Here is a 288,358-nt window from a genome sequence, read left to right on the forward strand (position 1 = left end):
AAGATGACAACACAGGTGCTTTTTCAAAAATTCCAAAAGGTGTTGTTTATGCAGAAGACCCTAGAATGTATATTCATTGCAACATAGAGGAATTAGGTGATGAAGAAATTAAAAACATGTATAAGTCTGCCATATGTGACAATTCCGGAAATGTGAAACTTGAGCATAAAATTGTTGAAACCCTAGGATTCACTGAAATCCTCTACATTCCTGAATTTCCCAAGGAAGTGGTTAGGATAGTTCTGAGCAGGGTACATGGTTCATTCTTTTGGCTTGACTCAGTGCATAAAATTACAAAGGAAGCTGTGAAAGCAGTAACAGGGTTACCTTCCATCGGTAACAGACCTGACAAAACCAAGAAAGTCTCCAATGACTTAGTAACAAACATAACTGGTGCAACATCCGATAAGAGATCATTGAGGGTTAATGATGTGACCGATACAAATGTTAGATTTGTTAGCATGATTTTAGGTTACAAAGCAACTCATGCTAATAGGCTTAACTTAGTTTCCAGTTTATGCATAAAGAGTGCTTATGACATGGTTAAGGACAATGTGAAAATTGATATATGTGAATGGTTAAAGGATGAGTTAATTGACAATTTAGCAAAAATCAAGAAGGATAAGAAAGGAACCTTTAGATTTGGAAATTTACTTGTATGCTTAATGCTACATATAACCAAATAGGTTCCCGGTATAGGCAACAAGGATTTTGGATTTCACATACCGATAGGAAAACAATTGTCTGACTTATTCAACAACATGGGTGAAAACAGAGAAAAGAATATCAATGAGTATTTTCAAGCACTAAAGGTCAGAATGAATAAGAGAATTAGACTATCACAGGAAATTGTCAACAAATACAAGGATGATATATGTTTTGTAATAAAAAAGGATGAGATCTGGATGGAAGTAGTCATCCCAAGGACAATCTGGGTAATAGAGATGGGGTATGAAACAGATGACCACATAGTGGAAACTTATGCCAACGCACTTCTGGAAGCCCCCAATGAACCAAAGGAAGAAGTATTTGGTAGTGCTGAGACCATTGAAAGTCAAATTCAATCTAAGAAGAGAGTGAAAAAGGTTGAGGCATTTGTGAGAAAAGGAACCAGACAAGCAAAAGCCATAAAGGAAGATGTATTAAAGAAAACCGGCATAACTGAAGATGAGTTGGCAGCCTAACAACCCTAAACTCATCTATCACCGGTATGTACTTCCTCAGAAGGAGATATGCCAGCAACTTTCAAAAGAGTTGTCAGGAAAAGAGACCCCTCACCGGTAACCACTCCTTCACCTAGAAGGACAAGACAAAAGCAACAAGCAGTCATATCTCCGGTCAGGAAAGTCACACCTAAGAATAAGCTGACCCCCAAAAAGAAGAAGAAGACAAACACTAACTTGGCCCCTCTTGACATATTACTGAATGAGATCACAAAGGAAGGTAAATTGAAAAACATCGGGAAAATCTATGACACCCTATCAGATGATGAGAAAGGACAAGTTGAGGAGAGTGTTATATTACACATGGACATGTATAAAAAGTTTTTGTTGCAAGTCTTAAATGAAATTCCTGATGAACTATATAAAAGACTTGAGGCCAGAAGGCAAGGAATAATTGAATTGGATAAGAAAATTAAAATAGAAAAACTACTTGCAGTATACCCGGTTAACTCACCTAAGGAAATTGATGATCTGGTAGCTCAGGCCAACCGGACAGTTTTTTCCATTGCACACCGGCAAATTTCACTAATGGCGGGTAGAGTTACAGAAGTTTCAAAGGAAACAGAAAATGGTTGGGATACATTCTTGGTTGAAAAAGAAAAACAAGAAGAATATAGGAATCCCATGCCCATTCTTGTATATCAGAAGGACAAAGGGAAAAGTAAAGTTGGTGGACCACCAAGTATCAAAATTAGAGACAACTTACCCCCACCTCCTTTAAATACTCCACCGGTAAAAACAACAACTACTGAAGATCAACCAACAACTGAGAGTATGGATACAGAGGATAATAATCCTAATCCTAAAGTCCTATATACTGTGAATGTTGATACTCAGAAGATCAACATAGTGGTAGATAAGGATACACCAGATAAATCAGGAAAGACAGAGCAACCGGCAGGAGATACAGAGAAAAAGATGGAATCTGGAACACAAATAGAGAAACCATTAGAGCTAAAGGCTCCAGAACAGATGCCACCGGTAAGAAATGAAGCAAGAAAACCAGTGCTTAAAGAGATGGAGACACAAACAGACCTACCAGAGGTCAATACTAGCATGGTCACTTCCACCAACACTCAGTTTGTTGGGACACCATCAAATGTGACTGAGGTATTACTTGAATCTATCAAGAAAATAACTAATTATAGCTCACAAGCTTATAAAGCAATAGATGATTCAATTCCATTTTTGAAATCAATAGCTCCAAATTGTAATAGAGACAATAAAGATTCTTTAGGCTAGTTGGATACACTTTGTAAATATATTTCTGGAAATTTTGAGCAAACAAAGGTAGAATCTGTAAAGGAAATTGTAGAAAAAGAGAAACAGAAATTCTTTGAGGAAGGAATAAAGAAGTGTAACAGGGAATTTGACACACTTCTATCGGAACTGTGCAATTTATTGAAAGAGTACAAAACTCTGTACAAAGACACCTATAAGATAAACTTTTTGACCATAGATGTAGACAAAAAGATGAGCAAGGTACAGGAAGAGATCAATAAACTTGCAGATAATTTTGTTAACTCACCCGATACATTATCAGTTTTTGAGGAAAAGATAACAAATTTTGAGGAAGAATTGCTCAAATTAGAAAGAGAGAAAGAGAAAATAATAAACAAGGCAAAATTCTTGAGATCTAAACTAAGTCCAAGATTGGACTATTTAGCATCTCTGCGGAAGGAAATCTCAGAGGCACTAACTCAAGGAAGCAAAACACCGGCAGAGCACTTGCAGCATCTCACCGGTACAATATACAGAACTGAGACAACAATAAAAGACACTAAGAAGTTTATGGATGGTATAAACTTAATTTTGGGAGATATTCTTCAAATAATAACTACCCAATTACAAGGTTGAGGTTATGGATTGGTACAACTACAAAATCTACTAACCTTTGTCATTGATGCCAAAGGGGGAGTAGTAGGATGAGAAAATTCAAAGCACAGGGATCACATGCTTAGGGGGAGCTCTCACATTTTTGGTAAACTTTTTGGTCTACACTTTTTGGATATCTTTTGAAATTTCTCATGAGTGTTGCCATCAATGCCAAAGGGGGAGATTGTTGGCATATGGACACTCGAATGAGACATTGTGTGTGATTGAAGGTTTTGTCATTGATGGAAACCTTGCAATCCTATGGCACCGGCAAGACATTATACCGGTAAAACATTACAAAGGCAACCTTGCAATCCTATGGCACCGACAAGACATTATACTGGCAAAACATTATTCAAGCAAGACAGTGCACCGACATCAGCAAGATCACTCTACACCGGCACCGGCACAGAAGAGAACATGTATACCGGCATAGAGGCTGACAAAATTTTTGATATGTAATATTTTGTTTATTATTGTAAGCCAACTTGGCAAATTGTAAAATGACTCTTGTATATAAAAGAGATCATTGTAGGAATTTGTAATGTATGGATAGGAAGTAAAAAGATAATTATAAGGCAGACCTAATGTGTGAATTGTAGGTCAAGGGTATATGTAAAGAACAGAGCAAGAACCGGTACTGAATCTGGCATTGAAGATGCTATTATAAAGCAGTACAGAATATTGGATCTGTGTAAATCCTCATTGTAAGTCAGTGTGACTTCTTATTGAGCAGTACGCTCTAGGCAGTTGGCCTTCCTGCATGTGCAGGCCCCTATTGTAAGTAATATTCTCTTATTGGCCAGTAAGTGAATATTGTGGGTCACAAATCCCACCGAGGTTTTTCCCACACCGGGTTTCCTCGTTAAACATCTTGTGTTATGGTGTTCTTTTCATGTGGATGTTTTTGATTCTGTTATTTACATTAATTCTTGCATACCGATATACTGTTACTTTATGTTCTGCATGTTCTATTTCAAGAAAATCTCATTACCGATCAGATACTGATTCACCCCCCCCCTCTCAGTATCTGTGGGAACCCTAACAGGAACATAGTTTTTCTTCAATAACATCAATCTTTTCTTTATGCTTCACTACACCAGTTGGCCATGAAAGACAATACCTATAAACTTTGCTAGCACTGTCGATACAATCTCTCATTTCATTGATGCATATGGATAGAGCCCTATGTGCATCATTGCATTTTTCTAGCATACTCTACATATCACCATCATCTAAATCTTTGATATTAACAAATTGCTCAAATGATTTCTCTTTAACTACCTCAGACAAGGATGTCAAAAGCACATCACTAATAACTTCAAGCTTGATATTATTCTAGAGCAAACGATCTATGAAGATATTCTCAATTCTATCCACCTCAACAAAAGTTAGCCACATCTTTCCAATCTTCCTTATTCCATTTATACATCCAATAATCTCTAGAAAATTAGACTCGTCATCAGATTTAGATGATTTTTCTCTTTGCTCTGCAACAAGCATCTCTCCCTTAGCCATAAGAGATTCCGGATCCTCAATTATAAAAATGCCTTTCTCCTACTAATCCTTTTTCTTCTTAGATTTTGGGGCAATGGAAGGCACTGATTCTTTCCTTTTCCTCTTACTAAAGGGAGAACCTACTTTAGCAAAATTGGTAGGATGGGATACTGGGCCAATAATCCACATGTCCAGAAACAATTTGAAATAAACATTACATGCATCTTTATTCTTATTCAATCCTTTCAAATATCTAAAGATTTGTGTACCAATCGAGACTTCAAATTCCCATATCACATTCTCCTTGGTCAGAAGGGATCCTAAACAATACATAGCTAAACATACAAGCAGTGATCCAAACCAGAATGGGTAACCTTTCTCTCTTGACATCTTGATGTTCTCTAGAAATAAGTTGCTTAGCAATTCACACAATTCGAATGCTTTTTCTTCCATAACAAACATATGTTCCATGTATACAACAATAGCCGAAGTAGAACTTTCCCTATTTCTAAAATAAATATTATAAGGAATGCCATACGCAACATACCTCATGATGAGATTGATAATTTTGTCAATAATCAAAACTCGTTGATCACCTGTTACACCAGTTAGGGTTTCAACTTCCTTATTCTTTATAGACTTCTTAGTTGTATGGATCCACTATCGCATAAACTAGTAATAACCAAAATAACATCCTTTGTGATTGGATAGGGCTTATCCAATATGATGCAATCATTCTGCACATGACTTAGAATTACTCTGATCACCTCGTCATCATCAAACTAGGGAAACTTGATCCATAAATTCAATCCTTTATGCTTTAATTCCTTAACCTTTTGCAAATCTGCATTACTCAAGCTCTTTTCCATCTTTCTGATCTTTTTAGGGTCAAATTCATCTAGACACGCCTTCTCCACAATTTGAAAGTCTCTACTGCTTGATTTTCCAATGATCATCTTAGCTTCCATAATTATTTACTCTGCTTCTCTGATTTTTGCTCTTCAACTGCACACAACCTCTTCAAGCACTACTATGCATAATAAAAATTATCTCAAACGTCGATACTTATCTTGCCAAAAATCTCCTATAGGGTTTTCTTGCCAAAAAGTGTCTTGTCGATGATGTCAACAAAACATGAATTACTAGATAGCCTTTCCAACACAGTCACGCCAGACTGATGACATGAGCCCACTCAGAAGAGGGGACCAAAATATTTCCTTGAAAACTTTCCTTGAGCCAAAGTAATAAACTCAATTACTGGAGGAAGAGGTGTCTGCACCATATTCTGGTACACAAGGCTCGCTTCCATTGTTCACCTCCTTTCTCCAAACCAAAACTTCCTTTTTCTTTGATTCACTAACCTTTATTGCATTCTTCTCTGTATACTTCTCAACTTCATTCTTTCACTGATTAGCATAATGTCTGAACTGCTTGCACTTGTAACAATTGATATTCCTTTGCACTTAATTTGTTGAATGTGTTCTAGATCTGCATTGATTAGCTTTGTGACCATAACCATTGCATGCATAACAATATCCATGAAATCTATTATTTATCTTATTTCCTTCAACTAGATTGTGATTCTGACTCACAACATGATTTCTACAGTAATTTGCTTTATGACCAAATCTCTTGCAATTGTAACATTGAATGCTTTTACAGTTTGTAGCCTTATGACCAAATTTATTGCATTGAAAATAATAGCCATTAAATGATGGGTACCTTTGTGCATTCAGTTGACGAACCAATGGTCTCTGTGCATTAGTATTTTGATTTTGGGCCTTGCTTGCATCTCTTGACTTCTTCTCTGCTTCTTCCTTAACTTCTTTGCTTTTGTCTTTGTCATTTTGATTTGAACGTTCACCGGGCTGAAATGCAAGTCTAGTCTTTTCTAAATGAGATTTTTGCGTGTTAATCAAGTCTTCCAAAAGTTTGTTCCTATCAAGAACCTTACTCTCTGCCTTCAAATTCTTCACTTCTTATTCAAACTTCTCACATTCTTCAGTCTTCAACTTAATTCATTCCTTCAAGGTTTCCTCGATCTTGTTCTTCTCCTCAATTTTCTGCATCAGATCTTTAACTGTCTCATTTGCCTGCTTCAACTGATTGTTAACTTCCTTATGTCTCAATTTGAACTTCTAGATTTGTTCTCTCAACTTCTGCACACATACATTCACTACTTTCACATTCTCTTTCAATTCCTTATTCTCAAATTCAACACTTTCCAGATCTTCGAGAGATTTCAACAATTCCTCATCTAACTAATATTCTTCGGTCATACTTATTGGTGTCATGATTCAACCAACAAGGATCTTCCTTAAGTGGTTAAGCTTTCAAGCAAGGGACCAAAGCTCTGATGCTAATTGTTGAATTGGTTGAAAGGACTAGAATACTGAAAGGGGGGGTGAATCAGTGTTCCAACAATATCTAAAACTTCCCACAACTTCTTAACCTTCTACTAATACATCAATTTCATCAATTAAGCTCATCAACATGAAATAGCAAATGCATAATAAAGGAATAACACAACCACAAAAAGAACACCAGATTTTATACATGGAAAACCCAAATGGGAAAAACCGTGGAGAGTGTTAGCTCTCAAGATAATATAACTAGTTATATGGTGATTACAAAGGGGTGGCTCATTGCTGGGTGATTCAATGCCAAATACAAAAGTAGTTCATTGCCTAGATACTCACTGCAATAGAAAATAGATGAACTGGGAAAGCTACATCTCCAAATGCAATAATTCAGTTCCAAGTTAAGCTCAGATAACAACTCACAAAAGGCTTACAGTTGATCCAGTAAGGGATCACTGTATCTTGCTTGCAGAGAATCCGGTAAAGGATTATTCCACCATTGACCACAACACTGCACGCTCCTTACTCTACCACTCAACACATACTTCATTGATTTACACACACTTCTCTTCTACTGCACTTCTACGCTTTCACACTTTTTCACACCTCACTTAAATATATCTTCTATATATATATATATATCGGTAAGCACAAGAACCAAGGTACAATGTCGACCAAGCCTTAATGATTTAAACAATAATGTAATGCTCAAATCAGCACGTTATCCATTAAAGCCTTGGACAAGAATATGATAACAAAGTCGACCTCCACAAGATCTCCTACACTCTTCCTTTACATATTTTCATATTCCTTAATTACCGAAACAAAATAGAGGTCAACCAGACCCATAGATATGGAACCATAAGTGCAAAAATATAAGCACAACAACTCCTAATTCCAAGATACAGATGCCATTGATACCACAAATACCATAACACAAATCATGGTAGACACAACAAATATAACTGATACCACTGATACACAACTGAACCGGACTAAGATACAAACCACAACTTAGGATTTTGGAGATGAAAATATTCTGGAAATAACTCTAGTAGATTATCTATGCCTCATATCACGTACATGCGTATCTTCCATTGATGCTTGACCAACAACACCAACACTACAATACGAAAACTGCTTCCAACAGCATACACCATCCGGTTCAAACCAGATAACTATATTTGACATCAATGACAACATTCACACAAGTATAACAGTCCTACGCCTTTATTTTTTATTTATGTTCTTAGATCTGAATGTTTGTGCAATTTAAAATTCAAATTTACATTTACAAGTTTAGTTTCCAATTGAATTTAAAAAATTTAGAGGTTAATTTCACAAAAACCCTAATTTTTTATTTTGAAATTGAACTTGTGGATTACCTAATTTGGATTAGTTGTTTCAGATCTAATTTATAAACATTTAAAAATTCAAATTGAAACTCATATATCTCATTTTAATCAAGCTACATAAATTTAGAGGTTTATTCATAAAAACCCTAATTTGTTTGGTTATTTGGATTTGCGAGTTGCATAATTCATCACTTCAATTTTCAGATATGATTTAAAAAAATTAATAATGGCACTTAATAGATCTAATTTATTTTCTATTTCACATATGATTACTTTGTTTTACACTTACATTTATCATAATCATGTGTTGGATAATGGCTTCTTTCATTTCACAATGCTTCTTTTCATCCAGAGCACTTCAACATATTACAAATTTAGAATCTCCAAATTCCTTCCTTTCAATCAATTTGTTCTCAGAAATTTCATTTATAGTGCATGTTGTTTTATGATCATGTTTTTGGGAAAATATATTTCATATGTAGATAACCTCAAAGCTTTTGTAGATCCCAATTCTAGAGATGTTAATGAAAAACACAATACTTGTACCTCTCCTAGGGTATCTAATGTGAATGAAGAACAAGCTAATACTCATATCAATGATCTCTCTAATGGAGAGAAAATAATTGAAGAGCAACATGGCACCATCTTCTTCTCATATACTTACCTTAGTGCAAGGGGGGCAAGATCAAAATATTGGTGTTTCCATCTCTCTAGATCCTCCTTATTCTCCTAAAGTATATCTTAGTCATCAAAATATTTGTAGAAAAGATGATGTTATGCATTTCATTCATGATCTATCTCCTCACATAATAATAAGAAAAGATGCAACTTTGGGGGATGACCCTGCAGTGCAACAACATTGCAAACTCCGTGTTAATACGAAGGTCTTGAGTTCAATTCTTCGGATTCGTTTGATGTTGTGAGGTGGTTTTCATTACAGTTGTTCATGTAGGTATCCGTTGACTTGGCGATCTAGCACTTTGACTACCGCGGGGGTGTTGATATCCCCTTCCTTGCCCGTGTACCTGTGTTTGCGGTTTCGGCTGCTAGTTTATTCCCTTTCGCGACAGAGTTTGGCCTACCCTCACGGTTGTGCTGTTCATGCCATGCTGGATGATCTTGGTTGCTTCTACCTACATTGACTCTACTTTGCCCTCGATACCTCTTCCTCATGTTACAGTCCCTCTCATGCCAAAAATGTCAATGATTTATGATGCCCCCTACCAATTTAAGGAGTGACAAATCCCGTGTTGGAGAGATAAGGAGAGTAATAATGGAGTGATAAGGATAAGTGTGGAGAGATAAGGCGTATCGAGTGATAAGGAGAGATGGGTATAAAAAATATATGTAAGAGTGGTATACAAATCATCAAGGAGGTGTTAATACCTCATCATGTAATCCCTCAGGGAGGGGGTCCCCCATTGGTTCGTAGCTCTAGGCAAAAGCGATTTCTTAATAAAATCATAATATTATCGATCAAAAAAAAAAAAAGATGCAACTTTAGATGATAAGGATATTCCTTCCCAATCTACTGAAGAGGATATGAATGATGAAAGAAATGAAAATCCTCCTCTATAAGATATTCCTTCTTCATCTACATGTCCCTTTGTTCCTTTTAAAGACACTTACATTACACATTTAAAATAAATTTATTATAATGTTCCTCTGCCCTTTCAATCAAAGTATTCTTATAGGAGTGGATTTAACATAATATCAAAACGAGGTTTTAGAGGACGAGGACATTGAAAATTTGAGCAAGGAATTTGATTCCCTATAAACCCTCCTACGCAAACTAGCACATAAGGCTTAGGACATGATCATGGATATCCTATGGATGACCTCCTTAGGATTCAAGACAGTTTCAAATATCATCTTACAGACAACACACCCATTGTTCAGCTAAAAATGCTTCTTCTTCAAAACCTCCTTTTTGTTCATATCACTAAACTAATGATTGCACTACCAATGATTGTCCTAATTTTTCAAAATGAAACAAAAGGAATCATTGATAGAGGCGTAGTTAAAATCATAGATGACAATCCTTCTTCTTATAACAATCCTAAGTCTACATCATAAGAGATAAAGCGTATTTCTATTGATGATCATGAAAGGTTAGCAGCTAAAATCTTTTGGAAATTAAAGTGTGACAAGAACATTGTTTTTCCTTTTGTAAAATTCAGCAAGAAGCATAAGGAAGGTGATGAGAATTGTCTTTTTCATCGTATCTAATGTCATTCTCTTGGAAAGTGTAAAGCATTTAAGGAATTGTTCAAGAACAATTCAATGAGGCTCAAATAAATCTTTTCACTGATATTTCTCTCTTTTTGGGTGAGAATGTAGTGTCTTAGCACTCTTCTCGCCCCCATGTTGTTCTTCATCCTATGAAAAAATTAGTTAACTTAATTGGGGGCTCTTCATCATAAGAGGTGATGCTTTTTCAATTACAAACATCTTGGGGCAGCAACATGGTCCATTCTTGCCTCTATACTTGGGGGGCGAGAACCTTATCCTCCTCTCTCTCACTATCTAAAGTATCACTATTCCCTTTAGGGGTTACATTTTTCATATTTTTAATCTCCTTTCTTGCATGAAATGGTATGTCTGTTACAACTAATCCCTCCTTAGGGGAACTTGTGATCTTTCCTTCTTTTTTCTCTCTTTCACTTTGAAGAATACCTCTTATTTAGAGTTGCATTTTACATATCTTAATGTCTTTTCTTGAATTTAATATATATTCATGTGAGTACATTGTGCATTTACTTATGTTTAATCTCTCCTTGGAGGTTGTGTAAATCTTATCATTATCCTTACAGTTGGGGGGCAATGATATCTTCCTTCTTCTTTCTAAGGATATACTTTTCCTTTGTTGAGCAGTGTTTGCTTATTATTTGATGTCATTTATTGTGTGAAGTTTTTATTTGCTCAAGGATTCTCTCTTATGCAAGAGGCATAAGTCCTTAGATACAACGTCTTTTTCACTTGACAATATATATCTTATTATAAACTTACCCCTCACATTGGATCAAAAGTGTGTCATCCTTCATTAAGGATCTCTTTGACCTAGAAATAGGGGGAAGGTATGCATTCTTGTTCAAGCCTTCTCTTCTTTTGGTAGAATATGTTATATTTGTTCAAGAAAATCCTCTTGGAGGTAGATGTATTTTGAGAAAAGATCTCTTCTCCTCCAAGGATCCTTTTTACACTTGTTGCAAGATATCTGTTTTTCAACTATCTTATCCTTGCTTGAAGAGTATTCCCTCTTTAGCTTGGATTTATGACATCGTTTCCTAAAGGATATCTCCTTGGTGTTGAAGGTTGCTATCCTTTTTCTTAGCTTCCTTAAGACATCAACATAGGGCTATGTTGACATCTTAAAGGGGGCACCCATATTGACCTCTTTGTACCATATTTTTGCATTTCATTTTTGCATGTCTTAAATGGGGTGTTCATTCTTGAAACCAGAGGAAACAAACTCTTATATGAGATGTGTCATGCCTAAAACCAGAAATGACATTTGATATATGTCTTAGATGGGGTGTACATTCCCGAAAATAGAGAAAATAAACTATTACATGGGATGCCCTTGAAACTAGGCATGTATTTGTCTTAAATGGGGTTACACATTCTCAAAACTAGATAAATCAAACTCTCACACGAGATGTTCCTGAAACCAGAAATTCATCCCTTGGCATTTGCATTTTAATTATATGTCTTAAATAGGTTGATACATGCTCAAAACCAGAGGAAACAAACTCTTATACTGGATGATATATACTTGAAACTAGACATCATTTGCACACACACAAGGATGAGTGGAACTAGCAAAACACAACTAGACTATTCCTACTCTCCTCCCCAACATGGATCACCTAGAAAAACATATCTAGGGGCAAGTATCCATGTCCTTTCTCATCATTCTTCTCATGGATAACCTAAAAAAACACATCTAGTGTGTATTTGTGCTCTCTCTTTCCTTCTTCTCGTTAACTCATAGCTTTGCTATTGATGGTTCATGGATGATGCATGCTTTGCTCTTTTATATGATCACTTGCGTTCTTGGGATGACATTTTTCAAGAATGATATTAGTGTTTGAGACATTTTTGATATCGAGGTGTCTTCTGCTAATTAACTTGAGGTCTTGTTTTTGGTCCTTGGATTTTGTGTTTTGTATCTTTTGCCTTTGTTTGTCTTTTTATCTTGACTGTCTTTTTGTTTTTGTCTTGTTTTTGTGTGTCCTTGTATATGTTTGTGCGAGTTAAGATCCTAAGATTCAGGGCTTGATCCGTCAAAATTAGTGATGTCTTATACTCCTTGTGATTATGCTCCTCATTGCTCCTCTTTTTCATCTCTCTTTCGTCTACTTTACCATGAGTATTTGCATAGGCTCATACTCCCGCTAAAGTCGGGGCTAAATGTAGCATCCTAAATTGTATTCCCTTACAATTTGGTCCACATTCAGGCCCTCGTATAGCGTTCATGTCCCAAAGCTGGACTAAGACTTAATTCTGCTCATACCATTCAAATTTAGCCTCCTTTTCTCTTTGCGCATCAGATGGCCTCTTGGTTCTGGCCCTTAAATGGGGTAGGACCAGGGCGTGGCATCCTAGTCCTCTTAATTGGGACCTTAATTTGGCCCCACTCAATGGTCACAATGACTTAGTGGGAATGTGATCTCCATGTCGTCTTATGTCAAAAAATAAGATTTTTTCGATGGGCAAGTATAAAAGGAGGTACATCCCTCTCATTTCATCATCACAAGAGAATCATATGGCATGCATGCAATCCATATTCAAGCATTTTTATAGATCTTTAAGGCTGCATATTCTTCATTTATCCATTTTGGAGCAACATTACATCATCCACATGCAAGCATGTGTGTGTGATTAGGGTCTTGTCATGTTCATGTCATTTCATACAACATGTGTGGTTACATTTAAGAAGAAAAGCATCATTATCGATCTTGTAGATCTAAGGTATATCTTTCCATTCTTTATTTTAGTATTTGTAATATTTCATTCAAGGTTAATTCCTAAACCAGGGTTTGACTTAGGCAAACCCCTATTTCCAACCTATTTCCCCTTCTTTCTCTGTGTAGGAAGTAGGTACGGAGCTGCAATCTTCAAAAAAAGCGTTATTTACAGCGATGAATCAATCCCCCTTTGGAGAGTGAAAAGTTCAGAGGAATAGGATGAACACCACCATGGTCCCGACATTTTAGGAGCTCCTTTAGGGAGTAGGTCCAATTTCTCTTACATTTCTCAGATTCAGGTTTGTGGTTCAATCTGACGACTGTAGCTTACTGTTTCCACATTTTTGTCTTCATTTTAGCATATTTATCCTAATTTTAACAATTCAATTTATAAAAAAAGTTTTTGATTAATTCACATCATGAAAAATCCAATCCAGTGAGAATTCTCAGTCCTAATCATTGTTGATTTGTGACTAGATCTATTGGATTGCAACCCTCTTTTGAATGTGATGGTTTCCTTAAGTAAAAATTAGTAGTTTACTATATCTAATGGTGTAAACCCTAAACCGCTAATTTTTCACCGACACATGCTTCACTCCTTTGGCATGTTGACATATTTGACAACCTTACATCATTCTCTTTTCATTTACACTCATTCTTTGTCTATTGATGAATTGCAATGCATAATGGCCAATGTACAAAATGAACTCCTTCATTATCAAGTAATGTTTCCATGTGTTGATTACTTGCACTATTGCGTAGAATTCTTGATCATGCACATTGTACTTCCTCTTTGCCTCGTTTAACTTCTCATTGAAATGTGCTATTGGTTTTCCATCTTGACTTAGTACTCCCCTATCATTGTCTTGCTTGCATCACAATCAAACTGGAACACTTTTTCAAAGTTGAGAACTGCTAATATAAGTTGCTCCATCACCTTTGCCTTCAAAATATTAAAACTCTTCTTTGATGCATCTGTCCAAACAAATTCTTTTATATTACCTGATGAGCCTAAATAATGGCTCTGTTTTAATAGATTTTTGTCATAGTATTCCTACCTAGGTCTTGTGTTTAGATGATATTTGGATCAGTATACTCTCCTAGATAATGCCTTTTAAGTGTTTCTGGAACTGATTTGTCTGATAATTAAGGTTGTCATATAATGGTTTCTAAATGGTTTATCTATGCAAAATATCTAAATAAATATTAAGTATGGTTTATGTCATGTTAACATTGCTATATACACATGCTTGTTGTGCATATTAACATCATGATGCAGGGTCGGCTAAGAAGAAGGAAAGACTAAGCTGGTGGTTTGAAGGAACACCAATCATACCGCCACGATACAAACCCAGTCAAAGAAAAGCAGCATTGAAGAAGATCGAAGCCACTTGACCGATTCTTCAGCAGAAAGGTTTATGAGACATTTATAACTGTTCTTAGTGAAGCTTAGATCTAGGAAGCAAGCCATGCTATATCTTCTCAATTGTAGGAAAAATGTTGTTATGTTTTCCTACGCTGACTTCTTCTTTAGTATAATAAAACCTATTCACCTATTCCGTTGGAATGTGGTTTGATCAGTTAGGAATCTTTTATAAGTTTTCATATAAATAAGGGGTCTCTATCTCCTCTCAAGGACATGAAGAACGACCATAGTATTTGTAATACTCAGTTTTTAGACTTATGTATTTTTGCAGTCAATTTGGAAGAAAGAGATCAATGTGATTTTGAGCTTAATAGTTGTAATCTGAAAGTTCTGGATATACTCACTCAAGGGGGGCCACTTGGTGAGTAGTCCTTTGTGTTTTTGAGTTAATTTCTATCTTGCAATAGTTGTTGTTTTGACATTTGTCTGTTACTGCAGCCACAACGACAAAGTAGTTTCTATCTGCTTGCCAGAACATTATCATTTGGTAGTAGTTGCTTAAGTTATTTTCAGTTGTGAATTTTGATTAAGTATTAGTTCATTATTTTTTGCACATTTATTTCAGAGAATTTCCTTTCTTGCAGTAGGATAGAATGGTTGCGATATGAACTTAGTGCACATACAGTGCTGGCCCATTTCAAGTCTACATCCCTGGTCGATAAGTAAATGAGCCTTTTATATAGGAAAGCTAGTTGTTCAGTAAGGATGTGCAATCCTTGAATTGTGTTTTATTACCTAGTTGCCATTCTAGTTGTGAGGACCAACATTTTTGGCATCATTACCAGGGATGGTGCCAAACTAAGAACCTGTTGTAACCATTAGTTTTAAGTTTTCTTAGTTAACTCTTTGAATTTCTTCATTAAATTTGCATGCATAGAAGGGGAAGAGATGCATTAGGAATATTTCTTCCCTCGCATTCCACTCAAGACATAAGATCAGATCAAGCACCAGAAGTAAACCCTTTTGCAAAAACTTTTGTGCAAAATAGAGGTGTTTTTTATTTGTCAGAAGGAGACCTAGACTTCTTAAATGAACCCCCTGAGCAAACCATTTTACCTTTGGTTATTTATCAGGGACCAATGGCAACCAATCCTCCACATCCGCCAACAAACCCAACATTTGAGTTTCTTATTCCTGACCTGCATGATAATGAAAACTTGAAGAATATACTAGCCTCTTCTCTTCCAAAATTTCATGGTTTGGTGACAGAAGATCCAGATACCTTTCTGTTTGAATTTGACATCCTTTGTAGAAGTTATGATTATACCACTAATGCCCATAAACTCAAGTTATTCCCTACTACTTTGAAAGAAGCTGCTCTAAGATGATTTATGAGTCTAGGTAGAGATGCAATCACTACCTAAGATGAGATGACGACAAACTTCTTGGATAAGTACAAAGATTATTGCAGAGGAATCCACATCCACCAGCAAACCCAACATTTGAGTTTCTTATTCCTGACCTGCATGATAATGAAAACTTGAAGAATATACCAGCCTCTTCTCTTCCAAAATTTCATGGTCTGGTGACAGAAGATCCAGATACCTTTCTGTTTGAATTTGACATCCTTTGTAGAAGTTATGATTATACCACTAATGCCCATAAACTCAAGTTATTCCCTACTACTTCGAAAGAAGCTTCTCTAAGATGGTTTATGAGTCTAGGTAGAGATGCAATCACTACCTAAGATGAGATGACAACAAACTTCTTGGATAAGTACAAAGATTATTGCAGAGGAATCCACATCCGCCAGCAAACCCAACATTTGAGTTTCTTATTCCTAACCTGCATGATAATGAAAACTTGAAGAATATACCAGCCTCTTCTCTTCCAAAATTTCATGGTTTGGTGACAGAAGATCCAGATACCTTTCTGTTTGAATTTGACATCCTTTGTAGAAGTTATGATTATACCACTAATGCCCATAAACTCAAGTTATTCCCTACTACTTTGAAAGAAGCTGCTCTAAGATGGTTTATGAGTCTAGGTAGAGATGCAATCACTACCTAAGATGAGATGACGACAAACTTCTTGGATAAGTACAAAGATTATTGCAGAGGAATGGATCGACATGGTGATGATATCTTCTGGATGACACAAAAAGAAGATGAGAGTCTGGAAGATTATCTAGAAAGGTTTCTATTAGTGTCAGAAAATCCAAGCATAGCACCTTGAGTGAAGAATCCATAAAGTTGATCTTTCGAAGGGGAAATAATGAACTGTGTTGACTCATTAGACCTCATGGGAGGAGAATACATTACTCAAGTTCAATGGGATTACATTAGGCAAATCTATTAAAAATATTCCAGAGCCTCAGCCAAGAAGGGAAGACACTATAGGCCCGGTTCTTCAATTGCAAAGGCATCTACAACAGTTTCAAGGATGGAGATAACTCATTTGTTAAAGGAATTTAAAGAGGATATTATTAACAATATGGCTACTCAGTTGGATACACTTCAAGGAAGAAAGAAGCATGAGGAAGCAGAGGCCATGCTTGCTGAGTTTTGTTCTCACTGTTGCCAAAAGAAGAGGAATTGCAAATGTAAACTCCTAGCTAAAATTGACAACCAGCAGGCTTTCCTAGATTTCAAGCCAGTCTATGGAGATGATGAACAACTCTTTTATGTTGCACAACGAAGGCCTTGGCCTCCAAGACAAGCTATGCCACAAGATCCATTGTCTTTTTCTAATCCTTATATGAACTTCAATGCACAAAATAATTAGTAGCAACCTCCATACTCCCAAAATTTTGGAAATTATACTCCTCAGTCTTGGAATAACTCTCAAAACCCTTGGCCCAATTATCAGAGTCCTTCCTCTCAGTGGCAGCAACCATAAGGGAATTGGTCACCACCTCAAGGTAATTGGTAATAGTCACCGCAATGGAGGGGAGGTAAGTAATGGGCAAATCAATCATTAGGTTTCCTGCAGCCACAACAACAATCCCAACAACCGGCTTTAATGCAACCAACTCCTAATGCTACTCCACCCAAGCCAACCTAACTGCCAACACAGTCTGTGCCAAATCTAAATAACAAACCCCAACAACAATAGCAAGTTTTTTCAACTGATCCTAATCAATATACTGCATATTCTCTCAATATAAGGGATGTTCACTTACAGTCAGGAACAACTCTGCCTACCCCATCTCCTCCAGTTATAACAGAATTACCATCTGAGGAAATTGCTTAGGATACTACACCTGATCAACTTGGAAACCCTGAATAGGGATGTCAATCTGAGACTTTAGGCACACCTGTTAGAACTCCCCCATTTCCCCAAAGTTTACAGGTAGAAGTGCCTAGGCAGTAGGATGACATAGCTTTTGATCTTATTTATCAATTAAAACATATATGTGTAAATATTCCACTGTTTCAAGCTATTAAGGATATTCCCATATATGGAAAAGCTATTAAAGAGGCATGTCTAAAAAAACCTGGAGGCAAGAAAAAGGACCCAAAAATAGTACATGTAGTAGAGCAATTGGTTGATATTATATTAGGAAAAATTGTTGTCCCTAAATATTCTGACCCAAGTAGTCCTATTGTGAAGGTAGTTATTAATGGAACTCAAATTAAAAATGCTTTGATAGACTTAGGAGCAACCATAAATGTGATGACCAAGGATGTCATGCAGCAACTTAGTATTACTAATATTAGATCTACCCCAACGGTCCTGCAGCTTGCTGATAGCTCTACTATCCGGCCTGAAGGGATGGTTGAAGATATTGTTGTCACACTAGATTCTTGGGAATATTCGGCTGATTTTATAATACTCTCTCCTAAGGCAACATTGGGTGGATATCCAATCATTTTGGGAAGACCTTGGCTTGCTACAGCTGATGCATACATAGGTTGCAGATCAGGAGACATGACCATTTCATATGGCGTCACTACTAAAACTCTTGCACTTTATTCTCCAGCACAACCACAACTTGATCAAGAGCAAGTAGTATGGCTAGATATAGGAGAAGAAGCAGAGGAAATTAATTTTGTTCAACAACTAATGATGTTAGCTAGGGAACCATTCATAGAACTCCAAGAAGATGATACAATACTCTCTAACATCATAGGAAATCATTATGGATAAGCTCAACAGTCCTTTAGTATACCAGTAAGTCCTTTGCATATTCTTCTTTTGTCTGCAAGCTCTTTAGATTCTCCTGTAGCCACAGACATATTTCATACCTTATTACCGCAGGAAATCTGGAAACCTCTTGTTTATCTGAAATATCTAATGTTGAGTCAGTTACTCAAGTAGAGGTTACTCCATGAAAGAATCTGAGTGTCAATAGTCAACTTACAATAGACCAAAGGTTGTCATTAATAGAATTACTCAAAGCCCAAAAACAAGCCTTTGCATGGGATTATCATGACATGAAGGGATTAAATCCTACATTGTGTACCCACAAAATTTATATCAGAGAAGATTGTAAACCAATTAGACAACCTCAACGAAGGATTAATCATGCACTAAGGGAAATAGTTAAGGAGGAACTACAAAAGTTGCTTAATGCAAGATTCATTTACCCTATTTCAGACAGTCAATGGGTTTCTCCCCTGGTTATAGTCCCAAAGAAAGGAGGAAAATGGAGAGTTTGTGTGGACTATAGGGAGCTCAACACTGCTACCAAAAAGGACCACTTTCCACTTCCATTCATAGATCAAGTATTAGATTCTCTAGCAGGTAAGCAATACTTTTCATTCTTGGATGGGTTTAGTCATTATAATCAAATCCAAATAGCTCCCGAAGACCAGGAAAAGACCACCTTCACTTGCCCTTGGGGAACATATGCCTATTCAGTTCTCCCTTTTGGTCTATGCAATGCTCCTGCAACCTTTCAAAGGGCAGTCCTCAGTATATTCTCAGATATATCCCATGATTGTATGGAAATTTACATGGATGATTTTACTGCTTATGGAGACACCTTTAAGGAAGCATTGCAAAATATTGCCAAAGTGTTGCAGTGGTGTGAGGATCATAATTTGTCCCTAAACAGTGAAAAATGCTTCATGATCATGCAAGAAGGAATAGTGTTGGGGCATCGTATTTCTCAATCAAGTATTCAAGTTGATCCAGCCAAAATTGAGGTGATACTTGATCTTCCTGCCCTTGCAAAACAAAAGGATGTGAGAAGTTTTTTAGGCCATGCAGGATACTATAGGAGATTTATCAAAGACTTTAGTAAGATGGTAGGACCTTTGTATTCTCTCTTAACAAAATATGTTGAGTTTGAATGGACACCAACATGTGAAGAGGCATTTTCTAAACTTAAAGGAGACTTAACCCAGGCCCCCGTGCTTAAAGGACCTGATTGGTCTCTTCCTTTTCACATTCATACAGATGCATCAGATTTTGCAATAGGAGCAGTTTTGGGGTAGAAGCAAGGAGTTTTGGAGAATGGAATTTACTATATTAGCAAAAATTTGCAAGGACCAGAGCTAAATTATACTATCATTGAAAAGGAAATGTTAGTTGTTATCTATGCCCTTAATAAATTCAGACAATATATTACTGGTTATCAAATCTTTGAGCATACTAATCATGCAACCATTAGGTACCTTATGAATAAAAGTTCCATTACAGGTAGGTTGGCAAGATGGTTATTATTAATGAAGGAATTTGACATCACTATCATAGACAAGCCAGGTAAAAAAAATGTAGTGGCAGATTTTCTGTCTATAATTCAAACACCAGACAGTCCTGAAGCCATTGATGATTCTTTTCTAGATGAGCATTTGTTTTCAATTAATGTGAACATTCCATGGTATGCTGACATAGCTAACTACTTAGCAGCTAACAAGATTCCTCCTCATTTCTTACCAAAGGAAAAAAGATTGCTAGTAGAAAAGAGTTTCAACTTTTCATGGATAGCAGATTGCTTATTCAATACTGGGCTAGATCAAGTTAGGAGGCAATGTGTTAGAGAAGATGAAACTTATAATATCCTTCATGCCTGTCATGATGAGCCTTGTGGAGGTCACTTTGTTGCCAAGAGAACAACTCTCAACATACTAACTACAGGGTATTATTGGCCAACTTTGCACAAGGATGCAATCAAATATACCAGGAAATGTGACAGATGTCAGTGAATGGGAAGACCAACTTGGTCTGATGAAATGCCTTTGCATCCACAAGTGGTTGTTACACCATTTGACAAATGGGGCTTAGACTTTGTTGGGCCAATTGATCCATCATCAAATGGTCGATCATACATTCTTGTATGTACCGACTATGTCACAAAGTGGGTTGAGGTCAAAGCATTCAAGCATGCTAGGGATATTAAGGTAGACAAAATTTTATATGAAGAGATCTTTACTCGGTATGGAGTTCCCAGAAAGATTGTGACAGATCAAAGGGCACAATTCACTTCCACCTTGATCACCACCCTGGTTAATGAATATAATATAAGGCATATAAAGTCCACTCCCTACCATCCTCAGGTGAATGGACAAGCAGAGATCACTAATAGGGAACTTGAATCTATATTGACCAAGACAGTAGCTCTTAACCGTAAGGATTGGTCTAGCAGGTTATTTGAAGCAGTGCGGGCTTATCAAACCACTTGGAAAACCACAACAAGGTTTACACCCTTTGAAATGATGTATGGGACAAAAGCTTTGATACCTGTGGAATTTGAGCATAAAACCTTGAGAACAACCATTGCCTTATATATGACTCTTTATGCAGCACAACAGGAAAGACTCCTGCAGCTTAATGCCTTAGATGAAATAAGAAAGTCAGCCCTGCAGCACACAGAAATAATTCAGAATCAACGTATGAAGTGGCATGAATGCTATATAAAAGACAAAACATTCAAGCCAGGTGAGTGGGACATTCTCTATGATTCAAGGTATAAAGACAACTTGGGAAAATTGCAAACACGCTGGTTAGGACCTTATGAGGTAATTGAAACATTCTCTAATGGTGTCGTACAATTATCCACATTTGATCATGTCAAATTCAAATTGTTAGTAATGGTCATCATTTGTGCCTCTACCACAAGCCTCTTAACAAGGAAGAATTCCTACAATAGTTCTCCACACCAGAAAATCCCGAGATTCCTACAGCAACAGGCGACGACTTTTTCGTTACCTCTTCATCCTAAATCTTTGTTGCATGCTCATAATAAAGACTTCCATATCCATTGGAAGTACATTTTTGTGCAATAAAAATTCCATTTTCGCATTCACTCATTTCCTTCCACTCTCTTCATTCATTTCCACCTTGCTTTCCGTGCATGGCGGCTCAATGTCCTATATAATAAATTTCTTCAGTTGCAGTCATTATCACACGATGTCAAGTACGCTCGTGTGTATTTATTTTTGTTACATGTATATAATTAAACCATTTTAATTATCATTATGATATTTTGCATAGTGTCCTTTTCAGTCCTCCTCCACATGTGTGGGCACCTGTTAAACCTTAGGTTGGGGGGGGGGAGTGCGATGAGAATTACTCTAGCAGATAATTCTTATGTCATCATAGACTGAGTTTAAATTTTTTAAATTTTTGGTTTGAGGTGATATTTTGTACTCTGTCTTTTTGTCTGCCTAGAGTTATTTTAGAATTGCAGCTGGGTTCCGACCAAATAAGAGCATATTGAGTATATTTCAGTTGCAAAATTGGGCAAATGTATGTCATTGGTGAGTAGAGAGTATTATTGCTGCAATGGATGGTCCACATGTTCGTCATGAACCGACAATTCATGAAATCCTTCTTCAAGACCAAGATTGTGAGCTAGTATTTTGCAATAGTGGGTGGCTGGATTATTTTTTGAAGCTGACAGAGTTTAATGAGAAAATTGCAAGAGAATTTACCCACACACTTTTAGATGGAGAAGCCTAGGTAAAAGGTTTGAGAGTTATGGTGATAGAGGAACAGATTGCAAAAGTAACTGGGTTGCCAATAGATGGAGAAAAGTACCCTGAATCTAAGGATGCACGTAGTGCAAGAGCCGAGTTTATACAACAGGGAGACCCACCTTTGGTAATAGACAAATAGGGAGCTAGATGAGAATCTCTTCCGCTTGAATGGAGAGCAGTAGAATTGTATGTCTTGAAGTATTTAACTTGTGAAGGAAGATTCTTATGTCTACATTCCCATCATTTCAAGCTTCTGAGTCATCTATGCCACGAGAGAAGGATGAATGTTCTGAACATATTGTACAATCTTCTTTCCATAAGTGCAGCAGAAGCCCGGAAAGGTAGGCCTCACTTTGTTTATCATCAATGTCTAATTAAGCTATTGGTTGAAAGATCTTTAAGAGATGTCTCTCTACTGTCTTGGAATGAATTTGTTGAAATTAGAAGGTGTAGGGTAGATAATATGGGTCCAGTGGAACCGCTTCCATCTCAAGAGTGGGAAAATTTTGAAAATCTTGAAAAACCTGGTTACCCTATTGAACCCTCATCCTCCAAGATGTCACCAGAGCAAAATGTTCCTAAAGTAGAGGAACCCTTACAAGAAAAAGATACATAAAGGGTTCCTTCTCAAAGCCTAATGAAAGCTAGGGCTGCTACACAAAAGGAAAAAGGCAAAGGGAAACAAATTGATATAGAAAAGAAGGAGGAGAAAAGTAAAAGTGGGGATTTACCCTCTCCTGTTGCCAAGAAAAGGAAAGTCACAAAAATGGTTTCTCCTGCAACCACTAAAGTAGCTGAGGAATTAGCTACAAGAAGCAATCCTACAACCACTAAAGGAAAATCTTGGAGAAGCAGCACTAGGCTCCGGAAAAAGCTTAAAGATCAAGAACAATCAGTAGAGTCTAATGTCACCATTCTGGTTGATTCTCCTAAACAAGAGCCACACAGTCCACCCCAAAATGATGTTCCTTCTTCTCCACCTAAGGAAATCCAAAAGGAAGAAGAAAAGGATAAAGAAGATGAGTTGCAGAACATTTATGAGCAGTTGTAGGAAGAAGTGGGTTTTGATAGGCTTGATAGTTTAGCATCTGTCGCAGAATAGGTTATTGAATCAGGAAGCAGAGTTGAAAATATGAAGCCTAGGGCACCTATTCATAGGCCACCAACTTCTCTTTCCAGTCATGCAGTGGCACTTGCCCTTTACCAGGAATGGGAATTGGAGAAAGCAGAAATGCAGAGGATAATTAACCAACAAAAGAAGATTATTGAACAAAAAGATGAGGAGATTGCTTAGCTTCAAACTAAGGTGGAAATGGTAGCCACTATGGTACCGCAGCTAATGCAATGCTGAGCATCTCCTCATGTTTACTCCTTCTATTTAAAGGAACAACATATTTGTTTCCAGATGATGGGAATTGTCAGGGATCTAAGTCCCTCATTGCAGACACCTAAGGAATTGTATCATGTTTATCAAACATCTCCTACAACCATTAAGAATCTGCTCTGTGAATTTTATTTACATAATTACATTGTTCTTGATGATGTTGATTGGAACCCTCTCCTCTACATTAGAGATATCCAGTTGAGAGCTCTCATGTCATGGATGCAAAACGAAATTGCAAGAGGAGAGTAGTTCCAGATACATAGAAAGGAAGAACTTGACCTTTCACTGCCATTAAGGGTTGAATCAAGAGAGCCAAGAAGACTTTATTTCGGCTAGCAAAAGATTGTATACAAACCAAATTTCGCAAAAGACATTATGCCCTTAAGAGAAGAGGTGTATAAAGAATATGAGAAAATGGCTACAAGGGAAGGACATGTAGCAATAGGACATTTGGTCCAGCATTGGAATATCCTACTAGATGAGTTGAAGCAATCTGAACCACACCCCTTACAAAACTATCATGCAATGCTGAAGAGAGCACTCAACTATATGCACTTGGGAAGAACGAAAGGAAGACACTGGTTGCCTCTCAGTTTTCAACCTTCGATCCTCCTATGGCCACTAATGGGATGCAGAGATAGTGATCCACCATATAGTGAAGCAGTAGAACGCACCAGGTGGATGAGATTGGAAAAGATGAAAGGATTCTATTGGAGTTTTTCTGCAGGAGGTTCTGGGCAGGTTACCCCTAGCAATTTCAGAATCAATGCTAGAATTTGGAATTTTCCTGTTGCTGGAGGATCAACAAGAAGTTAGGTTAGGGGGAGATGATGAGCCTAAATAATGGTTATGTTTTAATAGTTTTTTGTCATAGTATTCTTGCCTAGGTCTTGTGTTTAGATGATACTTGGATCAATATACTCTCCTAGATAATGCCTTTTAAGTGTTTCTGGAACTAATTTGTCTAATACTTAAGGTTGTCATATAATGGTTTCTAAATGGTTTATCTATGCAAAAGATCTAAATCAATCTTAAGTATGGTTTAATTTATGTCATGTTAACATTGGTATATACACATGCTTGTTGTGCATGTTAACATCATGATGCAGGGTCGGCTAAGAAGAAGGAAAGACTAAGTTGGCGGTTTGAAGGAACACCAAGCATACCACCTCAATGTAGACCCAGTCAAAGAAAAGCAGCATTGAAGAAGATCAAAGCCACTTGATTCATTCTTCAACAAAATGCTTTATGAAACATTTATAACTATTTTTAGAGGAGCTTAGATCTAGGAAGCAAGTCATGCTATATCTTCTCAGCTGCAGAAAAAATGTTGTTATGTTTTCCTGTGCTGACTTCTTCTTTAGTATAATAATACCTGTTTGCCTATTCCGTTGGAATGTGGTTTGATCAATTAGGAATCTATTATAATTTTCCATATTAATAAAGGGTCTTTATCTCCTCTTGACGACACACATAACGACCATAGTATTTGTAATACTTAGTTTTAGACTTATGTATTTTTGCAATCAATTTGGAATAAAGAGATCAATGTGATTTTGAGCTTAACAGTTGTATCTGAAAGTTCTGGATATACTCACTCAAGGGGCCCCACTTGGTGAGTAGTCCTTTGTGTTTTTCAATTAATTTCTATCTTGCAATAATCGTTGTTTTGACATTTGTCTATTCCTGCAACCATTGGAAATAGTTCCCGTGTCTGTTCCTATAGCCACAGTGGCAGAGTAGTATCTATCCGCTTGCCAGAACATTATCATTTGGTAGTAGTTGCTTAAGTTATTTTCAGTTGTGAATTCTGATTTAATATTAGTTCATTATGTTTTTGCACATTTATTTCAGAGAATTTCCTTTCTTGCAGTAGGATAGAATGTTTGCGATATGAACTTAGTGCACATACAGTGCTGGCCCGTTTCAAGTCTACGTCCCTGATCGATAAGTAAATGAGCCTTTTCTATAGGAAATCTAGTTGCTCAGTAAGGATGTCCAATCCCTGAATTGTGTTTTATTACCTAGTTGCCATTCTAATTGTGAGGACCAACATTACCCTTCATTGTTAATGTGATTCATGCACAAATCCCACTGAAATTTATGATAAATTTCTTATAGAAGCTTGCTAATCCATGGAAACTTTGTGCTTCAAACATATTCTTTGGTGATGGTCAATCAACAATTGTTCTCACTTTCTCCAAGTCCATTTTTGGACCATTACTTGAAACAACAAAACCCAATTAAACTAACTCTTCCTTCATGAAGCTACACTTCTTCAAATTAACCATTAATTTTTCTTCTTTCAACTTTTGCAAGATTGCTCTAACATGATGTAAATGTTCATTTTTTGTTCTACTAAATATTAAAACATCATCCAAATTCACGGTCACAAACTTACCAACATATGGTTTTAAAACCTCATTCATTAACGTCATGAAAGTGTTGGGTGCATTTGTCGATCCAAATGACATCACCGACGATTTGTAAAATCTATCTTTAGTCTTCCATTCATCCCTTTGTTTTAACTATATTTGATGATAACCACTCTTTAAATCAATCTTAGTAAAGTATTTAGCTCCACTCAAACAATCCATTAAATCGTCCATTGTTGGTAGTGAGAACTAGGACTTGATGGTTATCTTATTGTCCTTGAATCTATACATAATCAACAACCTCCATCTTTCTTTGGTATCAATATTGTTGGAACAATACACGTATTTAAAATTTCTCTAATCAACCCCTCATATGGCAACTCTTGTACTTGCTTATTTATTTCTTTGTTCTCCTTTGGTGACATCCTATATGGTGCTTTATTTGTAAAGGTTGCACCAGGTATCAAATTCATACAATGGCTAATGCTCCTCATGGGTGGAAATCCATCCAACAAATGCTTCATCCGAATTTTGGCATACTCCTCCAATATCTCTTGAATTTCCTTGGGTATTTCCTCTTCTTTAGTTGTTGTCCCAACTACTGCAAATTTCTGAATGATGGAAAAACATGCTTTCTCCTTTATAAATTCTCTAAAAATTTGCTTTTTGAAAAACAAACATACCTTTTCTTTATCTTCACTCTCCTTTTCTCTACTCTTCAATGGGTTCAAGATGTACTCTTCTCCATATTTTTTATTATATATGTATTTTCTTCACCATCATGAACAACCTTTCTATCAAATGGCCAGGATCAACCCAAGAGAATATGACACACATCTATTGGCATGATGTCACTCATAACCTCGTCTTTTTATCCTCCAATTTGAAAACTAATTAAACTTTGTTCATTCACCAATACATGATGATCTTTTTGCAACTATGAAACCCTATATGGGGTGGGATGCTTAATTCATTTCAATTTTAGCTTATTCACCATTTCCTTAGATACAATATTATTAATGATTCCACTGTCCACAATGACCTTACAACACTTTCCATTCACCTTGCATCTTGTTCAAAACATATTTCATCTTTGGATAGAATCTAACTTCTCCTTTTATGGATTCAACATCACTCTGTGTATCATAAATGATTCTCCATCCTCAAGGTCTTCTCCTTTTTTGTGGTGACTTCCTTAACATCTTCATCTTGTGCCACATGTACTCTAGCCTCTTTTCTTTTACCTCCATCCTATTGGATATGTTGACATTCAAATGCCCAATGTCCTATTTCTCCACATTGAAAACATGTATCGCTGAAGCTTCTTCCTCTACCTCCCAAAAGATCCCCTTCCACGAGAGTAGTCACCTCTTGTTCTTGATGAATCCCATCTATCTTTACTTTCTTGTGTGCTTACAATTTATGTAGTTGCTTCTTCTTGTTTGCTTTGAGAGCCTCTACCATTGCTTGACTTCCCTCTTCCATGAGGAAATCTACCTCTATCTTGAAAATTATTTGGCTACTTCTTGTTAAGTTTCTCTTCGACTTTCAAGGCATATTCATATGCCTCCTCCACACTATGTATAATAGCCAAACTAATTTCATCTTGAATAGATATTCACAGTCCATTTATATATCTTGAAACTTGCTCAGTTTCATCCTCAACATGACAAGTTCTTATGCTCAACCAGTAAAACTCTTTAGTATAATTTTCAACTATGCTCTCCTTCTGCATCAAATTTTAAATTTTCCTAAACAGATTAATTTGGTAATTGGTTGGCAACAACTTAAATTTTATTTTGGTCAACATTTGATCCCATGACTTGATTTTGTCTTTTCTTGTTTGTTGCTTATCTATTTGTAGGAAACCCCACCACAAGGACGCGTGCCTCTTCAAATTTGTGTGTGCATACTTGACTTTCTGATCTTCCTCTATGTTCTCATTTTCAAAATACTTATCCATTTCAACTATCTAGCCGAACAATTCTTCTACATTTAAACCCCCTTTGAAGTTTGGAGGTTCAAATCTTGATTTCACATTAATTCGAGTATTGATTTTGATAAATCTCTCCTCTCTTGGACCAAGTCTAGGTTGATTTGCTTGCTCTCTTTCTTCTACAATCTACTCTTTCTCATCTTCATTGAAATCCTCTATATGGGATCCTCTTCTATAAGTTGTCTTCATTGCATCCATTGGTGCTATCAGATCTCTAATTGCCTCGACATAGTCAAGCTCTGCGCCTCTAGGTCCTCTTCCTCATCGACCCCATCCTTTGTATGCCATTTTGGCTTCTTGTAGGTGTGTTATTCAACATAAATAAACACTAAACACCAAGCTTTGACACCAAAAATAATGCAGGGCAGTATCTCTAGGCCTTACCAGACTAGAGAGAAATGCAACAAAATACACAAATTACGCATAGAACAAAGTATATGGTCACAAATTGAGAGTTCTAAAACTTAACGAAATAACTAGGCTTCCATTATAGTTCCCCATCAACAACCTGAATTGTAGCTTCAACTTTAAAAAACAACCATTTGCTTCCTAATAAGTTCACAATGCTTTTAGCAACAAAAGATTTCAAATCTATACTTCCCTCTGAGAAGTTAGTTGTCCAAAATAACTGGACCTATTTCTTGTCTCCACTCAGTGTATACTCTATCTTTGCACCTTCAAACTAATTTTCCAATTCCCTTACGTTGCCCTATTTCCTCAATTCATACCTCTCTTTTTTCTGCGTTGCCTCTCTTTTCAATTAGTGTGTAGTTATTAGCTAACTCACATTGCACTTTCCAAAACCTGCCTTCAATTCAAATTATTTCTCTTATTTCTCATGCCTTCCCCTTGCTCAAAACCCTTTCAATGTGGCCCTACTCACACATTTTTATTTCTTTTTCAAGTTTCTTTTCTCATCTCATGCACCCCTAAAGACTTAACTCCCATTTCTCTGGTGTACAACTGTCACACAATAAAAAATGTAGCTATCATTTGTTTATATGTCTTCTTTTATTCTTGCACATGGACATGTTTATTTCAGCTATCATAACTGCCTCTTAGATCTTGCCAGCTATGTGTCTTTTCTTCTAACTATATCTAGTGATTGTCTCTTCCTAACACAACCTTCTTTAGTCTCAATATCCTTCTATCTAACCCCCTTCTTACTGTTTCATCTTCCCTTATGCAGGTGGTGATTATTTTCTTTTATCTACCCTTAGGTCTCTATTCCTCATCATCTTATGTTGTTTTGATTTGTCTAAGTCTACGTGGCACTTATTATCAAGACATTAAAGTATGATTATAACCTCTTTATGAGGACAAAATAGATAATGGAGATATGCTTGAATAAAAACATTAATGATCCAGAGTAAAATCCAAATGAAAGCACCTTTATTGTAGAACAAAAGAAAACACAAACCAAAATTCAAATTGGAAATCAATCACACTCTTTTGGGGTGATGCAGATAGAAAATCCACATAGATGCTCTGGCATCACATGGTAAAATTGAAAAGTCTTTTAGGTGATGTAGCTCTTAAGACAATAAGCTTAATTTAAATGTAAAAGCATTGATACACACCTTTAAGTTCTTTGGTAATAGAAAATACATTATAAGTTTTAGGTTCAAATACAATTTAGCTTATTAAATGAACCATATATCATGTGATAAAACATGACATCTAAAGATGTTGTATTGTTAGAATATATAGATGGGTCATAATATGTTACAAATCAAACCGTGAAACTAATTTTAGCTTCTTTCAAGCCCACACTAGAAGCCAATTGTGGAAGCCCAAGAGTCACAACTTAGAATTCTACATTAAATGACCCTTTGGGATTTGAACTTGGGTTTCCACAATGAGAAATCAATATTTTAACCAACTAAGCTCAACTACTTGAACAATTTATTTTCATTAGGAAAATATTATCTTGTATATATGCTAAAAATGTGAAGAAAACAAACCTAACATATAAATGTAGATTGTTATTTCCACTAAATGCATCTAGCATTGGTTCTTGAATAATACCTACAAATGAAATAAAATGAATTAGAATATCATGAAATAATGAAATATTAACAATATCTAGCTTGTCAACAAATTCTAGTTGCTTAAGAATGTTGGATATTAAGTTTAACAACATAATGTGAAGGGAATAATAATAATAAATATCACCCTAGGTAACATATTGGACTTATTATGAGATGCAAGAGGTATATCATCGTTGTATAAATCATTATCCCTATTGTATACACCTAAAATTGGCTATGAGCAATTAAATAAATATTTAAGATTTATCTAATATTTATTCTTCTTTTCAATAGTTAATTTGAAAAGATTAATGTATTTAATTCATTTTCATGTCTTTCTATTAATTAAGTCATCTATCCTATTCCTCTAATTAATTAAATATCTAATATTTAATTATCCTTCTAACCAAGTTAATTAAATATCTAATATTTAATTATCTCCTCCAATCAATTAAATATCTAATATTTAATGGTTATTCTCCTATCCTATAGTCTCAAATATTAAATAATTCTCAAAATTATTTAATCCCTTTTCCAACTCACCCTCCATCTCCACTTCATCTCCCATTTGCCAACTCATCAAATATGTGGCTAAGGAAATTAATATTTCTTCATATTAATTCATCATTTATCTCCAACCTCCAAACTTAATGAAAATTGTGTACGTACACATATTTCATAACCATTTCCTATATTCTCTCCAACACTCCCTACATCTTAGGAAAGTCTTGAGTCCACTTGTCCTCTCATGCCTAAATTTCCTCCAACTATCCCTAGATTCTCTCAGTCAGCAACTCAGTCAAGGTGAGATGAGTGACACTTGTCTTCTCCTTCCCCCTTTCTCTCAACCTTCACCTTTGCTCATAGCCATTCAAATCTGCAGATCTGATCAAGACAGTTGATTTGAGCCACATCATCTTATCCTCTCAAAGTCTATAAAATCAAGAGCTTCAGTTGAGAGAGTTAATCTTCAAGAATCTTCAAGTTAGACTTCAAGAGACTGCAAGTGCATTTTGCAAGCAAATCTTATGCATCAGTGAGTTTTTGAAGCAAATAGCAATATAACAATTATCATATAGCATCATAGTATAATCATTTTAGCATAATCATGTAGTATTTGCATATCGTAGTGTCAGTTAAACTACAAGTTATCAGTCCATTCTTCATATGCCATTTTGGAAGCCAAGAGTGCATTGTCTGAGAGCACACCATCTGCAACCAGGAATAGTGGAGTTAGGACACAATAAGACATAAGCCATGAAGGTAAAATAATGTTTTATTTTAGTATGTTTTTCATGTAGTTTCATTGGTGGATTTTGGATTTCCTGTATGCATTTCCATTGTATTTTGTGAAACTAACTTTATTACAGGTAACATTCTGAGGATGAAATTCAAGCTCACACATTTTGGCGCCCATCGTGGGGCTGGACCTCGCATATACCTTTAAAAAACTCGTAAAAAATTAAATTAATGCATTTGTAATGTAGATTCACGCATGTGTGAATTCTGACAGCACTTTTGTTCGACAGGTTAGCGCATTTGCATCATAGGTTAGCGCTTTTGTCTGAAAAACTGCGCATTTGCATTATAGGTGAGTGCATATGTCATATAGGTTAGCACTTTTGTCTTAAATTTTGTGCATGCACATCACAGGTTCGTGCATTTGCATCATAGGTTAGCGCATATGTCAAAGAAATCGTGCTTTTGTATCCACAGAGCAGCGCTTTTGTAGTCTAAGTTAGCGCTTTTGATCTGCAGTTTAGCGCTTTTGAATAGAAAGATAGCGCATATGTTAGGTTAGCACTTCTGTTTATAAAACTGACAAAATTTTCTTGTAGGTCCGAATGTCCAAGAAATCAGATTTTTCAGATTACTAACATGCGTGTGCAGGATGGCATTTAAGGCAAATTTTATGCATTTTATCATCTAGCTAATTAAAAGTCTTCATTTGGAAAGTAATATATCATATTTGTTCATCTAGTTTAACTAAGAGGATGAATTGACAGCATGCAAGTTGCATTTTTGGTATTTTCTCTAAAATAGTTGCACATAGAGTTTTAAAAGGGCTAAAATGAACACCATGCTTGTTGGAGCAACATCTCCAAATAAGACTTAGCCAATAATTGCTTTGAAAAGGTTAAAAAGAACACTTGTATTCTGTGTCTCGAAAGTGGTAGATATATGCTCTCCCCTTAATTGGGTGACCAAAAAGCCAAACCCACTCTTTTACGCTTTCTTTACTTTCAAGCAATTAAAATCCTTTTAGAGGGCCTGCCTTCCCGAGCTGCCTTGAGGGGGCCAATGAGAGGGGAATGACCTAAAATGGAAACAGGCTAATACCGAGTCCTTCCAATCCACTATAAATAAATTATGTTTGTGATGAAAGTCCCAAACAACATGTGTTGATAAGTTCATACCGACACTATGTTTCCTCATAAACCATATGGAGCGTAACCTCTATAGGCTGGGAACCTTCTGTATTTACAGAGTTGAAAGTGCCGCATGTATGGCCACATGATCGAAAGCCTTTACTAAAAACCACGTGTACTAGTTGCCAAAATCCTTCTAGTTGTTAGCGCAGGAGGTCAGACCTCTGAAGCGGCTCACATACATACGGTTCCTAGTAGAGATATAAAGTTTGCCATGGGGAGATTTCATGGAAACTGGTGCTTGGTTGCCTCGAAGAAGTGAGTGCCGAGGGTGGAGCCACTGGGGTCAAGCATCTAAATATCTGCTTTGAATAGCGTAGCCTTGAGGGAAACTCCACATGAGATTCAACAACTATTGTCTCAACCTGCCATAGGGATTGTACTTGCTTGTGCATTTTGTTTATTAAACGATGTGTCTTCTATATCTGTAACATGTTCCAAATGGTCAAAAATTTAATTAAATTATCATCTACAAGGGAGCAAAAATCCAACAAATTTCTAAAAAAGTTTGATCAAAAGGGTAATACAAAAGCTTTCCAACACTTGAAACACCAGACCAAAATCAAAGTATCAAAACATCAACAACAAAATAATTCTTGAAGTAGGTTTTGTCTCTAAACCATCACATACTTTTCAAACTAGCTCAAACAACTAGGTTACTAATCCAACAAGTTATACTCGAAAGGTTCTATAAACATCAACATTTAACAAGCTATCGATTCAACTATCTTAAGTGCAAAAATCAACATCTTTGTCAAGTTTCTCATCAAAATAATCAAATCCTCTATCACGAAACTTTATCAAATCTATACTAGGTTCTTAATCTTGGATATATCTTTCCTATTTTGAACCTAGGTTATATCAAAACCAAAATCGCACCAACTTTGGAATCAATCAAACTTGTGAATTGTCAAATGCTTATATGACTTTTAAGTATCACCTTAAGAAAAGAAAACCCAGTTATAAAGCTACTTAGAAAAGGATAAGATTCTTGTATATCAATCACAAGATCTTATTGAAACATAGGACATTCTTACACTATTTTTGTCACTACTTACGTGGCTGCGGTACAAAATTTGACGGTGAAACTCTACAAAGACGTGCCTTTCAACAAAGAGACACTTTATCCCAATGAACAAACAATAGTGGTAAGATCAACAAAGCATATCTTCCTAAACCAATAATCACCTATTGACTTTGTCCTTTGGGAATTTTAACAACATTAAAATAATCACATGCCAGTTTGGACTAGATCCCAACACGAGCAACTTAGAAAACAACAACAAATGGAGGAAGAAGATACTCCTATATTCCACACTTTTGGATTTATCATTGTTGATGAAGAAGTAGTCAATAGCACCATTAGAGACCTTGAGCAAGATTTCAAATTTGATAGGCTAATGGAAAAATTGTTGGCAAAACAAAAAGAAAAATATCTCTTGATGTTGGCAAAATCTAGAGCTAAACTACCACAAGACTTTAACATGGAAAGCTTGAAACAAGATGCAGATACAAGTAACACCCAAAACACAGACGAGCAAAATAATGAAGATGTGAACAAAGAAAGTAACGGAGAAACAAGGAAAGAAAGGGATGATAAAAGAAAAGAGCGTAGTGACAAAAAGACTCGCGAAGAAACAAAAAGAAACTATGTAGATAATCCCTTATCAAACCTTACTCAACAAGTACAAACTCTTCAACAACAAATACAAGACATGCAAAATGGGACAAGCTCTAAGAAATATTCATTAGAAGATATATGACCATATCCTTTTGATAAAAATCTGAATATGATACCATTTCCGCAACATTGCGAGATTCCTAAATATGACAAATACGATGGAAAATCTGATCCTCAAGATAACACTAGGGAGTTTTATACTATAAGCATGGAATTTGCTCAAAATGAAACTTACCTTATACATCTTTTTCCTAGGAGATTAAATGGACAATCAATGAAATGGTTTTCAAGATTACCATCCAGAATCAAATCCTTTGAAGAACTTGTGAATAGGATTATTTCACAATATTCCTACAATATAAGGAATGAAATAACGATGCTAGATCTTTGCAATGTTAAACAAAAGAATGGTGAATCCTTTATGATTTTCTTACAATGATGGAAACACATGTTTAATAGGTATCCCCGAGATGTACCTGATCAAGAAAAAATGGACATATTCATTGATAATCTTATCAGTCAAATGAGTTATCGACTAAGGATGCAATGTCCTCCCTCTTTTGCCAAAATGATCGAGAATGGACTAAAAATAGAGAATGCAATGGTAAAGAAAGGAGAACTAAAACTTTACAATAATTCATACAACAACAACAACAATGACAAACCCAAGTTCTGGTCAAAGAATATGAATGTCAGCAATGAAGGGAATGACGATAATAGTAATACAAACAACAACAACCAATTTTCAATCTATCAAGTCAAAACCCAAGCAATAACAATCCAGAAAATAACAAAGCTAAGTCCTTTTTCTCCAATCCTCGAAGAAAATTCACAAACATTGGAGAATCTTTAGAATCAACTCTAAAACTTTACTTGCTAATAAATTGATTGTTTTGCCAGAAACAAGAAATTATGAACCACCAGTCAAGCCCAATTGGTGGAATGACAATCATTTTTGCAACTATCATCAGAATAAAGGACACCTAACAAATGATTGTCAGAGATTGAAACACCTTATCCAAGATCTATTGATAGTGGAACCATTACAGTGGATAGCCATAAAACGAATGAATCACACTTGGCTTTCAAAACTCCACTCCCAAATTATGACAAAGGTGAATCGTCCCAATTAAAAGATGACAAAGGAAAAACCAAGGTGAATTACACTTATACATACGATGATGTAGTGAATGTGATTATTGTTAATGAAAATTCATCTTCAGAACCAATCAATGTTATCACGAGAAGCAAAGCAAAGGTTACCTTTCTAGGTGTAGCAAAAGATCCAACACCCAATCCACAATAATACAATTTAGTAGAGCAATTACAACGAATACCCGCTCAAATATCAATTATGGAACTTCTCAAGATTTCACCTATGCATAAGGACATTTTGGAGAAAGCTTTAGTGGAAACAACAGTTTCAAAAGATCTGGATATAGATCAGTTCCAAAATATGGTAGGACACCTCATAGCTCCTCACTGCTTATCATTTTCTGAAAATGATGACGCATCATTGCAACATCCTCACAATGCTCCCTTACATGTTGAAGTCTCCGTAAATAAAACTCGTGTCAAACGTGTGCTCATAGATGGAGGAGTTGGGTTAAACATTTGTGCATTAAGTTTGATAAAAGCTTTGGGATATTCAAAGAATGCAGTAGACCTGAAAAAGAAAATAACCATCAAGGCTTATGATGAAGCAGAGCATTCTTCTAAAGGGACTGTTGTGCTACCAATAAAGATAGGACCTGTGGAAAAGGATACATTGTGTTAAGTTTTAGATTTGAACCACTCCTACAATATTCTTCTGGGAAGACCATGGATTCACAAGATGCAAGCAGTTCCTTCTACATATCATCAATGTGTAAAATTTCCTCATGAAGGAAAAGAAATCACTATAATTGCAGATTCTAGTCAATATTGCAATAATTTGAAGCCAACACAAGATACAAGAGTTCCACATAACAGAGAATCAATATATCCTACCAAAGAAATTCAAGCAAAGTTATGGGAAACTTTTGAAGAAAAGCTCAAGTTAAATGATGAAGGAATGAGAAAGTATTCTTTGCAAAAATTTCCACTTTGCCCTAAATTATATGGGAAGCCTACAAATATTCAATCAAAGACATCAGGAAAATCAAAACATATGTTTAAAGGAACCTTTGTTAGTGCTGGAACTCTTGAAGAGGAAAATGAAGACAAAGACATTCTTGGTTGGTTATACAAAGATGAAGATAAAACTATAGCAACAACAACAGAAGTCAATATTCCCATAAAACAATATGGCAAAGGATATGAAATCATGCAAAAGATGGGATATGAAGGAAAAGGACCAATTAGTAAGCAACATCAAGGTATTTCAGAACCTATTTGTCCACACTCACAATCCACAGAAGATAAATCTGGGCTAGGATATCTGAAGTCTAATCAAAAGCAACATAGTCATCAACAACAAAAATGGAGAAAGAAATCAGTTTCTAAAGAAGAAAATTGGCAAGAAAAGCTACATCAAGAGGCCGAAACAGTAACCAATAAACAAAAGAAGCAAGAAGAACATGAAAAGAAAGAGGAGATCATCATCCAAGGTGAAGAAAAATCTTGTCAACAAATTCTGAAAATACAAACAAAGGCAAAATCTTCACAAGATATTCCAGAAGCAGTAAAAATAGAGATGGCAGAAATCAGAGAACTATTTGCACCATACGACATTCTAGTATGGTATAGTGGAGTAATCTTGGATCAGGATTCAAAAACAGACTCCAATGAATATCAATGGAGTCCGAATGTCTTATCCACTACATCAAGTAAAGAACATAATGACGATCAAGTAGCTATCACGAAAGAAGACTTGTCTATAGCAGAACAAAAGATGAAGTTAGAAAGAAGGCAAGAAAAACTCAGAATCCAGAGAAAAGAGGTGTATGCAAAAAGGAAAGGAAACGACAAAGATAGAGAAGCAATGCCACAAGAAGCACAAACACGGATCAGATATGGAAGAACCATGGAAGAGCTAAGGGATAGTCAAGTTGGACTAACTATTAGTCCAGAAGAAGTTGAGTTTGAAAGGAGACAAAATCTATTAAAAGAATCTACTTCATCATGTGCACAAATATGTCAACTCCAAAATGCAAATGAGCTCAATCAAGAAGGAATTTGTAGTATCAAAGATGTGTGCGTGGATATAATCCATTCGTTTAAGGGACAAACGTCAGTTGAAGGACCACTTGAGTGTGAACTACAAAATGCTAATATTAATCTTGTTAAGACTAATTCGGAAACGCTTGAGAAAGACAATTCTCAAAAACATTTAATCTATGACGATACCTATTCTACGCCAAGCTATGATCATTATGTCATGAACATTGAAACACCTAATGATGACAGTGATTATAATTTACCCCTTCTACATCCTGAACTAATTGATTGGGATAATTTAGACAACCCCAAACTAAATGTCTTTTCCAATGATCATGACTTAGCTGTGTACCTTAACATTGTTGAACCGATCCATCCTAAGATATCTTCCATTGCAGAATCAAGTGATGTTTCTCATAGCCAGGAGAATGCCAAACTTTCCAGTCACAAAAGTGAAATAAAACAAGGAAAGAGACCTATTGTTGAAAACTATTTCATGGCAACATTAGATCAATCAAAAGAGAAAACAAAGGGCGTATTTGATGGTGAAAACCTCCTAGAGGCACCAAAAGATGGAAAGTTTGGCATTTTTCCTGCATATTTTCAAGAGAGATCTGATATCCTGATAGAACTAATAGAAGCAATAAACATTGATACATCAAAAGATCCTAAAATTCTTCATTTAGCTGCCTCATTGTCAGAAAGAGAGAGGAAAGAGTACATGGAATTCTTTAAGCAAAGACAAATAAATTTTGCTTGGTCTTATGTAGATATGCCAAGACTTAACCCAAATCTTATCATACATCATCTTAATGTGAATTTAAAAGCAAAACCTGTTAAGCAGAAACTAGGAAAGATGCATCCGCATATTGCTCTCCTTGTCAAAACCGAGCTCAAGAAACTATTAGAAGTGGGTTTCATAAGACTAGTTGCTTATCCAGAATGGGTCTCAAGTATCGTACCAGTATCAAAGCCAGACAAAAGTATAAGAGTCTGTACAGATTTCAGAGATCTGAATAAAGCATGTCCAAAAGATGATTTCCCGTTACCAAACATTGATATCATAGTGGACTTATCAGCAGGCCATGAGATGTTTTCATTAATGGATGGCTTCTCAGGATATAATCAAATAAGAATCACACCTAAAGATCAAGAGAGACAACTTTCACCTGTGCATGGGGAACGTACTGCTGGAATGTTATGCCATTTGGGCTTAAGAATGTAGGAGCGACTTATCAAAGGGCTATGACGACAATTTTTCATGACATGATGCATACATTCATGGAAGATTATGTCGATGACATACTTGCAAAATCTCACACAAGAAAAGAACATTTGAACATTTTAAGCAAGATTTTTGACAGTCTGGAAAGATATCAATTGAGATTAAATCCAAAGAAATGTGCATTTGGAGTAACCTCTAGAAAGCTCCTTGGATACATTATATCAGCTCGTGGTATCGAAGTAGATCCTGGAAAAGTTAAAGCTATCATGGAGATGGAGTCACCCAAGAACATAAGTCAATTGTGATCTTTACAAGGAAGGTTGCAATCAATCAGGAGATTTGTTTCTCAATTGGCCGATAGATGTCTTCCATTTACCCATCTTCGACATAAAAATGTTCCATTCAAATGGGATACAAAATGTGAAGAAGCTTTCTTGCAAATAAAAGAATATCTTATGAGTCCTCCAGTACTGATATCACCAACCAAGGGCAAACCATTGTTACTCTATGTCTCGGCAACAAGTGTATCATTAGGCTCTCTCCTAGCTCAACATGATGATGAAGGAAAAGAAAGAGCAATTTATTATATCAGCAGAACGCTTGTTGGCTACGAGTTAAATTATTCCTCAATTGAAAAGATATGTCTAGCAGTTGTATTTGCAACCCAGAAGCTATGACATTATATGTTGATTCATTATGTAAAACTAATAGCAAAGATAGATCCTCTCAAATATCTATTGAGCAAGTCAACATTGACGGGGAGACTAGCCAAATGGGTTATGATACTGAGTGAATTTGACATAGAATATGTTGACCGGAAAGCTATCAAGGGACAAGTCATCGCTGATCAATTGGTGGATGCACCTCTACACAATAACATGCCTTTGCACATCGAATTTCCTGATGCAGATATCTTGACAATAAGTAAAAACTTTTGGGAATTATACTTTGATGGTTCTTATACCCAATATGGATTAGGTGCAGGAATCTTTTTCATCACACCTCAAGGACACACAATTCCGAAATCGTATAGACTGTGATTTCCATGCACCAATAATACTGTAGAGTATGAAGCATTGGCTATAGGGCTTAAAATGGCCATTGAATGGAATGTCAAATAACTACATGTCTATGGTGATTCACAAATTGTCATAAATCAAATAAATGATGAATATCAAACAAAGGATGATAAGCTTATGCCATACAAACAGCTGATAGAGGAATTTAAAAGACACTTTAAAGAAATCACATTCACCCAGATTCCCATAAATGAGAATAAAGCAGCAAATGCGATGGCTACAATAGAATCTCTCTTGCAAAATAAAGAGAATCAACAACGTTACGAATTTCTCATGGAAGATATCTTAACCCCTACCATCCAATCCCAGTATACCTATCAAATTTGCCATATATCAGGAACCAGTGAATCCTTATACGGTCAAACCTACCAATATTTGAAAGATCATATCCTTCCTCTGGAATTATCTCGTAATCAACAAAGAAACTTTATCCGTCAGTCCTCTCACTATACCATTATTGTTGATATCCTATATAGGCGTGGTCTAGATGGTACATTATTGAGATGTCTTGAAAAAGATGAATCTGAGAGAGTTCTTAATGACGTTCATGTGGGTATTTGCGGTACACACTCAAGTGGTTTAACATTGGCTAAGAAACTTATCCGTATGGGTTACTTTTGGCCTACTATGGAAAGAGATTCATTCACCTATGCTAGAAAATGTAAACAGTGTCAGATCCATGGAAATCTAATCCATGCACCAGCACAAGAGTTATATCCTATGACGAGATCATGGCCATTTTCACAGTGGGGCCTTGATTTGGTAGGAAAGATCAAACCCTCATCTTCTACTGGACATAAGTTCATTCTGATAGCTACTGAATATTTTACTAAGTGGATTGAAGCAGTGCCTTTAACAACAGTGACATGAAAAGAAATATCATCATTCATCTTGAATTACATAATCTGTCGCTATGGCGTTCCTATGACCATTATCACTGATAATGGAAGGCCATTCAAAAATCAAGATGTGAAAGAACTATGTGAACAGTTTCATATCCAACATAGGTTCTCTACTCCATATTATCCATAGGAAAATGGTCAAGCTAAGGCATCAAACAAAACTATCTTGAAAATCTTGAAGAAAACAGTAAATGAAGTTGGAAAAGACTAGCACATTTAGCTAAATCCTGCTCTTTGGGCATACCGAACTAGCATCCACACTCCAACAGGGGCAACTCCATATTGTTTGGTCTATGGATCATAAGCTATATTAACTATAGAAGTAGAGATACCTTCTCTACGTGTATCCTTGCACAGTCTTATACCAGAAGAAGAACAACGAGTCTCTCGACTCAAAGAACTAGAACTGATTCAGGAATGTCGCCAAAATGCAACAAAACATTTGAAAGTATACCAACAAAGAATGGCAAGAAGCTATAACCACAGAGTCAAGCCGCGCATTTTCCAGATTGGAGATATAGTTCCAAGGGAGAATCCAATAAATCAACAAGACCAAGAAAAGAAGGGAAAATTTGAACCAAATTGGCTAGGACCTTTTGTCATAGTAGCAACATATGGATTAGGAGCATATAAGTTATCTACTCCTGAAGGTGATTGGTTTGTTGAACCTATCAATTCTATCCATCTCAAGAAATTCTATGCTTGAGATATAAAGTCCTGAAAAAAATCAATAAAAAGCATATAAAATCCAAAAAATGCAATAAATTTAGATGGTGAAAACCTGGTAAACAGGCGCTATCTAAAAACGTGAGTTCCTCCATCTATGAGATCACTTTGCACACCTATCCACTCCATCCTATCACATCTATCGTTGCTATCTATCGCTAGCTTATCCATTCTGTCTTTCGCATCCATTGCTCTGAACCATTTAGCAAGAAATATGCAGCTTACCAACAGTTAACCAATCTTTGACATACTTGTCATAGTCACTGTCTTAGACCTTATCAAAATCAATCATATTTGCATTTGTATCCCGTCGTGGTTTGGATCTTGATCAATTCATACATCCATAATAAATTTTTGTTTCCATTGGGGGCAAACTTCTAATTCCTTTTGCTAAGGTGATCTTTTGAATCTTTAAAATCCAAAAACATTCGAAAAACTTAGAAAATCCAAAAACATCTAGGGTTTTGAAATAGATAAAAAGCAACAAAGCAATGAAAATCAAGGCATTTCATAACAACTAAATCGTCAAACTTAGAAAATGAAGAATCAACTAGCAAGCTATAAAGGATTATCAAAGATCATTCATTAAGATGATTATATCAATTAATGACCATTAGAACATGTGAATGACATACAAGGTTAAGTGTTTATATCTTGATTTTATTGCTAATCATGTACTCTATGCAACTCAAGGATGTCCATGACTAGAGAAGCTATGATGGGGCATGATTATTTTCTTTGATTGCTGTCTGTGGTTTATCTCTTACTACGATATGAACTTGTCTCAGGATATGATCAACAAAAGATCAAGGAGGATGTTCCAAGTCATGCATGAAAGTAGATACTCCTTGTCTGTTCTGCAAGCAATAATCAGGTCAACTTGATCCATTATATCAAGCTGCTTGTATTAACTTGCTATATCAAAATCCATGTAAGGAATACTCAGGTCATCTTGAATCATTATGTCAAGTTGCTTGTATTTGCTTACAACATTTTAAAAGCTCAATGATGAAATCAAGCACTGTTACAAGATCGCATATGAAGACTGGCAGTATCATTTTTAGTTAGATCATTTCATTAGCTCATTATTCCTCTGCATTATAAGCATTCATTTGTCAGTTGCATTATAAGCATATCATTTCATTAAACAGATCAACGGTCATAAATAAAGATTGAGTATACTTGGACAAACAAAAACAAATTGCATTTAATCATTATAGGTGCATTCATTTCTTAGAATCATTTTAATCATCATTCATTTCATTTAGTTGCATTTTATCATTGCATTAGTTTGCATTTAATAGCGTACATTTCATTTATCATGTAGTGTATCATCATTATTATTTGCATTATCATTTTATAATGATCATTTAGTTGCATCTTTGCACTTAGATTCATAATCATCATAAACATTACATAAAAACTCAAAAATATTTCATATAGATCATTTGCATTTACATAATCATAAATCAAAAGCAAATCAATCATTCCTTGCATTCCATATAGATCATTACATTTGCATCATTTAAGATAGTAATCCTTTTCATTTGCATCCAAGATCATGAAAATAAAAAATAAAAACAATAACATATAATCATTACATCCATATGCTCATCACATAGAATAACATACATATAGATCATCAAAGCATAAAGCATCATCATCACATAGAGTAACATGCATATAAATCATCATCATCATATAGAGTCCATATCTGCATATAGATCATCATAAAACAATAAAAGTCCAAGTATACAATGATATTAGATAAACAATACAAATGCCTCATCCAACGCAAATCAAGTCAAGGTTGTCCTGTACCACTACCACCTGACTCTGTCCATCTCTGTGGCTGTGGGCGAGAAGATCCTCCAGATGCCTGTCTCCCATGCTCCCCACTCCTCTGAGGAGGTCCCATGACCCCACCACTACTAGTATCCATCAGCACGGTGGTATGATAACTACCTGCTCTCTAGCTCTCTGCAACTGCCTCCTCATATCGTCGTCGTCAGTGGGAAGTCTCCTTCCCGGCCCAAACTAGTACTCTAATAGTATCCACCAAGAGAGTACCTGATCCAACCTGCTGAATATGAACAAGAAGACCCTGAGTATCCTGCTGTCTCCTAACAGCTCTATCCCGCTCAGTAATAAGAGTATGTACCTATGCTCGAAGCTGATCAATCTGTGCTCTCAGACTGTCAATAGTATCCTGCCCTAGCACATCATACTCTAGTATAACCACATCTGGCATATCATGCACTGGTGCAACCTACTCTGATACATCCTGCTGTGGTGCATGAATCCTAATCCCCTCATCACCAACCTGTCCAACTGCTGGAATCTCAGTCCGAGTAACTCTCTGCACCCGTCGTCTAATCAGGGGAACATGATCCTTAGGATCCTCATCATCTCCACCATGCGCTGCAATAACTCGAGGATATGGCTGAATCTATCCAAAATCAATGCCTCTCCCGCAACCCCCATCTAGTCCAGTCACCCTACCTCCTGTCAATGGAAACCCTCTTGGTGATCGCATACCAGTCCTGCCATGCTCTCTCCCAATCCATCCAACATCTCTCCCACCCATAAGACATGGTCTCTCGATCCTGCCAGCTGGTCCAAATGGTCCTCCGCAGACTCTCGATCGACCTCCCCTTCGTCCAGGTCTCCTACCACCACCTCCATCCCCACCATCATCTCCACCTCCCCCAGCCTCATGAGCAACTCTAAGCTCTCATCTCCGTCTATGTCTCCTAGAAACTGGATCATCTGAGTCATCCTCATCATCTCTTGAGCTGGGAGGAGGATCTGCTGGATCAGTAATGCGAGGAAATGGATGAGCTAGTATATACGAAGCATACTCTGCAGTAACCCCACGATCAAGAATGTGTAATCTCATATCATAAGCCACTCTCAGAATAGCAACAAACTCTACACGAGCAATCTCAAATGACAACACGGTCACCAATCTCGCCTATCTCTATACCGCCGAGCATATATCATCACACCAGTAGGCATAGGCTGGATGATACCAAACTGTCTCAAAATCCGACCAATCAACTGTCACTCAACAATAAAAGGTGTCTGACCAATGAGATATCTACTCTGCATGATGAATGGTAATGTCTATGCATCATCCATCCATGGCTCACAATCAAGATATGGTCTCCAAGTGATGTTGTCCAATGAATCAAGCACCCAACGCTAATACTCCATCTTACCCAGCTTATGCTGAGTAAGGATACCTGCATAAAAATATACATATGGCTGCCTCTCTCCATGAACTCTGCGATGGATAGGCCGAGTAACAACAATATGCTCCCAGCACCAGATCTGCAATAAAGTGCATCTAGTAGATAAACTCGCACTCTCATCATACACTACCTGATGAAGATCATGATATAAGTGTGCCAACATGCAAACACCCCACGCATATCGAGTATGATGTTGAATCATACTAAGGAGAATCTCACCCCATCCAATGGAAAAACCTCGTGATCTCCTATCAGAACATATAAATCCTCCAATCAAACCAGCAAGAATAACAGGAAGAGCCTCGTAATACATCACCATATCAACCCATCGGATCTCTCCTCTACCAATGCTCTCATCAACAAACACAACTCTGCAAGCCTCTGTCCCAACCCGATCTTGATAATCATACTGCACTAGCTTGCCAGTCACTGGGATATGCAGAATCCTGTAGACATCCTCCAGAGTCACACTAATCTCACTCGTCGACAGGTGGAAAGTGTTATGCTCGTTGTGCCATCTCTCGGCCAATGCTGTCAACAAACCTCTGTTATGCATAATCTCAGACATATATAATAAATGACGTAAACCACAGGCATCTATGTGTCTAATCTCAGCCTGGGTAAGCTGTGGAGCTAAATGATGCACCGCTGGTAATTTATCCCGACACTAGAGAAGATCAAGTTTCTCCTATTTTGTCAAGAGAAATCAAACTGAATCATCAAATCTATCTATCAAATCAAAACTGAATCATCAAATCTATCTATCAAATCAAATTGAATCATCAAATCTATCTATCAAAACAAATCAATCATCAAATCTATCTATCTATCAAATCAAACTGAAGCAACTTACGCTATCAAAACATTTTAAAACCTATCAATCATGGTTTTTTATCAATCATTGAGTTTACTCAAAAACTCTGCTAAGCTCTTACATTAGAAACTAAATCAGTTTCTTAGAGCTACTCTATCTATCTGATGAATACTAAGAGGGGGGGGGTGAATTAGTATGCCAAAAACTACTGCACAAAAACACTTACACAGTCTAAAGATAAACTGGTAAAGCAGTCTGACAGTCAAACCGGTTACCACACATGCAAACCAAAATGCGAATAAAGCATTCACCCACAAAAGCAATACAACCATAACACAGGATATTTGACGTGGAAACCCAACTGGGAAAAACCATGGTGAGATGGAACTCACAAGTCACTATCTGCAGAATAGAAACCAGACCAGTTAAGGTCTTACAATGTTCTTCACCAGAACAGATCCTGTTAGGAATCTCAATCTCTGTTAGGAGATAAGTCTGATTAAAGACTACCTTGTTAGAGGATTTTAGATTCACATGTGTGAACCACCTTGATAGAGGGTTTTACAAAGGCTTTGAGGCCTGCCCAGTTAAGGGCTACAAACTTGTCAAAGATGTGAGTAATCAACAAGTGTTTGATCTATCTAATAGCACAAACTGCTTGGTTAGATCCAATATTGCTCACAGCTAATGCATTCCAACATCTCTCTCTCTCTCTCTCTCTCTCTCTCTCTCTCTCTCTCTCTCTCTCTCTCTCTCTCTCTCTCTCTCTCTCTCTCTCTCTCTCTCTCTCTCTCTCTCTCTCTCTCTCTCTCTCTCTCTCTCTCTCTCTCTCTCTCTCTCTCTCTCTCTCTCTCTCTCTCTCTCTCTCTCTCTCTCTCTCTCTCTCTCTCTCTCTCAGTTACAACTCAATCTTCTCAAATAAGATCGTTCTCACAACAACTCAACTTCCACCTCAAACCCTAGCTCAACATTAACCCTTTCAGCAAGAACTTAAAACCCTAGACATGATGTTTTTTTAAAGGAATTTGATTTCATGTCGGTCCAATAGGATTACATTACAATTTCCTAGGTTCAATGAATCTAGACATACTTAGTAACACGACACAAGAATCACCGTCAATGTGTCGGCACCGTTAAACAATCGGTGGATTGGTAACTCATCACAAAATGTTGGTTGGTAACTCATCACAAAGTATTACCGATTCATACAAAATACAGGTTGCCGTTTGACAAAAATGAAGATTGGTAAGAATGTGTTGTGCTGCTTTGCTCCCTCGTACCGCTTGTGATCTGCGAACCGCTTGGGGTCGACATGCCGCTTCAGACCGGGAAACACATTCTGCAAAATCGCCACTAATCTAGAAACTAGTATACAACATACCGGTTGGAACAAATATCGGTTAAGCTTAAGCTCATGCATATAAAGGGGATCTCAATACAAGTGTGTGTCCATCAATGACAATCACAGCATAAACAACAAAAATGACAACAATCTCCCCCTTTGGCATTGATGGCAACACTTAGGAAAAATTTTGACATCTAAGTGTTTTACAACAAAAAAACTTGCCATTAACAAAATTGCTCCCCCTAAGCATATACACTATCCCTTAATCAACAGAGTGTATAGCAATTTTTCATTCAGAGAATACAGCGTATATCACAACATATATCAAAATTTCAAAACAGGTACTTCTCCCTCTGATATACTTCTCCCCTGATATATCAAAGTTTCAAAATTTAAAACCAAAAACCAGATATACTTCTCCCCCTTTGCCAATAATGACAAAGTACCACTGAAAAACCTGTTTCCATATATATATATATAAGAGTTTATGACAATAATGAATAATACTTGTAAAAAACCACTTTATAGTCTTGCAAAAATTGTTTCATGGAAAGGGACCAGGACTCAAGTAGGGAGGTTGCCACTTCCTTCTCTGTCTGCATCTGTGATACCTGTTCCTCCATGGCATCTATTGTGCTCAGTTCTTGTGTGACTGTCAGGGCATCCAGGTTTAGATAACATTTCTGGAGAATTTGCAGTCGTGGAAGTAATACCAGTTGAAGCTCCTGCAAATCCCTAGACCTTGTGCTGATCTCTTGCTCCATCTTTGCTGACTGGATCTGGAACCGGTGAACGGTTTGCCCATATGCTGCAAAGGAGTCGTAAGGAGTCTTGAATGTGCTCAAGTAGGACTGTAAGTCCATTTGAAGCTGTTGCTTCTTGACTAGCACATCATCACAGAACAGATGAGGTTGACAGATTTTGCTGAGTAGCAAGTTTCCCTCATCCAAGGCACTCCTTATGTCCTTTTGATCCTTTAGTAGTTCAGTCCTAAGCTCATTCAATTTCTTCACTAGAGCAACATTAAGAGCCTTTTGGTGCTCTTTCTTTACATTGGCCTCTGCTGCTTCTTCTAGACTTTGCACCCGATCATCCACTACAGTACATAGAAGTTTGAGTTGTGCTAGTGATGAATCAGTGTCAGGAAGATTAGTACCGGGGATTAAACCAGTAAGTGTGTCTACAACCACCTGAATAATATCTTGTTCTCTTTTCCTTCGAATGCCTTCAAGGCGCTCTTGGGCAACCTTGATGCTCTGCATAAGCTCAGACTCACTTGCAGATTGGAGATCAATGGGGCTCGAGATAGCAGCCAGTTTGGCTTGGCTACCGGTTGCCTTAGGAGTTTCCATCTGCATGGTCTTCATTGCTTCAATGGTCTTGTCTTCTTCTTCCTTCTTTTTCTTCTCCTTCTCTTCCTTTTCTTTCTCCTCTATCTGTTTCTTCTCTTCCTCTTCCATTTTCTTCTTATCTTCTTCTTCTTTCTGCTTCTGCTCTACTTCTACCTTCTTCTTTTGTTCCTCCTCTTCCTTCTTCTTCTTCTCTTCCTCTTCCTTCTTCTTCTGTTCTTCCTCTTCCTTCTTCTTCTTCTCCTCTGCTTCCTTCTTCTTCTGTTCTTCCTCTTCCTTCTTCTTCTTCTCCTCTGCTTCCTTCTTCTTCTTCTCTTCCGCTTCCTTATCTTCTTCTTCTTTGTTTTTCCTGTCATCTTCTTGCTTCTTCTTTTCTTCATCTTTTCATTTCTCCTCTTCCTCTTTTCTTTGTTTCTCATCTTCATCCTTCTTTCTTTTCTTTTCTTGTTCTTTTGCCGCTTGTTGTGTGTCCATAGCTTGTTCACCACCCTAATCGGCCTGTTGCCCCTATTCAGTTCCCTTAGAAGGTATGTCCTGAGTGACATCTTCTACATCCAGGGCATCGACATCTATGGTGTCGATTGGTTCTTCCACCAAGTTTCCTTCCTCATCAAAAACCTCATCTGGTTTGGAAATAACCGGTTCCTTTTCCGCTTGGAGGTTGGCCATCCAAGCTTTCTGAGAGCTGATAGCATGGGCCATGTGTTGATGTGTATCTTTCTCTACATCATCAACTCTCCCCTCCAACAACCAGAGTCTTCTTCTCCTTGTGAAGAAGAGACCTTTATTTTGATCCAGGGCATCAAACAATTCTAAATTTGAGAGTTCGGGGAAGTATTGTGCAAAAAATTTCTCCCTAATCTCCTGTTCTTTTTCAATGGCAATGCACCATTTATTATCCATTGCTTTAAATAATGAATCCGGTGTCTGAGATTTAATCTCTGATGGTGACCGGTAATTTTTACATAAATAAAGAATGATTTCCTGCAGTACTTCATCTTTTTCCTCACTATTGAATTCATCATAATAATCTATTAAATCATGAAGTAACTTTCTCCTAATATTCTTTACTATTCTTTGACAATGTGTCAAAGATTTGTAAGAGGAGATATCTATATTTACCGGTGCGGATGCTGCCGGTTCATTCTTCTTCATCTTCTTGGTTTGTCTAGCCTTCTTTGGCTGTTCATCAGACTCGGTTTCTTCAGAGTTTGGTTCATTTGCCTTAGTCTTCCTCTTTCTTTCGAAGACTTTTGTTGGTGTTACCTCCGATTTCTTCTTTGCCGGTGACCACTTGGTCACTCTTGGAGTTGCAGTGGTAGCTGGTGCCGATGTTGCAGGCACTGCCTTAGCTTTCTTAGCTGTCAGTTCTTTTTCCTTCTTCACCGATGGTTCTTCAATCGGTGCAATCCTCTCCAAGTAGGTTCCGGTCCTCTTAGCCTTTGGATCAAGAGGCAAGGCAATAAGGGTTGAAGCATACCCTTCCAGCATGTCAAACATGACCTCATAGTCCATAGGCTCCACTTCCTCCATTCTAGGCTCAACAACCTCCATTAGACATTTGTCCACCTGAATAGTGAAACAAATGTCATCTTCATATTTCTTCACTATGTCACCTGAGATTCTTACCCTCTGACTCATCTTTCTTTTGAACTCATCAAAGTATTTGTTCAGTACCTCAGGGGCCGGTTCCAATGGCTTGCACGCTTTCCTTTATCTTCTTGGTTACCGGTTGGTCAGGTGACCACTGGACATCTCCTACACCCGGAAAGTAGCCTTGGAAATAAAAAAACAACCCTACCAGTAGTTGTCCAAACTTAAACCTCAGTGAGTTGTCCTGCTTGATTGCCTTGAGATTTAGCAGGAGTTGCCTTTGCATGCTGGTGCATAAATCAAAAGATGCATCCTCTTTTATCATTCGGTAAGCGACATTTACCTCTGCAACAGATACATAATTAATCCTGCTGGCTGAGAATGTTCTGTATCCAATCACCATGCATGCGTATTTCACCTGATCATCCTTGATAGGATTGATTGTCATGCCCTGTGAATCACTTGTTGAACCGGTGAGCTTGGTCATTTCTGTTTTGCTCACCTTTCTCAGGGCTGGCACTTCCCCTGTATTGCAGAAACCGGTGACTGCATGAATTTCCTGAGGTGTGATATCATGCATCCTCTCCAGGTACATCTTGTCACCATGGACTCTGCTCAAGATGATCCTGATGTGATCCTCTGTGAAGCCTTCTAGGAAATATACAACGTTGTGGAATTTCTTCTTCTCTATGACACTAAATTCTAGTTTGATCCTTTTGTCCTTTCCACAAAATAGACCTAACTGAGTATGAATGGCTAAAGACCCTAGGTCTTCTATTTTGCAATCAATATAATCTGAAATTCCTTCTTCGACTATGACTTCAACTGGAACTTGTGATAAAGCATTATACTTGGACTTCCTCTAAATGAAACTTTTTGACTCAATGGATGTACTTGAACTGGTATGAGATGCGAAAGCCATTAAGGAGTATTTCAAGAACACGAAAAATACCTTTCAAACGCGAATTTAGGGCTTCCCGATTCTGCATCACTTCGCTCTCCGTCGGATGCCAAATCACCGCTTTGAGTTCTCCACTACCGCTTGCAAACTAGATTTGAATCTCTTTCAAGGTTATCCAATTTCTTGAAATCTAAGCTCGAATCGCCTTTTCTTCTCTCTGCACTTGAAAACTTTTCTTCGCTCGAAAACAAATAGTGAGAAATGATTTGAAAATTGCATTTATACATGTCTCTCACCTACCGTCATTAATGCTCCTCTATTAGGGCGTAAACCCTAATTTGTCTTTTTACCGTTTCCGATCTTCTGCCAAGCGAAAGGTATAACATACCGGTGTCAACCGGGGGTTTGAAAGCATTTTGCCGTTTGCTCCCCCTAAGCCTTTGAGGCTTAGTTTGCCGGTTCCGATATTTCCACACTAGGTGCAGAAATCGGTTCCTCTTCCGACAATATTGATTTCTTCTTCCATGTTTTCTTCATGTCTCCTTGAAATTTTTCAACATCTATTTCTCCTTCCTGAGTGACCAGTATATCATCAGATATACTTTTTCTGCTTCTGTAGAATCTTGCAATGTGACCCGGTTTGTTGCAGTGATAGCAAACAAGTCCAGGTGCTCTCCAAGGTCCGTTGTACATGTCTCCATTCTTCCTTCTGCATGTTGCAGCAGTGTGACCATGACCATGACAGATCATACAACTTTCTCTCCATCCAGTTGCCGCTTGATGACCACCGCCTCTTAACTGATGATTGAAGACATTAAACCGGTTATGGTTCCGGTTCATAAAAGGTTCAGGACCAGTTCCTTGGGTCCTCCTGAGGATATCTTCCAGTGTTATCCATTACAGATCTGCATTCAAATGCTCTATGCCCAAAATTGTTGCATGCATAACAATGACCATTTAACTTATTGGATCTAGATACATTGTTGATAAAATAAGGAAAATTATTGTAGGCTTTGCTCCTACATACATTGGCAGTGTGTCCTTCTTTAAGACAGTTAAAGCAAACAGGTTTGAATTTTTGCTTACCTTTTCCTTTGAGTGCCGGTTGCTTCTTTGATGCTTCAGCATTTGTTCCTGAGGATTCTCCTTCCTCATGTCCAGAAAAACCAAGACCATTGGTATTTTTTGCCGGTCTAGATGACTCAAGCTTTTGCTCTAGCTTGACTGTACTTTTGCCAAACTTAGCAAGTATTTCCTTTGACTCAAAGAGTTCTTTGGAAATAGTAGTGTTTGTCTCCATAAGACTTGCATTTTCAGAGATGGCAATGTTCAGTTCTCCTTGCATGTCTTCTTTTTCCATTCTGCTCTCATGAAGGCTAGCAGTTAGTGCACTAATCTCATGTTTCAACTTGGAGATCTCATGATCTCTGTCTTTTACCAGATCTTCCGATTTTCTCCAGTTCTCAAGCTCTTGACTAAACCGAATAGTCAGTCCTTCCAACTCCTTTCTCAGATTGGAGTTTGAATCATTCAGCTTATTCACTTCAGCAATCATGGCTTCCATGTTAGCTTCATCTTCAGAACTACTTTCAGATAGTTCTATCAGCCTCTCTGCATGTTCTCTTCTTTTTGCTTGAGATGTCTTGTATTTGACCATAAGATCATCATAGGCTTGCTCAGACTTAGTGAGCCATTGAGTAAGTTCCCTCAAGGTGTATTCCCCCATATCTCTTTCCAAGTGGTTAAACTTATAGAAAGGCTGGCTCTGATACCAATTGATGAATACCAAGAGGGGGGGGGGGTGAATTAGTATGCCAAAAACTACTGCACAAAAACACTTACATAGTCTAAAGATAAACCAGTAAATAGTTTGATAGTCAAACCGGTTACCACACATGCAAACCAAAATGCGAATAAAGCATTCACCCACAAAAGCAATACAACCATAACACATGATATTTGACGTGGAAACCCAACTGGGAAAAACCACGGTGAGATGGAACTCACAAGTCACTATCTGCAGAATAGAAACCAGACCGGTTAAGGTCTTACAATGTTCTTCACTAGAACAAATCCTGTTAGGAATCTCAATCTCTGTTAGGAGATAAGTCCGATTAAAGACTACCTTGTTAGAGGATTTTAGATTCACATGTGTGAACCACCTTGTTAGAGGGTTTTACAAAGGCTTTGAGGCCTACTCGGTTAAGGGCTACAGACTTGTCAAAGATGTGAGTAATCAACAAGTGTTTGATCTATCTAATAGCACAAATTGCTTGGTTAGATCCAGTATTGCTCACAACTAATGCATTCCAGCATTACTTCTCTCTCTCTCTCTCTCATAGTTACAACTCGATCTTCTCAAATAAGATCGTTCTCACAACAACTCAACTTCCACCTCAAACCCTAGCTCAACATTAACCCTTTCAGCAACAACTTAAAACCCTAGACATGATGTTCTTTTAAAGGAATTTGATTTCATGTCAGTCCAATAGGATTACATTACAATTTCCTAGGTTCAATGAATCTAGACATACTTAGTAACACGACACAAGAATCACCGTCAAACAATCGGTGGATTGGTAACTCATCACAAAATGTTGGTTGGTAACTCATCACAGAGTATTACTGGTTCAAACAAAATATTGGTTGCCGGTTTGACAAAAATGAAGACTAGTAAGAATGTGTTGTGCCGCTTTGCTCCCTCGTACCGCTTGTGATCTGCAAACCGCTTGGGGTCGACATGCCGCTTCAGACCGGGAAACACATTCTGCAAAATCGCCACTTGTCTAGAGACTAGTATACAAAATACCGGTTGGAACAAATACCGGTTGAGCATAAGCTCATACATATAAAGGGGATCTCAATACAAGTGTGTGTCCATCAATGACAATCACAACATAAACAACAAAAATGCCAACACAATCAAGCTAATTAGAGCTACTCTATCAATCAAGCTAATCAGGGCTATCTATCAATCAAGCTAATCAGGGCTATCTATCAATCACACAATCACGCAATCGCTAAATCAAGACCCAATTTCATCATCAATGCATATTAAACATGTTAAATCTACTTATCGAAGTGATTTTTAGCTTTTGCACTTATCAAAAATATCAATTTAAGCAAAAGCGCTATCTTATTGAGCATTTACGCTAAACTACAACAAATGCGCTAAAACTAAATGCACATGCGCTATCCTTTTTAACAAAAGCACTAAAACTATAGGCATAAATGCCAATCCATGCAAAAACGCTACCTTTTTGGGCATATGCACTAACAAACAACACATTTGCGCTACCCTATGCACATGCGCTAACATCTTGAACATAAGCGCTAACATACCGAGCATATGCGCTAATCTAAGCATTCGCGCTAAACCTAGTTGCATATGCGCTAAAACAAACTGCAAAAACGCTAAAATAATGTCGAAAAAAATGAAAAAAAATAAAATCCAAAAAAGCGCCTAAAAACATGAAAATTTGAATTAAAACTTGAAAACAAGGCTCAGGATAAGATACATACCGGATACCCATACTCGATAGGTCACTGGTAACGCCGAACTCGCTCAAATCGATGACACTCCACCGGAATTACCATTTCGCCACCTCAGCAAGAATATTTTCTCCAAAAAACTGACAAGGATAACAATGAAGTTAAAATTAGCCTTGGTTAATTTTACATTTACTATTTCGTAGAGTAATTAATTTCAATGGGGCAATTTAATTTGTTTTTTCCAAATGAATTTAATTGACTAAATTTTTATTATCATGAGATTAATCGTTCAAACCAGAATTTTCGACAATTTCATGATCAATCTCCTGAGGGGGCACACAATCAGGATTTTCAATCTCTATCAGACATTATCGAGACTTGATTTAATCTTTGAAACAATGTTGTTTTCACATCATTTCAAAGAGGGGCAAAATGTATACACTTAAAATTGGCTATGAGCAATTAAATAAATATTTTATATTTATTTAATATTTATCTAATATTTATTCTTCTATTAAATAGTTAATTTGAAAAGATTAATGTATTTAATTCATTTTCATGTCTTTCTATTAATTAATATTTTATTAATTAATTCATCTATCCTATTCCTCTAATTAATTAAATATCTAACATTTAATTATCCTTCTAACCAAGTTAATTAAATATCTAATATTTAATTATCTCCTCCAATCAATTAAATATCTAATATTTAATGGTTATTCTCTTATCCTATAGTCTCAAATATTAAATAATTCTCAAAATTATTTAATCCCTTTTCCAACTCACCCTCCATCTCCACTTCATCTCCCATTTGCCAACTCATCAAATATGTGGCTAAGGAAATTAATATTTCTTCATATTAATTCATCATTTATCTCCAACCTCCAAACTTAATGAAAATTGTGTACGTACACATATTTCATAACCATTTCCTATATTCTCTCCAACACTCCCTACATCTTAGGAAAGTCTTGAGTCCACCTGTCCTCTCATGCCTAAATTTCCTCCAACTATCCCTAGATTCTCTCAGTCAGCAACTCAGTCAAGGTGAGATGAGTGACACTTGTCTTCTCCTTCCCCCTTTCTCTCAACCTTCACCTTTGCTCATAGCCATTCAAATCTGCAGATCTGATCAAGACAGTTGATTTGAGCCACATCATCTTATCCTCTCAAAGTCTATAAAATCAAGAGCTTCAGTTGAGAGAGTTAATCTTCAAGAATCTTCAAGTTAGACTTCAAGAGACTACAAGTGCATTTTGCAAGCAAATCTTATGCATCAGTGAGTTTTTGAAGCAAATAGCAATATAACAATTATCATATAGCATCATAGTATAATCATTTTAGCATAATCATGTAGTATTTGCATATCGTAGTGTCAGTTAAACTACAAGTTATCAGTCCATTCTTCATATGCCATTTTGGAAGCCAAGAGTGCATTGTCTGAGAGCACACCATCTGCAACCAGGAATAGTGGAGTTAGGACACAATAAGACATAAGCCATGAAGGTAAAATAATGTTTTATTTTAGTATGTTTTTCATGTAGTTTCATTGGTGGATTTTGGATTTCCTGTATGCATTTCCATTGTATTTTGTGAAACTAACTTTATTACAGGTAACATTATGAGGATGAAATTCAAGCTCACACACCTATATTTATCAATAAAATAGAGATATACATGAAGAACTAAGTAGCCATCACATGCCATATAAGAAGTATCATCATCATAGATTATATTTATAAAGACAAATTGTTTAAGATAGAGGTGAATGAATCCATGCCTAATATTAGCAATGCTAAAACACTTAGAGAGATTGATAAGGTAAAAATCAATGAAAGGAAAAACCTTAGATAAGGTAATAAATTATTTGTAGGTTTTTCTATGTTTGATAAAATATCTTCTAGTTTTTGTTTGTCTTTACTTGTACTAGTTTTTGAGATAAATGGGTTGCCCACAAGCATCTTGGGGATGTGCTACATGTAAAAAGAAATATAAAATTACCTCAATGTTAGTGAGTCAAACCACTTTGTTAATTGTGCAATAATCAAATGCACATAAGACCTAAATTAGAAATAATTAGTATCATATTTGTGAATACCAATATAGAAATGTAATAGACACTTTTCACAAATACTTTCCAATGTAATTATTGATTCTTTATATAAAATAAATTGTAATAACGACCTTCTACCAAATACTTTAATAATTACCAAAATTACATTATGCAACTATACATCCACTAATCAAAATGCCCATAACCATTCTCTTAAGTAATCCATACACATCAATGTAGACTAAAAACAAATTTGGATGAATAATGATGTGATGCAACAAATCCAAGCAATCTCAAAGAATTGACATCCCTTATTCAACACATCATATTGGGTGGCCACTGCGAACTAACAAACAATTATATATGTAAATAACCCCAAATGACAAAACATAATAAGAAAAATTGCTTTGGATTCTTCCTAATCAAGGGCCCAAATTTATTTCCTACAAACAAGGTTCCAATCCTCTTTATCCATGCATATGCGAGCCATACCAGCAAAGAAAGATAAACAAAAGATGTTGCTATCCTACCCATAATGGGACCCACATATATATGACTTCCTCTCATCCTCTTGGCATACAGCTCATCACCGCAAGGCACAAAGGAAAAAAAGATTGTATAGTTGTACATGGCTCCCCTCTCTTGTTCCATCCACGACCCAAATCAAACGCCTTGGAAGCATCGGTGCAGAAGCAGCGACCTGTTTAACCGCGCTGCTGCACAGGAGGAGGACCAGCTCTTCAAGGCCTGCGAAGAAGAAGAAGAAGAAATTGTAATGCGCGAGTGTTCAGTGTACAGTATTGTAGGGCAAAACAAGGGTTTTGTCGAGTTCGCGCATAAACCCTAAGATGATGATGAAATGAGGGCTCGTTTCAGCGCGGGCAAACATGTCGAGACATCCTTCCTCCTCGCATTTTCACAAATCGAAGACTCTCAACGACAAATATGTGAGTTTGTGATTACGAGGCATATATACAATCAACGGATTTTTTATGTCGATGTTTTCTTTTCTTCGTTTCGAAGATTCTCAATGGCAAATATGTGATTATGAATACATGTAGATTGTATATGTGACTGGCACATGAGCAATCTGTGGATTTCTTTCCATTAATGCCTTTTTTCATTTCGAAGACATTCAATGACAAATATGTTAGTACGGATACATATACATTGAGTATATGACTGACATAAATACAACCGGTGGATTTCTTTCTACCAATGGTTTTTTGGTATCAATAACTCTTAACGGCAAATATGTCAATATATTTGTATATACATTGAGTATATAACGATGTTGAATATATGCAATTGCCAGATTTTAATTGCCAATGCTATTTCCTCACCTTTCTCCATTCCAGAAACTCTCAATTACGAATATTCCAATATAGATGTATATGGCGTTGAGTATATAAATATGGCATCTGATACATCAGGCAGATATCTTTCTATATGGTTTTTATTCTATTCCTTTTCCTTTCCAAAACTCTCAATGATAGATATGATAGACATATATACATTGAATATAAAGCTATGAGAGGGAAATCTAGAACCCACCGATTTGTTTCTAGACATATATACATTGAATATACAACTATAAGAGAGAAATCTAGAACCCACCGATTTGTTTCTAGACATATATACATTGAATATACAACTATGAGAGGGAAATTTAGAACCCACCGATTTGTTTCTATCTACGCCTTTTCTTTCTTTAAAAAGAAATATCTCTCACAAAGATGTGATACATTGAATATAAAACTGTGAGAGGGAAATCTACAAACCACCGATTTCTTTCTATCTATGCCTTTTCTTTTTTGAAAAAAGGTCTCTCACAAATATGTGAGTATAGCGATATTTTCATTGAGTAAATAATTATGTCAGATATTGAGAACTCTCAATGACAATTATTCAAGTATCGAGATATTTACATTTAGTATATGACTGTGTCATATATACAATCAGCGGATTTCATTCGAACAATGTTATCGTTCTTTGTTGTGAAGATTTTTAATGATAAACATGTTGGTTTAGATGTACATACATTGAGCGTATAACTATGTAGAATATATACAATCAGTGGACTTTCTTTCTTTCAATAGAATTTCTTTTCCTTTCCATTTCAGAAAACTCTCGATAACAAATGTTCCGATATATAGATGTATATACCTTGAGTATATATGTGGCATATATACAGTCAGCAGATTTCTTTCTATCCATGTTCTTTCTTTTTTTCTTTTTGGTTTCGAAATTTTTAGTGACAAATATGTGAGTAGAGACATTATATACCTTGAATATATGACAATGTGAGAGATATATACAACTCACAAATTTCTTTCTTTCAATGCTCTTTCTTTAATTTTCATTTTGTTTAGAAAATTTTCAACTACAAATATGACTAGAGGCATTTACATTGAGTATATAATTATGTGGGGCATATAGAACTTTCAATGAAGAATATGAGAGTATAGAGTATATATGTGAGAAATCTATGCTATATGTTATCAGATGATGATTTTCTATCATTGTCTTTTTTTTTTTTTTTTCTGCTAGCATTTTCATGTTAAATTGTTTTTATGCCTTATTGTAATTGATGGTTTAGGATGTGAGGTTTTTGAATTGTTGTCAAAGCTTTGAGCATGTGATTGTAAGGAAAAGGAATACCTGTTTTTCCATAGGGTTATCATGTTTCAGAGCAAGATTTGACCTTGCAAAGAACTTGGCCTTTTGCCCTTAGGAATGTTGCATTTAGAACAAAATTAAGCTAATGATGAAATGATTTCTGGAAGAAATTGTATACAAGATTTTGAGATTGCCTTTTAAGGATTGTGTTACGAGATTTAGACGGTGAATTTGGGCTCTTTATATTGATAACAATTGTTGCAAGCTTACAAGGTAAGAAAACCTTAGATTGTAAATTCATACTCCTTGTATCAATAATTTGTCACATTAGGTTGGGAAAGCCGCAAAGATTTGAAATTTTGCTAGATAGATCTCAAAGTATAACAAATTTGAACTTAATAAATTAATATTAACCATTTTCTGACCATACATTCAAGGTTATGAGATCAGCCTTAAGGAAGTAGGTGATACAAGATTAGATAGCGAAATTGAAATACTTATGAACATGACTTGAGGGGATTGTATTAAAATTGAGATCAATTGACAAGTGGGCTCCTTATTTCACTGCGAACAGATTTGACTTGCCCAATAGGCAGTGACAAATGCGCCCCACCAATTGAAGAGACCACTATTAGATTAGTGATCTTCGTCTTGTTTGAGAGAGGCAGCTCCCTCATATGATCTTAATTTGATTTTTTTGGGGTATGCTAATCAGTGTTCCACGGGCATCGGGGACGCGTCTCCGGGACGGGGGGACCAAGGGTCTAAATTTGGGGACGGCGGCGGCGGGGTAGCGGGGTGGTGGTGCTCATATACTTATACATATACATATAGTACTTGAAAAACTAGTTTTGAAAAGATGTATAACTGTATAACAGTATAAGAATTAGATTTCAAATGAAACTATAGGAAATACCAAGATTACTTAGATTAGTGATACGTAACTAATTGCTAAAAGTAAATAAAATTTGACAAATGAAATTGTCAAATTGGAGATTTCTCATTTCTATCATATGAATATCGAAAAAGGAAAACGAAAATACGAATATCTGATGCCATTGCAAAGTCTATAATAATAAAGATGATTACATGATTCATCATTACAATGAGTACATTAAGTAGCCAAATACAAATATGTGTAGCAATAGCATTACAAAAGAGACGAGTCAAATACAAAATGACAAAACTGAAAAGTGAAAACTCAAACTGTAGCTAATGGAGGCCTCTAATCATCTGCGAACTCCTCCTCACTGTAACTGCTGGACTCCTGAGGATCAAGGTCCCTCAAGCTCACACCAACTAGCCCTGCATCTGAAGTGGTAGGATCATCCTCATCAATCTGTGAAGGCTCCTCTGGCTCTACATCCCATCGTGCCGCTGGACTCTCCTTGTACATAAGTGTCTTGCGGTCAATGAGACGCAAAGCACTGTGTACAACCACAATCTTCTCTGCTCTCTTAGAGGTAAGTCTGTTCCTCTTAAGAGAGTGGATGAAGCTATATGTAGACCAGTTCCTCTCAGTAGCTGAAGAACTGGAAATCTGGGATAGCAGACGGATGGCTAGAGTGGTGGTCAAAGATTTCGGGCCATGACAATTCCACCATAAAAGTGGGTCCTCCTGTGCCATGTTGTCTATATCCATCTTTGCCGCATCTGAATAACCTCTAAGAGTGGCAAATCTTCCCCACTCAGTGCGCATTGTGCCGGCATCTCTGGAATCAAACATCTTCTCTATGCACTTAAAGAAACCCGCCTTCACCTCATCATCCTGAATCGGTGTTAGTCTACCCGGTCTAGCCTTGTACCACTTAGGATTCAAGGCAAAGGCAGCCATATGCAAAGGAGTGTTCAACTTGTCCCATCTACGCTGAATGATAGGCTGGATTTGCTCATTGTAGAATGCTAAAGAGGGGTCCTTCACTCGCACAGCAGCCCTCATCTGGTCAAGCATAGAGTCAATGCACTCATACACCTCTCCAAGGTTAGGTGCATCCCCATCCCCATATCTGATCACCTAGAATACTGGAGTAATGATAGAGACAATGTATTTCGCATTAGTCCAAAACACATCACTCTTCACTATCTCCTTCACCCTTCTCCCTTGCTCTTTCTTGGCCTCAGCCCACCTATTCCACTCATTAGTCATAATTGCAACTCAATCATTCTCTCCAAGAGAATGAAATAGGATGCATATCTAGTCTCAACTGGTTTCAAGAACTCCTTCTTCGCGAAGGTCTTGAAGAGTGCATGTGAAGTGTGGTGGTTGCAGATAAACATTTGCACATCTCTCACATCGGTGACCACTCCTCTAATCCAGTCTATCTTCCCCATGTCCTTGAGTGCATTGTTCATGGCATGCACACAACATGGGGTCCACCAAATGTGTCTATAGGCTGCCTCAACGAGTCTCCCTGCTGCTCTACACACATGGGCTGCATCTGTCACTACTTGGACCACATTTTGTGGCCCAACCTCCTCAATAGCCTCCCTGAGGACCTGAAACTGGAAATCAGCATCTTTACGATGCCCTGTACAATCAACTGCTCTAAGGAAGTATGGGCCCTCTGCACATGTGACCATGACGTTAATGAGTGGACGATGGCTAATGTTCGTCCACCCATCCATAACTATGCTGCACCTCGATGCCACCCAACATGCCTTCATCTTCTCCATCAAAATATTGATCTTGGAATAGCTTTTATCCAAGTTCGAGGTCCTCATTTTCGTCTCCCCTGGTGGCACATAAGATGGTCCTCCCTTGGCCACCATATCCATCATCTTCCTATAATAAGGAGACCGTGTAACATGAAATGGAATGCCATTGGCAAAGAAGAAATTGCCAATGGATTCCTCTATCTCATCTCTCAGCTGCACATTAAACATATCAGTAATGGGGTTGCTCTGTGCTGTCTGCAACTTACGTTTCCCAGCCCTGGCGGTAGTAGAAGTGGAAGTGGATGGAGATCCAAACATCATTCCTCCCGTCTGCGAAGCATGAGAAGTATGAAGTGCTGCCCTAGCAGACAAAGTAGTAGGCATTGAAATATTTGTGTCATATGGAACCCCCCAAATCCTGTTAAACTCAATTCTGTACTGTATATTTTTGGCTTCCTCCAAAAACTTACAATGTTTCACGCCTTTTCCTCTCCAAAACAGAAAGTGTGCATTCACCTTAGTAATGCTACCGAACCATTCTGTGTCACAAATATTGCACTTCCAGTTCCTTGTTCCCCCACTTGAATGTGATGCAGTGCCTTGTACAGATATTCGTGAAGCAAACTGTTTTAGAGGAGACTTAGGATCAAAATGACCCCTAGCATATGGTGCCAACAACTCTGAAGGGCAACCTGTACTAGCTGGTGCACTTGCCTTAGAGCTAGATTGGGCTCCAGGATCAGCCCCATGGTCACCCCCCTCATTTTCAGGTTCATATTCTGAATCATTCTCACTATGAGAATGGATTTCCATGTCATCTTCACTCATGCCTTGGGAGCTCATTGTGAAATTGACACTGCATTTCACAAAATGAAAATAAAATCAGCCTGTTTAACAATATATTTTTAAATTTTTTTCCTATTCATCTCAAAATGAGATTTGATGTTGAATCTTGAGGGCAAAATGATGAATCATTTTGCCCTCAAGATTCAACATCAAATCTCATTTGAGTCTTGAGATGAATAGGGAAAAAAAATCCAAAAATGACATAGAACAATGAAAATCAGAAAATATTCAAAAAAAAAACAAAAAAAAAACAAGAAAAAGTTGAAAAACCCTACCTTGTGCTTGAAAAATCTCTCCAAAATGTAGAAGAATCTTCTTCTTCCTCCTCTTCTTGCTTCTTCTAGCTCCTATCACACTTGCAATCAGCTTTTCTCACCCCTTCAATCAGTCTTCTTCAAGTTTTTCCTCCTCTTTAGCTTGCTGGAAAAAAAAATCAGATTACCAAAATGAGAGTTAAATCTAAAAAAAACATGCTTTTGTGTTGTTTTGGGGGGTTGGGTGGGGCCCACGTCCAATTAGGGCTACCCCTTAATCCCCCCAAAAGGCAAATGTTTTTTAAAAAATTGTTTTTTTTTGTTTGTTTAGGCGTGGGGACACGGGAGACGCCTGGGCGTCTCCCTCGGAGACGCCCAGACGTCTCCACGTCCTGGCGGTGATTGGGTGGCGGTGGCAGGATGGCGGGGGACGTCGCGTCCCCGTCCCCCCGTCCCCGAGACGTCCCTGACGGGGGGACGCGCTCAAAAGGGGGGGGGACGCGTCCCCGTGGAATGGGGGTATGCTTTTAACCTGAAAGTCTGAAATGTACACATAAAAATAAAAAGAAAAAATAGAGGGAAACCCTAGATGAGAGACCTAAGAAAGTCATCTAGGCTTCTCAAGAATAGACTTAAAATGATGGTGAGCAAAACAAAGAGTGACACAAAGTTCAATAGTTATGCCCACAACAATAAATGATAAGATTGGCAATTACCCCTTTCGGTCTTGCAAGAAAAATGAGGAATTGATCACACAATAGACATAAGACTATTCCTTGGATTCAAATGAGGCAAGAGAGCTTTAAGGAAGGCTTGTCCACCTTTGCTCTTATGATCAAACACAAGGACATTATTAGCCGTTGTAGTTGCTTGTGAAGAACTAAGGTTCAATGAAATGGCTTGCTCTTGAACCTATATTGAAGGCTTGGAGTTGCTCTTTAACATCTTGATCTTCTTACTCTATATATGCAATACCAAATTCTCACCATTTGTCTAGGGCCTCATATGTTAAATTGGGAGTGGGAATACTTGTAACAATCTATTGACTAATAGAGAGATTCGTATTTTACCCTATTTTGTGATTTGGTTAAAATCCCCAATTTGGCACAAGGAGAAAGTTGGTAAAGTATGTTCTTATGTTTGCAAAGAACATACATTTGAAAGCTCCTAATACATCTTAACAAATCCATTATGTGAAATGCCCTTTAAATTGCATTGATGGATGGCCATATTGTGTTCTAAAGCTCCTATTAGTCCATGAGGAGGGATGATACTGGTAAAGATTGAGGAGTTTGGCTATATGCCTACTAATTGCATTTGTTTGGAATTTCTATTACTTGTTCAATGAATTCATTACACACATATTTTGTAATAACTTTATTTTTCTTGGTGCGAGCTATGAGGATGTTGGTGGAGGGCATGCAATTTGGCTTTGCACTCGTTCACTTTGGCTTGAAATTTTCTAAAACCATTTTAAGAAATCTATTTTGTATATTTTACTATCATTGTAGTCCATGCCATTCGTGAGACCACATCTCTATGAGGGATTTTGTCTTTTAAACAATTCATGTGCCTCATGTATGCCTATTCTATGGTTCCCATTTTTGCATAGGTCAGGATAGTTGAAAATGTTGTGGAGATTGGTTGTGCAATTGCAAATTGCATTTCCTTGAAAATTTCAAACCTTTTCAACAAAATTGATTGGTGCACATTTGACAATCATGGTGTTCCATAGGATGACCTCTATTTGAGGCGTTTTGTTAAACATTTCTCGTGCCTTGTTTGTGATTCCCCATTTTGCATACATGCTGACCAAAGCATTTCTAGCTATAGTATGATATCCACAGTAGTACTACGATGAATGTAGACAAACAAAACTCCCGTCACACTTTAGGCATATAGGAGGTTCCCAAACATTGAGAATTCTCGAAAATAATAGGTTTTGGAATTTTATGAGGTTAGGGAATTTTAAAATCACTTGAAATATAACTATTTATAACTTTTAAAACTTGAATACAAAAGAATTTAAGGAATTTGAGCATTTTTATAACTTTCTGACTTTCACTTCAAGGTCAACTTTGGGACTTTGGTGTTTTGGTGAACATGCAAACTTTTTTAAACTCAACTTCCTAAGGTTAATTTTGGCATTTTGGCTGGTTAGCTAATTTGCTAACACATTGAAATGCAAAAACTTTGAAGAATTTTGAACTTTGAAAATTTCTACTGGGACATTGAGCAAGTGCAAGGAGTTAGTTTAATATCTTTTAATTGGAAGCAAATTTTTTCTTGAAAATTGACGACATTGTAGAAATTGACCCCATGAAGGACTTTATAAAGCCGTTTGCTTCAACATCTTCAAATTTCCTAAATTGATTATTTCCGCAACTTGTTGAGAAAAATAATGAAATCACAATATCTTCCAAACGTAAGGACTAATGCTTCAAAAATGTACTACATTGTGTGCCCTGGAGACACAATCATCCTTGTAAAATTATTTTATCCTAGCTTGAATGAATCTCTAGATTTAATTGTTTACATAAATCATTGCACCACACAAGTCGCTTTAGTATTATGATTGAATGAATGAACAGTTCTCCTTCAAAGTGGTGCACAAATTCAAAGTTCGATGCAATTAACTTACACAAACTTGATTAAAGCATAACATTCTTCGAGATGAGCAATTACAATAATATGGTGCGATAAGCATTTGATGCTGACATTTTGTGAAAATTAGCGATTAGAGTTTGATAGGCAATTTGATGCTTGAAGTTGTTTAAGGCATTTGTGACGAAGGACAACAAACTCAAATAGGTTATCAGGACAGAGGAACTCAATAATACGTGGTTATGCTTGCAAGTTTGGGAATCAAGGAAAAGTTGAAAATTTGGTCAAGTAAAAAATGGGGCAAGCACTTATTTAGAGAACCCTTGGTACTGGCTTATAAGGTTAGATTGAGACACTTATATAACTAATTCATTACAAGCACATTAGGTCTAAGGAACAACAAAGACCTAAAATTTCAATTGGATGGATTGCGAATTCGAACATTTTATGTAGATAGCTTGTTACATGAGGTTATGAAAACTCAAAACTTCTAGTTATTTAGATTTCAAATACAAGTTATTTATAAATATACCTTGTACAAGCACACCAAGTAAGGAACACCTTAAAGATATGAACTCTTGGTTAGATTTCAAATATTGAGCACTTTGCATATATATCTTGTTCTAGGCATGAGGTTGTAATGTCCTGCTATTGAAACGGGATTTAATAATAACTAATAATAAATTAAAATATTAAAAAATAGAAATAAATATAAGATAATTAAAATTTAATTAAGTTTAATGAATGGTCAAAAGGCATGAAATTAAGAGTTATGACTATTGAAGGATAATTACTAAGTTGCTGGTTCCGGTTCGAGCATCGGTTCGAGTTCGAGAACTTGGTTCACTAGTTCGACAAAAGTTTAAAAAGGGGTTTGTGTTTGATAGTGCAAAAACTATATATCTATATATATGATATAATATAGTTATATATATAATTATATTATATAATATATATAATAATTAGTTAATATATATTATATTATATATATATTTTTTTGATTGGTAAAAGTTATAGTTTATATTAATTTGAAATTAGAAGTTACATAACCAAAGAAAACAGTTCTTTCCACAACATATGCCCTATTCATCCAACCTATCTATCTATTCTCCAACCTCCTACAATTAGAATCCCTATTTCCACCTTCAAACAACCCTACTAACATCCTTATACAAAAAGACCCGATTAAAAAATGGTCATATAATAGAGTCAAACATCTATAGCTATTAACATTATTTATCACTGATTTGAAGAACTCCCCTTCATACGTGCTCCTGTTGAGCCAATAATCTTCTTTTTTGAAGTATGGCTTGTTTTTGCCTTTCTTTTTTGTCACCTCTTCTTCTTGATCTTGTATTCTTGCCTCTTGATCCTTAAAATACTTTGTGATGTGCCTCTGCCCTCCTTGCTTCTCTATCATCATCTGCTCCCCAAACTAGGAATGGTCTCAATGGCGGCTCAAAGTTGGTTGCATAAACCCATTCGCCCCCGTCTGCCACAAAACCATCACCAGGTCGAGTCATTGCTAAGGAAGAGTTGAGGCCATCCTTCCATTTTTCTTTCACACACTCCCTCATTCCCACTTAACATCCTCTTTGGATCCAAGTTCCAGACACCATGCCAAAAAAATGGATGCCACATCCACATTAGTGCAGTATTTGAAAGCAGATTTTATATATTTCTCCCTCAGCAACATATCCACCATAGCCAAAAATGTTGGATCCTCAATTTTGAAGATGTGCCTCATTCTTTCTTCTATTATCAAACCCTTGAAAGCACCTTGTAGACTTGCAACTCCAAGAGAAAAGTTCACTTCCATCTCAAACGGTTTATCCAATATCTTCTTGTCACATTAGCTGCTCTCTCTTCTTTGAGTTTACTTTCTTAGTAGAGCCAAAAATCTCTTTGCTATAAACCCGAACGCCTAGTAATGATTTTGAAAATGCCGGTGGTGAAGAGACCATATTTTCTTTCTGCTCCCACCCGCCTTCTCTCCATTACCTCAAGCCGACCCATGGCAAAGTTGTCAGCCAATTTAGTCTTTGCAAATCCATTCATCAACTAATTGAAAATATGTGATACCTCGCCTCTATGTACTCTCTGCAGAGGGAACCACCATCGTGCCTTCCCCTCCATCAATGGGACATAACACACCTTCATAGAACTCCAACTATTCAATCTTATCATTGCTATCTAATCCACATCCCAAATTTGAGGCTCTGTCAGCCAACTTGTTACCCTCCCTAGGATTTGTGGGAAAATTTGAAATTGTGAAATTGTTGAATAAGATGTAATATTAGACTTATATATTTGTTAATCTTCCAATTTTGCACTTCCCCAAATGCTAAGGCACTCACAATAATGTGAATCACCTTCAAGATGAATTTTGGATACACCAATTCTACTAGCTAACTTCACAGCTAGGATTACTCCATATTTATTCCTTGCGACAACACCCGCCCCCGACACTCCAAGATTACCTTTAGATGCTCAATCGAAATTTATTTTCACCCAACCTTAACTAGGCCTTTCCCACACCACCTTGTTTCTTTGCAGCAAAGTAGGATCAACCCTTGAAGGGCCCTTAACAGGCCTATATAATATTATATAATAATATTGTATATATATATTAATATACAATATTATTATATAACATAATATATATTATATTATTTTATATTATATCATATAATATAATATAATATAATATAATATAATATATTATATATTATAATAATATATATAATAATCATTAAGTTTATTAAAAAACTTTTAAGTGAATTTATAAATAAATAAAAAAATTCACTAAAAATTCATAGGAAAAAAAAGCTTATGAAATTTCTGACTAGCGAACCAATCTTCGTACCGAATGTAGACCCAGACCTGGAGTAGACCTGGACCTGACTACTTAGGGATTAAAGGTATAAAAGGAAGAAACAATGGAGCATTTGAATTAAGGAAGGATTAATAGAAAGGAACGAGAAGAAAATAAGGAAGTGACTATTTCAAAGAGCAAAAATTATGAAAGGTTGTACTCTTTCAAGGGGAGGTAATTGTGAAAGGTTGTGTCTCTTGCAAAGGGCAGATATGATGAAGAGGTGGAACTTCTCCCTCACATTGGAAGGTATAAAGGGAAGATGGTTTAAATTTAGGAGGACATGCAAGAGAGATTGATTTGGAAAATAATTTATTATTCTCAAAAGGCAACATTGGGGGGCAGTGACTCAAGTTTGATGAAGGGCGGTGACCCTTTCACCAATGAAGTATAAAGGAGAAATCATTCCAATCATAATTTATCAAACATACACACATCCATCATTCCAACATGAACAATTCAAGCATCATTTAAGCATCCACTTGTCAATCCTTCATGAAATGACAATTAAGAGAAATCAAACAATTGACAATACACTAGAAAACTCCTTGAGCAATCGATCTTGGATCTGAGGAAGTGTCTTGCAAATAGGACGGATGCCCCCGCTCTCATGCTCTTATCAAGTATGCCACCCAGAGATGCAATGGACAACCAACCTTACATGCTCTTGACAAGGAGGATGGCCCCCTTTACGTGCTCTTGGCAAGGAGGATGGCCCCCTTTACATGCTCTTGGCAATATTGAGGATGGCCCACCTTAATATTGTTATCTGTAAATATTTCAAAGATCACAATATGATTTGCTATGAGGAATATGCTATGATGTATAGATCCTAATATTAATGAAGCCATGATTTAATGATCTTAGTATTATTGATCTTCAACAAGACACTCCAAAGGAGAAATTCAACACAAGTTCTATCTTTTGAATTATTCGTAGAATTATGTTGAATATTAATAATGAAATGTATTTAGTGTTGATAAAATTATATTAAAAAATATATTGCAATGCTCATCTTAAGTTGGAATTGTTGTTTTAGGGCAAATCCAATAAGGGACATTACAGAGGTTGCAAAAGATTTGAATTTTTTGTCACAGCCAGTTTGCAGATTAAATCTTTGTTTATAGATAACTTGTTACATGCCATTGAGGTTGGGAAGGCCTAAAAGATTTGAATTGCCCATCAATTGACAATTAGATTGCAAATACAAACTCCTCATGTAACATGTTACAAGCACATTTAGTTGTGAAAATTATCAATATTTGAACTATTAGTGCGTTACCTTTGCATAAGAAGTGAATTCCCTTGCATGCTTTGGTTTGTTTGCATTAATGTAATGTCCCCTATTTGAATCACTTTATATTTTGCCCTCTAAGAGATTAGAGTATCACAGTTCAAGTCTGTTCTGATTGCTTAATGAGAACTCCTGCTATGCTTCCTGTCCTCATCCATTGAAATCTTCTCCCCTTATATCTTCCAATGTGAGGGAGGGTCACACCTCTTTATCATGTCTGCCCTTTGTAATGGTCACAACCTTTCACGATCACAACCCTTCGAATGAGTCACAACCCTTCATCATTTATGCCTGTTGAATGAGTCACAACCTTCTGTAATTATGCCCTTTGAAAGAGTCAGAACCTTTCAGAATTACCATTCTTTCGAAAGAGTCACAACCCTTCATCATTTTATAAATTTATACCCTTTGAAAGAGTCACAACGTTTCATAATTTCTGCCCTCCTTTGGAAGAGTCACCTCCTTATTTACTTCCCATTCCTTCCTTCTTCCATTGATTCTCCCTTGATTCACATGCTCCATTCTTTCTTCTTCTCTTCCCCCACAAATGAGGTTGTCTTCTCCCTTTTATATCTCATGTTTGAGGGAGTTACAACTTTTCATTTCATGCCTTTTGACCATTCATTAACTTAATTAAATTTTAATCATATTTAATTTTATTCTTTTATATTTTTAATTTTAATTCTTTTGTATTTTAATTTTATTATTAAATTTTGATATTTTTAAATTTAATTTTAATTTTTATTCTTTTGTATTTTAATTTTATTATCAAATCTTATTTCAAAGTGGGGACATTACAGTTTGGCTGCCCAAGATTGCTTGTCCTCAAGCAATGATCATGGAGTGTTCAAATGATTCCCAATATGAAATGGCTTTGGAAACACACATGTAATAACTTGCTGAAAACACATCAAACATAATGCGAAGCATATTCAAGACATAAGGCATACATTAGAAAGACACACATAGAGTAGACTTGCTGGAAATACATCAGGTATGAACCAAACAGGAAGCATACACATGAAAACACAGAGCATACTTATGAATATTTGTGGACATAGTGACTAGGCAGATTACAATATACTTTATGACTAGCTAATTAACCTATAACCAATCATTGCTTAGTTCAGTAGGAACTCGTAAGGGTGCCAATAAACTGCCCAACCCAACTAAGCCCAAGAGTGCGTCTCATCCCACAAGCGGCAGGAATGTCCAACTATGACTAGTTCCATCCCTTGGGGTAATCAATTCGTCACTTGGCCCACAAGAGGCAGGAACGTCCAACTATGATTAGTTCCATCCCCTAGGGTAATCAATTCATTACTTGGTCCACAAGAGGCAGGAACGTCCAACTATGACCAGTTCCATCCCTTGGGGTAATCAATTCAACATTTGGCCCACGAGGCAAGAATGTCCAACTATGACCAATTCCATCCCTTGGGTAATCAATTCATCACTTGGCCCACAAGAGGCAAGAATGTCCAACTATGACCAATTCCATCCCTTGGGGTAATCAATTCATCACTTGGCCCACAAGAGGCAGGAATGTCCAACTATGACCAATCCCATCCCTTGGGGTAAACAATTCATCACTGGGCCCACAAGAGGCAGGAATGTCCAATAATGATCAATTCCATCCCTTGGGGTAATCAATTCATTACATGGCCCACAAGAGGCGAGAACGCCCAACTATGACCAGTTCCATCCCTTGGGGTAATCAGTTCACCACTTGGTCCACAAGAGGCAGGAACATCCAATTATGACCAGTTCCATCCCTTGGGGTAATCAATTCATCATTTGGCCCACAAGAGACAAGAACGTCCAACTATGACCAGTTCCATCCCGTGGGGTAATCAATTTATTAATTGGCCCACAAGAGGCAGGAACGCACAACTATGAACAGTTCCATCCCTTGGGGTAATCTAACTTGCTTCTGATCTCAATCATGGGACTGTCACTTCTCATTACCCTTCCATGTAGGATTAATTCTCAAAACCCTTTTCCCTCTTTTGTTCTCCTCTTGGCTTAGAAAGTCATTAATATCTCTTTTTGGACTGTCATACCTTCATCCATGCAACATTGGTCTGTGCATATTCACCCTTAAGATTTGCAACAAAATACCTTCAAAATCTTCTCAATGTTCTTCAAAGTTTCAGCTCAAGGGGGACTGATACGATCTGCTCACAAATCTGCTTAAATCTGCGCACTAATCTGGAAAATGTCTGCCCATAAATCTGGAAAATATCTGCAACAAATTGCTTCAGAATTTGCTTATGAACTTTGATGTTCTATACTTGTAAGGTCTGCTAAATCTGCTCAGAAAGTCTGAAATAATTTGCTTATTAAAACTTTAAAAAATCTGCTCACAAAGGCTCCTTAAGTCTGATCTGAGCTTGTCTACTAATCGTCATTAATTCTGCTCTTTGATCTGCTACAATTCGCCTTTGATTTTGCTCACCAAGTTTGCTCAGATTTTCCTTTTAATCGGAATGATAATCAATTGAATCCATGGTAAAATGATCTCCAATAGTTTCTTATTTATAACCACCAAATACCACTTGTAATGTCCCTCAGGTTGGCAGAATCATGCTCTGATACCATTGTAATGTCCCCTATTTGAATCACTTTATATTTTGCCCACAAGAGATTAGAGTATCACTGTTCAAGTCTGATCTGATTGCTTAATGAGAACTCGTGCTATGCTTCCTGTACTCATCCAATGAAATCTTCTCCCCTTATAGCTTCCAATGTGAGGGAGGGTCACACCTCTTCATCATCTCTATCATTTGTAATGGTTACAACCTTTCACAGTCATCACCCTTTGAAAGAGTCACAACCCTTCATCATTTATGCCCATTGAAAGAGTCACAACCTTCTGTGATCATGCCCTTTGAAAGAGTCACAACATTTCATAATTACCACCCTTTCAAAAGAGTCACAACCCGTCATCATTTTACACCATTTGAAAGAGACAACATTTTATAATTTCTGCCCTCTTTTGGAAGAGTCGCTTCCTTATTTACTTCCCATTCCTTCCTTCTTCCATCGATTTTTCCTTGATTCACATGCTCCATTCTTTCTTCTTCTCCCTTTTATATCTCATGTTTGAGGGAGTCGCAATTTTTCATTTATGCCTTTTTGACCATTCATTAACTTAATTAAATTCTAATAATATTTAATTTTATTCTGTATTTTAATTTTAATTTTATTCTTTTGTATTTTAATTTTATTATTAAATCCTATTTTAAAGTGGGGACATTACAATTAAGTAGCTTTGAATTCATGACAAATGATTTGAAAGTGTTCCTTTATCAATATGATTAGCATTGTTCTCATAGAATTTGGAGTTCATTGCCCATTTGATTTCTCAATTAGAGTAAAGGCTTAGAATGCTTGTTGTTAGAAAACTTTCCTTCACCTCTATTGGCCATGGAGGTTTAATATGTACCTTTCAAAATTTATATCAAAGTCCTAGTTATTCGTGTTAAAATCAAAGAAACGAGACTCGGGACTCAGGCCCAACTCGGCGAGGCCTACTTGACTCGAGACTCGGGACTCGGAGTCGAAACTCGGGACTCGGAGTCGAAACTCGGCTGGACTCAACAAAGTGAAAAACTCAATAAATTTAGAGATTTTTAAGGATTTAAAACTTGTTTCATGCACCCTTTATTAAATACACCTTAAAGACACAATAACATCACCAAATAGAAGCTAATTTGATTACATACAGAAGTATGCATCAATCACATAAGCATAAACGCAAATTGTAGCTGAAGGAAATGACAAACATAGATATATAAATATTGTCAAATGTATACGATATTACAAAACTCATGGAATAAAAAATCCATGTCATCATATGATCAAATGAGATGCAAACTCTTCCTTTCCAACTCTTGATGCACCAAATGAAAGTATATGTTGTTATATGGAGCCTAATCAGACTCGGAGGTTAAAATTTCCCTACTTTTATCGGTGCAATTTCCCCCCTAATTTTATGACGGGGGTTTGGGGGTAGTGTCCCCAAGTTGTGGTCAAGGGGCAGCGCTCCCTGTCGCGATACAGGGCGGAGTCGAGGGGCAGCACCCCGCGAGGCCAAAAGACTTATTATTTGATAAAGGCGTCAGGTGTTATTTTTCTATTGTTTCTCCTCACAACTCACTTTTCTCCTCCTATTTTGCCAAATGAATGAAATGAAGTTCACTTTTAGGGGCAAAGCAAAATATAAACAAAAAAAAAAAGTTAAAAACATTTTAAAACATGTTTTTAATTGTGTCTTTAAGTTGCCTTACACCAGCTAAGTTTGGCGAGTCTTGACTCCCAAACTTGTCGAGTTTAGAATATGACGATTTTGGGCGATTTTTGGGGCCAAACTCGTCCAAGTCCGAGTCCGAGCCCAGTAGACTCGACGACCCTCACTCTACTCGGGAATCACCCAAACTCGGCGGTTTTGGGTGATTCCCGTTTCTCTGGTACTTAAAATATAAGGCTTAACTTTTGTAATAAAGTCACCATAGTGAGTTAGTGATTTGCAATTTGTTAGCTATTATTAGTATTTAGAATCTTGGACAAGTACAACATGTTTAATTGTTGGTTACATCTTTCAAACTCTATATAACGAGATTGACCCCCTTGTAATTGAAAAATAAATTGAATAAATGATTCAATAATCGGATTCTCTATTCAACAACATACAAACGTATATATAGAGATTACAAGACGACGTTCTAAATTAAGAACAAGTCGTTTAAAGTGAACTACTAAAAAGCTAAACGCTAAATAAAGCTTAAAAGCTAATTGACTAAAAAGAAAAAGCTAAATGCTAAATAAAGCTTAAAAGCTAATTAACTAAAAAGCTAAATGACCATTGAACAAGGAACTAAATATAGGTGACTAAAATATAATTAAATATTCTAATACCCTCCCTTAATGTTCATTCTATCTACTAACTACCCTACAGAAGACACTGCAGGTCTTTTGATCACAAATGAAAAGAACACTACTACAGTGGAGACCCTCTCTGGATCTGAAAAGTGTTAATGACCAAGAATACCAAAATCCATCCAACCTGATGTTGGGTAACCAAACTGAAACCTGAAACCATGATTTTGAGGAAAAATCGGCAAACCCTCTAAAGCTGAAGATACAAATCATCATTTTTGTGGAAAAAAATGGTAAAAACCTTTGAAACGATTTTTGTGGAAAAAAATCGAACAAAACCCTGAAACTTTGCATGGCAAGAACCAAAACACCACGTCGTAAGACACCAAACATCACGCGGTAAAACATTAGACATCATGCAGGAAAACACCAGACAACATCATGTGGTAAAATACCAGACATCACGTGGTAAAACAACAAACCTCACGCGGCAAAATAGCAAACATCACGTGGTAAAACAACACTCCCTGATTTTTGAGGAAAAATCAAGCAAAACACTCCCATGATTTTTTTGTGGAGAAAAATCAGAAAACCCACAAACAATTTTTCAGGAAAAAATCGTGAAAACCCTGGGACTTGTAAGATGAGGTTTGGCCTAAATCAATCTGATCAAGGCAACGATATTCAGATATCATGAACATGCACTGTTTCCAGGTGTTGTGGCAGCTGTTGAACTTTTGTCTGTGTTCCAACATGATGTTGGTCAAAGATGCCATCACGAAAATGGAGGTTGAACGAGGTCAACCTAGTGAAAGCATGAGACAGAAGAATCTGATTCAAAAATCAGAATAGAAGCAGCTGCACAAAAATTCTAAAACCTTGGAGGAGAATTCTGGCACGAATTCCAAGGCACGGATTTCGAGGTTTGGAAGAAACCTAGAAATTAAAAAATTTCTGCAAACTTAATACAGCATAAATAATGACCAAAAAAACAGCAAAAATCCCAACGTCCACAGAAATAGCAGAAATTGTGAACTGTTTTTAAATTCCAAGGCAAATTTGCTGGCACTAAATTCGAGGTGCGGAAAACGAGGCACCCAGAAAAATTTGAGACCAACCTAGAAAAGCTCTCGAAAAACCCACCAAGAATCTGAAAACAGAATGCACATCTGACGGCTCAAAAATCGAGGCACGAAAAATGATGCATCCAGAAAAATATGACAACGACCCAGTTGAGGTCTCGAAAAACCCACCAAGAATCTGCAAGCAAAATAAAATTTCGACTTGAACTAAAGGGTCAAAACCCTAGTCAAAAATTGCAGAACCCTAGGAAAATTTTCAATCTGCAAAAGAAACTCTAGGATGCAGGCCCGAAAATCTCCAGAACTCTAAAAAAAACATGAATTGCTGCCCAACACAGAAATTCGCCCACAAACCAGAAACCCTCAAAAAGCCTTCTAAAAAGCAAAATCGTTTTTTAATTAAAAAACAATAAAAAAAATCTAGAAAATATTCTAGAAAGAAGGGCATGAATTTTTATTAAAAAATTTGCCAAACTTTAAAGAATCCCATCGACCCGCTCTGATACCATGAAAAATAAATTGAATAAATGATTCAATAATCCGATTCTCTATTCAACAATATACAAATGTATATATAGAGATTACAAGACGATGCTCTAAATTAAGAACAAGTCGTTTAAAGTGAACTACCAAAAAGCTAAACGCTAAATAAAGCTTAAAAGCTAATTAACTAAAAAGAAAAAGCTAAATGCTAAATAAAGCTTAAAAGCTAATTAACTAAAAAGCTAAATGACCATTAAACAAGGAACTAAATATAGGTGATTAAAATATAATTAAATATTCTAATAGTAATCATCACTCCAATATTTTCTAATGTAATATTATATTGTTTTATTCAAATGCGCTCTTAGCTCTTTTCTTAATATTGTATTAGAGCAATCATCTATTCAAGGAAAGAAGTTGGGTTGCACAAAGACCAGTTGCTAGGATTTTTCGTGCAAAAAATTGTGGGTATTTTGCAAGTTGCATTAGAAATCATATAGACTCAAACTTGAAATTACATTTTTTTCTAGTTACTTGAAGATGCAAAACAATCTCATGGAAATCATGGGTATAGTTGGCTGGTTGCAATTTGTAGGATTGGGAGCTATAGTTGGCTGCTTGAATTATGTAGGTTAAAGTCACATTTTAGGGCAAGTGGGTGTTGGAAAAACTCATTAAAGGGCACAACAATCCCAGATTTTATAGTCTAAATGGGTTGTAGTTAATTGGTTAAGTTTTTGCGAGAAAATCTCCAAGTCGCAACTAGGCATTGTTCCATGGGGATGTGCCTCCCCTCCCAAAAAAAAGCTTGCGTCCCCGATACTGGGATGTTTGTGAGACTTGGGGACTTGGGGGAAACATTCCCCCACAACACCACCACCTCTACCACCTCCATCGTGGATGCCATCAGGTTGCTTATATGGCACATACCATTACATACTAATTCAAACCTCTAACTTCGTGAAAACTAGTTTGCCTTTCATGGGGCACTCATAGAGATGTTATATTCAGATTTTACCTTGAAGATTTCAATTCACCTCAATTTATATATCAACGCTACTGTTCTCTTGTCGTCCCCAAATTTAGGCCCTTGGCCCCCTTGTCCTCAAAGCTCGTCCCCGCATCCTTGCGTCCCCTCATCAAGAATTTCCTTGGAGCTATGCAACTAGAGCATATTGGTTGTATCTAAAGTTTCAAGTAAAAGTTTGCATTTAAATTTTAAAAAGGGTTTGTTGAGTAGAAGGGTTTCTTTTTTGTTCATTTTTCATTTTTTTGAGAATGGAAATTCTAGTAGATAAATATTCTTTCCTCAACTTCTATACTATTGGGACTCAATATAATGGAGCCAAATTTTGCTCGAGTGCCAACTCCATTATGTGTTTAGGCCTCATTTTACCCATCAGATATAATTATGTCTTTAAATGGGCATTCTTTTGTCAAAATTGCCTTAGTGTTGTTCTCCATCATACCCCATGTGCCTATAACGTGTTTAAAGTTACAAAAGGCTTAAAAGTTCTTGGTATGGAGGTAATTTTGTCCAAAATCCAAAGAGTATGTTGAAGTTGGAGTTTTAAACTTTATCTAACTTGCATGGTTTTCCTCAAAACCCTGCACTGCGACGGTCTCGACTAAGTCATCTTTTGGAGTTGTGGTGTTAGTCATCTTCTTGTCCACATCAGGTATGGCATATCTTTGATCTTCGATTCTTGGTCCTTTTCATTGTACTGTTTTTTGGAGTTGTGGTTTTGGTCTTTACTTTACTTGCTACCTTGTGGCATTGTATCCTAGGTATCCTTGATTGTTGACTTTGATGTTTCATTCTATCAATTTTGATTGGAGTTGGAGATGTGGGATTAACTCTAATGTGGTATCTATGACATGAGTTATATCCTCAACATTCCACACTATGTTATCATATTGGGTTTGTGATTTCAAATCTATCTTTATTTGCATGCCTTGTGTGATGAATTCCTCGACATCCTCAATCTTTACTTTCAGCATTTCCCTTCATAGACATTTTTAGAGTTAGTGATGCATAGATACCTTTATTTGTTTCTCTTGATCCTCCATCCCCAACAAGTAGTATGGGTTATGAGTTATCCTTGATCCCCGATCCTTGAAATTGTGAATTCATGCGTTTTGGGTTGTTCACTCCCACCTACTTGAGCTGCATTTCACCATTAATGACTAGATTTGATGTTGTAACTACTCCAAGGGGTTTTTCTACCCAGAATTTTGTTTTCATTGTAAATGCATGTATTCAAAAGTATTTCAAGTGATGGAGGAGGATGACCATGCTACCATTAATATGATGGTTGTTTCTTGATGTGAATGATTTCCACACAAGCTCCAATTTGCCATTTGAATGGATTTCATGGGATCTTAGCTTGTTCCACACATAGTGTTGATGACATCCTATTCTCCATTAGTTTCTAGTAGGATTCAATAGCCAAACAAAGTGCTGTATATACTAGTTCGTTTTGAAAAAAAAAAGGTTGGTCATTTCTCTATTTCCACATGAGTGCAAAGTTTAGTAAGATCTAGGGTTTTAATCCTTGCATGTCTAGTTGCCATTAGAGTAACTCATTTTGCAAATTACAAAGAGGTAGCTATCATGTAGTAGATGTTTGTAATTGAATGTCTCCTTGTGGATTTTTTAGGAAGAATTCTAAGTGGTGAAGTTTGACAAGTTATTATCTTCGTATTTTCTCTTGCCACAATTTTGTTGATGTAAATATAATATTGATTTGTTAAGTCATAAGTGCAGCAACACTTTTAATGTATTCTAGATGTTATTTGTAACGGTCTTTCCATTATTCCATATGGATTTTTGGATGTTTGGAGATGGATTATTAAGTTTGTCTAGTTATTGATATTGTATCCTTTTTATTATTTCTATGTGTTGTTTCTTTTGGTTCACTGTGATTTTGTAACTCAATATATGGTCTTTGGAAGTGTTGCCCTCCATGCACCCTTAATTGGACAATATCCTTAATCAGTAGTGTAGGAGTAGGAAATAGATTTGTATGCATTTCATGGTTCAACATTTTAATTAGGGAACATCTCCAACAAACCTTAAAGAATATCATTTTTGTTGGTGTTGGAATAAGCCACACCCGGACCGACGATGGACTGGTCCAAGAGGGGCCAGTAGCTTAGTGGTAGAGCACTCCAGCAGCATATAGAAGGTCCTAGGTTCGAGTCCTAGCTGGTCCATGTCTCAACATGGTATCAGAGCCAGGTCCAGGCTAGGAGCCCCCACACGAGAGGTGTGGCTTAAGGGGGGGTGTTGGTGTTGGAAATAAGCCACACCCGGACCGATGATGGACTGGTCCAAGAGGGGCCAGTAGCTCAGTGGTAGAGCACTCCAGCAATGTATGGAAGGTCCTAGGTTCGAGTCCTAGCTGGTCCATGTCTCAACAATTTTAAGAGAATCATATCTTACATCTCCACATCTCACAATCTTGCAATGACATGTTGATCAGCTCATTCTAGGGTTTAATCCTTGCATGTCTAGTTGCCATTAGAGTAACTCATTTTGCAAATTACAAAGAGGTAGCTATCTTGTAGTAGATGTTTGTAATTGAATGTCTCCTTGTTTATTTTTTAGGAAGAATCCTAAGTGGTGAAGTTTGACAAGTTATTATCTTAGGATTTTCTCTTGCCACATTTTTGTTGATGTAAATATAATATTGATTTGTTAAGTGCGGCAACACTTTTAATGTATTCTAGATGTTATTTGTAATGGTCTTTCCATTATTCCATATGGATTTTTGGATGTTTGGAGATGGATTATTAAGTATGTCCAGTTATTGATATTGTATCCTTTTTATTATTTCTATGTGTTGTTTCTTTTGGTTGACTGTGATTTTGTAACTCACTATAATGGTCTTTGAAAGTGTTGACCCTCCATGCACCCTTAATTGGACAATATCCTTAATCAGTGTTGTAGGAGTAGGAAATAGATTTGTATGCATTTCATTGTTCAACATTTTAATTAGGGAACATCTCCAACAAACCTTAAAGAATTTCATTTTAAGAGAATCATATCTTACATCTCCACATCTCGCAATGACGTGTTGATCGGCTTATTAGAGGTTATAGCTATGGGCTAGTCCTTAGTTTAGTGATAGCTTTTGGACCAGGCGTACATTGAGTACTATTGCAAGTTTGCATACCTTTAGTTGTGATTAAATCTGCCTACAGATTACCTCTAGGAACATCCTTCTGGGTCTGGCTAAGACCAAAGTGAAGGAGAGATTATACACTCTCAACAATTGGCTTGTCATCGCTCACCTTTTGTTGATAAGATGGTTTATCCACTTTTAGGAACAACATATCCCTGATATTGAAGTGGATGGTTCCCTCTAGAAGTGTGAGTAGCGATCTCATGACCCAATACACACCTAGAAAGTAAAAATCTGGATGCAACTAATGAACATGAATTTGTAGGGAATACTAAATGAGACTGATAAACCATTTACACATGCAAATAAATTAATAGATTCATAGAGTAGAGATGATAAAGCCATTGCCATTATTGGTCATGCTCTCTCCAATTTTGAGTTACATGATGTAGATTTGAAAAAAAATCATCCAAGGAAATCTGGGATAATGTGAATAAATTGTTTAGAGCAAAAGCTGTTAATGTAAAGTTTTCTCTAAAGCTTCAGCCATTCAGATTCAAGATGGATGACTGAGTCACTATGTCTAGCCACACGAGCAATGTGAGGTCTCTTATTAGACCATTAGTAGAAGTCAATGCCATGGTAGATGATGAGGATGCTAAAGCCATTTTGTTAAGCAATTTGCCTTCTAAATACAATAGTCTAATTTTTATTCTTAGTTAGATACATTTTCAAACATTAGAAGATATGATTTTAGCTCCCTTAGTTGAAGAAAAGAGAACATCTGCAAGAGATTCAGAAATTGATCTCCAACATGAGTGTGCATTATACTCAAGAAACAATTGTAGAAGATTAGGCATAAACAAAGGGGAGATTGAATGCTATTACTGCAGGATAAATGATCACACAGGTTGGAATTGTAGAATTCGAGCCAATGGTGTTCTCTAGGGAAATAAAAAACAAACTAAACGAGGCTAATATAGCTATTGTTGAAGATTCGGTGGTTGTTGATAGTGGTGAAGAAATCATCGATGAAGAATACATAAGAAGCTCACACTTCCAAGATAGGATGGGATCTAGTGTAGATGAAACTTCGCATGGATTGCTGATTAGTTAGTTTGGGTGTTTGTGGATTTTGGGATATACCCTTAAGAGGGTCACGAGACAACTTGATGGACCATTGCGGATGTAGGTCCATGTTGATATTGTCCAATATAAGAGATTTTGTAATTTGATAATTTGGGGAGTTGGAATTTTGGGAACGTAGGAATTCCTGTAGGGACCTCCTTTACAAGGGTTATGAGGTAGCTTGATGGCGTGCTACTTGATCCAAGAACTATTTACAAAGAGAAGCCTTTGAAGAATAGATGTTTATGATGTTTTTAGTTTTTTAGTCAGTGTATTAGCATGTTTTGTTTTTAGTACAATAAGCTGTAAGAGGGGTTGTTAGAATATAAAACCTACGTTTGGGAACAAAGTTATCTCGATGACTTAGTTTTGTGAAATAATGTTAGCTATTATTAGTATTTAGAATCTTGGACACATGTCATACCTTTAATTATCGGATGCATCTCACAAACTCCATTTAAGGAGATGAACCCCTTCTAAAATAATTTTATAATTTGTTACTTAAATGTGCTCTTAGTGCTTTTAGTAATAGTTCCAGCATATAAAAATAAATTAATATTAGACTTTTCAAAAGAAAATTCTCATTCCTTGACAGATCCAAGAATGAAAATATTGTTTGCAATACAATCTACTTAACAATTTAAAATATAATTGTATTGTTGGATCTAACATGTTTCTTGTTATTAAATCTTATAAATAAATCTATATTTTGTTTCAACAACACCTCTGCTTTGTGGACATCTGTAATGTATGGAAATAGGGGTTCATTAGTCTAATCATGCAAACTAGGAATCAAACCCAATCCCATCAATTACACCAGAGAACAACCAATTAGGCCTCAACTTCAAACTTATTGGTGAGAGTTGGGCACTTAATTGATTGATTTGAATTGGATGAGATGGATGCAAAGAACTAGGTTAATAGTGTAAAATTGACAATAAACAACATAAACAGGCAAATACAAAATTGACACGCAGACATCAAATATAGATCTGGAGATGGAAAGCAGAGAGGAACCTATGTTTGAAACCTGAGCTCGTAAGTGGATGTCAATGTCGCTAGGCGACCTTGACCTAAAGGCATGAGATGCAGATATCGGAAACAGTTTTGGAATCAGGATGTCACTTTGAGTATCTCCTTGAAATTTCATCTGAAAAGTGTTGGTCAATGTCGCTGGGTGACTTTGACCTAGGCTTTTTGTTTCTTCAAAATTTGGTTCTGTGTGTCTTAGTCTGCTCTTTTCAGATCTGCATTCGTTCTCTCTAGAATTGTCACCTGCACACACGAGGGAAAAATGTTGTTGGGATGATAGGGGTTTGCCTAGGTCAAACCTCGGGTTTGGAATTAACTCTATGATGAATGAAATAGAAAAGAGAGCGTGCCTTATGGGGCAGAGGCTTGATATGGAATTGAAATGCTTAATTGAAATTATTATACCTTCAATTGATGATGCAATGCTCTTAGGTTAAGTCCTCTATGTGTTGATGCAATAACATGATAAATCATTATAAATCCATCATAAAGTCATCATGAAAACATAATTGAAGATGCCTTGCTGTAGCTTGCTGATCCTTAGACTCAGAGCTGCTCTCGACGAACAATAATTGCTTTTGAATTGAAATGATAGCATAATGATGAGATGATGAAATGAATTAGGGGTGATGTCTTATATAGGGATCTCAAGGTAAATCACCTTTTGGTTGACTTAAAGTAATCATTTTTTTTGCATTGAAGATAGTTTTGGAAATGGCAAGATCGACATATGATCCTTCTGAAATTTTAGTCAATAAGTGTCAGTCAACGTTGCTTAGTGATGTTGGCCCGACAAAGTAGACCCAAATTTTTAGAGTCGTGAGATAATTGGACCTTTATACCAGAAATGTAATTTACATGAAAAATGACAATATTTAAGTGGGGGAAAAGGTGCACTGAAATTTAAAATGACATAGGGACTATAGAAGCATAAAATGAAATAAGATAAAGGGCACACTTAAAATAAGGGCCCCGAATAGTTTAGTGTTGATGTATTAAAGTAAAATATGACACATAATATTAAATCAACGATTAATTTAATGTAATAAAAGGTCCTATAATGCATAGAGGAATGAGAAAATTAGAATAAGTGCTAGGAGAGTGTGAAATTGAACTCCATAATTAAAGGAGTATAATTTACGATGCTACAACAACAAAATAAATGGGATACCTTAATCAAGCAAAATAGCTAGCTTTAACACTGCACACATAATCAATATAATGAAATATCATGGTATTTGCTTGAGTAAAACAAATGGATATTGCCCATAGTCAGCATACTCAGTCAAATTAAGTCTGGCTTTGAAATTTACATCAAATCCCTATTTATCCTTGGCATATAAAAATAAATCAATATTTATCTTTCCAAAAGAAAATTCTCATCCATGGTAAATCCAGTTTATGGAGATCAAAATAAAGAGTTTTGTAAGTATTGCACATGAAAATTAGTTTGCGAGACAAAGCATATCATAAATCAAAATATAATCGCATTGTTGGATCCAACATGCTTTCCATTACCAAATCTCAGGAATAAATATATTTATCTTTTCACAACACCTCTGCCTTATAAATATCAAAATGAATGGCATAATCAATCTGGAAAATATAGCTATATGATACACCATACGTAATCATTATAATCAATCAAATATAAAAGTATTTTGCCTGATTAAAAGAAGTGGATTTTATCCTGATCAAGCATACTCTGTCAAAACAAGTTTGATCCTGTTAATAATGTCCAATGCTTGGTGAAATATGCTGATTACTACCAAATACTTGTTGAGCATAATAGTATTCAAATAACATTAAAATTTTCATAGAGAAAAATGAAAGATATCTTTCATCCCATGACAAAGCCACTACATAAAATAAAAAGTAATGACATCAAAGTAGAAAAATATAGTTGAAATGCATTAGACTTCCATCAAAACAATCAATATGATGTTATTTGCCTATTTAATATGTATGCTATTACTAATTACATGGAAAGTTTGTTTTGATGTTTTTAACTGTTTGTGTCATAGAACAGGGAATATCTTTCCTACTTTTTCTGGAGAAAAAATATTATAAGTATTGCACATGAAATTTAGTTTGCGAGACAAAGCATATAATCGCATTGTTGGATCCAACATACTTTCCATTACCGAATCTCAGGAATAAATATATTTATCTTTTCACAACACCTCTGCCTTACAAATATCAAAATGAATGGCATAATCAATCTGGAAAATATAGCTATATGATACACCATATGCAATCATTATAATCAATCAGATATAAAAGCATTTGCCTGATTAAAAGAAGTGGATTTTATCCTGATCAAGCATACTCTGTTAAATCAAGTTTGATCCTGTTAATAATGTCCAATGCTTGGTGAAATATGCTGATTACTACCAAATACTTGTTGAGCATAATAGTATTCAAATAACATTAAAATTTTCATAGAGAAAAATGAAAGATATCTCTCATCCCATGACAAACTACATAAAATAAAAAGTAATGACATCAAAGTAGAAAAAAATAGTTGAAATGCATTAGACTTCCATCAAAACAATCAATATGATTTTATTTGTCTATTTAATATGTATGCTATTACTAATTACATGAAAAGTTTGTTTTGACGTTTTTAACTGGTTATGTCATAGAACAGGGAATATCTTTCCTACTTTTTCTGGAGAAAAATTGAATGTTTTTTTAATATTTTATTTGCCAAATGTTAGCTTGCTTACTGAGTATTGGGGCAGAACTGGTAAGTAATGTATGGATCAAACTTGCTTTGACTAAGTATGCTGTGTCTGGGTAGAATTGCTTCATTTCAGAGTCAAATATACAATGCTCCTCTAGTACTTTGTCATATTTGCGAGTCTGTTGATTTTGAATTGGTTGTCAACTATTGAAATTACAGCTACATTTGGGGGTCAAGCACTCCTTAGATTCAAGTCCTCATGACTTGGCTAGGCTTGATTTTAGGTTTGACCTGTCCCTAGCACTCAAAAGTTGCACCAATTTTCAAAGACTAGCTTATTTCACGTACTTAGTATGATAAAACTTGATCTTAGTCGTGGGATGCCTCTTAAACATTTAAACTCTTACTATCATAAATGGCAGGCTTGCTTGCTTCATGAGTTTTGTATGTAAAGATTTGATTTTGGGCTTGGCATACCTCCCCAATGTTTGAATGCTTGCCAACTTAGTGTAATGTTTGCTTATGTGATGTGATTTTAAGTCCACCATACCTTCCAAATATTCAAACCTCTCCAACTTAATGGAATGCTTACTTATTTCACAAGCTTAGTACACCTCTATAGGTTTTGAACTCTCACCAATGAATTCAATCCTAGAAGTTTCCCCATCCCATGTTTGTTCTTTGTAAAATTTTATACTTTTCAATTGGTGAAAATGTTTATGTTTAAACTTTAAATGAACCCTTCTTGATATAAAAAAGCCACTCATGTTTGTATTTAGATATGAACATAGGCCAATTGTTTAAATAAAAGCTGAGTTGCTATGTTCTTCACCAGGACCTCCGAGTTCTGGTCCAGTTCCCCCCGGGCTTGGGTTTGGGTCCAGTTCCCCCCGGGCTTGGGTTTGGGTCCAGTTCTCCCTATGTCCGGACAGGGCCTGACCGAAACCCTGTGGGTTCGTCCTCGCCGAACCTAGAAGAACCTGGGAAGAATTTCAACAGATTTTGCAGTATCCGTCAGGAATTTGGCGGAAAAGACAATTTTTGTTGACTTTTTTTTTTTTTGAATGCCAACAAAGCAAATTCGACCCCCCAACCCTAATATCGTGGTGTATTTACTGTTGTGCTATGCTATTTGAACTAAAACTTTAATATATGATGGTGTATTTACTATTTTGCTATGTCATTTGACTATTAGCATAGTAGTGTATTTTGAACTTAACTACTTGCTGCATATATGTATATGTTTTTTATTTTTATGTGTTTTTGTACTAATGAACTCAAAACGAACCCAAAACCCCAAAAATTCTTTTGGCCAAACTCGGGGATCCGAACCTGAACTGGAACCAGCAACTTAAAATAAAAGTAAATGAAATTTGCACATTGTATCATTAAATTTTAAAGATTTCTACAAATTTTCATGTTATGATATGTCAATTTCTTGGCAGATTCTGGGAGATGAAATTGGTAAAGGAGCTTATGGGCGTGTCTATAAAGGCTTGGACTTGGAGAATGGAGATTTTGTTGCAATCAAGCAGGTGTCTTTGGAAAATATTCCTCAAGAGGATCTTAACATCATCATGGTTTGTACATATAGAAATATCTTAGCCTGTTTGACACTTTGCAATATCTTTCATGGAAGAAGTAGATTCCGTATGCTCATTATTATTCAAAGTAAGAAATCACAACCACCTTATTTAGATATTCTAATTTGCAGAAGCTCTGGTATCTATAGTGTCTTCAGCCTTGTATTCTATGGGATAGCTGGTGATTTTTAATGTACTGAATGTAATAGGTTTGTGTCCAATCTAAGAAGTAGAGTTCATTTTTGCTGGTTAAGAACAATAATTGCCATGGAACATTTACTATATAGTTGGTTGATTTCATTGGGCCACTTGTCAATTTTGGAACTCAATCTTGTTAAAGATGCATCATATGTTGAATTCATTTTACAGTTTTTGGAGCATATGCAGAGCTGTGCTTATAAAAATCTGCAGATTTTTTTTCTCATCAGTCAATTTATTGACATATCTTTGTATTTTTTTCCATCATGCAATCATGGTGTCCTTTTGTTTCCTCTGTTAACAAGATTTTGTTGTTTGCAATAACTTTTATTTGCTTAGGAGGATGGAAACCCAATACCTCTCTTCAATGGTAAACTATGAGAAAAAACAAGTTATGCTGAATGCCCTTTCTCGAAACATATTTTAGGAGGCTTTTTTTTTTTTTGAATTAGGGAGCTATGAGATCTTGACGTTGGACAACATTTATGGAGATCAAGCTCCCCTATTAAACAATTTGGACGTCTTTTGTCTTTGAGTAGCAACACTTGTCTAAACTGGTCAACCCAGCCCAACAGACAGAGAGTAGGGTGGTAAGTAATTAATTAGCATGCAGAACATATGAAAATGCTGGTAATGTTATGCATAAAAGATATTTTGTCCATATTTAAATTGTCACGTGCATGACACCAAAGTGCATTTCAGGCTAAACTTTGCCTTTCATGATTGGACATCTCTTTTAAACAACTTTGTCCAGCAGTTCATGTTTGTGGAACAATTTTTAACTCAAAATGGCAATAAATTCATGTGATAGATGCCAAATGTTGAGCAGATGCACTTTTATGATTTAATTAAGTCGCACCATTGAAACTTTACTATTTTTAAATGAATTTATTCTAATGGTGCCTTCAATCATGAGCCTGGAATACCAAAAAATTTAATCACTTTGACCAGTCAAGTGCTACTAGTTTTGATTTGGCAGCAATGAAATAAAAATATGCTTGTGAATCAAACTGAAACTTCATAGAGGCTTGATCATTGCAAAATAACTCTAGAGCACGTGTCAAAGTTTTGAAAGTAACTTACTCTTGAAAAGCTGTTGTTTGCTCTATACCTAAATTTGTAATGGACGCTTGAGAAGGATTTCAAAGCTAACAACTTGCAACTACAAATATAAATCAATGACTTTGATTTGGTAAGTGATTTGATATTGGGAACATTTGTTACCGGGGATAAATGATATAAAGATTTAATACTTTTGACTCAAACAAGTTGATGTGACAGTGGGACTCAACACATGATATAACGTCGACATATAATGTGGAATAACAACTTATTGACACATGTTGATTCCAAAAGCATTCGAAATTTAAAATTTGCAGGGTCAAAAACTAGGCCAACAACTTAAGTTTTTCACCTCTTAATTAAAAATTTACTAATTATATCAATCATGCTTAATAGGTATTGTCTATGAGAAAAAAATTGTGATTTCCATGGTTCTTGCAATGTTTCAAATATGAGGTAGTGTTATATTGCTTTCAAGTTGTCTGAAACAATATTAATATATATCTCTATATCTGTAATGTCCCCATTTGGGATTTCCCTTAATTTAAACCTGAGACATCCATTCTAACCTCAAATTAGAATAGTAATATATTAATAAATATAATTTTATCAGAATTAGATATATTTTACTATAAAATTCTGAGATTATTTCGAATAATGGAACTTATCTTGATCAGCTTTCTGGATTTTGACAATTGAGGATATGTTATGACTGATAGAGTTAATGATACCAGCAGTTCTGAAGGTGTCATTCATTGATATGAGTATGCAATTTGTGTCTGTGACTGATTTTGTAATGGCAACTGTACTGTCGTGGTTTGTGTTATAGTTCTTTGTCACTATGCTATGTATATACTGTCATCCCTGACACCAGTCCACGTATTCATGCGATCTGGTTTACTGACTCTGTGCATGTAGAACCACCCAACTGGGCAATGATGGTGGTGTTCTTCTGGCTTTCTATCCATAAGTATATATAACTAATTTATGCCAAAGTGTGAATGAACAACTCAGTGTGTCTGGAATGATGGAGGGAACCTCCTTGTTATATGTTGTGTTTGGAATAATGAGCCTCTTGGTAGAGACACGTCCCATGCCTCTTTCTTTAAACAATTATGAATCGCATCCATTGGGACATTGCTAATCATTAGTTGATATTGTGACTGAATCATAATCATTAAATAAATTATCTAGTCATCGATATTTATTCTTGCCTTAGCCAATCTCATTATAATTGCTTACAACTGATTAGACAGGTGAATATTATAATGATGATTTATACGGTTTGTTTGAGTCATAACAATATCAGATTAGTCTAGTGTGAGGGGACAATCTCTGATACCAGTAGTATCTTATATTTAATTTAATAATTAACTTTATTTATTGTATAGGATGATTGCTATCCTATTATATATTGTTTTTTCTGAATTTATTTATTATTATATTTGTTTTCTAATTACATTGTTATTTTATCAATAATATAATATTGTAAAATTTTATATTATTATTTGATAAATATGAAAATGATATTAATAAATATAAGTTATATATTTATATTTTAATTGTATTATTATTTATTATTAAATTCTTTTTCAAAGTGGGGACATTACAATATCTATCCATCTTTAGATATAGATATATTTTGATATTGCTATATTCAAATGCAAACATAGTTGTCACTGCCGGTGGTGAAGGGATACAATTTGTATGAGCTAGGGACCCATTCTAGATGACAGTGGAAGCTTGTGAGAAGATCTATAGCATCTTTACAAGTACTTCAGCTCATATCTAAAGAATCTTTGCTTCATCTAATATTGTCATTTCACTATATCTAGTATCTACTATTGAATGGACTCCAATTGATTATACAGTTCATAGTTGAGGCGATATGCATTATATGAAAACACTTATTTGTTTTTGGAAATCTTTTATATGAAAACACTTATTTGTTCATAGTTGAGGTGATATGCCTCCCTAGAGTCAATGTCTAATGACAGGCATATGACTAGATTATTATAGTTTGCCGATGGCCTCTATTCACTAGGGCTTTGTTCTATTTTGTTCAATGGCCTGACCAAAATGGAGCAGAGCCAAGTGGGCAAGGAGATGGGGACAAGCATTTGACTAACTTAAGATCCATTTTTGTTGTTAAATAAATAAAAAATAAAAAATCATCATCTGAAATTTGTAAAATAATTTGTATCTACTTGGTATGATTTAATTGTGAGGGATCTATATGGTTGCTCACTCAAGAAAGCAACAAGTACTGAAAATGGTCAAATGACGGAAGAGAGACAATTACAAAAGATAGTCAAAACAATTGAAAAACAAACTATCACAATTGTCAAAACAGAATGGAAGATGGTTACAGACCAAACAACACCTCCTACACGTTTGGCTGGATCCACACTCCATCCATCCAAATTCACAACTGCGATCACCTATCAAATTCCTTGACCACTTGCAGAAGACGCAACCAAACAGGCCGAATTGAGAGCAGGGTGTGATGTCCCCACTTTGAAATAGAATTTGATAATAAACAATAAATAATAAAATTAAAATATTAAAAAAATTAAATTAAAATATAAAAGAATATAATTAAAATTTAATAAGTTAATGAATATTCAAAAGACATAAAATAAAAAGTTGTGACTCCCTCAAATATGAGATATAAAAGGGAGAAGAGAACTTCATTTGAGGGGGCATAATTTGGGAATGAGAAGTGCAGGTCTGATTTAAATAAGAAGTGCAGATCTGATTGAGAAGGTTGTGTCCCTTTCAAAGGGCAGAAATAATGAAGAGTTGCTTATGGTGAAAGGGCACGTTTCTTGCCAAAGGGCAAACATGACGAAGAGGTGTGACCTCTCCCTCATATTAAGAGATATAAAGGAAAGGAATCAAAAGCATCCAGTGAGATCACCATTGATCAGATCAGATCAGAATTGTTATTAAGTTACAGGCAGCAACATCCTTGTTCTTGGTGGTATGCATGGGGATGTGCTTAACATGTATACTTAATATATGCAGCCTAATAATATTATTATGCAGAATTGAGTACTAATATTAATAATATTAATATAGACTGCAATATGTATGACAGTGTTGACGTGTATTTTGTACACAATCAAACACAGAATAAAATACCCAAGGGTACCTTATCCTCTCTTGAGTAAAGCCTCTGAATGCTGAAGATATCGCAAAAAGGATCAATCAGGGTGACTTCAAGGTTCTTCGCTGTAGGATCTCTACGTGTGGATAAGCTCTTTGTGGTATGATGTGATTTGCTGGAATCACAAGGGGACTTACACTTGATGATTGAACGTCTGATTTGCTTTGAATATTGCTGGAACACAGGTTTTTACTAGCTTTGACTTGGGAAAAAAAAAGGAAAAAAGATGAGAGCGAGGAAAGGATCTAATCCTAACACTAAGAATGTAAGAGCAATGAATGATTTTTGATGAAATTCTAACTAAGTCTTGTTTTGACATCCCAAGACCATCTCCACAAGGTTAGTGCGATCTTCGAAGGAAAGCTTTATGATGTTCAAATCATCACTGCAGGCATAAACACCATTAGGCTGATGCATATCAATGAAGAAGCGATAATTGAAGTTAAGCTTAAGCTGAATGATTCCAGTTGACTACACAAGGCAAGTCTGCAATCAACAAACTGCTAGTAGTATGGATATACGAATTTCACCATCAATCAAGCACATGTCTTCCACTCATCTAATAACATGAAATCAAATATGAGAAGTATAGAGACCATGCAAATTGTCGAATCGACCCATAAATTTCACCATTTCTTCAATGAAGTTTTAAAAGTCTTTTACAACAACATCTTGGCAACAATCTTTGCCTTCTGTCTCTACTCTACTCTAATTGCTATTCTATCAACTAACTAATCACCTTCTAACTATTCTCTATTCACTAACTCCTCTCTAACTGCTTTCTATTGCCCTTTACAAATGAAATGCCAGGGCTTATATAGTGCCCTCAATACAATTCGATGGCTTAGATCAATTCGAGATCAATGGCCAAGATTTTACAATGAAAACTCTAATTAGGGTTTGTTACAACCATTACATAACATTTAATGCTTGACCAATGATAAAATTGTATTGCTTGGACACATGTCCTCTCTGGAAAATTCCACCAATGAGTAGCCGGGGTAGGTACATCGAAGTTTGTGCCATCTCCCATGAGTTAGGTACATTGAATCTGGACATGTTGAGGTGGACCACACTGACTGGAGAAGTGATGATTAGGATGCCACCTCGTCTGACACTTGTAACTTGGTAGATATTCAACTTGATGTTGTTGAGAAGCTAGCTTTAATTAATTCATCTGGAACTATCTGCTTCTTCAACAAACCCTTTGCTCTGACTTCTTTTGTCTATGATGTGCAGGATGATGATGTACCTCGCCTTGTAATGTTGGATTGGAAGAGTTCGCCCTTGATGATGTTAGTCCGAAGAAGGCCGTCCTTGTCAATGCTGGACTGGAGGAGGTCACCCTTGTCCTTGCTTGATCGTCCTTGATGAGAACCTGTCGACTTGTAGATCCTCCAGGCTTTGGAGTCGCCATCTTGATACCTACACAACATTTCACAATTAGTAATATATCTTGAAGTCTAGAAATTAAACTTAAAAGAAAGATTCAAGATTTTAATTAGGAAACTTCATGATAATTCTTGAGTTATCATTTCCTAATTAACCATGTAATACTTAGATTTTTCCAAAAAAATGTCTAAAAATCAAACCTTGAACAAGGGTGTTAAGATGATTTCACCATACCTCCTCTTGAGTATTAAACTCTAAGAAATGATGTAAAAAAAATAGATTTCGCTAGGCAAAGTGTAGATCAAAGCCTTCTCTTGAACAAATTGCGCCTCCTTTAGCTTGGAAAAGAATAAACTCCACTAGCCTCTTCAAAAATCTGGAAATTTGCCTTCAAATACCTTCAAAAAATCTGGAAATTATCCTCCAATCTAGCAAGAAATTCACCTCTCCAATAGCCTTCAAGATGAATTTCACCCCTTCAATCAGCTCTCCAAATTCGCACTTGAAAGGATGATTGAACGATTTGAATTGTGAAAAAACACCTCCAATATATAGAGCGCTCACCCCTTTGCTCCCTCTAGGCCGACTTGGCAAAAAGAGGTTAAAAATAAATAAATTTCAAAAAAAAAGGGGGGGCGACTTGGCAAAATAAGTGAAAATAAGGCCTTGTGCGCTCCACATTTAATTTTAATTTAATAAAAATTAATTTTAGATGCCTCCAAGGGAATTTTTATTAATTTCAAGGCTTAAAAATTAATTTATTAAATTCAAAATGCCTTAATTTAATGTGAATTTGATTCAAAATCTCCAAAGGGCTCAAAATTAGCAAATTTGGTGAATTCGTTAAGAATTTCAACACTCAAGCAATGTAGAAAATGAAGGATATCACAAATTTCGCCCTGGGCCCTTGGTGAAGGCTAGAAGCGATTTTTTATTTTGTGACTAAAATCCTCAATTTTCAAAGGCAATATAATATTCATCAAGTTTCTTGGGGTCCTTTTGCCTCATCTCATCCTTGCCTTAGCACAATTTTGAAGAAAAGTTGTAGTTTTTTGGAAAAATCGCTCTGGGCCTTCAGTGAGGGTCAGGAGCGCTTTTGCAAATTTAAGCTTGTCCATGCCTTGTTGTTTCTCCAAATTATCTTCAATGGATAGAACACACCCTCTTCCATTTATTTTAATCACAAAACTTGTTTTGTCCTTGCAAGAAAATTGTACTTTTAGAATCTAGCTCCGGACCTTTAGTGAGGGTCAGGAGCGCTTTTGCAAATTTAAGCTATTTTCTCTCACCTTTCCCTTTGAAATCACCTTGATAAGGAAGAACTTTCCTTTTTCATGCTATGAATAAATCTTTAAGTGATAAAATAATGCGTCTTTCAAGAAAATGGCTCTGGACCTTCAGTAAGGGTCAGGAGCGCCCTTTGTTTTTTGGGTTGATTTCCTCCTTTGTTGACCACTCAAATTATATTCAACGGATAGAACATGCTTTCCTTGATCTCTTCCAATCATAAAATCACTTTGATCTTGCAAGAACAATGCAAATTTGAAAATCAAGCTCCGGACCTTCAGTGAGGGTCAGGAGCGCTTTTTGCCATCATGATCAAATTGTTTCACTTTTCATCTCGAAATTCCTTGGCTAAGGAAGATGTTATCTTGTTTCATGCTATGAATAAATTCTCATGTCCAAAAAGGTCACAAGATGGTACATATAAAGAAAATCGCTCTGGACCTTCAGTGAGGGTCAGGAGCGATTTTGATTTGTTGCCCAAAATTCATCATCTTTAATGCCTTCCAACCTTCAATTTGCATCAAGTGAAGTCTAATCTTCTCTCCAGGAGACCCTGCACAAAACAAGTTAGCCAAAATTAGTGCTAAAATAAACTTAAATAAGATTTTTGCCTTGGACCCTTAGCAAGGGTCAAGAGCGATTTTTACAATCTAGGCTAAATTGCTCAATCTTTTAGTTTCAAATCACTTCACAAGGCAAGGTGAGATCATTTTCAAGGCCAGGAACAAGGTTTCAAATTCAAACGTGTTGGCATATGATGTCTACAATGAATTTCGCTCTGGATCCTCAACAAGGGTCAGGAGCGAAATTCCTAATCTTGGCCAAAATTCTTCATTTACTCATTTTTCATCCAAACAAGTGTTTTGTCCTCAAAGATGCCTTGCAAGTCAAAATTTGGTAGAATAAGGCCAGGAATGAGTCCTAGGTTGATTTTCGCCTTGGACCCTTTGGAAGGGTCAGGGGCGAGATTCGCATTGGACCTCTTGAGAGGGTCAAGAGCGAAATTCACTTTGGATCCTCAGCAAGGGTCAGGAGCGAAATTTGACTTTTTGAACTCTCCGACAGGATAATTTTATGGAATATAACATTTAAGTATAAGTGACTTATACTTTAAGTTATATTCCATATATACTTTCAGGATGTTTGAGAGTGGTTTCAGACCTCCAGGAGTTATATTGCAAAATCTAGTTTTTTGAGGTTTTTCAGTTTCCAGACTTAGCCAAATTTCAGGATCAGGACTTTCAGACTTAGCCAAATTTCAGGATCAGGACTTTCCAGACTTCATCACTTATCAACTTGACCTAACTCAAGCAAAACCTGCTATCCAGGTGATCCCCTTGGCGACACTCAAAATGCAAAGGCTAACTGACAAAACCCTAAAAGACCTAGAAAACAAACCCTAAAAAGCAAAAAGCAGGGGTCCCCATTTGCAATGGGGTGATGTGTGAAAACGTCACAACAGACAGTCATACTTAATATACATTCATAATAATTGAAAGACAATATTTTCACAGTCTAAGTACTTAATCTAATCTGATTCTTCAAATCCCCAAGGGAGATGGGTGCTGTTAGGGAGAGGCAGAGTAAATCCACTCCAAGATGTAAGAGCCCTGAGGACGAAAGGACTGAGGTTCCTGACGTGTGGGCTGAATTAGGTAGGTGGTGTCATAGTGCCCTAGACAAGCCAATGCCCTCTTCTGGGATTGAGAATTAGAAGAGTTTGGAATTAGGACTGGAGCGATGACAATATTAAGTTGTATTATGAGCAACTTTAATTATCTATTTGTTAATAATACATGTTGCTCTTTGGGAATTGACAGCCTATAAATAGGGGACATTACACAGGGAATTTCACACCTAAAACATTTCCATCCACCTCTTTGCTAACATGGCTTTCCATCCAACCAAGTAGTTAGAGTGAGTGAAACAGTAGAGACCTATATGCAACTCTGGGAATGAAGTCACCATGAGATTTTCAACCACTGTGCACATGCCTAGGCAAAAGGATTTAAGGTCTTTAAATTCCCAAAATGTCAAAATTCACCAAACAAACAGCCCCTAAAGAAGCCGTGGGTTTCACGTCATCTAGCACTGTAGAAGCTCCTCAAACACCTTGGAAGACACCATAGCCACAAATTGAGCAAGAAGGAACAAATATAGAAGCCATCGTTGGTGCTTTAGCACAGAGACATCAAACTCCAACTTAGCAATAAAATCTAACTTGATTGAGCCTTTGATTTGGGAGGTCTAGAGTCATTAATGCTAGTTGAGCCCTACTTACCCTTAACAAAGTTGAGGGCTGCATCATTTGATCAGTAGAAAATAGAGTAGAGACATTAATTAAAGATGTTCCTCTCAAAAAGGGATCCCTAGGTTTTTGAAAATGATTTTGACAAATATAGCAACAAAACTGTAAGCTGCACCAACCAAAACCTACTAAATGAAGTCTTGCACACACCAAAACAACCACAAAATACCTAGAAAAATGTAATTTAAGAGCTAGGAAAAGAACACCATAATTAGAGTTACACCTAGAAGCAAGGCATTGCAATTTGTAGGGTTACATCAGGCAATCATATGCCAACACAGCAACAATATACACTAGTCACCATCTCTTCACACCAATCAAAATAATATCATCTTCATAACAAAACTGTCTTGGGAAGAGCAACCTAATAAACTATGCCTTAATATTGCAAACTAGGGCAAGGTCACTCATCACATTTATGGGGGTTCAAAATTAAGCAATTTTTCTAGTCTTGGCCAAGAATAAACACGTCCAGTAAAAAGAGGCAAGAATGTAACCCCAATAAGCTTGCATGGGTAGCGGAGTTGGCTTGGGCCGTAGGTTTGCTCCCCATTGGTCTCAGGTTTGACTCTGAGGCCCGGAATCACCCGATGCACTTGGCTTGCGGGCGGCTTGGTACATCCCCAGTGGATTAGTCTCGCCTCAGCTCGCCCCTTCCTGAACCCCAACTTTGCAATATGTAAGACCAAGGTAAGGCGGGTTGGGCACTGGGCTGGGTCGCGGGGATATCACTGGCGCAACAAAAAAAAAAAAGAGCCAAGAATGGCTCTTAATCAACACCGACTTAGTAAGAAAATTTTCCACAGAGTTCAATTCTTGAAAACAATGAGAAAACTAAACTTCGTCAAATGAATTACATGGGGCCAGTGACTCATCCAAAAATTTATGAATCTTTCAGTCAGGACAAACACCCTTATAAAGACCATTGATCACATTCATGGAATCTACGTCCACCCTTAATCTCTTATTTTACTTGTTACCTAAAAAAAGGTAACCACCATGCACAAACTGACCTTTCAAGTTCCAAATCATCACACCAGCCCCAACCAAACCACAGTTCCGCTAGGATTCTCCATCAAAATTAAGTTTGAGGAAGCCATCTGGCATTTACAACCAAACCAGATTTTTTTTGCATCAGCTGTATATCTCATAATTTTATAATTAAATTAATTTATATGTTAAGGATTCATTATATATATTAAATTATATTAATAATACAAAATTTATATATAGTAACTACATATGTTAATTGTAAATAAAATATATAATTATATATTAACTTTATTATATTTAGTATATTTTTTGTGCCATAAGTAACATGGGTAAGGCACTTGAGTTGCTAAAAAAGTGGTGGTGTCAAATTAAGCAAAACACAACTGAATCCTTAATTCCCAAATCCTCTGCCATGGCTGCATCTTGATTGTTGTCAACCCTGAGAAAAATTATTGTAGTGTATGCTCTGCTGCTAGCACAATCTTTGCCCATTATTGGTCCAAGTCTTCCACCTCTAATGATTTTAAGTCATTGGCAAGTAAGAGTTAAGCCAGCTAGGGAAAATGCATATTCCAAAGCAGCTGATGCATACCTTTTTTATTTAACAAATATATACCTTTGTTAGCTACACAATCAATAATTGCATTACCTTTCTGATTCTTTTGATATGTGTGCTATTTTAATTTTTTTAAAATTATCCAGCACAGCCTTCAAATCTCCTTCAGTGAACAGTTGCGCTCATCGTTTTTCTGTTCCCTTGATCAGTTGCGCTCATCCTTTTTCTGTTCCCTTGACCGACCATTAGCCAAAGCCAAAACCCTGGCCATATTCTTGCTATCTGAACCCAAATCCCTGGTCATATTTATCATGGATCGAATCCCACCATCTCTAAAAACACATCCAAATGATTTCCTAGGATTACCCCTAGCAGCCCCATCAAATTCATTTTAATCCATTCTTGAGGGGGAGGTTCCATTTTATTACATTTACCATCAATTTGCACTCTCACCACTTTCATCTTTACCAGTGACTAAAACTCTTGGTCACATATGAACCCAACACTTCTCTGAATGATTAATAACCCAATCCAGATTATGCCTAGAATTTTCTAACTCTAGTAATGAAGCAACTATTTTGTCCTAGAGAACTGCAACTGGCAGAGGCTCTTTTCTTCTAGTCCACCCCAACCAAATATTGCATACATCAATCTAGGGGAATATCTCCCATAAAGTTTAATCTTTGAGTTCCAACTTTGAAGAAAAACGATCAATTTTCCAGGTGCCAGCCAACTTATACCCCAATTCTTTAGAGCTCAATTATGTAGTTGAGTAAAGAATCTGCAAAAATTAAACATTTGACTGTTCTACTCAGATTGTCCACAAAGAAAACACCTAGATAGACCATTCCACCCCATTTTTGCTAGGTAATCATATGTTACAACCCTTCCTTTAACAGCTAACCAAACAGTATCTTTAGCTTTGGGATGCCCCAAACTAAGCCAACACTTCTCATGAGGGAAGGGAATAATTTCATTTGTTTTTGAAATATAAGAATAAGCAGACTTCACATCAATTCCTCTTTAAGAACTCCTAGATCAAATGAGAAAATCCAGTTTATTATCCCCCACAATTGATCACTTATGCAACATAATATTTAACCGAACAGTTTACACCTTCAAAATAGGACAGGACTCTCTTAATGCTTTCCATTTCCGACAACCCTCAATCAACACCAGTAATTCCTCACTTTTTTTCAGCCACAGATTGCTGAAATGGCCTATCAACCCTTGAAAATGCTCAACATCTGCATTTGGGCATCCATGTTCTGTTCCTCATCCCAAAAATCCACTAACTGTCCATTCTCTACATTTTGCCTTAAATTGCCCAAGAAGAACTACTCATGATGCATCATGAAATTCGAAATCCCTGAACCCCAAGGCAAGGAGATTTGAGAAAAGATTCTTGTTTCACAATTATTATCAACATATTTTGGTGAAGAATTCTGCTCAACGATGTATCCTTCTCTAAATACATTTTCTAGATCAATTTCATCCCAAAAACTTCATTCATCATTTTACAATTCCAAAAATCAAGACCACCATCCTTCTTATGTTGAGAAACATGATCCTGTCTAACTAGAATATATTTCCTCTTATCTTCACAACTTCCCCAAAGAAAGTTTTTTTTTGAATGTCAGAAGAATTATCTCTAGCAATTTTCTAAGGGATGTGGAAAATAGACATCACGTAAGATTTGGTAAGTTGAATTCTGCTGGCAAAAACAGTCACTTATCTTTCCATCAGGACAGCTTCACTTACCCTCCAATCCTTGAATAAGGCTCTCTCTCTACTAATGGCTTCCCTAATAATAAGCTGCAGGTAACTTATCTATTTCAAATCACCGAATCTGTTGAATTTCAGGAGCCTCCCTACAATTTTCTTGTAAAGTTTAACTTTTACTTGTTTGCTTGTCATATTTTTGGCTAACTGCTTTTACATCCCAATCCATAACTTTTTCGAAGCCACCAGCTTCTCTAATATATGCCTCACCTAACAAAAACATATCATCTACAACTTGCAGATGCGAAGCATTATTCACATTGGAAGTGATGTTCAACCCGTTGATATTTCTAATCAGCATCTCATTTTTAAGAGATCTACTTGAAGCTTCAACTAAAATGATGAAATGTGAAGGAGAATGAGGATCCCCTTTCCTTAGATCCTGTTTAGCATTAAAAATCCTTGGGAATGCCATTGACATGAATTTAAAAGGGGGCAGAAGAAATACAACCCTACACCCAATCTCAGCATTCCATAGAAAATCCAAACTTTTTCAATACTTCAACAAAAGATCCAAAGAACTCTATTGTAAGCCTTTTTCATATCCTATTTAATCAGCACACAGTTAGGACACATCTTTTTTGGTGAGTGAATTTCTTTATGAGCAACTAGAATACCACCCAAAATCTGTCTACAAGCTACAAAAACTACTGTGATCCTCTGAAATTATATGATCAAAGCAATCTTTCAATCTGCAAGCGATGATGTTATCATAATCTAGGAAGTAGTATTACAGAAAGCAATAGGTCCGAAGTAATCAAATACGCTGCTCTACAAACTTGTGAATCTTGCATTCCTCCACAGCCTGCCAAACATCCTTTTCCACAATTTACCAATTTTTTTGAGAAAAGACAGCTTGAAACCCACTTGGATTTGGAGCTTTCTTTACACTGAGTAAATTTAGAGTGGACTTGTTTTTTTTATTCTTTTTGTTAAGAACATATGCAACTCTTTTCTGATTGCGCGGGCTATACAAAAGTAAATGGCAAGCTAGTAATCAACTCTGGTTCTTTGATGTTAGTGGTAATGCCAAGACGTTTATTTGCTTCTGAGATTAGTGTCTTTATTTTGGGTTTACTGCTGGTTTTTAGATGATTTATTATTTCAAGGAGGTCATTAATATTGCGAGTTTTCAAGGCTCCAAGCATAATTTATAGTTTCTGTCATTATTGAATTTTTATGTATACCAGTTTTCAGTTTGCTGGGAGGTTTTTATAAGACTATTACACCTTGCTTTGAGATTTATTGATTTCAAATTTCTCCCTCAGAATAAGTAACATCCAATAAATAAATGTTTGATATTTGTGTCCAAATGACACTATCTGGACATTTGGTATCTTTCCTTTGCAGATGTTTTGCAAATGTAGGAAGCTATGGTTTTAAATTTCATAGTAGCAATACTCTGGTCCGAATTGCGATATTTGGAAAAAATCGCAGGTGTTGCCGATCAATTCCCCAATAATCGGGTAAAAATCATTGACTTACGTCAACGATTTTTTTTGGCGGATTAATCACTATTAATTGCGATCGAAACTTGCCAAAAAACACGTTTTTCATTTCCTGCGAAATGGACGGAAAAAACCCTAAAATTTGCGTGTCGCGAGCACATTTTTTTTATAAAATAAATTTTAATGGTCTCATTTAAGGGTATTTCGTGTTTTTAGGGTTCGGGTTTGATTCTCAAACGGATTAAACAAACTTGTTCTATTTTTTTCCGCTTTCTAGGGTTCGAGATTGATTAAACGAATCTGCACATAAAATGGCCACTCTATTGCAGGCATATGTAGTGAACAATGCTATCCACTCCATCGTTGAAGTCGTTGAAGTCTTCCGGGGTAGGGAACCAGGGTAGGAAACAATTTATTTATAGCCCCATTTATTTATCTTTTCCTTGTGCATTGCACTGGGTCGAGTGGGAGGTAGATTAATGGTTGAATTGAATTAGCATATTATTTTACATCTATATACTATTTCATTTTATTAATCTAAATATATAAATAAAATTTTTCATTTGTGTTGAAAAAAAATATATTATATTTACATTTTTAAATTTATATAATATTTGTTATTAATGTTATTTTTTTTCTTTATACATTTAATATTATTTCATTATACTATATGTTTATACATTTTTCATATTATTTTCATAAATTTATATGATATGGCGCCCACCGCGTACAAACCAGTGACAGTGGCAGGACGTGGGACGGAGGAGGAGGGAGGGAGCTAGTTCTGGTGAAACCAGATTCCCTTTTGAGAAAGACAAAACCAAACGGGGGCACTCTCGGGTTCTGAACTTTCTGAAGTGGAGTAAGCAACAGATGGAGGATAGATTAAGGAAGAAGTTCAAGCACCTTCAGATAACCAGACCACTGGCGGGATACCGGTAACGTCTGAAAAGAGAACTGTCAGTATTTGTATCGACTCGGAGGCTTGGAAGGAATTGGTACAAGTATTGAGAGCCAGAGCTTTCTTCATGAATTGGGGAGGGGATTGGCCGACCTTTTCTAAGATTAGGAACTGGGTCGACGAAGAGTGGGGGAGCCACTTTGAGATCAAAACCCTAACAAATGGGTTTTTCCTTAGCTGGGACAACCGAGGAGAAAATTGAGCTGATGAACACTGGGCCGTTCTTGATGATGGGAGTAGGGTTTTACATAAAGGATTGGACCCCCAATTTTGACCCTCGACAAGCCACTGTAGAGGAAATACCTGTTTGGATCAGACTATATAATCTCCCGCATGAATATTCGAAGGAGGAAGTTTTTAAGAGTATTGGTGATAAGTTAGGGAAATTTATCAAGTCAGATGAAGCGGTTGATAAGCTGAATTCATGCATGTATGCCCGTATCTGTATCATGTGGAAACCACACCTAGAGCTTTCGAAGGCCGTCGAGATTAGATCACCAGAGGGCCTATTGAGACGAGATTAAAGTTGAAGAAATCATGGTGAAGTGTAAGTCCTGCAAAGAATGGGGACATGAGGATCGTGATTGCAAGGTAGGTCAGAAGGGCAAGGGAAGGGCAGACAAAGCTTTGGAGGAGCAGTTGTTAGCAGGATTGGAGGTGTCAAAGTAGCTATTGGGTCACACAGAGGCGAATTTGGGCTTTGATCCGGCCGTTTCGATAGCTGGGAAACATCACCAGAGACCTGAAGTTTTAGGTGGGGTCAAAGTGACCTTGGATTCTTGCTCTGCTCAGGAGGCGTTGTTGAAGGCTTCTGGTCCTACTGGGGATGAGATTGCTGCGGTCGTGAATGGCTCGCTGGGTGAGACTTCTGTGGATCGTCTTCAGACCCTGATAGGCAGTGCGGATGGGGTACATGTGCGCAAGCAATTAGCAAAGGTTGCGGGAACGTTTGCCTCCAAAATGAAGGTTCGGCAGCGGAGTTTGGTCACAGGTTTATTCTCCATGATTTTGCTGTAGGAGGGAGGATCCCCTCTCAGCACAGGTTTTTCTCTAATCATGAGTATGGGCTGGAGGGCCTTGAGAAGGGGTTGAATGTCAAGTCACTGGTGAACCAGAATTCAGGCGTTATAACAAGGATTGCAGAGGAAAGAGCAAATAGCTTTAAAGACATCCACATGTCCCCAGGCAAGGTGGATTATGGCATCACAGTAGAGTTGGAATCTGATGAGGAGGATGGGTTTAGCGATGATTCTTTGGGGCTGTCTGTTGAGGTAGGGGAGACAAAGGTTAGGACTATTAAACCGACCAAAACAAACCCCTCTAAGTCCAAAGGGAATTTGAGGGGTAGGAAAAACAGGTAGAAGTTGCTTGAGGAAGCAAGCAACATGAAGGGTCAGACAAGACTGCTTAGATCCGGGAGACCTGTTCTCTCCTGGGCAGCAATGAAGTTCCTAACATGGAATGTTAGGGGCTGCAATGCCCCTGACAAGAGACGCCTGATCAAAAGGGGACTTGATCAGGCTAAGCTGGAAGTTATTTGCATTCAGGAAACTAAGTTGGGAAGAGAAGATGCAGCTAGAGTTTTGGGTGTCAGGCAGAGGTGGTCTGGTTTCTTTTTGGAATCAGAAGGGGCTTTAGGAGGGTTAGGCATTTTGTGGAATCCATTGGTTGTTCAGGTGGATGCTGTCTCAAGCTCTAAACATTGGCAGATGGTAATGGTGAATTCAAAGATTATGAAATTTTCTTGTTTTCTAATCAATGTCTATGGTCCTACTTTGGTTGTGGAGAAGTGTCGGTTGTGGAAGGATATTACCAAGCTATTAGAGGAGGTGAGGCCGGCCTTAGCTATTATTGCTGGGGATTTCAACGCCACTCTTTCCTTCTCGGAAAAGCGTGGAGGGGTGAGAAGGATGTGTAGGACGCAATCTGACTTTTAGACATTTGTGGACTCCAATGCCCTGTTTGAAGTGGCTGCTAAAGGAAGGAGTTTCACTTGGACCAATAGACGGCGGGGCTTTTCCAACATTGCTGAGAAACTAGATAGGTTTTTCCTTGCAGGGGATTGGAACTTGGCTACCCTAGTCTTTGAGGCTGAAGTTTTAGCTATTTCAGGTTCAGACCACTTCCTGGTCTCTTTGGTTGTGCAGAAAGATGGAGTTTCGCTTAGGTGTCGCTTCAAGGTGGAAAAGATGTGGTTAAGGGAGCCAGGATTTAGAGATCAGGTGGTTGTTTGGTGGAAGGAGGCCCCGGTGGTGGAAGGCTTCTTGGCCTTGCAGTTCTTTAAAAAGCTTAGTTATGTGAAACAGAAACATAAATCTTGGAACATGGATGTGTTTGGTAATATCTTTGATGAAAAAAGTAGGATTGGAGGGGATCTGGGGGCTTTGAATGTGAAAGTCTTGGCCTAAGGGATGGATGAAGTGGATTATCTCACGGAGAAAGACCTACTTAGTAGATATGGGGAAGTTTTGCAGAGGGAGGAGATTTACTGGAAACAAAATTCACGAGAGAAGTGGCTTAAAGCCGGTGATAGAAACACAAAATTTTTCCATAGCTCGGTGAAGGGAAGGAGAAGCCTCAATAGATTCCTTTCTTTGCGACAAGTGGATGGAACATCTACGGAGGACCCAGACCGTATTAGTAAGGAGGTGATGGATTTCTTTGGGAATCTATGGAGGAAGAGCGGGTCTGGTCAGGATTGTTTGTAGGCCGAGTTTCTGGAGTTAATTCCTCCCCTACTCTCTAGGGATGATAATAGGATGCTTGAGGAACCAGTCTCGTTGAAGGAAGTGAAAGCTTTTGTTTTTGGGTTGGGTGGGGAGAAAGCACCGGGCCCAGACGGGTTTCAAGCTTTCTTTTATCAGTTCTTTTGGGATTTTCTTGGTGGGTACTTGCTAGAAGTGGTCGAAGAGTCAAGGTCAAGTGGATTTGTTTTGAAGGAATTCAATTGTACTTTGGTGGCGCTTATTCCTAAGAAAGACAAGCCATAGGGTTTTGAGGAGTTTCGTCCGATCTCGTTGTGTAATACCTTCTACAAAATCATAACAAAAGTTGCTGCTAATAGGCTTAAATTGATTTTAGATAAGTTGATTTCTTGTGAACAGAGTGGATTTACCCCTGGGAGGAACATTGTGGACGGGGTTATTGTGGTTCATGGGGCGATTCACACGGCCATGAAGATCAGAAAGAGAAGAATGATTCTTAAGCTAGATATTCGGAAAGCCTACGATAGAGTTGATAGGTCTTTCCTGGTGGCTGTGTTAAATAGGTTTGGGTTTTGCAAGCCTTGGATAAAGTGGATTTCTAGTATGATTATGTAGTTTTCAGCTTCGGTTTTAGTCAATGGCAGCCCGCAAGGTTTCTTCCCCACCTCACGGGGCATTCGGCAAGGGGCTCCAATATCCCCCTTTCTCTTCATTATAATGGCAGAAGTTCTTGGACGTTCGATTGCTCGAAAGCGTTCTCAGGGGATGTGGAAAGGCATTGAGATAGCTCGAGGGGTGGATTCCACAACTCATTCTCAGTTTGCTGATGATACTTGTCTTTTCGGAGTGGCCTCCATGCATGAAGCAACGGTAATGAAGAAAGTGCTGGACATATTTAGTTGGGCTACTGGGCAGGAAATTAATTGGAATAAGTCGGAGATTTTTTTCTTCCACACTGAAGTTGGGTCTCAAAGGGCTATAGCCAGATTGTTTGGGATCAGGATTGGTCAGCTTCCTGGGAAATTCCTTGGAATGCCGCTCTTTGCTGGAGTTGAAGACAAAAATTTGGAAAGGGTTGCTAGATGGTTGCAAAGCAAAAATGGAGGGTTGGAAGAGCAAGTGGCTCACTTTGGCTGGTCGTCTTCTGATGCTGAAGATAGTTGTATCGACTATGCCTATTTTCCCAATGGCTTGTTTTAAACTCCCAGGCTCAGTCATAAAGAATATGCAGTAGAAGATGAGAAAGTTTTTGTGGAATGGAAATTAGGAGCAGGACAAAATCCCACTGATTGCTTGGGATAGAGTATGCAAACCCAAAGGAGGAGGAGGTGCGGGGCTTTGCGATTGGAAGCTAATCAATGAGGCTATGGGGGCTAAGTTAGTGTGGCAAATGTACAGCAAGCCGGAGCAGAGGTGGGTCCGTATTCTGCAAGCTAAGTATTTGGATAGTGGGGAAAAGGAAAGGATCCTTACAGTAGAAGACCCCTCGAGAGGATCCGCTTTGTGGAATTTTCTAGTGAGCTGTAGGAGCCTGATTACTAACCATCTGTCTTGGCGGATTGGTGACGGGCGAAAGGCGTGCTTCTGGCAGGATTCCTGGGACGGACGTCCATCGCTGGATTCCCAGGTCCCCCAGCGGATTAAGGATAAGATTGCTTAGATTTGGGGTTCCAAGGTGTGCAAATTTTTGTCTCAAGAAACGTCTGCGTTGGGCCAGCATTTGAATTGGAACGATCCCCGTGATTTAAACTTGGGGGAGACGGATAAACGATTGCTGAGGAATGTTTTGGAAAGTAAAGAGGTGTTGGGCTCTAGGGAAGAGGATGAGATAGTTTGGTGTGGTGCCAAGAGTGGAAGCTACTCGGTTAAGTTGGGGTATACTCTTTTGGAGACAGAGGGTAGAACAAAGGAATGGGAGGCTAAGCTATGCTGGAACAAAGAGTGTTTACCGAAGGCGGGTGCCTTCTCTTGGCTTGCTGGCAATAGGCGGATTCTGTCAGGAGATCAACTCAAGAAAATGGGGTTTGCAGGTCCATTCTGCTGTGTGCTCTGTGAGAAGGAGGAGGAAGATGTGGACCACCTTCTGCTCAATTGCGAGTTCGCCCAGGAAGCCTGGCGTTTTGGGTCGCAGAGACTGAACTGGAAGGGACCAATGGCAGGGAATTTGTGCGATTGGTTGGAATCTTGGCCTGTTTTGGGTAAGTCTTCAATCTTTGCTGCCATTTGGAAGATTTTGCTGTCTATTGTTCTATGGGAACTCTGGAAAAAACGAAACCAAAGATTGTTTGAAGATAAAGCGGAAATTAGGGATCGCTTTCTGATTAGATTGGAGAAGGCAATCTCGGAATTAGTCACTAATGCTACTTCACAGGTGAACTTAGCAAAGTCTCCTTTCACTCAGTTTGATGTTGAAGTTTTGGTGAGTTGGCCTTTGATAAAATTTAGGCCTGCTAATGGGCTTTTGAGGGCTAATCCTCAGAGGGTGGGTGAAGTAAGACATGAGTGGAATCCGCTAGATAAGGGTTGGACTAAGGTCAATTTTGATGGCGCTTCAAGGGGAAATCTCGGGGTCTCTGGTGCTGGGGTCATAGCCCAGGACGATTGTGGCAACATCCTAGCCATTGGAGCTAAAAGATTGGTGGATGGGTCGAACAACGATGCTGAGTGTCAAGCGGCTTTAGAAGCCATTCTAATGGCTAAGAAATTGGGAGTGAAGAAACTCCACGTGGAGGGAGACTCTCAGATTGTGGTCAACGGGATAGCTTGAGGTCGAATGGAGGCGTGGCATCTAGACAAACACATTAGAAGAATGAAATTTCTTCTGTGTGGGTTCGAAGACTTTAAGGTGACACACGTTCTCAGGGAAGCAAATGTCGAGGCTGACAAGCTTTCGAATGTGGGAGCGAATGGTTCCTTGGATAACAACTTTCAACTTTAGCTTATTTGAGGACTTTCGAAATATATGTTCTCATGAATTTGGTTGAATTGCTTAAAGAAAGGGAAGAGAACTCGAGTTGTTTTTGATGTGGTTGATTTTGACACTGAACTTGTGGGAAGTAATGTCCCTCATGGATTGTGATCTACAAATGTGTTGCAAGTGGCTTTGGAGGCGATGGAGTGATGATGGAGGCTATCGGCGAGCTGTCCTGGTGATAATGCGTGGTTTGATGCGCTTCGTGTGGAGTAATTAAGTCATGTGATGGCGCTGGCTTTTTAAAGGCCTTGGATTTTGGTTCCCTGGCATTTCGAAGTTGCTGGTTTTTGGCTAGTTAGTGTGGGCAGGTTTTGGAGAGGAGGAGAGGCAGAATGGAGGCAAATTTTTCCTTGTTGACTGACGGTCTGATGCCAGCTTTCCGCGGCCTGATTTCGAGTAATAGACTGATGAATGTGTTCAGGGTGGATGGGGAGGTTTTTTGGACGGTAGTGCGGTTGATGGTTGGGGAGGAATTTTTGGTGTCTGATTGCCATCCTTAAACAAACCTTGACATCTCGTCGTTGTTTGTTGCTTTGGCCTTGTCGGTGGGAGGTGCAGCGGGTTGCATCCTTGGTGTTGCGACTTAAATGGTCGGGCGGTTTGGATGGCGTGGTGGCTTGAGCTGTTGTTGGTGAAGGGCTGAAGATGCTGGAAGAACCATGGCGGAGGATTGGTGTGGAAATGGGGGGCTGCAGCCGTTCGTGATTTGGTTGGCTTCTTGACCTGTCGAGATTCAGCTTGAGAATTCAAGGAAGGGTTGGAGGGATGTGGTGAATTTTGTGCGAGAGTTGGGGCCGACTGAGAGAGTGAGGATACGTGGGAAGAAGACCCCAATTCGGTCTGAAGTTCCTCTGGATGAGGAGGGGAGGCCTCTGGTTCGCCATCAGATTCCACGGAAGCACGTGAAGGTGGTGGAGCGCGGTTCGCTGCGTGGTGGCAGATTGGGTACAGTGCTAGGTGGAGGGAGGGAGTCGCATGTTGCAGGCCCCGGCCAGGGCATTTCGAACTTCTCAAGGGAAGAGGCCTTGGGATGGTTTCGTTAGATAGGTCTTTTGGGCCTGTCGGGTTTTGTGGGGGTTGTGTGTATGCATGGTTGGTTTTTTGTGGTGGCTGGTCCTGTAGGTCTGTTGTCTTAGTCGGGTTCAGTTGGTTTTGTAGGGGCGAGACCCCATGTAGTGGCAGGCTGTTCAACAGCTTTTTGGATGTAAACTTTCCTTTTTTAAGCAATATAATATCCTGGTTATCGATCAAAAAAAAACAAAACGTATATAATTATATATTTATATTGTATAAAATAGATAAATTATATATATAATAAAAAATGTTTGAACTTAGTTATTTATAATTTAATATATATATAATAAAAAAATATCAGCAATATTTTTTATTTTAAATATTACTGATATTTAAAATAAAAAAATTAAAAAGTTATATAAGGTGAAATTAATCTATTTTATATAATTCATGTGTTGAAGTCTTTTTTTTATTTGCTTAAAATATCTCTATGCTATGTAAATGTCGTTAAATAAAAAAAAAAAAGAGTTTCTGATTGTGTTTTTTCAATTTTTTACGTTTTTTTGTAAATCCGATTTTTTCAAAAAATTTATACTTTTGGTTTGCCGATGAATTCCCCAAACGATTAATGCTTCATTGCAGTTTTAATAATCAAACCTTAACAAAGAATTTGATTAATATTAGACAGTCTTTCAGATGCTTTAATTTGATTGTTGAGCCTTTTTCATCACATTTGATGCAGACATTTTCTTTTATGTATGATTTCATGCTTCTTCTAAATCAGAACCTTTCAGTTTTTATGTGAACGCTAAATTATCATTACCATTTTAGTCAGATTATCAAGATTATATTTTTTTGTTTTTCTATAAGGTGGTATAAATTTTATTATTACTGATTTGTTGTAAATGTTTCTGGTGTCTACATGTGTTTGTCATTATCTCCAGCAAGAGATTGATCTTCTGAAGGTACTGCATTCTTTCCTATATTATAAGTTTCTTAATGCATCATGTTTAGTTTTTCTTCTTTAAAATATGATGATTTTTTTGCTATTTTTAACATTTCTTATTTCATATTTGATGGGAGAAAATTTTAGTGTTGTAAATGGGCACATTACAGCATGCTGTCAAGGAAAAGCTTCATATTAATCAGATTAGGATGCTTTAATATTTTCAAATTCACCTTGAAAAGCATGAAGCATTGAATGAAGTATAAATCATTTGTAGGATGCCATTTTGATAATATATTTTTCTTTGATTGCAGAATTTGAATCATAAAAACATTGTGAAGTATAGGGGTTCCTTTAAGACAAAAACACACTTGTACATAATTCTTGAGTAAGTATCATCTTAAGTTGATTTATGCTGATTGATATTTTCTGTGGACATATTCTATTTGTTTTATTGACTATGTTTACTTGAGTACTTTTGTATACAATGATCATCAACCATGTAATGGAGCAGATTATATAAGATAAACCTAATTTGCTAAGTTGTCTGACTTAGACAGTATCAAGTTCATGTTCTGTTCACTTTACTTTGCAGGTATGTAGAAAATGGATCTCTTGCCAGCATTATCAAGCCCAATAAGTTTGGAGCTTTTCCTGAATCCCTTGTTGCTGTGTACATTGCGCAGGTTTGGCTATTTGAGTAGATTCCTGTGTATAATCTGATAGACTCTAAATCCTAGATCAATTGTGCCCTTTTGGTTTCAGTCTGTACAAGATATTATTTTTCTTGTCCATATATTAAGATGTAACTACCTTTTTGCTCAACTGGTTCAGGTTTTGGAAGGCTTGGTTTATCTTCATGAACAAGGTGTCATTCATAGGGATATCAAGGGCGCAAACATCTTGACAACAAAAGAGGTTAGGTCTACACACATTTAGCTATGCATGTTTACTCTTGCATGGATGCACAACATTTCTTCTATCATTTCTATTAAGAGAAATTATAAGTCTTGTCATTGCTAGTCTTGTATGGACGTGAAATGTGAATGCTAGTCTTGTGCATTTCTTTCATCGTCTTTTTGTGATTGGTAAACACCCCTTTTGGGGTGTCCTTTGGCTTGGATGCCATATTAAGGGAAATCTTCTGTCAAATTCATGATGAACCAATATATAAGCTCTGCTAGAAAATAGACCAACATACTATTTAGACTATAATCCACCGAATTGCAAGTCATATTGTATTAAACCAAGTAACATGATAATTACATCATCTGTACAAGATAAGTAGAAGGAACCTCTTGCTTCATAAAAGCTAACATCTGCGCCTTTGTTTCAAGCAATGGAGAATCAATTTTGATTGAGCAAGCAAAGTTTGGCTTTGGCAATCTTGACCAGGTTTTGGTTTAATTTCCCTCAACTCTTCCAAGCTGATAGGAGTAGCCTTGGTGAAGCATTAGCCACCCTGAGAATTTTTGCTTAAAAGAATGTCCTGATTAGTAAACATGTGGACAATACAACTGTTTTCAAGGATTACTGTTGCATGAGTAACAATTGAAATTTGCTTTATTACATCTAAAATTTGTGCCTGTGTTCCAAGTTACAGAGAGTCAATTTTAATTGAGCAAGCAATGTTTGGCTTTGTCAATCATAACCAGGTTTCATTTTAATTTCCTCAATTTTCCCGAGCTGATAGGATTAGTCTTGGTGAAGCATTAGCAACCCTAAGAATTTTTCCTTAAAAGAAGGTCCTGATTAGTAATATGTGGAAAATGCAACTGTTTTCAAGGATTACTGTTTCTAGTAGAACTTTTGAAATTGTAGACGTGAGTTGGCTCTGCAAGACATAAAGCATGCCCTAACAGCACCAAACTGTAAAATGAAAGTAACAGAATATTTTCAAACTTCTGGAATATTAACTTTATCTTTTCACAATGCCCTAACTGGGAATGCAACAAATTCTTGAAGATCCTAGAAGCTCCTATTATCACTCTATGAAACTGACAGTTGACTCCTAAGCAAGCACCTGGTAACAGAGTTTTTGTCTCTGTACCACCTTTTCTCTTCAAGCTTCTTTTTTCCAACAAGATTATAGGTAATTGAATTGAATTGTTGAAACAGTTGCCATGTTAACAAAATCACTAGAGTGTGAACAAATAATTCCTTGGAAAATTCTAGTACTGCAATTAGGGAGTCAAGTGTAATTCTCATTTAGAATTAAGTGAATTTCCACCATTTTTTAGTAGATATCTATCCATTTAATAAAGAAGTATTGGAAATTGGCTGGATGTGGTAATTGTTTGTTCTGCCTAGTAAAGGTTGCTGGTTAGGGCTGTCTGACTTTGATCTCTCAATTTCAATGGTACAGGGTTTGGTAAAACTTGCTGACTTTGGCGTTGCAACAAAATTAACCGAGGCTGACCTTAATACTCATTCGGTTGTTGGAACACCTTATTGGATGGCACCTGAGGTGTGTGCTTGAACAATTTGATTCTAAGTTAGATTAATATCTGCTCTTTTTATCTTTTGAAGAATTTATATTTTAAAGTTTATATTTTAAAGTCAAACTGTAGCACAAACTTAAATGTCTTTTTATAAATATATTTTTTTCATGTATATGGTAGTCTTTAGCATAGGTTAGCAGACAAAGCATTCTGGAAGAGGAGAGTTTTATTGACTCTTATAGAATAGAATAATAGAATTGACTATAAATTTATAAGTTGCTCCTAAATCTTATTCATTTAAAAGTCTCTACACACTGCTTTTTTATTATGGGGATTGTTGAAACTTAGTAGCTTCGGTAAGATAAATGATTGAATGAGAGACTTAATTTATCTCTCATTCAATCATATACCTTATCGATATAACCTAAATCTAAATGTAGACCTCATGATTAAATAAATGAACTTGTTATAATCATCTTATATGCATAATCGATCATACTATAATTGTAATAAGATCAGACCAGAATTATGATAATATCATAGATATCATATGATAGCATCGATTGATGCTATCATATGATAACTATAACAGTTATCATCTTAATCTCAATTTATACCGATCGATGATTGTCTTATTTATTGGATGATTATATTCCTGACGTGACCCGATTACTAATCCGTCAAACATACTAACTAATGTGCCCCGATAGCAATCGGTTTAATATATTAAATGTGACGTGACCAATAGTTATCGGTACATCGCTTAAGTGAAGCGGTGCATATGCACCAATCAAGACATGTCTTGATCGGTGGGCATTGCCTATATGTACATGTCAATGAAAAGCTGTAGAAGCATAGAAAATATTAATGTTATCTTCAGCAACCTGTGACATAAGAAATAACAGAAAAATATCAGTAAAATAATAATAAGATTATATAACTTCAGACTTGAACATAAATTTGAATATCATTTACAGGGATCTCAATGTGTTGAGGAAAATGTTTCCATTTCTTGTATTGCGGCAGATGTGGAAGAATCATGGAATGCCTAGCATTAGTTTTGGGTTGAATCAGGTTAGTTGCATTGAAGTAAAAATCTAAATTTGAGCTATAATATTGCAAAAGCTAGATTGATAAAAAATTAACACGGAGCTCTTCAAAAGGAAATTTTAAATCTGCACACGTTTCCAAATGCATAAGGTGCAAATTCAATTTAGAGAGCTTGGACTGCATTCCTTAGAGTTTGATACCACCCCTAACAATGTAGCTTGGTTCAGCTATGTTTGCCTTTGATCACTATATAAGAGTATAAAACCATTTGGCTGTGAGGATAACATGGTGCTTCCCAAATGGGTGACATTCCTATTGCAGAGTGGACATCTTTAGGACGTCATTTTTTTGTGGGAACAGTGGGGGTATGTTCTGTCCTCATCCTCATGTCCCTAGGGCATCCCCATTGAAGAATCATTTAGAAAACAGAAGGGACGCATCCCTGGGGTACACTGCATTTTCCTAAACATTGAATCATTGTAAAAATAGATAAGCCAGCAGCTCCTGCACCAGCAATTAAAAAAAATACAAACCAGTGTTAAAAATTTAACTAGGCACTTGTGCCTAAATTAGTAAAGCTAACCCTAAATATGGTATCCCAAATTTAGGAAAGTCATCAGTAGATAAAAGTGTCCATATATGGCAGTTTTATTAGCTTGCAATCGTCCATTTTGAAATTCTTGACCCATGTCTTGGCATATTTCATTGGAGAGGCAAAAATTTGGTTCTTTTGTTGCCACTCTTCAAGTTTATGATAGTAATGCAGGAGCTTGGCATTTATCATGCTAAATGATTGTTGAGATTATTATTTGTCACTACAATCGTTTGTGGAGAACTCTTTGTGGTGATCAGATTGTGGACGTATAAAATCAAAATTAGAATCCCCCCTTGTGCTTTTGATGTAGAGATTGGGATCATATGGATTCTTGGTGAATCCATGTTAAAGGAGATGCTCATCAATCTTCATGTACTAGGCCTAGGGAGCTTGCTTTAGATCATAGAGGGATTTCTTAAGTCTACACATTTTTTGTTCCTAGTTAGGTGCAACATGCTGCTTTGGTTGAGTCATTTAAGCTTCTTTGAAATATCCATTAAGAAAGGTACTCTTGAGTCCTTGACATCCATTTGATGAACTTACCAATCAAACTACAATGCCATTGTCAAAATCATTTGAATATTCTTGACTTTTGCTATGGGTGTAAAAGTTTCATCATACTCAATAACTTCCCTTCTAATCTGTCATGCCCTACCAAAAGTCTGCCCTTACAAAACCATCCACAGCCTGTAGTAAACCTAAGCGCAACATATTTCCCTATTAAATTTGGACGATGGCATTTAAGAGGCTGACTTAAATTAATTTAGGTGACCTATATTAAAGACGGTAATCTGCTTATGGAGGCTGAGTGGGGATTAATCACAAATTAATTAAGGGTCAGCAATTAGCCTTAGGCATCGATTCCCTTGAAGAGTTGCATTCCTTGGAAAGGGTAGATGCCGACAAGGGTTGTGATTATTGATTATTCAGTCCTCCATAAAGAATATAGAAAGAAGATCCATTTGATTAGAGTAGAGAGGGGAATGAGGAAGTCAGATATCATAGAAGCAAATATATACAACAAAATATACATGTCACACAATCTGAATATTCCCACAAGGGACAGCATTGTCAAGCAGCGATCTGTAGAGCATAATGAATAATACCTGAACAAAGCCTTAATTCCCATCAATTCCAAGCAGATTTAGTTAGTTTTGAAGAGGCAGCAGTTAGGTTAAGAGAAGACACCTCATTTGGGAAAGGAGGTGAGGGATATGACTATTCATCCTCCTGGAGGGCTATATATATGGCAGAACCTCTTTTGGAACATGGAGTCAAGGCAGAAGTCTTATACATAGAATCGAACCAGAGAAGAAAGAAACAGAAAGTCGATCAAGAGAAGAAAGTACATCAGCAAATAAGAAAGAAGACCAGATTGGATATTTCACCAGCAATCAAAGAATGAGACCAGATCAGATATTACAGATCGGATATGCCAGATCTGTTAAGCCAGCCAAGTTTGGTAATCAATATAGATAAATGATGTAATGAATCTATAATATTAAGCTTGGTCTGCAATATGGATAATGATGTCATGTATCAATAATCTTTATTTGTCTCTGACCAAGATATTAACCAGCTTTGCCAATCTATGATATTTCTATAATTAATGAGTTTATCTATTCTTGTCCCACAAACAATCATAAGTGAAATCGAAGGAAATATGTTAGGGAGAGGCAGCAGACCAGTTCCCTGGAATTCATGCAGCACGTGGGCCAAGGGGATGAGTTGTCTTGGTTGGATGCTCTGGACTCTTGGGCTTAATTGGGCTGAACAGTCTTCAGGCACCCTTTCATACTTTCCCCTCAATAACCCTTGTTCCATCGAATTAAGTAGGCCACCCTGAGTGTTGGATATTCCTGCCACTTGTGGGCTGAGGGGTTGAGTTCTCTTAGTTTGATGCTCTGCGCTCTTGTGCTTAATTGGGCTGAACAGTACCCAGACATCCTTTCATACTTACCTCAAACCCTTACTATGGTTGGCTCCAAGGAACAATCTATAGTTTAGTTTCAAGTAGTGATATTATTTATCATTTCATACGATGTTAATTTTTTCATTAATTCTTCAATTCAATAATTATTAAATGAGTTAACTTTAGAATGGTTGGAATTGTTAATTTTGTGTGAAAACAGGTCTATCCCAATTTGGGGACATTACATAATCAGAGCCCTTAGCCACAAGTTGGGTTTTGTACTGGTTGATGCACCCATTTACCTTATATTTGTTTTTAAAAACCCATTTGCATTGAATAGCTTTCTTCCTTTGGAGGAAGATTAAGAAGTTCCCATGTGTTTTTCCTCAACAATTCTTGATATTTTGCATCCGTTGCATCTTTCCAAGGTGGTGAATCAAGAGCTTGTTGCGCTATATCTGGTTGAAAACTTTGAATTATGTGCACATTATAGCCATATTTACTTCCTCACAAGAATTGCCTCGACTCTTTGCCCCAATGTTAGACCTATTCGCTATTTTGTTTTTCAGTGTTGTACATTTAGGAATCTTTTTGTGCACAAGAGATGATGATTGAGGGGGAGCTAGAGATGGAAACTGATTCATTGGAAACAAAGTGTTTTCTTGTGCTTCATCAAGTTTCTCATCTTTAGGTTTAGTAATTCTCCTTGTTTGAAAATTGATAGGTGATGGTAAGGAAGAGGCGCTCTATCCTTTTTCCTTATCAAAAACATCGTTGCTGATGTACACCTTTGTTATTGTATCCATAAGCCAATATCCCTTTGACTCTGAATTATATTTCTAAGGACTTGCATCCAAATTTGTCCTTTGCACTTTTATACATGTAAATTGTACACCCAAACACTTTGAGATGTGAAATTGAGGGCTTCTTCTTAGTCCATGTATGTGTGATATTTTCAAGTACTTTGGTGGGTGCCCAATTCAACAGGTAAACAACTATATGATTTTCTTTAGACTAGAATATAATAGCTAGATCTACATCCTTTAATATAAATAACAATTAGGCTTTTTTGTAACACCATTTTGTTGAGGTATGTAGGCAATTGTCAATTGTCTTTTGATCCCATGTTGTGCAGGTCATGTGAAAACTTTTTGCTAGTGAAATCGCCCTCTCAATCAAAGCGGAGGGCTCTGAGAGATTGACTAGAAGACCTGCTCTCTATGCCAGAAGGGCTTATGTTCAGCCCATGAAAATAAATGATTTTCAAGTGTATGCCTTATCCTCTTCCCAGCACATTATATAACTCAAGCTCTACTTTCCTGGTATATCACAATTAAAGGGAAGACATCCCTCAAATGTTAACATTAACTGGGCAACTTAATTGACAAGTCTAGCTTCTCAAATTGGACTGTGAATTGACAAATGAATCCATTAAATTAAGGCAGATCCAAACATCCTTCTTATTCAAATTCTAACGAACTGAAAGTAGTTACAATTTTAACTATGCTACTCTAATGTCAACAGTCCATTCACCGAAGAGCTGTGGATTAGGGAAATGGATCCTGTGCACAATGAGTGTCAAAACGGGGACATTACAAGCAGGGTTATTATGTTGGTAGTCTTAAGTGTTCACTATGAACTCTCTTGAAGGTTGTGAATGGGTGGAAGAAAAAATGGCAGCAATGGTAACAGAAAAAATGAAACCAGAAGTTTGATGGCTTCCTGCCATGACCAAACAACACCAGTCAACATCCAAACTCAAACAACATACTTCCAAACATTTTGTATGAATTTTATTGATTTTTTAATGATTTTTTTTGTTGTTGAAATCTTTGTCAGATTTCAAATTTGTAAGAAGAAATTCAGTGAACTCTGTGACTTAGGTTTTGACAACATGCACCTAAAAATGACTAAATTATTTATGATTTGATCTCTGATTAAATTATAAGTGATTCATATTTTAGCTAAGGGTTTGCATTGGCTATCATTTGTTGTGATCTATTTTCTTCCCTGGAATCTGTTCTATATGTTTGAGGCACATAAAATTTGCGATATGGTTCCCTAAAGAAAGCCTTAACAAAAACAGACAGCATGGAAACCTAAAACATATGATTAAATAGAATGTCGCTTTCTGAAAATAATCTTTTATAAAGTAGCGTTAGTATAGAGTAAATATATTTGCAAGTAGAACTTTATAAGAGTATACGGAGGGTATACATTAGATTAGTCCTAATGATCAAGACAACAAAATAGCAGTTGTCTTTCTTAAAAATACAGTATAGCAAAAAATGTTTTGTGTACTCTTATCAAACAGAAGCAAGACTTTGTTGTCTGATGATACAGGAGTGTTTAATGTCCACTCTCTGTACCAAAATGCAGGAGATTTTAATTTATTGGCTTCAAAAGTATTGGACTTGCTGCCTTTTTGATTGCAGGTTATTGAGATGTCAGGAGTAAGTGCTGCATCTGATATTTGGAGTGTAGGTTGTACGGTTATAGAGCTCCTCACTTGTGTACCTCCATATTATGATCTTCAACCAATGCCTGCCCTTTTTCGGATTGTTCAGGTGAATGCCATCTGAGTATAGATGCTGAATTATTTACTTTTGATTTTGTTTGAAATTTATATCTTTTATGAATAATACGTTTTAGAGTGTAAGTTTTGAAATAAATTATAAATCTGTGTCCTTAAGCACATTTTGTAGCTTCTTGTTCATGTGGTTATTAAGTTTATCTTGCTAAAATTTGTTCTAGTAGAAAAGTTCTTGTGCAGAAATCAGAATGCTAGGCATTTGCTTCTATTTTGGAACTTTATATTTCTTTTAACATTGGCATGCTTCAATGCATGAATATTCTTCTAATGCTGCAGGATGAGCATCCTCCCATACCTGAGCATTTGTCGCCTGGCATCACAGATTTTCTGCATCAGTGCTTCCGCAAGGTTGTGGAAGTTGCAAGTTGATGAGAATTTCTGATTTTTTTAGGATCTTTTCACTCAATTGATTTCTAGTGCATCTACTTTTGATGTACATATAGCAATATCTTCATCAAATTTATGTTCTTTCTAGATTTTTATTTTTACAGAATTGGTTTCCTAAAACTATATCAAGGCTTCATTGGGTTACATTGTGGCCAAGTCCAAGAAGGATCTTTTGACACTTATGTAACTGTTAATATTTTTGTGGAAAGTTAAAAATGCTATTGCTAACTACAATATTTCCCCAAAACGTTATTGATTACTCTAAATTTTCTATACTGTAAATCCTTTTGCAGGATGCAAAATTAAGACCTGACGCAAAAACTCTCTTGATGCATCCATGGATACAAAATTCAAGACGTGCTTTACAATCCTCACTCCAGCGGACAGGTGGACGAATCAGGTATTGAAAATTCAGAGCATATGCTGTGAAGCTTTATAATATTGCCTGGTGCTGTGATGGTTATTGCATATTTGAATAAGTCATTCTGTTGTTCTTAAATGAATCTTTAAACAATGTCAAATTATCCTATTCACATTTATGATTGAACAAAGGTGAAGAGATAAATGATCACACTTTGGCAATGTTGGGATTTGGCAATAGCCGTCTGTCTATCTTACCCTCCCAACAAGATGTTTAAATTCATTTCTCTATGTTTATGTTTAGTCCATTTTATAAGACTTAGTCATTTTAAATTTTAAATCATTTTCATCAAGTTCGCCCCATGGTGTAAGTTGTCATGTTTAAAATATACAAGGGTAGTGGGCAAGAAGTTATAGTGTAATGAAAATATGAACATCATTGCAAGCAACAAACACTACAATCAACATTAACTTTATAATCTCAATAGCGAAGTCCATCAGTAGATAAGGCCAAGGCGATTTCACAAATGAAGCTTAATGAGTATGGCGGTTAAGGAAACTATCACCATCCATCCAATGATGAATGATCTATAATAACCAAACAATTAATGATGTCTGTTCACTAAGAATGTGTTACCCTTTTTATTTGGGAAACATCATGATATTTGTCCTAGGTAATCCTTGGTGGAAGAAAATTGAATAGGATGCTTTCAAATTAATTAACAGATGTGCTGATCTAGGATGAGTGAACTTCATTAAGCCACTTTTTTTTTGAGTTAGAACCCTGGTACCTAATATTGAGAATTTCTATATATTTTGGTAGTGTTCCATTGATATTATTGCATGTGCTTCATAGGAAAATTTTTGATTTTTCTAAATTCGGTTGTCTCTGTATGTGAATACTTTCAATTTCTATTGGATTAGAACAATTTGATATATGTTACATTATTCAATCTAGTGGCTATCATTAATCATATTAACAAGGTTTGGCTAATTTTAACTAATCTTGACTGTGACAATTGAACTTGAAGGATTGCAACTGAACCTTTAATCTATTGAAGGGGCCAAACCTATGGGGCTGAATCTATCAATTCAACATATTGATTGTGACATCAACTCTGCCAACTTATGATGGACTTGTAAAGCACTGAGAGGGGGGGGGGGGGGGTGGTGAATCAGTGACACCAAAAATAGTACTACTTTAAACACTGACCGGTAGATAAACTTAACAATTTTTTTAAACAATATGCATGCAATTAAAAGTGATATAACAACATCCACAATAAGTAAAACATCCATCATAACACACGTGTTTATACGTGGAAAATCCAAATAGATAAAAACCACGGTGAGATGGGACTCACAAGTTAACTATTTGCAGTAATAGATAACTGACCGGTTAGGGTCTACAAAGTGCTCTGCTAGGAGCGAATCTTGTTAAAGATCCCAAAGCTTAGTTAAAAGGTAGTACCCTGTAAGGAGTAACCTCGGTGGAGGATTTCTAAATCCAAACTAATGGATCACCTGATTAGAGGATTTGAACAATGAAGCTTGTTAGAGCTTACCCAGTTAGGGGATTTGACTGTTGCAGTGATTAGAAAACAACAGGTGATGTGATCTAGTAGATCCTCTTCTGCGCACTTAGCACTTCTTTACCAACATACTCTGCGACTTAACACTTCTGCCTACGCACATAACATATCACTTTCGCTCATCCAAAATAATTCATTGTGATGTCAATATATAGACATTTAGATTTCATGTCGACCTCTAGAAATCATAACACAATTACCTAGGTGAAGTGATTCTGGTCAAGTGATCATAACTCATCACAAAAATATCGCTAAAACTTGTCGGTAAGGATAACTCATCACGACTTGTGATAACTCATCACATAATCAATAAATACCGGTTGGAACAATTAATACCAGTTGGAGTTAAACATATAAACCGTTTATCCTTTGATGCTCCTGTTATAATCTCTGCTAGATCCTCATGTTGATGCCGAGTTATGTATATCCACTGGTTGTCTCCATGTATATTCCGGTTGTCACCATGTACCGGTTGGATATAAACCTCTAGTATACCGGTTGTAGTATAAACAACTTTGAAGTCACACTGGTAGACAATATGAACATGTGTGTGTATGTGTTTCATCAATGACAACATATGATGAATTCATTACAATCATCATCAAGCCAACAATCTCCCCCTTTGGCAGTGATGGCAACACTTAGAAAATTTTACAATAATGCCGCTAAGTGTGCTTACAAAAAAAATTTATACACATATACACATACTCCCCCTTACTACATACATCATACAAAATTTTCAAAAACACACATACATATTTCTACTCCCCCTTTGACAACAATGCCAAATTGAAAAGCAAAATATATATATATATATATATATATATATATATATATATATAGAAAAGTTTGTATCAAAATGTTTTACATATACAAAAACTTGAAAAACTGAATCAAGATTCATGCATTTGCAAGCCTCATGAAAATAGCATTAAAGTTCCTCTTCAACTAAGATAAGGCATGTTTCCATGTCTCCAGCATGTTCTCAGTGTACTCAAGTGTAGACATAATCTGTGTATTGAACTCTTCCATGGAATCAAGTGTACAGGTTTCTGGAGTAGCTAAAATAGCTTCTGCATTCTTGTAGGCTCTTTGCAGTATGCTCACTTGGGATGTGAGTAGATTCTTCAATTCCTTTAGTGACCGTAGTCTTTTTACTTTCTCAAGATCATAGGTATCCAACCTGTTGTGCAAATCATCCACAGATTTGCCAAAAGCAAAAATAGAATCTTGAAGTGGTACATATGCATTGCATATCTTTTCTAGCTCTTGCTTTGTTTCAGTTCGCCTGTTATTGATATCAGAATAAAAGAATGAAACATTAGAAGAAGAATAAGAAGAATAAGAAGAATGAAATTGAAGAGCATGGAGAGCAATATCAATTTCTTTCATAAGCTGCTCTCCATGCTTCTTCCTATAACTCTTCTCAACATAAGTTTGTGCTGCTTCTTCAAGTGACTTAATTTGGTCAGATGGATCAGCAACCAATTGACCAAGTTTGTTGATAGGGGTTGTCAGATGCCCTGTAGCAGTTTCTAGTAGTAGACTTGATAGAATATCTACAACATTCTGAATGGTTTTTGCTTCCATTCTTTGTTCTTTAAGTCTCTTCTTTTGTGCTCTAGATTGCATGACAGTTGCAATCTTCATCATTTCAGATGCACTCATATTATCAACAATTATAGGCTCTGAGATGCCTAATGAGTCATCATCATCTTCATCAGTCTGTTGTATGACTAATGTTTTTACCGGTTCAGAAGATGTTACCTTAACAATTTCTCTCTCTTGTCCTTTCTCCGTTTCTTGTTCAGAAATCTGTGTATCAACTTTTTCATTAGATTCCTTCTGAATGTCCTATGAAACCGGTGGGGATTGGGGTTTCTTAGGTTGTTCCTTTGCTGGTGGAATATCCACTCCTGGTTGAGTTGCCGGTTTCTCAACTGAAGTAACTTGTAAGTCAGTGATTTCAAGTGGTTGCATATCAGGTACAATAATGTTTCCAGATAGATCAATTGTATCCTGAATATCATCAAGAAGTATGACTTGTAGGACAATAGTGTCATCCTTTTCTTTGACTGGATAAACAACATCAGCTTGCACAATTTTATCCATTTTAGGTACATCAACAACATCTTGCTCATCCTTAGAAGAACGTATAAGCTCTTCCATCTGTTGGATGTTACAGGCTATCTGATGAGTCTCAGTCTCAATAGTTTGCCTCTTTCCCCTAAGTAGCTTCAATCTTCTTGCCTTGAAAGCAAATTGAACTTCGTACTTATCAACCAATACACTTAGTTCATCCTTGGACAAATTAGGAAAATATTGTACAAATACATCATCTATAATTTCTTTTTCCTTCTTTACAGCTTCCTCCCATTTATTCAAAAGAATAGTATACAAGGAATTATAAATATTCTTTTCAAGATCATGTGGTAATCTATTGTAATGGCACAAATAATTGATTACCTGTTGAATAATTTGTTCCTTTTCATCTTCACTGAATGAATCAAAATGTTCTTTGACATTATCAAATCTGTTTCTTCCTAATGTCTTCACTGTTCTTTCAAAGTTAGTCTCAAGCTTGTAAGTTGAGATATCAAAAGGCACAGTTGCCTTTGGCACTTCGTTCACTGATTTGGCTGTTTTATCAGTTGCTTTCATCTTTTTGGGTTCTTCCTCGGTATCAGTACCTTCAGATTCTTCTTGGAGAATTAGTTTCCGACCTCTTTTATTTGATGCACTCTCCTTCTTTGCATATACTTTAGGTTCCGGTTCTTTTTTGGTTTGGACACTTCGTGTCACTCTTGTACTTTTCATCATCGTAGGTGCTTGCTCAACCTTTTTCTTCTTACCTTTACCGCTTATGGTAGGAACACTACTGGTTTTAGCTTGTGCGGTCTGAATTTCAATTGTATCCAATTTTGCCTTCTTTTTGTCCTTTGGAGATGCCAATAGGTTATTGGCATAACCAATCAGTAAGTCATAGTTGACCTCATAACTCATATCTTCCGTTTCTTCTTCTCTAGGCTCAATAGCCTCCATCAAACAGAAATCAGTGGTAATTGTGAAAACAATTTCCTTAGCAAAGTGTTTTACCACATCCTCAGGCAATCTTATTCTCATGCTCATTTTCTTCTGAAATTCATTGAAGTATTTGTTCATTGCAGCACAAAAGGTGTTCTTCATAGCCTTGATACTGTTCTTAATCTGGGCAGATATCGGTAGATCCTTAGGCCATTCAAGATCACCTATTCCCGGTAGGAAATTCTGGAAATAAAAGAATAGACCGATCAATAACTGTCCATATTTAAACTTTAGACTGCTGTCCTTCTTGATAGACTAAAGATTTAACAATAAATGGCTCCTTATGGCCTCGCATAGGTCATAACTAGCATTTTCAGCTATCATCTTGTAAGCAGTATGCACCGCTGCAGATGGAACACTATTCAATCTGCTAGAATAGAATACTTGGTAGCCTATAACCATAGCTGCCAACTTAACCGTTGGGTCCCTGATGTTATTGATAGAAAAAACACGCCCATCAGATGTTGATCTGGTTAGAGTGTTTACTGCCTCTTTTGAAATATGCCTCAGCTTAGGTACTTCGCCGGTTGAGTAAAAACCAGTTACAGCTTGAATAGCTTCCTTGGTTATAGTATGAGTCCTTTCCAAATACATGTTTTCCCCATGAACACGACTCAAAATAATTTGGATATGTTCTTCAAAATCTTCAAGAAAGTAAGCTGCATTATGAAAACCTTTTTCATAAACCCTAATATATTCTGGTTGAATCTTTCCATTTTCATCGCAAAGGGATTTTAACTGAGAATATATCGACAATGATCTTAAATCCTCAATCTTGCAATCAATGTAGCTGGACAAATCTCCTTTCACTATAACACCACTAGGAACTTGTGATAAAGCATTATAAGACACAATTCATTCTGCCTTTACAACTTCCATAGGTTCAGATGTAATCATCAATTTCTCTACTATTTTAGAAGACGATGCCATTCCAGATAAACTAGATTCGAAGAAGGATTTTTCAAAGAAATACCTTATTTCACGCATGCTGCCTCGTTTACCGGTTGAATGCTCAAGTGCACACCAGTTCATTCTTCACCAACCTTCAAATCAGCTTGATTACTCAAATCACAATGCAACTTCGACTGAAATCAGCTAACAATCCTTTCTTAGCTCTGCAAGCGCTCAAAAGTTCTTTCTCGTATGCGTTAGGGTAAAAATAACAAAGTGAAAACTCGCTTTTATCCTTTTTACCTACTGCATTAAATGCTCGCTCTTTAGGGTTACAAACCCTAATTACACCACTTAATGATACATAGATGTAAAACCGGTTGATAACCGATTGACAAAAAGTTATCAAAATTTCATGCATTCAAATTCTCTTACCACATTCATTTGAAGGGGTCCGGAGGTGGATTTACCGTTATGCTCCCCTTAGCCAAATTGAAAAGGCTTAATTCACCGATGCAGGATTCTCCACACTTGGTGAAGGAACAATTTTTTCTCTAGGTGAGTCATCACTCTTCTTCTTCCATATTCGATTCATTTCTTCTCTGGTTTCTTCAACATTAACTTTTTGCTTTCCTTTCTGATCTTTAGAAGGATTGACCGGTTTGCTCTTTCTAGATCTACATAATTTTGCCATGTGTATTGGTTTATGATAGTGATAGCAGGCCATACCAGATGATCTCCAAGGTCCTGCATTACCTCTCCCAGTTCTTCTGCAATTCATAGCCACATGACCAAAGTTGTTACAGATGGTGCAAATGACATTTGTTACCTTTTCCATCTCAAATGGACTAAACCGGTTGCCGTAGGGTCTTTGCCAGTTCATGTTGACCCGGTTGTCAAAATTTCTCATCCAGTTGCCATTTGGTCTTGGATGCATATGTGGTACAGGATTATTCGCTCCATATCTGCATTCAACTGATCTATGTCCATACATTTTACATGTGAAGCAATGACCTTCAAATTTCTTGGACACATACCTAGCATTAGTATTGTAGCTTGCATTTCTATTAGGTTTGTCTCTACAAACATTTGCAGTGTGACCAAGTTTATGGCAAACAAAACAAACAGGTTTAAAGGCCTTCTTACTGGTAGGCTTTTTGACCTTAGGAGCAGATTTGTTCTTAAGAGTGTTGCTCTTGGTACCAGAGGATTCACCTTTTTCAGATGTGTGAAAACCAAGTCCAGAAGTATCACCATTCATCCTTTGTGATTGAATTTGCTCTTCTAGCAAGGTAGAGCTTTTGTTGAACTTTTCCAATTTCCCATTGGCTTCAGTTAGCTGTCTGGTGAGATCTTCATTATGTTTTGACAGGTTCTCTCTCAGAGATGATGCTAATTCAAGATCTAGCTATAGGTTCTCTTTTTCTTCTCTTTCTGCATTCAAATGCTCATGCAAGGTAGCATTCTCTCGCTTAATCTTGGCAATCTCATGATCTCTTTCCTTGATGAGATCTTCAGCAGTTCTCCTGGCTCATGCGGATAGTAAGACCTTCTAGCTCTCTCCTCAGATTTAGGTTTTCACTGTTTAGTTTTTCAACTTCCTCAGCTAAAGCATCAATATTGGCCTCATCTGAAGAACTATTATCAGATATTTCTAACAGTTGTTCAGTTAGCTCTCTCCTTTTGACTTGAGAAGCTTTCAGTTTGACCCTTAGGGTTTCAAGCTCATTCCTATTAGCCTCAAGCTCTCTAGCCATCTCAAAGTAGCTCATAGCCCCCATGGTAGCTTTAGGGTTTCCTTCCAAGCGATTAGGCTTTAAAGAAGTTAAGCTCTGATACCAATTGATGGACTTGTAAAGCACTAGGAGGGGGGGGTGAATCAGTGACACCAAAAGTAGTACTATTTTTGGTGTCACTGATTCACCCCCCCCTCCTCAGTGCTTTACAAGTCCAGATGATGATTGTAATGAATTCATCAAGCCAACAACTTCTATGCTTTGAAGTTCATGGCGGACATAGTAATTATTGTAATGGTAGTGCAGATGCATTAGATCAGGATGTTGGTAATTGGCACTGATTGTAATAATCATCATACAAAAACTTTTTTTCTGAAGATGTTTAATAAGTAATTATAGGGCCCAGTGGTTCTAAAACCTAGACCATGGTGATACCATAGTTAGCAGCGTTAAGATAAAATCGCTGCATGAAAGGTTTCCTTATTCCAATGCACTTTTCTGATGTCCTTTTTTCCTATGCATTCCTATTATGAATTGATGCCAATATGCTCCATTTTGAACTAAAAAATAATTGTAATCTGTTTTATTTTTAAAGAACCCAAGAGACCATAATGGATAAATTCTTTCTATATCAAAATCCAAGTTACCAGTTTTGGTATGCTTGTGATTACAAGTATTGGTACTAGGCATGATGGTACAACATTTTTTTTCCTTGGGTTTGGCTATATATATGTGTGTGTGTGTATGTAAATATGTTCAAAATTATAAAGTATAAGAATAGTGATACTCATAATTGACAACAAATAAAATATTTAAATACCTCATATTTCGTAATTTGAAAAAATGAAAAATTTCATTACACAATGAAAATTCAAAATTACAATCAATATTTAGTAGTCTTCATGTTCTTCTTCATTAAAAGCATCAAGGCCAATATTTGGTTTGAGTTCATTTGATCCACAATTAATTGGATTACCACTCCCACTAGCTGTGTCACATGCAAAAGCTGCCTCATCTATAGAGACTTCGGCAAGCTGTGCAACTGTAGCATCTAAATCAGCACACTCAAAGACTTGGATCCCAATTCTTTCATGCCCTCATTGCATTCAGGCATGTTATGTGATAAGAGACGAGGGTTGGAGTATACATAGACGAAACCCACAACTTTGTTTGCACTCAAATGGTTGTGCTGAACGTAGTGGATGGAGGAGTATGTACTCCAATTCCATTCAGCTTAAGAACACACAACCTATTGAATTTGCATACAACATTTAGTTTTTAATTTTATAAATACAAAACATAACTATAAATTTATATTATTATAGAATATAATATATAGCATAATAGCTTTGAATGAAAAAGGAGAAAAATAGAAAATAAAAAGATACATACCTGGGAGAGAATTTTAATTACGATAGGGTACAAGTGAATGGAACCTTGATCATGTAGAAACCACCAATTAGGAGAATTTTTCCTATAGTTGTCTCAAAGAGTAAAAACATAACAATTCCTTGAAGATGTGAAGTTACCAAACTTGCTGAACAATGCTTTGGATATCTTCATTAGGAAATATCCTTCTAAATGCAACATTGTAGATAGTAGCAACCTCATCCTGGTATGGTGGCACCCTACTCTACAATGAAAGTATCTCTATGTTATGATATGCCGGAGACAGAAAAAGTTAAGAGATGTAAAGGGGTGGTCATCTTGTTCCAATGGTGAACAATAATCTTTTGAACACTTTTGAAAAATGTTTTTGTCGAGTCATGCTCTTTGGTCTCTAATATCTCTTATTTTCTCCTCCATGAATCCACGCCATTATAAATTTCTCACAAACATCGGCGATTATATCAGCATACCTAATCACGCTAGTGATGGGCTCAGTGAAATTGAAAACATATTCCACATGGGCCCACCACTCATCATCTAGGATCAATACTTCTGCTTGACTGTCTCCATTCACTCCATAGGTTGTTGATGATCTTAGAACTTAAGGCCTCTAGCACCTTCAAAAGTTGTCTTAAGATGATTGTGTGTGATGTAAATTGAGTTTCAGCAACCTAACATGGTATAAAAAAATACATGCCACATTGCTAGTTAAAAATTTAATACACACACACAAATATTTTGATCTTCGTGCTCTTCATGTAGATTTGTTTGACCCACTCAATTTGTGTGCCAATCTTTTGCAATATCAAATTGAGTGAGGTGTCCAAAAAATGTGACTATATGTACCCTCCACAATAGACATAGTTGCCCTACAATTTTCGTGTTGCCTATTATGAATTGGACAAGATTTTTAAGGCCCACCATTTCAATGCATTCTATGAGGATATTGACCATGAAATTTGCATCTTTCACTTGTCCCTCACAATCCATTGCCTTTAGAAACGTCGTCCCTTTACATTGACTAATGGTCTATCTTTGCAATATTTCCATCCATCATAAATGATGGACCTACTAAAGCTTTCTCTTTCACCAATAAGGTGTTTCACAACTTTTTAATCCCAAGACTAACATAATCAAAAGGTGTTCTGGAAAGGGTTGTTAACATATCTTGCCAATAAGGCGATTTAACAAGGTTGAAAGGAATCCCATTGTCATGTATGCAACAAGCAATGCTCTAATCTGCAATCTCTGTTGTTTCACTTGAAGGGCTTCTCAAATGGGCCTCTTTTTTGCGAAACTAAAACATTTTCTTCTCCACAAGATGGTGGCATTGGCATGAGAGGATGTGGGCTAGCTGGTTATGAATAACCACTAGGAGGTTTGTGCAAGCTTTTCTTGGCAAGAGGATGTACAATAGCCTTTGATCTATTACTTGCAATGTTGACATCCCCTTGTTTTAATATAAGCCAATATTTGTTGCTTTGACAACCCTTTTTTATTTGGCCCAAGAAATTTATTTATTTCCGCTAAAGGAATAGCGTAGAAGTGAGCTTTTTAAAAAATGTTGTCATTGATGTCAAAGGAAATGTCAAAAAAGAACTGATCATTGCCACAAAACCTAATGCTATTGAAGCAAATCGAAGGCCAAAGGCCACTAATTGGTTACACTTTTTGATGGACGATTTTACCTCAATGCTGGCTGACCCTCATTCATTTTGGAGCCTTGTAAAATGAAAAATAAAATAAAATTTAATGGGCTGACCCCCATTCTAGAGTCGACCCCCCTTGGAAATTAAAGTAAATAATTTTATATTTATTTAAAGGGGAAGACCCTATCGGAGTGAGCGCCCAAAATTTGTAATGAAAGGTTGCATATAAATGAAGAGTTGCCTCCCTTTGCAAATGACATTTTTTCGCTGAAGTCACCCTCCTTCATGAAGATATAAATAGAGTTTATAAAATGAGGTGGTGCTGTGGAAACTAAAAAGATTTATCATACAAGCACAAGCAGATTTGAGGAGGAAAAATTATAGAAGACCATTCAAGGCAGATTTGAGGAGGAAAAATTATAGAAGATCATTCAAGGTAGATTTTCAAGAAGACTAAGACTCTTTTGTTATAGAGGTTGGTGCCTCTCAATATAAGAGATTGATGTTTCTTGCTAAGTTGTTACTTAGTGTTGGGGATTGGTGTCTCTAGTGGGTTGGTGCCTATAAAGATAAGTGGGAATTGGTGTCTCTAGTAGGTTGGGGCCTACAAAGTTTGTAAGAGAATTTTATATAAGCAATTCTTTTTGCTGGTTTTCTTTCAAAAGGGTTTCCATGTAAATCTTATTCTTCTTGTACTCTTAATTGTTGATGTTGCGTGATTGATATTTCTGTGATTATTAATTTGAAAAAGTAAAAGATTACCTTATATTGCATCAATTGGTATCAGAGCCAATTCCTTCAAGTATAGGCTAACCACTAGAAGGTAATCTCAAGAGTACACATGGCTTGTCAAGAAGAAATCTCCCTAGATAGGGCTCCATTGTTTGATGGAACAAACTATGCCTTTTGGAGTACGAGGACGTGCACTTACCTAAGAGTTCTTGGCTTTGATATTTGGCAATGAGTAGTGTATGGTTATGTTGCTCCAAAATCTCCACCAACGGATCGAGTTGGAAAGAGGGCTAGTGAAAATAATGCAATAGCTCTGAATGCAATTTTGTGTGGTCTATTAGAGTCGGTGTTTGTCAAAGTATAAACTAAAGAACATTTATGAAGGGGAAGATAAGGTGAAGAAAGTTATAAGTTTCAAACACATAGAAAACATAATGATTGTGCAAAAGGTATTAAGGTCTCTTGCCTTGAAATTTGATGCTAAACTTTCTGCAATTGAATGAAATGGATGAATTGCATGGTATTCTCATGGCATATGAAATGAGGACCGAAAAGGAGAAATCATCTAGGAGAGGCAGCCTTCAAAGCGTCAAAGAAGATGAAGAATAAGGAGCTTGAGCCAAGTGATAGCTCCGATGATGCATCAGACAAAGAGGAAGCCCATTTGTGAGGAAGCTGAAGAAAACGACAAGTATAAAGGTAAGTTGCCATTTAAATGTTTTAATTATGGAAAAGTTGGACATTTTGCTGCTAAATGTCCATATGAAAATAGAATAGTAATGATGAGGAAGAGCATAGCATGAAGAAATATAGAAAACATCATCAACATAAGAGGGACTACACAAGGGCAAAACTGAGAAAAATAAGAGCTTTCACAAATACAAGAAAATCCTCTATTCAAAAGGGGAAAGTAGTTCATCCAAAGAGAGTTTCTGCTCTAGTGATAGAGATGAGAGTTTTTTCATGGAAATAGAAACAAAAGATAGTATCTTGAAAAATGAAGACAAAGAAAAAGAAGCGGAAATAGATGGGGAAATTGTTTTGGTAGAAGAACTCATATGTGCCTTAAGTGAAATCAAGAAACTTAAGAAGAACCTGAAGCAAAAATTATAACTGCAAGAGGACAGTGAATCTAAGGTGAAATTGTCACAAAAGTCTTGAAGATTTCAAAAAGATGATCATTGATTTAAAAATTTAAATGAGGCAAAAAAGGATGGAAGAGGAGATAAGAATCCAATTGAAGAAAAAGGAAGAAAATTGTGAGATGTGAAGAGTCTGAAATTGTTTCCGTAAGGAAGGAACTAGAAAAGACAACCACTAAGTTAAACAGAAACCTCAAGTTTTAGAAGAGTACCGAGATCTTAAATGCTATCATCAATGGATGGACGTTACCATTCATTAAGACAGGTTTGGCCATGAAGAAAAAGAAGATCAAGATCCCAAAGGGGCATAAAAGAAGGCAAATGAGGAAAAGCCAAAAAGCTGTGCGGATGCTCTCAAAAGTGCTATAAAAAATGAAAGCAGCAAGAAGAAAGAGGAACATGTCTCACAGAAATCAAGAATTCCTCCAAAAGGTAACAAGGACATATTTATAAAGTCCTTTACTCCAAGGCAGGTGCACATGACTAGGTTTCAACATTCTTTCTTTGGCTTTTTCTTTGCGTAATCACTTTAGTCATAAAACAATAGATTTTAGGGTGCAAACAAGAAATTTTGGTTGGAACAAGAATAAAAATCCTAATGTGTTTTTAAGTAGGAACTATAACTTATTTGCTCCTTTAATGAATTATAATGTTATATGCTACAAGTGCAACAATTTTGGACATGCAACACGCTTTTGTAGAAGTGGTTTTGTGGAACCACCTAGATTGAACAAGAAGGAAAATATTATAGCCAACAAAGGAAGAAAATACAGAAGTATGGAAAAAGAAGTAGGAGCAAGAAGAGAAAAAGGAGAAGTCCATGCTTGTGCAAACTGCCTTTCATGCTCAAAATGAGCGAAATTAGTGGTATATTTATAGTGTTTGCTCAAGCCATATGAGAGGAGACAAGTGAATTCCTCACCTTGAAAAAAGGTAAATGAAGGGACAGTAAAATTTGGGGACAGTGCTACAACGAGGATAACAAGAAAAGGTATTAGCCTTGACAATGGAAAAGCAAAAACTGAAAATGTATTATATGTTGGAAGAGTTGAAGAATAATCTTCTAAGTGTGAGTCAAATGTGTGTCCAAGGACACATTCTCACATTTCATGCCGAAGGCTGTGAAATTAGAAAGGCAAGTACAAGGAAACTTTTTGCAGATGCAAGTAGAACAGCCAATAATCTTTATTTCCTTAGTGAAATCAAAGGAGAAAAATGCTACATGGGACAAACAGATAAGAGCCGGTTATGTTATAGAAGGCTGGGGCATATAAACTTTGAAAATCTAGTAAAAATCCGCACTAAGCAAGCTGTAAGGGATATGCTGGCGATTGCAAAACTCTCAAATGCTATTGAAAAGTAGTGCTAACATGGAAAACAGACAGGTGAGTTTCAAATTGAAGGAGTATTCAACTTTAAAACCCTTGTAACTTCTCCATAGAGACTTTTGCAGGCCATCAAGAACAAAAAGTTTGCAAGGTGAGAGCTATTTTATGTTTCTAATTGATGATTATTCTATAGGATGACTTGGGCTACCTTTTAAAAAGAAATGTTTAAAGCATTTAAGAACTTTAAGGTATTCAAAGCCTTATTTGAAAATGAAACTGATCTGAAGATCAAGTGCCTAAGACCAGATAGAGGAGGTGAGTTCACTTCAAATAAATTTGAATAATTTTGTGAATTTCATGAAAATTGTTGAATCATTCATGATTGTGAAAATTGAAGCTTGCAGGTTGTTTAATTGAAAATTTGTTCATATTGCAAGTTTAACGAATTGTAAGCTTGAATTATAATTGTGATTAGACAGCACTTTCCATACTTTCTCAGGCTTTAGAAAGGAATCAAAGGATATTAATTAATGAATATTACAGTCTATAGGTCATTTAAACTTGCAATATGTATTGTGAACAAAATTATAAAAATTCATGTGCTTTCCACAAAGTTACAGGTTGTTTAAATTTGCATTATGTATTATGAACAGAAATACAAAAATTCATATAAACTTGTAGTTTGTTTAAAATTTCAAGCTTGTAGGGACTCTCCATTGGCTCAATTGATTTGCAAGGAAAGGCAAAACAAAAAATTCAAGAAAACATGGGTATATGCATCTCACCAAATGCGTGGACTAAATTGCTGCCCATTGTCATTAATTGCATGCCTGAATTGCAAAAGAAAAAAAAGTTTTTAACATTAGGTGAACAAATAAATTTATACTCATTTAGTCAAGTTTCCGTAAAAATCATGAGTTTTCAGCAAATTATTGATGAGTTTACTACTGAAAATTGCAGCAAGTTTGGTAAAAAATTGTTAGCAAGTTTTTGGGTGAGTAACTCACTAGGGGTTTTTGACTCCTGAGTAATTTGCCAGTTTCTCAACTATGCTTAAAAGTTAAAAACTCCTTTATCATTATATTTAATTACTTTATCCATGTGAGGAAGGACTCCCTTGTGAAGTGTGAAGGTGAGGAAGATCAGAATGTGTTACTGTGAGTGTGAATGAGAAAAAGTGCATCTGCAGCATGGTTCAGGCTAGATGAACAACCAACATCTTTCTGACGACTGAAAAATTGCCACTTTGAGATTGGATAATGTCTATCACAAATTGCCCAGGGCTAATGGGGCTCGGTGAGATACTGTTGAGGAGATTAATTGAATCTAATTATGACCAAGTATAGTTACAAGGTGTAGGTAGAATTTATCAGCTCATGAGTAGACATATTTGGAGTAATCTGAACCATTTCTTCTCAAAATGAGCATTGCACACTAAGACTGCCACCCAAGGAATCTTGAAATCTGTCTAAGAATGTAATTGTGAAAATGTGAAAAGATAACCTGGAAATCCTGGTTGGAAGATAATGGAACCGTTCAATTTGTAGAAAAAATTGTCATATTAGAGACACAACTCTCATCTGGCATTGCAGTTGACATAAGATATTTCAAGAAATGTTTGAAAAACAAAATTGTGCAGGAGAGACCCTGTACACCCTTTTTTAATGTACAATTCTAGCAATGCCCTCTGTGTGTCAAGACACTGGCAAGCAGGAGGTTTTTTAAAGGAGAAATATATCAAGTTATCATGTGACAAGCTATTTGAGTAATATTTAGTTATCATATTTGCCTAATATTTTCATGTTGCGCATGTTTCACAAGTGGTTGCTTTCACAACTTCTAATGATCTAGTGATGATTATGTGTATTCACTTTCTCTTTGTGGATTTTGTTCCCCTGTCATGGATATTTGTATTGGTTTCTTAACCACTTGTGTTGGTGTTCACTGCTGTTTTCTCAAGTCTGTCATGGGCATTAAAACACTTATCTAAAATCTTATTTGTAGTATTAGCATTCAATTTTTTAAAACATGAGAGTATTTACAATTAAGCTATTAACTGTATGCATGTTTACGAGCTGTTCCATTTCCAGGTCTTCCTGGAAAACCTGTGTTTGCCATACCTGTACAAGTACATATTTCTTTTTGCTAGTAATTTATGTTTGTCAAGGGTGGTCCGTTTTAGTATAGTATGGGAAATGCTTAACTGGAATTAGGATATACTTCTCACAATTTTATTGGTTGATTGTTATATGGAAAAAGAACTCCTCCTTCTGGTTGGGTTTAGGACAGATTGAAAAGTAGTATATCCTAGTATTTTCTAGCATTTGTAACTATGAAGGTAGAAAACAATATTATTGGAATCATAAATTTAGCAACGACATCATGTTGCTTCTAGTGAGAGCATTGTCGAGAACATCTCTGTGATGAAAAAGGACCGAGCTCACGTTTAATAAACAGTTTTTGAATTCTTTCTTAGCCATTTTGCTTAATCTGTACATGGTAGTGTCCCAATGTGTTTTGATCAGTTACAATAAATTTTTCTTTGAGAAGTTTTAATATTTTTTTGCAGCATTCTGGAAAATGCTAACAGTAAAATTTTTGTGAATAGGATATCATTCACATATGAATTAGTTGATGTGGTTTTGTATTAGTGATTAATCCTAATGGTATGCATAACTGAAGCATATTCAAGAATTCTGTTACCAATTTGAAATTTATCTACTTCAAACTGATCTATTGGAGAAATTATTGACCATCAAAACTTAATTGGTGTCAATGTTCTGAGCTTATTCAGATTTCAAAATGCATTTAATATAGATGGCTTTCAACAATGAAGTAGAAATCTGCAATAAATCGTGATTTTGATAAAATCATAGGTGGGGCCGACTTTTTCCCCAAAAAATCTCAGTATCAATAAAAATTGTTGACCATCAGTCAACTATTTTTTGCAGTTTAAATCCAAAGAAAAATGCGTCTCATTTTTCTGCACCTGGCAAACAAATAAGTGTCACACGATGTTTTCTGGCAGTGCACATGACAATGGTTGGCTTCAGCAATCAAGGAGAGTTGTATGAAGTCATTGGCTTCATGAGAGTTGCAGAGAGTTGTCGGCTTCAACAAGTCTCCAACTCCCACACCACCATGACATGTTTAGAATTTAGGTTTTTTTAAAAGTTTTTTTATCAACATGTTGATTGTTTTATAAAAAATTAAAGATTGTATTTTTTTCTTTTTTTATAGAGTTTATTAAAAAAAAATTATTTTATTTTCATTAAAAATAAAAATTTAAATATAGTATTATTTTATTTTTTAGCTTTTTTTTTTTTGATCGGTAATTGGCCGAAGCTTGAATAGCTTTTGACTGGAGCTATGAACCAGTGGGGACACAGTAGGGGGCCCCATCCCCATTACATATTTTTGAATTATTATTATTATTATTATTATGTTTGATTAGATTGACCTCAAGACCTTCCACATCCTATGGAAGGCCAAGAGTCACAACTTAGAATTCCACTTCAGATGTCCCTATTGGGAATTGAACTTGGGTCTCCACTGTGAGAACCCAGTGTTTTAACCAGTTAAGCTCAATCCCTTGGACATTTTTTATAATTTTTATAATTTTTTTTTGGTATTAGCTATTTTTTGATATAAACATTTGATAATTAAAATTTAATATTTTGATATTAATTGAGATGTTAAATGAATACTATATAATAATTAACGAATTTAAATTTTTAAATTAAGCATTTAAACTTGTCAATTTATGAATATTTTTAAGTTCTTTTATAATTTATTTTAATTTAATATAATAATTTTTTAGTATTTATGAATTATATGTTTCTTATGTAGAAATTAATTTAGGATTTTTTTGTTTTATTTAAAATTACATTAAAAAGAACATTTGATAGATTTTAATTTTAAATAGAAAATAATGACAAACATTCTAAAGAAAGTATGAGACCATACACATTCTGGTCTTAGATATATGATTCGAAATCAGCATTAAAATAGAATTGATATAAGATTTTTTAATGTTTATGATGTTTAGAATCTATAAATAAAACTAATGAAAAAGGTTTAAGAATGTGCTCTGACATTAGAGCCAAATGCAACAGTTACATTAGGAAAATGCAATACAACAACAAAATATAGCAAATACATAAAGCAAACTCTGTTCAAAATATGGTTAATACAATTCATGCATATTACTAAATTTTTTAAAAGCGACAAATTTACTATCTCATTGTAGTAGCAAGAGTCATTGGCTATGTTTGATTTTTTGGAACTTTGTTCTTAGTTTATAGGTTGACTTTGGACAAACCATTTTGTAATTGAAACTGTCATGTCAGCATCTTGTTATTATTTATGCACTATGAAATATGCTTTGTGCAATGCAATGTAATCATCAATACGAATATAAACAACAAAAATCTATATATTACAATTCATAGGTTAAACTAATAAACTCTATTTTATTTGCTCTCTGTGTCTCTTTGCTATGGAAATGCCCTTAAATTTCAAAAAAATGTAGTATTTGTCTCTTTTTTCTACAATTTTCTTATTTTTATTTTTTTAAATATGGTGTTTTCACAATTTGGTAAAAAATTCTTTTACTTTTGTCAACTTTTATTGATGTAATGTGTTACATACGCCTCTGAATTTTTTTCAATAGTTTTAGACAGGGAAACTCTTTAAAATCCCTACTATATGCTGAGGAACACCTTTGCTTAATGTCACCATCCTCATCGGTTAAGGGAGATAAATGCTGGCATCTAACTCACTTATTTAATTGTTGGACATGACTTAGTTTATCGACAGATGTATGGGACAGGTCTCAGTATTGCAATCAACTCATTAAAGAAAGTAGCATTTGAATTTAAGTTCGTATTAAGCAGAACTTTCAATTTACAAGCTTTGTGCTGATCCAAGATTATTTTTAGGTTGAAATTCTTAGGTAGTAACAAAACACTTAAAGAAGAAAAATATTATATTCATTGTGCTTGTGTCTTTCCTGGATGATTTGTGTCCCTACTTTTGATGATATGCTTATGATGCTTCATTAGGGAAGCTAATATCATATTCCAAGTTTTTGTAATGAGTCCAGAGTCTGAAATGCTTCTGGACATGTCTTGTTAATGAAAATATTTGCTGTGGCTAATTATTTTGCTTTTTATGTAGGAATATACCCCAAGATGTTTCAACAGTTGTGGAGAGAACAATTGAAGATGGGGAAAATGAACGAAGACCATCTGCAGAGAATATAAGGAGGGAGCTGTTTGAGTCAGCATTTGTAAGGAATTTGCTCGCAGATTCTATAGAATGCCATATATGCTTTTTTTAGTTTGAATACAACAAAGATAGTTGGAATGCAATGATTTCCTAGTCTCAATGTAAATAATAAAATATCAGTGATAAATCAGATACACAATACAGATATGTTGGGAATTATAAATGTAGCCATTACGATTAACATTTTTTTCATTGTGTTCAGCTCATAACAAGTTATATCTATATTGTAATCTGCTGTCCTTTTTTTATTGGATGGTCCAGGAAGAAAATACAGTTGCACAATCAGCAATAAATGATATAAGCACTAATGGATCAATCAATGGTGACAGCGATAGACAAGGGTCGCCTTTAACATCTCCAAAGCTTTCCACTCTGAGTTCCACCAATACTGACAGTGAGAGTGACCAAGTCTCAGCACAAGAGGCAACATTGGCTATACCTGAAAAACTGTTAATGAATTCCAATTCCTATCTGCCAGGGTTTCCTTCAGAAGAAACACCAAAATGTGCTGCAGAATCATTGTTGATAACAACTTCGTCTAATGCCAAGAGTCGGGATGAAATTACTATTTGCAAAAAGCAAGACTCTCCAACATCCAATGGCAATTTGGAGATGAATGTTAAAGTTCTTTCTACAGAGAGAAATCACTTGTCATCACATGATTATAAAGCTGTAGACAGTTATGAGCAAAAGGCTGTAGAATCTAAACTTCCGAAGGTAGGGTTCATTTCTGAAATATATAGTAATATAATTGTCTGTTTTGAACGAAAATAAATCTTTAACGAATTTGTCTTGGCTTCCTTAATCTTATGATGTTAACGTGACAAAATCCATTAGAATGGAAAGCTATGATTGCAGACGTATATTCTCTGTGCTAAACATGCATCTAGAACTGTTAATTTAGTTGGAAAATAACAGATGTGTAAGTTTCTAGTTTTGTAGTTGCAACTTAATTCTAATTATGTTGAACACTGGCCTCAAAATTGGTTGAATAAGCATAAGGGCTTCCATAATCCCAATCTGAAATAAACAATTCTTGCAGTCACATGTTGTCTACATTCTATAACTAAATGTGTGACTTACAAATTTATAATAGATATCTGGAATATTGATGTGCAGTTTGCTTAGATATTCCATAGTAAACTCATCAATATAAATCTTAATGTATGCACAATTGGCTAAATGAATTATGCATGCTATCCTGTTGAGTACATTGCATAAGAAAAATGTAAGTTGCCTTATAATCGTAATTCTTAAATGCTGAATTTATTATTGGTAGTTTGCTCAAATGATTTGAAAGTAAATGAAAACTGGAAACATCCAACAAAACTTAACTAACAAATGAGATTACCTTGGACAAACCCAATGTGGGGAGACTTTGAAACTGTGGAACTGTATCTCTTCATGTGATTATGCACATGAAATATTTACGAGCCAGCTTGCCTAAATGAGCCTCCAAGAATATTGTGGTACTTATTGAAACTTATGCATGCTCTCCTAAGCTTGCCTTACTCTGAAACTTGCTTCTCTAACTCCCTTTGCTCTATTTAGCTGTACATAAATGTTGCATCTCTAGAACACTGAACTAATATGGATTGCATGTTCCTTAAAATGTTTACTTAAACTCGGCAATTGGACGAAACAGAGACCTTGATTGACAAAAGCAAGGTTGAAAAACTCGGACTCGGCAAGGCCAATTTTTTTTAAAAACTCGGGACTCGCCAAAACTCGGGGAAAAACTCGGCAATACTCGGCAACTTTATCGAACATTTGAAAATACTTTTTTTAAAAAATATTATTCAAAAACACACATTTACAGCAAATTTGTATAACATATATTGATTTCCATAATATATAAATCAAAGTTTGAGTTAAATACATAGCATAAACCAAAAAACAAGTGCAACATATGAATAAGAGTTCAATACATTTCAATGTATCATACTCATAGTGACATAGAGTCATAGACCACAAAACAACAACCTCTGAAATTCTGATTACATATCAAGTTCAAGTTTTGGTATCAATAAAAATGAGAAATCATAAATTGCGCCTATGACTAAAGATAAAAAAAGAGTTTTGCTGTTGGGGGGGTGGTGCTAAAGTAGTGGCAACATCCTCAATAGGTGCCTCTGCTGCATGATCAACCTCGTGCTCCTCCTCACGTGCTGCCACTTCCGCATCCCATTCCTCTCCTGCCCTCTCCAACTCACTTAGCTGCTCATCAGTAAGGAATGGATCCAAATCATTATCAACATCATCGGGAGCAGCAACCCATTTTGCTGCGTATGGATCAATTTCATCCAAGTCAAGTGCTTCATGTGAATCTTGCCCTTACACCTCCTCATTCAATCGAATGTTGTATCACACATAGACAAGATCATTCAAGCGTTGTTGAGTCAACCTATTGCGCTTTTTTGTATGGATGGCCTCAAAAACACTCCAGTTGCATTCACAACTAGAAGCACTACAAGGCTGCGATCATATGCGGATGGCAAGCTTCTGAAGATTAGGCGCTGTGGCACCATAATCTTCCTACCACAAATCTGCAAGGATAAAAAATGCCATTTATTATTTGTAAAGATTTTAATAATCTTAAAGAGAGAAATAAATGGTAAAATAAAATTAAACATGTTTTTTTCACCTAGTCGTAAGGTGTCTCTCTTACGTTTGCAATCAGGTGAAGAAAACAATGGCCCTGTGGCTTTCTTATAGCTCTACAACTCATCAAGTATCAGGTCTTGAAGGTTCTCATCATCAACTAATCTTCGTATGCATGTGTCAAGGCCAATTCTAACCTCTGCATCTACTCTGAAACTCGGGGAGAAAAAAAACTTGGGATTCAGGAAGTAGGCAGCAGCATGAATATGTTGGTGGAGTTGATGGTTCCACCTCCGATCAATTATGCGCCATATGGGTTCATACTTCATACTTGGTCTTGTTTGACGCATATAAGTGTTGAATCGCATCTTTGGCCTTATCCATGGCCTCATATAGATACCCCACGGAGTTATGATCCCCATCCACCATTCGTAGCACCCTCACCAACGGTTCCGACACCTAGATATAAAAAATTTAACAAAATCAGCAGATTGTAATATTAGAAAATTAAATAATAAATCATCAATTAAAGTTTCAAAACTTACATTGATGATCTCCTCCATCATCTTGGCAAAATTAGAATAAAAAATGGAAACCACAACCTTCTCTGCTTCAGGCTTTGTAGCATGAGGACTCCCTAACCATCTTTCACTCACGAACATCCGCTTCAAGCTGGGCAATGTAGCAAGTATGCTCTGCAAGGTGAGGAAATTGGTAGCAAAGCGTGTGACCCCCGATCGCACAAGATCCTTACCATCAGTGTGCTCTCTCATAAGATTAAGGACCCATGTGTGATTGTAGATGTATTTGGTGATATTCCTTCCATCTTCAACCACTTTCTTTACCCAACTTAGTTTCCCTATGTCCTCAAAGAGCAAGTCAAGACAATGGGCAGCACAAGGGCTCCAAAATAATGTCGGATGCCTAGCCATTAGAAGTTTGCTGGCTGCCACATATGCAGCTGCATTATCAGTCACAACTTGTATGACATTTTGCACTCCCATGTCCATCACCACCTCATCCAACATGTTGCACAAGGTCTCTGCATTCTTCACTTCATTGGAGGCATCAATTGATTTTAAAAAAACTAACTGTCCCCCCTGAAGAAGCTAGAAAGTTGATGAGTGTCCTATTCCTACCATCCGTCCACCCATCTGAAAGAATGGTGCAGCTATTCTTTTCCCAAATACTCCTTTGCTCTTCCACCAATGCGTGAATGTTTTGGACCTCATCTTGCAATAACGGTCCACTAATCTCATAACGACTTGGGGACTTGAACCCCTTATCTGCCACAGTCAATGCGGTGACCAATTGGTCCCAAGATGGACTAGAAACAACATTGAACGGAATATCGTTGTAGATCCAAAATCTAGCACACGCCACGTTTGCTTGTTGGTGAGCCTCTTTATTTCATGCAGTGCCTAGCAATCCAGGTTGTGCACCAGGAGTGTTACGTGGAACAAAGTAGTTTTCCGTATGGCTGCCCACACTTCCCATTCCTCATATCCGTGGCCCAAGTGAAGAACTAGATGCCCCCACATCTGTATGTGACCCTTTAGAACTTAAATCTGCCATTGGGGTTGCCATTGCCTCTGCTGTTCTCTTTTTTGTTGCCTTCCTTTGATCATATGCTTCAAGCGTTGCTATTGCATCCCTTGTAGCCTCTTCAGGACATTTCTTACATCCTTTGGTATCTCGGCATTCAATCTGTGCAAGGTGATATTTGAACCTATTAATGCCACCTTTTATAATTTGGTGCAATGGTTACAAATGATGTCTCCTCGTTTTGGACGTGGTGTCCCATGTTTCCAACAAAGGTCTTGCTTTTTGCCACTAGAAGCCATTTTCTTTCAAAAAAATTGGAAGAGAACCTAGCAAAAGAGAGAGACGACATTTAGAAAACAATAACACTGTTATTAACTTATTACATTCCCAATTCTATCTGTATCACAGCTGTACAATTTACAGTGAAATTGTGAATAACATTGTTATTGTTAGAAGTAATAAAATGCAAAATATTCTTCAAAATATTAATACAATCATAATACATTCACAACCTGGACGACATATTTCAGCTTGGAAGTAATTTTTAATATATATGACTGTAATAAATTAAAAAATCAGACTGTATATTTATCAGACTGTGATACTAAATTACTAATAATTATTCCTAATTGTATAATATGACTGTAATTAGATATTACAGTCTGTAATAATTAAAAATTTAAAAGAATCTGACTATAATTATTAATAACTAATAGTCTAATATTACTGTAATTATATAAAAAATCAGACTGTGAAACTGTATAACAGTATAACTATATACTATATGATATATATGTCGGACTCTAAACAGTAATACACTAATACTAATAGTAATAATTAAAAGTAAAACAAATCGATTTTAAACAGCTTATATAACTGTATAACAAAATTACAAATATTTAAAAATCAGACTATTATAAATAATAAATATATATAGTTATACAGTTATGAGTTAACTATACAAATTACAAATACAGTCTGAAAGAAGCTACAAATTACTATATTTATCGGACTGTAATCACTAATCAGTAATAGTGTAATACTATTAATTAAAAAAAATCGAGATATACATAGTTTGATTTTAAACAAGAAGAAATTTAAAAAGAACCTGAAGATCCCTAACAATGAAGTTCGTCGTTTTTCCTTGGATGACCGATGAAAGTTTGAAACCCTAGTCGCGACGAACTGCCAGTGGAAAAATCGCGGCCTTTTTCCGCTCCCGCGCCCGTTGTCGCGTGAAGGAAATGAAAGGCGTTTTATTTTTGCCTTTTCGGATTTAAGGGTCGAGATTTTCGTGTTTCGCGCCGGGTTTAGCGTCGATTTTTTCCGTTTTTTTGCGATTTTCGGCCGTAAAAATCGCGGCGAGTATTATGTAAACTCGTCGCCGAGTATTTCTGCGAGTGACTCGCGTGCCATTAGGGCTCGCGATTGCTCGCGAGTTTTCCTAAAACGTGCAGGGTTTTTCAACCTTGGACAAAAGCATTAAAAGACAAAATTCCAAATGTTTGAGTTTTGTTGGAGCCATTGTTGCCCATTATTGTGTCTTATTTGGATAGGTTTGGCTGGATATGGACTCATTCGCTTCTTCTTTTTTTGGCTATGTGGGTTTGTCTTGGGCTGAACTTGCTTAATGAGTTCATTTTAAAGCAAACCTGTCAAATTTTGATTGTTTTCAGGTGCTCATGGTCCCAGGGTGTCTGGATCACCCTAGAGCCTCCTCACATTAATTGTCTGTACTTAAAGCGACCCATGTACTCTATTCCTGCATTATGTTATCTCAGGAGGTATTGGGTATCTAAAGTCTTTTAATCTAGTAATAGAAACTGATTAGTGTACTTAGTGGCATCAATTGAAATGTATTCAACATATTTCATGATTCATTTTGGATCAAATGCACCAGGCTACCTATTTTGGCAAGCTGACCACAAAATTGATTTGTTTGTTATCACTCAGCTGTCATCTTCCTCTTGTTAGATGAGCTATCTTCTATTGCCCTCATCCTCCTTCCATCAACAAGAAGGTTGCTATCATTCACTGTCTTGATTTTGGCACTCTATAGAAAATCAAAATCTAGCTGTTCACTCTAGCACACCCCACAAATTGATCGAGTTCCTTGTCTAGTTGTTTGGACAAGAAGTCAAAACTGGAAAGGTAAATTTTTAGTTGATTGAACAAAGCCTTGGCATGTGATTTGCAGTGCTTGGGGGAAAAAATTACTGAGCTCAACCACAATAAAGTTTTGGTATACAAAGCCAGATCAAGTGCACAACTTTAAAGCCAAGGCAGAGGTTGAAAAATGTTGTCAACAAGGAAGGGTGGACTCTAATGTTCACCTGTTAGTGAACCGAGGTAGAATCTAATGTTAGCTGTCAGAGAGCCATGAGGCAAAAGTACTTGATGCAGTCTATCAAAAGTCAAGAGAGAATAGGGTTGACGCGGTCTGTCAAGACAGTTCTAATGTCAGGGAAAGAGTTCATGACTAAAGTGGCTAGACAAATCAGGCTGAGGGTAGTTGCAGGAGGAGGTGATGTCAAGTGACGCTAGCTGTCTTGACAACACTAAAGCAAGTTGGTATCGTTGTTAATACCTCTTTTAGTGATATGATATCACTTTTTTGAGTTGCTAGCGATTTCAATAGTTCAATGAAATCTTTAGAAATAATTTTATCTTGAACTTCATTTTGTTATGATTTTTCATAAAAAAAAATGGTGGAAGAAAGTTGTATGGACAATTTTTTCACTAATCTTGATAACTATTATGGTAGTCACCCTCTAAATTGTTAATAATTGTTGAAAGGGATGACAACAGCTTAGAGGAAGGGGTAGATGTAGGCTTTTTTTTTCTTTCCTTCGTTTTTTTTTGGTTTTTTACATCGAAACTTGTAGAATCCAATGTTATGCACCGTAAACTTTGTTAATGACAATTTTTTTTTTCGAGACAAATCATCAGTCATGAAGTCCCTTGAGTGAAGAAATAAAACAAGTGTTGATCATTGGAGCCCTTTGACAAAATTTGGAGGTGAAACTTTGACATCTCCATGTGGAGGATGCAATTTTAAGTTAAAAGGATCAAGCTTAGTTGTGTTTTGCTTGTCACGTTTGACTCTCCTTTGACAAGGGGTGCTTTTGAGACATTTGGTTTAACTTTTTATTTTTTGACTTGAAACTTGGCTTCTTCCATTGTTTCTCATGACATTACACTCAAAAGTGACTCCTTTGTCTATGTGCACTCCAAGAGCCTTGATGTATTTTTCACATCATTTTTTTATCAATCAAAGTTGGATCACTTAGCTCATTTGCAAGCTCTAATGGTCTGAACTAACTATGTCTATGTCTTAGACCACTATTAGCCTTCCTATTTCATCTTGATATTCGTCTTTCTTGACATTGTTGGAAATCTCCTTTCATTGATGACTACAAAGACATTAACTTTAAATGATGAAAACAATCTTCTTTATCAAGGGCAAAAAGGATTCAATATGGCGCCAAACACAAGGAAAATCAAGAATTTGACTTGAAAGATGACTCAATACAAAGGGTTTTGTATAGGTACAAAAATTGGCTATCTGGGGAAACACATACTTGGGGCATGGGAGAACTTCTAAAAGCATACCAGTGTCTTATTATTTGAGTATAGAGTCAAGTTATTCCTAGATCATCTAAATACAATAAGATCTTTATTGAACGATAATGAGTAGAAAACATGAGACATTATGGGCGGAAGGAAATACATTGCAACAATTCTCACGAACACACAAACAAATATGCTTATTTACAAGCATGGTTGGTGAGAAACAAGATGGGTTACACAGCCATTTATAGGTTGAAAATGGTAGCAACCCTTCCTTAAAAGTTGCAAATCTTAGAGTGGTAGCATGTAGCCTTGAGAGTCATGAGCAAGACCTATTGTGACCCAAGGCTTAGGATGGCATCAAAGCTCTTGTGGAGAAAGTGTGGGTGGGACTGGGAATTGAAGCTTGGGACTTCAATATCAATGGGATCCTTCCATACCTACTGAATATACTCTTTGAAAGTTTAGTACCATTGTATATTCTAATAAACAATGACAAACTCATGTCCTGGTTCCTTATGACACCCTTGACATTGTTTATCATTTGTGATTGAACACTTTAGCTTAAGCTTATTGCAGATTGCTAAATATTTGGGGCATACCTCCTCATTGACATGCATGAAAAGTATCATGTCTAGAGTTGAATCAGCCTCAAAATGAAAATCCTCGTTGTCATTCAACTGTGATCCCACATTAAGATTTTGAAGAAAAACTTCAATTACCTGCATTAGACACTCCATCTGCAGGGAAGATATTGCCTGTGAGTCTTAAGCAGACTAGAATTCTTCAACGTTGTTATGAGGTGGTAATTCATATGATCCCTCAAATGAAGAGAAGAAACAAATTTACTCTTCATCACCCCTTATGCAGCTAAAGCTTCTTACATGGTAGGAACTAGAACTCAACTTATTCTTCAGACTATTGCATCCCCTCATCTTACTTAGAGAACACATGACACATTTGTGTAATTTTGCTAGTTTCCAGTATAAGGATATGTCTTTTTGGCCAACAATTGTTTATCTATCTTGAAAAAATTCAGCAGATTTGTGGATTAGGCAAACACTTCAACTCATTTTTGTGACTTAAGAAGGCTAGGGAAGAATTTTTGAGATTCTTTTCCAAATTCCTTTTAAGAATCATAACTGTTTGTGTACTTACATTTCATATTACTTTTTTTGTGTCTCTCCCTTAAATTTTGATAACTTGGTAGAGAACTTTGGCTCTAGTTTGATGTTATCATAAACAAGTTTTGATTCTAGTTTTGCTTATGATGTGCAGTCAAATGAGTTGATTTCCTCTTTTGTTTTAATAATATAGGGAGCCTGACAATTTAAAATTTGTGTTCTTAGCTGGCTATAAGTTCAACATCGCCTTCAATGCTAAGTAAGTTCAGTGATACGGCTGCGGACGGCTCCTTAGATGACTTATTTGAGGAGCCTCAAGAAGCAAAAAGTGCAGAACCATCTACCTCAGCTACCACACCTGTTTCTCGGATGAATTTGGGTAGTTCAAATTTATCCGAGTATGGAAAAAATGATCTAGCAGAAAAATTGAGAGAAAGGATGGCTCAGAAGCAAATAGATGGTAGAGGAGAAAGGAAAAATGGAAATGCTTTATTTGATTTGATGTTGGATGTTGTTAAAGAGGATGGCATTGGAATAAGTGGACTTGTAAGTTGTATACATGCTATCATTAAATTACTTTTGCTGGGCTTTCTAACAAACTAGTAACTAGCAACTGTAATAGATGGAAATGACAGAAAAATATGGAGGTTGGAAATGCATCATGCCCTTCAGTTTAATGTTTGTGTTCAAATTTTTTTAAGTTTCTGTTGAGATCGCAGTTGAATTGAGTCTCCTTCCCTACCCTATTTTATAACTATACCTTTACTTTTTTATCTGCAGGGCTTTGAGGGAAAAATGGCAGGCAGGGATATTTTCCCTATACAGGTATTAATTTTTCCTTTTAGTGTTTCTTTATATCTTTTTTCTTTTATGTTATTTTTAATTATGAGTCATTATAATCCAATTTATGTTACACAAACTACTGTCATTATGCACTACATGTCTGTAAATCTAAAGAGGACTGCTAATCTACACTTGCCATACTCAATTTATACTAGTTCAGAAGAGTACTAGTTCAGAAGAGTCTGTCAAATATTCCTTTTCAATTTCAGCTGGAAATTGATAATACCAATTACCATATTATTTTCTATGACAGTTAATACATTTTTCCAACTGTTACATTTGTTAAAAAGCCTTGTTGCATCAGTTTTTAAAAATTGATCATGGCATACAATCTATAATGCAATTTTTGCAAAGTATGAAGTTCTGTGCTGTTGTTAAAATTTAAAAAGCGTTTTCGAGGGTTTCTGAAAAGCGTTTAGGGTTTTTTTTAAGACTTTTGGTGGATTTTCTCTATAAAGCGCTGCTATCCACCTCTAAACACACAACTCCGCTGGTCGTGGGTATTCTTTGTATGTGCTTTGTATCTACTGGGTCGCGGGTGTCTGCAACTGCTGGGTCACCGTCGGATTTAGCAATGTTAAGCTATTTTGATAATTTATTAGAAGTATACATATATTTAAAATAAACAAAATTATATAAGGCGAATTTTATCCGAATTTTGTTTTTCGAATTTTTCCCTTGTCGAATTTCATGGCTGTCGAATTTGAATTCAAATTCGAACCTTGTGACTTAGTATATATATATACATTCTTGTTGGTGATTGATGAATCAAATACATGGTTGAAATTTATGATATTGCTATAATTTTCAATGTGAATAGGGAAGAAAGCTTCAAGCACTAAAAGCAGATTCTAGAGATGCTAAGAGTGCTGAAATAGAATATTGGTTTCCTTTAGTTGAATTTTTAAAGCATTGAAAATATTTAGGTTTAAACAGAACAGATGTTATTATTTAACTTTTATGTCAAATAGGCCTAGAAATGGGCCAGGTATGTGTTTGAGACATTTTAGGTACATGTATAGGTATATATGTGGAATTGCATAGGTGATGTAGGGGCATCTTGTCTCAAGGCAAAACCTGCTGCAGCCGGAAACTAATGCAAGTGTTTTTGAGGGCCTTAGGGTCAAAACAATTAAAGCGAAGTACACAAGAAAATATAGCATTGAGAAGGAGCATGTGCATGATGTTTGGAGGTAAGAAAAGAAAGGAATGTTACAATGAAAGCAGTGCGGAGAAGTATGAAGGCAATGTGCTGCTCAGAGGGCACAAGGAGGCAAGGAAACACTCAAGTTTATTGCAAAAGGTTTGTGTTGAGAGCCCAAGGGAAGAAGCATGAAATGAAGTTGGCTAAAAGCCTAAAAGTTTTATATTTCATGTATATTGGTAGGATGTTTGAGAGTGGTTTCAAATTTCTAGGAGTTATTATGCAAATTCTAGGTTTTTGAAGATCTTATAAATTTTCAGACTTAGTCAAATTTCAGTAATTGGCAGGCTCCTATTAGCATTCTCTCGCTCTCTCTATCTTACTCACTTTAGTTCAAGTTTCAATAATCAATAGGCTCCTATTAGCATTGAAGGATTTAGATCTTATAAATTTTCAGACTTAGTCAAATTTGAGACTTATTCTTATCTTCCTTTTTCTTGGCAATCCTAGCTTTGCTTTCATCAACAACAAGAGCTTGGGCATTCTTTTTAAAACCCAAGATTGGAGTGGGGGGATGAGAGGGGGTTGGAACAGAGGAAAATTGAGAGACACAAGGAGTACTGGTGGCAACCCTTTGAGAGTTGCCGGAGCCAAGCTTAGGCAATGCATCTCCATTAGGTTGAGCAACAACCTAGAACGAGGGTAGATCATTCGACGCAAAATGAATGGGGCTAGGTACATATCGATTGGGAATAATAGGGGGTGACACAACTAGAATCCAAGGGGCCACTCGAGTCTAGGGGCTCATTGACATTTCCAGAAGAAAGATCAATACTAACACTAGGATTACCATGGTTATCAGAAGAAGGGCTCCTATTAACAACTTTCTATATTGGTTTAGGGTTACCAACATTTCTCTTAATGATGGGACAATTATGCTGTAGATGCTCTTCTTCCTTACAAATGGAGCAGGTGTTCAAGGCACCTAAAAATTCAACACCACATGATAATGATTTATTTGCAAATTCAATCTTGATTATTTTTGGAATATCTACACTAGGATGCAGTGAGGTTAGGGCTTTCGCATCCATATGCGTAAGGGTTGCATTTGTTTGTTCAACGCTTAAAACTTTGCCAAACTGAGAAACTAGTTGAGTCAAAAAAAACCCATAATTTGGGGGGGGGGGAACATTTTTGATCATAACCCATCTTGGGTAGGAAAGGGCCAAGACCTCCTTAGATATCAATTTAGGAGACCAAGAGATGGACCTAAAGATTGAGTGTCCAGTTGTCCAATGTGTTCTTTCTATAATTTTTTGTTGGATTTCGTGCTCTTTAAAATAATCAAGAATAAACCTTTTTGAATCATACGGTAGAAGGAGAACTATATTCCTAATTTCTCAAACCAAATATTGTTAAACCGTTGATCTAAAAGCTTTCTTGCAGGTATTCTATCTTTAATTACAACAACAAAGAAAATGGCTATATTTTTAAGGTTGAATTCTTCTTTATTAATCGCATGCACCATGTTGGGGTTTGGGGATATAACCAGTTTATGCGGAGAGTGTTTACCTTGTTCTCTAGGTATCAACTCCTCTTCATTGCGTGTTCCATCATTGAGGGTTACAAATTTTGTAGACATTGACACTTTGATATAGTGCCCTATCATCGCTTCTTGGAAGGTCTTTTTTTCTTTTCTTTTCTTAGTGGTATTTTATTAACATCTTCCTTGTTGAGGGGCTCAACATCACCCTCTAGATCTTACTAAGTAGTTTTAACCAGAATGCAATAAGCAAAGAATTGAGACAATTTGAATTAAATGCAAGTGTGTTGCCAAAACAGAGAAACAATAACTATTAACCAACAGTAAGCCTTTGACTAATATTGATTCTAAAAAGCTAACCCCAAGGATGTGAATGAGGGCATTATGAGAGTACTAATAGATAGGAGAAAAACCCTTCAGCCTCGTGTGGGGGCCGATGAGAGCCTTTAAGACTTGAATGCCGCGTCCATGCTCTGCGTCTTCATCTGGGAAAGGTCCGCTCCCTCTTCGTTCAAATCTACTCCCTCCCTAAATGTTCTTGTGGCATAACCTTTTGTTATCTGTGGCACTCCTTGTTGCCGAACCTATTGCTTATCTACTGCAAACCTTTTGCAAATCGCAGCAAGGCATATTGCGTGATGCATGCCCTCGTTTGTCGTCTTCAGAGTAGGGTTTCCATTTTCGATGGAAAAGAAACACGAAATGCTCCACAAGCGATATCATATATCTTTTATTTGATTTTTGTATAAGCAAACCCAAGCCCATTTTTTTTGTCATTCTTCTATTGTAATTGAATCGTCGCACTTGGATTGGATTGTATTTAATGATCTTCTTTTTGAATTTCTTTAAAATGATAATTGCATCACAATCTTTAATAAAAGTATATGGTGTTTGAATGGATCTGATTTGTCGTTTAGTGATCAAAACATACAATATCCACCACAAGATACATGGAGTCTATTTAGAATCTCAAGCCTTTGCATCAGATGAGTGGTTCATTAGTGTTCATGTTGAAGGGCTTGACAATTAGAGAGGAGCACTTAACAAGGGATGAGGGAGTTTATTCAAGTATTACATGGGAATGTATCTTGGGGAGTGTTGTGACCATTTCACACATCGCCCCATGCAAATGGGGGCCCCTTCTTTTTGCTCGTTTTGCCTGTTCTTTTTCTCTGCTTTTTAGGGTTTTGGTAGTTTGTTAGTTGTCTGGATTTAAGGGTCAAACCTTAGGGTTTCTATTTTGTCGTTTTTAGGCCAGAGTCCAGTCAATTTTGAGAGTTTTTCAAGCTTCCTTTCGTAGGATGCAATTTTGAATAAAATGAATTCGCCAGAATGGTCTATTTTCAATTGGAATTTTTAGTGCAGAGTCTTAATTTGCCTAAGTGTTGATGATGAAAATATGAATTTTATCCAATTGAGTAATTTTGACCAAATTTTGAGTTTTTTGATTTTTGATCCTGGGCATGGGGAATGATTTGTTTTTGCCTTGTGAAGTGATTAAACTTGTAAAATCATGATATTTTGGCCTGTAGGAGCAAAATCGCTCCTGTCCCTCAGTGAAGGACCGGAGCTCGTTTTCAAAAATCTTACTGTCTCTGCAGGGCCAAGATGAATTTCGAATTGGAAGTGATAAAGAAAGGCGTGATCTTTCCGTTGAATATAAATTGAAGAACTTCACGAACACGGAAATGCCTCAGGAAGCAAATCGCTCCTGTCCTTCAGTGAAGGACCGGAGCTCAAAATCAAATATTGCTTTGTCCTTGCAGGATTTTAACAACTTGACGATTTGAAGAGGTCCAAGGAAGTACATTTTACCAGATGAATATAATTTGAAGGCACAAACATGAAGAAAGATGGACCTAATTGCAAAATCGCTCCTGTCCCTCAGTCAGGGACCAGGGCGATGAGGTATGTATTGTTCATCTTCAAAATTTGGCGCTTAAACAAATATTTTTGAATCTATTTTAAATGCTAAAATTCGATAAATTAAAAGATTCAATTAATTAGCATTTAAATATTGCGTTTGATATTTATTAATTATTTTTGCCTTTGTAAAAATCGAATTTGACAATTTAAATAATAAAGGCATTTAATAATTAATTATTAATTAATAAAAAATCAAATGGAGCGCTTGGATTGGGCTTATTTTATCAAGGTCGGCCTTTATTATTTATTTATAAATCGTTTTAATTGCTCTATTTTGCAAAAAGTCGGCCTAAAAGGATGGGTGGTATAAGTGCTTATAAAAGGGAGGTGAAAGATTTCATTTTCACATCGTCATTTAATCATCTTTACATGCGATTTGAGGAAGACAAAGGAGAAATGCGAGTTGTGTTTTAACGTGCGAATTTCATCAAAGGAGAGTACGTGCGAACTTGAAGTTTCCATTTGAGCGAACTTGCCAAGGATATTGGAAGATCACGTCAAAGACTTGAAAGGTGGCGAAGTTGCTATTTTGAAGAGGAGATCACGTTAAAGCCACCTAATATCAAATTTTGCCTAGGCGATTTTATTCATTTTGCATTCTAGAGTTAGCTATCGGGAAAGGTATGGCGATATGGTTTTATTGTTTTGATTTTGAACGTTGATCGTCATAGCTTGAATCTTGAATTTTGAATTTTGAATTCCCCTAGCTCAATCGTTATTTAGGAAATGATAACTCAAAGACTTATCATGAAGTTTCCTAAAATTTACTCTCTAATCTATGTTATTCATTGCAATATCCAGTTACTTATTGTGAAATGTTGTGTAGGTATGGCGACCCCTAAGGCGAGAGCATCCACCAGTCGTCCAGCTCTCATGAAAGAAGATCAGAAGACCGAAGAAGTGGAGACCAAGATCGTGTCGAAGTGGAGCAACATTGGAGATACTAACTTGGGCAACTTCAGCACGAAGAAATTTCGAGATGTCCCTTACATTGGCAAGCCATCACCTGTCGCCTAGAGGATAATTGAAAGTGGCATCATTAAGGCGGCCGACTTCCCTCCAGCAGTTCAGTGCCATGAGTTGATGATCGAGTGTGCTCGTCATTATGATCCTCAATCCAGAACGATCGTGTCCAATGAAGGGAACACTTTGGCGTACCTTTCAGAGGAAGCTATAAGTGAAGCTTTCCATCTTCCAGAGCACAGGGACATGATATACAAGAGCATAGAAGGAGCTAGGTCAATGTACGAAGATGATCCAGATGCTTGTCTAAGCATCATCAACAAGAACTGGTTACTAAGAGTCGTCCTCGTCTTAGCAAGATCCCGAACACACCACACAGGATTGATTTCTAGGAGGAGTACAGAGATTTGATTACAATGCTCAACCGAGTCACAGGTGCACCTCAAGCTTTTTACTTTGAAAAGTGGATGTTCTACTTCATTCAGGTGATAGTTCAGGGTAAAGGAACAATTCATTGGGCTAGAATAATTAGCCATTGCTTGGACGTACAGTTGAGGAGACTCAAGGCTACCAAGTCCTTCCACATGAGTTCATACGTCATCTATGCCTTGATCAGGAGCTTCGAGTACGCAGGACTACCTCACAGAGGAGTGATTGGAAGAGGACCCGGCGAGGTCAGAGTTTGTGATTCTTATGTCCACTTGCATCATCCGCCAGGAAGCAACTACAAGTTAGTTAATGATACCTTCACTATGAACATCACAAGGACGTTGCAAGGTGGGATTCACAACAGATTATCTCAGGATGCACAGAAATTAATAAAGAGGTATGGTGCTTGGTTTATTCAATTTCCGAAGTTTACTTATATCAGAGTACATGGATATCCTTTACCTCCATACATGTTGCCGAGATATCCGACAGACAGAATTGTGTTACTTGAGGTAACAAGACAGTTGGCAGCTTATGCGAAGGCATTCAGACACAGACATGGAAATGGAGTTCCGGTACCTATTATATTGGGCAATTCAGTTGAGGTATGTCCTAATGCTTTAGCCATGGATGACGCAGAGAAGGAGTTAGCCTTGTATTCTTTTTCATCCTTTGCTTTGAGAGAAAGCTTTGATCCACATGGACATTTAGAGGAGACAGTCGGTAGGAAGTTTAAGCATGAGTACCAAATTGAAGATTTTATGATGAATCTCTTAGATGATCTTGAAGTGAAACGAAAAATGCATTCTAGATTGCCTTTGGATTTCATCAAGAAATGCAAGATTTACAGAGTTGCCGGCCAAGCTCAGGACAGTGGCAGACATATCCAGTCATCCTATGATCGAGAGAGTAAGTCAGTAAGGTTAGATTGGAATGAGCCCGAAGTTGTGGATTTGGATGCTTTGATGGCTCCAGTCTTGTCTTGTACTCGCAGATGGGTTGACGTACAGCATCAGAAGTTGAGAGAGCAAGGCATAACTATGACTTTCACTTTGGAAGAGAAACTAGCCGAAGGTGGAGGTAGTGTAAGCGAAGGCAATCCTAATCCTAGAAATTCGGGTGAAGGTAACCTTCGAAGTGCAAGTGAAGGCGATCTCCATCCAAGAGGTTCGAAGAGGAAAGAGAGACCTGGAAAGAGAGAATCTTCCAAGAAGAAACAAGAGGCCAGTCGGGATCGTTCATCCGGTACTTCTTCTAGACCAGAGAAGAGAACATTTCAGGTGGAAGAATCCATGGAGTCGATGGTACAGAACGATAGGCAGGAAGAAGGACAGGCACCACAAAGGTCACCAGGTGGATCTCTCCAGGATTATGAGCTAGATGAAGATAAAGAAGATAACGAAGTAACATCTCCTCCCAGAGAAGAAGAAGTAGTGCATAAGGAAATTCAGGTTCAAGAGACAAGATCGGCCATCCCAGATTGGTTGAAGGAAAGATTAACGAAGGTGATTGTGATAGAGGATGAGGACAATGTGATTGATTTAGAGAGCCTTGTTGGACATTCCTAGGAAGTGACAGAAAAGAGAAAGGCTACCAAGATGTCCAAGATGATTAGAGATGAGACTGGATGCAGAAAATTACAGATAGCTACACCGGCAGTAGACAAGTATGAAGGTGAGATCTTAGCAGAGGGATATGATGTAGAGACATTTGAGCTAGGTCCATCCACAGCTGAGCAGACACTAGATGATGCCACATATTCCTTTGAGGCATTGAAGGACAAGCTTAGAGAAGAAATGGAGAAGAGTAGAAAGCTTGAGAGAGAGGTCGGTGCATGGAGGACATATTTCAATCATCTCAATGAACCTTTGGGACGTCAGGATCCAGCTAGATCACCAGTGCAGGCACTTCCCCTTCAATCAATTAATGAGGCAGAAAGATTCAGGAATATGGTCCAGCGTACGAGTACTTGGATGGATAAATCTCATACAGTTGCCATAGAATTTGTAACAAGGATGATGAAGACTATTCATCAAGCTATCCAGGTTCTTGAGATAATCCACAATTTGATGATAACAGTAGCCGCATTTGCTCATACCAAAGATGTTATCATTCCTGTCTTGAAAGTAATTAGACACACATCAAGGAAGGTCTTAGCGCAAGAAAAGATCATGGATGGAGGATCTCACAGTTTGCTTCAGTGGTCCACCTTACTTCAGATGAAGGAAGTTCTCTTCGAGGACATCAGTACTAGATGCAGTCATGTTGAGGAGGTGATCAACCCGATCCAGGACAAAGTATTTGAGGTACTGCGTACCATTCTTGGTAGGAGGATCGAAGTTGAGACAGATGTGGATATGCAGGAATTAGAGGATAGAATCAAGGTCATCTTTTGCAAGGACACTAATATCACAGATGAGCAATATGATCAGATGTTTGCCACCATGCTCCTGATTGAAAGGACAAAGGAACTTGAATCTTCATGGGACACAGCTCTTCTAGATGCATTCGATCAGGTCATCCATTTGGAAGAAAGTATGAAGAATCTTCTCGAGATTCCAATTGCTGAGATCGAAGGAATCGTGTCAAGATTCATTACATATGCTAAAAAAGAGAATTGGAAAGGGAATAAGATTCTAGATGAGAGGTTGTTATAGATGACATGGCATCTTATTTGTCATTGGTTCATGTCTCCTAGGTTTTTGTGCCAAATTTAATATTTGGCTATGCATTTAATATTGTTCAGTAAAAAGGAGGCCATTTGTAACAAACCCTAATTAGGGTTTAGGTGTCATGATCTTGACCGTTGATCTACTTTCAATCTGGACCATACAATGTAATTGAGGATGCTATTTATACCCTCATTTTTCATTTTCATGAATAGAATAGTAATGTAATAGAGAAGAGAGAAAGTTTGATGTATTAGAGAGATTAGAAGCAATTTTCACTTTTGTAGCAAGATTGAGTTTGAGGAAAGGAATTCAAGCAATTGTTGTACATGATGACTTTGAAATCAATGAAATATTGAAGTTATGGTGTTTTGTTGCAACTTTCTTGGTTATCTTCATGGTTGTTCAATTTACTTGAATCATGCTCAATCAAAGTAGTGTGTTAATTTGAAGGACATAGTGTGAGACTTGATCTTTGGTAGGATTCGCTTTCCATACCACTAGCTTTTTGCTGATTGTAGGAACGCCTTGCGTGGTCAACTGGAGATATTTGAATCACTTAACCTTCAATCATTATTGTATCTTGGATATGTACCTTCGTGGTGGTGTCTTTGATCTTTGATGCATTGAAAATCATTTCGTTACCTTAGAAGATCGCACGAATTTCAATTAAGTTGTTATTTTATGGCGAAATTGAAGTTGGTAGAATCTCGCCAAGTCTTGTCCACATGAAGTCATTCTTAGGGTTAGATTAGATTAGACTTCTTGCAAAACCCTATCCTTTTTTTTTTTTTTTGAAATGCTTCTTAGTTTAGTAAGATTTCAAGCTTTCGGAGCGTAAGACCCCTTGAGGATACAGCAAATCACATCATACCACTGGTGCTTGTCCACACGTAGAGACCCTACTAACCAGAACATTGGAGTCATCCTAACTGATCCTTCATGCGAATCTTCAGCAGTTAGAGACTTTATTCAAGAGAGGATAAGATGCCTTTGGGTATTTTATTCTGTGTATGATCGTGTACAAAATACACGTCAACAGAATTGGCGCTAGAAGGAGGGCATGATCTCGATGAATGCTTAAAGAGCTAGACTTCAGTTTCTATCAATTCGTGTCTGCAGGAGTAATCTTAAAGGCTTCTTTTCACCCTCCTCCCGCGCACAACAGAATTGGCGCTAGAAGGAGGGCGAGTACTATCATGCCTCGATCATTATCAAGCTGTTCATAGATAATCATATTCGCAAGGAGTTGTGCAGGACTTTTGTCCCTCCTCCCGCGTCAACAGAATTGGCGCTAGAAGGAGGGCAGTTTCCCGAATTTCCGAAAGCTCAGATTTTTACATTGCAAACATGATCATGAAGTACGATGGTGTTGCCACATGAAGGATTGTATCAAGTAGTGCAACCAAATTTGCAGATAGGCAATACTCAAGAAGATATCGTTTCAGGATTGAATCAAGTAGCGTGGAACGTAAGAAGAAGTGAAGTTGAGTATAATAGAGTAAGAATCATCTTGGAACAAGAAGAAGATAGAGCCGAAGAACATCAAAGGGTCATAGCTAGAGAACTTCGCAATCAAAGGAATCCACAATAATCTTCGCAAGACTTCACGCTGGATCGCATTGGTTCATTCTCGCCCGAAAAACATCAAAGGCTATTGAGGTTGACACCAGGCATCAAGAATCTAGGCGAACTTCAGTTTACTTCAAAGGCGAAGCGGGTTAAAAGAGAAGACACTCCCAAAGAATTCGGACTGAGATTGGAAGGATCCCCTGAATCATCACAAGTTCTTCAAGAACAAGTACAAGCGGCGATCCAATCCAGTATCCAAGCAATTTCTCAAACAAAAAGCCAAGCTAGTTCATCAAATTCAGTTTCAAACTCTCAAGCTTCAAAGAGTACGATGGCTCAACGTGCTCCGCCTCCTCCTCCTCCTCCTCATATACTTAATGGTGCGACTTGGCTAGTCAACAATCCATCACCGTTGGAATTTGTAGTTTATCATGATATGCCAAAGAATCCAGAGCATTTTTGTTCCAAGTTCAATGTCAGTGATTTCCATCGCACGGCAGAAGATCATATCAAGATGTTCGAAGACCTTCTTCGTAACAGACAAATTGAATATGGAGATGTGGCATGCAGGCTTTTTCCCTACTCGTTGGGAGAAGAGGCATACTTTTGGTTCATTCACTTGCCTACGGGGTCCATCAGGACTTGGGACGCGATGAAAGATGCGTTCATTGCCAAATTTGGTATCCCAACCACACCAGCTGAGTTATATAGGCAATTTGTTGAAGTCCACACGTAGAGACCCTACTAACCAGAACATTGGAGTCATCCTAACTGATCCTTCATGCGAATCTTCAGCAGTTAGAGACTTTATTCAAGAGAGGATAAGATGCCTTTGGGTATTTTATTCTGTGTATGATCGTGTACAAAATACACGTCAACAGGGAGGCAAGTTGATGTTTCAAACCTTGGAGGGGATATTCTCCCATTCCAAAACTGGACAGTTTGCTTCGTTTGGTGCACAAAATATGAAAAAGTTTTTAACTTTTAAGGGAAAGAAATGTACCCCATTAAAAGGTAAAAGTTAGAGGGTTGTCTCTGCAAATTTAGCATATTGCATTTTTATTTTTTATGATATTAACTGCTTTTAGTATGTACAAGTTATTTAAATCATAGTTTTAAAACTCGTGGACTCGCCACGGACTCGTGAGTCCATGGGAGCCACGAGTCGACTCGCCAAGGACTTGCAAGGCGAGTCCTGGCGACTCCATCTGAAAGACTCGCGAGTCTTTTGCAAGGACTCGCGCGAGTCTTTTGCATGGCCTCGCGCGACCCAGAAAAAAAGTCATGCAAGCTTTAAAATTGAGTTTTTAAAAAAAAAATTGCCTTCATTTGGCATAACTGAGGGAGTGAAAAATAAAAGAAAAATAACACCCGACGCCTTTATAAAATAATAAAAGTATTCTTGGCCTCGCGGGGCGCTGCCCCTCAACCTCGCTCTATATCGCGACAGGGAGCGCGCAAGGGGCGATGCCCCTTGACCCCAACTTGGGGGCGTGTTGTGACGTTTTCACACATCACCCCATTGCAAATGGGGACCCCCTTTCTTTTTACGCCCTCCCGGTTTTTTGGCTTGCGTTTTTGTGGTCTTTTCATAGCAGTCTTGTCAATCTCTCTGCTTTGCAAGTGTTTGGGGGTCATATTGATTAAATCTGCTTTTTGTTTGAGCGAATTCGGCTAAGTCTAGGACTCGTTTTGTGAATTTTAGGGTTTTTGCCTTCTGTCCTAGATTTTAGGGGTTTCTGTTAGGGTTTTGGAAAAATTGAACATACAACTAGAATTAGGACCCTTCAAGGAACCTCCCAGTAAAATTTGAGCCAAAACGGAGCAACTTTCTATTTTTAAAAAGTTCCTATTTTTTAGGGATTTTATTGAGTCCCGGATTGGTCTAATTTTGCCAAAAATTAAACTCAATATTTTTAGTAAGTTTCTATTTTTAGTAAGTGCTTTTCTGACCTATTTTGCCCAAACCTTGACATTTTTGAAACACTTACTATTTGGGAAAATCTATTTTTGGCAGGATCTTCACAGGAAAACACTGAAAGCTGAATATCTCTGAAGATGTTGAAGACTGAACGTTCCTGAAGACCATTTCTAAATCCGGAAGAGTCAGAAGGCAGACAATTTGGGTCAAAAAAATGGTTAGGTTTGGAACTCCTATTCTAGAAGAGGAAAGCATGCAAAATCATCCAAGTCTAGAAATTCACATCAATCCACCAATGTCATCCTGATCCGAAAATGGCCTGAAATTTGACTCAATCTGGAAATTTGGAAGATCTTCCAAAATCCAGAATTTGCATTATGATTCCTATGGACTTGAAACCTTTCTCAAACATCCTGACAATATATATGAAATATAACTTAAAGTATAAGAAAGGAAAAAGACATATTGAAGATGCCACTTATACTTAAATGTTATATTTCATATCTATATCCTGACGAAGAGCCTGGAACTTGTGAAAAAAATCCATGTATCCATGGACAAAGCCAAAATGCGCCCAAGGCTGGATTGGGGCGCTGAATCCAAGAAGGCATTCACAAGTGGGAAAATCCGCCAGTCCATGGACAAAGTGAAAATGCGCCCAAGGCTGGACTGGGGCGCCAAAACCAAGATGCCATTCATAGGTGGAAAAATTCACCAGTCCATGGACAAAGTGAAAATGCGCCCAAGGCTGGACTGGGGCGTCAAAACCAAGATGCCATTCACAAGTGGAAAAATCCGTTAGTCCATGGACAAAGCGAAAATGCGCCCAAGGCTGGGTTGGGGCGCTGAATTCAAGAAGGCATTCACAAGTGGAAAAATCCATGAATCCATGGACATGATGAAAATTCCGCCCAAGCTAAAAGATTGAAATTTTGCCTAAGGCATGGAATCCGAGGAGTCAGGAGGAATAAAAAAACAAAATTCCCCTCGGGCAAATTTTTGAATTTGCTATTTTTGGTCACCGAATCTCGACAAAGTGGAGAAAATTTTATAGATTCGGAATCGTGGCAGATTTCTCCATCCAATGAACTGACTCCTAAAAATAGGGATGTTGAAAAGGAGACATGGACAATTCACAAAGTAATGGAAATTCCTTCCTTGAGGACATAATTCCAGGAAAGGTGAAAAATTGACTATTCAGGAAAGGTGAAAAATTGACTAAGTGTTGGAAATTCCTTCCTTCATGACAGAGTTCCTAAAAAAGGTGAAAATTTGGCCAAGTGTTGGAAATTCCTTCCTTCATGACAGAGTTCCTGAAAAAGGTGAAAATTTGGCTAAGTGTTGGAAATTCCTTCCTTCACGTTGGAATTCTTGGAAATGTGAAAATTTGGCTAAGTGTTGGAAATTCCTTCCTTCAGGACAAAATTCCAAGCAAGGAAGAAATACACCCAAGGATGAATTGAACATAAAATTTCTAAGGCAAGGAAGGAATTAGGGATTGAACTGAACAAGAAATTTCCCCTCCAGGGAAAAAAATGAAAAATCCATTCTCGGGCATCAAATCACATCCAAATTTCAAAAGTTTTACAGATTTGGATTCATAGGAGAATTTTCTCTCTCCTGGACCACGGAACCCTAATTTGGAAATTTCCCTAAAAAATAGGAAATGTGCAGAATTGATGAAAAACCTTCTCTGAGCAAGGAAAGTTGAAGAGACTTCAAGAAAATTCTTACTGAATCGAATTTTCCCTCTCCAACAATTCCAGATGTGCAGGAGCGGATATACGACGACGGGGTCCACTTGCATGGCGAGGATTTATTGAACACGTGGCAGTAGAGTGGCGCATCATTACTGGAATATTTGACCAAATGGCGACCTGGTCATTGCATGTTGAGTTTATGGCAGATTCCTTTTGCATGCAGTCGCCGCATGTGGAAATGATGGATCATGTATAACATAATGGGGTGATTTTTGCATGGATGAATATTCAACGCATGTTGGGCGAATTTGAAGGAGGTGGTGCATTTAATGCGCAATGGATGCTATTTTGGGTACTTTTGAACTAATTGTATATGGGCATGATGGGTTATTAATTGGAGATTCCCACCTTGTTGCATCATGCGTGGAGAATCTTTTACGGAAAACCCTAATTAGGGTTTGCATGTAATCATGGCCCGAGGCCTATATAAAGGGGTGACCCCCTCATTTGTAGGAGGGGGGGAGCTTTGTATGAAATTGTTGCAATAAGTTTTTGAGAAAATAATAGTGAAACATTGTTCTCTGATGGTGTCCACTTGAGTTATTTTTTCAAAACTTGCATGGTTTCATCTTCCTCACTTAGATTAGAAGTAGTAAAGTGCTTTGATTTCAATGGAGAATGTAATGGTGTTTGATGAATTTCCATGGTTCATACTTTTTGTATCTTGCTGATTGTAAGTTGCAGTGTAAAGTTAGCCTGAGCCACTAAACTTGTGCTAAGTTCGGTTGTGGACAGTCGTTTGGATTGCACCGTTTTGGGTATTCAAATGCACTTTCTCGATTTGAATATCCTTCAATATCCTCAGAAGATTGCACCGGTTCTTGCGGAGTTGTAGTTGAACTTGGCGAAGCAGAGCTTGGTTTATTTGAAATTTGTCCACCAGAGCACTATTCATTGTTATCACTGCCCTTAGGAGTAGATTTAGATCCTTCTGAACCCTTTCCCTTTTACTTTCAGTTCATTTTAATCCATTCGAAGTAATAGCATCGCAGAATTGCCATATCCGATGATGGAGTTCCAGCCACAGCAAAGAAGTGAAAGAACGATGCACACGTAAGGCCCCTTGGATTACCTGCAATCACATCAACCAACTGAGTCACGTCCACCCATTGAAGGAACCTTGGAGTCGATTGTTTGAATTTCTTGCAATCTTAGCATGCAATCGTACTTTGATCAAGAGAGAGTGAAGTGACCGTTAGGCAACTTTATTTTGTGTTAGACGCTGTCCTAAAAAACATGTCAACAGGGCGCTGCCCCCAAACCCTCGTCGAAAAATATAGGGGGAAATTGTGCCGATGGAAGTAGGGAAAATTTAACCTCTGAGTCTGATTAGGCTCCATATAAAAGCTTAATTAGCATTGAAGAAATCTTGGTATTATACATTTTAGAGTTGTTAAAGTTTGAAACTATGAGTATGTGACATTTGTAATGTTTCAATTATGGCTCTTATGTTCTCTAAATGCATTAATTTCTTTATGTTTTTTTGTAAAACTACGGTTTTTTTTTTTTGCCGAGTCCTTGCCGAGTCTTTCACGAGTCTGAGTCCAAGTCCAAATTTTTGGTTTGCCGAGTCCGTGGCGAGTCCGAGTTTTTCAACTGTGATTTAAATAGCCCTCCCCTAGCCATCTTCTCGCTATCCCTAAAACAGAATTCTATTGTGCTGAAAATTTGGAGAAAAATTGTTTAATTATATAAGCACCTTGTTAGGATTTTGGTGATACCTTATTGTTATCAAAATATTCAAGGCTGAGCAAACAAAAAGAGCATAGCTGTCAATGCTAAAATCATTTTAGAGGTATTGGTGACATTTACTATCCATTAGTGGTGAGGATCCCTTTGCTTGACAACTCTTTCCTTAAATACTAGTGGTGGTGCCCTCTTTGACTTATGATTGGTTGGTATACCCTCTCATGGTTACCATCCAGAATAATTACTAGTGGTGGTGGTTGCGTCACTACATTATTGGTGGTGGTGCTCCTCTTACTCATTGGTGGTGAAGGTTGCCTATTGGTGTACTCATGAAATGGTGGGATATCAATTCAAATTTTTTACAAGAAAGTGGATAGCAATAATTATTTAAAGCTAATAGACTTTGTTGACTTGGTGGTCAACACCTCCTTGGGGACTTGTGACATGGCTTAACCGCCTCCCGTGGGTTGGGTTAAATCTGGTGTTTGTATTGGGCGTTGATAGTTCGAGCTTTTGGTGCAACAGTAAATGATTCCAACAATTGGTATTAGAGCTTTGGGTCACGGGTTCAAGTCTCCTTTCAGTGGGTGTTGAGGAGGAGATTGTTGACTTGGTGGTCAACACCTCCTCGCGGACTCGTGACATGGCATAATCGCCTCCCGTGGGTCGCGTTAAATCTGGCGTTTGTATTGGGTGTTGATAGTTTGAGCTTTTGGTCAAATATATATTCAGTTGGATCTATACCTGATATTGATTATGCAGATGCTGAGCTGAAACATTCTTACTGATGAGTAGAATATGGGTGTAATTTGTAAATGATATGGTATTTAAACTTAAACACCAAAAATAACATATGTTTCTTTTTGGTTGACTATAATCGCTTCTATCCCTGATAGTGTTTATGAAGATGCATGCAAAATGGTACTGGTACATTCTGTCAATGTTCCTTGTGACTTTTTTTTAGTTTAGCTTTTGGAGGTACAAACTCTTTTAATTTCATCATGTCCACCATTTATGGAATTTTTTTAATATTGCTGTGGTTCTGAATAGCACGATTGCTGTGAAGCTTGGTAGTGATTCATTTGATATAGCTTTATTAGCAGTCTAGACTAGTATGGGAATAGCAACAGGGGAAAATTACTTATAACTCCTGGAATATTTGCTTTTATCACAATATTTTTTATTTGTAGTTTTTTTGTGTATCTGTATTACCTTTTGAATTGATAGAAAAGATTATGGGATATTCTTTGTACATTTGACTTAAGCTTTTCTGAACAATGTATGTTGTCTTTGGATAGGCTGTAGAAGTCAGCAGATTGATTAGCCTGTTGAAACCAGAACAATCTGAGGATATGGTTGTGTCGGCATGCCAGAAACTTGTTGCAATGTTTCAGGATTGTCCTGACCAGAAAATAATATTTTTTAGTCAGCATGGGTTAATGCCTTTAATGGAAATGCTTGAAGTGGCTAACAATCGTGTAAGTTCTCATCCTTTTCTTGCATAGATATTTGTGTGTGAATTCAAAACTCAAGCTTATGCTAGTGTAATGCCCCAAACATCTAAGATACCAAGCACCTTAGAAATTTCTTTTGTTAAACAAAATTCAAATGAATAGGATTTTAGATAGTTCGGATTTTTGGACTATTACACATATAGATCTGTTACATTGGAACTTCCAACTTTCAATGCCTTAAAAGGAAATTTTTTTGCTTGCAGGTTATAAATTCTGTGTTGCAAATTCTTAATCAGCTCATCAAAGACAATGCAGCTTTCCAAGAGAATGCTTGCCTTATTGGTCTTGTGAGTTCTATTTCTTCTGCAAGGAAAATGCTATTTTAAAATGATTTGTACTGTTATATTGCTTCTCAACTGTATACACATTAAAATGTGGGGCTTAAAAATTTGATCTCCAGGTAATAATTGGTCTGGCTCTTAATTAATTTCTACTGCTTAAGTTGCAGATGTTTTGGATGATTTTTTTTGCAGATTCCAGTTATCATGAAGTTTGCTCAACCGGACAACTCAAGGGAAATCCGTATGCAGGCAGCATATTTTGTACAACAGTTGTGTCAAACAAGGTGTGATATATTTCCTTATCTTTTGCACAAGTTATATCACATCTTCATTAGTGTACATTTGTTTTGAAGCTGATGAACTGTCAAAATTTGCTCTCCATGGCATTTCATTGTCCCTGGGGACAGTCCACTGACATTGCAGATGTTCATTGCATGTGGGGGGTTGCCTGTGTTAGTTGGGTTTCTGGAACCAGATTATGCGAAGTACAGGTTGGGCTGCCCAACACCTTCAGGATAGTTAATAATTCTTCAGTAATTTTGAGCCATGCTTTTTTACACGGATTTTCTCATAGTGATCTTTTTTTCCTGGGTTTTGTTTTTGTAGGGAAATGGTACATTTGGCAATTGATGGCATGTGGCAAGTCTTCAAGCTCCAGAGTCCTACTCCCAGGAATGATTTCTGTCGAATATCTGCTAAGAATGGCATCCTAATTAGGCTCGTTAATACCCTTCACAACTTGAATGAAGCAACACGACTTGACTCCGCAGCTGGTGGTGGTGCAACTTCTTCTCTAACAGATGGTGTTACACAACAATCACGGTCAGGTCCACTTGAGCCTTTCCGTCATGCTCTGGGATATCGTGATGCAGCTCAACCATTCTCTGGTCAGCTAGATCCTGCAAAGGTTAGGTCTGGGCCTCTTGACCCCCACTATATGCCAACAGTAACTCTAGAGCCTTCACAGATGTCGATATCACAGTCTCAAAGGTCAGATTTAAGTCATTTTGATTCAAGATATAGCCCAGGTCAAACAGAAAAGTCACATTCAGCGTCAGGAGTATTAGAACCTTCATTAGTTACTAATTCCTCAGAGCCTGCAGAAAATGTTTTGTCTTCCATGGGAAAAGAACCACTGTTAGGTTTGTCTAAGGATCATGAACAGTTTGATTCAGGACGTCAAGAGCCCTCTCGCTTTGATGCTGATACAGTAAGGCAACACCGAGGAACGCTATCAGCACAAAGATTTAGCACGGATCAGTCATGGAAACAGATTCCTCGGTCTTCAAATGGGCTAGCTGGAACTGCACAAATTTCATCATCTCAGCATGAGTCGGTGCAGCCGTTGATGAGCCTATTGGAAAAGGAACCACCCTCTAGGCATGTATCAGGCCAGCTTGAATATATTCGTTATCTCTCAGGAGGGTTTGAAAGACATGAAAGTATCTTGCCTCTTCTAGAACATGCATCAGCAGAAAGAAAGACAAATGGTGAACTGGATTATCTAATGTCTGCATTTGCAGGTACTAACTATTTTTGTTTTCTTTAGGATAGTTAAGGTTCTGTTTAATTTAATGAATATAAGTAAAGATTATGTATGGATAGCTTTTAATTGGAACCTTCTGATTGAAATGCTGTGGTCGACTTGGATTCTGTTTAATATGTGTACACATGTTTAGTTTTATCATTCCTGCATTTATGCATTGTCTGCTTTAACATGGCCTTGGAGTGCAGTGTCTGTGTCTAGAAATATAGTTATAGTATGAAACATAAAACAGCTGTTTAAGGTATCTCTGTATAAGGGTTTTATTCTCTAACTTGTCACTACATTATGAACTGCTGTCTAGTATCTTTTTAACAAAATGACAAGTCTGAATATTCCATTACTTTTGGAAAGTCCTACAGAGGTTCACACTTCTTGTCATTTTGATGATGTTTGTATAAACGACTGTCAAGACTGTCATTGCTAATTTGCTAACAATTCAATAGCTTGTTAATGTGATTGGAATTCTTATAATTTATTTATTCTCTCCTTTATCAATTCAATATATTTGATTTGATCTATCTGAAGGACTACTGCCATAAATGGAAAGTTACCAACTCATGTAGAACAGAATGTGCAAAAAATTTCATTGCCACTGTAAAGATGAGGGTTTTCCAATTTTCTATCTTAATTGACATTAAAGCATCTACACTGTTTGTATGTCTTATTATTTTTCTCATGGTCACGGCAGCAGTTCTCTGTGTTGCTTTGAAAATTCGAGGAAGACTTATACATGGCTCATTAATCTCAACATTTAGCATTTACAATTGAATGTGTATGCTTTTCTCAGCAATATCTACACTGTCATTGGCTTTTAGGAAGGTTTGTTGCCTGCTTAGTTTCACTTTTTTGTTGAGATGCCATTTTATAGTCATAACAGTAGGTGCATTATTTACTACCACATTGTGACCAGCACCCAATCAATGAATGCAAATTTGAGCTTGTGTTTTAAGCCCAAATCCAAAATTCAATTTATTTTTCAGTTAAGACTCCTTTTTCTGTCATATCGCTTGAAGATGATTTGCCTATTACCAGCGAAGGTATTGACTTAATGCCATCCTTTTGGGACAAGATTCTTAGATGATTTGCCTATTTCCAGCGAAGGTATTGACTTAATCCCTTTGCTTGAACATACTGATTCTTAGCTGAAAGTAGTTCCAGCGCTGAGGAAATGCTAGCATTTGCACTCAGCAAAGAATGGGACTGTTTCTATCCCTGGAGATAATCTGTTTCAGTATATGTTATCGGTACCTTGTGTGTCCAATATGATAAAAAATAAATTCTTTAGCACTAGATTTGTGTGACCATCAGAAATTTGTAGACATTTATTACATGTTTGTGATTGTTGATTGTGTCTTTTGTTAATTATTCGTCATTTGTAAAAACTTTAAGTTGTCAATTCAGAGTTCGAGTTTTCTGGTATGCTATTATTTTTCTATAGGGTTTGGTACCGATATATTCAGCCTTAGACTATATAATATTATTAAATAAATAATACAGCGCATAAAGGATATAAATAATATATATAGTTTATAAATTTTTGTTCAAAAATTGGGAAGAGCTTTGTTGCCCGTTTTTCTGTGCTGCAACACTTGCCTTTCGGATTTGATTGTGACTCCTCCAAAGCTTGGTGTGCCTTAGACTATATAATATTACTAAATAAATAATACAGCGCATAAAGGATATAAATAATATATATAGTTTATAAATTTTTGTTCAAAAATTGGGAAGAGCTTTGTTGCCCCTGTTTTTCTGTGCTGCAACACTTGCCTTTCGGATTTGATTGTGACTCCTCCAAAGCTTGGTGTGGATGACGATATCTTTTTTGATGATTTGCAGATTTTTTCCAATTTAATGAGCAATGCATGTTCCTTAACCTTATGATCACTAAGATCATGATGTGGGAAAGTTGAGAGCATATGGTGAAAAGGGTTAGGCTGATATTATAATAAAATGCTTGTTGGTGGCAAGTTGTAAAACTCAATATTGCATTATTATAAAATTTGGAAGTAATGAAATACTTCTTCTAGTGGCAAACCTTATAGGATTACAAACTGATAATTGAAAATAATTGAAGCCAGTTCTGGCGGCAAGCCTTCTAGAACAAATTACGAAATTATTATCAAATCTAGTGGTGAAACACATCAAATAAAATTATGATGCGAGAAATGAAAGTGAACTTCTAATGTCGTGGTGGCATAGCCTGGCAGACTCGAAATGTTCTATTCTAAACTGGCAGTAAACCTTCCAGTTCTATACAAATAAATATTAAATATGTAAACTAAGGTTTTACAAATTATTACTGATATTACAGCTACTGCCCTAAATAATTTGTTATTTGCATCAGCAAACAAGTTAGTGCATGAGCCAAAAAAAAAGAAATAAATTATCAAACCTCATTGTTGGTACAGCCGAATGTAGACTGTACGGAACACCTGTGAAAGATAACATTGCTGTTCCTAGTTCTGTGGCTGATATCCAAATAGAAGTGGCTACTCTAAATCAAACGTTTTTCCATATTTAAGTCTCACCTTACCTCATATAAATTTTAGGTGCTTCAAACCAAAGTTAGTAACTTTATAAAGTATGACAACCTCTTTATTATAAGCAGCAAATTAAAAGCAGCAGCTGGGCCTGTGGTATAGTACAGCGAGCCTAACCAAAAAATATGTTAAAATATTAATAGGTAACCAATCCATTAAAAGATTGCCTATACATTACATCAAAATAATATATTGAAACCAACTCCATCCGGAACTAAAAACTGTCAAAAACAAAAATTGGAAACTTCCCATACACAAACTCTAAAAACTCACACTAAATTGTAATATTTGCTAAAAAACTGACACAACTAAAATGACTGAAATTGTAGAACTTTATGCAACTGATTAACTCAATAGTAATCATAATAAAATTACTGAAATGAATAGGAGGATTTTTGTTTTAGGGTAGAAAAGATGAACAATATTAAATCTCAAGAGAATTGAATTTGATAATTTGAATTGCTCATCCTCTCCACTCAACTCATAGTTGAACTACTCGCCAAAACCAAAATCTCGCCAAGGCCTGAAAAAAAAACTCGGGAAAAACTCGGCTAGTACTCAACAAAAACTCGGCCAAAAACTCGGGAACTTAAAATTTTTGCTTAAATTTAATTAGAAATGCATTTTTTTGCAAAATTCAGTGAGAAGATGCATCCAATGAGTCAATAAATGAGAATACAAAAGAAACAAGCTGAGTCTAGATATATTTAAACGCAAAGTGGGTACAAAATCGCATCCTCACGAGGAATGCTGATGGCTGGAAGCAAAATAGTAAATAGTATTTGTAAAACTAAAAGTAAATACATCATTACAATTGCATCTTCCTCTTCCCAGCTCTAGCAAAAACTAAGGGAGAGGTAGACTAGAGGGTCTAGTCCTAGAAGTCTGCACAGGGCGTGACTGTGCCTCCTCACTCGGTATGTCCGACTCAGTTTGTGGCTCGTCCTCCATCCTGGATGTAGCTCTGCCTCTAGCTTCTACTGGCATTGGCAATGACTCCTCATCCTCCTCATCCTCCTCAATGTCATCCAGTGTGAAACCAAATCCACCCCCCTCCTCCATAGCCTGCCTCTCCAAATCATTGACGTCATCCTCTGTAAACAATGGAGGTTGCTCCTATGATGTCCAATCACTGTAAGGATCTATATCATCCAAATCCATGGGACCGGCTGCTGCTTCCTCTACCTTATGCGCAATCGAAGATTATATTGCACAAATCATTGAGGAGTTTTTGAGCTAACTTGCTCCAATTGCGCTCACAATCGGATGAACTACAAGGCTGACATAAGATTTTGAGGGCAAATTTTTTGAGATTTGGGGTATTTCCACCCCAACTTTGCCACCAAGCATCTGCAAAATAAAATTAGGTTGAGGGTAGCACCCCTTGCGGGGGTCTAAGGGTGAGAAAAAGAGGGGCTGAGAGATAGGTCTAGATCTTGGGGGAGAGAGGAGAGAGTGAGATGGAGAGTGGTAGAGAGGGGGATAGAGGAAGAGTGATAGGGAGGTAAATAGGTCTAAAATTCGGGGCAGATAAAGTGAGTGAGATTGAGAGAGCGAGAGAATGTTGATAGGAGCATACTAATTACTGAAATTTGACTAAGTCTGAAAATTTAAAAGATCTTCTAAAACCTAGAATTTGCATTATAACTCCTAGAGATCTGAAACCACTCTCAAACATCTTGCCATTATATACATGAAATATAACTTAAAGTATAAGAAACTTAAATGTTATATTTCATGTATATATTCTGATGAAGAGAATGAGACTGATTGGGAAAAAAAAAAGTTAATTTTTTGACGTGTTTGGGCCTCTTTTTTTAATGCAGCTGAGTTTTTTATAGAAACTCGCCGAGTTTTAGTGAAAAACTCGCCAAAAACTTTGCGAGTTTTTCCCAAGAACTCGACGAGTTTTTATGGTGAGTAAAAGTCGTAAAAACTCACCTTGAAGAAAAACTCGCGAGTTTTTAAGTACTTGCCGAGTAGAATTTTTGAGGAAAATGTATTTTCTTTTTTGTCCTTTTTCCTCCAACTTTATTTTTGAAAAGTGTCTACATTTTTTTTGAAGTAATATTACTTTTCTGCCACATTTGTAGTGACACTTTTTTCCACTTTCTCTACAACCACCTTTTTAATAATAAAACATAAATTGCCTTTCATTAGAAAAGTCATAATTTTAAAATTTTAAACAACATCAATTAGATTATTAAATTATTTCTGTTTCATCACCCCATTAGCCTATGTGAAATTAACTAATAGATTAAGGGTCTCCCAAAGGCTTACACTTGTAATGGGGACATGACAACAATTGATAACTAAATGTAAATGATGATTGAACATTGTTATAAAAATTACATATACATGCATGTTAAAAACAATTTACAATTTCTTCTTCCTTGTTTGCATTCTAGTGATATTTTGGGGCCAACTCCTTGAGTTGGATCTAGCTCAAGCCTCATAATACAAGGTCTTGGCTCCTCTTTTGGATCAACATGATCATCATCTCCTCTGATGTTGTTCAACCTTATAGTTTTTTCTTGTGTTGCACCATCCTTTGCTTCCCTCGCAATATCAACAATTTTTTTTCTGTAAACATGGGGGCATCCTAATCTTGTGTAGTATAGTTGCTATATGGATTAATCTCATCCACGTCAATTGGCTCCTAAGTAGTTGTGTCCCCCTTTCTTTTTCAAAGCTGAAGGTTATGATGTGCAAAGAGGATGTCATTGAAGTGCTTTTGTGTCTACTTGTTGCACTTTGTTGTTTTAATTGCCTCAAATAAACTCTATTTGCACTCACATCCATAAATGTTACAAGGTTGATACAAAATGTAGAGGATTGACTTTTGAGGATTTGTGGTATTTCTACTCCAATCTTTCCGCCAAGAAGTTGCCAAGAAAATATTGAGAAGTTTGTAAGCCAGCAATAGTTGTCATATATTTGTGGAGATTCTATTCTTTTGTTTCTTGGTGCTTGAGCGCTTCTCCTTCATCACAACCTTGTGTGTCATTCTCTTAATGCATGTTGATAGGCTCCCTACATCCTCCCCATTAATATCTACGAAATCCTTTGAGAAGAAGAATTTGTGGTTGAGACCATGCCCCATTACATGAATGGATTGATGGAGTTGATTGTTCCATCTTTGATCAGTTTTCCCACATGGGTTGAAATTTGTCATCTACTTTGTAGTAGTTTTGGATGGCCTCTTTGGCCTTGTCCGTGGCCTCATAAATATAATTCAGTAGGGTTTGCTCCCCATACACCAAGCACAGAACCCTTACTAAATGCTCCAACTCCTACAAACATATTAAAGTTACAACCTTATATAAGTTAGATGAATCTAGCCATGCCTTTCTCACAAACATTTGATTCAAAGACAAATGACAAATATTCCACAAGGTAAAGAAATTAATTGCAAACCGTGTTACATTTGCTTGCACAAGCTCTTTCCCCTTGGTGTGATCACCATGAAGTTGAGAACCCAAGGGTGATTGTAGATGTAATTGGTGATGATCTTGGCTTCTTGCACCACTAGTCTTACTCAATTAGTTTTGCCCATATCCTACAAGAGATAATCAAAGCCAGTGGGCAGCAGAATGGTTATAAAGCAATGTAAGGTTTGTCATCCAAATCAATTTTCGTACTGCTACATACCTGGTCACACACTAGTACTTGTCTCCCGCAATTAATTTTGTTTGCCCTTAAAAAGGAGATAAAGGTTGTAGGCAACACAAAGGTTGGTGCCTTTCCTAAAGTAGTCTCCCTATTGCTACATATGTTGTTGCATTATTGTTTATAACTTGCATCACATTTTCAATGCCTACCACGAGCACAATTTCCTCTAGCATTATACTCAAGTTCTCTGTATTCTTTACCTTATCTAGGTATCTATAAACATCAAAAATACCATATCAACATTTGAGTTTACTAGAAAGTTGATGAGGGTGTGGCTCCATCCATTTGTCCACCCATTTGAAAATATGGTGGATAGATACATGCTTTGCTATCTCCTTTGCTCTTCTATTATTGGTTTTGCATTTATGACACATTCTAGAGTGATGACCTATTTATGTCACATGGAGTGGGTGGCATGTACTTTTCCTTACATTTGTCAAAGCTGTGACCAAATTCTCTCAATATGGATTTTATGCCACATTGAAAGGAAGGTTGTCATAGAACTAAAAACTAGCACAAGTTGTCTGCTTATATTGCTTTTCCTTATATTGTATGGTATCTTCAAGTGAAGATTGTGATTTAAATGTTTTTCAAGGAACAAAAAAACTTTGTGGGTGGACTTTGCTTATGTTAGATGAAATGGATGTGCCTTGAAAATGTGGACAACAATTGAAGCCCACAATCTCTATCATATCCATCTTTGTTTCTTGTGATGTGTTAGTATTTATAAGTATTGCTATAGCTACGTTTGTCTATATCCTTTAAAACTTCTTTTGATTTTTCAATGCAAGCACCACTTTCATCTCTTGTTGTAGCTCATCCTTAGCATTGGGGCATAGTTTGATGTTGTGTCAACCAGTGATGTAAGACTCACAAGTTTTTTTGTTCTGCAATTTTTACAGCAAAAAACTCGTATAGAAAACTTGGCAAGTCTTTGGCTAAAACGCGGCTGCATAAAAAAAGACACCCAAATGCATCAATTTTTTTTTTTTTTTCGAAGGGCATAGCCTTTCAACCCCCACTTTCGCTCTGAGGGGAACGAATGTTTGTTCCCTTACAACCCCTCTATTGTAGGTTTTTCTCACATCTAACACCTTGTCATCATTATCAGTGCCTCCAGCATCTACATCCAGGATGGAGGTCAAGCCATAGCCTGTCATGTTGAGCAAGGTGGAGGAGCCATGCTGGACTCCTAGGACTAGACCCTCTAGTTATACCTCTTCCCTAGTTTTCAATAGAGCTGGGAAGAAGAAGATGTAAAATGTTTTGATGTACTATTTACTTTTAGTTTTACCAAAACAATTTGCTATTTTCATTTTGTGTCAGACTATCAACCATCAGCATTCCACATGAAGATGCCATTTTGTACCCAATTTGCACTTAAATTAATCAAATATAACTAGACTCAGCTTGCTTCTTTTATGTACTCATTTATTGACACATTGGATGCATCTCCTCATTGAATTTTGCAGAAACGTGCGTTTCTAATGAGATTTAAGCAATTTTATAAGTTGCCAATTTTTTTGTTGAATTTTTGCCGTCTCCCATTTTGGGCCCTGTCAAATTTTTGCCTAGTCCAATTTTTTCAACTATGGTGTCAACAATATGTGCAGGGTGGTACTTGGTGGCAGTCATGTTTAGCTTGCAAGGCGGTACTCATATTTAGCTTGCATTAGTTGGAAATAACAGTCTTCGTATGCTATGATTCCAAGCGGTGTCCTTTCTTCCAATGGTTCTAATGCTATGCTTGATCTTTTATTTATAAAATTCAGACTATTGCAATCACTGTTCTGGGTTGAGATTCAGTATAGGATCAGGATAAATATTGTCTGTAATCAGTTTATCATCTGAATCATATTAATGGTCGATGTGTATGAAGTCTAAAAATTTGATACTGCATATTTATATTTGTGCATTTCATATTAGAAATCCTTAGTGGGATATTTCAGTTTATAAGTGATCTTCCTTTAAATTTATTCTTCATTGGTTTCAGAATTATTACTCGATTTAAGCTTGTATTTTTTTAAAGTGTTTTCATGGAGTTTTTGTGGTGAAAAGGTTGACATTGTTTCAGATATTTCAGAGAATGGTAGAGATAATGGAACTGTTGAGTTGAGTTCAAAATTGTCACCAAAATCAAACAAAAAGAATGGACCGCCAGTGAGTGGAAATGGCACAGTTGCTGGGGAGGCAATTGCTTCCACATCTGGGCTTGCCTCACAGACAGCATCAGGTGTTCTCTCTGGGTCTGGAGTTCTGAATGCAAGGCCTGGGAGTGCAACATCATCGGGCATACTTTCTCAGATGGTACCAATACTTGATGCTGAAGTTGCAAGAGAATACTTGGTGAAAGTAGCAGACCTCCTGCTGGAATTTTCTCGAGCAGACACAACAGTCAAGCTAAGTATGTGCAGCCCAGGCTTGCTAGTTCGCCTCTTCCAGATGCTTAATAAGTTTGAATCTCCTATTCTTTTAAAGGTATGTCTTTTAGTCAATTTCCAAAATAATGGTACAGTTTACAAATTACAACCATGTCCAAGGGAATTATGCCATATTTCATAATTCAGTGATTGGGTTTGTTGAGTTCTTGCAGATTTTGAAATGCATCAATCAGTTATCAACTGATCCAACTTGTTTAGACTATCTGCAACGGGCAGATGCAATGAAGCATCTTATCCCTCACCTTGAGCATCATGATGGACATCTTGTTTCTCAAATACATAGTGAAGTAAGTTTCTAGAAGATTAAACTCCTTTGAACAATAACATCACTACATATTGTTAACTGTTTCTGTCAGACTGCTCGTAATTATTTATAGCCTGCCCAAACATATCATGCTTATTTCTGTTATTTTAAACATAATAATAATAATCAAAATGGTATTAATCGCTACTAATAATTAAATGGTCTTCCTGCATAAATCTTAAATGTTAAAGTTCTTCGTTATAAACTTTGTTTCTGGCCTATTCTTTTGGGAGGGGGGCTTGTTTTAATTTCCTAATTGCACATTTGATTTTAAACTATATCAGATGTGTACCTATGATATATAATTTATAATAATAATATTATGTAGAATATAAATATTTGCTTTGCAAGTCAATTTCTTGTTTCACATTCGATGACACATATAATGCAAGGTACACAATTATATTTTGTCTTGGCCATTTTCTTGACTAACCAAAATGGTTGCTACCATCTGATCATCTGTGTTTCAATTTCTGTATTCTGTCAAATTTCACATATATTTTTAAATCAATTACTTTTATATATATACTGTTTTACTAATTCTAACTTTCTGGGTTATCTGAAGGCACTCAATGCGTTATACAGTCTTTGTAAGATAAACAAGAGAAGACAAGAACAAGCAGCAGAAAATGGCATCATTCCACATTTAATGCACTTCATTGTTACAGACTCTCACTTAAAGCAGACTTCTTTGCCTTTACTCTGTGATATGGCTCATGCTTCTCGCTATACCAGGGAGCAACTGCGAATGCACAATGGCTTGGATGTTTATTTGAGCTTACTGGATGATGAAGTTTGGGCAGTGACTGCGCTGGACTCACTTGCAGTTTGTCTAGCTCATGATAATGATCATCGGAAAGTTGAGCAAGCATTGCTCAAGAAGGAAGCTGTCCAGAAGTTGGTCACTTTCTTTGAGCGTTGCAGTGAACAATCTTTTGTCCATATACTTGAGCCATTTCTTAAGATAATCACGTATGCTGCCCTCCATTTACATCTAGATTGATAGTTGTGGTGACATATCTATTAACATATTTTATTTAATTTTCCTTTTTACTAATAACAAGGGATGCTACTGCAGAAAATCTGCTCGTATAAATACAACACTAGCTGTTAATGGACTGACTCCATTACTTGTGGGAAGGCTTGATCATCAAGATGCGATTGCTCGACTCAATCTACTGAAGCTGATAAAGGTTTGTTTGTTTACTTTCTTGAAGAGATATAGTAGCAATTTGTTTCATTACCTTGGTTATTTTACTAGGGCTGGTTTGTCTGTCTAAAAGCCAATAGAAATGCTCCATCATGAAAATCCCCTCTGGTGAGAAAAAAGAAATAAATGAATGTGGCAGGACTTATGACAGTTCAAAAAAATGCTTGGATACGTAGATATGTAGGAAAGATTGTGTTTGGACTCCTAGAGCTTTTTGGATGGACACAATTTTTAGATTTGCAAGAAGGCTTTTTAGTTCCTTGACTATGGTGTTCAGTTGTGGATTTGTTTGGCAAATCAGGTTTGTTTGTGATTCAGTGTTTGATTCTTAAAGTCTACATGTTATCCTCTTTGATATTTCAGTTTTGCATGTTATTGATGTGATGAGTTTGCATGTTTTACTATGAGTTGGCAGTTTGATGGGCTATCTTTACCCATTGGTTGCATTGAAGACTCAGATGTGGACTGTCTATATCCACAGATCTTTAGTATTTATGTAGATTCATCAGTTGGCCTTGTTTGTGGTCATTCGCATATTGGTATGGTTTTTAGGGATGAGAGGATGGATGTTTTTGAGTACTTGGATCAATTGCTAGGACTTGTAGCATGTTGTTTATCTTCTAGTTTTAGATATCTTGATTCTAATTATTGTTGTTGTTATTGCAAGTGAAATATTTGATTGTGTTAGAGCCATAGATGATTGTCATTAAGGACATGGTTGTCACGATGCCACGTGTACCTTGGTATCATGGTTCAGTGGGAGTTATTGACAGTGATGTGGGTATTAGAATATTTAATTATATTTTAGTCACTTATATTTAATTCTTTTATTAATGGTCATTGAGCTTTTTGCTTTTTAGTTTGTTAAATGAAACTATTGCTTCTTTATTAAAGACACATAGTTAGCTTTTTATTATTTAGCTTTATTTAGCTTTTTAGTTTTCACTTAAACGATTTGTTCTTTTTTTAGAACATCGTATTGTAAACTTTATATATACAATTATATATTCTTGAATAGATCATTTAATTATTTGAGCAATAATTTTTCATGGTATCAAAGCATGGATGAAACTTTTGGAAAATTTGTAATTCGAAAATTTTTCCTATTGGTATTTTTTTAGTGAAATTTCTTATAAGTTTTTTTTCTGGGCAAATTTGTTTTTTTGTCCGATTTTCTTACAGGAGGGTTTTATAAAGAAGTGTAGGAGTTTTTCGCGACTGCAGGAGGTTTTTTTCTGCCATTTTTTTTGACGCGATTTTCTTTTTGGCCACTGCGTGCAAAGGGTTTTCTGATTTTTATTAGATGCGCGCAAAGGGTTTTCTGATTTTTATTAGATAGATTTTGCGATTTTGATGGAGCGCTTGTTTTACCATTTTGGCGCGAACTTTTGCAAAGGGTCGTGTTCTTTTTTTCGGCTTTGTGTTTTTTTTCGTGACGTTTTTTTTTTGGCCGCAGCCTTTTGGTTTTTTTCCACTATTTTTGGAAAAATCGTGTCGTGCTTTTGGCGCGTTTTTATTTGTTTTTACTCGCGCGTTTTTTGTGATTTTCAGTATGCGTCTTTAATAAAGAAGCAATAGTTTCACTTAATGAACTAAAAAACAAAAAGCTAAGTGACCATTAATAAAAGAATTAAATATAAGCTAAGTCACCACGTTCGCCGAATTTTCGGCTTCAAGTTCGAAATTCGGCGAACTTTTAAAAAATGTATGAAATTTGCAGAAATTTGTTTAAAATTCGCTGGATAACAGGTAGAGGTTTTGGCTGTCGGCAGATGACTAGTTCTCTGTTGCCACTGAGAGGTATGGGGGCCGTGGAAGAGCTACAGGTCGACGGTGTGCCTGGCCACCGGTAGGGTTTGAAGCCGCGTCGGAGACAAAGGATATAAACTTAAAATCTTGCCCGATATAATGTTGTTGTCCAATATAATGCTAACTAAAATGCACGATATAATGCTAACTAAAATGGCCGATTTGATTGACCTCCTATAATGAAAGCATTTTAGTATGATATTGTTGCCTGATATAATTTTAACCAATATTAAATATCCAATATACATTATTAATTAATATTAGTTGTCTAATATACATTATCAACCAATAATAATAATAATGTTAACTAATTCTTTCAAACACATATATCGAGAGGGCAACTCGGCGGTGGATTGGCTGGCAAACAGTGGAATTGATTGTGATGGACCAAAACAACTGTCTAATGTGGAGGAATTGCTGGACGGTCTGTTTTCGGTCCTTGCTGCAGATAAAGCCGGGATTCCAAGATCTGGAATCGGATAACAGAGATCATGTCTGAGATAGGAAGTGTGCATCGAGGTTAGGCGATATGGTATTAGTAACACGATTGCACATAGTGTTCGAGGTCTGTCAAATTTCAGATTCGCCATTGATTGGGAAGGCAAATTGATAAGGCGAAGTACAAATTGGAGGCTGTAACAGGACATTGACTCTTTGGCGGCAGGAACACATGGCACCTGAGCAGTTCATCAAGATGCCTAGAAATTGCAACCATTCAAAAAAAATATGTTTGCAGAATGAAAGATCCTATCAGGGTATGGACAAAATGCACTTGATTGATATCTCATATGGCTTTGACGGTGTTGGGAGAGGGTGTTTCCCTCACAGCCAGTATGCAAGTTGTATTGTCAGTCGGATCGCCTCAAGCTTCATTGGAAGGGGAGCATTGACGGAGGTCCACCGAGATCAGTATTTATCGAATCAATCAGGGATTCTTTTTTAGCACTCGGAAGAATGGGAGATCATCTAGGAATTATTTGTAAATGCAGCAAGATCGTCGGGTTGGAGGAAACGCCCTAAGAACAGGTGGAGCGGTTGTTTAAAAAGGCCAACGAGCAGGAGAAAGTCACAGTGATAGACATTTTGGGCCCTGACTATTGGGCCGGGGGACATGTTCACGACAGGCGTTTGATGGAGGATCTATTTCAGCCGATTATTCAGGTGTTGGGCCATCCCATCTCAGCCAATGGTATCCTGTGCAGGACAGTGGATGAAGGCATTTATCTTGAAGTTATGAGAGCCTTGGACGGAATAGTCTCTAGCCTAGCAGATGGTTGTATGCTGGGTATTTTGGCTTGCAGGCAGAGGGGAAGAAGAAGAAGATGCAGAAGGCCTGGACCATTTTCAAGGCAGGTATTGTTAAGGAGAATAGTATGGAAAGGTTTGAAGCTCTCCTCTAGGAAAATGTTGATCTCTTTCCTGATGGAGTAGGAGATAGGTTGGTGGCTATGGGCAATGGGATTAAGTATTTGTATAATTGATCCAAGTGGGATGTAGCCAAAGGAGTTCATCTCCTTCACCCTTTGTAAGGTTGTTTTTGAAGGAAATATAACGGGTACTGCCCCCTAGGCAAAACTTGATTAAAAAAAAATAAAAAAATAATAATGTTAACTAATATATTAATATTTATTATAAAAGTTGTCAGATTTAACATTAATATATTAAAAAATAAATATTTTAAATTATTTAATTCAAAATTTTAATTATTTATTTATAAAATCTGATAAATTTAAATTAAAATATATAAATTAAATTAAACAAATTTAATATTGTTTGTTCTGATATTTTTTAGATATATTATTTATATTTTCTAAAAAATAAAATTTATATAAAGCGAATTTAATGGCAAGGTTTTTTTTCGAATTTTTTCCTCTTGCCGAATTTCATCCGAATATTATTGTTGGCAAATTTGAACTCGAACTCAAATGCGGTGACTTAGAATATAAGTGACTAAAATATAATTAAATATTCTAATACCCTTCCTTAATGGTCATTCTATCAACTAACTACCCTACAGAAGACACTGCAGGTCTTTTGATCACAAACAAAAAGAACACTTTGTTGTGGCGGAGACCCTCCCAGGATCTGCGAAGTGCTAATGACCAAGATTACCAGAACCCATCCAACCTGATGTTGGGTAACCAAATGGAAACTTGGAACTACGATTTTGAGGAAAAATCGACAAACCCTCCAAAACTGAAGTTACAAATTATCATTTTTTGTGGAAAAAAAATGGTAAAAACCCTAAACAGGAACAAACACCCTGAAAGGATTTTTGACGAAAAAATTGAACAAAACCCTTAAATGTCGCATGACAAATCCCCAAACATCACGTGGTAAAACACCAGACATCACACGACAAAACATCAAACATCATGCGACAAAACACCAGACATCACGTGGTAAAACAACACTCCTTGATTTTTGAGGAAAAAACAAGCAAAACCTCCCATGATTTTTTGTGGAGAAAAATAAAAAAACCCATCTGATTACAAAATAAAAAAGAATAGAAGGCTGACTCCTCTTCAGAACGCTCTGCAGCATGAGCTTGCACCTGCTCCTGAGACCCTCCTTGGTTGGACTTTTGATCAGCCAACCTCTTTCTGCAAATTTTTTAGATATGCCCAAGTCCACCACAATAGTGACACGTGAAGTTCTTCATGAACCCTTCCTCAGAGTTGCGCTGTCCTTTCTGCTGAGTGGACTCACCTTTGCCTTTGTCCTTGGTAGTAAGCACTTGTTTCGTACTGACATTTTTACTGCCAAATTGTTGCTTCCATCTATCTTGTTGTAGAGATCAGGAAACTTTAGATCAACACTAGTAGAAGAGATATTGAGCGTGTCAATGAAACACATGTAAGATCGGGGTAGGCTTTTCAGCGTGATCGCTACCATATCCTCTTCCTCCATGGTGTGGCTAATAGCTTCCAACTTGTCATGAATCTCCTTGATATTCGTAAGATGTGCCTGGATAGATATCTTTTCATCCATCATGATAGAAAACAACACGTTCTTTAGAAAGAAAGCTCGGCTCTTGTCGGATGTTTCATGAAGATCCTTCAAGAGATCCCAGATCTCTTTAGCTGTTTTCCCTGAAGGCACCTGAGGGAGTTGATCATCTATGACAGATAACTTGATAAGCATGAGAGCCTCTCAATTTTTCGCATCATGTTTGTCTTGGTTTTCACCTGCCACTGCAGGACGAGAAGCCGTGCCTAGAACAATCGGATCAAGGCAACAATACTCAAAAATTGAGAGCATCCTCTACTTCTAGGTATTGTAGTTTTGGCCATTGAACTTTTGATTGCTTTCCAACCTGACATTTGTCAATGACACCATCCCTCTCGTTTTTATGTAGGAAAAACAAGGTAGGAAAAACAAGGTCAAACTCCAAATTAAAAAAAAAATCTGATTTTTCTGGCATGGAACTCAATGCATGAATCCCAATGTGATGAAATCTGAAAAACGCTGAAATTTTTCTGCAAACCTAGAAATTTTTTTGAAAACCCAGAAATTTTCAGGAAACACCCAAAAAGTTACACTGAAAAACACTAGTTGCAGGAGTAGCAGATCAGAAAAAAACCGTCCACAGGGTCCAGAATAAATTAACATGTGTACTTTTGATTCTCTATCCGTCTGCTTGTTACTTCAACATGCAATCAAACTTACAAAATTCAGTTGAACAAGAACATTTTCTTGATAGTTGAGAATGATTTGATACCATTTTCTATGTTGCCTTTGTTAGTTTTAGCAATCAGATTAGCAGTATAGAACAGAAAATCAGAATGCAAAGTAAATCATACGCATAACACACATGTATCCTAGGAAAACCTCCCTCTTGGAGGTGAAAAACCCAGCAACAACTATCTCAGATTGTATTATATTAACCACAGAGCAGATTTACAAGACAACCTTCTAGGTCACAAGCACAACTTATCTGAGATATAACAATTTGAAGAATCAAATCCCTGTAGCTCAATTTGGCAGCCCAGATTTGAGTTTGCTGTCTTTGTATGAAGTTTACTCAGCCTTGCAAGATGTTCGCTCAGTCTTGATAGGGTTCGCTGGGCTGTAACTCTACTTCGCTTGCTGAAGATTGCAGATCAGAACACAAGGGCAGATTGCTGACTAGTAGTTCGCTCACAGCTGGAAGGAGTTCGCTGACCTCTAGACTATGTTCGCTGATCTTCCAATCAAGTTCACTGACTTCTAATACTGATTTGCTATCACTGAAGATAATTCGCTAATTACAGAAGGCAATTCGCTACTTGATGAAGTTAGAGGATATTCGCTGAATGTGTATCTTGTGACCTCAAGTCACTTCCTTTATAGACATGCTTTTAACCCTTATGCCTAGGTTGGCCTTGTCAATATTCCCGCCAAGAAGAATAGTTCTAGGTTAAATAAAAGTTACACAATGAATAGGTCTTGCCCCATAACCATTATAAGTTACATAAGTTGAGTGCCCAAATAGGGCCTGCCCTTAACATTCACAAGTTACATTGATATCTATTTGGGCCCAACCCAATTACAAGCTATCCAAATTGGGGCTCAGCCCTAAACATTAATCAATTATATCAATACAATTAATTTTAAGGCCAAGGGCCACATTAAAATTAATTATGCTAGGCACTCGACCTAACTACATTTCAACACTCCCTCTTAGCTAGGGAGGATCCCCTTAATAATCAAGTTACAACGTGACCATGCTTCATGGACTCTTTCCATGATATCCATCATGCATTCTCACAGAGGATGGTTCCAAGATACATCATGGATTCCTTCCATGATACCCATCATGCATACCCGTAGAGGATGGATCCACCTTGCATTGCCCGCAGAGGGTGGAAGAGGTCTTTCACTTCAACTTCTCCCTGAGAAGAATCCAATGTCACCTTGCATTGCCCACAGAGGGTGACTCCACCTTGCATTGCCCGCAGAGGGTGGAAGATGCAACTTAGTGCATCACTGGGACTGAGACTTCCTCTCAGCCAAAGCTGTGTTCTCAACAACTCCAAGTCTCTCTCTGAAGTATTCAAACTTCACACGAGCTAGAGGCTTGGTGAGAACATCTGCAATCTGCTCATCAGTGCTGACATATTTCAGCTGAATGGCACCCCTGTGTACCATATCACAAATATAGTGATAATGAGTTTCCACATGTTTTGACCTGTCATGAAACACGGGATTAGCAGACATCTTAATACAACTCTGATTGTCACAATGAATGACAGTGGGTTCCCAAGGTTGTCCGAACAACCCAGCAAGAAGCTTGTGAAGCCACACTGCTTCTCTTGACGCCACACTTGACGCAATGTACTCAGCTTCTGCAGTACTTAATGCAACTGAGGACTGTTTCCTGCTGGCCCAGGAGAACAAGAAAACCCAAACTGAAACAAATTCATGAAGTGTTCTTCCTATCGGTTACACTTCCTGCCCAATCAGAATTAGAGTAGCCTTCCAAGGTGATGACAGTGTTGATTGGATACTTCAACCCATAGCCAATTGCGCCTCGCAAATAACTCAGAATATGCTTGGCTGCAACAAGATGAACATGCTTCGGTTTGTTCATGAACTGGCTGAGGGCACTCACTGCATAACAAATATCCGGTCTAGTGTTAACTAGATATATCAAAGAACCAATCAGCTGTCTGTATTCCGATGGATCTGCAGAATCAGAGTTGGCTGTTGAAACACTGCAATCCATTATTCAAGATATCAATTCATTGGATCCTTGGCATACTTCTAACACTAGAGAGTAATGCATTAGGCCTAGTTTTATTTCAAATTCTAAAACTAACTCTTTCTAGTTAGAAATCATATGTAAATCGGAATTAGCATTTCAACATTAAACCGATAGGATCAGCATCATGCTTACAAAATCCTAAGCTTATAGAATATTGTCAATTCTTTCATCAAAGCATTTTACTGAGGATTGTAGGGAACATAGAACTCTCTTTTAATCCTTAATATAAAGCTGTGACAACTAGATCTTATGAAGATTACATAGTATAAGAATCCACTAAGGAAAGCAACCATCATGAGTTTTCATAAGTCAGAATGAGATATGCTAATTTTTCTTTTCCCTTACTTTCATTTTCTACGAAAAGGACCCATAGCACAATCATTATGAACATGGCATACCTTCAACCATCTTCGCAAGTGAAGGAATGAGCTGAAAGCTTGTATGGGCTGTCATGTCTATTCCCAAGCTCCCTCTGAAGCTTGAAGCATAATAGTTCAAGACCCTCTCGAAAAGAAACATCAATCAAACATGATTCAACATCCCAATAGAATGAATTAATGAAAATTCATGAACATGATTCAAATATAAAAGAACTTATCTCTTTATTGGCTAGACTCCCACACAATCCACCAATGTTCTTAAGCTGTTCCATTTTCAAGCCCATGGATCTCCGATGGCTGCGTGGCCTTCAGCCCTTGCCATCACATATCATCTACCTTCAGCTCAGCGATGACATATTGGAGTTACATGCAAGGGTTGCTTGGAACTTCACCCTTCAACCCTGTGAATTGCCTTAATTCAAATTTGGTGGCTCTCTAGTCATCAATCACACTTCCTAAATGAGGTTGCTGTGATATAATATGATTAATTCGAATACCTTCAATCATAGTATAAAACTACACCATATTCTGTAAATTGTTGAACAAATAACAGTAAGACAACTGTGCTTGTGCAAGAACTGAAAATGTCATATGTTGATCACATCTGATCATATTATTGTATTATTGAATTGCAAAAATAATGATTGATCAGAAGAACTAAAACAAGTGTATGCCTTCAGAAAAACAGTGTACATAAGCCAAGTTGTCTTTTCAGCCAATGCGTAAAACTAATCAGAAGGAATACAAGATAATTATGTAAGCACCAACCACTCAATTGAAGAGACACATTGTATAGTTGAGCACAAACATATGATTGATAAATACGAAAAAGAACTAAGGCCACAAAATCTCCATGGTGGGAGTGCCCACATCATTCTGTCGGTTCAATAGGTTAGATACTTTTATTCTGCATTGTTCTTAGGTTTCATCATCAAGAAATTGAACAAAGTCTCAAGTATATTCTGCTTTAATGAAAAGAAAGCAGAAACTAATCAAGCATTACCATTTAATAAACGTTTACTTCAAAATGTAATAGGGAGTGTTCCCATACAAAACATATGTGCCACGATGAATGAAGAAGAATAGACCACTATAAGTTATGATATATTCAGATCACCGGATGAAAGCGTCATCAATATTCAGATCAATATCATCATTGATATTTGGATCATTGCATATTCCTCATAGCAAATCATAAATTTGGGTTAAAATAATGTTGAGGTATGCATAATAGAGAATAATCGAACACCAACTTCCATAACTCGAACTAGGGTTGTGTTGACGTGTATTTTGTACACCATCATACACAGAATAAAATACCTAAAGGCATCTTATCCTCTCTTGAATAAAGTCTCTAACTGCTGAAGATTCGCATGAAGGATCAGTTAGGATGACTCCAATGTTCTAGTTAGTAGGGTCTCTATGTGTGGACAAGCACCAGTGGTATGATGTGATTTGCTGTATCCTCAAGGGGTCTTACGCTCCGAAAGCTTGAAATTTTACTAAACTAAGAAGCATTTCAAAAAATAACAAAAGGATAGGGTTTTGCAAGAAATCTAATCTAATCTAACCCTAAGAATGACTTCGTATGAACAAGTCTTGGCAAGGTTCTATCAACTTCAATTTCGCCATAAAATAACAACTCAATTGAAATTGATGCGATCTTCTAAGGTAACAAAATGATTTTCAACACATCAAAGATCAAAGATACTACCACGAAGGTACATATCCAAGATACAATAATGATTGAAGTTTAAATGATTCAGGTATTCTCCAGTCGACCACGCAAGGCGTTCCTACAATCAGCAAGAAGCTAGTGGTTTGGATTACGAATCCTACCAAAGATCAAGTCTCACACTATGTCCTTCAAATTAACACACTACTTTGATTGAGCATGATTCAAATAAATTGAACAACCATGAAGATAACCAAGAAAGTTGCAACAAAACACCATAACTTCAATATTTCATTGATTTCAAAGTCATCATGTACAACAATTGCTTGAATTCCTTTCCTCAAACTCAATCTTGCTACAAAAACAAATTGCTTCTAAACTCTAAACTCTCTAATCTCTTAACTATCTCTATTTTCTAATTACCAAATGAAATGAAAATGAGGGTATAAATAGCATCCTCAATTACAATGAACGGTCCAGATTGAAAGCAGATCAACGGTCGAGATCATGACACCTAAACCCTAATTAGGGTTTGTTACAAATGGCCTCCTTTTTACTGAACAATATTAAATGCATAGCCAAATATTAAATTTGGCACAAAAACCTAGGAGACATAAACCAATGACAATTAAGATGCCATGTCATCTATAACAACCTATCATCTAGAATCTTATTCCCTTTCCAATTCTCTTTTTTAGCATATGCAATGAATCTTGATACGATTCCTTCGATCTCTGCAATTGGAATCTCAGGAAGATTCTTCATACTTTCTTCCAAGTGGATGACCTGATCAAATGCATCTAGAAGAGCTGCGTCCCATGAAGATTCAAGTTCCTTTGTTCTTTCAATCAGGAGCATGGTGGCAAACATCTGATCATATTGCTCATCTGTGATATTAGTGTCCTTGCAAAAGATGACCTTGATTCTATCCTCTAATTCTTGCATATCCACATCTGTCTCAACTTCGATCCTCCTGCCAAGAATGGTACGTAGTACCTCAAATACTCTGTCCTGGATCGGGTTGATCACCTCCTCAACATGACTGCATCTAGTACTGATGTCCTCGAAGAGAACTTCCTTCATCTGGAGTAAGGTGGACCACTGAAGCAAACTGTGAGATCCTCCATCCATGATCTTTTCTTGCGCTAAGACCTTCCTTGAAGTGTGTCTAATTACTTTCAAGACAGGAATGATAACATCTTTGGTATGAGCAAATGCGGCTACTGTTATCATCAAATTGTGGATTATCTCAAGAACTTGGATAGCTTGATGAATAGTCTTCATCATCCTTGTTACAAATTCTACGGCAACTGTATGAGATTTATCCATCCAAGTACTCATACGCTGGACCATATTCCTGAATCTTTCTGCTTCACCAATTGATTGAAGGGGAAGTGCCTGTATAGGTGATCTTGCTGGATCCTGACGTCCTAAAGGCTGATTGAGATGGCTGAAATATGTTCTCCATGCACCGACCTCCCTCTCAAGCTTTCTACTCTTCTCCATTTCTTCTCTAAGCTTGTCCTTCAATGCCTCAAAGGAATCTGTGGCATCATCTAGTGTCTGCTCAGCTGTGGATGGACCTAGCTCAAATGTCTCTATACCATATTCCTCTGCTAAGATCTCACCTTCATACTTGTCTACTGCCGGTGTAGCTATCTGTAATTTTCTGGATCCAGTCTCATCTCTAATCATCTTGGACATCTTGGTAGCCTTTCTCTTCTCTGTCACTTCCTGGGAATGTCCAACAAGACTCTCTAAATCAATCACATTGTCCTCGTCCTCTATCACGATCACCTTCGTTAATCTTTCCTTCAACCAATCTGGGATAGCTGATCTTGTCTCTTGAACCTGAATTTCCTTATGCACTACTTCTTCTTCTCTGGGAGGAGATGTTACTTCGTTATCTTCTTTATCTTCATCTAGCTCATAATCCTGGAGAGATCCACCTGGTGACCTTTGCGGTGCCTGTCCTTCTTCCTGCCTATCGTTCTGTACCATCGACTCCATGGATTCTTCCACCTGAAATGTTCTCTTCTCTGGTCTAGAAGAAGTACCGGATGAACGATCCCGGCTGGCCTCTTGCTTCTTCTTGGAAGATTCCCTCTTTCCAGGTCTCTCTTTCCTCTTCGAACCTCTTGGATGGAGATCGCCTTCACTTGCACTTCGAAGGTTACCTTCACCCGAATTTCTAGGATTAGGATTGCCTTCGCTTACACTACCTCCACCTTCGGCTGGTTTCTCTTCGAAAGTGAAAGTCATAGTTATGCCTTGCTCTCTCAACTTCTGATGCTGTACGTCAACCCATCTGCGAGTACAAGACAAGACTGGAGCCATCAAAGCATCCAAATCCACAACCTCGGGCTCATTCCAATCTAACCTTACTGACTTACTCTCTCGATCATAGGATGACTGGATATGTCTGCCACTGTCCTTAGCTTGGTCGACCACTCTGTAAATCCTGCATTTCCTGATGAAATCCAAAGGCAATCTAGAATGCATTTTTCGTTTCACTCCAAGATCATCTAAGAGATTCATCATAAAATCTTCAATTTGGTACTCATGCTTAAACTTCCTACCGACTGTTTCCTCTAACTGTCCATGTGGATCAAAGCTTTCCCTCAAAGCAAAGGTTGAAAAAGAATACAAGGCTAACTCCTTCTCTGCGTCATCCATAGCTAAAGCATTAGGACATACCTCAACTGAATTGCCCAAAATGATAGGTACCGGAACTCCATTTCCATGTCTGTGTCTGAATGCCTTCGCATAAGCTGCCAACTGTCTTGTTACCTCGAGTAACACAATTCTGTCTGTCGGATATCTCGGCAACATGTATGGAGGTAGAGGACATCCATGTCCTCTGATATAAGTAAACTTCGGAAATTGAATAAACCAAGCACCATACCTCTTTATTAATTTCTGTGCATCGTGAGATAATCTGTTGTGAATCCCGCCTTGCAACGTCCTTGTGATGTTCATTGTGAAGGTATCATTAACTAGCTTGTAGTTGCTTCCTGGCGGATGATGCAAGTGAACATAGGAATCACAAGCTCTGACCTCGCCGGGTCCTCTTCCAATCACTCCTCTGTGAGGTAGTCCTGCGTACTCAAAACTCCTGATCAATGCATAGATGACGTATGAACTCATGTGGAAGGACTTGGTAGCCTTGAGTCTCCTCAACTGTACGTCCAAGCAATGGCAAATCATTCTAGCCCAATGTATTGTTCCTTTCCCTTGAACGATCACCTGGATGAAGTAGAACATCCACTTCTCAAAATAGAAGGCGTGAGGAGCTCCTATAACTCGGTTGAGCATTGTAATCAAATCTCTGTACTCCTCCTGGAAATCAATCCTGTGCGGTGTGTTCGGGATCTTACTCAGACGTGGACGACTCTTGAGTAGCCAGTTCTTGTTAATAATGCTTAGACAAGCATCTGGATCATCTTCATACATTGACCTGGCTCCTTCTATGCTCTTGTATATCATGTCTCTGTGCTCTGGAAGATGGAAAGCTTCACTTATAGCTTCCTCTGAAAGGTACGCCAAAGTGTTTCCTTCATTGGACACGATCGTTCTGGACTGAGGATCATAATGACGAGCACACTCGATCATCAACTCATGACACTGTACTGCTGGAGGGAAGCCGGCCGCCTTAATGATGCCACTTTCAATTATCCTCCAGGCGACAGGTGATGGCTTGCCAATGTAAGGGACATCTCGAAATTTCTTCGTGCTGAAGTTGCCCAAGTTAGTATCTCCAATGTTGCTCCACTTCGACACGATCTTGGTCTCCACTTCTTCGGTCTTCTGATCTTCTTTCATGAGAGTTGGACGACTGGTGGATGCTCCCGCCTTAGGGGTCGCCATACCTACACAACATTTCACAATAAGCAACTGGATATCGCAATATATATCATAAATTAGAGAGTAAATTTTAGGAAACATCATGATAAGTCTTAGAGTTATCATTTCCTAAAAAACGATTGAGCTAGCTGGAATTCAAAATTTCAAAATTCAAAATTTGAAGCAATGACGATCAATGATTCAAAATTAAAACAATAAAACCATATCGCCATACCTCACTAGAGAGCTAACTCTAGAATGCAAAATGAATGGATTCGCCTAGGCAAAATTGATATTAGGTGGCTTTAACGTGATCTCCTCTTCAAAATAGCAACTTCGCCACCTTTGGGATGTCCTTGACGTGATCTTCCAATGTCTTTGACAAGTTCGCACAAATGAAACTAAGGTTCGCACCCCTTAGATTGATGTTTATGCCTTCCTTTGATGAAATTTGCACCTTAAAACACAACTCGCATTTCTCCTTTGTCTTCCTCAAATCGCACTTGAATGTGGATGATAAAATGATAATGTGAAAATGAAAATCTTCACCAACCTTTATAAGCGCTCACACCTCAATTATCACTAGGCCGACCTTGGTAAAATTAGGCAATTAAAAATGATTTTTTAAATAAATAACAAGGCCGACTTCCATAAACCAAGCGCTCTATTTGATTTTTAAATTAATAATTAATAATTAATTATTAAATGCCATCGTTTATTAATTAGTAAATTCGATTTTTTTTACAAGGCAAAAAACAATTAATTAATATTTTGCGCTATATTTTAAATGCTATTTTAATTGAATTTTCAAACTTTATCGATTTTAGCATTTAAATAAATTCAAAAATGCTTTGAGCGCCAAAATTTAAAGATGAAAAATGCAAACCTTATCGCCCTGGTCCCTGACTGAGGGACAGGAGCGAAATTTCAACTTGGTCTTGACTCTTGCACTTTTGACGTTTAATAATCTCCATCCCTACGTTGGAATTGGCATTCTTGCTATGAGTTTCGAACTTGGGTGACTTGACTTTACAAATGAGTGCCTTTTGAGGTGATATCGCTCTGGTCCCTTGGAGAGGGACAGGAGCGATCTAGATGTTTTTTCCTTGATCTTGCTTGTTCGATCTCCAATCTCCATCACATAGCAAGTAATAACATTGTTTCTTTACTCCATGCTTGTTTTACTTGGCTTCTACAAGGCATATTCGATGTTTGGAGGATCATCGCCCTGGTCCCTTGGTGAGGGACAGGAGCGATCTTTGTGTCTTGGCTCAAATTTGCTAACTTTTAATCTTTGCTCCTTGTTCATAGTCTTCCAAATGGCATCCTTGACCTTGTGCGACCCTGCCTTGACATGCATTTGAAGGAAAATGAAGGTTTTAATAAAAATCGCTTTGGTCCTTGTCCAAAGGACAGGAGCGATATAGCTTCTTTGTACAAATTGGTATTCACTTGACGTTTAAAACCCTTGTATATCATCTTATTAAGACGCCTTAGACCTTGTGCGACCTTGCAAAACCTTGACTTGGCATGAACTTTGCATGAACTGGCAAATATAGTAAATATCGCTCTGGTCCCTTGGAGAGGGACAGGAGCGCATTTCAAGGTTTTGAGCTTGTCCTTGCCTTCTTCAACTTGCCATTACCTTCATTGGGTAAAACGTAGTCCCTTGATCCTTCTTGGCCGCTTAATACTTGGTAAATTTTCAAAATCTAGGCCTTCATGAGGATTTCGCTCTGGTCCCTGCCTGAGGGACAGGAGCGAACTAGGGTATTTGGTGCAAATCTTTCATCATACTAACTTGCAATTATCTTCGAAGTGCAAAACAATATCCTTTACTTTCTTTCAAACATTCAAAATGTGAATAGCAACCCGAATTTAGCCTCATTTGAATACTTTTGCTCTGGTCCCTGCCTGAGGGACAGGAGCGAACTGGGTGTCTTGGTGTAATTCCTTCAACATTGGCGACCTTGGATACTTCGTGCTTCATCAAGATGCCTTAAAACGTCCTCACCACCCTTCACACTGACTTGGAGAGGTTTGAACTTAGCGGAAAGGCAACATAATCATCATATCGCCCTGGTCCCTGACTGAGGGACAGGAGCGATCTTGCTCTTGTAGGTTCCATCTCACTTTGCTAACTTCAAAATCTATCTTCAACGGTCTTGTTATACTTCGTTTCACTCATCCATGCCTTGGAATGCATTGTAACTTGGCAAGAAAATCATCTAAGGCAAAAATCGCTCTGGTCCCTGACTGAGGGACAGGAGCGAATTTGAGCATTTGGATCCCTTGTTGACGTTTTGTAATCTTCAATTTATCTTCAACGGGTTCAATTCACCTCCTTTCTTGCCTTCAAACATAAAACTTGCTTGATCTTTGCCTGAGACATGCCTTATGAAGAATTTCGCTCTGGTCCCTGGGAGAGGGACGGGAGCTACAATGGATTTCGCCCTGGTCCCTGACTGAGGGACAGGAGCGATCTTGGCATTCTAGTCCACTTTTCTTCATGTTTGGCCTTCAAATTATATTCAACTGGTAAAATGCATCTCCTTGGACCCTTTTAAATCGTCAAGTTGTTAAAATCCTGCAAGGACAAAGCAATATTTGATTTTAAGCTCCGGTCCTTCACTGAGGGACAGGAGCGATTTTGCTTCCTGAGGCATTTCTGTGTTCGTGAAATTCTTCAATTTATATTCAACGGAAAGATCACGCCTTCCTTTACTACTTCCATTCGAGAAATCATCTTGATCCTGCAGAGATAGTAAGATTTTTGAAAACGAGCTCCGGTCCTTCACTGAGGGACAGGAGCAATTTTGCTCCTACAGGCCAAAATATCAAGATTTCTCAAGCTTAATCACTTCACAAGGCAAAAACAAATCATTCCCCATGCCCAGGATCAAATATCAAAAAACTCAAAATTTGGTCAAAATTACTCAATTGGATAAAATTCATATTTTCATCATCAACACTTAGGCAAATTAAGACCCTGCACCCAAAATTCCAATTGAAAATAGACCATTCTGGCGAATTCATTTCATTCAAAATTGCATCCTACGAGAGGAAGCTCAAAAAAGCTCTCAAAACTAACTGGACTCTGGCCTGAAAAGACAGTAATGGAAACCCTAAGGCTTGACCCTAAATCCAAACAACTGACAAACTACCAAAATCCTAAAAAAACAAAGCGAAAGGCGAGCAAAAACAAGCGAAAAGAGGGGGTCCCCATTTTAAATGGGGCGATGTGTGAAATGGTCACAACAGGTTGGAACAAATTCTTAACACAAAGACAAAGCTCGAACTAGGGTGACAGTCACAAACCCTAGGATGACAATTATACAAACCCTTAATAAAATACAAGGAATACTAGGGTTTGAACTTTGAAGCTAGAAGAAAACAAATGTACAAAACCATCATATCTTTGATGAGATAGTTAAAAAACAAGAAAACCCTATGCTCTAGTTAAGACCCCAAAAAGGAACTAATACCAATAACAGCAAAGCAAACAAATCCTCGAACCCTTCTTAACATAAGCAAACAAAGGAGAGTAGAGGAATAAGGACACCTGTATTCTAAGATTTTATTTGAAGCCTTAATACTCTTGTTACGGCCCCATCGATGCCCTCAATCTTCAAGCTGTCATGTTGTTGTAGAACTATCTGATACAATGGATTCCCAATCATTCACGCTAAACTTCTTCAACCCTAGTCTGCAAAAAGAATACAGGATCTACCTTCAAGCTGTTAGGCTTTATAGAAGGAACCCGCTCTAATACCATGTTAGTTTTAGCAATCAGATTAGCAATATAGAACAGAAAATCAGAATGCAAAGTAAATCATACGCATAACACATATGTACACTGGGAAAACCTCCCTCTTGGAGGTGAAAAACCCAGCAACAACTATCTCAGAGTGTATTATATTAACCACAGAGCAGATTTACAATATAGCCTTCTAGGGCACAAGCACAACTTATCTGAGATATAACAATTTGAAGAAGCAAATCCCTGTAGCTCAATTTGGCAGCCCAGATTTGAGTTCGCTGTCTTTGTATGAAGTTTACTCAGCCTTGCAAGATGTTCGCTCAGTCTTGATAGGGTTCGCTGGGCTGTAACTCTACTTTGCTGGTTGAAGATTGCAGATCAGAACACAAGGGCAGATTGCTGACTAGTAGTTCACTCACAGCTGGAAGGAGTTCACTGACCTCTAGACTATGTTTGCTGATCTTCCAATCAAGTTCACTGACTTCTAATACTGATTCGCTATCACTGAAGATAATTCACTGATTATAGAAGGCAATTTGCTGCTTGATGAAGATAGAGGATATTCGTTGAATGTGTATCTTGTGACCTCAAGTCACTTCCTTTATATACATGCCTTTAACCCTTATGCCTAGGTCGGCCTTGTCAATATTCCCGCCAAGAAGAATAGGTCTAGGTTAAATACAAGTTACACAACGAATAGGTCTTGCCCCATAACCATTATAAGTTACATAATTTGAGCGCCCAAATAGGGCCTGCCCTTAACATTCACAAGTTACTTTGATATCTATTTGGGCCTAGCCCAATTACAAGCTATCCAAAGTGGGGCTCAGCCCTAAACATTAATCAATTATATCAATACAACTAATTTTAAGGCCAAGGGTCACATTAAAATTAATTACGCTAGGGATTCGACCTAGCTATATTTCAACAGCCTTTCCTTAAAAAAAATCTCTTCTAAACTGGCATATTTCATTTTAACAAGAAGTTTTGGATGGATCCTTCTCCAGGATGTAAAAAGCTAAATCTAGATTGTTGTGGAAATTGCAAAGAAGACTGTCTTGTGCCCTTTAATTTACATCAATTTGTTTCTTTGTTTCAAGTGAATCAGTTGAAGGGTTGTTCAATTTTACTCACAGGCTTATTTCAAAAGTAAACTTAGGAACTCTACAGTTGAAGTGAATTTATTAGTATTGAGAATAACAAGTATTGTCTTATAACGATTTATTATTGATAATTAAAAACGAGAATGCCTGCTTAATTCTGCATTGTATTTTTGTTACAGGCTGTCTATGAGCATCATCCTCGGCCTAAGCAACTTATAGTTGAGAATGCTTTGCCCCTTAAGCTACAAAGCCTTATTGAAGAACGGAGGGATGGAGAGCGCTCTGGCGGTCAGGTGCTTGTAAAACAAATGGCAACTGCCCTGTTAAAGGCTCTCCACATTAACACTGTTCTGTAATGAAGTTATTGATGTCTCATATGATATTCAAGAGAAAGTTGTGGTCTTGTATTATGTATCTATTTTTTGTGTATGTTCATTGAGAACAGTTATAATGAAAATTTTTGTAGGTATGAAATCAGATAGGTAGTGCTTCACTATCTTTGTTGTAAAAAGCCCTTGTAAAAAGGAACCGTGATGTGTATACTTTGAAGGTGTTAATATTAACACCATTGTATAATAATTGGACGAGCAGGTATGCGTATTAATGTAATATAACAAATTGTTCTCAAGTGCTTTCAGGTCAATGGAAGCTTAATACTCTTCTAAAGTGAGGCAAATAAGGGCCAGGTTTGGTCTTCCTCTGCTTACCGAGTATTAATGAAACAGCCATATCGCCATATCTCCTTGGAGATATGGCATCTCTGACGTACAACTCATAACTGACTGCTTGACCATATCAAATCCAGTGTTGACAATAGTTCTTGTTAAATGTTTATTCTAGTTTGTGTAGCTTTGTTTAAATGTTGGATTTCATCGTGTTTCTTGTCCTTTTAAATATTTTCATCTGGAGAGTGTATGCTTTACTAAATGTAAAATAGTTTAATGTGCATTTGCATATGCATGCTAAATTATGGTTTTATTACCAAGGCATTATGGATGGCAGTAAGATTTTAAATGTAATTGCCAAGATAATCTTTCATAAATAGCCCATCCAGATGCAAGTTTCATTGTCATTTTAAAAATGAATAGTTTTTACTTTTGCTAATTTACTAGTAGTAGCTAACAGATTCAGAATAACTAAGGCCCTGCAAGGCTTTCATGTTGTAAATCTTGGATACGAGATCTGCCTGTTGTACTGCTGCGTGGTTGCAAAGGAATAGTTCAGCTAGATGGTTATAATAAATATCGTATGTAAAGATACATGATGAGGGAGTAAGCGTACTTGCAATGTGGTGCAGTCATCAGCAGAAGACAGGTACAAATGCATTTGATAATTAGTCTTTCACATGCTTACCCAAAAAACATCTCTTCCATGCAATTGGAACCCAAAATTATATTTGGTAAGTTTTCATGTTTTCAAACATGAAAAACATGGACTGAATTTGTGTTTATATCAATTAATGAAATTAAAATTATGTAAACTGGAATGTAAAAACAATTGTTTTTGATATTAAAAGCAGCAAAAACTGGATGCTGGCCTTTACAAACCCGGAAAGTCAAATAGATTATCAGGAGCAGCACATTAACGGCATGTTAATCGTAACTAGGAAAATCAAAACAAACCAAAATGGCACTTCCACAGCAAACAAACAAAGCTGACAGGCAAAAGAAAACCTGTCAAGCCAGCAACCCAAACCCAATGCAAGGAGGGGTAGAGGCACCCAAGCCTTGACAAGGAGGAGTTTGGGGAAGGGAAGAAGGCTTCTCTTTCGGCTTGCGACGAACCACAATCCAGGCGATATTGTTATTAGGACCATCAAGAGGAATATCGTTTGGAAGGGCCTCATCAGGGTTGCAAAAATCAAAACAAACCAAACTGGCACTTCCACAACAAACAAACAAAGCTGACAGGCAAAAGAAAACCTGTCAAGCCAGCACCCCAAGCCCAACGCAAGGAGGAGTTTGGGGAAGGGAAGAAGACTTCCCTTTCCGCTTGCGATGAACCGCAATCCAAGCGATACTATCATTAGGACCATCAAGAGGAATATCGTTCGGAAGGGCCTCATCAGGGTTGTGATCAGTAGCAGTAGTAGCATATTGTTGTAGATCAACAATAAGCTGCAACAAACTAGCAGCAGTTTGCCGTGGAGGAACAACCATAGGGGCAACATCAGCTAGAGAAGGTAGTGGAGCAAGATCAACAAAATCCTCGGCAGTAAGGGGCACCTCATCCCGAGATGAGGCATCATACTCTTGAGAGGAGTCGACAGAATCAATTTCAGTAGCATGAATTGTCAAGTGATCTTCAGTAGCATCCTTCCACCAAATGGCAGCACCTTTGCGGCGAGAGAGAGAACAGTCCGAAGCAAGGCAATAACATACTCAATTGAATGTATTTTCGAAAGTCTCCAATATTTTTTGAATTTTCTAATAGTTTGAGAAGAAAATTACCAAAATCTAAAATTAACTTCTTAGTGACAGTTACCATTAGCTCCATCTCCTAGTGAAAATGCATTTTAATGAACAAGCAAGGCAATAACATACTCAATTGAATGTATTTTCGAAAGTCTCCAATATTTTTTGAATTTTTTAATAGTTTGAGAAGAAACTTGTATGCAATTAAGAAAAATGTTTATTGGCAAAAATAAAATAAAAATGTAATCCTTAATTGAACCACGTATTTTCTAACCTCTACCTACAGCTCACAAAAGAAGTATCATTGCTTGGGCAATAGCAAAGAAAAATACTTCTACTCGGATGGAGAAAGTTAAATGCCACACGAGGGATGTTTTCTTATCAAGTTGAACAATTATTTACAATATGTAATTTAAGAGTATCTTTAAGTTTTACATACATAGTTTTCTTCACCTCCATGGTTAAACGCGCTCGAGTTCGAGTAGTACTGAGATGGATGACCTCCCAGAAAGGACTAATGCTTCACCTCTGGGAGTATCACCTAGATGCAATGAGTGATAAGTGTACATTCATTCTCATGAGAGATGGGTTCTTGTGAACCACTACTCATGAATCATGGGTCAATGAGTTTGACTCAAAAACTACAGAGTTGAATCCTAATAGCAATATCATAAGATAACCTTCTTCACTACAAGAATTTATGTTATTTTTCATATCAAAAGCTAGTGCTATTCTCTTCATATGCCTTAAGGTAGATCCAATTAATTACTTGTCCTTATTATTCAGTTTACTCTTAACCAAGAATGATATTTTTGTGTAACTCTAAGTTTGATTCCAAATCCCTCTTTCTAATCACACCTTTGGATGAATGCTTTTTTTTGGCTGTTATATCAGTCACATCTCTCTGAGTCTTCAACTCACAGTTTGTGAGGCTGAGATCTAATTAACAAATTATTTTAACAATCTAATTTAACAAATTATTTTAACAATCTAATTAACAAGCTTTTGTTATGAAAAATAACATAATTTTTTGTAGTGAAGAAGGTTATCTTATCAAAAAAACTATGTATGTAAAACTTAAAGATACTATCTTTAATTACATATTGTAAATAATCGTTCAACCTGATAAGAAAACATCCCCCGTGCGGCATTTAAATTTCTCCATACGAGTAGAACGTATTTTTCTTTGCTATTGCACAAAGCAGTGATGCTTCTTTTGCGGGCTTAAGGTAGAGGTCAGAAAATAGGTGGTCCAATTGAGGATTACATTTTTATTTTACTTTTGCCAATAAACATTTTTCATAATTGCATACAAGTTTCTTCTCAAACTATTAGAAAATTCAAAAAATATTGGAGACTTTAGAAAATACATTCAATTGAGTATGTTATTGCCTTGCTTGTTCATTAAAATGCATTTTCATTAGGAGATGGAGCTAATGGTGACTGTCACCAGGAACTTAATTTTAGGACTAAAATTAAAACCATTGTAATTGTATTTTGTACCAAATCACAGTATCTTTTGTTGTCATAAACCTCACATGACAAATTTATTGTTAGCGTACAGTTGGACATATGACACTGACCGCAGTTACACTTTACACTTCTTGAACGAGTGCATTTGAGCTGCATGCTCACTTTTTAACTTGAACAAAAAAACAAATCAATTATTTGCAGGACAAACAGTTGTTCTCGCAAGTAGTAGAGAAGGCTCATTTCATGTTCCAGTTGTTATTTCTTATCAGACTTAACAGATGCAGATGCAAAAATAGTGCAGCTTTCAAAAGTGACGTACAACACAAGCTCTTGAAACATTATGAAACACTGAAAGGCCATTCTGTAATTCAAATTAGGTGCTGCCCTTTCTAACAGAAGGTGAAAAAGGAACTGTCATAATGAGCAATGGAGATCGCTTACAATAATTATTGGTAAGGATTTGTATTTCATTGGTATTGCCATTAAGAGATCGATTATTGGGATTACGGAAGAGAGAGGAGGCCAAGAGAACAGCATTCCACTATGTCAGTTTACATTTGCATTTTTTTAAGAACAGAACATGCTTAAATGCTTGATGAAAAGGTAAGTTGGCTAAGTGCTAGTGTTGCAGAGACAAGTTAATGTTTTCAACAACTATATAGTTGAAAACTAAAACCTAAATAACATTTAACACGTGTTTATTACAAATTTGTTGGGAATACTCTGACACAGTAATGTTGCTTTGCTCATTGATTGTATTTATTCTAAATATTTTTAAACAAGACTTTGCCGATATGTTAAATTTGGGATGGGTAAATGTTTGAAGTTGTGAATACATTTTGTAAAGAGCAGTCAAAGTTATCTAACAATATCGAATTTTGATTAACGGAAAATAAGTACCAAAAAATTCCAAAACATAAACAATGATTGTATGGTCAAATTCTTCAAAACCATTGTGGAAACGAGTTTTGAAAAATTCTGAACATGAACAATGATTGTATAGCTTTTATGGTTAAATATATCAAAACCTTTGTGGAAATATCCATACTTGCACTGCAACAAGTACATCAATTAGTTGAAAACTTTGCACCACAAAGTATTCGTAGCATACAAACAAAGGTCACATATATATCCATACTTGCACTGCAACAAGTACATCAATTAGTTGAAAACTTTGCACCGCTAAGTATTCTTGGCATACAAACAAAGGACACATATACTCCAATACGAATAACTTTTGAGGACTCAAATACCTTCCCTATTGTCTTCAAGAAGCTATACGATATATTCAAGATAAGAAGGAAGATTAATCTCAAAATTGCTATCTCCTACTTGCTTGGAGATGCTCTTGGGCCCATATTGAAGTGGATGAAGCTCGTGGTAGGGTCCTATTAGTCTATCCTATTGTAGGTGTTGTCATACTCAATCACCTATTGGTAATGTGTGATTTCTATTGTTATAATGGCATTATTCATATATTGCATTTGCATTCACTTGTTGCATAATGGATTGCACTTGTCAAATGTGCTCAATGAATTGAACTCCTTTTTGAGTTGGAGTCATTAACGGTGGTAGCAAATGGTAAGCTACATAAAATGGTGTCAAAGGTTGGAAACCCAAACAAACCTAAAACAAATCATGTGTGGTAGAGCTATGAGTTCTATTGCAGACTCTAAGATGCACCATCTTCTTGTTTAACACTTCTGTGTATCCATCAATTTGTGTATGAAAGCCTTAGACTTGTTTAATTTTGTGTCTAGCATAGGCAAAAAACACCATCCAAGAATAGCGCAAGGAACTTGTGTCTATTAAATGAGATAGTTATTGGGATTCCAAAATGAATCTAGACACGATGAAAGTACAGGTGAATTGTTTCCAAAACTTGACATTGCTTTCTTACAAGGAATCACAATTGTCATTTTAAAGAATCTATTAATCACTACAAAAACACATCATACCATTCTTTGTTGTAGAGTACAACAAGAGGAAGTCATGCAAATGGATTCCCATGATCTTTTTGGAATTGATAGAGAGATGTATAAACCCTACTTCTTATTGATGGGTTTGACAATTGTGCATGTTGTACAAAACCTATTGTATTTAGAAATGGTTGACCTATGGTGTGCCCAAATGAAGTACTTTTCTAACACCACAAAAGCTTTCTCAACTCAAAAAGTACTACAACCTTGCTAGAATGAGCCTTCTATATTGATTCATCTTTGCCTTATGTCAAATGCATAAATGCCCAAGGTGGTATAGGGGTTCATTGTACAAGTAATTTTTTTGAATTGAATTATGACAAAACTAACTCTATTACATATCTACAAAATCCTTGTCAAAAGAATACAATTTTAATAATATGCTGATTTCATGTGCATATGCATCGGGAATATAAAAGAGAGCTTGAATTGATGGATGACCCAAACAATCAACAACTAGATTGACACTTTCCTTCTTATGCTCGATATTCAATTCAAACCATTGAAGATAAGAAGACGAATTTTATGTTGTTCTTGCTACAACTTGTTCCAAGTGCTAAAAAAATATAACTTGTGATATGTTTGGAAGTCTCCTTTCTCAAGATAGAGTGCTTCTAATGACATCAAGCTTGTGATCATATGGTGTAACGTTGTAAATTGCACCCCGTGCAATTCCAATCAACATAGCACCTTCGCTTTAGTCGAATCAAAGATAATGATTGAGCTTTTGTCTCACCTATTTGCTTAGCTTGCCTTTTCCACCTGTCATGCCTATCCTCCTAATCGTTCTGTCTAGATTGTTTAGGGGCGCCTGCATGCTGCAAAGATGTTCATGTGTTGTGCATTCGTCCAACAAACATTTGCGACTAAAGGTGGCTGTTGAGTTGTTACACATGCTAATTTTGGCAATGTAACACCTTTGACGCCTTGACGTAGGGACACTTTTCAATACTTTTTAACTTGCCTTTCTTGCTTCATTTAACCTCTCTTACACTCTAAGGCTCTCTTTTTACATACACAACTTGCTCTTTGCATTATTCACTCTTGATCTTGCACAATTTCTTCCATTTTATTGGTTATTGTGCTGCCATTGTTGTACATAGTGAAGCTTCACCAACTTGAGAGACTCAGGCTCTTCCTCATCTAGACAAACTTCAAGTTTTTGGTGTTGAATGTTTATGTAAATAGCTAAGGCCAGACTCCTTTAGGACCGACACAATTGTGCAAGACAATTACACGTCGATTTAATAAAATAATTAAAGACGTGAACGATTTGTATAAATATATTTACTTTATTATGTCGATATTGTAGACACTTAAAAATAATTATTTTAATTATTTTTAATTCCTCACATAATTAATTAATTAATTATGTTAATTAAAATTCTTCTCAATATTAATTAAATATAATTAATATTGTCACTATAGCATATGATTTATTTAATAAATCAATCCCTTTCTTTATTCTTCTAAAAAAATCAAATCCTCACAAATCTTCCTCTTAGCTAATTAATTTCAATTAATTAGTTAACCTACATGATTCCTACAGTCATCTTCTTAATTCATCATTAACGTAATAAATTCTTCTAGAAACTCCCTAAACAACATTATTTTTTAAATTTTTTATTCTCTCCACTCATTCTCTCTCCTAGTCAAATTCTCCTACAAATATAAATCCCACTTAACATTTCCTCTAATCCCCCTCCTAATGAGTCATTAATGGCTAATCATCATGATTAGCCACAAAGTCAACTCTTTGTCCTTTCATCCAACCACTAGCTTTAAATGCTCTTTTTCTAGATGAATGTAAGATTTTCGAAATCTCACATTCCTATAGGCATTTCCCTCTCCCATGGAATTTTTAATTCCTTTTTATTCTTCTAATCCCCATAATATCCGTTTTTGGAGAATTTTTAATTCCTCCAATGCATCTTGTAGAGTGTGGAGATACGAAATGCCTTTAAGGCATATTTCTTGGTCTCTACACCCTCTCTTGGACCTTGTGGGACCTCACAAGTAAATCTTAGCCCTTCATCTCGAATTCATCCTAGCCATCCATTTTCCTCTCCTCTTCCTATAAAATAGGGTTCCATTCCTTCATTTGAACATCTTGAAATCCAGTAAGCTTATGCTGCCCTTTTGAGCCTAGGAAATAATCTTGGCAACTTGATCATCTCATCCTTATCATTCATCCTTATCATTTGTGCACAATATTGGAGAGCCATCCACATCCAACAATCAAAGGAGCACATCAAGTGGAGCATTATCAAGGGGCGCCTTCATTTCATCAAGCTCAATCCGAAGGATAAGGTAAAATAGCAAGGTGAGATGGTCTTTTAATGATATTTTAGCATTCTGCATGTTTATTTCGTTATGTTTTGATCAGATTACCTTTCAAATCTGTTTTCCCCTCTTCATTTTGGCACGCCCGGTGGGACTCACGTCCCTGAGAACTAATGTTTTTTTTTTTAGGTTTTTGTGAGTTGTGAGACGTAGGTTCCAGAATAGCGCGATTGCAGAAAAAAAAATATATATATATATATATATATATATATATATATATATATATATATATATATATATATATATATATCTTTTTCGCAGGTTCCAGAATCGTGGCTCTGCATTTCTCCATGATAGCTCCTCCTTATTCTGTTCTGTTTTTTTTTTTTATGTTTCTGTTTCTGTTGCAGCACGACAGCTCTGTTATCTGATTTGTTATTTGATTTGTTGTCTGTTTTGTTTTAGTATAATTTGTGTGAAAGTAGGAGAGTATGCTCTTGTCTATATAGACAATCAGAAATCCAGACCTTTCACTTTTCTATTCTGTTTAGCACGACTGTATGCTCTGACCATAGGACAGTGTGAAAATAGGAGAGTATGCTCGTCTATCTAGACAATCAGAAATCTGGACCTTTGACATTTTTCTGTGTAGTGCTACTGTCTGCTTTGTTAATCTGTCTGAAAATTTTAGGCGCTAACTGTAGTCTGCATTTAATTTATTTATTTCCTGTTATCTGCTCTGTTTAAATATAATCTATCCGCCCGCAGGATAGTGTGAAAGTAGGAGAGTATGCTCTCGTCTATCTAGACAATCAGAAATCTGGACCTTTGACATTTTTATTTTATTCTGTTTAGTGCGATAATTGCTCTATTAAATCTAGGGTTTCTGTCTGCTCTGTTAAATCTAGGGTTTCTATTTTGTTAAATTTAGGGTTTCTGTTCTGTTAAATTTAGGGTTTCTGTTCCGTTAAATCTAGGGTTAATTTTTCTAATTTTTCGCCATATCTTCTTTATCTTGACTCCATTTCCCTTCAAATTTCACTAGATTCTCCGCATTGCCATTTTCCACATTTTCTTCCTTGGAGGCCTTATCTCAAAAATCCACTTTTTGAAGCCCAAAATCCCATATTTCTCTATTTTTAGGGTTTGCCATAACTTTTTCCCTTTTTATCCAATCATTTCCAAATTTTTCCCATATTATCCATCTTCAACTTTTGCTTCTTTGTCCCTCTTGGACAAATTTTCCCATTCCTTCATCTCTCCTCCAAAATCCCCATTTTTCGCTTGCCTATCCCTTAAAAAGTGGTAAAAAACTAGTCAAAGCCCATTTACCCATCAAAGCTTTCTTCAAATCCACATTTGTCATTAGTAACAAAGTTTTTATTCATGTTTTTCTATTCATTCCCAAAAAATAAAAATAAAAAAATATTGTGTATGGTGAAAATGGATAACAATAATAACAATATTGAAAGGCTAAATGAATTCAACCACCAAACCCTAGCCTAACAACAACAAAGATCCACCATAACATATGAAGATTACCTAAGACAATGCAAATCAAATGAAATCACAAAGATTATACCATCACATGTCCAATAGGGTTTTGATCTCCATTCTTCCTATCTCCATTGATCTTGCTTGATATATTTGCTCTCAGATTTTAATATGCACAAGAGCTCAACAAAGAATGGAATGTGGTTGCAAGTAGGATCGTAGTGTAGTCGAGTCTTCAAGATTGTCGATTAGGGTTTGATAATGAAGAAAACATCTCCTTAAATAGAAGACACAATATGAAATGGAGGGATGAGATTGAGAGGTGTAAAAGGAGGTCGGCTAGGATTAGAGGGTAGGTAGAAGAAATAGTAAAATAGTGAAAGGGGTAGGTAGTGTATGAATTAAGAGATGAATGACATGTGTCATGTGTAGAAAAAGATAATGAATTAATTAAATAAATAAAAATTTATTTAATTAATAGAAGAAATGGGATCAATTAAATAAATAAGATATTTATTTAATTTAGGAAAAGGATAATTTAAATAAATAAATGTATTTATTTAAATGAGAAATAAGGCTAGAAGAGGATAAATGAATTAATTAAATAAATAAAGATTTATTTAATTAATAGAAGAATTAAGCTTAGATAATTAAATAAATAAAATATTTATTTAATTAGACATGACAATTTTAGGTGTCTACATTTTGCCCCTCTTTGAGACAATGTGGCTTGTCGCGTTGTTTCAAAGAAGATAAGATGAACTGATACAGAGTTGCCCCAGAATGGGAATGATATGCCCCCTCGAGAGATTGGATGAAAATGTCTGGAAAGATCCCAGACAATCTCTCGATAAGAAAGAAAGGCTAGAATGGACTGACTGGATAAAGTGACAAAGTCACGGGATAAAGAAGACTGACTCGGGAAATGAAAGCGAGGGCTAGGGATAGTCTATAAGATAGACCACGAGGGAAAGACATCCTCATTGTCATCTACACCTTCACGAGATCAAAGTGCAGAGCGAGAAAAAGAGCAGCAGCAGTCAGCAGCGATGGCCTTCGTACACAGACCGCGTTCGCCGATTTCAGAGACCAGCAGAGGCAGGAGAGCCGGTAAGTACCACCAAACCTCCTCGTACTTTGACGCATTTAATTTTGTCATTAATGCTTGTCGAATAGAGCAATAAATGTGCCTAGGAATAGTGTACAAAAAGTGCAAAAACGTGAAATCGCATCTGCGTCGGTGCTAGGCGCGTCTATGTCCGACAGGCGCGTCTGTGTTGGTGTCAGGCACGTCTGTGTCTGGAACCGCTTTTGTGCCAAATGCGGGGCACATCTACGTCCTTCAGGGGCATTTATGTTGCAAAGTCGCGTTTGCGATGTCTAGTCGCGTTTGTGCCCGGCATAGGCACGTTTGTGTCAAACAGACGCGTCTGTGTTGTCTAGGCACGCTTGTGCAGTCAATAGGTGCGTTTGTGAGTTAAAAATGCGTTTATGTCTGAAAATGCAAGGTTTGGTCTTCTAGGTCAAATCGACAGTTCTGTGATGAACATACGCTGTCGATTGGATAAGCTGCTGAGAGGATACACTCAAGCAGGTCCTCTAGGAAGACTAGGATAGATCAAGGCACTTTGTGATGAACAGTGAGTACCAAGATAGAGTACTTTGTGATGAACAGGGAGTACTAAAATATGAGCAGCACTTTGTGATGAACAGGGAGTGCAAACGTGAGTAACACTTTGTGATGAACAGGGAGTGTCACACACGTAGTACTTTGTGATGAACAGGGAGCACTACTAGGATAGATAGCAACACTTTGTGATGAACAGTGAGTGTCACTAGAATAGATAACCATATGTATTTAGATAGCGAGTAGCATTTTGTGATGAACAGTGAATGCCACCATGACTGACATGATTGATTTGTTTGACTGCAAGAGTATTTGCCTATGCTAGAGTCACGGGAGAGATTCCCGTCCACACAGAGGTTGCGACCAGAGTTGTCTTTCCAAGATAGAGCTGCCATCGAGGAGATGGGTTTGAGACACGTATTGTATGTGCCTAAGTTTCGGGCAAACATGGGTTTGCTGACTGCGCTGGCTGAGAGATGGCATTCAGAGACTTGCACATTTCATTTGTCGATGGGTGAGATGACAGTCACCCTTGAGGACGTTTATAGGATTCTGCGGATACCGATCGATGGAGAGCTGATTCCATACGATCGCGACAGAGACAGAGAGGCTTTGAGACGGGTGTTTCAGGATCCCGGCCTAGAGATGAGAGCAGGACATGTGGCATGAGACACCATGACCGCGATAGGATTAGCCTTGCCAGCTGTGATTGGAGGAGCTATCAGTGGGTTCCTATGTCTGGACAGAGCGACATGGGGGTTGGCAGTGGGCTGGGGAGGAGCACTGGAGATATTAGTGACGCAGCACACCAGATATGCGTGGGGTCCATGTGTTTTGGCCCACCTATATTATGAGCTTCACCAATTTGTCTACCATGGATCAGTGGGACTGGGTTGTGGAGTGACACTTCTGCAGGTTTGGGCGTATGAGCATCTGCCTATCACTCGGTCGATACATTTTAGAGGGAGAGGTCATGGACGGAGTTTTGTTCATCTGTACGACATGATCACTTCACAGCCTCGGATTGGCAGGTTAGAGCATTGGTGGCGAGTGATAGATGACATTGACGTCATCATCTGGAGGCCGTATCTGGGATGTGAGGAGTGGGAGGATGACGCAGTCGAGCTGCCTTACACCTTCCGGAGCAGGTATCTGATTGGGCGGATGCCCTATATACTGGAGAGGCAGCTGGTGGATAGGGTATGTAGGCAGTATGGCAGGATCCAGAGGATGCCACGAGGCTCGGGTATGTATGCCCGTACAGTGAGGAATCAGGGGCAGTTCGGACCGTTATTGTCATATGATCAGGCAGTTACAGAGCTGGCAGAGATGGTGCCTCTACCCTGGGATATGTGGCCGGAGATCGAGGACGCCGGGATGGATGCAGAGTATTTAGCATATTGGGCCGAGCATCCATTCCCTCGACTGACAGATCCAGGAGAGCTACTGGAGGAGGAGATGATGATGAGGATGGTGGGGGTGATGGAGGCCGAGGCCGACGGAGATAGAGGGGAGTAGTTGGGGAGAGGAGGGTGGCACCTCGGAGGGAGGGTGGATAGGAGGGACAGGCCCAGGTGGTGAGGGGTCGCGGTGGAGTGCCCCTGCAGGTACCAGCAGCACACGGACAGAGACAGGGACAGGTGCCAGTACAGGCACAGGGACAGAGACAGGTACAGGGACCTAGGCACGTACCGAGACAGGTACCCATTCAGGCGCCAGTACAGGTACAGAGACAGGTACAGGGGCAGGCACCCACAGAGGGAGAGCCACAGGCAGAGGCAGAGGGTGGGGATCCAGAGGAGGATGAGCTGATTGAGCTCAGGGAGATCTGCCAGGGCTAGGCAGACGAGATCCAGGAGCTGGAGAGGGAGAGGGACCGACTTAGGATCAAGCTCAGGGATACTGAGCGGGAGAGGGATCAGGCGATTCAGCGCTACACTGAGGCTGAGACAGCGCTGAGGGCAAGGAGGCAGGCGACGGAGGACACAGGAGCAGGCTACGCATATGTCCTGCGAGCCGGAGAGGAGATTGCCTACTGGAGGGACCTGTATTATGGTGCCGTGCCAGCAGATCAGCGGGCGAGGAGCTTCCATAGACCATCGCGGACAGCGACAGCTATGGGAGGGAGCCGGAGGAGACAGGCATCGAGTGGTGGGGTCATGGGTCCTCCACCACCACCAGATAGGGGGGACAGGCGGGATGATCCTGGAGCGGGTCCTTCTAGGGCTCAGATTCCGTCGAGGCCAGGCGGCTCCGAGGGAGGGAGTTCATCATAGCCATAGAGGGCTCCCTTGTATCAATATTTGTACCATTTTTTTGTATTGTAGACACCTGCGGGTGTTTGTAGCCATATGATTTTTTTGACATCATTGTATCATGACACTTTTGATTATATATATGAGAGATAATTCATTTTTGCGGCAGCTATATGCATGTGTACCTACGTGATGAGATGTTCTTATGTGATGCTTATGATATGGATGCAAATATGTATATGATGCAATACAATATTTTATTTTGTTTGTTCTTTTATGTTTTATATGTGTATGCATGATGCAAATGTGAATGTAATTAATGCAGATGAATATGATAATGCAAATGTAAATTGTGCTAACAGGTGTTGTGTGCAGGATGTGATGCAGTTGTGATATCTATATGTATGTATGAAATACTTATATGTGGTAATGTAGGTGCAACTACATGAAATGCAAATGTTTTTGGTGTGTCATTATACTCAGTCATGTGATAGCGGGCTACGCGGATTCAAGAAGGACGATGGAAGTCAATCAAGAAAGGGGGATGGGAGACAGAAGATATGAAAGTGATAGAGTTTCTTGTGCGTTATCATCATTGAGCTTATTATGGCAAGTAGGTTATGACAATCGAGGCATATGTTCGACCCAGAAAGTCATTGTACCCGTTTGCATGGAGATAAGACAGTCACAAACAAAGAATGCCCCAATTCACACTAGACTCACAGTGTCCTCATATCCTTGGACAAGTCATAGCATTACTAAGAGACAATCCACAGACAAAAAATACAAATAGGTGACGATACTCCATCCTCGCCTTTCTAGTCAAAGACATCCTGGAGATAGAATCTCTAGTCAAAGACATCCCGAAAAAGCTAAAAGACATGTCACCAAAAAAGATGAAATCAAAAGAAAACCAAGACTCGACACCAACATCCACTGTAGTCCTCAAGTTTAGTGTCTCTTGTCACTTGTATAAGTCTTATTTGATTGTGGTCACAATGTTTATTTTCATAGAAAGGATAGATAGCACTGAACCATAATGTTGTTTGAGTCTGTTGAAATATTTGATTTGTTGAAGCCCATTGTTGCTGCTGTGTCTTATCTGAAATTGACTGAATCCATGAAACTGATACTTTATTGCGGAGAAGACGAAATTTTATTGCGGATCTGTGATGCAAATGTTGCTTTATTGCGGATTGCGCGCGAATAGACTGAAGAAAGCTGGAGAAACTGTACTCCTCGAAACATGTGACGTTCTCAGTTCCACACCCATTACTAGACGTAGGATTTGCCTTAGCCACAGATAGGATCTGATTTATTATGGATGGAAAGGAGTGAAAAGGGATAGTTAGTATGAATGGCTAACCAATCTGGGGTAGATCAATAACAAGCCATGATGGGAATGGGTAAGTTTATTATGAATGAATAGGTTGTGAGTGTGTGCAATGTGAAGTGATGAAAGTGAATCCTGAAGGAGGGAGGAGCAATGTCTCTATGCATGGCGCTGGTGACCCAGTTTTCACCATGGTACTTGCCCAGGGCGCCACCGAAGTGGTTTTCACCATTGGACGAAATTATTTCTCTTGACTTTTTTGATTTTTTCAATTTTTTTTTTTGTGTCACAAGGCGCCTGTTTGCCAGGTTTTCAGCAAGTAACGATTTTTTGTTTTTATAAATTTTTTTTGTATTTTTGAATTTTTTGATTTTTTTTGTATTTTTTGAATTAGGATATCCCAAAGATCTATGTGTAGAACCTGCGAAGGTGCATGCTATTGATAGGATCGTCCAAAGGTTCACCTTCTGTAGTTGAGAGCTGATATGCCCCAGATCCATAGGCTGCTATAACGATGTAAGGACCAAGCCAGTTGGGTTCGAACTTGCCCTTCTTCTCTCTGTCTTGCTGATTTTTGGGATTTTCTCTGAGAACTAAGTCACCTACCTCAAATGTGCGAGGCTTGACTTTGTGGTTGTAGCTGCGACTCATTCGTTGTTGGTAAGCCTTGAGATGATTAAAAACAATTTGTCTCCGTTCATCCAGCAGTTCTAGTTCTTGTAAGCGAGAGACCTTATAATCTTCATCGCTGATGATGTTTTGCAAAGAGACCCGTAAAGAAGGTAACTCGACCTCAATAGGCAAGATGACTTCAACGCCATAGACAAGTGAATATGGTGTAGCTCCTGTAGGTGTGCGGACACTTGTGCAGTAGGCCCAAAGTGTAGGATTGAGTTGGATATGCCAGTTACGGCCAGCGTCGTCGACTGTTTTTTTGAGGATTTTAAGAATTGTTTTATTAGACGCCTTAGCTTGGCCATTACCTTGGGGGTAATATGGTGTGGAGAAATGATGGGAAATATGGAAGCGGTCACAGAGTTCACGAACATCCTGATTTTTGAAGGGACGCCCGTTATCAGTAATAATGGACTTAGGAATACCATATCGACAAATAATATAGTTAAGGATGAAGGTAGCAATTTGTTTCCCAGTGACTTGTGTGAGAGTCAGAGCCTCAATCCACTTTGTGAAATACTTAGTGGCTGTGATAATGAATTTATGACCATTGGAAGAAGGAAGGTGAATCTTGCCTATGAGATCGAGTCCCCACTGACAAAAGGGCCAAGGAGACGCAAGTGGTTGTAGTTCTTGTGCTGGTGCATGTATGAGGACTCCATGAATTTGACATTGCTTACATTTCTTGACAAACTGATATGAGTCTTTTTCCATATTGGGCCAGTAATATCCAGTCCTGATGAGTTTTTTGGCCAAAGTAGGACCACTAGCATGTGGACCACATATCCCTTCATGCACTTCACGTAACGCAATCTGAGCTTCGTCGCTTTCTAAACATCTAAGAAGAGTGCCATCTAGACCTCGCCGGTATAGGATATCAGCTAAAATGACATATCGAGAGGATTGGCGAATGAAAGTGCGGCGTTGGTTGTTTGATAGATCAGGAGGTAAGATATTGTCGCGAAGATATGTGAATATGGAACCATATAACTAGGATTCAGGACCAACAATGCATATAATTTCAGTAGGAGTGATCTCATATGAAGGAACCAACAGGTTGTCTACTAGGAACTCATAGCAGGTCTCATTTTGAGGTAGATCAGTCAGTGAGGCAATTGTAGCCATAGCATCTGCGGCACGATTCTGCTCTCTTGGTATCTGCTCAAAATCTATCTTTGTGAAGTGCTGTTTCAAATCATCAACCAGTTGCTTGTAAGGCATTAATTTTTCATCTTTTGTTTGGTAATCATCAGTTGCTTAACGGATGACAAGTTGAGAATCGTCAAAAACACAAAGTTCTTGGATCTTCCACTGAACTGCAATTCGTAATCCAGTTGTTAATGCCTCATATTCCGCTATATTGTTGGTGCAAGGAAATGATAAGCGGTATGATTTTGGTATAGAATTGCCTTGAGGAGTTATAAAGAGAATACCAGCTCCTGCCCCATGCTATGTGTATGAGCCGTCAAAGTACAATTGCCATGGCCTTGCATGTGATATTGTTAAAATGGATTCATCTGGAAATTCTGAATTTAGAGGAACATCATCTATCATGGGAGCATCTGCTAATTGATCCGTGATTGCCTATCCTTTTATTGCTTTTCTGTCCACATACTCAATGTCGAATTCACTTAGGATCATTACCCACTTGGCCAGTCGTCCAGTAAGTGTAGCTTTGTTAAGAAGGTATTTTAATGGATCAATTCTTGCAATCAACTTAGTCTTATGAGTGAGCATATAATGTCGTAATTTCTGTGAAGCAAAGACCACAGCGAGACATGCACGCTCGATTGGTGTGTAATTTAGCTCATATCCCACCAATGTGCAACTGATATAGTATACTGCTTTTTCCTTGCCGTCAGCTATTTGTTGCGCTAGGAGTGCCCCCAGTGCTGTTGGAGTAGCTGATATGTATAGCAACAAAGGCTGATCTGGAATTGGTGGCATCAAAACTGGCAGATTCAAAAGATAATCTTTGAGCGTCTGAAAAGCTTGTTGACAGTTATTATCCCATTTGAACTTGATATTTTTATGTAGCAGGTGTTGAAAAGGATTACACTTATCTGCAAGTTGTGCTATGAATCTTCGTATAGACTGGAGTCTCCCTTGTAAGGATCGAAGTTGACTGATATTTCTGGGTGGTGGCATGTTCAAGATAGCCTTGACTTTTGCTGGATCGGCTTCGATTCCTCTTTTGGACACAATGAATTCTAGGAGCTTCCCGGAGGTTACTCCAAAGACACATTTCTTGGGGTTTAATCTTACTTTGTATTTTTCAAACCGATCAAAGACGACTGAAAGTATGTCCAAATGTGTATCTCTGTCTATTGATTTAACCAAGAGATCATCAACATAATCTTCCACGGTTATGTGCATGAGATCATGAAAGATAGTGGTCATTGCTCTTTGATATGTAGCACCTGCATTTTTTAGCCCAAAGGGCATGACATTCCAATAGAAAGTTCCCCACGGACAAGTAAATGGTGTTTTATGTTGATCCTCGGGTGCAATCTTGATTTGATTATAACCAGAAAATTCATCCATTAAAGATAACATTTCGTGACCTGCTGTGAGATCAACGATCAAGTCGATATTTGGTAACGGGAAGTTATCTTTCAGACAAGCTTTGTTGATGTCTCTGAAATCTGTACATATTCTGATGCTGCAATCTGGTTTACTGACAGGTACTAAATTGGAGATCCATTCGGGATAATCAATTGGGCGTATGAATCCGACATCCAGTAATTTCTCCGGCTCTGCTTTGACTAGTAATGCCACTTGTGGATGCATTTTCCTTAATTTCTGTTTCACTGGCTTTGCCCTCGGTTTGACTGTCAAATGATGCATTACCAAGTCCAGATCTAGTCCAGGCATATCAGCGTATGACCATGCAAAGTTGATTTGTCGTTCTTTGAAGAAGCTTATGAATTTTGATCTTTCGGACTCTGTTAATGATTGAGCCAGGAATATGTTGTGTGGAACCTCTTCTGTACCAATGTTTGTTTTGATAGTCTCCTCTACCAACATGGATGATTTTTCCTCATATGATGCTGGGAGAATGTCGAGCCTTCCATCTTTGGGTGCCTCAGAGAGGTTTTTGCCCTCAGATACGTCCTTTCTTTTTACTTTTTTGGGATCAGATAGCGCCACAGTGTGGTTTTCACCATAAGACCCTTGATTTGTTCTTATTTTCACATTTTTGCGACTGGAAGGTCCGACACCCTCACCAAAATATGCCATGTTGTTGAGTTCTATGGTGTATCCTGCTTTATGGTCCCCGGGGGAAGATCATCTCGTATGCCAAGATAGTCAATAATAGCTTCGTCATTTTGAAATGTGTCAAATTGTGCTGGTCCTTCATAATCCCAGTCAATGAGTTGGTGGTGAACAAGGGGAAGGCCTTTAATGTTTTCGGAGTTTGCAGGGCTAAGAGTGAAGATGTGGTTATATTCAGGTATATTGAGGCAATCGTCGAGGTCATCGATGGCAATCTCCTCATCAATTTCGATCACAAGCGAATCCAAATTGTCATCACTAGTAGCGCCTTCCGGGACAGGTGTTCTCATCCTATGTGATTTCATCCTAGAACCTTGAGACGAAGACTGTGCGGAATCCTTATGGGTTGTTTCTTGACCAACTCTGAACTTTTTATAAAATTCCTCTTCTTCTGTGGGTTCATCTGGCTCTCTGAATGTCTTGGTGAGCTCATAGTCACTGGAGGATTTGTCTGAACCCCATTCCCATTCGTTGGAATTTGTGGAATAGCAATCCTCTTGTTGAATTTTGGCAACTTTGATTTGTGATGCCTCTTCTGTCCTTTTAGTGTGGATCTTGGAAGTCAGAAAACCCAGTCCCTTTGAGCGTTCCCTTTTTACAGTCAATTCAGGTTGTAAGGGCTCCGTAATGCCTTCTTTGCGTAACCCAAGAGGGCTTTTTCCATCATACTCGAATTTTTGTAGAATCTTGAAGCCTTTGCCATATTTCTCACAAGGTATATTGATCTGATCATGTGTGTCCTCTTCAATGTCTTTATAGAGCATCTTGTATAAATCTTCCTCTTCTAGTTCGCCCCATCTTTGAAAGGTAGTAGGATCCCATTTGAGTATCATGATGGATATTTGCTTGTTAGGATGTGGCCTTCCATATTCTTTCGGAGAGCTCATGACTTGTCGTAAGTACATTGTCTGATTTAAAGTGTATTCTCCCATGCCTTTGTCTTGAAATTTGCCTTTAAGTTCACCTTGTTTTGATGTCGAAGGTTTCAATGACTCAGGGTCAATGTATGCTGAAGAAGGAACATCTTCACGATTACTGGGAATGATGGTCTCCGTATGTGATCTCAGGTTATTGCAATATATGAACGGATTAGGATCACCGTTAACTGTTACCTCGACTCCATTATGAGGAAACTTAATGCATTGATGATATGTTGATGGGACTGCCCTCATCTCATGAATCCAAGGACATCCTAGCAATATGTTGTATGTGAGATCCAGATCTAGGACTTAACAAACCACATCCTTTGTGACTGGCCCAATTCTTAGAGGTAAGGTGACTGTGCCCTTGGATGAACGCTCTTCATCATCATATGCCTTGATGGTGATTTGATTTGTTGAATTCACAACTTTATCAAAATATCCCAATTGTTTAATGGTGCTCAATGTACAAATGTTTAGACCAGCTCCTCCATCTATCAGGACTTGCTTTATTCGATGTTTGTGTATGAAAGCTTCAACATGTAGAGGTGCATTATGTGGCTGACTTACGGAGGCGTCATCGGCTTTTGTGAATTTAAGGGAATGTGGAATGGAAAGGTATCCCACCATGGCTTGAAACTGGTCCACGTTTAGATCAGTAGGAACGGCGGTATCTCTCAAGATTTTGTCAAGAATAGCTTTATGAGCGGGGGATATGCGTAAGAGCTCAAGGATGGAGATGAGCGCGGGTGTTTTCCCTAACTGTTCTACAAGGTCATACTCAGGTTTGGTAGATGAAAAAGTGGTGTTTTTAGTGGAGGCACCTGGCAACGTAATTTTACCTTGACGAGTTGTAACATGACATTCAGAGGTAGGTTCGGAAGAAGATCCAACACCTCTTAGAACAATCTTGGGTCTTTGAGGAGGATTCTCAGGGTTTTTGTTCTTGATGGTAATAGTAGAGATATGATTGTCCATCGAGATATGATTGATAGTTGAATCATAGTTGTAAGGTGCTCTAGTATAGTTGGCCTGATCATCTGTGACTTGGGCTTTTCCTTTGTCGTGCTTTGGGAATGGTTCCTTAAACATCTCATGTTCTTGATTGGATGAGTGTCCCTCAATCTCAATGTCACCTCTATCAATGAGATCTTGCACAATGTTCTTCAGTCGATGGCAATTACCTGTCTTATGACCCTTGCTCTTATGAAACTCACAATACTCATCATCATTCCACCAATTTGGTTTGACCTTTGGTTCATATGGAGGAAAATCTGGAACTGTGATCACTTTGTTTGCCACAAGCTTTTTGAATACTAATTCAAGTGGTTCTCCCAATGGGGTGTACTTCCTTCGTGGTCTAGAAGTTGTTTGAGTATTCACTTGATTGTTTGTAGAACTTGATCCTGAAAAGATGAACTTGGGTCTCACTGTATTGGCATCAACAACACCATCATTGACTGTGTTCTTGTTTTTATTCCAAAATCTTGGGTTGTCTTTTCCTTTAAAGTCATCTTTGTTTTCCTTGAATATTTTAATGACTCCTTGTTCAATTAAGACCTTTTCTGTTGCTAAGCCCTTTTCAATAACATCCTTGAAGGTGGACAAACAAGCCTTCCTTAGATCATAGCCAATATCCTTGTTAACGTTTTGAGTGAACATTTCTACCATTTGTTTCTGTGGAATTTCACAAGAGCATCTGCTGGCTAGATTTCTCCATCTTTGCAAAAATGACGCAAAAGATTCTCCCTCCTTTTGCTTAGTATTGCACAAAGTAGTGACTGAGATATCTGTCTCAATATTGTAGGATAAATGTTGAATAAATGCCTCTGCTAGGTCACCCCATGACTTAATACCAGGAGGTAATTGAGAGAACCATTCCATAGCTTGATCGCCTAAGCTTTGCGGGAACAACCTCATCAAATATGTTTCCTCTGCTGCTACCTCTATGCAAGCTATGAAAAATTGTCGTATGTGTGCCTTGGGGTCTCCTTTTCCTCTATACTTGTCAAATTTTGGCGTCACAAAGTGTGCAGGGAATGGAGGCATTGAAATGCTCTTATCAAATGGATAAGGACATATGTCTCTCATTGTGTATGTTGGTTTTGGTGTACTCATGTCCTCCATTTTCTTTTGTAAATCTCTGATTTGTTGCTCCAAATTATTCTTAGGTGGCGATCGATTTCTTGTAGCATACCCCATGTTTGAGACACTAATTTGAGGGGGAGCTTGTTGCATGTATGGATGATATTGATCATACACATGTTCATATGGAGGAGGTTTATATTGCCGCGAGGAGGTTTATATTGATGCGGCATATAGGGAGCACTTGGTATAGCTTCATGTTGAGGAACCCCATATCTATTTTGTGCATATATACCATATTCTATAGGCATGTCATGTTCTATTGTGTTGCCCCCAAATTTGACATGAGGTTTCCTTGTGTCCAAATTTTGAGCATTCCTTTGAATGTCCACTTGTTTTGATTGATCCATAGCTTGAGCATGTGATTGAGCATATCTATCTGCATAAGACTTCCATAATGGTCTTCGAAGGTAAGTATCATATGTTTGACCGTGTGTATGTGGGATTTCTAGTTTTTGAAGCAAAGCTGATGGTGATTCAGGTACCATATGCGGTCCTCTATTTCCTCCACTATTGGGTCTCCTTTGATCCATGTTGGAGTGAGTTTGTTGCGAGGGTCGGTTTTCCATAAGTTGAGACATGTCAAAGTCATGAGGTATTTTAGCTCCACTTTGTGCCATCATGTGTAAGAAGTATTGTCTATCCCTCTTCATTATCTCTTCAACCAATCTATTGAAATGAGGATTCATTATGGATTCTTCTACATCTGCTGATTGTATTGAAAAGTTGTCCACATTGTCATTGTGTGTAGCCTTGTTGTTTGTAGTGTCTGCGTTTTCCACATTTGGAATGTGTCTATAAACATCCATGTCAGGTAATGTAGTGTGCTCAGGATTGAAAAATAAATCGTTGTCATACTCATAAGAACTCATGTTTGTGGACTCTTGAGCTTCTTTAGCTTTTCTCCTAGATTTTTGAAGATGGGTTTCAACCATGAACTAGGTGTTTGACCAAGATGTGAGAGACTAGATGAAAAATGGAAAGAGTATGGGAGAGCAAGAGTTGTATGGAGTGTAAATGAATCTTGAGGTGTACTTGCAATGTCCAAAGTGTAAGACCAAGTATGTAAGTAGTAGAGTAGGTGTGACTTCCAAAGAGAGGATAGTTTCTCTTGATGAGGTGAGCTGACCTTGACTCTAAGTAAGACCAAATGAGACCCAAAGGTAAGAAACCTTGATGAGGGACCACTTAGCAAAGTGTTGTTGTATGTAGTGTGTTGACAAAGTATGATGAGGACAAGCAAGTGACCTTTTGACTCAAGTTTAGACAAGTATGAATGTAAAATGAGATGTGAAGCAATGATGGACTGTATGAGACCCAAGGATAGGTTGAATGCTAGATGAAACCTGAAGAAACAACCTAGGAAGCTCAAGTATTCCGCAACTGATTTCTCTTGTTTGCTGGATTGTGAAATTTTTCAATTCTGGACACAGACGCTTCTGTATACTTCACAGATGCGATTTCCAGACACAGACGTGTCTCTGTTCGACACAGACGCTGCTAGACACACAAACGCTATTATGCCTTTCATAGACGCGCTTAGATGACTCAGACACGGTTAAAAGAGACACAGACGCGTTTCTGTAAACTTCGTGCAATTTTTCCAATCTGTGAAGTTGTTTTGTTGTGACCAAATCCGACTGTGTGACTGTTTTTCTTGACAAGAGGACACAATGTTGATGAGGAATCAATGTTTGCAAGTGTTTAGACTCCAAAAGTGTGTTGTTTGATGTAAAATTTTTTTGCATACACTTGAAGACACAAAAGACACAATGTTTTGTTGTTTGGTCTTGAATGTTTTGAATGTTTAACATAAGACAAGCACAATTCTTATGGCTGGCCAAGACAATAGTTGTTGATCCCACATGGGGTTTTACCCCCGAGGCTATGCTATTTAGAGCGGATACTTAGATGCTTGACCCCACTGGCTCCACCCTCGGCACTCACTTCTCGGGTCAGCCAAGCATCAGTCCCCATGAAAACTCCCCATGGCGAACTTTGTATCTCTACTAAGAACCGTATGTGTGTGGGCCGCTACCAGAGGTCCGGCCTCCTGCCCCAACAACTAGAAGGATTTGGGCTTCTAAAACAAAAAGGTGCTAGTAAGGGCATCCGCTCGTGTGGCCATACATGCGACACTTTCAGCTTTGTAAATACAGAAGGCTCCCAGCCGGTAGGGGTTACGCCCTACAAATGATCAAATAAATTTGATCAAACGGGTTTATGGGGAGACATAGTGTCGGTATGAACTAATCAGCACATGTTATTCATAGTTTTCATCATGAATACATTTGATTATAGTGGTTCGGATGAGGTGGGTTTTCCTCGCTACCACTTGGGTCGTTCTCTTCTCACTAGTAGTCCTAATGACCACACAGGAAGATAGGCCCTCTAAAGATTAAACAAAAAGAGCCTATTGCTCAAGACACAAAAGACAATGATTCAATTTTAGTGCACCAATTGAAGTGTTTGCTAGTCTATGAAAATAAGGCACACAATAAAAATCCAAAAACCCTTGCCAAGGACCTGCAACAAAGATTTATTAGTAGTTTGGGTTGTTTCAAATGATCACCCCTTCCTGCAAGCACACAAGTTAGGTAAATTTTAGAAACCCAAAAGACTTTGTGAAAGAGGGGCCTTCAACCAAAACGTTTTTTGCTTCCAAGACAAGCTGCACAAACTTAGTTAGCTAGATCTAAAAGGGTTAGTCCAAAAATAAACCAGATCTAAAACCCTAAGTACGAAATCCAAAAAACCAAATCAATGAAAATTTGAAAATTCCAAAACAGTAAAAACACAGACGCTTTTACCCCCGACACAGACGCTTCTGTATGACACAGACGCGGTTCTGTGATGCACAGACGTGGGAAAAAATCACAGACGCCCTTCTCTGACACAGACGCGAATATAAACAACACAGACACGCTCATGAAACACAGACGCCCCTGTCTGAAACCTGTAAAATAAAACTTGTCGAAAACACAGACGCGACTCCAGATTCCGCAGACGCGCCTGAAAATCAAAGACGCGATCCGAAAGTTCGCAGATGCGAAAAAAACCTAAAATGTCATCGAAAATGTCCGATCTGCAACTTCAAAAATGCAAAATCTGCAACAAAAAGGTTAAATGCAAAGGGACAAGAGTCCCACCGGGCGTGCCAAAATGTGTATGGTGAAAATGGATAACAATAATAACAATATTGAAAGGCTAAATGAATTCAACCACCAAACCCTAGCCTAACAACAACAAAGATCCACCATAACATATGAAGATTACCTAAGACAATGCAAATCAAATGAAATCACAAAGATTATACCATCACATGTCCAATAGGGTTTTGATCTCCATTCTTCCTATCTCCATTGATCTTGCTTGATATATTTGCTCTCAGATTTTAATATGCACAAGAGCTCAACAAAGAACGGAATGTGGTTGCAAGTAGGATCGTAGTGTAGTCGAGTCTTCAAGATTGTCGATTAGGGTTTGATAATGAAGAAAGCATCTCCTTAAATAAAAGACACAATATGAAATGGAGGGATGAGATTGAGAGGTGTAAAAGGAGGTCGGCTAGGATTAGAGGGTAGGTAGAAGAAATAGTAAAATAGTGAAAGGGGTAGGTAGTGTATGAATTAAGAGATGAATGACATGTGTCATGTGTAGAAAAAGATAATGAATTAATTAAATAAATAAAAATTTATTTAATTAATAGAAGAAATGGGATCAATTAAATAAATAAGATATTTATTTAATTTAGGAAAAGGATAATTTAAATAAATAAATGTATTTATTTAAATGAGAAATAAGGCTAGAAGAGGATAAATGAATTAATTAAATAAATAAAGATTTATTTAATTAATAGAAGAATTAAGCTTAGATAATTAAATAAATAAAATATTTATTTAATTAGACATGACAATTTTAGGTGTCTACAAATATTTTTGTCATTTTGTTAATTTTTGCAGGATGCTTGTTGAAGATTATTTTTCCAAACTACTAATCAAGTTGTTTTGCAGGATGCTTTTTGAAGACTCCATTTTTCAAACTACGAATCAAGTGGTTTTGCAGGTTGCCTAGCTGATTCAACCAAATATTGTGCATTTATTTATATTAGGCACCTAGATATTAATTAAAATGGAATGAACCTTTGTCTTATGTGTCTTTAAGAAAAGTGTAAAGGTAGGAAAGTATGCTCTCGTCTTACTAGATGATCAGAAATCCAGACCCTCCAACCTTTTCTTGTTTGATTATGTGTTACCTCTAGCGGGCCTGCCCTTCCAACTTGCTCTTTGAGAAGGTAAGAGGGGAACAACCCAAGTGAGTACACCCGGACCTGGGGTTCCCAACTCACTATAATAAATAGGCCATTGACTATGAAAGGGTTAATGGTTGGGGCTATATGAGAGTTCACTCTCACATTGGGTGCTTAGTAGGATCCTAGAGATCTCAATCATGCTTGCGCGACTACTAAGTTCTTGGTGCTTTGTTGGGCTATAGGCCTCAATTGCGCTTGCGTAACTTTGAAGGGTAGCTCCTAACAAGAAGACTTACTTAACACCTTGTTCATAGTGGCCAAAAACCCTCTAGTCATTGGTGCAGGAGGTCGGACCTCTAAAGCGACCCATATTCTTACAGCCCTTAGTAGAGACACAAAGTTCGCCATGAGAAGTTTTCATGGGAATTGATGCTTGGCTGCCCTGAGAAGTGAGTGCCATGGAGGGGAGCCAGTGGGGTCAAGTATCTAAGTGTTCGCTCTGGGTAAGCGTAGATGGGAAACCAATTGGGATTCAATGACTATTGTCCTTGCCAGCCTTAAGAATGTTGTATATGAGCATGAGTGTCTTTGAGATAATCTGCATTTAATCATTGTGTTTGCTTTGTTTGATACATACTTGCCAAGAGTAGACTAAAAACACATCACTATCCCCAAACACTTTGCAAAAATATTTGTCAAGATACAAACAAATTGTTCAAGTCATTACCCACACCAAGTCCAAAATTGCGTCAAAACTCCGTCCGTCCCATTTTTCATAAGCCTGAGAGAGAAGCTAAGAGTTTATCCTCTACGTCAACATTCAAGTTTGTCCTTTGAAACACCTACTATCGTCGAAATTAGGGTGGTCATATCCCTTCATACAATTTTCCATTTAAATAGATCCTTCATGTTCATGCCAAAGACAACCTAGTCATCAAGTTTTCTTCTAAACCATCACCACCATACCTTCTTCATCAATCATCCTCAAATTTCTTAAGTCCTTTCATCCTCAAATTTCTTAAGTCCTTTCATCGCTTTCATCACAAATTTCTTAAGTGCTTTCATCACAAATTCCTCAAATTTCTTAAGTTCTTTCATCACAAATTTCTTAAGTCCTTTCATCACAAATTTCTTAAGTCCTTTCATCCTCAAATTTCTTAAGTCTTTTCATCACAAATTTCTTAAGTCCTTTCATCCTCAAATTTCTTGAGTCCTTTCATCACAAGTTTCTAAAATCGTTCCATCACAAATTTTTTAAGTCATTTCATCTCATTTTTCCTAAGTCTTTTCATCACAAATATCGTGTATGGTCGCAACTCGATCCCAAAAGAAAAAGATGGCTGATCAACAATATGGCATGCCAGACATTGGTGTCCTATATGAAAATCCCATGCAAGATCATACACAAAGTGGGCAACCAAGCGATCAAGATCAAAGCCAAAATCTTGACATGGTTAACCAAGATGAACTTTGTTCGGAAGTGAAAACTTTCCTAGCGGATTCTTATAACCAAGAGATGATAGAAAAGTTTATTAAACATGATCCTACTGCACTTCTGAAAACTCTTCTTGAACATGGAGCTCAACTTCCACTTGAATTTAATAGATCCGCTCTCGTCCAACAACCACAAGGAGACTCGCTCCCACACAAAGTGCTGCACCTACTATTCAAACTCAATCAATTGCAGCCCCATCAATTATCCAAGCCCAATCAATGCCACCCGCGACACCTCCCACCATGGTCTCCATCCCGCCTTCTTCCTCCTTACCATCCATACCACTATCAAATTCAATCTCATCCATTCTCCAACAAACTTCTATACCACCTCCTTCTATTCAACCACATATTTCTATTCCACAAACTTCCCTTTTTCCCAACAATGTCGCAAATTTTATCTAGACCACATTCAATCCCGTCACAATAGTTGGCAGACCACAACCAACTATCACACGAACCCCAGCGACATCGGTCATCACATCCCACGTTCCTACCTCCTCATCATATCAATATATTGGTGGTGGTGCACCTTCTTTAGTTCATCCAATTCTTGGGGCAGATACAATCCATCAATATCAAAGTCCACAACAAGACCTCATCAAGGAAATTCAAGACATGAAGAATATCATCAAAAACATGAAAGAAAAGACTAATAAAAGGAAATCTTACTCATTCGAAGAGTTTTGCCCTTGTCCTTACGACCCATCTATATTAGTTGCACCATATCCCCCGGGATTTGAGATCCCTAAATTCACCAAGTATGAAGGCAAAGGAGACCCTCGTGACCATGTCCAAGAATTCCACATCTTATGCCAAGAAGTCTCCTATAGTGACCTTTATCTTCACAGACTCTTTCCCAAGAGTCTCACGGGAGACACCCTGACATGGTTCTCATCTTTACTACGAGGTTCCATTGTCTTTTTTCCAGACTTGACAGAAAAATTTGTGGCCCACTATGCATACAACATGGGTAATGATGTTTCTATGATGGACCTATGTAATACAAAATAAAGGCTTGGAGAAACCTTCGCCAATTTCCTACAAAGATGGCGACATCTTATCAAAAAATTCCAGTGGGACATGCCAAAACAACATCAAATTGAACTATTTCAAAAGAACTTGGTACCTGAACTTTCAAGACCTTTAATATCTCAATGTATCAAATCCTTCCAAAAATTGACCGATAAGGGCCTCGCCCTCGAACGTGTCTTGTTGGAGGAAGGAACCTTGAAACATTACCATAAGTCATCACAAAGTTCATCCTCTTATCATAATGACAAGCCAAAATTTTGGGCTCAAAATAAAAACGTGGTCAATGATGGTGTAACTGATGCAAAGCGGGTCCAAACTGTGGCCGCTCCCCCAAAATCCACCACCAATATTCATCAATTCAACAATCAAAACAATTCAAATCAATCTCAAAAAACTCACAACAATGTCTCAATCCAAGGACGACCACCCCGATTGAATAACAAGACTCCAAGAGATTTCACTCCTCTTGCTGAGCCTATTGAAGTGGTGTTTCAAAAACTTGTCCAAGCAGGTATAGTGGCTTTTCCAATCACTCGCCCATTTGATCCCAATCAACCTAAACCAAGATGGTATAATGAAAATCAATATTGTGAATACCATCGTATCAAGGGACATGATACATGAAAGTGTATGAAATTGAAGATCTACATACAAGATCTCATTGATAGAGGTGAGATTGAGGTAGCAAATGCAAAACCTGGTAATAACAATGACAAACTCAAAATGTACCAGGAACCCTTCCCAAAGCACGATAAAGGAAAAGGCTCATCATCTAACGCAATGGATTATGACTACGCTAATCACGTAACTGGTTTTGTTTTTTTAGTAAGTCGCATTGAACCTGCAGACAATCATTTCAATGTCATAACCATGCAAGGAGTTAATCCTCCTTCCCAAAGTAGACCAAATCCGGCTAGAATAGTCATTCAAGGTGCCACGCCTTCCACCTCCCATTTCCAGAATGACTGTAATGCAACTACACGCCGAGGAAGAGTCACCATCCAAGGAGTTCCTCCCCCACCAAACCCCCCACCCATGTCTTCCACCCGCCGATATGACCTCCTTGATCAACTTGGGAAGACACCCGCGCAGATCTCCATTTTGGAACTTCTCAAGACTTCTTTGGTCCATAAAGAAATTTTGAAACAAGCCCTTCTCCAATCATGCGTTCCTGATAACATCAACGCCACCCAATTTCAAACCCTCATCGGAAACCTTGCTGCCCAGCAACACATTATATTTAACTCCCAAGATGCTCTCGCAGATGAGGACCATAACAAACCTTTGCACATCGAAGCTCTCATCCACAAGCATAAGGTCAAACATATCCTGATAGACGGTGGATCTGGGCTTAATCTGTGTACATACAAATTAATAAAACAATTGAGACTTTCTGAGGATCTGATAGACACATCAGGAAGGATCACAATAAAGGCATATGATGATGCGGAAAGAATTTCAAAGGGCGTGATCACCTTACCTCTTCAAGTGGGCCCCATTACAATTGAAACCCCTTGCCAAGTACTTGATCTTGATCTCCCCTACAACATTCTCCTCGGGAGGCCATGGATTCATTCCTTGTAGGCCGTACCCTCCACCTATCACCAATGCATCAAATTCCCCTATAATGGAAAAGTGATCACTATCAAAGGTGATCCCCAACCTTTTCAATATTGCAAACTATTAGAAGGGAAGCATCTATATCATTGCCCACTAAATAGACCTTTGTCAATGCCTCCATTTGACACATCAAATGTTGCCTCCACATCATCCCAACCAAATAATCAAATCAAGATCTTGGACAATGGCTGTGGAGAATACAAATTGGAGGACGTCTTATTAATAGGCAACCTCCCTCTCTCTCCTAAGTCATTTGGCAAACCAAAAGAGCTAAAAAAGGACCTGAAACCAGTCATGCAATGCCAAAACACCACCTTCCAGCAATGGGGCCCACTTGATAACGAGAACCTCGAAGCAGATATCTCTTCATGGCTATATCGGGAAGAGGACGATGATCCAACAAGAATATCCAAATAAATGTACCCAAAAGCATTTGCCATAGTTGAAAAAAGGGGTTACAAAGGACACGATCTGGGACCAGAGGAAAAAGGAAGAAAAGCACCCATAAATCCTATCTCCTACAGATACAACAGAGGCTTGGGGTACACCCCGGTGCCTAAGATTACTATCGCCGGTGCCCCTTCTAGTCCTTCTTTGGATATCGAAAGCGCTGACGAAGAGGAATTCCATGAAATGCTTTATGAATATGAGAAAGATACCTTCTTTGATGCTTACATCAATACCATCACCCTCGTAACCCCTCCCACTTCACATGAGCTACATCTTGTCCATCCTGAACTCATTGACTGGGGCCAACAAGACAAACCCAATTTAGATATCTGCGTCAACGATAATGCTCTCATTGCTCTCCTAACAATGCAAAATATGAAAGACTATAATAGAATTGAGGGTATTCAACTACACGAAAAGGGATACTTTGGTAGTCAAGTCAATGCCCTTATCCACAAAAAAAATTATAAAAGAAAAAGATATGATTTCCTAGGTGAAAACCTCCCTGAGGCGCCTTCGGATGAACAAGAAATAAAAACAAAGGGTGTATCTGAAAGTGAAAACCTAGAAAAGGCACTTGACGATGAGGGATTTGACCTCCCTACAATTGGTTACCTTCCACAGGACAAATCAAATTTGTTGATAGAAGAAACAAACATCATCAACATGGGCACCGAAGTCATTCCGAAAAATGTGCTCATTGCCAAATCCCTCACCGAAATCGAGAAACAAGACTTTATCAACTTCCTTACAGAGGTTAAAATCAATTTTGCATGGTCCTATTCCAATATGCCAGGGTTGGATCCTGCCTTGGTGGTTCACAATCTCGCCGTTCGCCCAGATGCAAAACCTGTAAAACAAAAACTTCACAAAATGTACCCGCATATTGCTCTCTTGGTCAAGGCAGAACTTCAAAAGTTGTTAGACGCAGAATTTATCAAACCCATAGACTACGCTGAATGGGTCTCCAACATTGTGCCTGTCGGCAAACCTGCTGGGGGCATCCACATTTGCACAGATTTCCAAGATCTAAATATAGCTTGTCCTAAAGATGATTTCCTGCTCCCAAACATAGATATGATTGTGGATATTACAACAAGACATGAAATGCTATTGCTAATGGATGGGTTTTCTGGATACAACCAAATCAGGATAGCAGATGAGGATTAGCATAAAACAACATTCACAACACCATGGGGTACTTTCTGTTACCGGGTCATGCCTTTTGGCCTTAAAAATGCTAGAGCTACATATCAACGAGCAATGACAACAATTTTTCATGACCTCTTGCACAAAATTATGGAGGACTATGTGGATGATCTGCTAGGCAAATCCAAGACAAGACAAGATCACATCCCTATTCTAAAACAGATCTTCAAAAGATTGGAAAAATACAAGTTGTGCCTAAATCCCAAAAAGTGTGTGTTTGGCGTCACATCGGGAAAACTACTAGGATTCAGTGTTTCCTGCAGAGGCATCAAGGTTGATCCCGCAAAGGTAAAAAATATTATGGAAATGCCTCTGCCAAAAACTCTCAGACAACTACGCAGTCTCCAGGGAAAACTCCAGTCTGTCAGGCGTTTCATTTCACAGCTAGCCGACAAGTGCCATCCATTTGCACACCCGTTATGTAAAGACACAAAATTCAAATGGGATTGTCTTTGTCAAAAGGCCTTTGAAAAATTAAAAGAATATCTAGCATCACCTCCAGTTTTGATGCCACCTACCCTTAGAAAACCCCTCATTTTGTACATATGTGCTACTACAGTGGCATTGGGGGCATTATTGGTGCAAACAGATGATCAAGGGAAGGAACACGCCATTTACTACATTAGTCGGACGTTGGTAGGATATGAAATCAATTACACCCCCTTTGAAAGAGCATGTTTGGCATTAGTGTTCAACACATAGAAACTACGACACTATATGCTAAATAATAAGACAAAATTAATTGCTAAAATTGATCCACTTAAATATCTCTTGTCCAAAGTTGCTCTCACTGGCAGAACGGCTAAATGTTTCATGCTTCTAAGTGAGTTTGACATCAAATATGTGGACTAAAAGGCAATTAAGGGACAAGATATTGCAGATTAGTTGGCTAAAGCTCCACTTCCAGGCGACCATCCTCTTCTCACGAAATTACCAAATGAGTTCATTATGACTGTTGCCACATCCTCCACATGGAAATTGTATTTTGATGGCTCCTACAATCAAAATGGATCGGGGGCAGGAATATTATTGGTCACACCTCAAGGAGATGACATCCCCAAATCATACAAGATAGCCTTTGCATGTACTAATAACATAGCAGAATACGAGACCCTCATCACAGGTTTATGCTTGGCTATCCACTGGAAAATAAAGGAATTACAAGTCTATGGCGATTCCCAGCTCATCATAAAACAAGTCAATGATGAATACCAGACAAAAGATGATAAACTCCTTCCCTACCGTACCATGGTTGAAGATCTTAAGCAACATTTCATGACAATCAAGTTTGATCAAATCCCACGAACAAACAACAGGGCTGCACATGCAATGGCCACCATTGGCTCCCTCCTTCAAATGCCAGCACACAGTCAGAAGTGCGAGTTCTTGGTCGAGCAATTGTTTATACCGGCATACGAACTACCAAAATATGGAATGGTGTGTGTTCTCATTGGTCCAGAGTCCCCTTGGTACCAAGAAACCTTCGCTTTCCTCAAAGACAACACCATTCCCCCACATCTCACCAAAACCCAACAAGAAACTTTCATCCGCCGATGTGCTCGTTACACCATCCTTGTAGACACCTTGTTCAGAAGGCATTTTGATGGTTCCCTCCTAAGGTGTTTAGATAAACAAGAAGCCGAATGGGCATCACGCGAAGTACATGAGGGCATCTGTGGGGCACACTCAAGTGGACTCACATTGGCTAAAAAACTTTTGAGAATGGGATACTATTGACCTAAAATGGAAGAAGATGCATACAACTATGTGAAGAAATGCATCCCTTGCCAGCAGCATGGTGACAAGATTCATGCACCGTCACAAGAATTGCATCCATTCATTACACCATGGCCCTTCTCGCAGTGGGGGCTTGATCTCATTGGGAAAATCCACCCTTCATCTTCCAACGGACATACATTCATTATTACCGCCACCGAATACTTCACCAAGTGGGTAGAGGCTATCCCTCTTACTTTCACCATCGGCAAGCAAATATCCAAATTCATGCTGAATTACCTAATCTGCCGATATGGCATCCCAAAAGTTATCATCACAGATAATGGTAAACAATTTAAAAACTAGGATGTCAAAGAACTCGGCAAAAAATTCAATATCCAACACTGCTTCTTCACTCTATATTATCCCCAAGGCAATGGCCAAGCTGAGGCTCCTAATAAAACCCTAATAAAAATCCTCAAAAAGACAGTCAATGAAGCGGGCCGTGATTGGCACCTCAAAATCCATCCTGCATTGTGGGCCTACCGCACCTCCATCCGCATCCCCCATAGGTGCCACTCCTTATTCCCTAGTATTTGGTTCCGAAGCTATCCTTCCCCTTGAGATCGAGATCCCCTCTCTAAGGGTATCGCTTCAAAACATCCTACCAAAGGAAGAATACATAATTGCCCGCTTACGAGAGCTAGAATTGTTAGTGTAGCGTCGTAAATTGTACGCACTTGCTAGGGTGGTACAATTTCACACCTAGTTTAGCACCCGCCTTGGCGCATTTTGTATTTTGCATTGCATTTCCCCTTTAGCACTTAATTAATTAAATTAATTAGGTCTAAGGTTCTATTTTATCATCTCCTATATCATAAAATATGGCCCTTTTCATTAAAGTGTGCCCTTTTCACTTTATTCTTCCAATACATCATTTAATCAAAAACCCTGATTAGGTCCTATTTTGAACTTGGGGGCTTGATTTCGGGGGTCAAAACATCTTGAAATCACCTGTAACTTCGGGATTCTCTCTAAAATCATCATATCCGACAGTCCTGAAAATTTGGTGAAAAGTTGTCGGGACCATGGCGCCCGGAGTGCAACATGGTCTCGGACATTTTTCCCAAAATTTTAGGAGCGCGATCCAATCATAAAATAAAGCTTAACCCCAAGAAATTGGTGGGATATTCAATCTCTAGGTCGGCCAAAAGACGAAATTAAGACCTAGGGTTTCATATATAAGAGCTCTCTTCATTTGAAAGGATCCGATTTTTGTTTTTCAGGAACCTCATATGCAGCGAAAGAGTAGATCTTTGAAGACTTCAACAACATTCAACATCCTTCTATCAAGCATTTATCAATTTCATGCATCCATTTAGGGCTTGGAAGACATTGAAGAACAATAGGAGATTACCGACTGAAGATTGGCTTGTACTCCTCCCTTGAGGGTTGGGTATGATTTCATGTTGTTTTCATGTCTTTGCATAAGCTTCAATTACATCACTTATTCATGCTTTAGATCACTTTGCATCTTGGTTTAGAGCATTTACATTATCATTTACAAGCAATTAGGGTTTACTTTCTAGGTTGCTCTAGTTTGCTTTCTTGCATTTTAGGACCTTGCACACACACTAGGTCTGCACACACAATACATTTTACAATACAAATTGGCTATTCGTGGAGGTGGAAATCACCGAAGCGGGGGTTTGACTAAGGCAAAACCCTATATAGCCACCCACAACACCTTTTCAGATATAAGTGCAGGTTTCGGGACTCGGACGACGCCGCAAGTTGCAGATCCGGGAGAAGCAGACTGAGACAGACCTTCCCACTAAATTTCAGAGCAAAAGAACAGGACAGGGGCGTGGGGCACCCTGGTCCTGCTAGGATAGGGGCACTGGGCGCCCTGGTCCCTGGGACAGGGGCGCTGGGCGCCCTGGTCCTCCTGACAGCAGCTTTCAGCATTTTTGACAGCTTTGCAAAACAACAGTTTCCGGAGCAGTTTCAGGGGTAGAATCAGGACAGTGGCGCCCGCGCCCCCGTCCTGAACATTTTCATTCATATTTTAACACCAGGTACACATTTACATTCTTGTCTTGTCCTTGTGTTTACAACTTTCCATCATTTAAGTTCAATTCTGTAATCTTGTTATTAGTTCATACTTGCACTTTGGGGTTAGGGATTGAACTTGCATCATTTCATCTTTCAATTACAACAAAGGAATAGAAATCCTAATAGGTAGCCCGTGGCTCTCTCTTCCACAAGAAGAAGTAGCCAATTGTGTGATACCTCTAGGCTCTTTCGTATTGCACAAGTGTGTGGTTGAAAGTGAGATTAGGGCATGTTTGCTTAGTGTCACTTTTTCTCCCACACATTTTGGTGAACCCGACGTGAACTCCAATCTTCTCTAATTTATGTTTTCAAATTTGAGTGTTTATGCTATTTCAAATTCAAATTTGTATTTACAAGTTTCAATTTCTTGCAAGATTCAAAAATTTAGAGGAAATTTTTGCTAAAACCCTAATTTTTCAATTCAAAGTTGAACTTGTGGATAGCTTAATTGGGATCAATAATTTCAAATCTGATTTAGGAACTCATTTGAATCATAAATTTCATTTTCTAAATCTACATTCTAAGTGCTTGCATTGGTTAAAATTAAACATTTCCTTCTATTTTGCATGTGTTATCATTTGAAAAAGGAAAATTGTTGTCATGATGCATTCATTTCATAGATGTGATAATGGGTTAGCTTCCCTTGTTTCAATTTTTCCTTCTCCTAAAGAACCTCCCCCCATCTATAACAACATTTTAGTGCCTAAAAGAGTTTCTACCAATCCCTTTGAGACTCTCCCATGCTCTAAGGATGAAGTCTTTAAGAGTGATCTTGATAATTCTCCTAAAATGTGCCCTTCCTATTTAGCTATCCTAGAGGAAGAGAATGATATCATAAACACCTTTCTTAATGTTACTTCACCTTCCCTCCATGATGCCTCTCTAAGTGAAAAGGTATTGATGGACACTGAATTATTTTCTCCTAAAGTCGGTCCTTCCAATGGGGGCATGTTAGTGCAACAAGAGGTTATGAACACTTCTTTCAAAGATCTCCTTCCTAAGCATGAATCTTTGGATAAATATGTTCATGTTCCTCCTAAAAAACACTCCCTTCACGAGGATCCTTTTGTGCAAGAAGATGACATTATCCCTACATTTCCTATTGATGGCATTTCCTTTTCTAACAAAATTCCCACTAGAGATGATGAATTAATGATAAATGCTTACCCTTCTCCTAAAGTTTGTCTTACCCATAAGCATCCCTTAGAGAAAGAAGATGAAATAATAAGCACTTTCCTTAATTCTCTCTCCCCTAAAGATCATATTGAACATATTTTGAGGAAAGAGGATGAGTTTAACACATCTATTGATGCTCTCCCTTCTAAGGATGAGGAATTAATAAACAATGTTATCTCCTCTCCCGAAATTAACAATACTTCAAACATTCCTTTCAACCACTTCACTATCTGGGATGAACCATTAGAAGAAGGTATAGATTATTCTCTACCCCTAGCCAAAGGGGATGAAATCAAGATTGAAAACTCCCTTGATAGTTTCTCACCTTCCTTGAATCTTAATTATTCTCCCTCTAAAAATAAAGCATCTCCCTCTCCTCAATTTGGTTCTACTCATAAGGAAACCCTAGTTCAAAGCAAGATGGTTAACATTTCTTTCATAGGTCTCCCTCTCCAAAGTGAGACTTTAGAGAGTAATGTTGATCCTTCTCCTAGAGAGTTTATTCCCCATGTAGATCATTTGATGATAGAGGATGATATGACCTTTCCTCTTCCTACTAGGACATCAATGCCTACCCCTTGTCTCTCTCCTAAAATTGATTTAATTCGTGATGAGGTTTTAGTGCAAGAGAAGACTATCAATAATTCTTCCAACACTTTTGTTCATTCCTCTAAACCATCCTCAATCAATTTGATACATGTGAATGAAACACCTAACAAACCTCTCTTCACTGTCCAAGGTGCTTGTCCTTCTCAAAATTCTCAACCTTTAAGTAAGCCTATCTTAGTGGTTCAAGGTGGTTATGCTAATGATTCTTTTTGCACTCCTAAGAAACCTATTATTACTGTGCAAGGAGGTTATTCTACTAAGAGCCCTTATGAGTATGCTAAGCAATTGACTAGAGAGAGTTATCATGCGGTTGCCCATACCTATAACACAAGAAACAATAGGTAACCTAATCCTCCTCCAGTTATCACAACTTCACTTCCTCCTTCTCAACCAATTCTTCCGCAAGCTCCGCGAATTTCACAAGTTCTTGGTAAGGAATATGATCTCATAGAACAACTTAAAGCTACCCCTGCTAAGATATCCCTTTGGGATTTGATCCAAACTTCTTCCGCTCATCATGGAATATTACAAGATGCCTTGAAAGATTTGAATGTGCCTCCACCTAATACATCTAGTAATATAGTGTCTTTGGTTAACTCTGTGATGAATCCTAAAGCTCAAATTGTGGTTACCCAAGATGAGTTGCCTACTAGTGAAATTCAACATCAATATGATCCCTTGATGATTGTGGTTATCATAAATGACACTGCTATAAGACGAACACTGGTAGATAATGGTTCTGGCCTTAATGTGTGTAGCATTAATCTATTGCATAAGATGAATGTGGATACATCCCTTATTGAGCCTGACTCTCATCCCATTCGAGGCTTTGATAATGTGGCTAAGTCTTCATTAGGTATTATCACCTTACCCATCACAGTGAGACCTGTTACTTTGCCCACTCCTATCCATGTTATGTCGGGAAATCTAACATACAACTTGTTATTAGGGAGACCTTGGATTCACAGTATGCAAGCTGTCCCCTCTACATTGCATAGACAAGTTAAATTTATTTATAACAATAAGACATATACCTTGATAGGTGATACTAATCTTCAGGCTTGTTTGCAAACATCTACTTCCAAAGGGAGTTCTTCTAAGCCTTCCTCTTCTAGTGATGACTCGTTAAACAAGATACCTATGGATGAATCATCACCCTCTAATAATCAAAATTCTTTGGATGAGTCTGAAGCTCCTGAAGAAGATCCTTCTCGACTTGAGTCTACACATGAAAAGGCTTTTGATCCTGAGAAGGTTCTCGCAGAGGATGATTGGGGATCCCTTGATTTTAATCCCACCTTTGTAGGTGAGTATAGGGTTCCTCCTAGAGATCTTAAAGGTAAAGAGAAGGAAGAAACTAGAGATCAATCAGTCTTACCTGAACCTATGAGCAATAATTTTGTGGCCACCTCTCAAACTTCTTCTCCTCACACCTCTAATTATGAAGAGTTTGATTCTTTGTCTTATGAAAAACCACCCTCTCTTCCTGAAATGGCTGATCATTATGGTCGTGGTTTTCACATTTTTGCTAAGCATGGGTATCATGGAAATGGTTGTGGTGCTCATGAACAAGGGATAAAAGTTCCTCTAGAGACTAATTTTCACAATTATGCCTTTGGACTCGGCTATAATCCCTGCAAACGTACCAAAGCATCTAAAAGACCATCTCTCAATGTGAATGCTATATTTAGTAGTGATGATGATCTCACTTCAACTAAATCATCTTCTACTTCTATCAACTCTCATTCCCCTCATAAGGAAATCTTGGCGATGAACAAATCTCTTTATGACTCCCCTCAAATTTCTAAATCCACTTATGAATCTTTATTTCCTATTCATCATAAAGTCCTTTCCTCTAGGGATAAGGCTCTAATAAATTACACTCATTCCTCTTCTAAGATTTCATGTGACTTTTCTTCTTCAATTTTTATCATTTTATACATGTTTTTGATCTCACTTATAGTTGAGCATTTAGCATGTCATATTCAAATACCTCATTTAATCTATCATGTCTTTAAATAACATTAATGGCTGTTATGTTGCTCATCATTATGTGACATTGGTAGCTCATATACTGGGGGCTCATTGTCATTCATGATGGTACAATTTCAAGTGCAATCATATTTTTGAAGCAACATAATAGCCTAATTTTCTTGTTCCTATGGGGACAAGAGTGATTTCATACATCTCTTCTTTTGCTTATGTCCAAATCTCTCCCTAGAAGATTGTGTAAGTCCTTCTCATTGTCCTTATCCTTGGGAGGCAATGATCTTTCCTTATTTTTATCTAAGGATCCACTTTTTCCTATTTCGTGGATGGTGTGAAATTTATTACTTGATGTTATTCCTTGTATGCATTTGTTGTTGTTTATTCAAGGATTATCTCTTACAAGAGGTGTAAGTCCTTGACTACAACCTCTTTTGCACTTGGTAAAATACATCCATAATGAATTCACTCTCCCAATTGGGTTAAAAAGAGCGTCATCCTTCATTAAGAATCACTTTCACCTCGCAAAAGAAGGAAGTATTGCATTCTCATTCCCTTCTTTGTCTTATTCTAGAAGATGTTATATTTGTCTAAGACAATTCCTCTCAGGGATAGATGTCTTTTGTACAAAGATCTCTTCTCCTCTAAGGATCTCCTTTACACATATTACAAGATATCCCTTTTCAACTATCTTATCCTTGCTTAAAGAGTGCAAAAACTCCCTTGCTTGGATCTATGACATTGTTGCATTTTTGGGGTATCTTCTTTTGTGATGAAGGTAGGTATCCTTGTTCTACTTTACTTATGACATAAACATTACACTTTTTGAGCAATGGGTCATTCTCGGAACCAGAGCACAGACTCTTAGAGCGAGATGTCTCCATTTTCCTTTTATGCAAGGTGATTATTCTCAGAACCAGAGCACAGAATCTTAGAGCGAGATGTCACGCTTTTGTACTATACATATACAGGTTGTAGCATACTCGGGCATAGACTCCTATGAGGTGCTTCTAACCTCCCTTACACACACATGCACGAGGTTAAGTGGAACTAGCGGCATAAGGCTAGACTTTCTCACTCTCCTCCCTTACATGGATCACCTAGACAGACTCTAGGGGCTAGTTTTCCATGTCCTTTTTCCATGGATCACCTAGACAAGATCTAGGGGTGAGAAGTCCATGTTTTCTCTCTCACTATTCTTCTCATAGATCACCAATGTGTGTATTCATGCTTTTTTCCTTTCTTTTCTTCTCTTTGCATTTTGTTTCCATTTACATCCTTCATCTTGTGTTAAGAGAACTCTCAAATCCTCACACTCTTTGTTGTGTTGGAATTGAGATTTAGTCCTCTTTCTTACCAAATGATTCTCCATTAGTTTTTGATCTCATATCAAATCTTCTTGTGAGCATCTGTCATCAATATTCTTTAACAATTCGAAGTGGTAAACATGATACCCTGTTTCAACTCACTAAAATTAGCAAGCCGAAACAGGGGGGGGCATATAGCTATCCTCGAATTTTCATCACCTTCCTTAGTAAGCATTAGGTGATTTTGTGATCTAACGTGTGTTTTGTAGGGTGCGGTTCCTAACTGTGTACTGCAGATACCGCTGGGGGCTTCGTTCGACAGAATTATGGATATATCCTTTTTCAAATAATGTTTACTTTTCTATACTTTAGCTTGCATATGCACGTAGTGTTCATATGACCACTAAAGTGGGGGCTAAATGTAGCGTCGTAAATTGTACGCACTTGCTAGGGTGGTACAATTTCACACCTAGTTTAGCACCCGCCTTGGCGCATTTTGTATTTTGCATTACATTTCCCCTTTAGCACTTAATTAATTAAATTAATTAGGTCTAAGGTTCTATTTTATCATCTCCTATATCATAAAATTGGGCCCTTTTCATTAAAGTGTGCCCTTTTCACTTTATTCTTCCAATACATCATTTAATCAAAAACCCTGATTAGGTCCTATTTTGAACTTGGGGGCTTGATTTCGGGGGTCAAAACATCTCGAAATCACCTGTAACTTCGGGATTCTCTCTAAAATCATCATATCCGACAGTCCTGAAAATTTGGTGAAAAGTTGTCGGGACCATGGCGCCCGGAGTGCAACATGGTCCCGGACATTTTTCCCAAAATTTTAGGAGCGCGATCCAATCATAAAATAAAGCTTAACCCCAAGAAATTGGTGGGATATTCAATCTCTAGGTCGGCCAAAAGACGAAATTAAGACCTAGGGTTTCATATATAAGAGCTCTCTTTCTTCATTTGAAAGGATCCGATTTTTGTTTTTCAGGAACCTCATATGCAGCGAAAGAGCAGATCTTTGAAGACTTCAACAACATTCAACATCCTTCTATCAAGCATTTATCAATTTCATGCATCCATTTAGGGCTTGGAAGACATTGAAGAACAATAGGAGATTACCGACTGAAGATTGGCTTGTACTCCTCCCTTGAGGGTTGGGTATGATTTCATGTTGTTTTCATGTCTTTGCATAAGCTTCAATTACATCACTTATTCATGCTTTAGATCACTTTGCATCTTGGTTTAGAGCATTTACATTATCATTTACAAGCAATTAGGGTTTACTTTCTAGGTTGCTCTAGTTTGCTTTCTTGCATTTTAGGACCTTGCACACACACTAGGTCTGCACACACAATACATTTTACAATACAAATTGGCTATTCGTGGAGGTGGAAATCACCGAAGCGGGGGTTTGACTAAGGCAAAACCCTATATAGCCGCCCACAACACCTTTTCAGATATAAGTACAGGTTTCGGGACTCGGACGACGCCGCAAGTTGCAGATCCGGGAGAAGCAGACTGAGACAGAACTTCCCACTAAATTTCAGAGCAAAAGACTAGGACAGGGGTGTGGGGCGCCCTGGTCCTACCAGGACAGGGGCGCTGGGCGCCCTGGTCCTCCTGACAGCAGCTTTCAGCATTTTTGACAGCTTTGCAAAACAGCAGTTTCCGGAGCAGTTTCAAGGGTAGAATCAGGACAGTGGTGCCCGTGCCCCCGTCCTGAACATTTTCATTCATATTTTAACACCAGGTACACATTTACATTCTTGTCTTGTCCTTGTGTTTACATCTTTCCATCATTTAAGTTCAATTCTGTAATCTTGTTATTAGTTCATACTTGCACTTTGGGGTTAGGGATTGAACTTGCATCATTTCATCTTTCAATTACAACAAAGGAATAGAAATCCTAATAGGTAGCCCGTGGCTCTCTCTTCCACAAGAAGAAGTAGCCAATTGTGTGATACCTCTAGGCTCTTTCGTATTCCACAAGTGTGTGGTTGAAAGTGAGATTAGGGCATGTTTGCTTAGTGTCACTTTTTCTCCCACACAGTTAGATGAAAGGCGCCTTAAGGCCTTGAATCATCTCCGGGTATATCAAAACCGTTTGCGCATGAGTTATCATAAAAAAGTTAGAACCCGAGAATTCCAAGTTGGTGATCTTGTCCTCATGGAGAATCAGAAAAAATCTACAAGAAAGAGAAAAGAAAGGTAAGTTCAAGCCTAATTGGCTTGGACCATATGTAATCACAACGAAATATGGATTAGGAGCTTATCAGTTGGCTACTCCTGAAGGTGATCCTTTGGATGATCCGATGAATATCATGCACCTCAAAAGGTTTTATGCTTAGTCCTTAGAAAGTCTGAAATTGTCAAAAAAAAAAAAAAGAAAAAAAAAAGATCCTGAAAAAAAATTGTCACTTTGGTGCAAACCTGGCAAACAGGCACCTTATGATACAAAAAAATTAAAAAAAAAAATCAGAAAAAGAAAGACAAACAATTCGTGGCGCTATGGGCAAGTATCTTGGTGAAAACCTCTGTGCAGGCACCAAGGTAAATAACCGGATCCACTGTCTATCATGTCGATACTACAAATCATCTGCCATCCAGCCCACCCATGCACAACATTCCTTCTTTTCTGCCTCCTAATAAAACATGCGTATGATGATGAGTCTTCACCTAAGTCATGAACAAGAAACGTCCCAGTGAAACTGAGCTTTTATGCCTCTGTATAAGCTTCAAGAAGTCTTGAGAAACAATCCCAAGTCCATCCTAGTTCTACTCTTGGCAAGAGGTATCATTTGGTCACAAGGAAGAGACTTGTTAGATTTTGTTAGATCTTTTCATATAGGCTTGCATCTTTTGCCTTACGACTGCCACTATTTACGACTGCCTGGGTTCTTCCATATCCATGTATGTTATGATAGGTGCATACTGGGGCATATTTCATAGTATGGCATGTTTTGGATCCTTCTTGTATAAACCGGTGACCTGGTACTAGTGTTTATCAACACTTACCTTCTTGTGTACAAGAGGTATCGGTGTGTTTGAGGGTTTCCTTGCACAAACCCACAACTTTGTATTAGTGTTTCTTAACACTTGCATTGTTGTGTGCAAGAAATTCTCGTTTGTCTACAAAGTTAGTCCATGCCCTGGGTTTCTCATGGCATCTTGATTTCTATAATCAATGGTGCAAGTCACTTAGGACAACATCAAACTAGGTTGTCTCTCCACATTTATTGTGCACAAAATCTCACCATCATTCCATCAAATCCTAAACTCAATAATCCCATGGAGTTCTCAATTGCCCCCATTTTCCTCCGTGGTCTCGCATCTCTTATTCTTCTTTCCAAATACCTCATGACTACTTCATATATCTTCCTCATTTATCCCTTCCACCCTAATTTTTCTTCCTCTATTTTTCTTTTTTTTCCTTACATAATCAATTCTGATTCTGATTCATGTCTTATACAGGATGTATCCCTCCTGAAACCAGACATTGTGATCGATCATGTCTTATACAGGATGTATCCTTCCTGAAACCAGATGTTGTGATCTGATCATGTCTTATATAGGATGAATCCTTCCTGAAACCAGACGTTGTGATCTGATAATGTCTTATACAGGATGAATCCTTCCTGAAACCAGATGCTCTTATTATGTCTTATACAGGATGAATCCTTCCTGAAACCAGATGCTCTGATAATGTCTTATACAGGATGAATCCTTCCTGAAACCAAACGCTCTTATCATGTCTTATACAGGATGAATCCTTCCTGAAACCAGATGCTCTGATCATGTCTTATACAAGATGAATCCTTCCTGAAACCAAACGCTCTTATCATGTCTTATACAGGATGAATCCTTCCTGAAACCAGACGTTGTGATCGATCATGTCTTATACAGGATGTATCCTTCCTGAAACCAGATGTTGTGATCTGATCATGTCTTATACAGGATGAATCCTTCCTGAAACCAGACGTTGTGATCTGATCATGTCTTATACAGGATGAATCCTTCCTGAAACCAGACGTTGTGATATGATCATGTCTTATACAGGATGAATCCTTCCTGGAACCAAACGCTCTGATCATGTCTTATACAGGATGAATCCTTCCTGAAACCAGATGTTCGTTGTGATCGATCATGTCTTATACAGGATGAATCCTTCCTGAAACCAGAAGTTGTGATCAATCATGTCTTATACAGGATGAATCCTTCCTGAAACCAGACACTCTTATCATGTCTTATACAGGATGAATCATTTCTAAAACTAGACGTTGTGATCAATCATGTCTTATATAGGATGAATCCTTCCTGAAACCAGACACTTTGATCATCTTTGTCTTATACAGGATGAATTCTTCTTGAAACCATATTGAATTTAGATCTTATCAATCAAATCAAATCAAATCTATCAGGATATCAATTTTGCAAAACTCCAAAGATCAAATACCTCAATTGATCTCCCGAGGGGGCATCACCATACCGTAATCTATAAATCAAGAGCCGGGGCATCCTATCAAACCAATATCAACATCAAAACAAGATTATTCTTTGAATCAATGCGTCATCACACCTCACTTGAAAGAGGGGCAAAATGTAGACACTTAAAATTAATTATTTTAATTATTTTTAATTCCTCACATAATTAATTAATTAATTATGTTAATTAAAATTCTTCTCAATATTAATTAAATATAATTAATATTGTCACTATAGCATATGATTTATTTAATAAATCAATCCCTTTCTTTATTCTTCTAAAAAAATCAAATCCTCACAAATCTTCCTCTTAGCTAATTAATTTCAATTAATTAGTTAACCTACATGATTCCTACAATCATCTTCTTAATTCATCATTAACCTAATAAATTCTTCTAGAAACTCCCTAAACTCACTTAACATTATTTTTCTAATTTTTTATTCTCTCCACTCATTTTCTCTCCTAGTCAAATTCTCCTTCAAATATAAATCCCACCTAACATTTCCTCTAATCCCCCTCCTAATGAGTCGTTAATGGCTAATCATCATGATTAGCCACAAAGTCAACTCTTTGTCCTTTCATCCAACCACTAGCTTTAAATGCTCTTTTTCTAGATGAATGTAAGATTTTCGAAATCTCACATTCCTCTAGGCATTTCCCTCTCCCAAGGAATTTTTAATTCCTTTTTGTTCTTCTAATCCCCATAATATCCATTTTTGGAGAATTTTTAATTCCTCCAATGCATCTTGTAGAGTGTGGAGATACGAAATGCCTTTAAGGCATATTTCTTGGTCTCTACACCCTCTCTTGGACCTTGTGTGACCTCACAAGTAAATCTTAGCCCTTCATCTTGAATTCATCCTAGCCATCCATTTTCCTCTCCTCTTCCTATAAAATAGGGTTCCATTCCTTCATTTGAACATCTTGAAATCCAGTAAGCTTATGCTGCCCTTTTGAGCCCAAGAAATCATCTTGGCAACTTGATCATCTCATCCTTATCATTCATCCTTCTCATTTGTACACAATATTGGAGAGCCATCCACATCCAACAATCAAAGGAGCACATCAAGTGGAGCATTATCAAGGGGTGCCTTCACTTCATCAAGCTCAATCCAAAGGAGAAGGTAAAATAGCAAGGTGAGATGGTCTTTTAATGATATTTTAGCATTCTGCATGTTTATTTCGTTATGTTTTGATGAGATTACCTTTCAAATCTGTTTCCCCCTCTTCAGATATCATTTAACAACTAAACCTGCCACCCTTGGTACGTGTTAATGAAGAGATGATCTTTTATGATGATCGACTCTTGAAAGAGTCATGATGGTTAAAGGAACACATATTGGCCATATATAAGACTTTGTCTCCATCCTCCAAAGGCATTGAATGATTAATACATAAGTAAATCAGGCATTCAGATCAAATTGTCTCCTTCTTTGACAACAACAATGATATCCTTCAGCAGTTCGTGTTCCTCTAGCAAATCGTATTCATTCATTAGTGGTGTGCTCTCTTTCTCTAGGAGATTCATCAATCTAGATGTTAGATTGAATAAGGATTGACCTTCATTAAGCAGTCCTCATGGCTACATCAGTTCTTATTGGTTACAACAGTCAAGGGTGAATCACTTACTTCAAAGAGTGAAGTGAATCATTGTAACATTACTTGTCATACTTGGAATAATAAACTATACTTCATTGCTGGGTTTTCTCACCTTCAAGAGGAAGGTTTTCCTAGGATAATATCGGTGCATTTGTGTGAATTATTGTGTTATCTAATCTGATCATAAAACTTAACATGGTATCAGAGCCACGATGAAAGAAGATCGTGATCATATTCTATACAAACTCAAGTATTCTCTCCTCTCTTTGTCGAGAAGTACCTCTAAGTCTCGAAAATGGTGAATGGTCTTAAAGTCAAAGATAGGCTTGAAGGCGCATCTAACTTCACCTCATGGAAGTTTAGAGTTCTTATTGCACTTGAAGAAAATGATCTTCTTCAATTCATAGAGGAGAAGGATTTATCCGAACCTGAACATCATGAGGAGAAACTGCAATTCAAGAAGAATGCAATCAAGGCAAAGAAGATATTAATTGACTTCGTGAGGGATCACTTGGTGCCTCTCATCTCCAAGATGACAACTACAAGAGATATGTTCAAGACCTTGGAGGGTATATATGAGATTAACAATGCAAGTAGGGCTCTTGCCTTGAGACAACAACTCCACCAAGTGAAGATGTCAAAAGGAGATTCAGTCATCACCTACTTCATGAAAATTTCAGAATTGAGAGATCAACTATGCACAATTGGGGATCAAGTGATAGATAAAGACCTTGTTATGCTAGCCTTGAATGGTCTGCCTCACTCATGGGAGCCATTTATCCAAAGCATAAGTGGAAGGTCAAAATTACCTAAGTTTGATCGACTCCGTGCAGATTGTATTCAAGAAGAATCAAGATTGACTGCCAGAGGAATCGTCAAGACTTCTCAAAATGAAGATACACATGTTCTTGCCACTCAATCTACCAAGAAACAAAAGTATTGGAAGAAGGGCAACTTCAAAACCAATAGAGATTTTAAATCAGATTTTGTACCTAATTCTAGGAAGAGGAAGAAAGATCTCTCTCGCATCTAGTGTTTTAGGTGTGACAAGTTTGGTCACTTTGCAAAGGATTGTTTGACAAGACCTAATCATCAAGGAGCAAACATCAATGAAGTATCATCTCAGAAGGAGAATGAAGATAACTCCAATGGTTTTCTATTCATATCAACATTATCAAGAAATGTTCCTACAAACAATGATACTTGGTTAATTGATAGTGGAGCCTCTCGACATATCACCGGTCATCGGGAGCACCTTTATGATCTAGTGGAGAAAGAGTCACATCTTCAAGTCATTATTGGGGATGATGCTCGTTATGCTGTAAGAGGAGTTGGTGCTACATCTCTTAAACTTGAATCTGGAGTTTCTCTACACCCAAGTGATGTATTGTTTGTACCAGGGATCAAGAGGAACCTTGTGTCTATTTTAGCCTTGGAGGATAAGGGATATCAAATTGCATTTTTTGAAGGAAGAGTTTTTGCTTGGCCTAAGAACTCCAGCATCAAGATTGCTCATGTGATCGAAAATCGATATGAGAGTTTATACAAACTCCCCACTCTCTCAGTTCAGGCTCTTATTCATGATTCTTCTAGTTCCAACGAACTTTGGCACATAAGACTTGGACATCTTCACTTCAGGGCTCTTCCATATGTGGAGAAGATGGTAAAAGGTATTCCTAAACTTATTCATGTAAATGATGGTACTTGTAAAGGTTGTGCTATGGGTAAAAATATTAAAAGTCCTTTTCATAGCAGTGAAAGTAGGTCTAAAGAATACTAGATCTTGTACATTCAGATTTATGTGGTCCAATGTAAATTCCATCCCTAAGTGGATGTTTGTATTATGTAACTTTTATAGATGACTACTCTAGGAAGACTTGAATTTATTTGTTAAGGTCTAAAGAGTTTGATGAAGTCCTAGGTAGGTTTAAAGAGTTTAAAGCTCTTGTAGAAAATTTATCTAGAAAGAAAATTAAAATTTTAAGGTCTAATAATGGAGGTGAGTACACCTTGGGTAGCTTTCGTGATTTCTATATTGAGGCAGGGATCAAGAGGGAGTTCTGTGTTCCTTGCAACCCTCAACAAAATGGGGTTGCTGAAAGGAAGAACAAATCTATTGTTGAAGCTGCAAAAGCTATGATTCATGATCAAGACCTTCATATTTTTCTATGGGCAGAAGCCTCTAGAACAACAGTATATGTTCATAATAGATGTCCTGATCGGATATTATAAAATATGACTCCTGAAGAAGCCTTCTCAGGTATCATGCCTGATATCAGCCACCTGAGAATATTTGGTTGTCCTGTGTATGTTCATATTCCCAAGGACAAGAGAACCAAGATAGAGCCTTCTGGCAAGAGAGGAATATTTGTGGGCTACAATGAAACCTCCAAAGCCTATCATATTTACATTCCTGGTCAGAAGCAAATAGAAGTTAGCAGGGATGTCACATTTGAGGAAGATGTTGCATTTAGGAAATCAAAGGGCTCATGCATGGAGATAGATGATGAGACTCTTCAAGACATGGATGTTGATCATACTCCTGAGATTTAAAGGGAGACTACAAAACCTTATATGAGTAATGACCCAATTGAACATTTGGATCCCACTGATGGGCCTAGAGATATTGTTGTGTCTCAAAAGAGACCTCTTTGGGCGCGTAACACTATGCAGGAAGCAAACCAATTTGCCGCTTGTAGAGGAACATTTAGAGAAAGCAAAAGACCACAAATATTTTCTGGTTATGTTGCATTAATGTGTAATCTTATTGAGTCTGAACCTTCTAGTGTAGAGGAAGCCACAAAACAACAAGTTTGGAAATATGCAATGGATGAGGAGTATCAATCCATTCTCAAGAACAATGTGTGGGATATTGTGCCTAGACCAAAAGGGATCTCTGTTGGATCTTCCAAATGGTTGTACACGATAAAACATGTAGCTGATGGCAACATTGAAAAGTACAAGGCTCGATTTGTGGCTCGTGGCTTCTCTCAACAAGAGGGAATAGACTACGAAGAAACATTTGCTCCTGTTGCTTGCTATACTTCCATTAGAACCATCATTGCCATTGCAACAGCTAAGGGATGGAAGTTGCATCAGATGGATGTGAAGACTACCTTTCTCAATGGTGTGATTGAAGAAGAAGTCTACATCAAGCAACCTGAGGGGTTCGTGATTCATGGGAAAGAGTCTCATGTGTGTAAATTGAAGAAAGCCCTATATGGTCTTAAATAGGCTCCTCGAGCTTGGTATGAAAGAATTGACAGATACTTAGTGGGTTTGGGTTTCTGCAAGAATGATGCTCATCCAAACCTTTACTTAAGGTATTCAATGGTGATATGTTGATCTTGGTACTTTATGTTGATGACCTATTTGTTACCGTAGAAGATCATCTCATTGATAGATGTAAGAAGGAGTTGATTTCCGAATTTGAGATGAAGGACTTAGGACTCATGCACTTCTTTCTATGGTTGGAAGTTTGGCAAAGGCCCAATGGGATTATCCTAAGTCAAGAAAAATAAATCATCGATATCTTGAAGAGATTTGGAATGACAAATTGTAAATCTATGTCCACACCAATGGAAACTAACTTGAAGACATTAAGGGAAGCTCCAGCTAGTTCAGATCTTGTGGACCCTACTATGTACAGGAAATTGATTGGGTCCTTGATGTATCTAGTTAACACTAGACCAGATATTTGTTATGCAGTGAGTGCACTTAGCCAGTTCATGAGTGAACCTAGAAAGATACATCTAGTTGTAGTCAAGCATATCTTGAGATACTTGTGTGGCAAAGTTGGATATGGCTTGAACTACTCTTCCAGTATGGACTTGATTCTTGAAGGATATTCTGATTTTGATTGGGCAGGGAGTGTTACTGATTGGAAGAACACCTCTGGTTTTTGTTTCAGCTTGGGATCTGCTATGATTTCCTGGTGTAGCAGGAAGCAGTCTTCAGTAGCTCTAAGCACTAGAGAGGCAGAATACATTGTAGCATGTGTGGCAACTCGCGAAGCAGTGTGGCTTCGTAAGCTTCTTGCAGGGTTGTTTGGACAAACATTGAAGCCTACTACCATACATTGTGATAACCAAAGCTGTGTGAAGCTTTAAGTCAATCCAATATTTCATGACAAAATGAAGCATGTAGAGATTCAATACCACTATATCAGAGATATGGTACAAAGGTATGCTGTTTAGTTGAGATACATTTGTACTGAGGAACATAAGACTGACATTTTCACCAAGCCTCTTGCAAAAGTGAAATTTGTGCATTTTCGAGACAATCTTGGAATGGTGGAAAATGACGTGCTTGCTAAGAGGGACTCTCAACATCAGTGATTACTTGATATGTAATATAATGCATTCTTCTTTGTGAGAGAAGTTTGGTGTACAAGCCCTTGTCAAGCATTCTTCTCTATGAGAGAAGTTTGAGGTATCAACCCTTGTTGAGCATTCTTCTCTGTGAGAGGAGTTTGAGGTATTAGCCCTTGTTATGTATTCTTCTATGAGAGAAGTTTGAGGTATTAGCCCTTGTTGTGCATTCTTCTTTGTGATGAGAAGTTTGAGGTTTCAGCCCTTGTTCCACCCTTTGCGAGTAGGTATGGTGGATGTCATGTGAAAGGCTTCATGACTTAGCACTTGTGCTTATTCATCCTCTGGGAGTAGCCATGGTGGATATCACTATGTGACTCAGTTGCCAAGAAGGACTCCTCCCTAGCTAAGAGGGAGTGTTAATGTAAATAGCTAAGGTCGGATTCCTTTAGGACCGACACAATTATCCAAGATAATTACATGTTGATTTAATAAAACAATTAAATACGTGAATGATTTGTATAAATATATTTACTTTATTATGCTGATATCATTTAACAACTAAACCCGCCACCCTTGGTACGTGTTAATGAAGAGACACAATGTTTTATGATGACCGACTCTTGGAAGAGTCATGATGGTTAAAGGAACACATATCAGGTGTATATAAGACTTTGTTTCCATCCTTCAAAGGCATCAAATGATTAATACATGAGCAGATCATGCATTCAGATTAGATCGTCTCCTTCTTTGACAACAACAACGATATCCTTCAATAGTTCGTGTTCCTCTAGTAGATCGTATTCATTAATTCGTGGTGTGCTCTCTTTCTATGGGAGATTCATCAATCTAGATGTTAGATCGAATAAGGATTGACCTTCATTAAGAAGTCCTCACAGCTACAACAATTTAAATTGGTTACAACAGTCAAGGGTGAATCAATTACTTCAAAGAGTGAAGTGAATCATTATAACATTACTTGTCATACTTGGAATAATAAACTATACTTCATTGCTGAGTTTTTTCACCTTCAAGAGGAAGGTTTTCCCAAGATAATATCTGTGCATTTGTGTGAATTATTGTGTTATCTAATCTGATCATAAAACATGGTATCAGAGCCAGGTCCAGGCTAGGAGCCCCAAGCACATGAGAGGTGTGGCTTAAGGGGGGGTGTTGGTGTTGGAAATAAGCCACACCCAGACCGATGATGGACTAGTCCAAGAGGGGCCAGTAGCTCAGTGGTAGAGCACTCCAATAACGTATGGAATGTCCTAGGTTCGAGTCCTAGCTGGTCCATGTCTCAACATTGAAGGGGAGTCCCCTCTCTCTTGTTATTGCATTATCTATTTTATCACCTTTGATTTATCATATTGTTCCATTATCGTTTATCCAATCTATCCATCTAGTTGTCCGTGGAGGTGGAAACACCAAAACATGGGTTTGACCATGACAAACCTCTAATCATAGCCATCCAACATTTCATCCTCGTTTACAAGTGTGTAGGCTTGACAGGGAAGAATGCAACATTTTCTAGAGGCTTCATATGCTAGATCGTTTGTGTAATTATATATTTTCTTTATCATTTCATCTCTCTCTTATATTCTGTTTGTGTTTAGTTTATTATTTTGATTGTATCTATAGCAGAGTAGAAAGGACTTGTTATTCTAAGCATTATGGTATAGTTTTGGTACCTCATCTGTATAGGATGCTTGTGTGTTGTGTTGTCATCCTCGAATCATGCGTACATCTTGGACAAAGAGTATATGGGGTTATGTAGGTAGTCTTGATAGTCTGATCTTTTGTTCGAATATTTCTATTTGTCAGCATTGCATAGTTTTCAACTCTTTCATCCTAGTGAGCAAACTCAGAGGCTAGAGAAACCTGAAGGTTTTTTTGGAGTGGAAAGGTGGTTATTGACTCCCATGGTGTCTGGTCGCCCTTTGTAGTGGTTCAATTTTCCTCTACATATGTTAGGTTGTTGAATGTTTCACTATTGTAAGAACTTGGTGACCAGGTTGAGTAAGGACTACTCCAAGTGCATATTTTGATGCATTGGTCTCAATTGTAAATGGTTGAAGATTTTTGAGTGCAAGTATTGGTACATAACAATATACATTTAAATTCCTCAAATAATTTCTATTATGTGATTGATTGGATGAACTTTTCTTTAGTGCCACCTTTGGAAACTTGGTGTAGAAACATATCCACATGAGAAACCAATCTCAAATCCCTTATAGAATTTCTCTAATCACAAGAAGTTACAGACCTCTATAGATTCTTTGGTTGTGATCATTTTTTGATGAGTTGAATCTAGGAAGAGTTCAAATGCACTTCTTGTACATATACTATGTATCCCAGATATTGTACTTCTCATATGACAAGTGAACATTTCTCCATAGTTGCGGAAACCTTATGTTCCTACAAAAGTTTCAAGCACTCGCTCTATATGACACATGTTCAACCATGTTTTTTTGAATATCAGGATATTCTTAAGGTAGACTATAATAACTAAAGTACCAAATAGCCTAAGTATGTCATTCATGATCTATACGAATGTAGTTGGTCCATGTGCTAAGACAAAGGACATAACCAACTATTCAAAAATACTTATTTTATCTTGAAGGTTGTCTTTCAAATGTTTGTAGATTCAAGAAGAAAATCATGATAGCCAAACTTAAATGCTTTTGGTGAAGAATTTCACATTGTGAAGCTTGTCTAGCAAGTCCTCAATCCTTAGAAGAGAATACTTGTTCTTTATCTTGTTGAGAGCTCTATAATCAATGCCCAACATTGTGTTATCCGTCCTTTGTGCAATCACAATTAGGTTAGTGCAAAGTGTTAGGTTGGGCTTGATATGTCCTTTATCTACATGATCATGGATTTTCCACTTGAATTTCTTGTTCTCTAAAAATGACATGTGGTATAAAGAGGCATTAGGTAAATGTGGTCAAAGAATCAAATTAAGTATGTCTTACCACATTATGTGTAGGCAGTTCCTTTGGTGGCAAAAGGATATCCTTGTATTATTTCTACTCGTGGCTAGCTTTTAATGTCTTTGTTGCTTCTTTTGGATGACTTGTGGTAGAGACTAACACCAAAAGGACATTATTATATTCAAGTCTCATCATCAAAAGCACAAACTTTAACTAAAATTGATGTTTACTCCCTATGGTGAATATGCTTTGACTTCATGAAATAAACAAAGAATTCAAGTATGCACAAAACATAAATAACAATTACTGAAACATAGGCAAAATGATATATCTTTATTGCTTCAATGTAATGGATAGTACAATCATGTCAAAGTATATGTTCAATAATCACTACCCCTTTCCTGATACAATCATGTCAAAGTATATGTTCATTGATCTTTCCAATTTGAGCTTCAATTGAAGCTCCACTTTTAGCAAGCTTTGTCTTTCTTTGTATATGCTCATCATATTCATGACATACTTAACATGAAGACATTATTCCTTTGTTTTCCATCTTATAACCGATCGTTCCTTTTTGTCTATGATTTTTTTCATAAAATTTACCAATATAATTTTCTATAGTGTCTAGTTCTACCTACAATTTCTTACATCTCTATCATGTTTCTAACTACAAATATTACACTTGCATTCTATTGGAAGTTCATATTTATTTACATTCTCTGTTGTTTCAATAAATGGATACTTTGAACCCCATTTTTTATTTTTCTTTTCCTCTTCCATACATACTTACAAATACATCATTTGCGACATTGTCATCCATGCCAATTAACTCATTCTGGCTACCCTGAGTATCCCTTGGAACATAATCTACGACATTGGCATCTAAGTCAATTAACTCATTCCAATATTTCTTGAGGTATCTCCTTCATTAATATTTAGTGCAACTCTTGATGTTGTAGCTCCATGTAATGGAATGTTAACATTACTAAAGTATGACATTATGGTTCTTTATTTTAATGATCCCCCTTCACCACTTTTAGGAATCTTCCTATTTGACATCTCTCATGAAATAAATGCTTTAAAAAATGTCTTTTTGTTAAGAAGGAATCATAGAATATATAAATCCACAATTCCTTGGGCCTTGGATGTCTCCCTACTAAATAATCTATAACATTGAACAAAAAATGGCAAATCTAGAAATAGTCTTATAACACTATAAAAGAAATAGTCAATTACCTTTAGGTTTTAACTGTTTCCCTTATATAGAAAAATGTATAGTTGCAACTTGCCAATGATCTGAATTGAGAGCTCATAATTGAAAAAAATGTGTCAAAAGAAATCAAAGTTTCAATTACATTTCTATCATTCCATATTTGGTAAATTTCATGAGATTTTAAAATGGGATACTAAAAATTTGGTGAATTCCACTAGATTTTTAAATACTACATTAAAAATGTGGTGATTCCCACTGTTGGCATTGCATGGAGATTGCATTGAAGAAGTATATTAGGAAGTGTTGTCATTGATGTCAATAGCAACTAATAATGAAACCGTAAAGCAATCGGTAATGAAGCAGTAAAGCAACTGGTAATGAAGCAGTGAAAATCAACCGGTAACCCTATCCAGCTAAGAAGCAGAACCCTAACCGATGAAGCTTGGAGATTGGTTGTGATGATTTATGATCGGATGATGATCAGTGATGAAGATGCCACAAAAGAATGTTGCGCGTGATGGGTTTCTAGAAGGTTTTGGCACATAAAGATAACCATTTATCTTGGGAATGATCAAATTCATAGTATGAAGTGACAAACGTGTGTTGTGTTACAAGATTCAAAGTGCAATGATCCATGAGCGGTTGTAGATGCCTAGAAGAATGTAAAGTTGTTATATTACCCTATGCAATGTAATCTAACGATCAAGATTGAACCAATGTGTTTGTAATCTCTATGAGAATTTTAGTGTTTGTGTTGTGTTACCGACCTAATGTATTTGTTTATAAGGTCGATGGATTGCTTGAATGAGTGGTTGGCAAATTTGATAAAGTGTGAAAGTGATTGTTGCCGAACTGTCATAACCCTCTTTTAAGACTTCGATAAAACTTGTTAATAATACTATTATTATCCTTATCATCCTTATCATCCTTATTATTATTATTATTATTACTATTATTATTATTATTATGAATTAGAAATGATAAATTAAATAAGGTCAAAATTTTAAATAAAAATGAGTAATAAATGGTGACTCGCATGTGAGGTCATAATTTACTTGGAAATTATTTATTTCCTCAATATTCTAATTGAGCACATGGTGTAGGAGAAATAAGAAGATTCTAGAAAAAAAAATTAAATTTCAAAATATTAAGGGAGTTACAAAATTATTCTATGACAAGAATAATTCTATTCATGGCCTTTTTATGACAAAGGAGTTACAAAATTCATATTTGATAAAATGGAAGAAAATTCAAATTTAGATTTTTAATGCATGGTCAAATGTAACCGCCACTATGACAACAATCATTTTGCATGAAATTAATTTAAAAATTACTTATTTTCTCAATATGTTATTTAGCACATGTTGTAGGAGGAAATGAGAAGGTTCTAGAAGAGAATCTCAAATTCAAATTTTTGCATGTAACCCCCACTATGACAATAGTCATTTTTGCATGGGATTATTTTAGGAAAAGAATCTCAAAACCAATTAATTTACATGGTAGTGGGAAAATGACTCTCTTTTCTATATATTAAACACTAGATTTTTGAAAAGAGGGGGTTCATTTCTTTGATAAGTAGTTTTGAATTATTGCAAATTATGTTAGTAGTAAGAAGATTTTGGTAGACATATTATATTGTAGGAGATAGGACTTTCTAGGGGTTTTGGAGGAGATCTATACCAGGTTGCAAGACAAGGATTGAAGGGAGCAAGAGGAAAAGTTAAGAAGAAATCAAAGGGATTGAAGATCTTCAACAAGGAGAGCATTATCAGATAAGTGAATTTTCCTCCAAACAATTAAGGAAGTTTGATCAATAAAATTTATTTAGTTGTATTTCAAAAAATATATATGCAGTTCTTTTATTTCTTTGTAATATCTTAGGAAATAAAATAAAAGAAATTGTTTTAGTCTTTTAGAAAGGAAATAAATATAGTGTTTATTTATTATTAAGATTTTCTATTGGTTCCAAATAATATTTTAAATTTGGAGTTTCAATCTCATTTAATTTCAAAGAAAGCTAATGGCGTTTTAATTTATTCATAACATGAAACATAAAAATTTGATTATATTCATTGGAAACAACATTTATCTTAATTATGAATTAAAATTTTAAATAGATTTATCGATAAAATATATGAAAAAGATTCATTGCATATCTATCTTGAAATACCCAATTTAACATAGTTTAATGATAAATTAAATTTTCCCAAATACAAAAAAAAGAAAAAGAGAAGATATCAATCCATTATTACTAAATCAAATATTATTAAATTTAATACTAAATGAGACTAATGGAATAATGTTAGGTTATCCTATTTTGAAGCTTGGCACATAAAATATTATTATTGCATTGACTTTAGTTACAAAAACATATTGTTTAAAATTGAACATGCAAAATAATTTGTATTAATTGAACTGGCTTTTAGTCAATTACTTTCACTAAAACTTATAATTTAATTAGTTATAAACAAGGGAAAAGATGTAATTAATATTTATATGTGGGTTCAAAAATGAAACTTAGTTAATGAATTAATTAGTTTCATCTAAGAAATAATTACTCATAAATTATTGATTAGAAATAGAAAGTAAATTTGGGAGAGAAAAGCTATGGGATGAAAATCAAATTAAATATGGTTTTACTCTTTTCATGCAACTCTAACAATTTTTCTTTTAAAAGGCAATTTAATTAGAAATACCATCTTAAAATATCCCTTAAATGTAGTTCTTCACCAGCGCCAACATCATTGGTCTCAATATTTTTTATTAAATATATTTTTTATTATGATGCAATAGCTTATCTAGTATAAACTATAGATGCTACAGAGTAAGTTGTTGATTCTTCTTTTGAATCTATTGTTCAAGAAACAGTCTATTTTATTATATAAGTAAATTAAATAATTTTATTGATATAGAAATAGTTTAATATGAAAATGTAATAAAATGAAAAAAAAAAAATCGATTTAAATTTTTATCTCAAAATAAAAAAAAATAGAATAACTAAACTTGAAAAAAAAACTACAACAAAATTAGTCATCCAATCCCTACAAAAAGGGTTTTCAAAATTTGCATAAATTTGGATACAGTAATCTGCAAACAAGACTAGGAAAAATTATCCTATTAAGATGGTTTTATACAAAATAGGAATTCGATTGATGCAAAGGGTAGCAAACTAGCAGAGAGGCATGGTAGATTTCGTAGAACTCTTTTGAATGCATTCTTCTTCTTCTTCCATTCTTCCTCAAGGTAGATTTCGTAGAACTCTTTGGAATGCATTTTTCTTCTTCCATCCTTCCCATGGTAGATTTTGTAGAACTCTTCTGAATGTATTCTTCTTCTTCCATTCTTCCCTGGAAGATCCACAATAATGAAATGAAAGAAAAACCCTAAATTTTAGTATTAGTATAAAGATTTTAGGGTTGTGGGTGAAATTTACATCTAAGGGCTAAGATTAAATCTAATCTAAGGTTGAGATTGCTTACTTAATTTGTTTAGCTTAAATTTTAGTATTCACTATAATAAAAAGGAAATTCTTTCCTTCATATTTAAATTTAATTTCATGAGGGTGTTTATTTTGTGAAGATAATTTTATTTAAGAGAAATATTAAGTAATCTTTTGGTTGATAAACATAAATTTAGAAAACTAAATAAAAATCAATTATAGTAAATTTACTGTTGATTTGATTGGTTGGTTGTTATGTCCTCTTGTATAAAAAAATAATCATATTTATATTAAATTAATTTCTTATTTTATAAATAGATATTAACACCCTTAATTTTAAATTTCACCAATAGTTTTGAACCTATGATTTAATCAACTTATTATTTAATTACATGAGGATTAAAATTTAAAATGCTAAGGGATAAAATTGTGTTGAAGATTGTTTTTTTTTTTATAATTAGTAAGTTATCTAAAAAGCTTTAAAACTTTCTTATTTGCATTTCTATAAATTTTAAAATCATTCGTTAAATTTTATTTATTAAAAAGAATAATCTTAATTTAAGTGTTCGGAAATTTTATTAAAACAAAAAAACAAAACAAAAAGATTTTATTTCTTTTCATATTTGGATGATAGATGGGTAAAGTTTACTTTTGACCTTATCATATGCTCTCTAATTATTTAAATAAGACTTTACTTTTAAAAATTATTTAAATGCTATATAATCCTTATATTTGGGATAAAAATGGATATATTTTGGCGATGAATTATAATTAAGAGATCAAATAACATATGAAATAAATTATTATTAATTAAACATTTTTCTTATTATTAAATGAAACATAAGTTCCTTCAAATTATTTAAACTATGGTATAGTGTGTTAAGTTTGATAAATGTTAAAATCTTTTCCAAAGTCTTGTTATTTAATCATTTAATTTTGTTTCAAGCAATTAGTACCTTTCAAGTATTAGGATTCACATTTAAAGTAGTGTTATCATTGTAAATGAAATTTATGTTACTTCATATGGAATAATTAGTTGGGCTTATTATTAAATACTTTTCACTTCAAACAAGTAGGTGTTAAAATTCATTTCCAAAGTCTTTTTATTTGATCATTTAATTTTCTTTCAAGCAAATCAGTACTAGGATTATACTTATTGTGTAATGGTTTGTTCCAAAACAATTATATCTTGCAAGTAATTCAAATCATTTTCATAAGTTATCTTCGAAAGTATCATGATTTTCAAGCAATTAGTAATTTCATGTATTTAGTTCAAGTTTTCAAGTTTTTAATTATTTTCATAATTTTCCTTCGGAGAAAATACTATTCCCAAGTAGTCGATTTGTTTATGTGAAAGTTGTACTTTAGTTTTTAAATTCAAGAGATAATTATTTGTATATAATAGTTTCTTTTTCATAATTGTATTGGTATATTGCTTCATTTAAGATTAATGAATTCAAAGTCGAATCCCTAGTTAGATAACTAAACAAGAGGAGTTGAAACCAAAAATTAGCAGCGTTCGGTATCTATGGTGCCTCTGGGTCACATTTACGGGTAATGTCGTCGTGTTGAACTACTGCACTTAACGCCTAATAAAGCTGCAACAACGACGTTTGTGGCATTGTCCCTCTAAATCGTTGGGGAGAAATAAGGGTCATTTGGAAGTTAAAATCCAAGGGGTGGGTAATCCCTCTTGGATTGATAATCTAAAAAAAGATAAAATTTTAAATGAATTTTGCATCCACTCAGTTAAACCTTAGAAAACCCCATTAGGGTTTGGTTGTGTGTTGTGATCTTGGAAATTTATTTTATCCTAATGATTTCAGTGGATGATAACGAATTAAGGGTGACGCATTTAATAGGAAATAAGAATTAGTTATCTTAGGCCACAAGTGGAAGGCCACCTTGAGCCTTTTTGCTATAGAGCTACCATCATGGGTAGCAACCGTAGAGAAATTGTCTGGGACATTGACCCTAGAAAGGGTTGCGTACCCACCAAACAGTTTACATCAAACCATAGTTAGAAACCAGAACTACATACTTTACACCTTGATCTCGTGCCGAAATGGGTATGTAGGCAGTCTAGGGATGGAGTTGTCCCTTGTACTTAGGCGTTTGGGGATGGGGATTAGGATTTGGTTAAGGATGAGTTGATCATTTTTTTTATTGAAGTTCCTTGGTCTTTCAATGAAAGGGTATAGTAACACTAATTGAAAGATTATAAGTAATTCAATGCATACTTGGAAGGGATCCCGTATGGATTCGCCTAACTTCCCGAGGCTTTAGGCCAAATTCCAAGGCGAAACTCAAGGTTGTTTATGTATTTACTTTTATACTCCTAAGGACAGCGACCTCAGTGCACTCCTAGTAGGGGAGTGTAGTCTTTAGAGAGTGGCTTAAGACTCAGATGGTCCCGATGAGTCTAAAGTTTCTGGCCAGAGCATATCCTATTCTTATGAATAGATGCCTACCCCGTTTGGGTAGATGCCTATCCCGGATTGGATAGATGAAACCTCCTGTCCCGTATGGACAAATGCCTAACCTGTATGGTTAGATGCCTAGTCCCGTATGGATAGATTCCTAACCCGTATGGTTAGATGCCCATCCCGGTTGGATGGATGCCTATCTCGTTTGGATAGATGTACCTGAGTATGTGATTGAATAAAAAATAAATAAGAATAAGTAAGAATAAGAAATCAATATTTTTATTTACTAATCATAAAAAAAATAAAAATCAGTTGAGTTTTTGGATTAAGTTAAGTGGTTCATTACACGAACTAGAAGGTGTTTCTGTAGAATGATGTGAAGGCAGATAGGAGCGGTAAAGGATTTGATTTAGCAAGGAAGTGCTATTTCCAGATCGATCAAAGAACCTGTTTTTCTCTAACCATTACATCAGTTTGAAATCACCTCACAGGGTAAGCTCTAACAGGCTTCTTGTTGAAATCCTCTAATCAGGTGATCCATTAGCTTGGATTTGAAATCCTCCACTGAGGTTACCTTTAACAGGGTATTTGTAGTCAATCCCTTAACCGGGTGGTCGTTAACCTGATCTGTTTCTAACAAAACATTCTTGTATAAGCTTCTAACCAGGATTGGCTCCTAACATGGTGAACTTCAGAAGAGTTCAAATAATACTTGTGGGTATTCATCCCCACCGTGGTTTTTCCCATTTGGGTTTCCATGTGAAAAATCATCGTGTCATGTGGTGAATGATTTTGTGGATGTGTTTTTGGTATAGTTGATATGAATGATTGGTAAATCTTCATAGATATATTTAAATGATTGGAAACAATTTGAAATATGTTATTATTTGTATTAGTGAAGTGATTTAAGGTTTTGGTCAAAGGATATTTAAGATTCAGATCTGTTGCATTATATCATTGAAGTATTAGGTCAACCGGTAAGGTTTAACAAAGCAGCTGTAGATTTGTTAAAATGACTAAACCGATAAACTTTGTGAGTTGATTCTTATTTGAAAATAAGTTTGGTAAAATTGAGTTGATTTTCCAACTACTGATTCACCCCCCCCTCTCAGTAGTTGACCCGATCTTTATAGTTTCATCATATTATCACCCACATGATAATAAAATGGTACATGTAAATGTTGAATGAATCAAAGCTCGACAAAACACATACATTGTAATTTTAAAGGCAATTATGAACCTACAATTAGCATGGACTTGTAACTGGATTGGCAAAATGGGTCCTCTTAAACAATTAAATTATAATGTTATTGGTGAAATGACTCCTCCAACATATTAAACATTTAATATTTTGACCAAAATGGGTTCTCATACATAAAGAACTTTTCATGGTATTGAAGAATGCATGGGAAAATTAATATATATTAAAATATGTTCCTAGTAAACTTTTTAATGTGACCGGTGATGTTGGCACCACACCGCTGGCCCAACGTTAAACAATTTTGACTCAGAGCTATGAATCGGTGAGGTCACAAATGAGGGCCCAAGCTTGAGCTCAAACTTGTGAGCACCATGGGTTGATGAAGGCACAAGCTTGCGATCACAATGGCCCAATAGGGGTTTGAACCTTGTTGGCCACCACGACAACACCAACACTTAACCAACACACTATGAGAAGAACTCACTATTGGCAAAAATATTAATTACATATGGCCAATCAAATAAATTCCTAGAAAATTCACGGGAAATGGACCGATAATTCATAAAAATTATATGAATTAGCCACCCCACAATGAAGAAAGTATTCAACAATTTCAAATTGCCTAATATGAACTATTCACCAATTGACAAAAAAATGCCACTAAAAAAGTCACTTGTGAAGAATGATAAATGATGCTTCAAGTAGTGCAAAATCAATTAAAGGTATATGTTAACATTGTTTACCATTGGTCTTACAAATATGTTCCTATAATAATTTATGCTATTTATTTCAAATTATAGGTGTATATTTATACATTCATATATATGAACTACATTTAATTTATAGTTCCATTATAAATGCATATGACTGCATAATTATAAATAACATGTGTATAAATATTTATGCGTAAATAAATATAATACCTATTTATCTTTTCCAAGAATGTATGTTCAATTAGAAATCAAATTATATGTTAGTAGAATTATTTTTATCAAATAAATAAATAACAATAAATGTACAATATGCATATATCCTATAGATTTGATTGGATATACATATATTTCATATATATGGATATATTAATGGATATAATTATGTGTTTCTAAGAATAACTAGTTTCTATATAAACATATATAAATAAATATATGCACATATGGGCATATGCACCAAGATGGTGCACAAAAAGTGTGGCCAAATGGCAAAAAAATGAGCAAAATATGTCTATGTTATTCCAAGCCATAACATGAGCATGTTATTTGAATCCATCAAATGCTCGTGTTTTTAGCACTTAAAAAAATTGTTTTTATGAGAGGAAAACATGTACATGCTGATAAGTTGATGCTTTGACATGTTTTTTATCATGACTCTTAGGTTTTTGACATCTTTTGGGTTGCATTGTGAAAGTAAAGTATTGTGAATTGACTATATGTAATCCATGTTTTAAATCTGAACTTATGAAGTCATGTTTTGAACTTTGTCGGTTAATTCCTGCAGCCATGCCAATTTACTCCTACAACCAAATGATTTGTCCCTGTGATATGCGGATTATTTAGGATAATGTCATATGTGAGTTAATGAATGTATTAATTGAGTAGATACATATGCATGCCCTTGTATGTTGTTTTTGTTTTAGTGCAGATAATAATTGATGCTGCGGTGGATGATTTTCTTTCGCGCCTAAGGACTGGAGAATCACGTTTAGATAACTGGAGGTCAAACTAAAGGGGATTCGAGCAAGCGCAATGTATGGCATAATCGGAGCAGTTATACTTCACCATGGGAGTTTAACTCTGGTGCATATTGAATTTGCAAAATATCGCTTTGGCATGCAAAGACTGTGGTTCGGTTTCAGATCCACAATTCTTACAACCAAGCTCTCATTTATCTCCTTCATCTGACAATAATCCGCCTCTTCTTCTGGGCGTAACTTGAGTTGTCCATTGTAGTTGATCTTTTCTTTATAATAAGCTTTTCCTTCTTTCTTAGAGTTAGACAAGATGGAAAGGAATTGAGTAGAGTTTTGACAAACATTCTGAATTTTCTCTTTTAGAATATGTAATCATTTTTAGGAAGAAATGAATAAGAATATGTTGTTCTCATCTGTTAATAGTACTTAGCTAGAAGTTTGATATCACTCATCCAAGGGGGCCCACTTGGTGAGTGATCATTGAAGTTAGTTTTTACTTAGTTGCAGTAGAAGTTCATGATTGGATTGTTCCTGCAACCAATGGAAATAGATCCACTGACTATTCCTGCAGCCAAGACAGAACGGTGTGATTTATGTTATTTTCATTAGATTATTCCAGTAGTGTTTTGTGAAGCTTTCATGTAGTCTTTTATGATTTCCATTCCTTCCTTTCCTTTCTACATAATGTTAGTTACTGCAGTAATGCAGAATAATTATTTAAGGAGCTTAGTTCATATATATTGCAGACCCATTTCAAGTTTTACGTTCCTGGATTGATAACTAAATGAACACCAGCCATGAAAATAGTAAACTCTACCATATGAATGTCCAAACTTCGGATTGAGATTTCAATTAGAGGTATTATTATTATCATTATAGTTGGGGTAGACATTTTTGGCACTGTTGCCAGTGATGGTGTCAAGCTAAGAACCTTCTATGATTATTTTAGTTTCTAGTTAATTGTTTGAAATTTCATGAATCTGCATGCATAATAGAAGAAGAGATACCAGAGGTAGATTTCTGCCCACTCATACTACTCATGCAGAAGATAATTTTCCAGATATAAACCCTTTTGCTGAACTATATCAAGTCCCACAAAATTTGAATCACCCTGAGTCTGAATTTCCAGAAGGTAGTCTTCAGTTCCTTTTTGGTCCACAAGAAGAAGAATTTTCTATAGTAACAACCCCCACAAGTCCAATGCAAGGGAACCCACCTCCTATTGGGAATAATCCACCACCACCACCTGGTCCAACATTTGAGTTTCCCATCTCTGACCAGCATGATAATGCTAACCTCAAGAACATTCCAACATCTTCACTTCCTAAATTCTATGGGTTGGTGACAGAGGATACATTTCTGTTTGAGTTTGATGTTCTCTGTAGGAGTTTTGACTATACTATAGATGCCCATAGACTCAAAATTTTTCCAGCCACTTTGAAGGAGTCATCCTTGAGATGGTTTATGAGCTTGGGTAGTAGCACAATCAACACATGGGATGAGATGAAATAGTTGTTTCTTGCAAAATACAAAGATTATTGTAGAGGCATTGATCATCATGGGGATGATATCTTTAGAAAGACACAAACTGAAGATGAGAGCCTTGAGGATTATCTGGAAAGGTTTTTGTTTAGTGTCAAGAAGTCCAAGCATAGTACTCTGAATGAAGATTCCCTCAAATTGATATTCTTGAGGGGTATCAGTGATGAATGCACCGATTCCTTAGATCTTATGGGAGGAGGTGACATTACACAATCTACTTGGGCTGAAATAGGACAAATTTGCAAGAAGTATTCCAGATCTACTTCTAAGAAGAATAGGAGATTTAAGCCAGGGACACCACCATCAACATTTGGAACTGGAGTTTCTAGATTGGAACTTAGCCATCTGTTAAAAGATTTCAAGGAGGACATTATAAATAATATGGCTACTCAGTTGGATACATTGGCAGCTAAGAAGAAGCATGAGGAAGCTGATGCATTTCTTGCAGAATTCTGTCCTCATTGTAAGTAGCGGAAGAAAGATTGCAGATGTAAGATGGTTGCAAATGTTGAAGTACTTGATTTCAAACCAATTCAAGGTGAGGATGAACAAGTCTTCTATGTTGCTCAAAGAACAAATTTTCAAAGACAAGGTATGCCACCTGATCCACTTTCCTTTTCTGGTTATAGTGGTAATTCTTATGCACCAAATAACCAATGGCAACCACAATATTCTCAAAATTTTGGTGTAATGCCCCACCAGGAAACCCCTAAGGGTTTAAGTTAAAAACACTCAATTAGAGTGTAAATATTTTTTTTTTAATAATAATTAACATCGTTAATGAAAAGTTACAACATTAAGATAATTTGGAGTTATCTGAAACTTAGATAACACAGCGGAAGGCTAAATGATCCTAAGAGGTTTCCCAACGCGATTACATAACCTTACACCTAACTCAACTTGCGTCAAATGATACATAAATCTGGACGTCTTAATTGTGGGATAATGCTTAAGACATGATTATATATATGTTCGATGATATGACATCTTAGAATTTTAGGAAGTGTTCATTTACTTTGGGTGGTTGGGAGGCCATCGAGAGGTTATTTTCTCAATGCACTTTAATTCATAATTTCACTAGGAGGCCTCCCAATAGGTTCAAGCGTTTAATATAACGAAGTTCATTTATTGGTTTTAGGGTATCCATTCACAATTGATATCATCCTTTAATATTAAAAGTATGGCTAAAAGATGAGATACATTCATTTAGGAATAAACTACAATTAATAGAGTGAGGTCCCTTCATTTGATTTCATGCATAGCCAACTAATGAGTTGTAGTTCTTTTATGAAAGATATAATGTGAGTAGCCATAGAATTCATTGAAGTTTAATAATGCTAATAGATGGCTAAAATTCATTAAGGTGAAATTGTATTAGGACACACGAGAGCATCCTTTAAACTAAAATATCGTTAGCTAGATGATATTCATCATTTCAAGATTAGAATAATAAGGTCATAGTGACGTTCTTCTATTAGGATTAAAATACAATTATCTTATTGCATATCACCCTTTTTTTTTTTTTTCTTAAATGAAGTTAATATGAGAGAGATACTTTTACTAAGATTTAATGTATAAACCACTAGTTGAATTCTTCCCTTTTCAGTTCATTTCTAGCCATCATAAAGAAATTCATTTATTTGGGTTATAGTTATGGAAGGCTAGTTGAGTTCACCCATTTGTAAAATTAATCTGACAAGGTTTTTTTTTTGTTAAGATTAAAACATAAACAACTAGGTAAATTCATCCGATTAAGCGAAATATAATTAACATGGCGATACTCATTTAAGAAGATAAAGTAAATACTTATATGTTGATCATCCTTTAGATTCCAACTTAGAAATTATAACATTACTTCTATCTCTGTTTCCCCTACTCATTTGTTCAATTTACATGCTTAATAACAAGTTAATCCAATGATGTAATCTAGCAAGATTCTTTCCACTATTACTACTTTTAATTCACATTGTCAAAATACTTTCTTTTCCATAAACTTAATTACAATCTTCCATGAACCGGATTACTACATTTGTCAAGATGAATAATTTGAAGCACTTAGATTTAAATTTGTTAATTTCTCATTATACACTTATACAAGATAACAACCATACATGATAACTTAACGCATGAAACAAAGGAAGCTAAAACATCGCATAACACAGATATGATCTCGGAATTCACCCCTAAAGGGCTACATCTCCGGGTCTGCTCAACTGCAAGACCCCTCTGGCATTTAATATAGTTAGGAATACATAATTTATAAGTCTTTTACATCCTTGCCACTTAGGCAAACACAACCAATATACAACAGCCACCTCGGAAGTTAATTACATAATGATCCCATTTGAAGCGGATCCTATCCAATACATCAAAGCAAAAACAAGGATTCCATATCTGACGGTACCCTAAATGGAGACTTGATCGACGTTGGCCAGACAAAAGCAATCAGACGACGGGGACCCAACATACCTATCAAGGACGTGCTATTATAACAGACACATCAAATTACCAACTAATAAGCCATGCTCAAGCATTAACGGGTAATTACAACACTTTCTCAAGTTGACATAAATGTCTAAACAGATTAATTAACGCTTAGATAAACACTAATGACAAGTTGGTTTACAACAATAGTCTAGCCCCTTCTCTAACGACACAAAACAAAATTACCCTTTTTCCTATAAGGAACAAATACATTATGAGTAAATGAAGAAATGGAAAAATCATTTCTGAGCTAAATTAAGCTTCTATTGCATACATTTAAGAATTAAAGACAATTACCTCCATTTAATTTACTCTTTATCCTATAGTTTATTATCATTCAGATTAAAAATACAATACAAGTCATTGCTACATTAAAGCTCAATAATCTATGTATATAATTAATAATATATGCTAAATAGCTGTCATCTATATTAGCATATATTTTAATATATACATTTATCCCCCCCCTTTTTTTAAAACATACTTGCTAGAGTATAAACCACATCTCACATTTTAGTACAAGAATATTTCTTAAGATAAATTTATACTAATAAGTACATTCCCTTTTTTTTTTGTTTTAAACATTATATACTAATGTAAAATCCCAACTCATTTTGAAAATACAAATATTACTTAAGACAAATTTACATCAATAAGCATCTCCCCATTTTTTTTTTTTATAAAATGAAAACCCCCAATTCATGTTTAACTGTAATAATAAAATTTAAAAAAAAAACATTTAAAAAAAAAAAAAGGGCGGCCAAACCCTAGGCGGTGAAACCCTAGGGCGGCCGTGCCCTAGCCGAAGAGGCTGCAGCCTCCACGGAGGACGCAGGCCCCTCGGCCTCCACTTACAGTGGAGTCGGGGGTTCTGCGCCTTCCATGGGGGTCGCAGGCCCTTTGGCTCCCCACACAGTGGCGCCGGGAGGGACTGCGGCCTCCATGGGAGACGCAGTCCCCTCGGCCCCCACTGTGTGTGGGCACCGAAAGAAACTACGAGCGGCGCGTGGGGAGGGGCGGGTTGAGCTTCGGCTCCCCCCCCCGAAATCCCAAATTTTGTATTATTTTTTTTTGTTTAATATTTTGATTCGTTTCACAGTCCGAATAAACCATTTTTTTTGCATAAAAATTTAACAAGAATGAAATCCTTCATTTTTGCATCATTCATTTTTATTTCTATTTTTTTTTTTTTGTGTTTCACAGACCTATTCATTTTCCAGATTTACCCAAAACTCCATTATGGGACAAATATCTCCACATCAGGTTTAAAGCCACAAAATTTATTAAGAAACAAAAATTTGATTCAAGAACAACCAAACTTTTAAGGAAAAACTGAAACTAATCTTCAAGAACCTTCATGGCTAATAACATTTCTTTCTTTTCTTTTCTTCAACATTTCATGGAGAACATAACAATAAACAAACGGGTAGATTGGAATCCTACCTCCAAATGCATTCCGAGAAGAGATTTTTTTGACGAAGAGCTTCACCTGCAACTCCCATGCAAATTCCCCCCATTTTTCAAAAAAAATCACCAAAAGAAAAGAACCCCCCAAAAATCATTTCCAAACTAGGTTAAAATGAGAAACCCTATTTTTGCCCTAATTTTCAATTTCGAATTTAGGCATTTATTTTTAAAATAAAATAAATGAAAATCAAAATGGAAGTCATTCCTTTCCATTATTTATTACATCTTATTTGTTTTCCTTATTAAAATTAAAATGCTTCTAATTCTTATTGAGTTTTAAATTTTAATTCCTCAATATTAATTTTAGGCCTACTTCATATTTCGAAACTATTGACCAGGTAAGGCATTTTGATTAATTTTATTTTCTAAAAATCAATCTTTTATACTATATCAACTTTACAAGTAAAAAGGAAATAATTTCTTTTAAATAATAATAATTTACCCTTTTTTCTTCCAAAATGCGAAAATGAGTAATTTATTTCTATCTCCCAAATGACTTTAAATCTTTCCTTTCTAAAACGCATAACTCATTAAATTCGTTGTTATTAAAATTAACTATTAAATTAACTCGCTATAACATAATATGGCGACCTTTTTAATAAATGATTATTCTCATGAAGGAGATCTATTTATTCTAATTTTCTCAACTACAAATGCGTAAATGAGCACATTAATCCAAGTTAAATACCTTAAGCTTGCTACAATAATAATTAGAGCAATCTCTTTAAATTAACGATTAATTGTATAGAAGAAACTACCTATTTAAATTTCTATATCACTAATGTGTACGTCTACTCATTAAATTGAATTTAATACTTAGGATAACAAACTCCACTTACCCCACGCAAGGCATGCAAATCGAGGAAGTCCACCAAATCACATGACACGCAACCCAATGCAAGGAAAGCCCCACGAACCACACATGCGATGCTCACCTGACCATGGCTAAGGCAAGACAAGAGTTTTATAACCACCAAATCCGAATTCTAAGGATGAAGGAGGCATACTCAACCTTGCAAATCCCAAAGGAGATGAACCTTGCCCTAAGCGGTGTTGTACCTGCAATCTCCTGCACCCATGAATTCATACAAGCATGCATATACATATACATATTCAATGAAGGCGTTAACTCAAGATTTATGACAAGGGTTAGGAACAATTACATTTACACGAGAATCAATGCAAAAGCTCAATAATAAGTATGCACAATTATTTATATTATCTAAACTACACATTGCATCACGGTTAACCTACCATTCAAGAATGCCACATAGGAAGTCAATCAAGGTCAAACGGGTTTTACAAGTCCGACTAGGGTAGGGGCATTACATTTGGTAACTATCCACATTGGTATGGATCACAAGGCCAAGGAAAACAATTTGCTAATCAAATCCCCCAGAGGGAGCAGCCACAGGGAAACTGGTATCCACCTCAGGGTTCAGGGAACTAGTTTCAAGCGAATTGGCAACCTACCTCTCAATGAAGGGGAAACCCATCATGGCCATCCCAATCTTCTGGATATCAGCCCCCTGCTCAGCAGCCACAACCTCCTGCTTTAATGCCACCTCCTGCAGCTACAACTGCACCTTCTAAGCCATTGCAACTGCCTACTCAACCGTTACCTAATCCAAAAATCAAATCTCAGCAACAACAACAAGCTTATTCAACCAATGCTAATCAATACCCAGCCTACTCTTTATCACTAGATGATATTCACCTCCGATCTAGGACAACTCTACCTAATCCCTCTCATCCGGTTATTACTGAGGCACAATAAGAGCAGCCAATCTCTGATCCTAAAGATATAATACCTTAGAATCAAATATTACCACCATTTCCTCATAGAATGAAAGACAAAGAAGTTTCCACTGAACAACAACAAAGCTTTGATATTCTTGATCAACTGAAGCACATTTGTGTTAAAATTCCATTGTTGCAAGCAATAAAGTATGTCCCAATATATGGTAAGGCATTGAGAGAAGCATGCCTAAAGAAACCTGGCAGAAAGAAAAAGGACCCATAAATAGTTCATGTTATGGGTCAATTGGCTGATATTATGTTAGAAAAAATTGCTATTCCAAAGTATTCTGATTCAGGTAGTCCTGTTGTGAGTATAGTCATTAATGACAGTCAAATAGAAAATGTTTTAGTTGAGCTAGGAGCAGCCATTAATGTAATGACAAGGGAAGTAATGAAACATCTAGAGATAGATAGTTTAAGGGCTACACCCATAGTTCTCCAACTTGCTGATGGCTCTGCAGTAAGACCTGATGGTATCATAGAAGATATAGTAGTTATTCTAGATTCCTAGAAATATCTTGCAGACTTTATGATTTTATCTCCAAAAGCAACATTGGGGGGATATCCAGTCATTTTGGGAAGACCATGGCTTGCCACAACTGATGCATATATTGGGTGTAGATCAGGAGACATGACTATTTCAGATGGTAGTTCCACAAAAACATTAGCCTTGTATTCCCCAACATAACCTCAGCTTGAGTAGCAGCAGGCTGTTTGGCCTATTTTGGGAGAGAAATTTGAAGAAATTGACTCTATTAATCACCTTATGATGATTAATCGAGTGCCACTCATGCAGTTATATGATGAAGAATCAATTCTTTATAAGGTCTTGATAAATGAATTAATAGAAGACCAAGAATTGTAGGAATTGGTTCTAAATATTGCAAGGTTGGACTTTCCTGTAGCCACTGATATCTTGCATACCTTGTTGCTGCAGGAATTGTCTTATTCTCATTTTTTTGATATAAATCAGATTGATCTTACTATCAAGATAGAGGTTGAATTGAATAAATATTTGAACATCAATAAGAATATAGTAGATACTCAAAAGGATAGCCTAGTGGACTTGCTGAAACTCCATAGAAATGCTTTTGCATGGGATTACAAGGATATGAATGGAATTGATCCAACAGTTTGTACTCATTGCATTTACATAAAGGATGAGTGTTGCTCCCTCAGACAACCTCAAAGAAGAGTCAACCCTGCCTTGAAGGAGATAGTTAAAGAAGAATTGCAGAAATTGTTGAAAGCTGGGTTTATCTATCCTATCTTTGATAGTCAATGGGTATCACCTTTGGTGATAGTTCCTAAAAAGGGAGGCAAATGGAGAGTATGTGTTGATTATAGAGCCTTGAACTTAGCCACAAGGAAGGATCATTTTCCACTACCATTTGTGGATCAGGTATTGGATTCTCTTGCTGGTAAGAGATATTTTTCATTCCTGGATGGATTTAGTGGCTATAATAAAATACAAATAGCTCTTGAGGATCAGGAGAAAACAACATTTACTTGCCCATGGGGCATGTATGTATATTATGTTCTTCCTTTTGGGTTGTGTAATGCTCCCGCCACTTTTCAAAGGGAAGTGATCAATATTTTTTCTGATATTTCTCAAGATATCATGGAAATTTACATGGATGACTTTACAACTTATGGCTCTGAATTTGATCAAGCATTAGGTAATTTGAAGAAAGTTTTGCAGCGGTGTGAAGACTACAACTTGTCTCTAAACAGTGAGAAGTGTTTCATTATGATGGAAGAAGGAATAGTCCTTGGTCATCATATATCTGTACAAGGCATACAAGTGGATCCAACAAAGATTGAGGTTATTCAACATATTAATGACCATGTGAAGCAGAAATATGTGAGAAGTTTTCTTGGCCATGCTGGATACTACAGAAGGTTTATCAAAGATTTCAACAAAATTGCAAGTCCCTTATATTCACTGCATACTAAAGATGCAGAATTTAAATGGACCTCAGCATGCAATGAAGCTTTTTTAAAGCTTAAGCATGCTTTGACTCAAGCACCAGTTCTAAAAGGACCAAATTGGTCTCTACCATTCCAAATCCATATTGATGCATCTGATTATGCCGTAGGAGCAGTGCTGGGACAAAAAGTTGACAAGTTGGAAAATGCAATATATTATATTAGTAAGAATTTGCAAGGACCTGAATTGAATTATACAATTACTGAAAAAGAAATGCTAGCTGTCATATATGCCCTTAACAAGTTAGACACTATATTACAGGGTATCCCATATTTGTGCATACAGATCATACTACAATTAGATATCTCATGAATAAGCCATCAATCACCGGTAGACTGGCTTGCTAGTTATTGTTGATGCAGGAATTTGATATCATAGTTATTGATAAGCTAGGGAAGTCTAATGTTGTTGCAGATTATCTTTCACAACTTCAATTGCAGGAAGATTCTACAATGATAGATGACACTTTTCCAGATGAGAATTTTTTTGTCATACAGGCTCATACTCCTTGGTATGCTGATATTGCCAACTATTTAGCTACAGCTAAGATGCCAATTTCTTTTTCTCCTAAGGAAAGAAGGTTGCTAGTCGAAAAAAGTTTTAACTTTTCATGGATTGCTGATTGTTTATTTTATACTAGACCTGATCAAGTCATGCGAAGATGTGTCAGAGAAGATGAAACATATGACATCTTGCATGCATGTCATGATGAGCCATGTGGAGGTCATTTTGCTGCCAAAAGGACAACACTAAAAATACTCAATACCGGTTACTATTGGCCTACATTACACAAGGATGCAACTTAGTACACAAGGAAATGTGACAGATGTCAGCGAATGGGCAGACCTACAAAATCTAATGAGATGCCACTATATCCTCAAATATATGTTACACCATTTGATAAGTGGGGATTAGATTTTGTTGGCCCCATTGATCCACCTTCTAATGACAAATCTTATATCTTGGTATGTACAGACTATGTAACAAAATGGGTAGAAGCTAGAGCTATGCAACATGTAAGAGATAATAAGGTGGTTGAGTTTCTCTATGAAGAAATATTTACAAGGCATGGAGTACCAAGGGAAATTGTCTCAGATCAGGGACCTCAATTTACATGAATATTGATAAAAGCTTTGGTCAATGAAAACAATATAAGACACAGGAAATCTACTCCATATCATCCACAGTCTAATGGACAAGTAGAAGTTACCAATAGAGAGCTTGAGGCTATTCTTACAAAAACAGTGTCTATCCACAAGAAAGATTGGTCTCATCGACTTTCAGAGGCAATTTGGGCATATAGAACAACATGAAAAACACCAATTGGATTCACACCTTTTGAGATGGTTTATGGCAAAACAACAATGATGCCTATTGAATTTGAGCATAAAACCTTGAGAACAGCTCTACAACTGAATATGACATTGTCTGAAGCATAGAAGGAACACATTCATCAGTTAAATGCTCTTGATGAATGAAGGAAGATAACTGTTCAACAGACATAATTGATTCAAAACCAAAGAGCCAGATGGCATGATAAATATATTAGAGAAAAGAAATTCAAAGTTGGTGACTGGGCACTCTCGTATGATTCCAGATATAAGGATGCTATGGGAAAACTCCAAACAAGGTGGTTAGGTCCTTATGAGGTAGAAGAAGTTTTTCAGAATGGAGCAGTCTGTTTGTCCATAATAGATCCTGTTTGATTTAAACTCTTAGTGAATGGACACCGACTACGACTTTATCACAAGCCAGCTACTAGAGAAGAGTTCCTGCAGTAGTTTGTTCCCCAAAATGAAATAAAAGTTCTTGCAGCAAATGGCAAGGTTCCTGTAGCAACTGCCAATGATTCGGTATCAATTCATGAGCTTCTTGTTGCACTTGAGCATATTGATAAAGGTGATGTTCCTACAGCCTTTGCAGTGAACTTATTCACCGTATCATAATAAAATATTTCCATGGGAATATTGTTCTCCGTACATAAAGTTCCATCCACTACATCCCATTCCACTTTCTTACCTGTCACTTCATTTCATTTCGCCATCATTTTCACCCAATTGCAGGTACGTGTATATTGTACTTTATTTTAATTATGCATTTGTTAGTTCATTATGATTTTTATCCTGTTTAAATCCACTCCAAACCTGAAATCAAGTCAGCTTGTGTGGACACGTGCTGGGTTAAGTTGGGGGGGGGTACTTTATGGTCCTTTTTCCCAATAAGATTTATTATCAGTTTTTTTGATATCCCGAATTGATTTCCTAACTGACATTGCTTATGATGATTATCATTTCATGCAAGTGAATAATAAGGTCTATTGCCAAAATTAAGATATGTAGATTTTAGTTTTTGCGAAACTGTTAAACATTTTGGTGAAGCTGCGGAAGTATCAGAGTAAAAGATGGGTGGTGATCTAATTCGCCATGAGCCAACAGTCCATGAAGGGTTGCTGCAGGATGTTGTCTGTGAGCACTATTTCCAAAACTATGGCTGGCTAGATTATTTCTTGAAAATCAGGGATTTCAATGACGAAATAGCTGCGGAATTTATGCATTCCTTTGATGAAGGAGAAGCTACAGCTAAAGGGTTAAGGGTAATTTCTATGGAGCAGCGAATTGCAGAGGTCACAGGGTTGCTGCAGGAAGGAGAACTCTTTCCAGAATCAAAAGATGCAAGGAGTGCCAAGGCAGAGTTCACAATTTCCACTGACAGACCCTTAATGGTGGATAGACAAAGGACTAGAAGGGTTTCTTTACCAGCACATTGGCCTCAGGTAGCTCTGTATGTTATAAAATATATTATATGTGAAGGACGGTATTCGAATCCGCATTCACCTACTTTTAAGTTACTTAGTCATTTGCATCATGGCCAACGAGTTAATGTCCCAAATTTCTTGTATCATCTCATTTCTATAAGTGCTAAGGAGACTAGAAAATATGGAAATCGCTCTATTAGCCATCATGGACTGGTTAAGCTGCTTGTACAACGGTCCCTGAGAGATGTTTCACAAATGGAATGGGGTGTATTTGAGGATATTCTACAATTTAGGGTTGATGATGCCCCTATTGCGAGTAATCCGCCAGCTCAAGAAGAGATTGTTGTAGAAGATCTTTCTGGTGAAGATGAGGGTTTGCTAGTTGCTGAAGGAGCCACGGTTATTATGGAAGGAAATATTGAAGCAAAGTCAATTGAAGGACAACCCTCTACTTCTCTTCAAAGAGATTCACCTGTTTTGTGAAGGGAAGGAAAAGAATTGGAAAAGGATGAATCAGATGAAGAATTTGTTATCCGACCGTAGGAAACACATATTCCTCCTATAGCCAAGAGGCGTTGAACAAAAACAAAAACTCCTGCATCTGTTTCAAAAGTTTATGTAAGGAGAACAAGAAGGAGGACACAAAAGACTCAACCTGTGAGTAATCCAGCAGAGGTTATTGTAGTAGAAACTTTGGAAGAAGAAGATGCTACATTGAAGGAAATGCAAGAAAACCCTATGGAAGAGGAAATTCAAGAAAACCCTGCAGAAGAAGAAATTCAAGAAGAAGTTGTAAGGATAAGCTAGAAAATCTTGCTTCAGTGGCATTGCAATGTGAAGAGATTGTTGATGATGTTCTACAGCAACCTGAAGAAAATGTGGGAGATATGTCAACTCAGAATGAGGAGTTTATTGAAGAAATCCCATGGTCTAAGGTAGGACCTATTAGACCTCCTTCATCCCTAACGAGTTTATCAATTGCTTTAACATTTTTTAGGCAATGGGAAATAGAGAAGGATAGGTTGCAGGGGATAATTAATAAGCAACAAAAAGAGATTGAAAAGAAAGATAATAGAATTAAGGAATTAGAAGCTAAGGTAGAAGAGATTTATGGTATGGTTCCTGAGATGATGCAGTGTAGGGCACCCCCAAGAATTTATGCAGTACATTTGAAAGAGCGGTATCTAAATTTCAGACTAAAATGCATTGTTAGGGACCTTAATCCATCATTGGAAACACCTGAGGAATTATATCATGCTTATCAAACCTCTCCACATGCTGTAAGGAATTTGTTATGTGAATTAAATTTACATAACTATGCTGTACCCCAAGACAGAGAATGGAATCCTTTATTGTATATTGGGGATATCCATCTCAGAGCTTTAATGTCATGGATCCAAAATGAGATGATCAGAGGACCACAAGCCAGGGAGTTTGAAAAATTAGAGCTTGACTATCCATTACCATTGAGGAGGGAATCAAAAGCACCCAGGGTTCTGTATTATGATTGGCAAAAGTTGCTAATAAGAGATGATGTTAGTAAGATAGTACTTCCAATGAGAGAGGAAGTCTATCAAGCGTATGAGCATTTGGTTCAGACCCACAAGACAACTGCACTAGAAGGGCTAACTCAACATTGGAATCATCTACCAGATCATTTAAAACTGGGAGAACCTTACTCATTACATAATTTTCATGCAACCATACAAAGAGTCTCCAGATACATACAACTAGGTAGGGAGAAAGCCAATAACTGGTTGCCATTGATCTTTCAGCCTCCGATCCTTATGTGGCCACTTTTGGCATGCCAACCAATAGAACATAATTATGATGCAGTTGTAGAAGAAACAACTAGATGATCCAGGTTGGAGAAAATGAAATGATTTTATTGGAATTTTCCTTCCAAGGGAACCAGACAGGACACTGTTGGTGATTTCAGAGTTTCAGCAAAAATAATTTTTTTTTCTTTTGCTGCAGGAGTAACAAACCCTTAAAGTTGGGGGGCATGATAAGTTGATGCTTTGACATGTTTTTTATCATGACTCTTAGGTTTTTGGCATCTTTTGGGTTGCATTGTGACAGTAAAGTATTGTGAATTGACTATATGTAATCCATGTTTTAAATATGAACTTATGAAGTCATGTTTTGAACTTTTTCGGTTAATTCCTACAGCCATGCCAATTTATTCCTGCAGCCAAATGATTTGTCCCTGTGATATGCGGATTATTTAGGATAATGTCATATGTGAGTTAATGAATGCATTAATTGAGTAGATACATATGCATGCCCTTGTATGTTGTTTTTCTTTTAGTGCAAATAATAATTAATACTACGGTGGATGATTTTCTTTCACGCCTAAGGATTGGAGAATCATGTTCAGATAACTAAAGGTCAAACTGAAGGGGATTCGAGCAAGCGCAATGTATGGCATAATCGGAGCTGTTATACTTCACCATGGGAGTTTAACTCTGGTGCATATTGAATTCACAAAATATTGCTTTGGCGTGCAAAGACTGTGGTTCGGTTTCAGATCCACGGTTCTTGCAGCCAAGCTCTTAGTTATCTCCTTCATCTGATAATAATCCGCCTCTTCTTCTGGGCGTAACTTGAGTTGTCCATTGTAGTTGATCTTTTATTTATAATAAGCTCTTCCTTCTTTCTTAGAGTTAGACAAGATGGAAAGGAATTGAGTAGAGTTTTGACAAGCATTCTGAATTTTCTCTTTTAGAATATGTAATCATTTTCAGGAAGAAATGAATAAGAATATGTTGTTCTCATCTGTTAATAGTACTTTGCTGGAAGTTTGATATCACTCATCCAAGGGGGCCCACTTGGTGAGTGATCCTGTGTTTATGATCATTGAAGTTAGTTTTTACTTAGCTGCAGTAGAAGTTCATGACTGGATTGTTCCTGTAGCCACTTGAAATAGATCCATTGACTGTTCCTGCAACCAAGACAGAACGATGTGATTTCTATTATTTTCATTAGATCATTCTAGCAGTGTTTTGTGAAGCTTTCATGTAGTCTTTTATGATTTCCGTTCCTTCCTTTCCTTTCTGCATAATGTTAGTTACTGCAGTAATGGAGAATAATCATTTAAGGAGCTTAGTGCATATATATTGCAGACCCATTTCAAGTTTTACGTTCCTGGATTGATAACTAAATGAACACCAGCTATGAAAATAGTAAACTCTACCATATGAATGTCCAAACTTCGGATTAAGATTTCAATTAGAGGTATTATTATTATCATTATAGTTGGGGTAGACACATGCTATGTTTATTAAGTATAACACATTTTTTTTTTTGCTTATTAAGCATAACACATACATGTATTGATTTCATAAAAATGTTGTCCATTTAGAATGCATTTAAACTAGGAAAAGCACATACGTGTTATGTTTCAATAACATGTACACATTATTGGTCCCTAAACTTGAAGTGTTTTTCACTTTGGCCTCCATTTAAAAATGCATATAATGTCAAATAAACACTTGTTCTTTTAACTTAACAAAACACATATCTGTTTTAATTAATTTTGGATTTATGATGGATTTAAAGAGAGTTACAGACGAAGAGGGAGGGAGAAATATGGTAGGTGAAGGCAAAAGAGAGTTAGTTGGATATAGAGAGAGAATGTTAGAGGTAGGGAGAGGGATAGAATGAGAGTTAGAGAGGGCTCTAGATAGGGGATGAAAAAGAGGTAGAGATAAAGGTGGATGATAGAGATAGGTAAAGAGGGAGGAAGGGGTAGGTAGTGAGAGTTAGGTAGAGAGAGATCAACCCTAAACCCTATCATAAACCCTGAAGATTATATGATAAACCCTCAATCCTATACACTTAACCCTAAGCACTATACCCATAAATCCTCAATGCTAAACCCTCAACCCTATACATGTCCTTGTTCTTCCTATAAGTCCACTTGTGGTCTTTCAATAACATGCTGAGAATTCTATTAGTGATTAAGACATTTTGATGTCGAGGTCTCTTCAACCATTTGACTTGAAACCTTTTTGTTTTAGTACTAATGTTGTTTTATTTGTGTATATTTGAAGGTTTCTTGCATGGATTGATAGGATCCTATGCTTGGGGGCTTGTGCATCCCTCAAGATTAGTGTTCTCCTATCCCTAGCTTGTCTTGCTCTTAAATGCTCTCTCTCTTCATTTCTACTTTACCATGAGTATGACCGTAACATCATACTTTGCTAAAGTGGGAGCTAAATGTATTGTCATAAATTGTACACCTTTAATAATGGTTTCCAATTTCACACTCTTCTAGAACTCATTTTAGTATATCCCATTAGTTTATGCATTATAAAACCTTTTTTTTAATTAAAACCAATATTTAATTCAATATTATGAGTTGTATCTCACTTTATTACATCAACACTTTAATATTTGGGCACTTATTTTAAGGTGTGCTCTTTATCCTTTATTATTTAAATTCATTATGAGTCCTACCCCATTTCAAATCTGGAGGCACATTTCTCCCATCTAAACATTATAAATTTTAATATAAATTTTCATTTTTCTCCTTATGTTCTCTATCATCCTGATGATGGATCACAAAGTGTTGTTGTAATATGGAGCCTAATCAGACTCAGAGGTTAAATTTTCCCTACTTCTATCAGCGTGGTTTCCTCCCATATTTTTCGACGGGGGTTTGGGGGCAACACCCCTTGTGCGCTCCCTGTCGCGATATAGGGCGGGGCCAAAAAAAAGATTTTTGTTATTTTATAAAGGCGTTGAGTGTTATTTTTCTATTTGTTGACATGTTGTAACCCTAATTTTGATGTAGCCTGAGATTGGGTGAACCATATTAAATATTGTCTCTTCGATGTTATTATTTCTGTGTTTAATATTTATCTACATATAATTGATATTTTTTGAATGCAATTCCTAACAAGTGTGATCTGAAATGCCGATGCAAAAATTCTTACACAATCAAATCCAAAAGCATACACCATTAATTATGTTTTTATCATTAAGACCCTATTATTTCACATCCTTAAAAATTTGGGCCTAATTTGTTTGGATAAGGTCACTCCATTCAAAATTGTCCTAGGATAGTGTTGCTCTGGGCGACCTTGTTCAATACATTTTGGTTGGGATTTCAGGGGATTAGAGAGTTGGTCTTACACTTTCAAAACTATCCACAATGTGAAAATATGATAATTCTAAGTTGATCTAAAGGTGATTTTACTTTGAATCCCTATATAAGGCATCATTCCTAATTCATTTTGACCTCTTCTATTATCACATTCTTATCATCATTCCAACTCAAGAGAAACACTTCAAGAGTAGGTCTGAGTCTAAGGAGCAGAAAGCTACATCAAGGTATCTTCAGTTATGTTTTCAATTATGATTTCATGAGATTTATCATGTTATTGCATCAACACATTGAGGACTTATCCTAAGAACATTGCATCACCAATTGAAGGTATAATAATTTCAACCAATCATTTCAATCAAGCATTCCCATTCAAGTATATCCATTTGCATTTGCATTTCAATTATTGGATTAATTCCAAACTCGGGGTTTGACCTAGGGAAACCCTTTTTCCCAACATCTTTCTCTTTTTTTCAAGTGTAGGTTACATGTTTAGGAGTTGCCAATCTAGAATTAGGTAGAGTAGAAAAAGACAATTAGATCCAGCTTTTGCAGGAGTAAAATGTAGAGGAGAGGGTTGCTCTGCATAGCTCTGTTTGATGACTTTCCCAAGAAATTTTTGGGGTTGATTTTGAGCATCATTCTGGTTCTAGAATAGTTAATTTAATTCACATCCAACATTCTAGGGAAAGAGTCTCTTGGAGCTCCATTATCACATTTTTTATGCTCAAATTTTAGTCACAAGTTCTATTCATTTTCCTCATATTGAATGTGCAACTGCTTGTTTATGTTAATTTACATCTGTAGACACCTATTTCTATCCACTTGATTCAATGAATTTTATATTTGTTTAATTATCATTAATCTAGAACTATCAATTAAATTCACATGTAATTAATCCTTTCTCCTTTTTTAATTATTAATTAAATTAATTCATCTTAACCCTCTTCTCCTATTAATTAAATAACTTATTCAATTTATTTGATTTAATTCACTTAACCAAATTCAGACAATTAATTAAATAAATAAATAAAGAATATTTGTTTAATTAATTTCCCTCTTGCATTTAAACAAATTAACATTTATTTAAACCCCATCTCTGACATTTAAATAAATAAATATTGATTTAACTTCCTAAATCCCTCACCCACTTGCACTTTCTAGAAAATGCAAGTTACACACTGACCCTTCTTCTAATCATGTCTAAACCCCTATTATTAGCCTAATAATAAGTGTTTGCACATTCCTAAACTAAGGGATTAGTGAATATTTACTTTTCAAATTATCTAAGGCTCTTACAAAGCATTAAAAGCCTCCTCCCTTCCAAAAGCTAACCCACATTTCCAATGCATCCACTAAAGCCACTATCAATAACCTAGCTCAAAGTGTTTCATCCATACAACAACAATTGGCTTCTTTGACCCAATCCAAGTTCAATGTTGCCACTGATGATGTAGAAAGTCCACTATCTAATGAGATTGTTGTGTAGTTTCTCCTAAGAATGTGGAGATTCCTCATGTGAAGACATTACAAACCTTGTGTAGTGATTTCTCTCATGATTAAAGACTCATGAAAAAATTATTTACTCAAACCTTTAGAGATAAATATTTGAAATGGTATTATTCTTTACCTCCTTATTCCATCACTTCTTTTCACCAATTGACTAATGTTTTCATTCAAAAATTTTAAAATGACTTTGGTCCTAATATTACTTTGATTGATTTGATTTATTGTATGAAAGGAGTTAGAGAAAAAGTGACTAATTTTATTGGTAGATATAAACATTTTCATTCACAAATTGCTTATACTGTGCCTGATCATAATGTAAAAAGAATTTTCATTAGTAATTTGCAAAAGGATATTAGAGATAAGCTTCTATTTTATGAATTTACTTCTTTCATGCAATTGTGTGTAGTTCTTCATAACTATTACTTTCAAGTGAGCCAATTTGAATCATCTCCTTCAATGGCTCCAGTTGCTCCAAAATACAACAAACATAATGAATGTTTCATCAAGATAAATGATAATTATTCCAACAACATCAAAACTCAAGTGGAAACCACAACATCGGGTGTGTCCCCTTTATCCAAATACTTTAGAAAACAATTGAATTCTCTTTTTGAGTCTTTGCATAGAATAATGTGTACTTTTCAAATATATAATTTATTTTAATACCCACATAATAAAAAATAACTTTTTAAATGGAGTTCTAAAAACTATGTTTTAAAAATGCCTGTTTCAGGACCATACCATGCATGTGTACGACCCACACTTTTTGACACAATTAAAATTATTTTCTCAAACCATTTTGGGAAATGGTTTGAAACACACTGAAGATTGATGAGCATATTTTTTTGTATTTTTTTTTCTAATATATATTTTTTAATTAATGTAATTATCTTTTTAAAAATTTGATGTGTACGACCCACATAATTTGACGCAAACTTAGCATTTTTTGATTTTTTTTTTTAAATAGAAAAGAATTTTGTGTAGATTGATGACATATAATTTTTTTTTCAAAATTCATTAAAATAAAAAAGTTATTAAATTAAGAAAATTAGTTAATATTTCAAATTTATGGACTTGATTTAGTATAAATTAAATGAATAATAGTTAAAATAATCAATTTTTAAATAAATTTACATATTTATAATCTAGACAATATAATCTGAAATGGGTTTTAATTTCATATAAAAATTCTCTGATTAGAGGCATGTAAACTATTTCAAAAGTTCATATTTGTGCTTTCATTCATGGAGTTTTGAATTTGCAGGTTCATGTCTCAGGTGTGGCCATCCTAGGCCTATCCCGGGCCTAATCCCAAGGCAAGTGGTGGGTTGTGGATTCAAATTTTACAAAACGGGGGCCCGTTCCATTTTTTGCCCGTTGGATTTAATAATGGGCCCCCGTTTTTTAAACGGGGACTCGTTATTTAAATAACGAGCCCCCGTTTCTAAATAACCGTTACTATAAAAAAAAAGATAGATTGCATCGATTTACCACACTATCATTGAAATCCGTACTGACAAAGATTTTTTACATCATTTGGCAGTACTTTTAAATATTTTTTAAATGATTTTTTGAAGAACTCAGTAAAAAGATATTATTTTTTGAAGAGGAGTTTGTAAAGATGGGTTCTAAGCAACGTCAAAAGAAAAAAAAGAGGACAATGACAGCGGACGAAATTCAAGCACAAATAGAGAAGGAGGCAAAATGCCAAAGAGATCGAAGATCACACCAACGACAATTGAATAACACTTCTGAAGCATCTAGTTCAATGCCCGTTGTAGATGTGACCATTGAAGACATCATGATGGATGCAAGAAATATAGAACCACACACGGGTATGTCTATTGATGCAAATGTTCATGTGGATGCGAAGCCTGGTATGTTTTTAAATCCCAATGACTATGATGTCAATCAAATTGCTGATTTAAATGAAGCTAGATATAAATTTCATACACCAATATGAAAAGAAATAAAAATTGAAAATATTACACCACTCTCTCTGAAAGAAAATGAATATAATTTGTTTACTATTGATAGCAATTTGCTAGATAATCTTAATGGGTTAGTTTCTTGGAGACAAATCAGAACACATGCGAACAAATTATATAAACAATTTTTCTATAATAAAAAGTTAGGATTCCAATGTCAATTAATGCTACAATTAATAAAAATGTTAAAAATGCATAAAGTCATGAAAAAAATAGGTATTTATGCAAAACCAAAAAGAAAAGATGAATCATATAAGCAAGTTGTATTTACTGTTGCCAGTGCCATCGATTCTATCGGAAAAACAAGTCGATCTAAAGATAAGAATGCAACATGTAGAGTTATAACGACTGCTATAGTTGACAAAATGATTGTTAGTAAAAGAATGTTAAGTGATATAAGTGGCTATTTGAACTTACATCGTAGAACCTTGTCAAGAGCGGCCAAAAGAAGAGACACAATTGAAATTGATCCACTAAACCATTGTTGGAGTTTTAGTGGTAGACTTCAAAGGTTGGACATGAAATTAAATGATGAAACTAAACAATTAATTGCAAAATTTTGGCATGATAACACTAGAGTTTCATCAAATGCTAGAGATGTTTTAAAGTTAAGGGTGGGATCAAAAATTCATGATCCTCATCCAAAACATCTTCTTGACATGACTCAAACAAAATTCTTTAAAAAATTTAGTGATGAATTTGTGTTAATGAATTTATGAATTAGTCAAAGATCATTTGAAAAATGCAAACCTTGGTATGTTAAAATCAATAAACAAAGAATATCTTGTTGTTGTAAAACTCATGTTCAGTTTCATTACTATTATGATGTTTTTCGACATATACGTTGTATGGTGCATGGCAATGATCTTGTGCAGAATTGTGGTGTTTATGTTCCACCTGAAACTATAAAAGATTTTATTGGAAGTTTATTTTATAAACCACCTAATGAACAATTATTTCTTTCCAGTTCATGCATTTATGGCCTTTGCAATTTATGTGGGAACTATTCTTCAATAGGTGAATGTTTGCATGAACATGTTTCATCTGAGTTTGGACAAAAAATGGTTGATGTTAGGAGATTTAAAAATATAGAATACCCTCTAAAGGATGGAAAGATGGGGAAATGTTTAGAATTGATTACAAAATAAAATAGTGTGAATGCATTTATTAGTGAGTTTAAAACTCATATTGTTCCAAAATATGTGAAACATTCCCAACATGCCCGAAGGCTTGATGGACAGTTTGGCATATGCAAGAACACATTTCCGGTTGGAACAATAGTATCAGTTGTGGATTTTATAGAAAATTATACTCTAAAACCACAAGAGGAAACTCAATCACAATACTACAACTCAGTGCAAGTGGCCATATTTGTGCACATTAGATATAGACATGACCATGACAGTACAAAAGATAACAGAAATTTTTTGAGGGAGTATCATTTCTATGTTAGTGATAATCGATTACACTCTTCAGAGTTTGTTCAACATTGCTTCGAGGTATTTTATGATAATCTTAAGGAAAGAGAAATTGACATGAAACAACATATGATATGGTCAGATAACTACACTGGACAATTCAAAAATGCAAGAATGTTTTATTGGCTATGCACTGTTCACAAGATAACCAATGTCCAACATTTATGGAGTTTTTTTGAAGCGGGACATGGTAAGGGGGAACACGACGGAGTCGGTGCCTGTATAAAAAGAGCTCTTGCTAGAGAACAACTGAAATTTGAGGATGCAGTGAAATTCAGAGATGCTCGTGTAGTTGTAGATTGGTGCAATTCAAAGTTGTCAAAAGGATCAACTGAAAACTCTGCAATTTGACGTTTCTTCTGGTTGATAGAGGAAGATAGTATTCCTATTCGGCATGATTGTAATAACATCATTGGATTAGCTAAATGGCATTCATTTAAGAGTTCTAATTCAAACACATATACTATATTCACAAGGCAACTTGCTTGCTTTTGTCAGTTTTGTGTTTCTGGAGATTGGGAATTTTGTGAGAATAAAGAATGGGTTGAAGAATGGCAACAAAGATCATTGACACCCATAGATGCAAATGATCCGCATGAAAGAATTGATGAAGATATGGATCAAATGTTTGCATCAAATGACTATGATCACATTTCAAATCTTATACAACAAGGTAAAATTATTTTTGAAATTTGTTTTGATTTATTAAATAGTACATATTTATGAAATCTTACAGTGTATATTTTTGTTTTTATTTCTCATTAAATATTAAAATAAAATTGTTTTGTGCAGAGGACATGTCTATGCTATTGTTGCACTAGAGGACAATGAAGATGGGATAGAGTATTGGTTGGCTCGATGTGTAGAGCCAAAACATAAGCTAAGCACTCCTCGAGTAGATGATGATGGTTATGACTATCCAACATGATCTGTGGTTGTTGTTGGCACTTGGCTACACAAATACCTAACAAGAAAGAATGGATTGCCCGCATTTGAAGATTATGAATTAGAGAAGAAGATTATACATTACTCGCATTTGGTAGTGGTAACTAATATAAAATTGGATAGATATCGTGGCAGGCTTGCTAATAAACAATTATGGACTCTCTCTATGGAAGAGCACGAGACAATTATATATGCTTTGCAAAAGAGAGAGGATGCAGATGGTATAACGGAGTGAATATCAAGTAAGTTATAATTTAAACCCTTAATCCACCTCCATTTTAAAAGTCATGATGCATATTATATATAGCATTTTAAATCATGCATCATAATTATAAAATCTAATCTAGTAAAAATTTGTTTCAGGTCTACCACAAGTAGAGGGCATCAATGAAAACAAAGTTATTTAGGCATACTTTATGTTTCATTTTGAATAATTACAAGTAAGTTAAATTTTTGTACCCTTAAGGCAAATCCCTTTGTATTTTAAATTCAATGCATCCTGATTATAAAAATTAATCATATGTATTTATTTTTTCCAGGTCTCTCAGAGTAGACTTGGCCTCAATGACTACTATTGTTTGTGCATACTTTATGTTTTATTTTGAGAGATATAAATACTTATTATTATAATTTAAATAGACTGTTTATTTAATTTTAGATATGTCTTCTTGATTACATTTTGTGTACAATATACATAAATGAGAGACTATTGGTCAAATTTATGAATGAGATAATTATGTTTTAATCAAGTTCTATTCATTAAATTTGTTTTGATACTTTTTAATTTAGAATATGTTATAATTATAAGATATGTTTCGATACTTAGTTCATGATGTATGTACCTTTAGTTTATCTAATCACAAGAACTATTTAAATGAAATTCCAAAAATAAAATTACAAGTCCACATAATCCCTATAAAGTTGTTTAAGCACAACTTCCATAAATAAAATTTCAAGTCCACATAATATATAAAGTATGCACAAAATATATATGATCTAATGTGCACAAAATATAATTTCACATAATTTCAAGTCCAAATAATATCTAATGGGCACAATGCACATAAAGTATGCACATAATATATATGATCTAATCCTATTATGCAACTATTCATATATATAAAGTATGTGTGCACGTGTGAACAAATATGAAAAGTCCATAAAATAGTACATATTAGAGCCAAATAAACAGTAAAATTTCAAGTCCACATAATCCATATAATATCTAATCCATATATATATATATATATATATATATCTAGATGGTAACATGATGAACTCCACATAATATCTAATGTGCACAAAATATATAAAGTTTGCACAAAATATATATGATCTAATCCTATTATGCAACTATCCATATATATAAAGTATGTGCACGTGTAAACAAATGTGTAAAGTCCATAAAAAAGTACATATCAAAGCCAAATAAATAGTAAAATCTAAGTGCTATCATCAATAACATCCCGTGGTCTCTTGTCCCTGGGACGTGGTCCAGATCCATCTATCTCATGCTGTACAAGAAAAAAATAATATTAAAATATTACTTGAAATTAACTATTAAAAGAATCATTTATCAAATATAGTAGAATTCGTAAATTAAGTTACAAACTTACCATATGCTCATCAGATCCTCTAGCAGTATCTCTCTTGTCCCCGGGACGTGGTCCAGATCCACCTATCTCATGCTGTACAATAAAAAAATAATATTAAAATAATATACTTGAAATTAACTATTAAAAGAATCATTTATCAAATATAGCATAATTCATAAATTAAGTTACAAACTTACCATATGCTCATAAGATCCTCTAGCAGTATCTTGTGCAGTATCAACACCAAATGTAGTGCTAGCTAACACTTGTACAAGGTCAAATTCAAAATGTCCAATTAAATATTAAATTAAGAGTCAAAATAAGATTAAATTAAGTATTACATATTAATACCTCAAAGGATGTCGATGTGCGTTCAAATTGGCTCTGATCAAAATTATGAGGATAACCTATCCTAATGGTAGTGTCCACCTGCATACATGCATTTAATGAAATCATATTTAGTGAGCATATATATGTGTACTAAATAATTTCAAGTTAAGATACAATGTTGTAAGAGTTCATATTTAATTTAAGAATTATAAGATACATACCATAGATGGTGTCATAGTAGTCAGACCCTCTTCTCGATGTGATATAGAGGGTCCCTCATGACCTGAATCTTGGAGAAAGAAGCATTCAATGTATCAACATGAAAATTTATATAGTATACAATGATAACATATTAACTTAAAAAGATAGTACAATGTCTAGATAGAAATTTATACTATACCTCATAAGGTGTGCCGAGTGTTCCAGTAGATGCAATATTGACTCTAATATTAGGTGCAGTCCTTATCTACATAAACAAAATTTATTTAATGAAGTATTAGTTTGTATAAAAAAAGAGATGCACTTAGTTTATACCTATATTTAATGAAGTATTAAAAGATTGACATGTACATGTATATATATCTATACCTGGTCAAGATGAACATCTGAGCAAAGAAAATCCATATAAGATGTCATCATACTATCATTTGATGCATCATGCTCAGCTGGAACTGAAGTAGATCCTGCAACAGTAGTAGGACCTACACACATCTCATGACAACTCGAACACATATGTGGCATCCATCAAGGAGCAGATGCCATGTGAGCAGCTTTCTCACTCAGGTTACCTGTGAGGGAAGTCAAAGCATCTAATGTCGAAATGAATGATGTATTTTGGACATTTGTAGGAGTCGATGGAGCAACAAGTGGAACTATGGGTGGATCTGGTAGGGGATTATTACTCCGTACCCCTAATCTATGCTGTGGCATTCCACGACCAACACCCTGGAATGACTTAATGTCAAAATAATTTAGTTTTTGGTTCATTACAAACTCACAGTATAATTTCTTCAAAAAATAAAAAGGGACCTCATAATTACGATGTGGTGGATAATCAAAAACCATCCACCATCTATCCCAAAAGTATCTAGCCATTTCTAGATGCACACACCACCTAATTGAAATTCTTTTCTGGTTAGGTTGCATTGGTTCTCTTGTTTTTGGGTTAGTAAAATATGGACATAAATGATCTTTGGTTATTTTCAAGTCAGTGATTCGCCTATAAGTTAAACCATTGGCATAAAAATCACACAACTATTGTCATCGTCTATGAAATTGATCTAATTGAGAATCAACAGATCTAACTGACTTGACAACAGTTTGCATTGATTTTGCAAACTCTACAAGATGGGGTGGCGTGATTGGTTCATTTTGGATAGCAGCAATGTTTTGTTCAATCACTTGTAGGTTTTCATTAATTCATTCTCTTAAATGAATTTCATCCAATCTAGGGGGTGGAGGTGGAGGAGGAGGAGGAGGGGGTTGTGGTGGGCAATTTTCACCTAATAGTTCATCTATGTCAAAGACATCCATGATAACAAAGAGCTCCTGCATATATAAAGATATACATGAATTATATACAACTCTATGTCAAAGAAGAATCTATTTTACTAAATTAAAAAAAAACATTTATAAATAGTAACATTTCTATGTTGTTGAATGAGATACACATGAAATATATAATATAATATTGAACTTAAAAAATATACATGTACATACTATTGAATCTTTAAATATAAAATTTGAGCACAAAACTTAATAAAAACTTTCAATGAAACATCCTAAATCTATTATATATTCAATTTAATAAATTCATTTCTTGTAAAATGCATCAACTATTAAAATCAATATAAAATATTTAATACATAAGATCAATAAAGAAGTGAGAAATAAGATGATCCTCCTTCTAGTGTAAGAATATATAAGGATTGATGATAATTGCTTAAAATAAGATATTGAAATGTAAGATCATTACGCTCTATAAACCAAGATATGATCATAAGATCATCATGTGAGGCACAATCATATGATATTAAGATGCAAAAATGCGTGATCAAATAGTGATAATCTATTATATTCTCTATAATAATAGGCCAATGTATGAACATAAGATAATACTTTAAGAAGATAGATTAACCAATATACAAACATAAGATAATGCTTTAAAAAGATTAAAAAAACACTATATGAACATACATGTGAAGCAAATAGTCTTGAAGATCATAAGCTAGAACAAAGATTAAAGTATAAGACATCAATCATTATGGGAAATTAGTAGTTACTAATAAAGATTAGATTGAATGTAAAAATAGGAGATAAAATACATGAAGTAATAGAATATGAAGTAAACATAAAATATTAAATCATGTGATATCTAGTGGTTTCTCTTTTATGTTATGCGTCACCTCAATGTGTACATTCACTTTGTTGGTGCATCATTATTTTCTTGCATTTACCTAACTATTGTATTGCATATTTGCACCTAGAGAATATGATAAGATTACTTGGGTAGATATCTACCTAGGTAGGCATCACATTTTCAACTCATACTCCCTACTTTGGTAGAGATGTGGATATATGTTACTCATCTTCTCAATTTTTTTTTAATAGTTCTTTGTAAATAGGATTTTATATATTAGAATTTTCCTAAAACATGTCTCAAAATGATTAAAACACTTGAATCAAGGTCAAAAACTAGGAATGTGAGATACATGATATGGATGATGACAAGGATGGTTGAGAATAAAGAGAATTTGAATGGATTATGGTATACTCCAAGTGTACTTTAAAAAAAAATTATACATGATGCCAAGGTACTTGTCCAAGGTGTCATAAGAATGGTTTTCACCCATGAATAAAAAAATTATGTTTACTTTTCTCTCTTTTTTAATTTTTATGCAAAACCAAATCCTTTAGGTGTGGATATATGTTAAATGATACACAAGATATTTATAAGTTTTAAAAAATCTAATAATCGGACCAACTATGGACCTAAAATGCCATCATGGCATAATAGGTCCATAATTGGTCCTATCATACTAAGTAAACATGTCGAATTAGCATAGTTTCAGTGTTGGAGATGAATTAGATGATGATGTTGGCAATTTTCAAGAAAATCATGTCATGTTGTGGCTTAGTAGGTCCTATTATGGCATAATAGGTGGACTATTGTGCAATGTCATGGCATAATAGGACCTATTATGCCATGATGGCATAATAGGTCCTATTATGCCATGACATGACATAATAGGACCAACTATAGATCCATTATGCAATGTCATGGCATAATAGGACATATTATGCCATCATGGCATAATAGGTCCATAATTGGTCCTATCATACTAAGTAAACATGTCGAATTAGCATAGTTTCAGTGTTGGAGATGAATTAGATGATGAAGTTGGCAATTTTTGAGAAAATCATGTCATGTTGTGGCTTAATAGGTCCTATTATGGACCCGTTATGCCATGATGGCATAATAGGTGGACTATTATGCAATGTCATGGCATAATAGGACCTATTATGCCATGATGGCATAATAGGTCCTATTATGCCATGACATGATATAATAGGACCAACTATGAACCCATTATGCAATGTCATGGCATAATAGGACATATTATGCCATCATGGAATAATGTGTCCTATTATGCCATGACATGACATAATGTGTCCATAATTGATCCTTTTATACCATCACATGACATAATAGGACCATAATAGGACCTTTATGCCACGACATGGCATAAACCTAAGCCTAAACATTGATATCTAAAATTTGAAGAGTAATGTTAATTACTTTTAAGGTTATAGTAATTTAGTGGTAACTTTTGTATTGCCTAATGAGGATTAAGAACAATTTAGGTACATATGTTCGGTTTTATTTTGATTTCCTTTTCGAACATTTTTATTTTTGTTTCCATTTCATTTTCATTTTTTTTTTGTTTGGATTTCGTTGTCATTTTTGTTTTTGTTTCGATTTCATTTTCATTTTTGTTTTTGTTTCGATTTCATTTTCAAATTTGTTTTTGTTTCGATTTCGTTTTCATTTTTGTTTTGATTTCATTTTCGTTATGATGTTTCTGAGATATCTAATTTGATATTTTGTTTTGTTAATTATCTAGGTTTGGTTTTGATTTCTAAATCTGTTGATTAGGGTTTAGGGTTAACTGTTGAAGAATATTTTAGATCAAAATCAAGAATTTACAAATATAAAAAATAATTTATTTATAGGTTACTTTAAAAAAAAACTAAAATAATACAAAAATGAAGAGCACACGGTTATACTGAGAGTGGGGGGGGGGGTGAATCAGTATAACAACAAATTTCACCAACTTAAACTTTTTCAACTTCCATTACATGTATATGACTTATCTTATAAACATATTCATTGGTGATCAACATTCACATGTAAAATAACAAAATAGAACACAAGATATATACGTGGAAACCCTTATGGGAGAAAACCACGACAAAATAATGCTTTTATATAATTCTTCTATTACAATATTTGTAGGCACCAACCTACTAGAGGCACCAACCCACTGGAAGCATCAACTCCCAAATCTGATTTCGTGAGCACCAACCCACTGGAAGCACCAACTCCCACTTCTGAATTAGTGAGCACCAACCCACTTCATATAAATCTGAA

At 36.7% G+C, this 288,358-nt stretch overlaps 1 protein-coding gene and 1 non-coding gene across 4 annotated transcripts; both read left to right on the top strand.

Annotated features, from left to right (window-relative positions):
• Positions 1-56,913: 56,913 nt before the first annotated feature.
• LOC131060528 (MAP3K epsilon protein kinase 1) lies at positions 56,914-195,434 on the top strand. 3 transcript variants are annotated; one of them, XM_057993774.2, is made up of 24 exons: positions 56,914-57,284; positions 86,349-86,483; positions 109,280-109,300; positions 109,596-109,669; positions 109,877-109,967; positions 110,116-110,199; positions 111,647-111,748; positions 117,715-117,846; positions 118,149-118,220; positions 118,553-118,659; positions 137,341-137,452; positions 137,713-138,168; positions 146,517-146,837; positions 147,072-147,116; positions 164,049-164,228; positions 164,468-164,551; positions 164,738-164,829; positions 164,953-165,036; positions 165,152-166,068; positions 174,378-174,781; positions 174,897-175,031; positions 175,614-176,020; positions 176,127-176,241; positions 194,754-195,434. In XM_057993774.2, exons 1-24 carry the CDS (start codon positions 57,225-57,227, stop codon positions 194,928-194,930), a joined length of 4,407 nt encoding a protein of 1,468 aa, XP_057849757.2. In that variant the 5' UTR covers positions 56,914-57,224; the 3' UTR covers positions 194,931-195,434. The 3 variants fall into 3 exon arrangements, with proteins under 3 accessions (XP_057849757.2, XP_057849758.2, XP_057849759.2); XM_057993775.2 differs by having other exon boundaries at positions 174,387-174,781; XM_057993776.2 differs by lacking the exon at positions 146,517-146,837.
• A 51,605-nt stretch (positions 195,435-247,039) lies between these two features.
• TRNAV-AAC (transfer RNA valine (anticodon AAC)) lies at positions 247,040-247,111 on the top strand. The gene has a single exon. It is a non-coding gene; the product is annotated as a tRNA-Val (tRNA).
• The last annotated feature ends 41,247 nt before the right edge of the window (positions 247,112-288,358 follow it).

The sequence above is a fragment of the Cryptomeria japonica genome, chromosome 2, assembly GCF_030272615.1.
Source record: "Cryptomeria japonica chromosome 2, Sugi_1.0, whole genome shotgun sequence".
NCBI lineage: Eukaryota > Viridiplantae > Streptophyta > Pinopsida > Cupressales > Cupressaceae > Cryptomeria > Cryptomeria japonica.

Coding starts and splice junctions, on each gene's coding strand:
- LOC131060528 (XM_057993774.2), top strand. CDS start 57,225: ATGTCGAGACATCCTTCCTCCTCGCATTTTCACAAATCGAAGACTCTC. Junction 111,749..117,714: donor CTTATTGGATGGCACCTGAG/GTGTGTGCTTGA, acceptor TTTTGATTGCAG/GTTATTGAGATGTCAGGAGT. Junction 137,453..137,712: donor AGCTGTTTGAGTCAGCATTT/GTAAGGAATTTG, acceptor TGGATGGTCCAG/GAAGAAAATACAGTTGCACA.